The sequence below is a fragment of the Bufo bufo genome, chromosome 9 (genome assembly GCF_905171765.1).
Source record: "Bufo bufo chromosome 9, aBufBuf1.1, whole genome shotgun sequence".
Classification (NCBI taxonomy): Eukaryota; Metazoa; Chordata; class Amphibia; order Anura; family Bufonidae; genus Bufo; species Bufo bufo.
In genome coordinates this window covers 105,878,605-106,122,397 of record NC_053397.1, presented here as the reverse complement: position 1 = coordinate 106,122,397, position 243,793 = coordinate 105,878,605, and the positions used below count along the sequence as shown (strand labels likewise).

Here is a 243,793-nt window from a genome sequence, read left to right as displayed (position 1 = left end):
CCTGGCAGGCTGTTCAAACAGAATCCCGGCACAAATGCCAAAAACAGGCCAGATCTCCGCCAGGTCCCATTATAGACAATGGAGCCTGGCAGTGGTCTGGCCAGATACAATGAGCTCCGGCAGGCTGCTCCTCTGCCAGAACAGCCTGCTAGTAGATTTTATTGCTAGTGTGGAACTAGTCCAATACTTCTGTCGGCCAACCGGCTATTTTTGGCGTGACCTGTCGAGGGTCTAATGGGGAGCTAACGACTCTCTCCTGACAGATGGGAAGGATCAGGCTCAAAAGACAGCCCTCCTATACTCTGAGACTTTTCTCCTGCATTACCTTGGGGTCATTGGTAGTTCAGGGATGGCACCTAGAGCCAATACAGTATGTTACACACAATTGAATTATATAACTGTGATAAGCTGCTTTTTACATTTGTAACATACCCATGCTTTTAATAGTATTGCTCTTGTGCTAACGAATCCCAATTTTCCTAAAATGTCAGCTATACGTGTGAGGACTAAGGACATGGGGCAAGGAACTCTAGGAAGGCGGGATCACCCAGATTGACATGCCTGCATGCAGCCAATTAGCAGCCAGCCAGCCCTGTGATGTCACAGCCCTATAAATACGGCAGCCATTTTAGATTCTGCCTTTTTCCAGCATTTAGAAAAAAAAAGACAGAAAAAAAGATTTAGAAGTGCAGGGAAAGGATAGGGAGAAATCATTTCACAGCATCTTAGTGCAGGGAGAGACGTCAGAAGGCGCTAGGGACATTGATAAGAAAGCTATTTACAAGTGCAAGGAAAGATTATTTTGGGATCCAAATAGCCATTAGACAGCTCTGTCATTCCAATTATTTGGGATTGGGCTGCAAGTGCTATGTTTAAAAGCCTTTAGTGGCTTATATCTTATATCAGTACTACAAGAAAATTATATACGCATTTCACTTCTGCATTTATTTCTGGTGAAGTGTATAGGGGTGTATTTCAGTATTTACGCACTTCTCTATAAGTTTTTTCTGGTGAAAGCGTATAGGGGCGTATTTCAGTACAACAAGAAAAATATATTCTCAGTGCATTTCTGCTGCTAATTCTGGTGAAAGCGTATAGTGGCCTATTTCAGTCCAACAAGAAAAATATATTCTCAGTTCACTTCTGCAGTTATTTCTGTTGAAAGCGTACAGGGGCGTATTACAGCAAAAAAAGAAAAATATATACGCACTGCACTATTGCAGTTATTTCTGGTGAAAGCGCATAGGGGCGTATTTCAGTATTACAAGAAAAATATATTCTTAGTGCATTTCTGCAGTTAATTCTGGTGAAAGCGTATAGTGGCCTATTTCAGTCCAACAAGAAAAATATATTGTCAGTTCACTTCTGCAGTTATTTCTGTTAAAAGCGTATAGGGGGTATTTCAGTACTACAAGAAAAATATATACGCACTTCACTGGTGCACTTATTTGTGGCAAAAGCGTTCAGTGGTCTATTTCGTTATAGAAAGAAAAAAATATACGCACTTCACTGGTGCAGTTATTTGTGGCAAAAGGGTTTAATGGTCTATTTTTAAGTACAGAAAGAAAAATATATATGCACTTCACTGGTGCATATATTTCTGCTGAAAGCGTTTACTGGCCTATTTCAGTACAAAAAGAAAAATATATTCTCAGTTCACTTCAGCGGTTATATGTGTTGAAAGCATGGCTGGGAGTCAGCAGGGTGGCAGCAATGGGAGGTCGGCAGCCAAACGTGCCCAGGGTAGAGCACCTGCTTCGCAGCAGCCTACCTACCCGGGAAGTAATGGTGCAGGGGTTCATGGAAGTAGCGGTGGAAGCAGTCAGTCAGTGCGGCGGTTATAAGTGTCATTTTGTATTTCAGTACAAAAAGAAAAATACATTCTCAGTTCACGTCGGTGGCGGTTATATGTGTTGAAAGCGTTTAGTGGCCCCGTGTGGCTTCTACACACTTTCAAAATCATCCTTCAGCTGAGTGAATAGATGCCGGATGACCGGGACGCTCCATGACCTTCCCAGGAGCTGCTGTCGGGAGCAGCGGTTCATTTCTGAGACGTCCATATAGTGCGGGGGAATTCGGAACACCCTCTCCATCTCCGTGCACCGTTATATGCAGTAAAATCTTTTTATGACTTATTTTGGTGTAAAAACTAATTTTATTCAGCGTTCAGCGCTGCAGTTATATGCTGTAAAATCTTTTGTGACTTATTTCGGTGGGGAAAAAAAATGTATTCAGCGTTCAGTGCTGTAGTAATATGTGGTAAAATCTTTATTGAAGTATGTCGGTCGAAAAACCAAATTAATTCAGTAGTCAGCACTGCGGTTACATGCGGTAAAATCTTTATTGAAGTATTTCAGTCAAAAAACTAAATTTATTCTGCGGTCAGCGCTGCAGTTATATGCAGTAAAATCTTTAGTGACGTATCTTGATGAACACTTGAGGACACTTCCAGACTCTGTTATTGTGCTACTCTGTGGCTTACTCATGCTGCTGCCACCTTCAGACTCTGTTGTTGTGCCACTCTGTGGCCTACTCATGCTGCTAGCAACTCCAGACTCTATTGTTGTGCCACTCTGTGACCTACTCATGCTGCTGCCAACACCAGACTCGGTCACTGTGCCACTCTGTGGCCTACTCATGCTGCTGCCACCTTCAGACTCGGTCATCGTGTCACTCTGTGGCCTCCTCCTGATGCTACTGATGGCACCTCCAGACTCTGTCATTGTGCCACTCTGTGGCCTACTCATGCTGCTGCCAACTCCAGACTCTATCGTTGTGCCACTCTGTTGCCTACTCATGCTGCTGCCACCTTCAGACTTGGTCATTGTGCCACTCTATGGCCTCCTCCTGATGCTGCTGTTGCCACTTCCAGACTCTGTTATTGTGCCACTCTGTTGCCTACTCATGCTGCTGCCACCTTCAGACTCGGTCATTGTGCCACTCTGTGGCATCCTCCTGATGCTGCTGCTGCCACCTCCAGACTCTGTCATTGTTCCACTCTGTGGCCTACTCATGCTGCCACCTCCAGACTTGGTCATTGTGCCACTCGGTGACCTCTTTATACTGCTGCCAACTCCAGACTCGGTCATTGTGGCACTCGGTGGCCTCCTCATAATGCCACCACCTCAAGACTCTGTCATTGTGTTACTCAGTGGCCTTCTCCTAATGCTGCTGCCGCCACCTACGGACTGTAATTGTGCCACTTGGTGGCCTCCTCATACTGCTTCCACCTCCAGACCCTGTTATTTGGCCACTTTGTGGTTCCTCATGCTGCTTCCACCTCACCACTATGTCATAGGTCCACTCTGTGGACTTCTCATGCTGTTCCCACCCTTCCCCACTTCATGACTGGTCCACTATTTTGGCTTTCGGCCTGGCTGACATCATCATTTATATAGCACTTCTTCTGATCTGTCAGAAGGAAGGAAAAATGAGACGCACAACGGATCCTGTCTGTGTAGCAGCTTTAAGGCCTGTATGGTCTCATCAGAATTGGCTTATGAATTGGTAGCGAAAAGCAGGAGTGGGTAGAAAACACAGAAAACATGCAAATATTCCGTTCACGTGTCATCTCTGTTTTAGATCCACTCCTCTTTTTTTTGGCATTAGCAATACTGATGGATCACTGACCAAATGCTGACCTAGTGAAGGCATATGCTCCACAGACAGGATCCGTTTTTTGAGGGGTTATTGTTGTGATGGATCAGATGGATCACAAACTTACTGCTGACACCCTCTCCACTCTGTCGGGGCGCTCTACTTTTATAAGCGTTTAATAGAACAGGTTCTGTAGACATCCTATGTGGAATCTGCTGACGACAGTGTAAAAGGAGTGCCCTTCTTCTTGATGCTAACATCTACCTGTAAGGCTGAGTTGATACTTGAGATATTTGGTCAGTTTTGGCCCCATGACTGCCCAAATATGTGAATTATGCAGTGATTCTAAGAGCGACACCTGTCATATGCTTGTCATACTGACTCACAGTATTGTTTCACTACCACAGCAGACTCCCTATGCGTGTTACTGCAAGGCACAGTGTTCTACACCCCTATAAAGGCTCTCTTTTGCTGCTCGAAAATAGCAGTTTTTAAACACTATTCGCCACAAATAAATTTGGATTTTAGGAAAAATTCGGCGAACCGGCCGAATCGAATTTTTGAAAAATTTGTTCATCTCTAATTATCATTAACGGAAGCGTTTTTGCTGAACCCTGCCGGATCCAGCAAAAATGCTAGTGTGAAAGTAGCCTTAGAGCTCTAGTTAGGCCACTGTTTTTCAGCATTTTGTGCTACAGTATCTCCTCTGTAGGAGTGGACCAGACAGGTTAGGGCTCTTTCACACTTGCGTTCTTGTCTTCCGGCATAGAGTTCCGTCGTCGGGGCTCTATGCCGGAAGAATCCTGATCAGGATTATCCTAATGCATTCTGAATGGAGAGAAATCCGTTCAGGATGCATCAGGATGTCTTCAGTTCCGGAACGGAACGTTTTTTGGCCGGAGAAAATACCGCAGCATGCTGCGCTTTTTGCTCCGGCCAAAAATCCGGAACACTTGCCGCAAGGCCGGATCCGGAATTAATGCCCATTGAAAGGCATTGATCCGGATCCGGCCTTAAGCTAAACGTCGTTTCGGCGCATTGCCGGAGCCGACATTTAGCTTTTTCAGAGTGGTTACCATGGCTGCCGGGACGCTAAAGTCCTGACAGCCATGGTAAAGTGTAGCGGGGAGCGGGGGAGCAGCATACTTACCGTCCGTGCGGCTCCCCGGGCGCTCCAGAGTGACGTCAGGGCGCCCCAAGCGCATGGATGACGTGATCACATGTGATCACATGATCCATGCGCATGGGGCGCTCTGACGTCATTCTGGAGCGCCCGGGGAGCCGCACGGACGGTAAGTATGCTGCTCCCCCGCTCCCCACTACTACTATGGCAACCAGGACTTTAATAGCGTCCTGGGTGCCATAGTAACACTGAACGCATTTGGAAGACGGTTCCGTCTTCAAATGCTTTCAGTACACTTGCGTTTTTCCGGATCCGGCGTGTAATTCCGGCAAGTGGAGTACACGCCGGATCCGGACAACGCAAGTGTGAAAGAGGCCTTAGCCTTCACTCCCCAGATGCATTAAGGAACCTTGGGAAGCCATGGTAATGTAAGTGGTTTACCAGTTGTCTGTCCTTGGATCAGTTTTGGTAGGTGCTAACTAACCACTGAGTAATGGGCACAGACCACAAGCCTGGTAGTTTTAGATATCTCTGTCCCAGTCATCTAGCATCACAATTTGGCTTTTGTCAAAGTTGTTCAAATGCTTGCCCATTTTTCCTGCTTCCCACACATTAACTTCAAGACCTGACTATTCTCTCGCTGACAAATATATTCCAAGCTTCCAGCTATGCAGCGTGACTGGCGTGCTTCCCAGCACACGTGCACTCACCATCGCAGTGCTCAGTTGTGCCTTGGCTGGGCCGCATTATCCATACAACCTTCAGCACCAATATACAATCTGGGACAACATCCACACATAAAACTATAGCTACACCATCTATGCAACACCTCTCATCTTTCGGAATCATCTACTGGGGTATGTTATAGGAAGTTTTGGGGTGCTATATTTGATATTACTGGGGTTACTCATCTGACCTTTACACAACATAAGTCGCTTTGTGAATATTAAGACAGCACATCTGCATTGGGATTTTCAATGAATATAATATACCACTGTATCATCATTATGTCCTGTATGGACAACTAAGAGACTATACCGTGAGGGCCATCTTTCGTTTGGAAGATACGACCATTGATGTATCAACTCTTTGAGATAAGCCGGTGGTATACACCATCATCTACACTGTGTGGACACTGATGCCTGAAATTCCTCCTTTATGGCTGCACATCTTAGGGTGGGTTCACATCAGATTTTTCCAATCCTCAGACTGATGCCATACAGTGGCATCCGTTCACCATAGAGTTCCATTGTAAAAAAAAAAAAAAAAGTATACCTTTTTTTTTACCATTGTAAAAAAAGCATATACTTTTTTACAGGACTGCAGAATACAAGAACGTGGTGTGCTGCGCTTTTGCATCCTTTTTTTTGTAACGTCAAATGGAGGCATAAAACTTAATGTGAACCCACCCTTACAGAGATACCTCTAGATTTTGTTCTATCAGCCCTTGGAGGGACACACCGTGTAATATGTCCTTCATTATCCATCTATACTTATGTTATTATCACACTGTAATATATGCATTTTTGTCCTTTTAGTCCCCTTGTCCTTTTTTTGTCCCCTTAGGAACTGCTAATCATGACCATACGTGTCGGGATTGGTGCCCCACATCTGAGGGATAGGTTATTCCTTCCACTAAGGGGTACCCTGAGAGATCTCCCTGAGGGGTTTTAGCTTTGACTTTTGATAATTCACGCTCCATTTTTTGACCTCTTTTCATTGTATATACCGTATATATAAAGGTGAAACTTGAAAAATTTGAATATTGTGCAAAGTTCATTTATTTCAGTAATGTAACTTAAAATTTGAAACTAATATATGAGAGACTCATTACATGGAAAGCGAGATATTTCAAGCCTTTATTTGTTATAATTTGGATGATTATGGCTTATAGCTTATGAAACTCCAAAGTCACAATCTCGGGTACCCTTCGCCAAGGTGGTATGGATTAATTAGCTGACTAGAGCGTGACACTTTGAGCCTAAAATATTGAACTTTTTCACAATATTCTAATTTTAAGCATCACTAATGCAATTCCTTTTAATTTGCACTACTGAAATAAATGGACTTTTGCACAATATTCTGATTTTTCGAGTTTCTCCTGTATATATGTCCTCACATTTGGACACAATTGGTGTATCTACATCAGTGTGTCTGTATTGGCATCAATAAATCTTAAATGTTTCTGTATTCTTTGTCCAGAAAAGTTGTTATGTCTATGAACGAGGTGACCCTCTGTCCCTGATGTCATAGAGGGGTCCAGCTGCTGAAGTTAAATAATGATTGGGCTACAGTGAATTATAAAGTAAGGGTTTTAATCCATATATATTTTTAGTGATTGCGCAAATATATTCCATCCCTTAATAAGTGCCATTGGAACCAATCAATGCCATTTGTGTCACCTAGTTTTAATATTATGGCTTATCTGTATATCTCCTAAACCTTTCACATTTTTCCAACCAGGTGGACTACAAGAGCTCTGCATTTATACACGTGAGCTCATGCTAGAGAACATAAGCCCATGCTATTTCATGCTCTGCAGTCTTCTGCACCATGAGCTGATTCCTCCAGCTGCATATGGCCATGTCTGTCCTGCCAATTATCCGGTCACCCACTTCTTGCTGATCTCGGAGAACCCCTTTAATGTAGTTTACTTGGTAACGTGCATATGGCTGTAGCGATAGCCAGTTCGCAGCAGGTAGAAACAGCTAATTATACAGAACATTTCACAAGGTTTTAAAATAAGAATTCTACAATTGTTGGATGTAATTAGACTGGATCTGTTATTTTTGCAGAGCCATGGATCCCAATAGGCCCATAAACAGTCCCTAGAAAAGATGGTGGTGGTCTTCTGTTGTAAGGTGCATTGCCTGTCTCACAGGTTAATCTAGCAGAAGGGTTATTTATCTACAGAAAATGCCGGTTTTCTTACCAGATCTGCTCTGTAATGAGAGGTTCTGTGCAGAAAGATCTCCCTTCAGTCCATGTGAAGAATTGCTGGACAATACAGAGTGGTTGCTAAGCCGTTAGTCTGTTGGACGCATTGGATTGTGTACAGCTAGGGAGTGTCCTAATTACTTTACAGGCATTCACTCTTCTGCATGCTGGTTATCTGAATTGTACATCTAGGAGCTGACAGCAGAGCCGCCCTTTATGTTACATAGCTACACAATCCTCATGCAAATAGCTGCAGCTCTTGTACAGACCTGTAATACTGCACCCATGAAAGTCTAGGGGCTCTCATGTACCTTCACATGCCTCCGGTATTTATGGAGAGGTCGAGATTTTCTGTTGGATTTGACAGTATAAGGCTACATTCACACGACTGTATGTGTTTTGTGGTCCGCAAAAAAAAAAACGGATGACGTCCGTATGGCATCCGTTTTTTTGCTGATCCATTGTAACATTGCCTATTCTTGTCCGCAAAATGGCCAAGAATAGGACATGTTCCATTATTTTTGCGGGGCAACGGAACTGACATACGGATGCTGTCCGCATTTTTTGTGGACCCATTGAAATGAATGGGACTGCATCCTATCTGCAAAAAAAAACAGAACGGACACGGAAACAAAATGCGTTTGTGTGTATGAGCCCTAAATATGATGTCCTGTATTACTGAGGCAGTCTCTCTTATTGCTTTTCAGATACAGTATATCACTATAACCTATAAATACTACAGTAATACCACAGTAATACTACTGTAGATATTACACCCACTGAGGGCCACACTGTTGACTCTAGTGTCATTCAGCTCAGTAGGTATGTGTTGGATTCAATTGCTTCAAATACTATTAAGGGGGTTTTCTGGTAACTGTCATGTTTTGTTTTTTATTTAGAAAATGTGTCCATTTATATTAGAAAACTTGGCAGAGGAAGCTGTTCTACTGTACAGAGGGACCGTTATAGTCTATGCTATTTATTATATACTGTAATTGCCCCTATATACAATAGAACAGCTTCCCCCTGCCTCCCTGCATTGACAGTAGCGCTGGCCATGCTGATCTGTAAGAAAGAGCAAGGAATATAAATACCGTATATATTTGATCTACAGATATTAATCTACTGTCCCCACTATTTGGGAGAGCAGTGAGGGCAGACAATTTTCCCTATCTCTGTCCCCATCTATACACATTAGCAAAAGGTGAACACTGCGAACAATGGCAACAGTGTCAGGAAGGGGTTAAATGGTTTTTCCCACTTTATATATATTGTAAAAACAAATCACCGATTAATGGGGATCCAACTAGCAGTACCTTCACCAGTTGTTAGGAAGAAGTAAAGAATTCTTCACCGATTTAGGCTCCATTCACACATCCGTGGTGTGTTGCGGATCCGCAACACACCCGCCCGGCACCCCTATAGAAATGCCTATTCTTGTCCGCAAGCTGCGGACAAGAATAGGACATGTTCTATCTTTTGCGGAGCTGCGGACCTGAAGATCAGGGCCGCGCTCCTTAATGCGGATGCTGACAGCACACTGTGTGCTGTCCGCATCCATTCCGTCCCCTTAGAAAATCAATGGGTCCGCACCCGTTTCGCAAAATTGCGGAACGGATGCGGACCCATTTGCGGACGTGTGAATGGAGCCTAACCTAGCACAGTGATTCTCCCAGCACAGGGAATTTCAGCTCAGGATAGACATGGAGTCCCAAGGGTTGTACCCCCATCAATGATAATGCTATGGTATTACGGCATATACTTTACATGATGGAAATACCTTTTTATTAAAACTTTTTGAGGGTACTACTGATAGAGAAGTGAATATCATTCAGTTTCCCTTACTCAGCTTCTGCTCAAAAGAACAGAAGAAAATGGCTTCCACAGACACAATGGCTCCCATATCCGACTACAGCTTCTGTTCACCTCAAGCAAGCAGCTTCAAGCAAAGAAAGACACAAAGACCACCGGCTTCACCCATCTGGCAAGGGGGGGGGGGGGACTTCCTCTGCACACGGATGTGGCAGAAAATAGATATATGTATCTATGCAGTGCTTTTGGCCAATAGCAAAGATATACGCCGCCCTCCATTCCCCCCACTTCTTCCTGTTCTATATTTGCTGCTCTATATAATGTCAGCTGTTCCGTAATAAAGTTGAGAAGTTACTATGACCATACCTGAGTCAGTGTGATTTCTTCTGTGCATGCACATATACCGGAAACACCATTCGAATTTGGAGCAACAGAGCAAACCCTAATTCCCCTGTTTAGGGGTGACTTTAAAGAGGACCTTTCACTAGATTAAAAAATCTAAACTAACTATACAGACATGGAGAGCGGCGCCCAGGGATCCCCCTGCACTTACTATTATCCCTGGGCGCCGCTCCGTTCGCCCGGTATAGCCTCCGGTATCTTCATATGTTAGGCTCCACCCAGGGGAACCTGCCGGCGGCTCTTTTTCCCAGGTTCCCCTGGGTGGAGCCGAACATATGAAGATACCGGAGCCTATACCGGGCGAACGGAGCGGCGCCCAGGGATAATAGTAAGTGCAGGGGGATCCCTGGACGCCGCTCTCCATGTCTGTATAGTTAGGTTAGATTTTTTAATCTAGTGAAAGGTCCTCTTTAACACTACCACAGTTGGTGGGTCTGCTGCATCAAATTATGTGTGTGTTTCCTATGGATTTTGGTGTGTAAATGAAGCAGATTTCCATTACAAAGGGCAGAATCCATAGGGGAAATTCACAGCATAAATTGACAAATTATTCATTCTGTTGTTTTGCTCCATTAGATGAGCAGAACAGAGCTGAACACACTCCTTTGACTGAAAGTCTGTTCAGAATAGCAATGACGGTTGCAAGAAATCCAGCTGGGTTGGATTTCTTGCGACTGATGCGGCGGTCCCATTCATTTCTATGGGATTACCGTGACTCAGCGATCCTGTCACCGTGTAGCCCTAGCCTTAAAGTGGATCTGCTGACTGCTGTTACTGGGGCTCTTTGGCTCAGGGCAGGGGCGGACATATGGCCTGGTTCAGCTGCACAGGGGCCCAGCAACGGAGGGGACCCATCCCATTGCCCAGCAGAGGAGTTTTATTTTTATTTTTTTTCATATTATTTTTTTTCACTCCCTCTGCCAACAGGGTAACTTGGTCGGGGGTGGGTTGATTAGGACTTAGGCCTAGCTCACATGAATGGTTTTTTTGTGGGTGTACGGGCCGTTTTTTTGTGTTCCGTATACGGTCCGTATACGGAACCATTCATTTCAGTGGTTCCGCAAAAAAACGGAATGTGTTCCGTATGCATTCCGTTTCCGTATTTCCGTTCCGTTGAAAGATAGAGCTTGTCCTATATTTGGCCGTAAATCACGGGTCGTGGCTCCATTCAAGTCAATGGGTCCGCAAAAAAAAAACGGAACACATACGGAAATGCATCCGTATGTCTTCCGTTTCCGTTCCGTTTTTTCTGAACCATCTATTGAAAATGTTATGGCCAGCCCAATTTTTTCTATGTAATTACTGTATACTGTATATGCCATACGGAAAAACGGAACGGAAAAACGGAAAGGAAACGGGAACACAACGGAACTCAAAAACGGAACAACGGATCCGTGAAAAACGGACCGCAAAAAACAATAAAAGCCATACGGTCGTGTGAACTAGGCCTTACTGTGAATCTGCTGCCTGTTGTGCCTAAACTCCATAGCTGAAGGACCTGCGATTACATCATAGTCATGTGATCTTTTCAACAGTGGAAGTGGTGGTAGGACCTGTGATGAGGTCATCGTCATGTGATCAGTGCAGTAAGCGGCAGCTTTCAGCAGTGGAGACCTGTGATGCCTTAGAATGAATGTAAGTGCTAGAGAAATCCTGGGAGATGTGGTTTCTCCCCTATTAAACCTCCTCCCTGCTTACTGGGAGGGAAATATGTTATTAAACTGGGACTCTATGTTAGAGAGTCTGAAGGGAGAGGAGGGGTGTGAGTTACATGGGTCTGTATATTACAGAAGATTGGGGGAGATGACTGATGTTATTTACATGGGACTGGATATTATAGAGGACTGGAGGCTAAGGAGTGATGTTATTTACATGGGACTATGTGCTGGAGGAGATTTAAGTTATTTACATGGAACTGTATGTTATAGAAGACTGTAACAAAGAGAAGTTGTTTACATGGGATTGGAGGGGGAGGACTGGTGTTATTTACATGGGACTGTATGTTATAGAAGACTGTAAGGAAGAGAGGTTGTTTACATGTGACTGTATCATATTGAAGACTGGTGGGAGAGGACTGGTGTTATTACATGGGACTGCATGGTATAGAAGACTGGAGGGAGAGGAGTGATGTTATTTACATGGGACTGCATGGTATAGAAGATTGGAGGGAGAGGACAGGCATTATAATTTATGGGGGCACTACAGAGAAGATTATAATTCCAGGGGGTACTGCAGGGGGCATTATAATTACAGGTGGCACTGCAGAGGGCATTATAAATACAGGGGGCACTGCAGGGAACATTATAAATACTGTGGGCAGTGGTGGCAGGCATTACTACTACTGAGGGCTCTATAGAAGTGCCTTATAGATTGGTCTTATTTCTATTAGGGGTGTCTTATTAGTACTGAGGGCACTATAGGGAGCCTTATTACCACTGAAGCTACTGGGGGGGGGGGTTCATTTGTACCAGTTTCATAAATTAGGCACATCATAGACTGGATTACAACACCGGTCTTTGATAAATATCCCCCCTAGTTTGAGTGTCTGGAAATAGTCTTCAAAGCCTCTGCAGGCCTTTCACGTTTTACTTCTCAGCACTGAATTCGACATATGTTACTTAGTTGGTCCATGGGTTTTATTTTAAGAAACAGCTCTTGTTTTTACAGCAATTATTATTTCACATAATTTCAGTAACAAAAAATAATTTTCTGGATATTTCTTCAGACTCCTGAATGAAAACATAATACATATCCTGCTTAAATAACGTGCACACAGGCTTAATAGAATAATTACTGATACAATTCAAAATAGATTTTAAATATGTTCCTTAGGATCATAATATGCTCAGAATTTACCACACAGAACACCCCATAAGCTGTAATGCACATACAAACACAAAAAGGAATTCTGCAAAGGTTTCCACTGGAGTCTTATCAGATCTTTTAAAGGGGGTCTCTTACTGCAGCAAATGGCATTTATCATGTAGGAAAGTTACTACAGTGGGAGTACACATAGGAACGCATGCACAGCAGCTCCCGCCCCGGCCACTTTGTATCTGCACTGCAGCAGTGGCTGTAACCGCTGGAAACGGAATGAATCCAGCCAGCATAGGAGGCAATATGGAGAATCACAATACATTAGTAAGTGCCTTGTACATGATAAATGCCATTTGAAGAAGTGAGACAACCCCTTTCACACAAGACAGCAGTAATGCTACCAACTGTTTTCATCCTATTGAAAAATTAGTATTATGATAATTGCATAAGGATCGGAAAATGTTGTACTTATAAGGGGTTAAATATAGACTTGCGATGGTGGTAACAGTAGCCATAGCCTGAATCCATAGGTAGACACTGAGTGGCATGTATGTGAAATACATCAGTGAGTAAGTAAAGGTTCGGCCACATGCGGTGTATACGCTGCAGAACTGCATGCAGTACCCGGAATGTGGATATTTTATTTTTTTAATTACTACGTACTGCAGAAAATTTACAGAATAAAAATAACACATAATTTGACACAATATGCCATCAATTTATGTTGCTGATTTTCAACACAGATTGCACTTTTTCTGATTCTCCGGTGACACCCTCATCAAGTCCACGGTGAAAGCTGTGGCAAAATCCGCATGCAGATTTGGCTGTGTATCTATAGCAGATTTTTCTGCACCAAAATACACCATGTGTGGCCGTCCCTGTGAAATGTTTTTGCTGTCGTTTTTCGTTGTGTTAGTGCTGTAGTCCCCAACCTTATCACTTCGTCCCAAACCCCTGCATGTGAACTCAGCCTAACCTGGAACTAAAGTCATTCTGTGACATCTAGCAGGACCGGTATAGCCACTGTTCTGTACATGTGCTCATTCATATAAAATTACTTTCTATTTCAAAATATTCACAGTTAACATTTTTTCTATACAGAACAGATGTGCTATATACACAACTTTGCAGTAATCATAGTTCATCCCGAGATGATGTGTCAAGTGTAGTCTGAGGTGACAATGCGTCTGTATTCTGAGCATCCGTGTGTATTTGACCCTGCTGTCGGGTTTTTCCAGAGTACTGTCTGTCCCAATCAGTTGCCAGCGTCTCATTGTCCCATATGGTGGATGTTTCTGTGTCACTGAAATATCCAGGCTGGCCAGTGTAATGCGTTGGGTAGACAAGCAGGGGCTCAGCAGAAAAGGCGTTGAGATCACGCGGGTGATAATGCTCCATATATTTCTCTCTAAAGACAAGACAAAAGATAAGAATATAACATATATAATAAACCTATTTACATGATAATTAACTTTTGTCCCAGATCTTTCTGAACCTCCAAAATCCGTTCTCTCACTGCTCCTGAGACCCCAGTTTTCTCAAACTAATATGCTAGGCTGCATCTCTCGGGCAGACTGGATATCTTGTGTCATGCACTACCCTGAGGTATTTCCTCCTGCATTCTACTAAGCAGGTACAGTTCAGAAAGTCTTCATACCCTTTCACTTTTTTCATATTTTGTTATGTTGTGGCCTAAAATAAAAAAGTTCACATTGTTGCACATTGTTCTTCACTCAATACCTCATAATGAGAAAGTGAAAACAGAATGTTAGAAATCTTTGCTAATTTATTGAAAAGGAGAACCTTAAATATTGCATGGACATAAGTATTCAGACCCTTTACTCAGTACTTAGTTGAGGCCCCTTTGGCAGAGATCCTCTCAATCTCCGCCAGACTTGGATGGGAACCATTGGTGGAGAACCATTTTCAGGTCTCTCCAGATATCTTTAATTTGGGTTCAAGTCAGGGCTCTGGCTGGGCCACGCAAGGACGTTTACACAGTTGTCCCTAAGCCACCCCTGTGTTGTCTTGGATGTGTGCTCAGGGTCATTGACATGTTGGAAGGTGAACCTTTGGCTCAGTCTGAGGTCCAGAGCACTCTGGATCGGGTTTTCATTAAGAATATCTCTGGTTATGGAGGAGCTCTGTGCCTGCTGCTATCCTGCTATCCAGGGCGGGCACAGGCACTGCATTATTCACTTAGTTTCTGGCCAGCTCTCAGACACCTGTGTCTGATGCTGTAGACCGCAGCCTGGCTGCAAGGTCTCTTGTGTGTTCATTAGTGGAACTTTTCCTTGCAGCACTGCAGGAGTTGATGTCCATTCTGATTCTGTTCTCAGCTGCTTGGCTGATCTACTCACCTATATGGCTATTATATAGCCCACTTCCTTGGCTATGCAATTAGGTCTCTGTAGATCTAGCATTAGGTCCCTCTAGCTAGCTAGAGCCTGTAAAAGAGCTAATTTCTGTTTATATTCCTGAGTATTTTCTGGATCCTGTACCTACAGTATGCTGCCTGCTTCAAACTTTGGAGTGTTTCATGGAGTTGTACAAACTCTGCCAGCCTTGACCTCTGCCTGTTTTCTAAGTGTTTTGCCTCATCCCTTGGCGCCACGCACCAGTGCCCCTGATCCCTCTGGGTCAGCAGCCAACCACACCATGACTATTCCAAGAGGAGGTGGCCTGATGACTCCCATGGGGTGAAGGCCCGATCCCTGTATAAGGGTTAAAGGGCGAATACCAGGGGACCACCAACATTATGTCCTCAGGACGAACCCAAAGTCATACTGGTTACCTGGCACAGTGGATCCAAATCCACTGCCCATAATAGTATTTTGCTCCATACAACTTTCCCTCAACCCTGACCAGTCTCCCTGTCCCAGCTGCTGAAAAACACCCCACAGCATCATGCTGTCACCCCCATGCTTCACTGTACAGCAGGGGCGTCGTTAGGTCTGGAGCCCCGAATGTTTTGTCCAGTGCCCCGAATGTTTATGCTGGCCGGGAAGAGCTATACTCACCTTTTCCTTCCTGGTCCTCGGCGCTCCATTGTGAAGGCTGTGCACAGTGTGAGGCCACAGCAAACTATACAAGAGGATTTCCGAGTGGTGAAGAGCGGCAGCATCCGGAGCAGGAACGGTAATTTTTTTTATTTTTTTTTATTTAGGGGCTGATGGAGGCACTGGGGGATGGAGAGGGGCACTGGGGGCTGAAAAGAGGCTGCTGGGGGCTGATATGAGGCACTGGGGGCTGAAGAGGGGCATTGGGGGCTTATGTGAGGCACTGGGGGGGGGGGCTGATGTAAGGCACTGAGGGGCTGAAAAGAGGCTACTGGGGGGCTGAAGAGGGGCACTGAGGGGCTGATATTAGGCACTGGGGGGCTGATATGAGGCACTGGGGGGCTGAAGAGGGGCATTGGGGGCTGAAGCAGGGCATTGGGGGCTGATGTGAGGCACTGGGGGGCTGATATGAGGCACTGGGGGGCTGAAAAGAGGCACTGGGGGGCTGAAGAGAGGCACAGGGGGGCTGATATGAGGCACTGGGGGGCTGAAGAGGGGAATTGGGAGCTGATGTGAGGCGCTGGGGGGCTGAAAAGAGGCTGCTGGGGGGCTGAAGAGGGGCACTGGGGGGCTGAAGAGGGGCACTGGGGGGCTGATATGAGGCACTGGGGGGCTGAAGAGGGGAATTGGGAGCTGATGTGAGGCGCTGGGGGGCTGAAAAGAGGCTGCTGGGGGGCTGAAGAGGGGCACTGGACGGCTGAAGAGGGGCACTGGGGGGCTGAAGAGGGGAATTGGGAGCTGATGTGAGGCACTGGGGGGCTGATATGAGGCACTGGGGGGCTGGAGAGGGACACTGGGGGGCTGAAGAGAGGCACTGGGGGACTGAAGAGAGGCACTGGGGGGCTGAAGAGAGGCACTGGGGGGCTGATGTGAGGCACTGGGAGACTGATGTGAGGCACTGGGGGACTGATATGAGGCACTGGGGGGAAGAAGAGGGACACTGGGGGGCTGAAGAAAAGGCACTGGGAAGCTGATATGAGGCACTGGGGGGCTGAAGAGGGGCATTAGGGGCTTAAGTGAGGCACTGGGGGGCTGAAAAGAGGCTGCTGGGGGGCTGAAGAGGGGCACTGGGGGGCTGATATGAGGCTCTGGGGGGCTGATATGAGGCACTGGGGGGCTGAAGAGGGGCATTGGGGGCTGATGTGAGGCACTGGGGGGCTGAAGAGGGACACTGGGGGGGCTGAAGAGAGGCACTGGGGGGCTGATATGAGACACTGGGGGCTGAAGAGGGACACTGGGGGGCTGAAGAGAGGCACTGGGGAGCTGATATGAGGCACAGGGGGCTGATATGAGGCACTGGGGGCTGGAGAGAGGCTGCTGGGGGGCTGAAGAGGGGCACTGGGGGCTGATATGAGGCACTGGGGGGATGGAGAGAGGCTACTGGGCGCTGAAGAGGGGCACTGGGGGCTGATATGAGGCACTGGGGGGCTAAAGAGAGGCACTGGGGGCTGATATGAGGTACTGGGGGGCTAATATGAGTCACTGGGGGCTGGACAGAGGCTGCTGGGGGTAATTGGGGCTTTTATCTGAGGTCTGATTGGGGGTAATTCACATTGGGGTCTGATCTGAGGTCTTATTGGGGTCTTATTAACATTGGGGGTCTTATTGGGGCTGTCAGCTGAGGTCTGACCTCAGGTGAAATGAAAAATATTTTTTTCTTATTGTCCCTCTCTAAAACCTAGGTGCGTCTTATGGGCCGGAGCGTCTTATAGGGCGAAAAATACGGGTAAGTTTAAAAATGATTTCTTCTCCCTTCATTATATTGATAGTGCGGGTCTGTATGTATGTATGTATGCAGAGTGTATTTGTGTATATATATATATATATATATATATATATATATATGTGTGTGTATGTGTATATAATATATACATACATACACGCGCGGCGTGTGTGTGTTTGTGCTTTAGGGTGCACACCCTAATGCAATAGGCTGCGCACGCCTATGCTGGTGGGATTTTTTTATTTTATTAGGCTATTCCTAGAAGTCTGGGCAATCCCACAGATCATCCCCCAACCCCCCTTGTACTTGTTCCGCTACTTGCAGGTTGCACGGGCATGAGTTCAGAACTTCAGTCACTTCGGTCTGAAGTTCTGAACTCATGCCAGTGCAGCCTGCAAATAGCGGAACAAGTACAAGGGGGGTTGATGGGTTCCAACTTCTGTGATTAGTTTAAATTAGGCTGACCATAGGTTAAAATGATCTGTGGGGTTGCCCAGACGGATAGGCCCTTCACTGTAGTTATTAACCCCTTTCAGCAGTCCCCCATTCACTGACAAAGGCTGTTGCACAGCCGAAACGTTGCTAATTTTGTGTATGCTGTGAAGTCCTCAATAAAGATGAAATGATGGGAGATGCTGCCACCGCTGTTTGATTTTTACGTATTTTCTGGCTGATTGGATGCGCGGCTGGTGCGGGGCTGCTGCATCTTCCTGTAAGAAGTACGGACCATGGAGTGCTGTTCCTGCACATTTGATTCCATTCACTGAAGGAGTGACTGCTGAAAGGGGTTAATAACTACTGTGAAGGCCCACAATGCAGACGAGGGCGTGGCTTCATGGGGTGGGGGCGTGGGTCCACGTGGGCTCGTGCCCCGGATGTCTTCATACCCTAGCAAAGCCCCTGCTGTGCAGATTGTGTTGGGCAGTGCCTGGGTTCCTCCAGACATCACACCTACATCTTGTGCACAATTATTAGGCAAGGTTCATTTTATTATTGAACAAATACAGAGTGCTTTCAGTCAATCCAAAATGTTAATAAACCTCAAACCTGAATATTTTTGTTTTAATTTTAGTTTTTGCAATTTAATAAATTTGCAAAGATTTCTCATTATGGGTTATTGAGTGTAGACTGATGGGGAAAACTTACGGTAGGTCTTTCATTGGAATAAGGCTGGGTTCACACTGCGTTATACAGCACACTATTCTGCATGGTGAAAGAAACAAATGAAGATGAATCATTTGGACTCTGCTTTAGTGAAGTGAATATATCCATTGCAGCATATGTCTGAATACCACTTTCGGATATTCAAAGTTATATCTCTGATGGAAAGCCCAGCGGGGGGCTGCTATGCAGTGTGAGCCTGGTCTAAAACTCAGTGACAGTAATGTATTAATGCCTGAGCACTATACATTCATGTCATACATGAGAGCATGTGGGCTTGGAGAAGTGAGCACTTTTTTAGGGCATGGGGCTTCATTGTTTATTTTTTGAATTTAACAATTTAGAATACTCTTTTTTTTTTTACTACGATTTGTGCTTTCTCTTCTGCCTCCATATCTAAAGCTAGCGCAGGGGTAGGCAACCTTCGGCACTCCAGCTGTTGTGAAACTACAATTCCCAGCATGCTCCATTCATTTCTATGTAGGTTCTTAGAAGAGCAGAGCAAGTGTGCATGCTGGGAGTTGTAGTTTCACAACAGCTGGAGTGCCGGAGGTTGCCTACCCCTGCGCTAGCAGATCCAGTCATCTGTATGCACAGACATACAGAAAAGACACAACTGCATAACTCTAAGGCTGTGTGCAGCAGTATTTGTCCGGCCGAATCTCCGCATATTTGCCGGGTAGAGGCTGGATCTCCGCCGGACGCCATTATAGTAAATAGGGCCAGTGGACATTCTGGTTCGCTGCCGTAACACCTGCTGGCAGTGTGAAAGAAGCCTTCACATCTGCATTCAGGACGAGAACACTCAAGAAAGGGTATTTTAGTTCCCTGTGATAGTGTTACAGGCTGATCCTGCCAATGACACAGCCTGTACACCTGTGCTGTGCCATCAAAGGGTTGTCTCACTTCAGCAAATGGCATTTGTCATGTAGATAAAGTTATTACAAGGCACTTACTAATGTATTGTCATTATGCATATTGCCTCCTTTGCTGGCTGGATTCATTTTCCCATCATTTTCCCATCACATTATACACTGCTCATGGCCATGCTTGCACAATAAAGTAAAAAGTGCTGGACTCTCTGTTGGCTGGGACTCTCACGGCCACTGCTGATGGATTGCAGGGTGGTCGTAACCCCTGGAAACGAGTAGTCTATAATGTGATGGAAAAATGATTTGCACTTGATATAGGTGGCAGTGGCTCTGTCTTGACCTGTCTCTGGGAGGTGGTATTGGAAATTCACTGGAAATTCGTGAAGGAATCTGAATTTCTATGCAGTGGCACCTGTCTCAGCATAGTTTACCTGTATTAAGCTACATTTCACATAGTATTTCCTTCTGTGTGTGAATATACTTACACTGGATGCTTGTTATACATGACTGGAAGAAATTCATCCACTGGTAACATCTTGCCCAAGGGATCAGCATTAATTAATTTTTGTGCTCCCTTCTGTGAGATGGCATAACCCAGCGTCCAATATGAATAATCCGCTTCAACCAAATTCATTACATTTGGAACCGCTTTTTCTGGACGTTGCACTTGCATTCTTTTCCTTCCTATGTAGCTATTAAGGCAGAATAAGAGCCTGGATTAGCACTATAAATTACCATTGGATTATGACAGTAAAAGAATGCAGCTCCCAAATTACAAAGATATATACAGTATTTGAAATACACAATACAGTATATTAAAGCGGCTCAGTCACCCGTATCAACCGTACTGTGCCAGGCATATAGCCTGGTAGGGTTGATCCATCTGAGTTAAACGATACCTTTCTTATGTCCGTCGATAGTATGGTTTCAGAGAAATGTTAAACTTTTTAAATTATGCAAATCAGCCATTCGAGCACTGCTCCAGCAACGCCCCTCTGCTTTTAATCACGCCCCCTTTTCCATTAGAGTGACAGCGCTAGCACAGGACAGAGCTAGCACAGCACAACAAGAAGGAGGTCTCGCCCTATGGCAGTGAACAGAAATCATAGCATGGTCCGAAAATGCAAGTTTATGAGGCAGTTGGGGGAGACAGATATTGGCCCAACAAGTAACATAGTAGCATAGTATAAAGGGCCGAAAAAAGACATTTGTTCATCCAGTTCGGCCTGTTATCCTGCAAGTTAATCCAAAGGAAGGCAAAAGAAAACTGTGAGGTAGAAGCCAATTTTCCTCATTTAAGGGGGGAAAAATTCCTTCCCAACTCCATTCAGGCAATCAGAATAACTCCCTGGATCAACGACCCATCTCTAGGACTATAACCTGTAATATTATTACACTCCAGAAATACATCCAGGCCCAGCTTGAACTCTTTTAGTGAACTCACCATCACCACCTGTAGCTGGCCAGCTAAGACCTGTCCTAGGTTGCCAGTATAGCTTATATGTGTATACAGCTAAACCTGCCAATAGCCTTAATACAGTTCCTATGTTTATGTGTTAAAGACAAAAGCAGAGTTATTTACTGTGACATCATATTTTGGATGTCATATTACTGTTATATTTTGTGTTCACAGAAGCAGAAAAAGATAATATGCCTTTAAGATCCATTTGGTAATGTAAGGTAAGCTCAGTGACACAGCAGAAACAATAGAAAGTATAGTGTTAATCTGTTGTTGCTGGGCAGAAGTCTAGACCAATCACAGCCAGCTTCTCACACAGCAAGAGTTTTCACCAATCACAGCCAGCCTCACACACAGCCTGTCTGGGAATTACCCCAGCTCCTGCTGCTAGAATCATTATTCACCAGAGACAGTAGCTGAAGAGACATTCACTCCACTGAGAGCTGAGTTTTATGGGAACAAGAGGCCAATATAGGTATTTAAAACAAGTTATATAATGTTCATATTGTTAGTATTGTGTTTAGAACTGTATACTGAACTAGATATATATTTGTTTACTTACAGTTCCACCAATTGCAACCAAACAAATTCAATTGCAAAGTACAAATTCAAATTGCAAGCTACAGTTGCAAACTACTACAAATAACATACAAACATATTGCAATCCAAATTGCATACAACCATACCAGATCATACTCAACTAATCTGCAAATAGTCACTGCTAACTGCATACTGCGAGTGAACTATTAATTAGACCTCAGATATACCTCTCAGAGAGATCATAATGTGCTTAAATAACTTAAAGTGAGAGTACAGATAATCAAGAGAGAAATATATCCACCATTTTATGTTGAATGACAAGATTGAACAGTTGAACCACCATCTTATGCATACCGCCATTTTGTGATATCTTTTCAACACGTGTTATGTACATGGACTATCTGCTGCGGAGGCGGCAGTGTTATATATGAAGAAAAGTTGAAGTTAATAAAGAAGTTATTTGAAGCATTTGGTGTGCTCTTTAAACCTACTGTTTCCATAGAACGATGCTAGAGGAATTACAGAGTAATAGACAGTCTGGTTAGACTAAAAGTCAAGATATCAAAATTCTTCTAATGCCACAGCGCAAAAAGCACTTCATAGTGCTGCGCCTGCCATACCACCTTCTCAGGCAGAGATTTCCATAGTCTACCTGCTCTTACCGTAAAGAATCCTCTTCTATGTTTGTGTACAAACCTTCTTTCCTCCAGACACAGAGGATGTCCCCTCGTCACAGTCACAGTCCTGGGGATAAATAGATGATGAAGCCATGCTGATATGGCGTTATTTGCTTATTTCCGTTGAGATGATAAGAACATAGTCCTACCACTTTACAAATTGCTAGTCAGACCACACATGGAGTACTGTGTACAGTTCTGGGCTCCTGTGAACAAGGCAGACATAGCAGAGCTGGAGAGGGTTCAAAGGAGGGCAACTAAAGTAATAACTGGAATGGGGGGACTATAGTACCCTGAAAGATTATCAAAATTAGGGTTATTCACTTTAGAAAAAAGACGACTAAGGGGAGATCTAATTACTATGTATAAATATATCAAGGGTCAGTACAGAGATCTATCCCATCATCTATTTATCCCCAGGACTGTGACTGTGATGAGGGGACATCCTCTGCGTCTGGAGGAAAGAAGGTTTGTACACAAACATAGAAGAGGTTTCTTTACGGTAAGAGCAGTGAGACTATGGAACACTCTGCCTGAGGTGGTGGTGATGGTGAGTACAATAAAGGAATTCAAGAGGGGCCTGGATGTATTTCTGGAGCGTAATAATATTACAGGCTATAGCTACTAGAGAGGGGTCGTTGATCCAGGGAGTTATTCTGATTGCCTGATTGGAGTCGGGAAGGTATTTTTTATTCCCCTAAAGTGGGAAAAATTGGCTTCTACCTCACAGTTTTTTTTTTTGCCTTCCTCTGGATCAACTTGTAGGATGACAGGCCGAACTGAATGAACAAATGTCTTTTTTTGGCCTTATGTACTATGTTACTATGTATTTATTGTCTTTACAGTTCTATTTATCCACATTGGTTTCCTCTTGTTCCTTAACCTTTTATTTCCATAAGGTATGTACCTCTCACAATTAGATTTTAGGATGCTTTCCAAAATATCCCAATTTGTGGCTGTATTTTTATTTTTGAGGACTTTGTCCCAGTTAGTTGGCCTAACTAACTGGGACAAAGTCCTCAAAAATAAAAATACAGCCACAAAATGGGATATATCATGGCCTCTCTTAGTTGGCTAAATTTAGCTTTTTTGAAGTTTGGTATTTTTGTTCCTCCCTGAAGAAACATTTTTTTGAATGACAATTGGAAGGTTATTACTTTATAGTCACTATTTCCCAGGTGTCCCCCAACCTGCACGTCTGTTGTTCTGTCAGGTCTATTGGTTAATACTAAGTCTCGTATGGCCGTCCCTCTAGTCGGGTCCTGAACCAGTTGGGAGAGGAAATTGTCTTTGGTTATTGCCAAGGATCTGTTTCCTTTATGAGATATACAAGTTTCAGTTTCCCAGTCTATATCTGGGTAGTTGAAGTCCCCCATAATAACCACCTCATTATGATTTGCCGTCTCGTCTATCTCGTTTAGTAGTAGAATTTCTGTGGACTCTGGTATATTAGGTGGTTTATAATAAACTCCAACTAGTATTTTATTATTGTTTTTGCCTCCATGTATTTCTACCCACAGTGACTCCACATGTTCATGTCCCTCACTTATGTCTTCTCGGACTGTGGGCTTTAGACAGGACTTTACATAAAGGCAGACACCTCCCCCTCTCCGGTTTTGACGATCCTTTCTAAACAGACTGTAACCTTGTACATTAACTGCCCAGTCATAGCTATCATCCAGCCATGTCTCAGTTATTCCCACTATGTCATAGTCCTCCTCACACATCACTAATTCCAGTTCCCCAGTTTTATTAGTCAGGCTTCTGGCATTATTATACATACATTTAAGAGGTTTATTTATATTTTTTACCCTAAATCTTTTCTTGTGAACTGTTCCCTCCTTTCATTCCTCCCCCGGTTCCATTACCTTGGCCCATGTCTCTATCTTCACTATCTTCCCCTCCAATAATGTAATTACCCTCCCCCCCAGTCCCTAGTTTAAACACTCCTCCAACCTTCTAGCCATCTTCTCCCCCAACACAGCTGCCCCTTCCCAACTTAAAATGTATAATATGGATCACATCTACTCCAGCCAATGTACACGACACATGAGAATTCCCAATTCGTATAAGAGGGAAATGATAATGAGGGCGCCAAGGAGTTAAAGGGGTTGTCTAGGTAATTATTTAGACATTGGGGAAGATTAATCAAACTGGTGTAAAGTAAAACTGGCTACCTTTCATTTTGGACAGCTCCTGTGAAAACCGCTTCCCTGCCCTCCCAATGGCTCGAGTCTCTGGCATATTTCAACAGCTCAGCCAGTCCCTGCCTCCAGTGGAAATCCACCTTAGTGAATGGCTGAGCGGCCACTTCCTGCGTGTTGAGGAGTACCAGGAAGTAAAGACTGACTGGCGCACACTAACACAATAGAATAAGCTCACCTCACCAAGATCTAGAAAGCTAACTCTATGCGGATTGTCAGACATGTGGTTCAACAGAAACTGAAAAAGAAGTAGTCCAGCATTAGCATAGGACCCAGATAGCGCAGATGTTAATGCTTTGTTCCATCGAGCAAAGAACGTCTATATCCTCTATGAAACTCTAGTTACAGACCCTGTACCAGGGTTTCAATTATGGACTTTTTTATTGCTTGATGGAATAAAGTATGGACTTTATCTTGATCCTATGCTAGTGCTGGATTTTGTCGTTTTCTGTACAGACTGGAACTGCTCTAGGGAATCACTAGAATGAGAGCGGCCGGGGATTAGTGTGGAAGGTGAAGGGGGGTTAATTAAACCATACTGTGGCTTTTCTAAGTTGTAACGGTCGCGTACACACACACACAGGGGAGAAGGGAAGTGACCACTGCGCTCCACCCTTACCCCTGGCCCTGCCTACTTGCCTCGCGAGTCCTAATGACAGGGGACAACTGGACGGCAATCCCTAACTTGGAATAAGTGCAGGGGGGACAGACAGACAAATAACAGGACGTGAACGGACCGAGTCAATACCAGGAAAGCTACAAAGTACAAAGGATTAAGCAAATAATGGTCAGGAGAAGCCGGGGTCAAATACCAGGAGAGCAGAGAAGTACAAGAGGAGTCCTAAGAGAGTAGTCAGGTGGGAGCCAAGGTCACAATACCAGGACGGATGCGCAGTACAGGAGGATCAGGCAAAAGGATGGTCAAGGAACAGGATCAGGTAAGTATTCAGCAGTCCAACAAATAGCCAGGAACCTAGAAATTAACAGGCAACCTGTAGCCAGCAGGCTGCCTGTATTTATAGTGGGGAGTGAGGGTCATGTGACGTGGCCAGCGTCACATGACCGACAGACCAACCAGTAGAGCACCGAGTGATCAGCTCAGCGCTCAAGGCAGACTTAGGAGCAGGGAGCGACCCAGCTAGTAAAGCCGCCCTGGGAATGAGGTCAAACACAGATCCTCATTCCCAAAGCTAAGCAACAGGTCTGCGGGCGATGGGGGACCGAGTGCACCTTCGGAACCCCGTGACAGTACCCCCCCTTTTACGAGGGGGCCACCGGACCCAAGACTTCAGGCGATGGCTTTTCAGGGTGTTCTAAATGAAATTTACGAACAAGTCTAGGAGCATGAACCTCCCTGGCAGGTACCCAAGATCTCTCTTCAGGTCCATACCCCTTCCAGTGAATCAGGTACTGCAAGGAATTACGCACCTTCCGGACATCCACTATTTTAGACACCACATACTCAACAGCATCATTAACAAGAACCGGTGGAGGCGAGGCTTTTGATGGTACTACCGGTTCAAAATATTTTTTAAGCAGAGATTTATGGAACACATTATGAATGTGGAATGACTCGGGCAGCTCCAACCTAAAAGATACCGGGTTAATCACTTCCGTGATCTTATATGGTCCAATAAAACGAGGAGCAAATTTTTTAGAAGTTACCTTGAGAGATAGATTCTTGGAGGACAACCATACTTTATCCCCAACCTGAAAGTTTACCCCTCTTGAACGTCTCCTATCGGCCTTGAGTTTTTGAGAATATTGAGCCTTTTCTAGGTTCGATTGAACCTGGGCCCAAACTGTGCACAGTTCGGAGGAGAGTTTATCCGCTTCAGGGTTAGAGGAGGAGACGGACGACCCAGAATGAAAACGGGGATGAAAACCATGGTTACAAAAGAAAGGGGAGACCCCAGCGGAAGAATTGACACGGTTATTCAAAGCAAATTCAGCCAATGGAAGAAATTTCACCCATAATTGCTGGTCATCAGCAACATACGACCTCAAGAATTGTTCGACAGACTGATTAAGGCGTTCAGTCTGCCCATTACTCTCAGGGTGGTAGGCAGAGGAAAAAGACAATGAAATTTTACATTTTTGACAGAAGGCCCTCCAGAATTTGGACACAAACTGCACACCCCTGTCAGAAACAATATTTTCCGGGATACCATGCAATCGAACAATTTCTTTCACAAAAATAGACGCCAGGGTTTTGGTATTCGGGAGTTTAGACAGGGGAATGAAATGGACCATCTTGCTAAACCTATCCACCACTACCCACACTACAGTCTTACCCTCCGCCGGCGGTAGGTCAGTTATAAAGTCCATCGAGATATGGGACCAGGGTCTACTGGGAATGGGTAGGGGTCGTAGGTTACCAGCAGGGCGAGTCCTAGGTGTCTTGGACCTGGCACAAACCTCACAGGCTGACACATAGGACTTGACATCCCTAGTTAGAGTGGGCCACCAATAAGATCTAGAAACCAGATCCTTAGTGCCCTCAACACCCGGATGTCCACAAAAGGCAGAATCGTGACACTCACCCAACAGCTGGAGACAAAATTGTATGGGAACAAACAACTTATCTGTTGGGGTGGATACCGGTGCCAGATGTTGTTCCGACCTAATGCGAGCCGAGATATCTTGGGTAAGAGCTGCTAAGAAGATTTTTGCTGGTAGGATGGATTCAGGTGGTACCTCAGTAGGTTGAAAAGCCTGGAAGCTCCGAGATAATGCGTCCGCCTTCACATTTTTACTTCCCGGCCTGAACGTGATGGAAAAATCAAAACGAGTAAAAAACAGAGCCCATCTGGCTTGACGGGGATTCAACCTCTTAGCAGACTCGAGAAACATAAGGTTTTTATGGTCAGTGACAACAGTTACACAATGCCTTGCCCCCTCCAGAAAATGCCTCCACTCCTCAAATGCCCATTTAATGGCCAGCAGCTCCCTATTCCCTATGTCGTAGTTTCTCTCCGTGGGAGAGAATTTCCTGGAGAAGAAGGCACATGGTCTCAGATTAGTGAGGCTAGCAGGACCTTGTGAAAGGACTGCTCCTGCGCCGTCCTCGAACGCATCCACCTCTACAATAAAAGGTTTCTCCTGATCAGGCTGGATCAGAATGGGAGCGCTACTGAATGCCTTTTTTAATTTTTCAAATGAAGAAATGGCCTCAGTAGACCAATTCTCCAAATCCGCCCCTTTCTTAGTAAGGTCGGTCAACGGTTTAGCAATTACGGAAAAATTCATAATAAATTTACGATAGTAATTGGCGAAACCTAAGAACCGTTGTAAGGCCTTTAAGGATGAAGGTCTTACCCATTCCTTAATTGCTAGTACCTTACCAGGATCCATCTTGAAGGCGTGAGGAGTCAGAACATGCCCTAGAAACAGAATCTCCTGCACACCAAAGACACATTTCTCTTGTTTAGCGGATAGCTGATTCTCCCTCAACACCTCTAATACTTGTCTAACATGAGACACATGGGATTCGAAGTCAGGAGAGAATATCAAAATGTCGTCAAGATAGACTATAACAAATTTACCTAAGAACTCCCTAAGAATGTCATTCATGAAGTTTTGGAACACAGCTGTGGCATTGCTGAGTCCAAAAGGCATCACCTGATATTCAAAGTGTCCTACCGGAGTATTGAACGCCGTCTTCCATTCGTCTCCCTCCTTGATTCGGATTAGATTGTATGCCCCTTTCAGGTCAATTTTGGAAAACCAGGTTGCCCCCAGGACCTGGTTAAATAAATCCGGAATCAATGGGAGGGAGTATCTATTCTGGACAGTGATTTTATTTAATCTCCGGTAATCGATACATGGCCTAAGACCACCATCTTTTTTCTTAACGAAGAAAAACCCCGCCCCCATAGGAGAGACAGAAGGTCTAATATGCCCTTTACCAAGGCTCTCCTTAATATAATCTTCCATGGCCTTGCGTTCGGGCATAGAAAGATTATAAATTCGTCCTTTAGGAAACTTGGCCCCCTCTACTAGCTCTATGGTACAATCATAAGGTCTATGGGGGGGTAGAACCTCCGGGGTTGGTGATGAGAATACATCAGAATATTCCCTAACAACAGTGGGTAAAGTATTAGACTTTACTGAGACCCCAGCCTGTACCACGGACAAGCACGAGTCACACTTAGGCCCCCATCTCACCAACTCCCCATTGGACCAATCTATAGTGGGGTTATGTAGTTGGAGCCAAGGCAACCCTAGTACCACCTCAGCAGGTAGGTTCTCCAGGACTAGAAGCGAACATCTCTCTGAGTGGCACACACCCACGGTTAGAGAAATCTCTGAGGTACATAAGCTCACCGTACCACCAATAAGAGGAGTAGCATTAATAGCCATGACATGGATATGAGTTGGTAAGGCAAACATAGGAATACCCAATCTTACAGCATACTCAGAGTCAATAAAGCTAGCCGCTGAGCCAGAATCAATAAAGGCCTTACCCGGCCATTTATCTACTCCCAGAGAAATCGTAATGGGTACCGAAAGCTTACATTTAGAAAATTCAGGGTGTACCTGGTCTTTAGGTTGCCTTGCCTTAGGAGACTTGACAGAGAGGACCTTCTTAGGACACTGGTTGATCCAATGGTCAGAATCTCCACAGTAAAAGCATTCTCCACGTCTGCGGCGAAGATTCCCTCGGGTCATGCCAACCTGCATGGGTTCCTCGGTGGAGACCTCAGCATTGTCTCTGGGATAGGCCTCTGGCTGGACCACCATCTGGGAAGAGAACTGTTGTTCCTGTCGTCTCTCTCTAACCCGTCGGTCAAGTCGGACAACAAGGGTCATCATCTCCTCTAAGGTCTCTGGAAGTTGATAACTGACCAGAAGATCCTTTAATTTATCAGACAGACCTGACCTGAACTGACTCTTCAGGGCTGGTTCGTTCCATCCTGAGGGGACACACCACCTTCTGAATTGGGTGCAATAATCCTCCGCTGGTAAATTGCCCTGTCTAGTAGCCGTCTCGGCTACTAGAGCCCTGTCTGGTTCATCATAGAGGGTACCTAGGGCCTGAAAGAACCCCTCCACAGAATATAAACAACTGGCGCCAGCAGGTAAAGAGAACGCCCAGTCCTGGGGATCACCCTGTAATCGGGAAATGATAATGCCCACGCGTTGACTCTCGGGCCCAGAGGACACGGGGCGCAAACGGAAGTAAAGTTTGCAACTCTCCTTAAAAGAGAGAAACTTCTTCCGGTCTCCAGAAAAGGTTTCTGGGAGCTTAATCTGGGGCTCAAAATGCGGACTGGAGGCCTGAGGAGTGGAAGAGCCTTGCCCTAACTCAAAAGAGATGAGTCTTTCCCCTAACTCCTGCACCATCTGCGTCAGATTAGAGACATAGTCAGTCAGGGTCACCAGAGGATGTATAATACAGTGGTTATTGGGCCTGGTAATCTGTAACGGTCGCGTACACACACACACAGGGGAGAAGGGAAGTGACCACTGCGCTCCACCCTTACCCCTGGCCCTGCCTACTTGCCTCGCGAGTCCTAATGACAGGGGACAACTGGACGGCAATCCCTAACTTGGAATAAGTGCAGGGGTGACAGACAGACAAACAACAGGACGTGAACGGACCGAGTCAATACCAGGAAAGCTACAAAGTACAAAGGATTAAGCAAAGAATGGTCAGGAGAAGCCGGGGTCAAATACCAGGAGAGCAGAGAAGTACAAGAGGAGTCCTAAGAGAGTAGTCAGGTGGGAGCCAAGGTCACAATACCAGGACGGATGCGCAGTACAGGAGGATCAGGCAAAAGGATGGTCAAGGAACAGGATCAGGTAAGTATTCAGCAGTCCAACAAATAGCCAGGAACCTAGAAATTAACAGGCAACCTGTAGCCAGCAGGCTGCCTGTATTTATAGTGGGGAGTGAGGGTCATGTGACGTGGCCAGCGTCACATGACCGACAGACCAACCAGTAGAGCACCGAGTGATCAGCTCAGCGCTCAAGGCAGACTTAGGAGCAGGGAGCGACCCAGCTAGTAAAGCCGCCCTGGGAATGAGGTCAAACACAGATCCTCATTCCCAAAGCTAAGCAACAGGTCTGCGGGCGATGGGGGACCGAGTGCACCTTCGGAACCCCGTGACATAAGTCCTATTTATCACCTGGACAGTCCCTTTAACTCTCCATTTGATATTTGGTTGATCAAACAACATCTAATAACAATCATATTGCCAACAACCACAGTAAATCCACTGCATCTATAGAAATTTATAAAAAAATGTTAAAAAGTTACATTTCCAATGAAAAAGAGGAATGAACTACGCTGCTCGATAATACGGTAAGTACAAATCCTGCTGCTTTTTAAAGCTGGGTGCTCCAATTGTCCATATATATAGTCATCAAGATGGACATACAGCCAACACTTCATGAGCTGAGCCTGACTTGTTATTAAGAATGTGTCACTGAGAACCAAAGTCTGATGGACACATCACATGCATCACTTCTACACAATGTCAACCCTGGTCCATGGTTTAAGTCTATAAGGCAATGTCTGCTCTCCAGTTCTCAGCAGCTTTAGATACTATTGTCAGTAACACGCAGGGCGCTTTAACCACATGGCAAACAGTGCAACTGCACCTGGTCCAACAGAGCCAGGTCACTTGACTCATACCACCCTAGATCCGGTCGGACAGTCCTGGAATTCAGTTGCTGTTCCACAGTCCTGGGAGGGCTGCATCAGGTCCTGATTTCAACCATATCTGCATCCCGAGGATAGAGATACATGGGAATACAATGGTGTTCACTCTCCAGCAGGCAGTCACTATCCAGTCTTCTGAGACTAAGGGGGCAATATTACTATGTGGGGGCACTAAGGAAACACAGTATTGTGAAGGGTGCACTAAGGGGGAATAACCACTGTTTGGGTGCACTAAGGGGGCATTCTACTATGTGGGGTCACTAAAGGGACAGCACTATTGTGACTGAAACACTAAGAGATCATTGTTAGTGTGTGGGGGCACTAAGGGAGCATTACTACTTTATGTGGGTAAGATAGCATTCTGTTGTAAAGGGGACACTAAAGGGAATAACTATTTTGTGGGGGCAAAATCGAGGCGATTAAATTTCTGCACTGGGCCCACCAATATGTTAAAATGGCCCATATGGATGTCAGAGATACTGGTACCAGCTGCAGACCATATGGCTGGCAATTAATAGGTTGCCATTTTTATCTGGGCTAAGAAACTATAATTATGGTATATCTTGTCACTGCAGCCAGCTCGGTAAGTCTACTTACTGAATACACAAGTAATATGTCTGAAAATCAGAGACTGAACATGGGTCTAATGATTCAGACTAGGACCATCGAAGATACCAATGACACTACTAGTTAAACACACAGTCAGTTCCCAATTACTGTATGAAGCAGAACTAAAGCTGTCATTTTTCTGAGAACAATACAATATTTTTTTGTTTATTCTAATTAATAATTGGTTGTAATTTGTTAATAGATGTAATGATTATTTGATTGAGGTGACTTCATATTTGATAGGAGTTTTTCTTATTTAGTGTATAATGAAAGACAACAGTTTTCAAGCTAAAAATGATAAGATGTGCTTGATGCATTATTTTAACCTTGTCTTTGAATTCCTCATTCTTCACATACATGGGGATCACAATCCTGTAAAATGCAGCTACTTACACTAAATCCCAGTCCAGAGCAGCTGTTTCAATGTCATTTATGAGTTTTATGAGTTTTCTCTTAAACTGATGTTCAAATCGTACATCATCTTCTATCACCAGGGCTTTCTCAAGGCCTCGATCAACCACCTAGAACAATATGGTCGGGAAGAGCGTCACCAGAGATGGTAGAACAGGAGTATTAGGAACTCGTTAGATTTTTCATACTCTGATTTGCAGTTACTTAATATGATATATGCTAAAGAACTGAAGGAAAGATAATATAAAAAATATGTGCCATTTCTCAGCACTTACCTCTTTCCATACGTAATAATGACTGAGGAAGCATCCTATTTCACCCCTGGTTAGTGTTCTCTCGGAGTAGGGGTCTTGGTATCCAGGTAAGACATCGATATTTAGAGTCTTAAGCTGACTTGTATTAAGGGCCCTGAAAGAAAATGGACACAAGATGATTACATGAGAAAATCATTATTTGCTGTTACAGTATACCTATGGCCATATACCGTAATGTCACAGCATTGCGCTGCTAGAGCTGCATATACAGTACAGCAATACATATTTCCAGAACCACAAGTGTCACTATCGTTTCTTCGCCCTTAAAATACTGAATAGCGCCATTGATTGTTCAGTGCTGTAGCTACAAGGGCCCGGGAATGTGCTCCATACACACGCTGCTTCCTGTTTTCTTAACACGTTCTCATGTTTGGATGGGGACAGAGCTCTGTTATTTGGTGATTAGGAGAGGCCAGACACTGGAGATAGTCGGGCAGGCAAGACAATCTTCACTATGCTTCAAAGAAAAACTTTTTTTTTTTTTCAATTTCAAGCATTTTAAGAAACAGCAGTAATGTAGTCTACTACAAGCACTGCCTTTACAGGAGCTGCACAGTTAAGTCTACTTTCACACTGGCGTTTTGGCTTTCCGTTTGTGAGATCCCTTCAGGGCTCTCACAAGCGGTCCAAAACGGATCAGTTTGCATTCTAATGCATTCTGAATGGAAAAGGATCCGATCAGAATGCATCAGTTTGCCTCTGTTCCGTCTCCATTCCGCTCTGGAGACGGACACCAAAACGCTGCTTGCAGCGTTTTGGTGTCCGTTTGATGAAACTGGCACACAATGTAAGTCAATGGGGACGGATCCGTTTTCACTGACACAATCTGGCACAATAGAAAACGTATCCGTCCTCCATTGACTTTCAATGGTGTTCAAGACGTGGCTATGTTACAGATAATACAAACGGATCCGTTCTGAACGGATGCAGACGGCTGTAATATCTGAACGGATCCGTCTATGACGGATCCGCACAAAACGCAAGTGTGAAAGTAGCCTTAGTCTGCAGTGACGGCATCATTGCATGATTACGGCCACTCTCCTCTTTTATAATTGAGAGAGCACAAGCTCTATAAATGCTGAACATGCTGGAAGGAATTTGGAGATTATTTTCAAGATGTCACTTTATTCACAGACATCAGATATATTTAGATTATTATTATTGCACACTATAGGAAAAAGCGTCAGCCTCTCTGGTGGCCAGGACCATCGGAGCGCACATAGGCTAGTGCTTCTTCCTATATTGTGCAAGCACGACCACCACTGATGGATTGCAGGGTGGTCTGTATCCATGGAAACGAGCAGTGTATAATATGATAGAAAAATGAATCCAGCCAGCAAAGGAAGCAATATGGATAATAACAATATATTAGTAAGTGCCTTGTATTAACTTTCTCTACATGATAAATGCCATTTGCTGAAGTGAGACAACCCCTTTAACTGTTCTTCTGTGGGACTGGTACTTTCACTTTCTCTTTGTGCCGGTCATCTTATTTCTAAACTACTATGAGGTCATAAACACTTATTGTATCCACATTCTTATCATAAAATAAGAACTGAGCTATATTGAGTGTTTATAAGGTCAGCTCCCCAACTGATGGAAAAGAAATCAAGAAAATCCAGAATCTGCTACTAGAGCATCTCAGCTATGTACAGAAAAAAGGGCTCCATATTTGTTTTGATAGTATTTGGTTTTGCCTTTCTAGGAACTATTTTTGGTTTGATGAAAATAACTATGTCCAGTATACGGGGATGGCTATGGGGCGAAATTTGCCCCCAGTTTAACCATCCTGTATGTCGAAAACTGGGAGAAAAAAATTATGTAAAAGAATCCATATTTAGACAAAATTTTTATGTATTAATGGCAATAAATATAATTAGAAATTTCTAGATTTGGAAATCTTCAAGGAAGGGAATAAGTTATCCACTCATAATTATTTTAAACATAAATAGTGGCAGCTTCTGTTCATGTCTTGAATTCTATTCTATTTTTTATTAAAGGCTACATTTTTTTTTCATTAACCACCTCCCGTCCACCCATAGACTATAAACGTCCGGGAGGTGGTTCTCTATCTCTGAATGGACGTTTTAAAATGTCCATTCAGAGATCGCAGCTGCACGCTAATCGTGCAGCTGCTGAAGGGTTGCCCACTGTGAGTGACAGCAGGGCAACCCTTAGAGAAGGCAGGGATAGTTCCCAGGTGTCCCTGCCTTCTAGATCGCTGTATACACAGCGCTTACCGAGCGCTGTGTATATAGAGCAGGAAGTGCTATGCGCTTCCTGTTCTGGCCCGGCGGTCTTGTGACCGCCGGAGTCGGGTGAGTGCAGGAGCTGTGAGGTCTTCTACAGACCTCGATCAGCCCTGCACTGAGGCTGTACAGCACAGTATAGTGCTATATAGCCTCTCTGGGGGGTGTATTTCCACTGAAACTGGGGCTACTATGTCAGCCCCAGTTACAGGAGAAATCAATAGTGGAAAAAAAAATAAAGTGAAGTTAAATGTCCCCCAGAGGTCTTGTATGACCTTAAGGGGGATGCACAGTGTAAAATAAAAAATAAAAAAATAAAGTGTTAAAATAAAAAAATAGAAAAAGGTTTCACATGTAAAAAAATAAAATAATCCCCAAGTAAGGAATAAAATAAAAAGTTAAAAATAGAAAAAAATTAATAAAATACATATTTGGTATTGCCGCGTCCGTGACGGTCGGCTCTATAAATATTTCACATGATCCACCCAGTCCGATAAACACCTTAAAAAATAAAAACTGTGTAAAAAAAAAAAAAATTTGTCACCTTACACCACAAAAAGTGCAACACCAAGTGATCAAAAAGGCCTATGTCCCACAAAATGGTACCAATAAAACCGTCACCTCATTCCGCAAAAAATGAGCCCCTACATAAGAAAATCATTAAATAAATAAAAAAAACTATAGCTCTTAGAACATGGAGACACAAAAACATAATTTTTTTGGTTTCAAAAATGCTATTATTGTGTTAAAGTAAAAAAAAAAAAAAAAAGTATACATATTAGGTATCTCCGCGTCCGTAACAACCAGCTCTATAAAAATATGACATGACCTAACCCATCGGGTGAACACTGTAAAAAAAAAAAAATGTGTCGAAAAAAGCCATCTTTGCCACCTTACATCACAAAAAGTGCAACACCAAGTGATCGAAACGGCCTATGTCCAACAAAATGGTACCAATAAAACAGTCACCTCATTCCGCAAAAAATGAGCCCCTACATAAGAAAATCATTTAAAAAATAAAAACTATAGCTCTCAGAACATGGACACATTAAAACATAATTTTTTTGTTTCAAAAATGCTATTATTGTGTAAAACTTAAATAAATAGGAAAAAGTATACATATTAGGTATCGCCACGTCCGTAACGATCTGCTCTATAAAAATGTCACTTGACCAAACCCATCAGGTGAACGCTGTAAAAATAAATAAATAAAAACTGTGCTAAAACAACAAATTTTTTTGTCACCCTGCCACATAAAGTGTTATAATGAATGATCAAAAAAAACATATGTACCCAAAAATATTACCAATAAAATTGGCACCTTATCCCCTAGTTTCCAAAATGGGGCACTTTTTTAGAGTTTCTACTGTAAGGGTGCATCAGGGGGGCATCAAATGGGAGATGGCATCTAAAAACCATGTGGCGCTCTTTTTCTTCTGAGCCCTGCCGTGTGCCCATACAGCAGTTTATGACCACATGTGGGGTGTTTCTGTAAACCACTGAATCTGGGTAATAAATGATGAATTTTGTTTGTTGGTTAACTCTCGATGTGTTAAAGAAAAAATTTGATTAAAGTGGAAAATCTGCCAAAAAAGTGAAATTTGAAAATTTGATCTCCATTTTTCTTTAATTCTTGTGGAACGCCTAAAGGGTTAACAAAGTTCGTAAAATCAGTTTTAAGTAACTTGAGGGGTGTTGTTTCTACAATGGGGTCATTTATGGGGGTATCCACTATGTAAGCCCCACAAAGTGAATTCAGACTTGAACTGGTCCTTAAAAAGTGGGTTTTGGCAATTTTCTTAAATATTTTAAGAATTGCTTCGAAACTTCTAAGCCTTCTAATAAAATTACATTTCCAAAATGATGCCAACATATAGTAGACATATGGGGAATGTTAAGTAATAAATCTTTTATGAGGTACCACTTTCTGTTTTAAAAGCCGAGAAATTGAAATTTTGAAAATTGAGAATTTCCCCAAATTTTTGGTAAATTTGGGATTTTTTGATTTAATAAAGGTGAAATATATTGACTCAAATTTATGACTATCATGAATACAATGTGTCACGAGAAAACAATCTCTGAATGGCTTGGATAAGTAAAAGCGTTCCAAAGTTATTACCACATAAAGTGAGATATGTCAGATTTGCAAAATTAGGCCTGGTCAGGAAGGGGGAAAATGGCCCAGATGTGAAATGGTTAAAGGCTTTATGGACTCTGGATTCTTCCTGTACTGACGCTATACTGGTGTTCCCTGCATGTCCATGCGCCCTATGGAAAGGCACAGCTGGACGGTTGTCACACTACAGATGTAAATAGTGTAAGAAGGTACAAGGAATCATCGTGGATGTTAGGTATGTGTCACCAAGGTTCCTGGCCTCGGTGGAGTAAGAGACGGTTTTTATGTGTCAGCAGCAGTTGCTGTTTGACACCTTGATACTTAGTATGGCTGTAAAAGCTGATTCTGGACGGCTCTTACTGGGAGTAGTCAAAGTGCTGGGTGAGTGACTACTCCCCATGTTCAAGGCCGGGTTTTGCCAGGCATAAAAACCAGCCAGCACTGCCAGGTGAGGAGGATTACCTCCGTCTGACAGTGGAGCTCAGGGGGTCTGTGTGCTGTGATCTGAGGGCTGTGTTGGGATCTGCGGCTTGAGCTGGGCTGGAGGGCTCAGGCCCCTGTGAGGGCGAATAGGCCGCCTAACGCCTGCCTGTGGACTTGACAAAGCAGAACTTCTAACAGGGTGTGAAGTAACACCCAGGAGAAAAGGTGACTGTTTTGTATATTAACGTTTCATGTGTGTGAACGATCACCAAGCAACTTGTGTTTTTGTTCTGCATTCACGTGTGAATAAACACTGATGTTTTGAACCAAGAACTTGTACTTTGCCTCTGTGCTGCACCCGCTAATTCTAACTATCAGAGCGAATCCCCACAATAGTTACACCGCAGCAGATAGTTGTCACTATTACTCGTGGATTTAAAATATTTCAGGAGGACAGTGACAGAGATTTTTAGAAAGGAAATACAACTATGAACAAGTAGAAGTTTCTTTCATGTACTGGTCCTAGTAGTGAATTGAGTGGTCACCATCCTCCTTACGCTAACCCTATATTTATTACCAAACATTCCAGAGAGGCTTTAAAGGTAGAACAAACTGTTGAAAAGAATTGGCACCTAGTTCAAAGTGACCTAGTGGTAGGAAACTTGGTGCCAGCTCAACCACAAATAGTTTTTTGGGGAGGGGTGATAATATTAAGGATATGCTAACCAAAAGCTACAGTAAATATGTGGATACACAAAAGGTGAGGGGATTAAATGTGTTGGGGGCTGTAACTGTAAAGCTTGTAAAACTGCTGGATCTTGAAACAAAATTACACCTGTTGTTTTATTTAGGGGGTGGATGCAGATAAGAAATTTAAGGTGAGGGATTTGACCTGTGGTCCTAAAAATGGCATTTATGTTTTGGAATATCCGACAGCAAATGTTATATGGGACAGATGAAGACCCGTATTAGGGAACATTGTACCAACATACGAAAAGGGCTTATCTCCAACAGCGTGTCGGCACAATTTAAGGAACACCATGGGAAGGATTTTGGTTTTGTACACTTGATGTACTTACACCATGTAGGCAAATGGCTAGTGTTGATGGGGTTAACCTTTCCAATATAATGAGTATACAGACTTTTGTTGACCTTGCCCCACACAAAGCTGGAAGGAGGTGAAACCCTCAGCATTCATTATGGCACTTTATTGAAGCACGTTTTAAATGTCTTTTATGAGTATTTAATAAACCAATCAGCTTTAACCTTTTCCATTTGTTCTTCATATATGTCCTCTTCCTCTCTATAAGTTGATCAGCTGACAGGTTTGTGATCTGGAATCTGCAGAAGAAAGTCTGTTTGGGCAGTCAGTAGAACTAGAGACTCATGTGGATTTTGTGAACTTGCGAGGAGACCTGCCAACCCTCTCCCTGCCAGTGTCTATCGGGTGGTCGTGAGTCAACACTGGACATGCAGTGCTTCTAATCTTCCAAATGTAATATCCCTGGAGTAGAAGTGTTTTATTTTCCCCTAAATTACATCACTCCCACTTTTCCACCGACTTTTCAAAACTGCAGTGGTGTAAAAATACAAAAAGTCGCAAAATGTGTAAGTAAGCCCAAACGTCACAAAGTCACTATTTTGCAATTTTTTGAAGCTGGAAGTCTGAAGACAGAGCTTGATAAAGTCCTCCCATAAATGTCTGTTGGATTTAGATTTCTGTGGGGGCATGTTGGGGACAATATCACGAAGGGGGCTTAAAGAGACTTTTTCTGAAGCATATATCCCCTAACAGAATATTCCACAGAAGCAGAGCCACATTGAGCACCATACATCTGCACATGGACTGCCTAAATTCCCATAGTCATTTAAGCAAACAATAAATTTAGCAGATTTTATTACATAGTATAAGTGATGAACAAAACGGGATCTGACATTCACTCTAAAATCACAAACATTTTCTTTTTCAAATAAGAGCATTTTTGTATGAAAGACATGAAGTCGAAACAAGTGATGAAATAATAAAAAATGTTTTCCGCTTTGCTGTCACTCAAGCTCAGATGAAGTCGCAGATTTAAGGTCTTCAACTTGTACTATAGAGTGACAATAATGGGGATAACCAGGGATTCAAATCTTATGCATCCAATATTAGCAATATTTGCTTTAGAATCTTGTGTTGCAGGAGATATGCAGATAATGGCATATACAGTGTGATATCCAAACATTAGACAACCATCTGTCATAACCACACTCTTTTCTAGAAATGTGTATTATTCAACACATAGACACATTTCTAGAAAGATAGAAAAATGAAAGCACAACATTAGTTTGGCATTGTAGACTTACTTGCCATCCACTGCATCAAATATCTTCACCTGGATTTGCAGTTCATATAGACTACGTAGCATCCGGACACGACGATCTAGACGACGCTTCAAATTGATCAGGAAAACCTGATGGAAAACAATTACTAAGTATTAAATGGTACATGTTTTGCATGTATATTGAAATGTGTAGTCTACAGAAGATTCACAAAGTTTTGGGTGACTTTTTATAAATGCATCACACCAAGCCACAGCATCAGCATAGATTCATTTCTATAGTCACTTTTCATGTTACAATTCCCTAATAAAGCTTCCTAACTTTTTAGCTGTAGAATTTCAAGACTCCCATGCCGTCCTTTCTTATGACTAGAGATGAGCGAAGTATTTGAAAAATTTGATTTACAAAAAATTTGGTTCATGATGAATTACTTAGTCACGAAGCGCATTTCTTTGTAAGTAGTGGGTGCAATGATAGAGAGCGGCGATTGTGACGCCCGCTGTAATTGTACCTAGAAGGCACCTGTAGAAGGCATGTTCATACATGATGGCAGCATCTGATATGTACACAACACTGTGTAAAATAAAAAAATTAAAATCCTACTTAGGCTACTTTCACACCTGCGTTCGGGTGTCCGCTCGTGAGCTCCATTTGAAGGTGCTCACGAGCGGCCCCGAACGCATCCGTCCAGCCCTAATGCATTCTCAGTGGACGCGGATCCGCTGAGAATGCATCAGTCTGCCAGCGTTCAGCCTCCGCTCCGCGAGCGGACACCTGAACGCTGCTTAGAGCGTTCGGGTGTCCGCCTGGCCGTGCGGAGGCAAGCGGATCCGTCCAGACTTACAATGGAAGTCAATGGGGACGGATCCGCTTGAAGATGACACCATATGGCTCAATCTTCAAACGGATCCGTCCCCCATTGACTTTCAATGTAAAGTCTGGACGGATCCGCTCAGGCTACTTTCAGACTTAGTTTTTTTTTCAAACTATAATGCAGACGGATCCGTTCTGAACGGATACAAACGTCTGCATTATAGAAGCGGATCCGTCTGAGCAGACATCAGACGGACCCGCTCTGAACGGCAGTGTGAAAGTAGCCTTACCTGCTCCATTTGCTCGCCGAGCGCTGCGATTGGCCAGCACTACAGCATAGGAGAAGAAGACGCCGGCAGGATCAAGTGGGTGGAGCCTAACTACTTACATACCGGAGGCTATAACCGGAGAACGGAGCGGCGCCCGGGGATAACAGTAAGTGCAGGGGGATCCCTGGGCGCCGCTCTACACTTCTGTATAGTCAGTTTAGAGTCTTTCTTCTGGTGAAAGGTCCTCTTTAAGCAAGATGGCGGCGGCTTGCCCATCGCAAGCAAATGGAGCAGGTAAGTATGATCATTTTTTATTTTATTTACACTGTGTTATGTATATCAGATGCCGAGATCATGAATGAACGTGGCATCTGAGAGGTACAATGACACCGCTCCCTGTCATTGCACACACTACTTACAAAGAAATGGGCTTTGTGACGAAGTAATTCATCATGAACCAAATTTTTTGGGTTAAATTCCACCTAAAGCAGCCGAATCGAATTTTCAAATACTTTGTGGGGTTCGATTCACTCAACACTGCTTATGAGTAAAGACTGCATTTTAAAGAAGGTAAGTAGTATGCTCAAGACTACCGAAAAACCAGACTAAGGCCCCTGGCAGACGAGCGTGAGCGGATTAGGTCCGGATGCATTGCGAATGCGTTCAGTAGAAAAATGTGTGATTTCGCAAACAAGTTCATTCAGTTTTGTTTGTGATCGCGTTCAGTTTTTATGGCGTGGGTGCAATGAAATTTAATGCGTTTTACGCTCACGTGATAAAAAACTGAGGTATACAAACAACATCTCTTAGCAACCATCTGTGAAAAACGCTGAATACAGAACATGCTGCGATTTGAAAACTAACGCTCATGTACACAGCCCCTTTGAAATGAATGGGTACGGATTCCGTGCGGGCACAATGTGTTCGCATCACGCATTGCACCCGCGCAGACTACTCGCTTGTGTGAAAGGGGCCTAATGCTCTGTTCTGAGCCTTATGTTTGCCATATATGCCAGGAAAAGCTCCCAGCATATTTGTTAAGTGTATCCATAGGGCTCCATTTACCTGACTGAGTGGATACATTTGCATACCTTTTTTAACTGTACAAGAAATGCAGCAGATCATGTGGTACACATTTCTTTACAATGGGGCCCTATGAGTGATGTACATTGGCAAATTTCCTCCAAGGATAGAGCTTAAAGGGGTTAACTGCCATATGAAAAAAATCTGACATCATATAATACATGACAATCTACAGATGTAGCAGGGTTAGCACTCCAGCTTTTAACTCAAATTTCTTAACTCATTGCGTTATCTTGAGACAAAAGCCATTGAAATGCAAATGAAGGTGGTTGCTTAACGCATTTAGTTTAGATAACACGTCTCACGAGTGTTAACTCTACTACATCCGTATTTCTAAAACAAGGATAGAACCAGCCGGGTACCGCACATGATCCCACCATTTATAGCTTCAATTGCTTTGTTCGATTTTCCTCCAGCTGGCAGGTCAGGCGGTGTGTTCTTTTGCAGAGGGCTTTCCCTGTAACTGTCACAGCTTCTAATAGTAGATATGGCTGGTGGCAGTTGAAGAATGGAACTGAGCATGTGTGACCACCTCTGTAGGTAGATGTCTACATTACTATGCAGATTAAACACTGAGGGGTGCCATCATAATGGAGTATACAGAATAATTCGCAAATGTAACATTTTTGTAACAAAATCTAAATTACAAAAGTAACTAGTTTTTCATGCTGACATTAAAATACCATTTAAAAGGTCTGTCAGCAGATTTGTACCTATGGAACTGGCTAACCTGTTACACGTGCACTTGGCAGCTGAAGACATTTGTATTGGTCCCATGTTCATATGAAGTTTTAATACAAGCAAATGAGCCTCTAGGAGCAATGGGGGTGTTGTCATTACACCTAGATCCTCATCTCTCTCTGCAACTGGACCAGGCAGTAAATGTGATCACACCTTCCTGACTCTGACCCTGCCTGAGTAAAAAATTCTGGTAGTTTAGGATCAAAATGGTGACCATCGCCGACCACAGTTTTTCTGTTGCATGCACAAAAAGACAAGTCAGCTGTGTAGTTTGAGGAATTCACCATAAAACTGCATATACAAAACAAAATTTTTAGAAATGTGTGCAAATATATTAAAAAAGAAAAGCTAAAATTTTAAATGGACATAAGTATCCAGACCCTTAGCCATGAAGCTTACAATTTAGCTCTGTGGGCCTCCCATTTCTCTTGATTATATTTGAGATGTTTCTACACCTTGATTTTAGTCCACTTGTGGTAATTCAGTTGATTGGACATGATTTGGAAAGACAAATAGAGCAAATACCAAGTCATAATGAGGAAAGAACTGCCTGTAGAGCTTGTAGACAGGACTGTGTGGAAGATCTAAAGAAGGGTACAAAATATTTCTGCTGCCCTGAAGGTTTCCAAGAGCACAGTGGCCTCTGTAATTCCTAAATGGAAGAAGATAGAAACAACCAGGACCCTTCTTCGAGCTGGCCGCCCTACCAAGTAATTGGGGTAAAGGGGTCTTTGTAAGAGAAGTGAGCAAGAACCCAATAATCATTCTTGCTGAGCTCCAAAGATACTGTGTCCAATGGGAGAAACTTCCAGAAGGTCAACCATCACTACAGTATGGCAGGGTGGACAGAAATAAGCCTCTCCTTAGTAAGAGACACATGAAAGCTAGTCTGCAGTTTGCAAAAAAAAAGTATGTAAAGCAGTGTTTCCTAACTTCAGTCCTCAGGGCCCACCTGCTGGTCATGTTTTTAGGATTGCCTTAGCATTGAACAGGTGATATAATTAGTGTCAATGCATCTGGACTTACCGCAGGCATTCATTATATGAGATATTCTCAAATCATGACCAGCAGGTGGGCCCGGAGGACTGGAGTTGAGAAACACTCAGACTGTGAGAAACAAGATTCACTGGTCTGATGAAACTAAGACTGAACTTTTTGGCCTCAATTCTAAATGTCATATCTAGAAACCAGGCAATGCTCATTACCTACCCAATAAACATCACTACAATGAAGCATGGTGGTGACAGCATCATTATGTGAGAGTACTTTCAGTGGCTGGGACAGGGAGATTCATCAGGGTTGAGGGAAAGCTGAATGGAACAAAGTACAAACATATTCTTAATTAAAAACCTGATTCAGAGTGTTCTGGACTTCAGATTGGGCTGAAGGTTCTCCTTCGAACAAGATATTGACCGTAAGCACACAGTCAAGACAACACAAATGAATTAGGGAAGGTTCTGTGAATGGATTTGGGTGGCGCAGCTAGAGCCCTGCCTAATAGAGAGACATTAAAATGTCTGTCCACCATCCAACCTGACAGAGCTTGAGAGGATCTGCAGAGAAGAATGCCAGAAAATCCCCAAATCCAGGTGTGCAAACCTTGTGGCATCATCCCCAAGAAGATTTGAGGCTGTAATCACTGCCAAAGGTGCTTCAATTAAGTACTGGTAAAGGGTCTGAATACTTATGTCAATGCAATATTTTAGTTTTTCCTTTACAATAAATTAGCAAAGGTGTCAAACATTCTGTTTTTGCTTTGTCACTATGGGTAATGAGTGCAGAATGATGAGGAAAAGCTTGAATTGTTTTTTCTTTAAGTTCTGGCCATAAATGATCAAACTATTAATCTTTTGATCCACAGCAAGAAAACCTTGAAACACCTGGAGTCAATTAGTGCAAGACTGTAAACAGTAGCTCTTCAATTAGCGGACGTACATTCCTCGCCTGGAATCCCTGGAATGGTCTTTTACTTACTACCTCTAACAAATTTTACAGGTTAACCCTGAAGCTGCCCCTCCAGCTTCTATTACCTTTGAAATGATAAACTCTGCTAAGTCAATATGAAGCCTACACTGTGTTATTTACTGTCACTTGCAAAATAGGATCCTTAAAACAGATGCCTATGAGGCACATCCAGCCATTCTTTAATTCAGATATAGTGCTCTAGACTGATGGGGATGCAACTAAGGCTGAGCTCACATTACCATTTAGCTTTCCGTTCTTCTGATCCATCAAAAGAAGAGAGAGAGAAAAAAAAACAGGACTTTTTTTTGGTCTAAAAAAATGGATCTCAGACAGAAATGGCTCAAACAGATGACAACTTATGCAACAGGATCCGTTTTTTTTTTTAACAGTATCCTGTTTTTTTTATTTTCTCTCTCTCCTCTTCTGATGGACCAGAAGAACGGAAAGCTAAACGGTAATGTGAGCTCAGCCTAATCCTGTTGTATCATCATGAGACACTCTGCATACCGTTTAGAGATAATAGAGAGAATCCTCTGGCCAGAAGGCATATCAAGGCCAGAGTAGAGAGCACTAAAGGGGACCTGTCACCTCTCCTGACATGTCAGATTTAGTAGCTACTTCCATTCCTCTTGTAATACCAAAAATAGGTTTGAATATGCATTGTGTAATGCTTAATTTCACCTGTTGTATCGATGTTGGGGGATTGAACATTTACTACTGTACAAGGGGTCTTAGCAGGGGGCAGGCTGTAATCAGCTTATTCTTAAGGGATCCTTGTAAAAAGTAGTGTTGTCTGAGAACTGCTTTAAGCCTGGAGACTCCTATGTTAGGAAAATGCCTCCAAAGTGTTGCATTAAGCTCGGCATCATCATCATTGATCAACTTTTCACACTGTAATTATGATAAATCTGTCTTGATGAGCTTTACTGTGGTTAGTTTAGTGTCCATCGTTAGTCCTAGGTCAGCAGTATACCAGAGAAGAATAACTCACCTCGTCAAACCCTAACTTGTCTGGTTGTTTGGATGGCACATGGACATATCGTGAAGTCTCCAGTGGAGGTCGATCAACTAAAATACATAAAATTATAAACTTGTTTATTGCATATTATAAGGAGAAATAACAGCAGTACCACCAGAATCCCATTCTAATTTCCTATTATCATAAATACACATCTTGGAATTTTGAGGAATCCAAAAATGTAACAGATACAGGTTTATAGTGAATCTTTGCTGCTTACGTCTTCTTTTCAGAGTACAGACTGCTGTAAACAGTTATATTTGCTCTCCTGTTAGATCTGCAAGACATGTTCCCTGCAGCTGCGTAGGCAATTCTGATAATAAGCCTATAGGTATTTCTATTCATTTTATTTCCTGTAGGTTTACAGTTTAACCTAGCATTTGAAATGGAAGTTTAACAGGACTCCAGTTACTCATAAAGCCTTATTCACACAGTCAGTGTTTGGTCAGTGATTTCTATCGGTTATTAAGAGCCAAAACAGGTGTGAGTCAAACACAGAGAATGGGAGCAAATCTTTCCAATAAACCTAATCTCTCTGTAGCTTCCACTCCTGATTTTGGCTCACAATCACTGATGGAAATCGCTGACCAAACACTGACGTGTGAATAAGGATCCTCCAATGTTGACCTGAGAACCTCTGCACACAGCTGTGTGTATGTAGCATATGGATAGAGATTATCCTGGAAAGTAGTTGTAAAAAGATCTACTTTACAGCTCCAGGAAGCATGATCTTCTCAAACCCCAACCTGTAGAACTAAAACATCTGTTTGTCATTGTAACAGTCAGGTTGAATAGTCTGTCCCCCTCTTTGTAGTTTACAGCTGGTGACATGAAACTACTTGTCCCATCATGACGAGAACACCCAGTGTTGTGGGAAGCTAGAAGCAGAAGTGAGGAGACTTGTAGGCCTATGATGATTCTCCCATTTGCTAGGACTAGGATCCAGAGTGGCGGTTTGGTGGTCAGCACGTTAGCACTGTTGCCCTGCTTCACTAGGGAGGGACCGCCATGTGAACAAGGGAGATAGCTACATGGCGTTTGTATGGGTTTCCTCTGGATGCTTCTGCTTTCAACCACACTCTACAAACACACTAATACTTAGTTACAGTCATTTCTGATTTTGCTTGTGAGCATAAATGGAGGCAGGGGCCGATGTGAGCGATGAAAATCAATGTAAAATGCTGTGCAATATGTTACCACGACCTATTCTTTATTAGGACCACAAAGGCTGACAGTAGACACAAAATGTCCTCGTGTTTTAGACATTTTTTTTTTTATACCTGGGGTACACATATTTTTATGTGTACCTGCCACAGGTCCAGGGGGTACACTGCAGGTACCCTCACCAACCACAGCAGATGATTGGGAGATTAGTAGTGTTGAGCGAACTTGTGGTTTCCAGTTCGGTGTACAAGGTTCGGGTTATCTAAGAATTACATTATGGATTCCGCTACCACGGACCATAACTCATGGTAGCAGAATACATAACGGAATTCTGAGATAACCAGAACATTGTATATCGAACTGGAAACCACACGTTCCGTTATGTACTCTGCTACCATGGACCATAAGTTATGGTCCGTGGTAGCAGAATCCATAATGTAATTCTTAGATAATCCGAACCTTGGACGCCGAACTGGAAAACCCAAGTTTGCTCAACACTAGTGATTAGTACGTACATTCCCGTGAGGGGGGTGCTGGTGTCCTGGCGCCTGTAGCAGCAGTAGGGATCTGCCAGCCTGAGGGTAAGTGGCACCGTTAACTTCCAGACTGTTTGCTGTTCCCGCTGCAGCATATGTATAGATACGTGCAGGACAGCCAGCTAACCAGCAGAGCACAGGACAGTGCTGAGAAAGGGGAGAGAAAGGGAAGCAGTTTTCGCAGGTGAGTTCGATGCGTCTGCTTCTGAATTAAAGGGATTGGCCCATCTGGGACATTGATTGATCTCTAGGACATGCCATTAATGTCAGTTAGGTGCGGGTCCGGCAGTCCCATAGCAATGAAAACAGAGGTATACAGAAACAAAAAAAGACAAAAAACAGCGCCTCATGTGCTGGACTAAAAATAATAGGAAATGGTGCGTATTGCGCTTACCGGATCCTTTTGTGAGGAGTCACAACAGCTATAGAAGCCTTGCTGGTGTTTGCCCTCACCAGCTTAAGGTGATGCCTTACTGCTGCCTGGTCCCGTCCTGTCTCGTCAGGATGAGCTTCAGGGGTAGTCGATTTGAAGGTTGAAGAAAAATAGGACCACTTTCCGGCGCTGTAGGCATATAAATCGATCCGCACAATGGCTTGGATGTTTTTTCTTTTTATTTAATGATAATAAAGCTGTCTACGCGTTTCAAGGGCGTACAGGCCTCTTCCTCAGGATTTCGTCTCGTACTTCCGGTCAGCAAAAAGATAGAACATGTCCTATCTTTTTGTGGAACGGGTGGATAGCGTACCCATTAAAGTAAATGGGTCCGCAATACGCTGCGGCTGCCCCACGGTCGGTGTTCGTGCACGGTCGGCCACGGGGCGCAGGAGGCCATACACTAATTTGTTGGACAGGACTGTTCAACACTGTATGTGTCTCTATAGAGAGTATAAATGTATATTAGCCATGGAGCAAGGGCCACACAATATTATTTGCATAATGGAAAAGCTGTAAGCCTCCGGCATAAACCTGTCATGTATGGCAGTCTAAAGCAGGGGTGCAAGACCCACGGGAACCATGCGGCACCTAGAGCCATGGTTTGCGGCCCCCGTCCTGCTGGGCAGAAATACAGCTGATCGTGTGATCAGCTGTATTTCTGCCTGGAGCGCCGCACAATTTCCGGATTACAGCTCCTGCTCCCGCCCTGTAGGAGGAGCAGGTCGGTTCCCCGGCTGTCAGTGACAGTGGGGCAGCCGAGGAGAAGGCAGAAGATGTTTATCAGGGCTTCTGCCTTCTCCACAGAGATAGGTGAGCGACACGCTGAGCAGTTTAGACCCAGCAATCACATGATCACCGGGTGTCAGGAGCAGAGGAGTGCAGAGCCTGATCAATTCTGCCCTGTACAGTAACCTGGTTTCCCCTGTAACTGGGGCTCCTTTGGATGCTCCAGTTACAGTGGAAACAGTGCAAAAAAAATGTGTTCCCATAAGTTTTTTATTGACCTTTTGGGGACAAATTATGTGGCAAATATATATAAAAAGTTTAAAACAAAAAATAGAAAACAAAAAAAAAATATAAATAAAAGGAAAAAAAGGTGCAAAAAAAAGAAAAGTCAGTGTCCACCAGAGGTCCTTTAAAGACTTCTTGGAGGACATACAGTGCTGCAAAAATATATATCAAAAAAGAAAAAGAAAAAAAAGGCAAATAAATAAATAAAATACAAGTAAAAGTAAACAATAAAAAGGAAAAAGTGCAAAATAAAGTTGTTCACTGTCCCCCAACGGTCTATTTATGACCTCTTGTGGGACTTATTATGTGCCAAAAATATATTTTAACAATAAATAATAAGTGATTATAAAAAATTTTTAAATACAAAATAAATAAAATACAAATAACAGAAAAATGCGCAAAATAAAAAAAGTCAGTGTCGCTCAAAAGTCTTTTAGTAGCAGAAATATATTTAAAAAAATAAGTAAAGAAAAAATAAAAAATAGTAAAATACATAAAAGAAAAAAACGCCCACACCAACCAAAACCATTACAATTATCACCCCATTCATGTTAAACTATACCTATTGTATAATAAAATGATCCAACGCATATAGGGAACTAATAATACAAATTTGCATATTTAAATAATGAGCTATAGTTTGGATAAAAAAAATTATAAATTGTAGTTTCCCCTAATAAAACTAAAAAATATATATTAAAAAGCCCTGTGTCATGTAATAAAAAGCTGCAAAAGTTATTTTGGTAGTCCAACAAATAGTGTTTGAACCACATGCTCTAAATAAAAAAAAAGGGACTGGTCATTAAGCCCTTTTCAGGCCTGGTTATTAAAGGGTTAACGAATAACTGCTTTCCCGGCTAGAAAGGCCTCATACACACGACCATACCATGTTTTTTGGTCCACAAAATACAGATACCAGCCATGTGTGTTCTGCATTTTGCGGAACGGAGTAACAGGAGCACTATCTGCATCTTTTGCAGCCCCATTGAAGTGAATCGGTCCACATCCGAGCTGCAAAGAATGCGGATCAGACCAAAACAATGGTCATGTGCATGAGCCCTCAGGAAAAGTCCTTACTGGTTACTGCAGGGCTCCTACAGTATATCTGGGGGTGCAGGAGGTGGTAATAACCAGTGAGCGCCATCCTCTGCAGTGACGGAAAGTGCTTACTAGTTATTGCAGGGCCCCTATAACTGGGGGCAGGAGGTGGTAATAACCAGTGAGTGCTGTCTTCTGCAGTGACAGAAAGTGCTTACTGGTTATTGCAGGGCCCCTATAACTGGGGACAGGAGGCGGTAATAACCAGTGAGTGCCGTCCTCTGCAGTGAGAGAAAGTGCTTACTGGTTATTGCAGGGCTCCTATAACTGGGGGCAGGAGGTGGTAATAACCAGTGAGTGTTGTCCTCTGCAGTGAGGGAAAGTGCTTACTGGTTATTGCAGGGCCCCTATATCTTGGGGGCAGGAGGTGGTAATAACCAGTGAGTGTTGTCCTCTGCAGTGAGGGAAAGTGCTTACTGGTTATTGCAGGGCCCCTATAACTGGGGGCAGGAGGTGGTAATAACCAGTGAGTGTTGTCCTCTGCAGTGAAAGAAAGTGCTTACTGGTTATTGCAGGGCCCCTATAACTGGGGGCAGGAGGTGGTAATAACCAGTGAGTGCTGTCCTCTGCAGTGAGGGAAAGTGCTTACTGGTTATTGCAGGGCCCTATAACTGGGGGCAGGAGGTGGTAATAACCAGTAAGCGTCAGTCTCTGCAGTAAAGGAAAGTGCTTACTGGTTATTGCAGGGCCCCTATAACTGGGGGCAGGAGGTGGAAATAACCAGTGAGCCCCGTCCTTTGCAGTGAAGTGCTTACTGGTTATTGCAGGGCCCTATAACTGGGGGCAGGAGGCGGTAATAGCCAGTAAGCGTCGGTCTCTGCAGTGAAGGAAAATGCTTACTGGTTACTGAAGGAACCCTATAACTGGGGACAGGAGGCAATAATAACCAGTGAGCGCCGTCCTCTGTAGTGAAGTGCTTTCTGGGTATTGCAGGGCCCCTATAACTGGGGGCAGGAGGTGGTAATAACCAGTGAGTGCTGTCTTCTGCAGTGACAGAAAGTGCTTACTGGTTATTGCAGGGCCTCTATAACTGGGGACAGGAGGCGGTAATAACCAGTGAGCGCCGTCCTCTGCAGTGAGAGAAAGTGCTTACTGGTTATTGCAGGGCTCCTATAACTGGGGGCAGGAGGTGGTAATAACCAGTGAGTGTTGTCCTCTGCAGTGAGGGAAAGTGCTTACTGGTTATTGCAGGGCCCCTATATCTTGGGGGCAGGAGGTGGTAATAACCAGTGAGTGTTGTCCTCTGCAGTGAGGGAAAGTGCTTACTGGTTATTGCAGGGCCCCTATAACTGGGGGCAGGAGGTGGTAATAACCAGTGAGTGTTGTCCTCTGCAGTGAAAGAAAGTGCTTACTGGTTATTGCAGGGCCCCTATAACTGGGGGCAGGAGGTGGTAATAACCAGTGAGTGCTGTCCTCTGCAGTGAGGGAAAGTGCTTACTGGTTATTGCAGGGCCCTATAACTGGGGGCAGGAGGTGGTAATAACCAGTAAGCATCAGTCTCTGCAGTAAAGGAAAGTGCTTACTGGTTATTGCAGGGCCCCTATAACTGGGGGCAGGAGGTGGAAATAACCAGTGAGCCCCGTCCTTTGCAGTGAAGTGCTTACTGGTTATTGCAGGGCCCTATAACTGGGGGCAGGAGGCGGTAATAGCCAGTAAGCGTCGGTCTCTGCAGTGAAGGAAAATGCTTACTGGTTATTGAAGGAACACTATAACTGGGGGCAGGAGGCGGTAATAACCAGTCAGCGCCGTCCTCTGCATTGAAGAGCTTACTGGTTATTGCAGGGCCCCTATAACTGGGGGCAGGAGGTGGTAATAACCAGTGAGTGCTGTCCTCTGCAGTGAAGGAAAATGCTTACTGGTTATTGCAGGGCCCCTATAACTGGGGGCAGGAGGTGGTAATAACCAGTGAGCGCTGTCCTCTGCAGTGAAGTGCTTACTGGTTATTGCAGGGCCCCTATAACTGGGGACAGAAGGCGGTAATAACCAGTGAGCGCCGTCCTCTGCAGTGAAGGAAAATGCTTACTGGTTATTGAAGGAACACTATAACTGGGGACAGGAGGCGGTAATAACCAGTGAGCGCCGTCCTCTGCATTGAAGTGCTTACTGGTTATTGCAGGGCCCTATAACTGGGGGCAGGAGGTGGTAATAACCAGTGAGCGCCGTCCTCTGCAGTGAAGTGCTTACTGGTTATTGCAGGCCCCTATAACTGGGGGGAGGAGGTGGTAATAACCAGTGAGCGCTGTCCTCTGCAGTGAAGTGCTTACTGGTTATTGCAGGGCCCTATAACTGGGGGCAGGAGGTGGTAATAACCAGTGAGCGCTGTCCTCTGCAGTGAAGGAAAATGCTTACTGGTTATTGAAGGAACACTATAACTGGGGACAGGAGGCGGTAATAACCAGTGAGCGCCGTCCTCTGCATTGAAGTGCTTACTGGTTATTGCAGGGCCCCTATAACTGGGGGCAGGAGGTGGTAATAACCAGTGAGCGCCGTCCTCTGCAATGAAGTGCTTACTGGTTATTGCAGGGCCCCTATAACTGGGGACAGAAGGCGGTAATAAACAGTGAGCGCCGTCCTCTGCAGTGAAGGAAAATGCTTACTGGTTATTGAAGGAACACTATAACTGGGGACAGGAGGCGGTAATAACCAGTGAGCGCCGTCCTCTGCATTGAAGTGCTTACTGGTTATTGCAGGGCCCTATAACTGGGAGCAGGAGGTGGTAATAACCAGTGAGCGCTGTCCTCTGCAGTGAAGGAAAATGCTTACTGGTTATTGAAGGAACCCTATAACTGGGGGCAGGAGGTGGAAATAACCAGTGAGCGCCATCCTCTGCATTGAAGTGCTTACTGGTTATTGCAGGGCCCCTATAACTGGGGGCAGGAGGTGGTAATAACCAGTGAGCACTGTCCTCTGCAGTGAAGGAAAATGCTTACTGGTTATTGCAGGGCCCCTATAACTGGGGGCAGGAGGTGGTAATAACCAGTGAGCGCTGTCCTCTGCAGTGAAGTGCTTACTGGTTATTGCAGGGCCCCTATAACTGGGGACAGAAGGCGGTAATAACCAGTGAGCGCCGTCCTCTGCAGTGAAGGAAAATGCTTACTGGTTATTGAAGGAACACTATAACTGGGGACAGGAGGCGGTAATAACCAGTGAGCGCCGTCCTCTGCATTGAAGTGCTTACTGGTTATTGCAGGGCCCTATAACTGGGGGCAGGAGGTGGTAATAACCAGTGAGCGCCGTCCTCTGCAGTGAAGTGCTTACTGGTTATTGCAGGCCCCTATAACTGGGGGGAGGAGGTGGTAATAACCAGTGAGCGCTGTCCTCTGCAGTGAAGTGCTTACTGGTTATTGCAGGGCCCTATAACTGGGGGCAGGAGGTGGTAATAACCAGTGAGCGCTGTCCTCTGCAGTGAAGGAAAATGCTTACTGGTTATTGAAGGAACACTATAACTGGGGACAGGAGGCGGTAATAACCAGTGAGCGCCGTCCTCTGCATTGAAGTGCTTACTGGTTATTGCAGGGCCCCTATAACTGGGGGCAGGAGGTGGTAATAACCAGTGAGCGCCGTCCTCTGCAATGAAGTGCTTACTGGTTATTGCAGGGCCCCTATAACTGGGGACAGAAGGCGGTAATAACCAGTGAGCGCCGTCCTCTGCAGTGAAGGAAAATGCTTACTGGTTATTGAAGGAACACTATAACTGGGGACAGGAGGCGGTAATAACCAGTGAGCGCCGTCCTCTGCATTGAAGTGCTTACTGGTTATTGCAGGGCCCTATAACTGGGAGCAGGAGGTGGTAATAACCAGTGAGCGCTGTCCTCTGCAGTGAAGGAAAATGCTTACTGGTTATTGAAGGAACCCTATAACTGGGGGCAGGAGGTGGAAATAACCAGTGAGTGCCATCCTCTGCATTGAAGTGCTTACTGGTTATTGCAGGGCCCCTATAACTGGGGGCAGGAGGTGGTAATAACCAGTGAGCACTGTCCTCTGCAGTGAAGGAAAATGCTTACTGGTTATTGAAGGAACCCTATAACTGGGGGGCAGGAGGTGGAAATAACCAGTGAGCGCCGTCCTCTGCAGTGAAGTAAAGGACTCCTTTGTGAATAGGAGGCAGGAAGGAAATGTCGCCACTTAAAGGGGTTTCAGAGTAAAAAATATTTTTTAACAAGTTCCTGCAGCATGGTCCCTGAAACAGAAGATTCCTACTTTCCAGCTCCATGCTTCTCTCACTGTCTCCATCTTCCGATCCTGGAGCACCTCTCCAGTAAATGACTGACTTTAGTGGTGAAACGCTACTTGTGGCCCCATCACCCCTGAGGCCAGTCATTGGCTGGAGCAGTGCATGTTACTATGCCCATAGTCAGCCGGATGTAAACACTGCTGGGACCAGAAGATGGAGGCAGGGAGCAGGAAAGTATAAATCTTCTGTCTAAGGGCCATGCTGCAGGAACGTGTTAAAAATAATTTTTTATCAGGAAATCTCTACGTTCCTGTTACACTGCACGATATTCAGGACAATTACTGGGAACAAGTCTTTATAGATACGCTCATTCCTGATATCAGCTGATGAACAAGGAATCACTCATTTGTTGGCTGATTTGCATATTTTATAAGATAATCGTCAGCACATCTTTCTGTGTAATCAGCAATGTGCTACCGATTATCAATAGAAGGGAATGAGGGAGGGATGACAAGCACTGATTAAGCTTCAGGGTTGTTTGAGTTATGAAAAAAAAAAAACATAGCACTGTAAATCTGATGGGCAGCAATATATAACTAAGCTAAGCAAGTTTTAGGCAAAAAATAAATAAATAAATAAATATATATTTCCCTGGTTCTCTTCTGGCCCTTTGTTTACCTGTAATAACAAAGTGACATATCTGACTGCTGGGATACTCTGCAGCATGTTGTATTTGTAGGACTACAAGTCCCAGCTGTATAATGACACTGCTGATACACACAGGATCTTCCCCCTACCTGTTCTTGTGCAATGCTCTGCAGAACTCCTCTGTCAGATCCTGTGCCCAGCATTTGTCTCCTCACTGCCTGCAGCTACTCAGTAAAGCCTTCAGCCCTGAGTCTGTGCAGCTGAAGGGGTTAATGTTTTTCCTCCCTCAGTGATTTTACCCTCAGTGAAATCTGAGAAAGCAGCAACTGGAGATAAAGTAAGTGAATTGTAAAGTTCTTACATTTGCCTAGTCAGAAACATACAAAGAACAAAAAAATAACTTAGACAACCCCTCATGCACATGACCGTATGTATTTGGTGGTACAAAAAAAATGGTTCCCCAAAAAATAAGAATGACATGTGGATTCCGTATTTTGCAGAACAGAACAGCTGGCCCCTAATAGAACAGTTCTATCTTTGTCAATAATGCAGACAATAAAATAGGACATGTTCTATCCCTTTGTGGAATGGATATACGGAAACGGAATGCACATGGAGTAGCTTCCTTTTTTTTTGCGCACCCATTGAAATGAATGGTTCCGTATACGGTCCGCAAAAAAACGGAAAGCACACGGAAAGAATATACGTTCGTGCGCATGAGGCCTAAGTAAGAGTGTATTATAAAAAAATAAAAGGCATGTGAAAGTGGGAACACCAGTGGCCTCGCACAAATGCTTCATCTAGGGATCATCCAGGGGTCCCCACTGTAACTTTTTTCTGGTTCCATTTGTTTTGTGGATGATTTTAACAGATATATTTTTTTATTGTATTTATTAACCCATACCCGACAGCATTTCAAATATATACCTCAGCTGTTGGGACATTAAATGTGGCGCCCGCTTGCGAGCGCCATAGCTCAGGGTGCCTGCTGTTTTAAACATAACATCAAACACATTGATCACACACATTTAACTCACTAGATGCCGTAGTCACATTTGTGAGGAGTAAAAACAGGAGCGATTGATCCAAATTTTTTTTCATAATTTCATCCCATTTGGAATTTTTTCCCCACTAGATTGTATGTAACTGTAAATGATACCATTAGAAAGTAAACTTGTTCCGCAAAAAACAAGCCCTCATACGGCTACGTAAATGGAAAAATAAAAAAAAATTGGCTTTGGGAAAGCTGGGAGTAAAAAACAAAAATGAAAATAGAAAATCACCCTGTCATACAGATTTATTAGGATTTGATACAGTGGTGTACATGGCTTCACTATTTCCTGCACCACTACACTGCACTGACATCCCCAGCTGCACCAAGGGACCCTGCCTTGCACCTCACCGCCACCATCAAGGGAACCTCAAATGACATCAGACAGGAGGACCCCAAAACCAGAGTGTGCCCCAAAGGGAAGAACAGGTGCATGCGTCCTTCCCATCACTGCACAGCACAGGGGAGCAACAGAGAGTGAGTACTATGACCACCATTCTTGCCATTATCACTCCTATCCTTTCCCCTGCTGCACACTGCATATGTGGATAAAAGTATGTCACATTAGTACTTTTTAGGTTGGAAATATTTTTTATGTACACGGTATGGCACAACTGTTCCGATGTGCTGTATGTTTGGTATAGATGTGTCTCCCCTCCCCCACCTATGTGACAATATCCTGAGCCCTCAAACACTGTAAGCTTCTTTCACAAATAGTCTTCAAGGAGAGATCGCCTCTCGCCCCCTTGTAAAGCCTCATTCACACGTCAGTGTTTGGTCAGTGAGCTCCATCAGTGACTGTGAGCCAAAACCAGGACTGGAGCCTCCACAGACATAAGGTATAAGGGAGAGATCTGCACCACTTCTGTGTTTAGAGCCGCACCTGGTTTTGGCTCAAAATCACTGATGGAAATCACTGACCAAACACTGACAGAATATGTTCACGACGCACTGGAGCTGTATGTTTTGTGCATGAGCTAGGAAATGCTCCCTGCACAAAACCAAAATGGCTCCCTCTCAGAACATCCAAATTTGTTCTGGTAAGAAAAAGTCACGTTTAGTGCATTATTTCTTATATCTGTCAGAGTCACCCTCGTACATGGGATCCTGACAGCGGATCTGAGCCACTGAATATGTGTGACCACCATCACTCAGTCATAACGCTGTGGCCGGAAGTGTCATAATGGATTTTGTACATTCAGCGCTCAGGTGAGCATGGGGCCAAATCTGATAGGAGTGCAGGGGTTTATATGGAGTGCTTCACAGTGATGACGCTACCCCCAGACGAAGGCACGCCGAAATCGGGGTGGAGTCATCCTGGCTACATACACCAATGGTTAGGTGACTTTTTACTCTTGTTGAGTGTATTTTGTGTATTTTCTCTGATGTTTGGTAGCCTGTGCTCCGCTACTATGTGATTACACCACGTATTGCCCCCTTTTTTATTCATTAATGTATCAACAATTAGGAATATGTTATATCTTTCCACATGGTGTTTGACCGCCAGTGATAGCGCTTTTTCGGCTTCTCATCCTTGTTTTATGCATTTTTATTCATGTGTGAATTAATAAAGATTTCAATATTTTTCCGTTTTTTGGGGTAGTTGATGGATCATTCTTTGTAGGTAAGTTGTGTCAGTATGCAAAAATAATATCTACATATAGGAGAGTTTTTAAATTTTAATTTACATATACCCCGTTAACCTTTCACACATCATATAGCTCTCTAAAGAGAGGACGTTAAGGTGTATTGTTATACAATTCATTTTCCTAATGAGACCTGAATACTCATGGATACCAGGATGCAGCATATGGCAACCAGTGAGGTTCAGGTTAGATGGGCAGATATTTTTTCATTAACACGTGGCAAGAAGCAAGAAAATATTTTCGATGTTTTCTCCTTATTTTGATCGTTGCTCGTTTGCCCCTAGAGAATCTGCCCTGTTAACGAGTTGCTGATCTCTGATTAGATGAGGCGATGTGGTGGCAACACAGAAAACCAACTTCATCACTCATTGTTCATTCACTGCACGCGATTACACGCGGCAATAATTTCCCAAATTTATATGGTTAAAACGATAATCATTCCGTCTAATAGGCATGAACATATAATTATCACTTGCTAGCAACACAACATTCTGTGTGAACAGGGACCTGCTGCCGTCAAGCAATAACTCTGTAAGGGGATGAATGATCGCAGCAGTGATCGCTTATCTCTGTACAGAGGGCCTGATTGTGTGTTGGATTTCAGCATAGCTGTGGCGTATTCCCCTTTATCCATTGAGAACACATGTATGAAAGCCTTTTGTCTGTATAGACTGGGATACAATGGGTAGGGGTGGCCATAGGCTGATCACCTGAAGTGTTCATACCGAACCTCACTTACTCATTGCTTCTGTCAGCACATGTGAAAAGCTCTCAATGTCATCCTCCAGGGTTTGATGTGGTTTCAGAGGCACAGGAAGGTACCCATAATGCTCCTTGTTACAAATATACATCTGAATTCCTAGAAAAGACACAGAGAAGCATACAGTAGTTAAAGGATGCATACTTACAAGACTAATGACGATTATGATGTGAGCGTAAGGTTAAACCGTAATTATTGACATGAAAATGGTGAGTTATAGCGGGACAACCAAAACTCACAACTTTTATTAAGGCCAAATCAGACAAACCTAGCTTGGAGGTATTTTAAAGAATCTCTGTATGTATATGTTCATGGTATATAAGGATCTATATGTGAAGGAAAGGACTCATAGTATGAGCAAAACCTCTGTATGTATATGCTCATGGTATATAAGGGTCTATATGTGAAGGAAAGGGCTCAGTAGTATGAGCAAAACCTCTGTATGTATATGTTCGTGGTATATAAAGGTCTATATGTGAAGGAAAGGACTCATAGTATGAGCAAAACCTCTGTATGTATATGCTCATGGTATATAAGGGTCTATATGTGAAGGAAAGGGCTCAGTAGTATGAGCAAAACCTCTGTATGTATATGTTCATGGTATATAAGGGTCTATATGTGAAGGAAAGGGCTCAGTAGTATGAGCAAAACCTCTGTATGTATATGTTCATGGTATATAAGGGTCTATATATATGAAGGAAAGGGCTCAGTAGTATGAGCAAAACCTCTGTATGTAAATGCTCATGGTATATAAGGGTCTATATGTGAAGGAAAGGGCTCAGTAGTATGAGCAAAACCTCTGTATGTAAATGCTCATGGTATATAAGGGTCTATATGTGAAGGAAAGGGCTCAGTAGTATGAGCAAAACCTCTGTATGTATATGTTCGTGGTATATAAGGGTCTATATGTGAAGGAAAGGGCTCAGTAGTATGAGCAAAACCTCTGTATGTATATGCTCATGGTATATAAGGGTCTATATGTGAAGGAAAGGGCTCAGTAGTATGAGCAAAACCTCTGTATGTATATGTTCATGGTATATAAGGGTCTATATGTGAAGGAAAGGGCTCAGTAGTATGAGCAAAACCTCTGTATGTATATGCTCATGGTATATAAGGGTCTATATGTGAAGGAAAGGGCTCAGTAGTATGAGCAAAACCTCTGTATGTATATGTTCATGGTATATAAGGGTCTATATGTGAAGGAAAGGGCTCAGTAGTATGAGCAAAACCTCTGTATGTATATGCTCATGGTATATAAGGGTCTATATGTGAAGAAAAGGGCTCAGTAGTATGAGCAAAACCTCTGTATGTATATGCTCGTGGTATATAAGGGTCTATATATGAAGGAAAGGGCTCAGTAGTATGAGCAAAGCCTCTGTATGTATATGTTCATGGTATATAAGGGTCTATATATATGAAGGAAAGGGCTCATAGTATGAGCAAAACCTCTGTATGTATATGCTCATGGTATATAAGGGTCTATATATATGAAGGAAAGGGCTCAGTAGTATGAGCAAAACCTCTGTATGTATATGTTCATGGTATATAAGGGTTTATATGTGAAGGAAAGGGCTCAGTAGTATGAGCAAAGCCTCTGTATGTATATGTTCATGGTATATAAGGGTCTATATATATGAAGGAAAGGGCTCATAGTATGAGCAAAACCTCTGTATGTATATGCTCATGGTATATAAGGGTCTATATATATGAAGGAAAGGGCTCAGTAGTATGAGCAAAACCTCTGTATGTATATGCTCATGGTATATAAGGGTCTATATGTGAAGGAAAGGGCTCAGTAGTATGAGCAAAACCTCTGTATGTATATGTTCATGGTATATAAGGGTCTATATGTGAAGGAAAGGGCTCAGTAGTATGAGCAAAACCTCTGTATGTATATGCTCATGGTATATAAGGGTCTATATGTGAAGGAAAGGGCTCAGTAGTATGAGCAAAACCTCTGTATGTATATGTTCATGGTATATAAGGGTCTATATGTGAAGGAAAGGGCTCATATAATGAGCAAAACCTCTGTATGTATATGTTCATGGTATATAAGGGTCTATATGTGAAGGAAAGGGCTCAGTAGTATGAGCAAAACCTCTGTATGTAAATGCTCATGGTATATAAGGGTCTATATATATGAAGGAAAGGGCTCATAGTATGAGCAAAACCTCTGTATGTATATGCTCATGGTATATAAGGGTCTATATATATGAAGGAAAGGGCTCAGTAGTATGAGCAAAACCTCTGTATGTATATGCTCATGGTATATAAGGGTCTATATATGAAGGAAAGGGCTCAGTAGTATGAGCAAAACCTCTGTATGTATATGCTCATGGTATATAAGGGTCTATATGTGAAGGAAAGGGCTCAGTAGTATGAGCAAAACCTCTGTATGTAAATGCTCATGGTATATAAGGGTCTATATATGAAGGAAAGGGCTCAGTAGTATGAGCAAAACCTCTGTATGTATATGCTCATGGTATATAAGGGTCTATATGTGAAGGAAAGGGCTCAGTAGTATGAGCAAAACCTCTGTATGTATATGCTCGTGGTATATAAAGGTCTATATATGAAGGAAAGGGCTCATATAATGAGCAAAACCTCTGTATGTATATGCTCGTGGTATATAAGGGTCTATATATGAAGGAAAGGGCTCAGTAGTATGAGCAAAACCTCTGTATGTATATGCTCGTGGTATATAAGGGTCTATATATGAAGGAAAGGGCTCAGTAGTATGAGCACATGTACTGAAACAGTAGACAGGCATTTCATTAGACACAACTTGGTTCTGTTCCTGTAATATAGGCAGCGGTGCACCTAAACTTTCAGCTGCCTGAGACGCAATTGAAATCCCTCCCCACACACATTCACCCCAGTGCTAAAGTACAAATAATCAATCCAATACTTCCAGCCCTACAGTTAAAGGCACATGTGGATGGACATTAAATACAGCGCTATGATACATACAGAGTAATATCGCACTACATACCTCTTGCATCCAGTGATTTCTTCTCTGATGTAGACATTCTCATTCCTCACCTTCTCCATTCAGAGTTCAGAACAACCTTTGACAATATCTTCCTTGTACATCCCTGCTGCAATGCCCCCTGTAGTTATAATGACTGCTGTAGAGCCCCCTGTATTATAATGCTCCCTGTAGTGCCATTAAGAATAATGCACCCCCTTGTAGTGCTGGTATGTATAATGCTTCCTGTAGTGCTCCAGCCTGTAGTATAATGCCCCCCTATAGTGGTGGTATATATAATGCTCCCCCCTGTAGTGCTGGTATGTATAATGCTTCCTGTAGTGCTCCAGCCTGAAGTATAATGCCCCCCTATAGTGGTGGTATATATAATGCTCCCCCCTGTAGTGGTAGAATAGACACTAATCACAAAAGTTAGTGGTATTTGGCTTTCAGGTAAATTTATGGAAAATGTACAGGTGAAACTCGAAAAATTAGAATATTGTGCAAAGTTCATTTATTTCAGTAATGCAACTTAAAAGGTGAAACTAACATATGAGATAGACTCATTACATACAAAGCGAGATACTTCAAGCCTTTATTTGTTATAATTTGGATGATTATGGCTTACAGCTTATGAAACACCAAAGTCACAATTTTGAGGTACCCTTTCGTTAGGGGGTATGGATTATTAGCTGACTAGAGTGTGACACTTTGAGCCTAGAATATTGAACCTTTCCCCAAAATTCTAATTTTAAGCTGCATTAATGCAATTCCTTTTAATTTGTATTACTGAAATAAATGGACTTTTGCACAATATTCAAATTTTTCGAGTTTCACCTGTATTATATCATGAAAGTAGGGCATTTAAGCAGAAGCATGCAATGGTATTTTCTCATCTCAAAATTTTTTTTTAAACAAAATCCAACAACAGTGGTGGGTGTACCCCCACAAAAAATTAAGTCTCAATAACCTGTCATGTGGTTTTGAGCATCATTTACAGCTTGACAATGACGTTTCATGTTGTTCACAAGTCGACTTATTGTCTGCTGAGGTATGGCATCCCGCACTTCTTGAAGGGTGGCCCTTAGGTCATTGAGATTCTGGGGTAAAGAGTTATGAGCCTCTAAACGGCGACTCAGCTGATCCCATAGGTTTTCAATGGGATTCAGGTCTGGAGAAAGGGCAGACCACTTTATTTGAGGTAAGCCAGTCTCAAGCAGCCGTTCCCTAAGGATGCAACCTCGATGAGCTGGTGCATTGTCGCCCATGAAGATGAAATTAGGCCTGGGTTGTTCATGCAGAGGCACAATGACTGGATTAATGATGTTATTCAAGTAGTATGGGGTTGTCACTGTACTATTCACAACGTGTAGGGCAGTTCTGTATTGAGTAGACACATTTGCCCTCACTGTAACACCGCCACCACCAAAGGCTTGTCTGGTGACAGTGGCTGATGCATAGCGCTCTCTCCTTGATGTCTCCAACATTGTTGGCAGCCATCATTTCATCTCAGCGTGAATTGACTTTCATCAGTGAACAGCACAGAGGCCCACTGGTTTCTCGTCCAGAATAGCTTCTCCATGGCCCATGCAAGACGATGACGCCTGTGGTCAGGTACCCTTGCATGTCGTCCAGCACGCAGACCACTCTGATGTAAATGGTAAAGAATGGTCTGACGTGACACTTGGGTGCCTCTCACCTCCCTTAAATGCCTGGAGTTGTGTGGCATTCATCATCCGGTTCCGCAGGGCATTGTTCACAGTGAAGCGGTCATCATTGTGGGATGTGGCCAAAGGACGTCCACTTCTATGCCTTTCTGTGACTCTTCCAGTCTCTCTGTACCTCTGTTGCTATCTGCTGATGATACTATGTGACTCTCTAAGCTCAGTGGCCACTTCCGTCTGAGAACATCCTGTTTGAAACCTCGCAATGGTGAGGTACTGTTGATCAATTGTTATGTGTTGTTTTGGTCTCATGATGTCAAAATGTGAACAGCATGATGAGGAGGACTGTTTAACCACCTCAGCCCCCCTAGCTTAAACCCCCTTAATGACCAGACCACTTTTTACAATTCTGCACTTCACTACTTTCACGGTTTATTGCTCGGTCATACAACTTCCCACCCAAATGAATTTTACCTCCTTTTCTTCTCACAAATACAGCTTTCTTTTGGTGGTATTTGATTGCTGCTAAGATTTTTCGTTTTTCCGATATTAATCAAAATAGGCCGCAATTTTCTCAAAAAAAGGTGTATTTTTAACTTTCTCTGATTAAATTATTCAAATATAATTACATTTCTATACAAGTTTGTGTCAGAATTTATTGTGCTACATGTCTTTGATAAAAAAAAATCCAATAAGTGTATAATAAGTTATAGCATTTACAAACTATGGTACAAAAATTTGAATTTCCGCATTTTGAAGCAGCTCTGACTTTCTGAGCACCTGTCATGTTTCTTGAGGTGCTAGAATGCCAGGATAGTATAAATACCCCCCAAATGACCCCATTTTAGAAAGAAGACACCCCAAAGTATTCGCGGAGGGGCATGGTGAGTTCATGTATGATTACATTTTTTTTCACAAGTTAGCGGAAAATGACACTTTCTGAGAAAAGAAATAAAAAAATTAAGTTTCCATTTCTGCTAACTTCTGGCAAAAAAGAAAATAATCTCCCACAGACTCACTATGCCCCTCAGTGAATACCTTGGGGTGTCTACTTTCCGAAATGGGGTCATTTGTGGGGTGTGTTTTCTGTTCTGGCATTTTGGGCGGGGCTAAATTGTGAGCAACCCTGTAAAGCCTAAAGGTACTCTGACTTTCGGCCCCTTTACGCACATAGGCTGCAAAAAAGTGTTACACATGTGGTATCGCCGTACTCAGGAAAAGTAGGGCAATGTGTTTTGGGGTGTATTTTTACATATACCCATGCTGGGTGAGCGAAATATCTCTGTAAATTGACAACTTTGTATAAAAAAAATTAAAAAGTTGTCATTTATAGAGATATTTCTCACACACAGTATGGGTATATGTAAAAATACACCCCAAAACACATTGCCCTACTTCTCCTGAGTACGGCGATACCACATGTGTGACACTTTTTTGCAGCCTAGGTGCACAAAGGGGCCCAAATTCCAATGAGTACCTTTAGAATTTCACAGGGCATTTTTTACGCATTTGGATTCCAAACTACTTCTCACGCTTTAGGGCCCCTAAAATACCAAGGCAGTATAAATACCCCACAAGTGACCCCATTTTTTTTTTTTACACAAGTTAGCGGAAAAAGATTATTATATATATTTTTTTCTCTTACAAAGTCTCATATTCCACTAACTTGTGACAAAATTTTTTATTTTACATGAACTCGCCATGCCCCTCACAAAATACCTTGGGGTGTCTTCTTTCCAAAATGGGGTCACTTGTGGGGTATTTATACTGCCCTGGTATTTTAGGGGCCCTAAAGCGTGAGAAGTAGTTTGGAATCCAAATGCGTAAAAAATGCCCTGTGAAATCCTAAAAGTACTCATTGGAATTTGGGCCCCTTTGCGCACCTAGGCTGCAAAAAAGTGTCACACATGTGGTATCGCCGTACTCAGAAGAAGTAGGGCGATGTGTTTTGGGGTGTATTTTTACATATACCCATGCTGGGTGAGAGAAATATCTCTGTAAATGACAACTTTTCCAATTTCTTTATACAAAGTTGTCAATTTACAGAGATATTTCTCTCACCCAGCATGGGTATATGTAAAAAGACACCCCAAAACACATTGCCATACTTATCCTGAGTACGGCGATACCACATGTGTGACACTTTTTTGCAGCCAAGATGCGCAAAGGGGCCGAAAGTCCAACGAGTACCTTTTAGGAGGGCATTTTTAGGCATTTGGATTCCAGACTTCTTCTCACGCTTTAGGGCCCCTAAAATGCCAGGGCAGTATAAATACCCCACATGTGACCCTATTTTGGAAAGAAGACACCCCAAGGTATTCCGTGAGGGGCATGGCGAGTTCATAGAAGATTTTTTTTTTTTTGGCACAAGTTAGCGGAAATAGATTTTTATAATTTTTTTTCTCACAAAGTCTCCCTTTCCGCTAACTTGTGACAAAAAGTTCAATCTTTCATGGACTCAATATGCCCCTCAGTGAATACCTTGGGGTGTCTTCTTTCCAAAATGGGGTCATTTGTGGGGTGTTTGTACTGCCCTGGTATTTGAGGGTCTCCGCAATCATTACATGTATGGCCAGCATTAGGAGTTTCTACTATTCTCCTTAGGCCTCATGCACACGACCGTTGTTTGGGTCCGCATCCGAGCCGCCGTTTTGGCGGCTCGGATGCGGACCCATTCATTTCAATGGGGCCGCAAAAGATGCGGACAGCACTCTGTGTGCTGTCCGCATCCGAGGCTCCGTTCCGCGGCCCCGCTAAAAAAATATAACATGTCCTATTCTTGTCCGCGCTTTGCGGACAAGAATAGGCATTTATATTGCCGGCGCCCGTTCTGTTCCGCAAATTGCGGAAGTCAACACGGGCGCCTTCTGTTTTTTGCGCATCCACGGTTTGCGGACTGCAAAAAACGGCACGGTCATGTGCATGAGACCTTATATTGAGCATACGGGTAATGAGATAATTTTTTTCCGTTCAGCCTCTGGGCTGAAAGAAAAAATGAACGGTACAGATTTCTTAATTCGCATCGATCAATGTGGATGAAAAAATCTCTGCCAAAAAATGTGCAAAAAAAAAAAAAAGCTGCGATCGCTAATAAAGATCCAAAAAGCTCAAAAGTGATCTTTTTAGCGCAGCAGCGATTTTACGGTGTTTTTGCAGTGATCAGAAAAAAAAACATTTCTGTCACTGCGGTGGCGCGGACTGAACGCAAGTGTGCGCACAAGATCAGGCCTGATCGGGCGAACACTGGGTTTTTTGTAGAGCCTAAGGTGACCCTAATGTACTGATATAGATCTGATTGCGATCAGTCTTGATCACTTACAGATACTATATAGTACTAGTGCTGATTAGCGACAGCGATGGCGCTAATCAGCGACTAATCAGTGACTGCGGTGCGGTGGGCGCTAACTACCTAACAAGTGGCTAACTAACTGGCGGTGATAAGGGACCCTTAGGCCCCATTCACACGTCCGCAATTCTGTTCCGCATTTTTCGGAACGGAATTGCAGACCCATTCATTTCTATGGGGACAGATTTTGTCCCGCTCGGATCCGGAATTGCGGATCTGCACTTCCGGGTCCGCACTTCCGTTCCACAAAAATATAGAACATGTCCTATTCTTGTCCGCAAAAAGGCATTTTCTATATAGTTCTGGCAATGTGCGGATCCGCAAAATGCGGAAAGCACATTGCCGGTGTCCATGTTTTGCGGATCCGTGGATCCGCAAAACACATACGGACGTCTGAATGGAGCCTTACAGGGGGGTGATCAATGACACGGGGTGATCAGGGAGTCTAAATGGGGTGATCAGGGGTTAATAAGGGGTTAGTAAGTGACAGGGGGGGGGGTGTAGTGTAGTGTGGTGATTGGTGCTACTTACAGAGCTGCCTGTGTCCTCTGGTGGTCGATCCAAGCAAAAGGGACCACCAGAGGACACAAAACAGCGTCTAATTAACAAAACAGCGTCTAATATACCTTTCTGATGTTAAAAAAAAATCGCACTACAGCCTGCCAGCGAATGATCGCCGCAGGCAGGCTGTAGATCAACTTGTTTACCTCGCGATCCTGTGAACACGTGCTCCTGTCAGCGCGCCTTCACAGGAAGTCTCGCGAGATGACGCGTATATGCGTCCAGGAGGAATAACCCGGCCGCCCGCAGGACGCATCCCTGCGTTAGGCGGTCGGGAGGTGGTTAAATACCAATTCTAATTGAATCATGAAATGTATTGGTTCATGGATCAAACACCTGTTGTGAATTTTACTGTTAAGTTCCTTGTTAAAGAAGGTCACATTAAGTTCACCTGTAAAGGTTAGAGTGCATTTTAGGTTCATCCTGAAATTTCACTCACAAGCCAAATAGCCCAAACTTTTTGAGAGTAGTGTGTAATGCTCTCTTTGTCTGTAATCCATCCTATAGTATGATGCCCCCTTGCGCTGACTTCCGAAAGCGGGTCTCAGGTGGCACGATGATGTGGTCACGAATGCCTCCATAAGGACGAAGCCATTCAGGAAAATATAATTGTGCTGCCTGAAACCTTGTGTAGGAATTTGTGGTGATGTCATCGCAACCTACTGCAGTATTCCACTGCCTTATAGGCTTCAGACCTAGGGGTCTGCAGCCTATGAGTATAAATGGTGGGGACTCCACCATAATTTGCTGCTCCCTGAGGCAAGATGTGTATCTTGCCTCATGGCAGAAGGGGCTCTAAATGTAATAGTACAGTAATTAGCATATTCAGATCAGCTAAACTTGCAAGTGTACTGCAATATGAAGATGGGTTTAAGTGTCTTCCAAATATCTTATTCATCCTTTCCCCTTATACATACCTGCATATCTGCAAGAGAAGGCAAATACAATTATGTCATCAAAACTCCATGTAAAGTCATCATGTGGAGGGTAGAACTGCAGATTCATGGAGGCTTGCTTTCGAAGATCAATAAGCATTGTAGAATGAATCATTGGCACGGCAAAACAGCCTTGTCTCTTCCATTCTCTTATGAGAACATAGTCTGGAGTTCTTTTATAATAACCCTAAAAATGAAAAAAGAGTGGACTTAGGAATAAAGAGCAAGGTTCTCTCTCTCTCTCTGTTATTATGTATATCCATCACATCATATTATTCAGCCAGGGCAAGCCATGGCAGTATGTTACTTGTGTGGTATCATAGAGACCTCATCTATCACTACTAAAGGGGGCACCACAGGGTGAATAGAATGTACTAGCCTAAGCATGTGGGACCTGACACTGCCAGAATAATCATATAATGTCACGACGCTGGGAGTGCCAGGTCCTGCAGTCTCTAGTGCAGAGCAAGTGCTCCTAGGTGTGGCAATCATTTTCTTGTTTGTTTTATTTGTTGGTACTACTGAGGGTGGAAGGGGTGGCGAGGGCAGGCTACTATATCTACAAAGGGCACAATGGGGATATTGTCTACAGAGGACACAATGAGGACATTATATCTACAAGGGGCGCTGTGTTGGGACAAAAATATATATTTACTGGGGGCACATCGGGGGGCCAATATATATACTGGGGGCACAACTGGGGGCCATTATTTTTAATGGGGGATATTATAGATACTGGAGGTACTATGGGGCTGTTATAACTACTGTGGGGGGGACATAATATATACTGAGGGCACTACAGGGGTTGGGGTTTTAAACAAAAGTCAATGAAATTCATCCATTTTTAATGTTAATTTTTTCCTAACGTTATATAAAGGATGCAAAACGAACGTTAAAAACATACACATAGACATACAAAAATTGCATCAATGTGACCTGTCACCAATGCGGCACAAAAGTCGCCACAGCGGCCAATGACGTGTGAGCACAGCCTTCAAGTATGCCTGCTTTATTTAGTGTAACTTCAGAGCATTGTTTTTTACAATACAATGTGCTCATAAACCATTCTTCACACAGCACATCTTGGTACAGTTTTGTCTTTTAGACTAAACACAGATGTACAAAAAAACTATTTAAAAAGTAGAAAAAAAAAAATGGAGTGCATAAATAAAGCCTTAGGGCTGTTTCACAGGAGCGGATGCCATGCGTGTCATCCACTGCGTGAAAGACAGCCAAGCCCCGCACTGGACAGCAGAGACAAGGAGCATTATGACCTTTTTAATACAAAATCACAGTGAGATAAAGTTGTCAATCATGTTAATGCTCCGTGTCTCTGCTGTCCAGAGCGCAGCTTGGCTGTCTTTTACGCAGCGGATGACACGCAAGGCATTCGCTCGTGTGAAACAGACCTTAGAGTTATAGTTTCTTTACTAACTTCTGTAGGAAAAAATAAATAAATAAAGTAGAGGTTTTTATGGTATGTGTTTGCTAAATTCTAGAAACATTTCCTACAAATTTCTTGATTAAAAATAAAATACCCTGCAAAACACACATGTTCTTAGCAGCATCATGCCTCCACAAAGCTATTAGGTTAGTGCATTAATATATAACACACACTGTACATCTCCTGCTCCAATATTACTACACTAGGAGGCGCCCCTCCTTTCTTATTTTTTAAAGATACAGTTCTATAGGATCAGGAAAGCTTTTCCACAATGAGATGTTTCCAAAATGCATTAGGGTACGGCCACAGGTTTCTTGATGCAGTTTTGGAAGTCAAAATCAGGAGTGGATTATAAAAGGAGAGAAAGCATTAAAAGGGTTAGCCAGGAAATAATAACAATAACCTATACTAGGTTATCATTATAACCTATAATAGGTTATCATTATAGATGAGCGAATTTCTAAAAAATTCGATTCGGTTGGTTTGTCAAATTTTCCAAAAAGATTCGATCCAAAGTTATTTGTGACGAATTGCGTTAAAAAACAGCTATTTCCTTGCTGCTGGGAGCTTGCATAGTAGTATAGAACATTGTGCATTGCATAAACATGCATAGGGAGCCCGCTGTGCTAGTGAAACAGTACTGTGAGTCAGAATGAAACGCAGATAATAGGCGTTAATGTTAAAATCACTTCACACTTCACTTATTTGGTCAGTTACAGGGCCAAAACTGACTCAAGTAACTCAAGTGTGAACTCAGCCTTACAGGTCAGTGTTAGCGTCAAGAAGAAGCACACTCCTTTTACACCGTCGTCAGCTGATTCCACATAGATTTCCACAGAACCTGTTATGTTACACGCTGAAACAAGTAGTGCCACCATGAGTGTTGAGGTGGCAACCGCATGAGGAGTCAACACAGTGGCCCAGTCACAGAGTGGTGAGGGTGGGAATTACATGAGGAATCGCATGGGTCATCAACACAGTGGCCCAGTCACTGAGTGGTGAGGGTCGGAATCGCATGAGGTATTGCATTAGCCGTCAAGACAGTGGCCCAGTGACAGAGTGGGCCATGCTGATCGTCCTCCAGCGGCTTGCTGAAAAATTCCCACACCACCGAGCATTGCAACACAGTGGCCCAGTCACAGAGTGGTGAGGTGGCAGCGGCATGAGGAGACCACAGAGTGTTGAGTTGGCAGCAGCATGAGGAGACCACAGAGCTTTGAGTTGGCAGCAGCATGAGGAGACCACAGAGTGGTGAGAGGGCAGCAGCATGAGGAAACCACAAAGTGGTGAGGTAGCAGCAGCATGAGGAGACCACAGAGTGGCCCAGTGACAGAGTGTTGAGGTGGCAGCAGCATGATGAGACCACAGAGTGGAGAGGTGGCAACAGCATGAGGAGACCACAGAGTGGTGAGGTGGCAGCAGCATGAGGAGACCACAAATTGGCACAGTGACAGATTTTTGAGGTAGCAGCAACATGAGGAGACCACAGTGTGGTGAGGTGGCAGTAGCATGAGGAGACCACAGAGTGGCCCAGTGACAGAGTGTTGAGGTAACAGCAGCATGAGGAGACCACAGAGTGGTGAGGTGGCAGCAGCATGAGAAGAACACAGAGTGCTGAGGTATCAGCAGCATGGGGAGACGACAGAGTGACCCAGTGAAAGTAGTGAGGTAGCAGCAGCATGAGGAGACCACAGAGTGGCCCAGTGACAGAGTGGTGAGGTGGGGGGCAATACCAGTACCAGCTGAAGATGGTGGGTGGCAGTAGGAGCACCTGGCAGCAGGTGTGTGGCATCAGGCGGGTGACAGCATCAGAATAGTAGATTAAGCAGATAGCCAGAAGAAACAGGTCTCTTTTGACAAAGTTTAGGTGTGGCACTATGGATGATCTAGTCTGATATATCAGGCACTGGTGTGTGGAAATCCTGGCTAACCCACAGCTCCACATTTTTGGTGGACAAGCGAGTTCTCATTGGGGTAACTATGGCCCTGCTGCACTAAACACCCACTCTGATGCCACACTGCTGGCCGGGCAGGAAAGCTTGTCTAGGGCAAAATCAGCCTGTTGCGGCGACAAATCGAGTTTGGCTGCCCAGTAGTCCAGGGGATATTTGGGGTGGCAGGGTGCAGTACAAGTATGCCACAACCTGCTGGTTCAGGTTCTGATCCATGTCTAGTTGCTGCTGCTGTGAGTAGTTTCCTCACTAGGCGGGTGAAGAAAACTGCTCATCAGCGACTCTAGACTTAAATTGCTGCTGATGGAGCTGGTACTCCCCCCAGTAGCCATGGCAGTGGAACGTGAGCACAGAGGCCCCCCCCCCGGTCAGACCTGCGTGAGGATGGGCAATGGTGCACATACAGTAGGCAGTGGCCAACTGAGTACATAGGATGTCTCGATAGTAGTTCAGTTTGTCCTCCCTCTCAGCAGGTGGAAAAAAGCCCCCATTTTGGACCGTTAGCGAGGGTCTAACATGGTGGAGAGCCAGTAGTCCTCCCTCTGCCGAATGGTGACAATTCAGGTGTCACTATGCAAGCAACTTTGCATGCAACAGTCCATTTGCGCAAGTGACTCGGAAGGACTCCCTGCCTTCATCTCCACTGCATACTGCTACGGTTTGTCTGGGTCATCTGACTCGTCTTCCCCTGTAGCTCCTCCGGCTGCTCCTGCTCCTCCTCTCCTGTCACCTGTGTAGAAAAACCACCCATTTCTCTATGCATTGCTTGTGTTCAAATGTCCTCCTTCTCCTCTAGTTCAGCCCCCACAGGGCTCATGTGGCCATGAGATGTAGTCGCCACGTCTCCTGTCCCCTGGCCAGCCAGATTTAACAGCATCTGTTCCAGGACATGAAGCAGTGGAATAACACTGTTCATCTCCTAGACCTGGCGACTGACAAATAAAGTGGCCTCCTCAAAGGGCCCGAGCAAATGGCAGGTGTCACGCATGAGCTGCCACTGGCTAACACGGAAGTTACACAAGGGAGTACCTCTGTCTGCTTGTATGATCAAGAAAGGTTTATGGCCATTCTCTGTTCATATATGTAGTGTCCCACTAGGTAATTGTGGTTACTACACAGGGGTCAATATGGTCATTGTATTTTATATGATGTTTTATGTGATTTTCCTGTGTATTTCCTGTATCAGGCCTGTTAGGGTGTAGTTCCACCTCCAAGACAATAGAGGGAGCTAGGGAACCCCTAATATAAATAGCCAGGTCCAGACAGGAAAAGGCAGGGCAGTGTAGTCCAGGAGGCTAGTGAGTGCAGTCTAACCTGCCTGAGGTTCCTGAGTAAAGCAAGCTCAGAAGTTGCCCCACCAGGAGAAGGGTTTGCCTCCTGAGAAACAAGTTCCCATAACAGAGCAGAGCAGAGCAGAGCCAGTATTCCAGCTAGACAAGAGAGCTGAAAGGCAGAAGGATTCATATTGAAAGCAAGGATATATACCTAAGGAAGTTTCCCTAACCAAGGATAAAGCCAACAATAGGGCATACGGGCCTTGGGATAAAAACAGACAGGATTTCTGAGGAAAAGTACGGCCTGATCTTTAAGTGTGTTAACCCTCTGAGTATCTTGCAAGAACAATGTGCCTGCCAATTGTATAAGCCTGCTTGTGACTGCTACTGTGACATATGGAACTTTACCAAAAGACCTTAAATAGTTAATTGTTTCCAGTAAAAGGAAGTTCTGGTTCACCACAACATCGTGTTCCTCAATTATTCCTATTATAAATCGGTGTGCAACCGTTACCGGCAGTGGCGTCACAAACTTAAAGGGATCTTGCCACCGGCACATTAAATCTGCAACACCCAGGGCATCTCACCTACCACCGGCCTGGTCCCTATACACTGAGAGTGCCCTAGAGGACTTTTGTGCCAGCCTCTCCATCACTGCTGTACGCCTGCCCAGGGTCTCCTATAAGCTGTGAGTAACCAAGAGCAACCCTCGTTTGCCTATTAACCATGACCTGCAGGGCTGCGTACTGCATATTGTCAGTCCCAACATATGGAGGGGATGATGTTGGGAACGTCATTCTGCCTTTGTAGCTCAAGGACGGTGTGCTTTGCAGTGTAGGAGTGGCTGAAGTGCATGCACAGTTTCCTGGCCATTTTCAGGAAGTCTTGCAGATGGATGGAAGACTTCAGGAACCTCTTTACAACCATATTGAACACGTGCGCCATGCAGGGCGCATGGCTCAGACCTCCTTGATGCAGCACCAACACCATGTTCTTCCTGTTGTCGGAGACCATGGTTCCGATTTTAAGTTGTCGAGGAGAAAGCTGAGATTCGATTTCTTGATGAAGGACGTGGAGCAGTTCCTCCCCTGTGTGACTGCGTTTACCCAGGCAAACTAGGTGCAGAACAGCGTGACACCACCGTGCCCTGCACTTGTGGTATGCTACAAGAGCACTGTGAATTGTCCCTGCAGTGGAGGCTGAGGACACGGGGGAGGATGAGGAGGCAGAGGCAGACATTGTCGCAGGACCAACAGCGTGAGAACATTGAGGCGGAAGCTGCGTCACCTGGCCAAGTTGCTGGTGTCGCTGGGCAGGAACCACATTTACCCAGTGGGCCGTAAAGGACATATACTGTCCTTGACCGTAGTTACAGCTCCACGCGTCGGCACTGCCGTGCACTTTGGCAGACATGGACAGACTCAAGGACTGGCCCACTTTCTGTTCAACATAGGTGTGCAGGGCTGGTATTGCCTTTTTCGCAAAGAAATGACGGCTTGGAACTCTCCACTTCGGCTCGGGACAAGCCATCAGTTCTCTGAAAAGTGCAGAGTCCACCACTTGGAAAAGGAGGGACTGCAGCACCAGCAACTTGGCCAGGAGCACGTTCAGCTTCTGCACCGTTGGATGAGTGAACGCATACTGTTGTCTCTTGGCAATCGCTTCGGTGATCAATTGCTGACAAAATGACTGACGAGGAGTGGGAGCACAAGGAGCAGGAGCATCAGGACCAGTAGATGATGAGAAGGACAGACAGCTCCCTTCGACTATGGTGGTGGCGCTTTTACTGCAGGAAAAGGGGTGCGGGCCACTGGGTGATGCAGCAGTTGCTGCAGCAGGCTGGACCACCACATTAGCACCACGGTTCTTCCAGGCCACTTTATGGTGATGCTGCATGTGTTGACGCAGGGCCGTGGTGCCAACACTGGCACCCTGGCAACGCTTCACCTTCTGCCCACAGATTCAGCAAATGGCCATGTTTACCTCCTCTGGTGGCTTGACAAAAAAACTGCCAGACCGCTGAGTATCTGTGTATTTAGGCGTGTGCTTGCTGAAAAAGCAAAAAAGAGCGCACCATAGGAAAGTACATTCCAGATTTTTGGAACCGTTTAGTAACATGAAAAATGGAGGCTCACCTTATAGAGTTGTGCTAGAAATAGGCACAACTCTACTGTAGGCTTGTAGGAATTCTATGTCCGGTAGTCGGGTGTGCAGCCATAGCGTCCAGGAACTTCAGGAGATGAGGCCCAATTCTCTCCAAAGGAGTTGTAATGTGAATATAGCAGGACCGCAAGATGGCGCAAATACACCGCCCAGGACACTTGGATGTAGGATAAATAAGTTTCTTCTTTATTAGCCAAGTAAAACTTGGGAATACTCAAGTGCCCTTCATCAGGTAAAAATGGCTCAGGGCAAGGGAGAGCATCGGAGCATAGAATGCTCCGATGCTAACATCACAGGGCTGCCTGGGTAAAAATATACACCTTTAATACACCCCATAAATGGCTGTATAACTATGTACGTTCACTGCAGAATGGCTAATAAGACTTATGTATATTTCCTATTAATACACCCCACAAATGGCTGTATAACAATTGTGACACAGTAGAGGTTTGGTCTGGGAAAACAGGTATTTTCCTCCCAGCATGTGCTGCTGGGCTGATTTACAGCCACGTGAGGTCAAATACCGGCTGTCCTTAAATAGGCAGCTGGGCTCAGAAGCCATGTCTGTGTGCTGGGATCTGAGGCCTGTGCTGGGCTGGAGAGCTGAGACCCGTGTGTCAGGGGAACAGGCTGCCTAAAGCCTGTATTTGGACTTTCTTAGGCAGAACTGCCACCAAGGTGATTTTTTGTTATATTAACTTGCCATTGGGTGTGAAGTAACACCAACACTGCAAAAGTGCCGTTTTGTTTTTGGCACCATGTGTGAATAAACACTGGAGTTTGAATTACACTGGAGTATTTTGCCTCTGTACTGCGCCCGCTTATCTTAACAACCACACAATGTACTTTCACCGCAGAACGGCTAATAAGATGTATGTATATTTCCTATTAATACACCCGGCAATGGCTGTATAACAATGTAAATTCACTGCAGAACGGCTAAGACGTATGTATATTTCCTATTAATACACCCCATAAATGGCTGTATAACAATGTAAATTCACCACAAAACGGCTAATAACACGTACTTATTTTTCCTATTAATACAACCCATAAATGGCTGTATCACACAGCACTTGCACCCCAATAACAAGCAAGGTTTGCTGGAATTACTGAGTTATCATATAGTGCAAACAACCTAAAAGCAGCAGTATAACAGCAATTTGGATCTCCAATTAGTGAAGCAAGGTGTAATAGTAATCACTCCTATTACCCAGGCTGTACACTCTCCTATTGGTCCCTGCTGTCTCCCTATAGTGTGGGTAATACCTTCCTATTCTTTCCCTACACTTTGAGTGATCTTTCCTTGAACTTCTCAATCGTTGTTTCTGCAGAATAAAGTCTTTCCTAGCACTGTCCCTAGCGCCTGCCCTCCCTGCACTAAGTACACTGGAAAATGGCAGAAACCAAGATGGCTGAGGCTATTTATAGGGCTGTGACATAACAGGGGCTGGCTGGCTCCTTGCTGATTGGCTGCATGCATGGCATTGTGGGTGATCCCTCATTCCCAGAGTTCTTAGCTCCATGTTCTAACATGTACAGCAGCCATTTTAGGAAAAAATGCGATTCGTTAACATAAAGCGTGAAGAAATTCGACTTCGGTGCGAACAGAAATTTTCCTGAAATTTGGATCTAATTCCACTTCATCAACTTTGACTTGCTCATCTCTAGTTATCATTATCAGATCAGTGGGTTCTGAGTCCAGGCACCCATGCCGATCAGCTGCTTTAGGGAGCCACTGCACTCCCGAGAGCTCGGGTGGGCACAGCGGACTCCCAGCAGCTTACAAAGCACAGTGCCGTACATAGTATAGTGGCTGTGCTTGGTATTGCAGCTTGGAGCCGATCACTTCAATGGGGCTGAGCTGCAGCCAGGCCATATGACTTATGTACGGTGACATCACATGGCCTAGGAAGAGTCCGCGGTGCAGAAGGAGTCCCCAGCCTCTTCTAACAGCTGATCAGTCTCCCCCCCCCTTCCCCGCCGATCTGATATTGATTACCTATCCAGCATACCCCCTTTAAGATTATCAACATTAGGGTTATTCAATTTAGAAAAAAGACGACTGAGGGGAGATCTAATTAATATGTATAAATATATCAGGGGTCAGTACAGAGATCTATCCCATCATCTATTTATCCCCAGGACTGTGACGAGGGGACATCCTCTGCGTCTGGAGGAAAGAAGGTTTGTACACAAACATAGAAGAGGATTCTTTACGGTAAGAGCAGTGAGACTATGGAACTCTCTGCCTGAGGAGGTGGTGATGGTGAGTTCACTAAAAGAGTTCAAGAGGGGCTTGGATGTATTTCTGGAGTGTAATAATATTACAGGCTATAGCTACTAGAGAGGGGTCGTTGATCCAGGGAGTTATTCTGATTGCCTGATTGGAGTCGGGAAGGATTTTTTTCCCCTAAATTGGGAAAAAATTGGCTTCTACCCCACAGGGTTTTTTTTTGCCTTCCTCTGTATCAACTTGCAGGAAAACAGGCTGAAATGGACGGACAGATGTCTTTTTTAAGCCTTAAAAACTATGTTGCTATGAAATGTATTTGGGTATATGCTCAGGATTTCTTTAAAGGGTTTTTCCAGTTTCATGATATTGTTGACCTGTCTTCAGGATAGGTCACCAATATCGGCTCAGTGGGGTTCTGACTCCAAGCACCTCTTCTGATCAGCTGTTTTAAGGATTGTGTTGATCATGTGAGCCGTGCGTCCTCTTTACTGTTAGGCCTCTTTCACACGACCGTTGTGTGCACCCGTGGCCGTTGTGCCGTTTTCATTTTTTTTCGCGGACCCCATGACTTTCAATGGGTCCGTGGAAAAAACGGAAAATGCACCGTTTTGCAGCCGCATCCGAGATCCGTGTTTCCTGGCCGTGAAAAAAATATGACCTGTCCTATTTTTTTCACGGCCAACGGTTCACGGACCCATTCAAGTCAATGGGTCCGTGAAAGAACACGGATGCACACAAGATTGGCATCCGTGTCCGTGATCCGTGGCCGTAGGTTACTTTTTATACAGACGGATCCGAAGATCCGTCTGCATAAAAGCTTTTTCATAGCTGAGTTTTCACTTCGTGAAAACTCAGAACCGACAGTATATTCTAACACAGAAGCGTTCCCATGGTGATGGGGACGCTTCTAGTTAGAATACACTACAAACTGTGTACAAGACTGCCCCCTGCTGCCTGGCAGCACCCGATCTCTTACAGGGGGCCGTGATCAGCACAATTAACCCCTTCAGGTGCGGCACCTGAATGGGTTAATTGTACTATCATATCCCCTGTAAGAGATCAGGGCTGCCAGGCAGCAGGGGGCAGTCATGTACACAGTTTGTAGTATATTCTAACTAGAAGCGTCCCCATCACCATGGGAACGCCTCTGTGTTAGAATATACTGTCGGAAATGAGGTTTCACGATCTAACTCATATCCGACAGTATATTCTAACATAGAGGCGTTCCCATGGTGATGGGGACGCTACAAGAAAACTCCGATCCGATAGTATAAAAGGGACTCCAGACTTTACATTGAAAGTCAATGGGGACGGATCCGTTTGAAATGGCACCATATTGTGTCAACGTCAAACGGATCCGTCCCCATTGACTTGCATTGTAATTCAGGACGGATCCGTTTGGCTCCGCACGGCCAGGCGGACACCAAAACGACTTTTTTTTCATGTCCGAGGATCCTCCAAAAATCAAGGAAGACCCACGGACGAAAAAACGGTCACGGATCACGGAAAAACGGGACCCCGTTTTGCGGACCGTGAAAATATACTGTCGTGTGCAATAAGCCTTAGGCTACATTCACACGTCAGTATTTTTCTATATCCCGATTTTCGGTCTGTTTTTTGCGGATCCGTTGTTCCTGAAAATGTTTCCGTATGTCATCCGTATGTCATCCGTTTTTTGCGGATCCGCAAAAAACGGAAACATGTATAAATTTCAATAAGCAAATAAAGTTGTTTGGATTTCTTTGAAAAAAAAAAAAATTAAATGTAATTTCCAGGAACGGAATCCGCATAAAATGGATGACATACGTAATGACATCTGAATGTCTTCCGTTTTTTGCGGATCCATTGACTTTGTATTGTACCAGTATCCGAATTTTGCGGAAAAGAATAGGACATGTTTTATATTTAAACGGACATGAGGAACGGAACAACGGAAACGGACAGCACACATTGTGCTGTCCGATTTTTTCCAGGACCCATTGAAAATGAATGGGTCCAGATCTGGTCCAGATCTGTTCCGCAAAAAAACGGAACAGATCAGGAAAGAAAAAACGGACGTGTGAATGGACCCTTAACCTGCAAGCTCTCTGCCATGTAGTGGTGGTGCAGTATAATTACGTAAAAATGCTCGTCCCATTAACTTAGAGGAGGAAGCTGTACACTACAATGTAGATGGCGCTCAGGTAAACATTCAGCACTCACACAATCGCCACAGCCCCTGATGGGAGGGTGCTGGGAGTTAGCACCCACTGAACTGATATTGATGACCTATCATAGGTCGTCAGTATCATGAAATTAGGCAACACCATTAAGTAAGAGCAGCTCCCACCTAGGTGAACCCAGCCTATTCATGTATTACATGGCCAAATACTCATCAGGCAGTTTACCACCCCCTTTACATTTTTGTACGTAAGTGCATACATCTTTTAGTGCAGGGATTATTTTTTTAATTTTGAAAGCATGTGAAGTGTGAAACAGGGTACAGTTATGGTAGTACAAGAAGTAACAGATGCATTCGTGGCAGATTACAACATATAACATAAATCCTCCAGATAACACACAAGGAACCCATCATGTAAGGCTCCATATGCTACAAAGCCTAAGATAATCAGTAGAAGTGAATAAGAATAGATTTACAACACAGCATCGTAGAGGAGCGGCACGTCTGTAGATGTTAGAGCAGAAGTCTACCGAATCCATCTGTGGATTTTGTTATGTGACACAACTTCTCTGGTTCCAAACAGAGCTAAGGTTTATGGTGTTGGGTACATTTCACTTTTATTGGCAGCATCTGCCAACTTTTCCAACAACTCTGACAAATATCCATGCCAACCTTTTCAAAGACATTTAAGTTGTGAGCCTAGGTATTTACACGTTTTATGATGCCTCTATTAATGTTGGACAATTCAGCTTGTCATATAAATAATTTTTTCTGATACTTAACTTTTTTATGAACAAATTTACCAGAAATATTACCGTATGTGTTTTGCAGTCTGCAAATTGCGGATCCGCAAAATAAAAAACGGATGACATCCATATGCCATCCATTTTTTTTTTTGCGGATTCATTGTAACAATGCCTAAAACGGGCAAGAATAAGACATGTTCTATTTTTTTTGCGGGGCCACTTTGAGGGGCTTACATAATAGAAATCACCCATAAATTACTCATTTTAAGAACTACATCCCTCAAACTTTTCAGAACTGATTTTAGAAACGTGTTCCACAGGAATTAAAACAAAATGGAGGTGACATTTAAAAATTTCCCTTTTTTTGCAGATTTTCTATTGAAATAATTTTTTTTTCCTGTAACACATCAAAGGTTAACAGAAACAAAAAGCTTCAGGTTTATGATCCTGCAGTTTAAAGAAACACTCCATATGTGGTCATAAACCTCTGTATGGGCAGACTGCAGGGGTCAGCAGGGAAGGAGCGTCATATGGTTTTTGGAGGGCAGATTTTGTTGGATTGGTTTTGTGCTTGCTGGTTTTAGAAATGTGGCCCTATTCTTTTGCACATTTTGAGGACCAGTGTAGTGATTTACATAGCTTGTGGTGGTGATTTTAAAGGCTTTGAAGTGAAATAATGATTTTTGGTTGCTCTATATTAATTGATTGCCAAAGAGAGTAAAACTAACCCTAAAATGTTCTTCAATTATATAAATGTTAAAAAGTATAAATCTGAAGGTGTCGGCCCTTTAACGAGTAATGAGGGGGGAGTCGCAGAGAGGGACGAGGAGAAAGCAAACCTGTTTAATATTTTTTTCTCCAATGTATTCACTGAAGAAAATAAACTGTCAGATGAAATGCTGAATGTAAAAATAAATTCCCCATTAAAAGTGTCCTGTCTGACCCAGGAAGAAGTACAACAGCGACTTAAAAAGATTAAAATAGACAAATCGCCAGGACCGGATGGCATACACCCCCGTATCCTAAGGGAATTAAGTAATGTCATTGCCAGACCCTTATTTCTGATATTTGCGGACTCTATACTGACAGGGAATGTCCCACAGGATTGGCACATAGCAAATGTGGTGCCAATATTCAAAAAGGGTCCAAAAACAGAGCCTGGAAACTGTTGGCCGGTAAGTTTAACATCTGTTGTGGGTAAACTGTTTGAAGGTTTTCTGAGAGATGCTATGTTAGAGCATCTCAACGGAATGAGGGATCGGTCATGTCAAACTAATTTAATCGGTTTCTATGACTTGACAGCGGCGAATCAATGGATGTCGTATATCTCGACTTCTCCAAAGCATTTGACACTGTACCACATAAAAGGTTAGTATATAAAATGAAAATGCTCAGACTGGGAGAAAATGTCTGTATGTGGGTAAGTAACTGGCTGAGTGATAGAAAACAGAGGGTGGTTATTAACGGTACACACTCAGATTGGGTCACTGTCACTAGTGGAGTACCTCAGGGGTCAGTATTGGGCCCTATTCTCTTCAAAATATTTATTAATGATCTTGTAGAAGGCTTGCATAGTAAAATATAAATTTTCGCATATGACACTAAACTGTGTAAAGTAATTTACACTGATGAGGACAGTATACTACTACAGAGGGATCTGGTTAGGTTGGAGGCTTGGGCAGATAAATGGCAGATGAGGTTTAACACTGACAAATGTAAGGTTGTGCACATGGGAAGGAATAATGCAAGTCATCCGTACATACTAAATGGTAAAACACTCGGTAACACAGACATGGAAAAGGATCTAGGAATTTTAATAAACAGCAAACTAACCTGCAAAAAACAGTGTCAGGCAGCTGCTGCCAAGGCCAATAAGATAATGGGTTACATCAAAAGGGGCATAGATGCCCGTGATAAGAACATAGTCCTACCACTGGCTAGTCAGACCACACATGGAGTACTGTGTACAGTTCTGGGCTCCTGTGAACAAGGCAGACATAGCAGAGCGGGAGAGGGTCCAAAGTAGGGCAACTAAAGTAATAACTGGAATGGGTGGACTACAGTACCCTGAAAGGTTATCAAAATTAGGGTTATTCACTTTAGAAAAAAGACGACTGAGGGGAGATCTAATTACTATGTATAAATATATCAGGGTTCAGTACAGAGATCTATCCCATCATCTATTTATCCCCAGGACTGTGACTGTGACGAGGGGACATCCTCTGCGTCTGGAGGAAAGAAGGTTTGTACACAAACATAGAAAAGGATTCTTTACGGTAAGAGCAGTGAGACTATGGAACTCTCTGCCTGAGGAGGTGGTGATGGTGAGTACAATAAAGGAATTCAAGAGGGGCCTGGATGGATTTCTGGAGTGTAATAATATTACAGGCTATAGCTACTAGAGAGGGGTTGCTGATCGAGGGAGTTATTCTGATTGCCTGATTGGAGTCGGGAAGGAATTTTTTATTCCCCTAAAGTGGGGAAAATTGGCTTCTACCTCACAGTTTTTTTTTTTTACTTCGTCTGGATCAACTTGCAGGATGACAGGCCGAACTGGATCGGCCTTATGTACTATGTTACTATGTTACACTTTTTGTGAGGCAAGGTAATAAGAAATAGCTGTTTTGGCACCGTTTTCATTTTTTGTTATTTACAACATTCATCTGACAGGTTAGATCATGTGGTATTTTTATAGAGCAGGTTACCTAATATGTATACTATTTTTTTTAGTTATGTATGTTTTACACAATGATTTCATTTTTTAAACAAAAAAAATCATGTTTTAGTGTCTCCATAGTCTGAGAGTCATAGTTTTTTCAGTTTCTGGGCGATTATCTTGGGTAGGGTATGATTTTTGTGGGATGAGATGACGGTTTGATTGCACTATTTTGGGGTGCATATGACTTTTTGATCGCTTGCTATTACACTTTTTGTGATGTAAGGTGACAAAAAATAGCTTTTTTTACACCGTTTTTATTTTTTATTTTTTACGGTGTTCACCTGAAGGGTTAGGTCATGTGATATTTTTATAGAGAAGGTTAGTACGGACGCGGCGATACCTAATATGTATACTTTTTTTTTTATTTACTTAAGTTTTACACAATAATATCATTTTTGAAACAAAAAAAAATCATGTTTTAGTGTCTCCTTATTCTGAGCCATATTTTTTTTTTTTTGGGGCGATTGTCTTAGGTAGGGGCTCATTTTTTGCGGGATGAGGTGCCGGTTAGATTGGTACTATTTGGTGGGCATACGACTTTTTGATCGCTTGCTATTACACTTTAGGTGACAAAGAAATTATTTATTTAGCACAGTTTTTATTTTTTATGGTGTTCATCTGAGGGGTTAGGTCATGTGATATGTTTATAGAGCCGGTCGATACGGACGCGGCGATACCTAATATGTAAACTTTTTTTTTTTTTCCTATTTTGTAGCAATTTTTTTTTTTACTTTATGTGGGGGAAATGACGTTTTTGTTTTGTCTTTTACTTGAAACTTTTCATTTTTTGGGGGAAAACTTTATTTTTTCAACTTTGTTTTCACTTTATTTTTTTTCCCACTTTGGGACTTCAACTTTTGGGGGTCTAATCCCCTTTGCAATGCATTCCAATGCTTCTGTATTGGAATGCATTGGAATGCAATACTTCTTCACCGGAAGGCAGTGCCGATGCCTAAGGAAGGCATCGTGCTGCCTTCCATGCCATCCGGTCCCCTTTAAAGCAGCACGGGGACCTGATGGCACCTTCCGATCACCGCCGCAACCACCCGTAAACGCCGCAAACCGCAGGTCTGAATTGATGGGACACCCCCCCGCACATTGTCCCAGGGTGCCTGCTCAATGATTTGAGCAGGCACCTTGTTCCGTTCACCGCCCGCCGCTGATCGGAACTACACATGACGTACCGTTACGTCATGTGTCCTTAAGTATCAGGACATCATGACGTACCGGTACGTCATATGTCCCCAAGAGGTTAAGGTATTTATTAAGGGGTGCAGTGAGCATTTTGATGCCACAAGTGTTTTGCAGAATGAATGCACAGTGAACTGTGCGAAGTGAAAATAGCAAGTTTTTCACATATATTGCATTTCATTGTCCAATATATTGTGCCCAGCGTGTGCCATCTGAGACACCACATCCTTTTAATTGTTTTACTAGGTACGGAAATGTAAAAAATGTGGATGTGAACTGCTATTTGGGTATGTTGAAGGGTTCAGAAGGGAAAGACCCCCTTTTGGCTTTTGAGGAATTGGTTTATGGGTGCCATATTACTTTTGAACAGCCTTTGGGTACCAGTACAGCTATTTTCTGACAACCATACATTATTGTATTTTTATCTCGACAGAGTGTGACTGAGTTGCCATTATCATTGGTGCTAGTTTGCAGTACATATGACTTTTGTAATATTTTATATTATTGCTTGACATTATGATTTTTTGGAGTTGAGGTGTTCGCATGATGGGGTAGGTCATCATTACAGATGCAGCAATAGCAAGTGTCTTTTTATTTTGTTAGATACACGAAAAGCATTTTTGAAAAAAAAATCTGTTTTTTGTGTTGCCAGTTTCTGACAGCCATCCATGGTTCAATAGAGCAGCAACTCCTTCCTGACCCCACATGGCAGATGAATAATTTCCCTGGATCAATAGTGCAGCATTCATTGGTCATCATTAGTTATAACTCGCAATGCCTTGTAATCATTAAAGTGACCCTCTGGGAAAAAAAAATCACATTAACTGGGGAATTGACAGAACACTTAGGCCTCTTTCACACGAGCGTGTCCGGATTAGGTCCGGATGCGTCCCGGTGTATTGCGGCAAACCCGCGCGAGTAGGTACCCAATTGCAGTCAGGTTTGACTGCAATTGCATTCCGTTGTTCAGTTTTTATCGTGCGGGTGCAATGTGTTTTGCACGCGCGTGATAAAAAACTGAATGTGGTACCCAGACCCGAACTTCTTCACAGAAGTTCAGGTTTGGGTTCAAAGTTGTAGTGTAGATTGTATTATTTTCCCTTATAACATGGTTATAAGGGAAAATAATAGCATTCTGAATACAGAATGCTAAGTAAAATAGGGCTGGAGGGGTTAAAAAATAAAATAAAATAATTTAACTCACCTGAATCCACTTGTTCGCACAGCCGGCATCTCTTCTGTCTTCATCTGTAAGGAAAAGGACCTTTGATGACGTCACTACACTCATCACATGGTCATTCACATGATCCATTACCATGGTGATGGATCATTTGATGAGCGTAGTGACGTCATCAAAGGACCTTTTCCTTACAGATGAAGACAGAAGAGATGCCGGCTGCGCGAACAAGTGGATTCAGGTGAGTTAAATTATTTTTTATTTATTTTTTAACCCCTCCATCACTATTTTACTAAGCATTCTGTATTCAGAATGCTATTATTTTCCCTTATAACCATGTTATAAGGGAAAATAATAATGATCGGGTCCCCATCACGATCGTCACCTAGCAACCGTGAGTGAAAATCGCACCGCATCCGCACTTGCTTGCGGATGCTTGCGATTTTCATGCAAACCCATACATTTCTATGGGGCCTGCGTTACTTGAAAAACGCACAAAGAGGAGCATGCTGCGATTTTCACGCAACGCACAAGTGATGCGTGAAAATCACCGCTCATGTGCACAGCCCCATATAAATGAATGGGTCCGGATTCAGTGCGGATGCCTTAGGCCTTGTTCACACTTCAGTGTTTGGTCAGTGATTGTGAGCCAAAACCAGGTGTGGCTCTAAACACAGAAGAGGTGCCATTAGGTGCCAATCTTTCCATTATACCTTATCTCTGTGTAGGCTTCACTGTTGGTTTTGGCTCACAAATCACTGACCAAACACTGAAGTGTGAACGAGGCCTTACAAAGTGACTTCTTTTTCATCTTTTCAGCTGCAGATCCACTGATTCCCAGGCTCCTCTGCTGTCATCCAAGATGGTTGCACCACTTCTCAAACTACCTGATGAATATCTTGCATCAGTAGTCCAAGACACTTCAGCCTTGCTCTTGGATTGGCCAGCAATGCTCATGTGAGCAGCGCTGGCCAATCCAAGAGCAACAGAACAGGAGGCATATTGGACTACAAAACGCAGCGTATGTATCAGTGTCTGAGAAGTGGTGCGGCCATCTTGGATGGCAGATGAAAAGCCTGGGAATTGATGGAACTGCACCTGAAAAAATGAAAATAATGGCACCGGGTAAGTGTTGTGGTATTTCCTAGACCAGAGGGTCACTTTCATTATGTTCCCATAGCAAATATTTGCAGAAACCTGTTTGCCTGTCCTAGTCCATAGCATGGTGCAGAAACAACCCATTCATATGAAAGGAAGTGATTTTCCGTTGTATACAGTGAATATACCCTAACTGTATGCAATGCCATAGACTAGTAAAAGTAAGCCGCCAAACATCATTCTGCTCACCATTCTGCAATACTTACAACTCTTACATAATGTTTTCATCTGTAATACTTACCTGTGGTGTCATACCGCACCAGAAGTTGGAGTAAAGTGTCCGGGACTCTAACATAGGGGCCACAACGGTTTTGTTTTCTTCCATCAGACGACTTAAGGTTTGTGGGTTCGTCAGAAAGTTATCTGCATCTACATACTGGATGGAGAAAGTATCAAAGATGCATTATTTTCTTCAGAGCATAGACAATACATATAACTACATAGATGAAGACACTCATATCGGGAGTTACTACGTGTCACCTACAACAGCTACACGTCTTCTGGAAAGTAATGATGTCATGTTTTATTAGGCTGCTTTCACACTAGTGTTTTCGCTGGATCCGGCAGGGCTCCGCAAAAACGCTTCCGTTACTGATAATAAAACCATCTGCATCCGTTATGAATGGATTCGGTTGTATTATCTGTAACATTGCCAAGACGGATCCGTCATGAACACCATTGAAAGTCAATGGGGGATGGATCCGTTTTCTATTGTGTCAGATTGTGTCAGAGTTAAACAAATCTGCATCCCATGACGGAAATAAAACCGCTGCTTGCTGCGGTTTGCTCTCCAGTATGGGAACGCAACCAAACGGAACGGAATGCATATTGGAGCACTCCGTTCTGTTCAGTTACGGTTTGCCCCCATTGACAATGAATGGGAACAAAACTGAAGAGTTTTTCTCCTTTATTGAAAACCTATGACGGATCTCAATACTGGAAAATAGAAACGCTGGTGGGAAAGTAGCCTTAATAATCTGCATATAAGTATAATCTAAAGTCATCCAGGGCTTGTGTGGCCCTGATAAAGCTCACCAACGAGGATACAGATTCTACTAGCCCTGCCATTTCTGTGGGTGGTGAAGATGCCCGAGATGTGCAGCTTCCACACTGCTATGCCCTCTGGCACATGACCTTCCTCGGATGATGCCCGCTACCTGAGCCTGATTATGTAACATGTATGAATTACACCATTGGGCATAGCTGATATATAAGCATGAGGAAATTAGGTATCTGATCTACAAAATAATAATTACAGAAAGTCAACAATAAAGAAAAGACATTGCCCTGTATTCGCTGTACAGCATGAAAGCTTTATCACTTACAAATATAAAATCAGACCATTTTTCCCGTGCAGTGCGCAGCGCCGCCTGACGAAGCTTCATTACATGGGCAAATCTGGAAGCCGGCCAGTGTTTAGGTCCAAATTCATCAGTGTAAGACCTGCAAACAGAGATAATGGTCTATAAAATGTACGCCGTAATTTACAACTGTCTTCTAACCACTGTGTTGTTTCCAGCACCAGCAGCTGCCGAAAGTAGCTGGTCTGTGGGGGTGATGGGTGTTGCTCCCCGCTGGTCTGATATAGTATGTAGAAGTTTTGGATCATCCTGCCATGGGTTTTAAGAGAAATGTACTGCTTTCATTATACTGTACATCCCAGTGACAATATTGTTTAACTATAATGTTAGTTAAAACTATGTCAAGTTGTCAGACTGGGACCTGCAGAGTGCAATAAAAATGCTCCTTTCTTTTTTTCCATCCATTGCTGCTTTGCCAAGAAAAAGCCTTTTGATTCAATATGTAAAAGAGATCTTAAGTGAAGTGTTAAGGCTGGCCGCAGGCTAGCCTGGATTTGTGGGAGGGGCCGGTACCTGTCTTAAGCAGTCTGGCTCTCCCAGGCAGCACGTCGGCATTCGGACGTCTGCTACTTCCGGGTGTGACGTCATCAGCAAGCGTCCTGCACGAGTCGGATCTCAGAGAAGCCGGTTGTACCTTTCCCTTCAGTCTGCAAGCTGTTCAGGTCGTTTTCCAAGATAACTGGTTTGTTTGGGGAGCGTGGCAACGTGGAGGAGGGTAGGAGGGTGTGTAGAGAGGGGGAAGTGTGCCGGAGGATCGCTTCTCCTCACTGCGTTCAGGCACATGCAATTCAAGTTTTGGCACCAATGGGCAGCATTATCACATAGTTGGAGCTCATTGCCTGTCTCAGCATAACCTGTATCTAAGTTCATACAGGGGCTGCGAGTCATCTGGGCTCAGCAGGTTAAACTCTGGCAGCTGGGTCCTGGTGCCATTACTGAGTTGATTACTTACAAGGTTGCTGCTTGTGCACATGTTTGACACTCATCATACACTACATACATACCTTAGACACATAGTTCGCACATCAGGCAGTTTGACGGAAAAAAAAAAAAAAAAAGGGTACAAGGGGATTGTTAAATAAAGTAAAAAAAAAAAAAAAAAAAAGAGTGGGTTGTTCAAATAAAGAAAAAAAAAGAAAAAAAAAGAGAATTTTTTGGGATTAAAAAAACAAACAAAAAACCTTTATCCACCAAGCTTCATCCATACACCTCTAGCATAGGTACATCCGCCAATACAGCTACACGCTCGCACGACATACACACCCCGTGTCATCTCGTAGACTAGTGTCATACATCATACGGTCTGTTTTCCACAAATCCTATACTTACATACATCACCTACCACGTCTGTAGGTTCTTTAGCCCGCAGTATTCGTTTTTAATTAATCTGCCACGTCACAGATTCACACAAACTCGGGCTCGCTTCATACGTCAGTGGAAACGACTATCATACTCCCTGTCAGCCTCGAAGGCTTTTCGTTCAATCGTTTCACGCTGCTGGGGGGGGGGGGAAGGGGAGGGGCTTAGATTCCGTCATCTTGTTTGTCAGCTTACGGGCAGCAGGTCGTAGGGTTAACAGGTTGTTTTTTTTTTTTCTCTTCTCTTTTTCTTTCTTCGTTTTTTTTTTTTGTTTGTTGTTGTTGTTTTGTGGTGTTTGTTGTGTTTGCAGTGGTCTACGCCATCTGCAACTTCAGCCAGTGCAGGCTCCGGCATGTCTGTGCCACATGTTTTAGGGCACATCCGGTCACGGTCTGCACATTGAAGCCGGCGTGACTGAGCCGGGTGAATGTGGAGGCACTAGACCAGCTGCTGCGGCTTCATCCGGTTCAGCCGTTCCGTACATTCCTGGTGGAAGGGTTTTCACGGGGGTTTCACACTGGGCTCCTCACCTTGCCCCAGCAGACTCATGAATGCCCCAACTTGCAGTCGGCTTCTAAACATGCTGGTCTGGTGGATTCACTCTTGGCAGTTGAGCTGGACAAGGGTTTCATCATTGGTCCTTTCCAGTCCCCTCCTTTCTGCACTTGGAAGGTGAGCCCGGTGGGGGTGGTGCAGGGAAAATATTCCAATAAATTTCGTTGATTTATGATTTGTCTGCTCCACATTCTTCCCACGTTCCTAGTCTCAACTCGTTGATTCCGTCCGAGGAATTTTCCTTGAAGTATACTTCCGTAGACCAGGCTATCCAGGTCATTCTTCAGACAGGCATGGGGGCTTGGCTGTCCAAAGCAGATGTCTCTGATGCGTTCAAACTGCTGCCCATTAGCCCATCTCTCTGGCAGTGGCATGGCATCAAATGGAGAGATGCGTACTATTTCGCCACCAAGTTGACGTTTGGTTCCTAGAGCAGCCCCAGTCTGTTTGACAGGTTAGCGCAGGCACTGGAATGGATTTTGTTGGAACAGGGTTGCCAGAATGTCATTCACTACCTGGATGATTTTCTGTTGATCGAAGAACCCTCACAGGCACCTGTTGACTTGCAGGTTCTCTTGCAGGTCTTCAAGGAGTTAAACATTCCAGTGGCCGAACACAAAACAGAAGGGCCTGCGCAGGTTGTCACGTTCTTGGGGATCCCTCTGGATTCACGTGCCATGTCAGCCAGTCTGCCACAAGACAAACTCGACAGAATCAAATCAGGTGTCCGTTCCTTGCTCATGTCTCAGGTTTGCACCAAGAGAGAATTGCAGTCTGTTGGGCATGTTATACTTTGCCATGAGGATCATTCCTCAGGGTAGATCATTCATTTCAAGATTGCTAGTCTTATTACAACAGACCAGTGATTTGGACGCATCAGTGCATCTTAATGCGAACGCCCGAGCAAATCTGTTCATGTGGGACAGATTTCTCAATGGGTGGAACGGCATTTCCATGTTTATTCCGAGGGCCACTTCTGATTCTCCACACGTATTTTCAGACGCGGCTGCCTCGGTAGGTTTCGCGGCCATATTTGGCTCACATTGGTTCGCCGGCTCATGGCCCACACACGTGCTACAGTTGCCGGTGTTTTCTCAGATGTCGGCATTGTTCGAGATCTATCCTATCGTAGCAGCTGCTATAGTCTGGGGGCATAGGTGGTCGGGTCACACGGTGGTTTTCCACACTGACAACATGGCGACCGCAGAGATCATTAACAAGGGCAGATCTAAATCGTTACTCATCATGTCTTTCATGCGTAGATTGACCTGGATAGCTCTGGAACAGGGGTTTCATTTTCATGCCCTGTTTTTGGACGGGGTCAGCAACGTTGCAGCTGATGCTTTATCTAGTTTTGATTTTTCTCGCTTTTTCTTACAGAACCCAGAAGCAGACTCAGTGGGCACCCCGGTACCGGACTGGCGGCTGCTGGTCTTGGATTAGACTCTCTGATGGTGGTCGCCAGTTCACTCATTACCAAGTCTTTGTCGGCCAGTACGTTGCGGTCGTACCGCCGAGCGTGGGTGGTTTTTTCGAACTTTAAGTTGGCATATCCTAGAGGTGACACAGGTCAGGTCAAGTATATGGTGGCTTTCGTGTCTTATTGTCATTCGGTATTGGCTTTATCCTACAACACCATTAGGCTATATTTGGCTGGGGTGCAGCATTTTTCTTGGCACTTCAAGAGCCAGACAGACCCTCTATATTTTCAGCTCACCCGATCAAGGCCATCCTCAGAGGCATTCAAAAAAGCCAGGTCACGGTCAAGTCGGTCCGTCGACCTATTAAGGGGGACACGTTTCGTAGCCTGTCGGAAGTTCTCACATTGTCACCATTCGGAGTCCTTCCCAGCCTGGTGATCAAGGCGGCGATGTACTTGGCGTTTTACGGGTTTTTAAGACCAGGTGAAGTGACACAGGCCAGACAAGGGGCGGTGGCTCTCCGCAAGGGAGATTTAGTCAGGATGGGCAGTAACTCATTTGCAGTTGCCTCACAACAAAACAAGGCAGGTAGGTCCCGGCCATGTAGTTAAGTTCTTCCAGACCACAAACGCATGGTGTCCAGTGACAGTCTTGGACAACCTCTTGCTGGCCCTTAGTCTTCACAGCCCCACCGACCCATTACTTCCATTCCCTGTTGGTCCACTGACGTCCAGCCAGTTCATCAAACATATTCGAATCCTGTTGACCAGTGTAGGATTAAAGCCGGCTCAATTCTCGGGGCATTCTTTCCGCATCGGTGCGGCATCTGCAGCGTCCAAGCATGGAGTCCCTGTGCATATCATTAAACACTTGGGGCGCTGGCGCTCGGGGTGCTTTGTATGGTATATCCCGGAGCCACAAGCGGAGCTGGTCCAAGCATTCAGTACATTGGCAGAGTAGCACCTCAGGCCAATCCTTCCCTCACTGGTGGGTTTTGCCCCCTTTTTCAGGCATACCGACCTATTGAGGCCAAGGCACACCTCAGGCCAATTAGGTAGGGGGGTGGTGGTTGGGCATCTTCCACTCGTTTAGGTCCTGACCACAAGTGTTAAGGCTGGCCGCAGGCTAGCCTGGATTTGTGGGAGGGGCCGGTACCTGTCTTAAGCAGTCTGGCTCTCCCAGGCAGCACGTCGGCATTCGGACGTCCCCTGCCCACCCATTCCCATTCTTTATTCAGTCATTCAACCATCACATTCAGGGTATGCCCCCTTTTTCAGGCATACCGACCTAGTGAGGCCAAGGCACACCTCAGGCCAATTAGGTAGGGGGGTGGTGGTTGGGCATCTTCCACTCGTTTAGGTCCTGACCACAAATGAGGGTTTAACCCCACAGTGCACCCTGGCGCTGACTCTATTTTGCTGAAGCCCCTCCATTCCTCAGTTTATTGACAGGACCAGGCATCTTAAGCCTTGTTCGTCCGAGCTCTCTAATCTCGTGCCTCCACCATGCCGTACGTCATTGGCGCATGCACAGTACAGTTCTTCTGATGTACCTGCTGTACTGTAGATGTACTGATTATGTTCAGCATGGTGCATGTGCAAGATTACAGTGCCAGGGCGGGAGTGCCCTGACTATGTGCGGAGGTCGGCCAGAATAGCAGCACGAGTTTAGTGTTTTGTTTTGGAGCCGTGCTGGATCCGCCTCTCATCAGGTGCACTGGGTGGGGTCATTAGTTTAAATAGCACTCCTGCCCAGTGCTCTGAGCGGATTATAGGAATCACTTTGGTCTTGGAAGCTAGGAAGGAAGGTTGTCTGTTCCACTTCAGAAAGATAAGTGTGGTTTCTAGTTTGATTGTTTTGTGTCATCTCTCCCATCCAGGTTCTGTGCGAGCAGGCTTCTCCTTTTTCCCCTCTTCACCATCTCAGGGAATTTAGGGTGTTTCAGCCCAAGCACGGGGAAACATCATACCTACCACCAAGGTCTGCAGGTGGGCTGAGCAGTGCAGGGAGAGAGGTCAGGGATTAGCTAGGAGGTGACCCTTCCCCTGCCTCTCGCCTAGAGCCTGGTTGGTGATTTATCTGTTAGTCTGAGTCACGTCCGCCGTGACAGGGAGAGGGATTCAAACGCCTGGCCACATCATCAATAAGGAGGGGCTTCAACAGAATAGTTTCACAGCTAGAGTGCACTGAAGGGCTAGGACCCTCCATTTACATTTACTGAATCAGAAGTCTTTTTCTTTGGAAGGCAGCAATGGATTGCACCGTGTTATTGCACTCAGCAGGCCCTACCGGTCACTATGCTTGGTTTCATAGTAATATTCTCAATGACAGACTACATGCAGCACATAAGTGAAGTACAAGGGAATTCTATAAGTCATATACAACTAGAAACTGGCATGGATGACTGTACCCTGTGGAGCTGTAAGACGTTCCCCCATCACACACTCGTTCTGCTCTGCTGACTGTGAATGTGGATGGAGCAGGGGGAGATAAGCAGCTGCACGTCACTTTTGGGATTCCTTATCTTACTAAATGTCTTCCCCTGCCTCAGCCTTCAGAGAAAGTCACCCAGTTACAATGTGATGTCTATTTCCAGGGCACTATATACAGCTGTCATCAGGCTAAGACTGGCCCACAGGGGTATAGATCAGGCATGCTCAACCTGCGGCCCTCCAGCTGTTGCAAAACTACAACTCCCAGCATGCCCGAACAGCCTACAGCTATCAGCCTACAGCAGGGCATTGTGGGAGTTGTAGTTCTACAACAGCTGGAGGGCCGTGGGTTGAGCATGCCTGGTATAGATGAATCCCCCGGTGGCCCCTGAACAGGATGTGCCCCTAGTCCCCCACCCCCTGCCACATGGCACAGTGACTACACGTCATATAGCACGGCGGCGTACAGCATCTTAACCAGCAGATGGTAACATAGTAACATAGTATATAAGGCCGAAAAAAGACATCTGTCCATCCAGTTCGGCCTGTTATCCTGCAAGTTGATCCAGAGGAAGGCAAAAAAAACATGTAAGGTAGAAGACAATTTTCCCCACTTAAGGGGGGGAAAAATTCCTTCCCGTCTCCAATCAGAATAACACCCTGGATCAACGACCCCTCTCTAGTAGCTATAGCCTGTAATATTATTACACTCCAGAAATACTGTACATCCAGGCACTCTTGAACTCTTTAGGCTGGGTTCACACGGGCGTCACCTTTAGGCTCCAGATGCATCCCGGGTGCATTGTGACAAACCCGCGCGAGTAGGTACGCAATTGCAGTCAGTTTTGACTGCGATTGCGTTCCATTGTTCAGTTTTTATCGTGCGGGTGCAATGCGTTTTGCACGCGCGTGATAAAACACTGAAGGTCGTACCTAGACCCAAACTTCTTCACTTAAGTTCAGGTTTGGGTTCAAGGTTGTGTAGATGTAATTATTTTCCCTTATAACATGGTTATAAGGGAACATAATAGCATTCTTAATACAGAATGCTTAGTAGAAGGTCAATTGAGGGTTAAAAAAAAAAATTAACTCACCTCCTCCAATTGATCGCGTAGCTGCCGGTCTCCTGTTCTTTCTTCAGGACCTGTCAAAGGACCTGTGGTGATGTCACTGAGCTCATCACATGGTCCAATCTCATGGTCCATCACCATGGTCCTGTAGCCAGCAGCTCATGATTAAAGAAGTAAGAAGAGATCGGCAACTACGCGATCAAGAGGAGGAGGTGAGTTAATTTTTTATTTTTTTTTAACCCTCAATTGACCTTCTACTAAGCATTCTGTATTAAGAATGCTATTATTTTCCCTTATAACCATGTTATAAGGGAAAATAATACAGTGAATAGACTTTCATCTTAGCAACCATGCATGAAAATCGCACCGCACCCGCGCTTGCTTGCGGATGCTTGCGATTTTCACGCAGCCCCATTTACTTCTATGGGTCCTGTGTTGCATGAAAAACGCACAGTATAGAGCAGGCATGCTCAACCTGCGGCCCACCAGCTGTTGCAAAACTACAACTCCCAGCATGCCCGGACAGCCTACAGCTATCAGCCAACAGCAGGACATTGTGGGAATTGTAGTTTTACAACAGCTGGAGGGCCGCAGGTTGAGCATGCCTGGTATAGAGCATGCTGCGATTTTCATGCAACGCACAAGTGATGCGTGAAAATCACCGCTTATCTGCACAGCCCCATAGAAGTGAATGGGTCCAGATTCAGTGCGGGTGCAATGCGTTCACCTCACGCATTGCACACGCGTGGAAATCTCGCCCGTGTGAACCCAGCCTTAGTGAACTCACCATCACCACCTCCTCAGGAAGAAAGTTCCATAGTCTCACTGCTCTTACCGTAAAGAATCCTCTTCTATATTTGTGTACAAACCTTCTTTCCTCCAGACGCAGAGGATTTCCCCTCGTCACAGTCCTGGGGATAAATAGATGATGGGAGAGATCTCTGTACTGCCCCCTGATATATTTATACATAGTAATTAGATCTCCCCTCAGTCGTCTTTTTTCTAAAGTGAGTAACCCTAATGTTGATAATCTTTCAGGGTACTGTAGTCCCAATTTTTATTTAGTTGCCCTCCTCTGAACCCTCTCCAGCTCTGCTATGTCTGCCTTGTTCACAGGAGCCCAGAACTGTACACAGTACTCCATGTGTGGTCTGACTAGTGATTTGTAAAGTGGTAGGACTATGTTCTATGCCCCTTTTGATGCAACTCATTATCTTATTGGCCTTGGCAGCAGCTGCCTGACACTGTTTTTTTCAGCTTAGTTTGCTGTTCACTAAAATTCCTAGATTATTTTCGATGTCAGTGTTACCCAGTGTTTTACCATTTAGTATGTACTGGTGACTTGCATTATTCCTTCCCATGTGCATAACCTTACATTTGTCAGTGTTAAACCTCATCTGCCACTTATCTGCCCAAGCCTTCAATCTATCCAGATCCATCTGTAGCAGTATACTGTCCTCTTACGTGTTAATTACTTTACACAGTTTATACCCCACTAGTGACAGTGACCAAATCTGAGTGTGTACCATTGATAACCAGCCTCTGTTTTCTATTACTGAGCCAGTTACTTACCCACATACAGACATTTTCTTCCAGTCCAAGCAATCTCATTTTATATACTAACCTTTTATGTGGTACAGTGTCAAATGCTTTGGAGAAGTCCAGATATACGACATCCATTGATTCGCTGCTGTCAAGTCTAGAACTTACCTCCTCATAGAAACTGATTAAATTAGTTTGACATGAGCGATCCCTCATGAAGCCATGCTGATATGGCGTTATTTGCTTGTTTTCATTGAGGTACTCCAAGATAGCATCTCTTAGAAAACCTTCAGTTTATCCAGGACAAATGTTAGACTTACTGGCCCATATTTTCCGGGCTCTGTTTTTGGACCCTCTTTGAATATTGGCACCAGATTTGCTATGCGCCAATCCGGTGGAACACTCCCTGTCAGTATAGAGTCCTTAAAGAGGACCTTTCACTACAATAAAAAATCAAAACTAAGCATACAGACATGGAGAGCGACGCCCAGGGATCTCCCTGCACTTACTATTATCCCTGGGCGCCGCTCCGTTCTCCCGGTATAAGCTCCGGTATCTTCAGATTTTCGGCTCAACTGGGAGGAGCCTGCCGGCGTCTCCTTCTCCCAGGCTGGAGTGCTGGCCAATCGCAGCGCTCAGCTCATAGCCTGAGAGAGAAAAAAACCTCTCAGGCTATGAGCTGAGCGCTGCGATTGGCCAGCTCTACAGCCTGGGAGAAGGAGACGCCGGCAGGCTCCTCCCAGTTGAGCCTATACCGGGAGAACGGAGCGGCACCCAGGGATAATAGTAAGTGCAGGGAGATCCCTAGGCGCCGCTCTCCATGTCTGCATGCTTAGTTTTGATTTTTTATTGTAGTGAAAGGTCCTCTTTAAATATCAGAAATAATGGTCTGGCTATGACATTACTTAATTCTCTTAGGATACGGGGGTGTATGCCATCCGGTCCTGGCGATTTGTCTATTTTAATCTTTTTAAGATGCCGCTGTACTTCTTCCTGGGTCAGACAGGGGATTTTTAATGGGGAATTTACTTTTACATTCTGCATTTCATCTGACAGTTTATTTTCTTCAGTGAATACAGTGGAGAAAAAAATATTTTATAGCTTTGCTTTCTCCTTATCGCTCTCTGCAACTTCCCCCTCATTACTCTGAAGGGGGCCGACACCTTCACATTTATACGTTTTACCATTTATATAATTAAAGAACATTTTAGGGTTAGTTTTGCTCTCTTTGGCAATTAATCTCTCGGTCTCTAGTTTGGCTGCTTTTATTTGTTTTTACATATTCAATTTTGCAGTGCTTTCTCGCTACCCTTCTGTTTTAGTGATTTAAATGCTTTCTTTTAGTCATTTAGTGCTTTATTTACAGTTCTATTTATCCACTTTGGTTTTTTTCTTGCTCTGTAACCTTTTATTCCCATAAGGTATGTACCTCTCACAATTAGATTTTAGGATGCTTTTAAAAATATCCCATTTTGTGGCTGTATTTTTATTTTTGAGGACTTTGTCCCAGTTAGTTAGGCCTATGGCCTCTCTTAGTTGGCTACATTTAGCTTTTTTAAAGTTTGGTATTTTTGTTCCTCCCTGAAGAAACACTCTGTTGAATGATAATTGGAAGGTTATAACTTAATGGTCACTATTTCCCAGGTGTCCCCCAACCTGCACATCTGTTGTTCTGTCAGGTCTATTGCTTAATACTAAGTCCAGTATGGATGTCCCTCTAGTCGGGTCCTGAACCAGTTGGGAAAGGTAATTGTCTTTGGTTATTGCCAAGAACCTGTTTCCTTTATGAGATATACAAATTTCAGTTTCCCAGTCTATATCTGGGTTGTTGAAGTCCCCCATAATAACGACCTCATTATGATTTGCCGTCTCGTCTATCTCGTTTAGTAGTAGATTTTCTGTGGACTCTGGTATATTAGGTGGTTTATAATAAACTCCTATTAGTAATTTATTATTGTTTTTGCTTCCATGTATTTCTACCCACAGTGACTCCACATGTTCATGTCCCTCACTTATATCTGTGGGCTTTAGCAAAGGACTTTACATAAAGGCAGACCCCTCCCCCTCTCCGTTTTTGGTGATCCTTTCTAAACAGACTGTAACCATGTACATTAACCGCCCAGTCATAGGTAGCATCCAGCCAGGTCTTCAGCCTCCCACATCACTAATTCCAGTTCACCAGTTTTATTAGTCAGGCTTCTGGAATTAGTATACATACATTTAAGAGGTTTATGTATATTTTTTACCCTACACTTTTACTTCTGAGCTGTTCTACTCCCTCCTTCCATTCTTCCCCAGTCCCACTACCTTGCCTCCGGTCTCTATCTGCACTATGTTCCCATCCTATAACGTAATTACCCTCCCCCTCAGTCCCTAGTTTAAACACTCCTCCAACATTCTAGCCATCTTCTCCCCCAACACAGCTGCCCCTTCCCCATTGAGGTGCAGCGAGTCCCTACGATAGAGCCTGTAGCCGAGAGAGAAGTCGGCCCAGTTCTCCAGGAACCCAAACCCCTCCTTCCTACACCAGTTCTTGAGCCACTTGTTAACCTCCCTAATCTCCTGCTGCCTTTCTTGTATGGCTCATGGTACAGGTAGTATTTCAGAAAATATTACCTTTGAGGTCCTTTCCCTAAGCTTGTGACCTAAATCCCTAAAATCATTTTTAACCCCTTAAGGACCGGGCTCATTTTCACCTTAAAGGGGTATTTCATTTTAATGATCACTGTTAAATCTGTTAATGATTTAACAGTGATCATTTTTCTAAATATATTTAATTAAGAAATTCCCCTTAGAAGTAAATAAACATATACTTACCTGACTGTTGTCTTCCGTCTCCCCTGGTTACGGCCACCGCTCTTCTCAGGAATCGCGGTGGCCGCGTGTGCGCAGACGACTTCTTCTCTTCTCCCGGCCGGCCGCACGCTGTACTGAACGCGCACACCAAGGCCGCGCATGCGCTATGGTGATTTCTTCCTGGCCAGTATAGTATACTTGCCAGGAAGAAGTCACCAGGGCGCATGCGCGGCCTCGGCGTGCGCGTTCAGTACAGCGTGCGGCCCGGCAGGAAGAAGACTTCAATCAAGATGGAGCCCGCCCCCTGCCGAAACCAGGAAGTGGACAGCGCGCGGGGAGCAGGTAAGTATCAAATAGCGTGTTGAGAATACCCTTTTAAGGACCCTTTTAAGGACCAGGCCATTTTTTGCAAATCTGACCAGTGTCACTTTATGTGTGAATAACTTTAAAACACGTCAAACGAGTAAAAAAAAAATGTCATTGTTATTAATTAAAAAATACAAAATTTACCAAAAATTTGGAACAATTTGCAAATTTCCAAGTTTCAATTTCTCTATTTCTATAATACATAGTAATACCTCCAAAAATAGTTCTTAATTTACATTACCCATATGTCTACTTCATGTTTGGATCATTTTGGGAATGCCATTTTATTTTTTTGGGACGTTACAAGGCTTAGAAGTTTAGAAGCAAATCTTGGAATTTTTTAGAAATTTTCCAAAACCCACTTTTTAAGGACCAGTTCAGGTCTGAAGTCACTTTGTGAGGCTTACATAATAGAAACCACCCAAAAATGACCCCATTTTGGAAACTACTGTACGGGCACACGGCAGGGCGCAGAAGGAAGGAACACCATATGGTTTCTAGAAGGCAGATTTTGATGGACTGGTTAATTTTCACCATGTCTCATTTGAAGCCCCCTGATGCACCACTAGAGTAGAAACTCCCAAAAAAATGACCCCATTTTGGAAACTACACCCCTCAAGGTATTCAAAACTGATTTTACAAACTTTGTTAACCCTTTAGGTGTTCCACAAGAGTTATTGGCAAATGGAGATGACATTTCAGAATTAAAATTTTTTGGCCATTTTAATCCATTTTTTCCAGTAACAAAGCAAGGGTTAACAGCCAAACAAAACTCAATATTTATTGCCCTGATTCTGTAGTTTATTGAAACACCCCATATGTGGTCATAAACTACTGTACGGGCACACGGCAGGGCGCAGAAGGAAAGGAACACCATATGGTTTCTGGAAGGCAGATTTTGTCCCATTTGAAGCCCCCCTGATGTATCCCTAGAGTAAAAACCCAAAAAAGTGACCCCATTTTGGAAACTAAGAGATAAGGTGGCATTTTTCTTGTGACTATTTTTAGGGTACATATGATTTTTGGTTGCTCTATATTACATTTTTGTGAGGCAAGGTTACAAAAAATTGAAATTCTGAAATTTCATCTCCATTTGCCAATAACTCTTGTGGAACACCTAAAGGGCTAACAAAGTTTGTAAAAATCAGTTTTGAATACCTTGAGGAGTGTAGTTTCTTAGATGGGGTCACTTTTATGGAGTTTCTACTCTAGGGGTGCATCAAGGGGGCTTCAAATGAGACATGGTGTCAAAAAACCAGTCCAGCAAAATCTGCCTTCCAAAAACCATATGGCGCTCCTTTCCTTGTGTGCCCTGACGTTTGGCTTTATAGCATTTTACGACCACATATGGGGTGTTTCTGAAAACCACAGAATCAGGGCAATAAATATAGAGTTTTGTTTGACTGTTAACCCTTGCTTTGTTAACAGAAAAAATTTATTAAAATGGAAAATTTGGCAAAAAATAGCTGTTTTGGCACCGTTTTTTATTTTATTTTTTTGACTGTGTTCATTTGAGGGGTTAGGTCATGTGTTATTTTTATAGAGCAGATTCTTATGGACGCGGCAATACCTAAAATGTCTACTTTTTAAAATGTATTTAGGTTTTACACTATAATATCCTTTTTTAAACCAAAAAAAAACATTTTAGTATCTCCATAGTCTGAGAGTAAGTTTTTTTTTTTTTTTGTTTTTAGCCGATTGTCTTAGGTAGAGGCTCATTTTTTGCGGGATGAGAGAACGGTTTTATTGGCACTATTTTGGAGTGGATATGAATTTTTGATCGCTTGCTATTACACTTTTTGTGATGTAAGGTGACGTGTGTGTGTGGCGAAACTATAAATAAATGATTTCATGGAGCGCTATGTATACATTACTTAATTCAGGGGCACTACATATAAATTATTAATCTGCAGGACATATAGATTATTTTAGGGGTACTATGTATAAATTATTTAATTCAGGAAGGGCTACATATACATTTTCAAGGTGTACTATGTATGAATTATTTCAGGGGTCATTATGCAAAAATTACTTAACTCAGTGCAGGACGTACAATATTTTCAAGAGGCACATTGTATTGAGTATTTATGCCAGGATCTGCTACGTATAAATGATTATAGGGGTTGTCCAGCTTTTACTAATTGATAGCCTGTCCTCAGAATAGGTCTTCACTAGCTAATCATCAGGGGTCCGACAGCCCACACCCCCAGCATCGGAACTACACAGGCCCGTCAACTGTGTGGTGAAGGGAGCTGCCCTGAGTGACATCAGTGGGAGCGGCACTGTAGTAACAAGCTCCCTCCCTTATACAGTTGAAAATCGTTTCAAGTGTGTATGCCCGGCTTTCAAACCGATTTATTAGAGTCTACGCGTTTCGAATGTGTATTGCCCTGTTTATCAGAGCAATATTCTACTAAGCATACATACAAAACATGAGGTTCTATTTAAAACACAGTTTGAGCGTGCTTCCGCCGGTAATGGGGGGCGTAGTTTCGGGCGGGCCCTTGTTGAGTGGCAGGAGGTCCGCTGCACGAGAATCCCCCCTGCACCTCCTCGAGGGCAGTGATCGGGTGTGCTCTGAGGTCATCAGCTGTATGTCAGTGCAGGGCACACCTCCCTGACATCAACTGATGATGCGCTCTATCTCCGGAGTCGACATCGTGCCTGACAGCGCTGAACAAGTGGTTCCAGCATTTTCTAGTTTTTTTCCTTGTCTCAGAAAAAGTGCAGTTGGGAACCAAGGCTGCAGTCAGGCCCTATCCCGGATGCTGGTTGGGTTATATAAAAAAACACCAGCAAGGCGTTTTTTGTTGTTGGGACTCTATCACGACAGCCTTTGGAAAGCACAACAAATTATCTCTCTATATCTGTCTGTAAAGCCATACCACACATGAGGCGCTGCCTCCTCTTTCTGTTTTTTATATTCACTGATATCCAGCATGCCAGAGCGAACACTATAAATATTAAGGGGCACATTTATTAAGACCAGCGTTTCAGACACCGGTCTTAATAAAGCCCTGTGCTGATGGCGGATCCACTGCCGCTTCAAAATGTAAGACAGCTTCCTAGCTGTCTTACATTTAGACCATTTTCTATACCAAAAAAGAAACGGGCCCTTTCCCCGCCCACACCATGTCCACTTCTTTTTTAGACCTGGCGTGAGCGGGGAGAAGTCGCAGATTGCGGCTCAAAGGACCAATCTAATTTAGGTGTATTTCTGTTTAATAAATGACCCTCTAAGGCTACTTTCACACTTGCGTTCGGAGCGGATCCGTATGGTGTCTGTTTAGATGGATCCGCTCCTATAATGCAAACGCTTGTATCCGTTCAGAACGGATCCGTTTGCATAACTGTTTTTTTCAGATCAGATTTTTCATTTCGCGAAAACTCAGATCCGACAGTATATTCTAACACAGAGGCGTTCCCATGGTGATGGGGACGCTTCAAGTTAGAATATACTAAAAGAACTGTGTACATGACTGCCCCCAGCTGCCTGGCAGGTGCTGCCAGGCAGTAGGGGGCAGACCCCGCCCTCTCTCCCTCCCTCCCCTGTATTTAACTCATTGGTGGCCAGTGCGGCCCCCCTCCCTCCCCTGTATTTAACTCAATGGTGGCCAGTGCGGCCCCCCCTCCCTCCCCCCCCTGTATTTAACTCAATGGTGGCCAGTGCGGCCGGCCCCCCCCCCCCTCCCCCCCTGTTTTTAACTCATTGGAGGCCAGTGCGGCTGGCCCCCCTCCCTCCCCCCCTGTTTTTAATTCATTGGTGGCCAGTGCGGCCGGCCCCCCTCCCTCCCCCCCTGTTTTTAACTCATTGGTGGCCAGTGCGGCTGCCCCCCCCCCCCTAATTAAAATGACCGACCCCCCATCATTGGTGGCAGCGGAGAGTTCCGATCAGAGTCCCAGTTTAATCGCTGGGACTCCGATCGGTAACCATGGCAACCAGGACGCTACTGCAGTCCTGGTTGACATGGTTACTTAGCAATTTTAGAAGCATTATACTTACCTGCAATGTCTGTGACCAGCCTGGCGCTCCTCCTACTGGTAAGTGAAAGTTCTGTGCTATAAGCAATGCGCCGCACAGACCTTTCACTTACCAGTAGGAGGAGCGCCAGGCAGCAGGGGGCAGTCATGTACACAGTTCTTTTAGTATATTCTAACTTGAAGCGTCCCCATCACCATGGGAACGCCTCTGTGTTAGAATATACTGTCAGATCTGAGATTCACGCTCTAACTCAAATCCGATGGTATATTCTAACATAGAGGCGTTCCCATGGTGATGGGGACGCTTCAAGTTAAAATACACCATCGGATTGGAGAAAACTCCGATCTGATGGTATATTAATAGGGACTCCTGACTTTACATTGAAAGTCAATGGGGGACGGATCCGTTTGCAATTGCACTATATTGTGTCAACGTCAAACAGATCCGTCCCCATTGACTTGCATTGTAGGTCTGGACGGATCCATTTGGCTCCGCACGGCCAGGCGGACACGAAAACGCTGCAAGCTGCGTTCGGGTGTCCGCCTGCTGAGCGGAACGGAGGCCAAACGGTGCCAAACTGATGCATTCTGAGCGGATCCGCATCCACTCAGAATTCATTGGGGCAGTACGGATCCGTTCGGGGCCGCTTGTGAGAGCCTTCAAACGGAACTCACAAGCGGAACCCCGAACGCAAGTGTGAAAGTAGCCTAAGTCTTAGTGTAAACTTGATGCATTTGTCAATAAAAGTTGAAAAAACTTATCACTGTACTTCAGTTTACTATAGGAACATCTGACAAAAAGATCAGCGAGCTTTGTGAAAACCAAAGTTTGTGTCAGTCTCAAGACTTTTGGCTGTAAATTGATCATTATGCAGGTAAAACTCGAAAAATTTGAATATTGTGCAAAGTTCATTTATTTCAGTAATGCAACTTAAAAGGTGAAACTAATATATGAGATAGATTCGTTACATGCAAAGCGAGATATTTCAAGCCTTTATTTGTTATAATTTGGATGATTATGGCTTATAGCTTATGAAACCCCAAAGTCACAATCTCGGGTACCCTTTGCTCAGGGGGTATGGATTAATGAGCTGACTAGTGTGTGACACTTTGAGCCTAGAATACTGAACCTTTTCACAATATTCTAATTTTAAGCTGCATTAATGCAATTCCTTTTAATTTGCATTACTGAAATAAATGGACTTTTGCACAATATTCTAATTTTTCAAGTTTCACCTGTATTTGCACACTTTTTAGAGCCTAAGGCCTCTTTCACACTTGCGTTGTTGGGATCCGGCATGCACTTCCGTTGCCGGAGGTGCCCGCCGGATCCGGAAAAACGCAAGTGTACTGAAAGCATTTGAAGACGGAGCCGTCTTCAAAATGCTTTCAGTGTTACTATGGCACCCAGGACGCTATTAAAGTCCTGTTTGCCATAGTAGGAGCGGGGAGCGGGGGAGCGGTATACTTACAGTCCGTGCGGCTCCCGGGGCGCTCCAGAATGTCGTCAGAGCGCCCCATGCGCATGGATGATGTAATCCATGTGATCACGTGATCCATGCGCTTGGGGCGCCCTGACGTCACTCTGGAGCGCCCGGGGAGCCGCACGGACGGTAAGTATGCTGCTCCCCCGCTCCCCTTTACCATGGCTGCCAGGACTTTAGCGTCCCGGCAGCCATGGTAACCACTCAGAAAAAGCTAAATGTCGGGTCCGGCAATGCGCCGAAACGACGTTTAGCTTAAGGCCGGATCCGGATCAATGCCTTTCAATGGGCATTAACTCCGGATCCGGCCTTGCGGCAATTCTTCAGGATTTTTGGCCGGAGCAAAAAGCGCAGCATCCTGCGGTATTTTCTCCGGCCAAAAAACGTTCCGTTCCGGAACTGAAGACATCCTGATGCATCCTGAACGGATTTCTCTCCATTCAGAATGCATTAGGATAAAACTGATCAGGATTCTTCCGGCATAGAGCCCCGACGACGGAACTCTATGCCGAAAGAAAAGAACGCAGAAAGAGCCCTTAGGGTACTTTTCACACTTGCGTTTTTCTTTTCCGGTGCATAGAGTTCCGTCACAGGGGCTCTATACTGGAAAATAACTGATCAGGCATAACCCCATGCATTCTGAATGGAGAGTAATCCGTTCAGGATGCATCAGGATGTCTTCAGTTCATTAGTTTTGACTGATCAGGCAAAAGATAAAACTGTAGCATGCTACGATTTTATCTCCGGCGAAAAAACTGAAGACTTGCCTGAATGCCGGATCCGGCATTTTTCCCCATAGGAATGCATTAGTTCAAAATACCGGAATGCCGGATCCGTCCTTCCGGCCTGCGTATGCGCAGACCGGTAAAAATGTCAAAAAAGATACAAGACAGATCCGTCTGTCCACATGACAAGCGGAGAGACGGATCCGTTCTTGCAATGCATTTGTGAGACGGATCCGCATCCGGATCCGTCTCACAAATGCTTTCAGTCGCAGCCAGATTGGCGGATACGGCGGGCAGTTCCGACGACAGAACTACATGCAGGATCACACTGCCGCAAGTGTGAAAGTAACCTTACCTGTTGTGTGCTAGAATTAAGAGCCATTTGCAACATGTATGTCAGTTTGAAAAACGTGGCAAGAAGAGAAGTAGTGCGGCTTACTGTTTGGCTAGGGTTCAGAAACATTTTAGTCATGTAACTTTTAAATAAATAAAAAAAATAACAGTAAAATTGCAACTGAGAACAAAAAGACACTCCCTATAGATCAGGAGTCAGCAGCCTCCAGATGCTGTGAAACTACAACTCCCAGCACGCAAACTTTCCTTGTCTGTTCTTGTATCTCCCATATAAGTGAATGGAGCATGCTGGGAGTTGTAGTTTCAGAACAGCTGGAGTGCCGGAGGTTGCTGATCCCTGCTATGGATCCTGGTGTAGAAAAAGTGCATAAAAGATAATGGAATTGATGAATGTTGTGAGATCGCATTATGTGTGCAGGTGAATCCAGGCCACTCTCTGCTATCAGGCTGAAGAGAGGTCATACACAGGCTGTGATTTTTATATGGCCATGTTCACATTGTAGAAATGGGTCTCAGGGTAAGTATTCTGTGTTCCACTCACAATCAGGAATCTAGGTAACTTACTGTGGTTCTGCCATAGGCCTCCATTCAATATAATGGTACAGTTTTTGTACACTCTTCAACCATTCTCGTAACACAGCCGTGGTGTTATCGCTGTTGTGATCCGTTGCTGCCCTAAAACATAACAAAGGTAGAAATTGTCACACATTTGGAAATGTGTTAATTCACTTTGAAATATTTCTTTTAACTTTCAGTTTAATGACTGGCAACACTAGATTCAGCAAAAAGTCCAAAAAGCTACTTTTTAAGAAATAGTATCAGCTTTTACATACTCCTTGTGAATATAAAAATGATGAAAGAGGACTCCGTTTCTTAGAACCCTGCATTGTGCCGTTCCTCTGTTACTCCTCATAACAATCTGATGATATGATTGGCTGCAGTGATGACGTGGCGGTGTACTCTGCATGAACGCTTCAGCCAATCATTAGCCCACTGACTCTGATGTCTGGGGTATACAGGCACATTATCAGGGCAACCAAAATGATGACATGATGGCTGCCGCAGCAGGGATGAAATAGGTGAATAGGCATTCTTTTATTATTTTAGCACAATTGCTGCCTTGGAAGACATTTTTAAATATGTTGTATAATTCCATAAAGTCCCATCTGGCCGAACGGTCCACCTGATGTGTAGTATTACATGAATGCATTCAAATGAATGGTCATGTTGTTACACATGGACAAGTTGGGCTCACCAAGTCCTCTGTGACACTCATAAGCCCCAAGGCATATGGATAGTGGTTGTACTCCTGAACTGTTTGGATGGGCATGAGCAATAACACGCTCGTGTGCATGAGCCGTTAACATGCTATATGACAGTGGTGGCGAACCTATGGCACGGGTGGCAGAGGCGGCACTCAGAGCCCTCTCTGTGGGCACCTGCACCCTGGAAAAGGTCTATGGTGTACCAATATGCCTTAGAGTGACACTTTTCCTGCCATTCATCAGCGCTGGGCGCACTATGAACAGCGCAGGCAGCGCACTGAATGTAGGCAGGATGTTATAGCTAAATGATAAAGTACATGGAAGATGCACTGTATTGGACTGTAGTGTTCAGGTTCAATTGCCGTGTTGGCACTTTGCGATAAATAAATGGGTTTTGGGTTGCAGTTTGGGCACTCGGTCTCTAAGAGCTTCATCATCACTGCTATATGAGGTTGAAATCAATGTTTAATTCTTATTTATTAGTATTTAGGAAGCATAAGAAAGATCATCAGCACAGTGAGGTGGTGGTCACAACTGAGCGGTGGGTTTATAACATCTGCACCGTGTTTCCTTTGTATATTCTAGTTTCCTCCAGGGCTTCAAACACAAACTATCCTTCTATGAAATATGTGTGGACTGTATATACCAGGCATCCTCAATTTGCGGCCCTCCAGCTGTTGCAAAACTGCAACTCCCAGCATGCCCGAACAGCCTACAGGTATTAGCCTACAGCAGGGCATTGTGGGAGTTGTAGTTTTACAACAGCTGGGGGGTGCAGTTTGAGGATGCCTGGTATATAGGTACAGTTGTGAGAAAGGGAAATGAGGCTAGGAGCCCTGGGAATACACTGACATGCAGAAATGAATACAATCCCAGTAAACTGTGGCTTTTACACTATAAAGGTCAAATGGCACTTACGGGATTATATTTCTCTCGCTTAACAAATTCTACTACCTTATTTTGATTACATAAAATTGTCAGAATAAGTCATCTGTGCCCATATTGCGGACCACACTGACTCGCATGGGTCCACAATATACGGAGTAGAGGCACGGTCGGAAGTCCACGGAAGTGCTTCCATGGGTTTTTGTGTCCGTGCCTCCATGTCCTATCTTTTGCCGTATATTGTGGATCGAGGACCCATTCAAGTCAATGGGTCCGTGCCGCAATATGCAACACAGGCGGTTTACGGTCGTCTGAATGAGGCCTAAGGCTTTGCATCCATATTCCCACTAGTATCAGCATGTCTTGACAGGTTTTACACTGTGCTATCTTCTAAAAAAGGGTTCAGTAAGGTAAAACAGTAACACAAATTTGTCTCTCATATTACAAGCTAGTACATGGAGTATATTATTACTATAAGACTGATTTCAACTTCCTATAACAAGCTCATTGTCAGAGAATTGACAGATTTGAGATTACAGTACCTTCACTTCACCAGGAGACCAGACACTGTAGACTCTGTTCTTATCTAAACTTATTCAAGAAGTACAGCTGATATTGGAACAAAAGATTAGGCTGCGTTCACATCTCCGTTAGAGAAGATCCGGCAGCCTGGTCCGACATAAATACCGGCTGTTGGCTGCATCCAGTGATATTTGTCCAGCTGATACCCGCCATTTATACCGGAAAGCAGCTGGATCAACGCCATATCCTATTAGTCAATGGGGATCCGATGGTGATCTGTTAAATTTGATAATACCGGATCCGGTGTATACCAACAGGCTGTACCCCGCCGGAACAGCCTGCCGGAAACGTTCGCTGGAGATGTGAACATAGTGTTAGTTTCCTAATTTATTAGAGCTTTTATAGTCAATGTTTAACCATTCAGCTACCAGCAAAAACCTAAATCGAGCCTTGCAAAAGATAAAGTAGAAAAGCCCGCCCGTAGCATTGCTGCTACTTCAGTCTATTGGCCATGGTGGTCTCAGTGCTCCCCCCACCCCCCCTTTAATCACCCACTGACAGCATATCCTAGCGAACTTCCATCAATTTCTGTCTGGAGAAAACCACTTTAACACAACTGTTTGCTGTGATTATTAGTATATGAGTGTGAGGTTCTTTTCGTCTGGCTGATTCTTGGCATATTTGCGGGGTTGTGTGTGTGTATATATATATATACACACACAATGCATTTGGAAAGTCTTCAGACCCTTTCACTTTTTTCACATTTTGCTCCATTGAGACAATGTGCTAAAATAAAATTTAAAAAAAATCAGGTTTTCCCCCATCAGTCTGCGTTCAATACCCCATATTAACAAAGTGAAAACGGAATTTTCGAATTTTTTTCTAATTTATTAAAAAGGAAAAACTTCAATTTTGCATGGACACATTTTGCAATGGGGATCCGATGGTGATCTGTTAAATTTGATAATGCCGGATCCGGTGAATGCCAACAGGCTGTTCCCCGCCGGAACAGTCTGCGCTCAATACCCCATATTAACAAAGTGAAAACTGAATTTTAGGAATTTTTTCTCATTTATTAAAAAGGAAAAACTTCAATTTTGCATGGACACATTTTGCATGCTATGACAATTGAAATTTAGCTCTGTGGGCCTTGATTGGAGTCCCTCTGTGGTAAATGCAGTTGACTGGATATAACTTGGAAAGACAGACTCCTGTCTACCGTATTTTTTCGCCCTATAAGACGCACCTGCCCATAAGACGTACCTAGGTTTTTGAGGAGGAAAATGAGAAAAAATATATTTTGAACAAAAAGGTGTGCTTTTGGTGGGTTTTGATCTAATGGTGGTCTGTGGATGACACTATTATGGGGGATCTGTTGAGGACATTGTTATGGGGGATCTGTGGGTGACACTGTTATGGGGATCTGTGGGTGACACTGTTATGGGGGATCTGTGGGTGACACTGTTATGGGGGATCTGTGGGTGACACTGTTATGGGGGATCTGTGGGCGACACTGTTATGGGGGATCTGTGGGTGACACTGTTATGGGGGATCTCTGGATGGCTCTTATTGGGGTCTCTGGATGACACTGTTATGGGGATCTGTGGATGACACTGTTAATGGGGGGGGATCTGTGGATGACACATATGTGTCATCCACAGATCCCCTCCATAACAGTGTCCCTGTAGTGTGAATGACCCCCAATACAGGGGGTGGGGGCCGGCATCTCTTTTTATAATGACAGCGGGGACTGTGCAATGACTGTATTCTACTACACGGGCCCCGCTCACTGTATATACCGTAATCTTATCTATAATTGTGGCATTGTTAATAGTAATCAGCGCTTGTATTACTTACAACAAGCGCTCGTAGCAGAGAGGAGGGAGGAGGCAGGCCGGGAGGACGGGCGCTGGCAGCATGAGTCACTACGTCACGCGCCGCCCACTTTATGAATGAAGCAGGCGGCGTGGGCGCATGACATAGTGACTCACGCTGCCAGCGCCCGTCCTCCCGGCCTGCCTCCTCCCTCCTCTCTGCTACGAGCGCTTGTTGTAAGTAATACAAGCGCTGATTACTATTAACAATGCCACAATTATAGATAAGATTACGGTATATACAGTGAGCGGGGCCCGTGTAGTAGAATACAGTCACTGCACGGGACCCGCTGTCATTATAAAAAGAGATGCCAGCCCCCAGCCCCTCCTCCCTCTCAGCTGATAAACCCGGCGCGCGGCATCGCGGCGTATCATTGACAGCTCGGCAAAATGCAGCATTCGCCCCATAAGACGCACTGCTATTTTCCCCCCACTTTTGGGGGGGGGGGGGAGTGCGTCTTATAGGGCGAAAAATACGGTATATAGGGTTTCACAGCTGACAATTCATATTAGAGCCAAAACTAAGCCATGAGGAGGAAAGAACTGCCTGTAGACCTCAGAGAGAGGAGCCCAGCACCGCCCCGCGTCCTCCGAATCTCCTCCTTGCTGGCTGACGTCACAGAGCTGGAGCGCCGAAATCTCGCGATGCGCGAGCTAGCGCATGCGCAGTGTCGGCATCATGTTGGCATCAGCACAGGGAATGAACTACGCATGCGCTAGCTCGCGTATCGCGAAATTTCGGCGCTCCAGCTCTGTGACGTCAGCCAGCAAGGAGGAGATTCGGAGGACGCGGGGCGGTGCTGGGCTCCTTTCCGCTTGACTCATCTCCGGATACAGGACTCATATCAGGTGATTTGCATATTGATCAAAAAGGTTTTTTAACACAATAAAAGCGCAGAGAGCTGTGGGGACTGGGTATTGCAGATGAGCTAGCGGCCATCTAGCAGCCCATGTCCCCAGCTCTATGCACTAAATCCAGGTGACAGGTTTCCTTTAACATGGATATAACAGAATTTATAATCTTTTCCCCATCTTGCTCAAACCCCCAACAGACCTATCTATCACAATCAATGGGTATACACTCTCCCCGGTCAACCAAGTCCGCTGCCTCGGAGTGACCTTGGATTCTGCCCTCTTCTTCACACCGTACATCCAAGCCCTTTCCACCACCTGCTGCCTCCAACTCAAAAATATCTCCCGCATCTGCGCATTCCTCAACCGCAGAGCATCCCACATTACTCTTCCCACAACCGCCTCCAAGATTTTTCCCATGCATCCCCCATACTCTGGAACTCTCTACCCCAACATATTAGACTCTCACCTACAGTGGAATCCTTCAAAAGAAACCTGAAAACCCACCTCTTCAGACAAGTCTACAACCAGTGACCCTGCTGCTGCTATACTGCCATGACCAGCTTTACCCTCGCCTACTGTGTCCTTCCTCCATACCTTGTACGCCCTTGTGGGCAGGGCCCTTTCTCCTTCTGTACCAGTCTGTAACTCGTCTTGTTCATGTTTAGTGTAATTGTCTGTATTATGTATGTGCACCCCTTATCATATGTACAGTGTCATAAAATTAATGGCACTTTAACCCTTTAAGCCCTGGAGGTTTTTTTTTGCATTTTCGTTTTGCGCTCCTTGCCTTCCCGCAAGATTGAACTTTTTTTCATTCTTTTAATAAATTGGCAAAGATTTCGAGCATTCTGTTTTCACTTTGTCATTATGGGGTATTGCCTGCAGAATGATGGGAAAAAAACTTGATTTATTTTTATTTTAGCTATTTTTGCACAAGGCCACAACATAAAATGTGAAAGGGTCTGAAGACTTTACGAATGTATAAAAAAAAAAAAGAATTTTCATTCAACTTCATACAGAGAGCCTTTGGAAAGAGAATAGACATCCTTTCTACATCTCTGGGTTACAGGAAATATCTGTTTATTTTTGGAGACTCTCCATCCTCATCTGTATAAAACAAGAACCACCTTCTGTTTGAATGAAAATCAAACTGACATATCAATGTCCTGTGGTAGTCTGAACACATCAAAGCAACATGGAAAATCACAGGAATGTATGGAGATTTGGAAGTACACTTGCAGTGTGCTGGGATTCTTCTGTGACTCTGCAATGCCCAGCAGCATAAAAACTACACTGCAGGAACTCTGAGCCACAGAAATCAGAGTTAAAATGAGTTTCCACCCAAATAATTCTTATTTCATCTCAAAGTCACTGTACTTTCACAACATTTCATTTAATTTAAAGAGGACCTTTCACTAGTTTAAAAACTGAAAACTAACTATATCAGTGGGCAGAGCGGCGCCCAGGGGTCCCCCTGCACTTACTAGTATGTCTGGGCGCCGCTCCGTTCGCCCGGTATAGGCTCCGGTGTCTGCAGCTCCCTCTGTTGTACTGGGACTCCCAGGCTATGAGCTGTGCGCTACGATTGGCCAGCGCTGCAGCAAGGGACAACCCGAATACAAAAACTCCGCCCAGTACAACAGAGGGAGCTGCAGACACCGGAGCCTATACCGGGGGAACGGAGCGGCGCCCAGACATACTAGTAAGTGCAGGGGGACCCCTGAGCGCCGCTCTGCCCACTGATATAGTTAGTTTTTAAACTAGTGAAAGGTCCTCTTTAATAGAGAATGGTGTAGCTAGCAAATTTTTAAATCACTTCATTTAAAAAATATGACTGTGTCCACTTGGAAAAAAAAAGCTGTAACGTTATGGCCACTAGACAACTCACTCCCACCTAAGTTGCAGTCCACTGCCTGTTGTCAGGCAAGATCTGTCCCTAGTAACAGATATTCAGAAAAGGGCTGAGAAGAAGTGGGGGCATGTCAGAGCTAGCTGAGATCCCGAGCCTGATAAAAGAACTGCATCTACACTATTTCTGGATATCACAGGAGCCTCCTGCCTTTCTGTAGGTGTGATCTCTCCCTCCTTAGATGTTCTGAAAAAAACAGTGGTAAGTAAGGGAAAGGAAGTCACTGCAGTGTATTGCTGGAAGAAGGGAGATGCCCCCTTTTTGAAAACTCAGGTTAATGGGTCATGAATTATATTTTTCTGATATCGGGATCAATAACCCCCACAGACATAAAGTTAAATGATAAAATTCTTCCACCACTAGAGGGAGCTTAGGAGCTTACTAATTACTGATCATACATTTGACACAACAGTATGAATTGTGCTCCTAAGCTCCCCCTAGTGGTGAAATAATTTTATTATTTAACTCTATGGGGAGGGACTTATCATAGACCAGCATTTTATCCCGACTACCCCACGAAAATTTATGTTAGCAGTCGGACATTTAAAAATGGCCCCCGCTTGCAAGTGGAGCGGGCACCATAGCCACCGGGTGCCCGTGACCACGGTATCTGGGAGGCTAAAGACCACGAAGGCTCATGTCTCTGCATGACCTTTCTTCTACAGGTTCATACTGACATAAAGCTGTCACTATGATTCTTTATCAGAAAGGTCATGCAGAGGCACAGAGCATTATAAATCAGTGTAATATTGCATGCTCCTGCAAGACAAGAGTTGTCCAGAGGATCACGCTCACACACTTGATTTCCTGACTGCACGTGCTCGTGTGAAACAGCCCTGATTGGTTACTCTGAGAAACAAGGCTACTTTGCGGAAATATTGATTCATGAGGCCCCATGAGCCTATTAATGACTCCTATGTCTTATTGTATGACAAACTACATGAATGTTCCCCCTTCACAGGAACTGATTCATATAGCGGGTGTTTTTTGCTAACATACCCTCCTACATTGTGTTACAAAACATAGGTACTGATGCTCCAATGTCTCCATGGACAGAACCTAATGCCCTGCATATAATTTTTTGCCCATTTCCTTTCATTTTTGCCCCAACGTTCCTACAAATAAGCCACAGATGCCCTCATATAGTAGCTGCCATGTCAGTCACCTACACTGTACAGTATGTCTCCAAATTCCAGCTATACAGTAGGTGCCCCTGCCAGCTCAGCCCGCCATTACTTCCTTTACTTGTGATTTTGTTTGTTATCCGACTTCCTGTGCTGTGTGCTAGTCATTACTTCTACATGTGAATTCATGGTAATCTGATGTGGTTTGTTTTCTGGATTAACCTATCATCTGCTCCTTTAGCTTTTACTCTTTCTGTTTGATGGCATTCTGACTGTGGTCAGCTCCTGGATGAAGGAGTAAAGTAACACTCTGAAACGCGTTTGGTGCCCTATCTACATACTTGCATAGTGGAGATATCATTTATACAATTTATAACTACTGGACTTTTATTTGCTTTAAAGGGAACCTGTCACCTGGATTTTGGGTATAGAGCTGAGGACATGGGTTGCTAGATGGCCGCTAGCACATCCGCAATACCCAGTCCCCATAGCTCTGTGTGCTTTTATAGCGTAAAAAGAAACCGATTTGATACATATGCAAATTAACCTGAGATGAGTCAGAGCTTGAAAATATGACTCTTCTCTGGTCACACAAGATATGACTCTTATGTTAATTTACATAAAAGGCGGGAAGTACAAAAATGCATAATACTTATTGAATTCGTCTGCAAATGAAATTAAAAGTGTAATTTATATGTTATGGGTAGCACAATGAACATTTAGAAATGCTCAGTGAGGGTAGCATAGTAGAGGTGACAGGTTCCCTTTAAGAAAAAGATTAAAGATCGCGATTTACAACACCCGAAAGACACAGACTCTAGAGAAGAACGCCCATAGGATCAAGGAAGAGGTGAACGGTGGTTTGCTGTACTCGAAAAAAGATCCGTTTAATGTGTGGAACTCTAAATTCGTAGTGTCTGGGTTGAAGAATTTACCGAATTCGTGATCAAAGGCGGAGACACGTGGGACGCCAAAACTATAGTCCGAGACACGTGGGATGCTGAATACGAACTTTCTATACCCCACAGCATATAGCCTGATTGCTGCTGCAGAGACTATCAGCGGATGGCTGTATAAAAGTCCTTACGCAGAAAGATGAGTACAGATTCTATGTACACTGCTTTGTCGATTATGCTATTATACGAAAATGTGGGACGCCACAAATTATTTTAGCATTGACTGATTCCAAACATACGATTTTGCACGTACCTATATTGAAACTCCAGCTTACGATACCTCATATCGAAAGTCTTTGTGTGCACACGATATATGATCCAAGGTTGGATGTGTTATTGACTTTTACATTCCTCAGTTGCGGTTTTCAAGCGGTATTGGACATTTTAGTGCATATTATCCATTTATTGTCTTCCCCGTTGGTTTTATGTTATTTTGTTTTATGACATTCCGTTTTATGCTATAATTATCGCATGTTTTTAGACATATGTTTAATAAATCGGACCATTTTAGATTCCTATATTTCAGTGTGACTCTGATTGTTGAGTGCCCTTCTATATATTTTTTCCAGCTCCTGGATTAACCCATCGTCTGCAGTTTTTGCCCTATCTGTCTCTTCTGTTTCTGTCCCTGCTTATCTTCTACTCTTTGCACCTCTGGTCACTCTGGTAGGTCTTCTTTTAGCAAGCTCACACCAGTTTCCTGCTACTTTACTCTGCAAACATAATCTGGGTCCCTAGCAGCTAAATCCATTCTGCCTTGTAACGGGCCATAGTGAAGAACCTGGGGTAGTCTTAGCTTCCTATCAACTGGAGTAATTAAAGAGGTTGGCCACGTTGTAGCTACTTGTGACCAATGTGAAGGTAAGATGACTATATGGCACTTACTACCCCCTTTTCACCCTGCATCATACATTTACAGTGCAACATGACGTGACTTGCTGTTCAGCGCCATACATGTATGGCACTCTGATCAGGAAGGGGGAGGGGGCGTAAGCTGCACCTGATTGATCAGTGGCAGGGGCCCAGTTATTGCTGACAGCCAAGCCCCTGCTGAATACACGGATCCCAGAACATTAACCCCTTGTATGCTCCCACTCCGACTCCATCGGGTCCCCACGCTGCTGTGATGGGGACCTGATGTCTGCTATAGCGGCCCGATGCCTTACACAGGCATCGGGGCCTGCCAGCTACAGAAGCCTACATAGTACACTGACAGTCAATGCATTACAATATACAATGTATTGTAATGCATTGTAGAGGGTATCAGACCCCCAATTGTTGAAGTCCCATGGTCAGACAAAAATGAAAAGTAAAAAACAAGTAAAAAAAAGTTTTACATAATAAGTTTCAAGGAAATGACCTTTCACATACTTAAGTCATATAAAATTGCAAAGAAAATAGAAAAAAAAAGAAAAACAAACATATTAGGTATCGCCGCATCCGTACCGACCGGCTCTCTAAAAATATCACATGACCCCATCGGATGAATGCCTTAAACATTTAAAAAAAATAAACTGTTCCAAAAAGCCATTTGCAATGTTGTTTGTTAACTATTTTATAAAGTATTATCTGTCTTAAAAGTAGACAAATTCAAAGTTAGAAAATTTAGAATTTTTACAAATTTTATGTAAATTTAGAATTTTTTTCATAAGTAAAGGAAAAAAAAATACTGACACAAATTTACTATAAACACGAAGTACAATGTGAAAACTTTCTCAGAATCGGTTAGATACCTGTAAGTAAAACCATTCAAAAGTTATTACCACATAAAGTGGCACATGTCAAAATTGTAAAAATAGGTCTGAGCAGGAAGGTGAAAAGTGGCCTGGGGTACAAAGGGTTAATATAGCCTTTGTTGATATTCTTTACCGTTTACTATATAAGCTATGCCCCCTTATTAGGCAAATCTTCAGTGCTGTCCACATAGAGGTCCTGTCCATAAGATGGCCGCTGATGGAGGGTCATGTGACCGGACACATCACCTCTGTGTGATGTCTCTTTTATGCAAACACACTGCACCTGCATTAAACTGCCAACAGTGCAAGTGCAGGTGGCAGGCGTCCGTGTATTTAAATGGAAGACACATCACATCAGGGTGATTTGCCTGGTCACATGACCCTCCATCAGCAGCCATTTAATGGACAAGACTTGTGTGGACAGTAGTAAGAGGGGACAGCTCTTGTCAAACTCAAAATGACAGGTGACCACGCCCCTTCTCCAGCTGTCCGGACGAGCCCTAATATGGTATATTCAGGCTGCAACTCATTAAAGTTTTAAAAATAGCTTGACTTTCTGCGACATGTCAGGGCATGTTCTAATATATTTATATATCTATCTGTTATCTATCTATTATCTATCTGTAATTCTACTTAATAAAATATTACTATAAATATTTTATCTATCTATCTACCTATCTAGATATCTACCTATTTGTCTATCTACCCATCTATCACATATCTTTTTATCTATCTATCTACTAATATGTTATATTCAGGTCACAACGACGGTAAGTTTTAAAAAATAGCTTGACTTTCTGTAATTTAATTAAGTTTTAATATGTTTAAAAAAAATTATATTAAGCTTGAATTAACCGCTCTAGCTATCAAAAATATACAGATATAAAATAAAACTATATAAAAACTATAAATCTATATAAATATACAAAATATAAATCTAAAAATGTTAAATACTATCGTATTTAATAAAAGAATATCTATTTTATCTATTATCTATCAAAAAATATAAAATATGCAATCTATTTATGTATCCAACCATCTATTTATCTAGCTATCAAAAAATATACAGACATAAATATAAAAATATATAAAAACTATAAATCTATATAAATATACAGAATATAAATATAGAAGTTTTAAATATTGAGCCATCTATCTATTTTATAATTTACCTATTATATCTATTTATCAATCTATCTAGCTATGAGGCTAACTTTCTGACTATCTTCTAATATCTATCTATCTATCTATCTATCGACCCATCTATTTATTTTATATATTACCTATTTTATCTATCTATCTATATTTCAAAAATATAAAATACTATCTATCTATCTATTTATTGAGACATCTATCTATTTTATCTATTACCTGTTTTATCTATCTATCTATCTATATTTCAAAAATATAAAATACTATCTATTTATTTATTGAGACATCTATCTATTTTATCTATTACCTGTTTTATCTATCTATCTATCTATCTATCTATCTATCTATCTATCTATCTATCTATCTATCCATCTATCTAGCTATGAGGCTAACTTTCTATCTATCTTCAAATATCTATCTATCTATTTTATCCATTATCTATTTTATCTATCTAACCATCTATCTATCTAAAAAATGAAAAAAAAAAAAAGTATAGAGCAGCACACAAATCAACGGGTGTGATCCCTCCAAAAGACTGGCGACCAGGGTCCACTTGAATAAATTAAGTAAAAGAAGGCAGCACTCCAATAGTTCAGTGAAAAACAATGGATGGTTTATTAACCCATCTAGCAGCAACGTTTCTGCTCTACTCAATGGAGCCTTTGTCAAGCTGTACTGATATGTGCAAAGTGCAATACATATATAGCAATCTCAAGCAGAAAAAACATAATTACATAATTGATCCAAAATTCATGATTATAGTAAAAATCCTCAAATATATAAGTGTATAATTTTATCTTGTCCATGACACAATTCATCATCTTCCATTTCGTGATTCATAAAAGTGTCTATAGTGAAGATATCCACATAAATTACATGTAACGTCCAAAATTGGTGAAAGAACGTGGTTATAATATGAAAAAGAAAATCAGGTGTACATAATGTGCTAAATAAAAACTGATAAAAAACAATTGAGCAGTCTCACATGGTGCCGGAGATAACCAGGACCCACTCGGCGTCAAGAAATACGGTCTGCGCAAGCGCCGCAAGTCTATCCTCTCGCGAGAAATGGGATTAACACTATAAGCATAGGATACCACAACAAAGATGTGGCACCAAAATGGGTGCCAGTATTAAATGCCCCTATATAATGCACTCATAGTGCTCTCCCCCCTCTGCATAGTGCCCCCCCATAATGTGCCAGTATATAGGGCCCCCCCTTCTTGCCATACTGTACTAAAAATAATTAAAACAATAAACATTTATACTTACCTCCATGACTCCGGCCTGTGTCCCGCTCTGTTCGGCTCAGGCAGCGAGATGACGTCATCGCGCCGCCTGCAACGGCCTCTGATAGGCTGCAGGCCTAGTGCCTGTAGCCTATCAGAGGAACGGGCAAGGGAGACGCCTCTTCCCTGCTCCTCCGCACCATTCATCTGTATCGCTGTCCTGAGGACGGTGATACAGATTAATATGGAGATGAGCGCTTCCACAATGGTAGCGCTCATCTCTCCCTGCCCGTGCCACCGCCACCGGGCCTGGAATGTTTCACTACATTCTCGGGGGGGCAATTGCCCCGTTGCCCTCCCCCTGGATCAGCCAATGCTCTACGTTTGTAGTGTATTTACTTTCTTGCCCTTGTCATTTATTATATGTTGGGGAGACCACTTAGGATGTAAAATCCTGGTTAAACCAACATAGATACTCTATTAGGAAGCAAAAATTGGACTTACCGGTGTCAAAACACTTTACGGAGGCTAAACACTCAGAAAGAGATCTACGGTTTAGGATTTTGGAACAAGTACCTGTATTAGGACGTGGTGGAGATAGGACAGCTGTACTTAAAAAAAGGGAACTCTATTGGATTTTTACATTACAGACCCTAAAACCTAGAGGCCTGAATGTAGAATTCAAGGTATTTTAATTTATATCTTTGATACATCTTTCTACATCTCTGAGATTCTTTCTGATTCCCTTTTGTATAGGTTTAGACATGTGCTGTATTCTAATTTGTTGTTCTGTTGTCCTCAAGAGATGAATTTGATGGACATGCCGGCTTATAGGACCATACAGGCTATTTCTCAAGTGTTTCTAATTTGCTGATGTGCGATGTTACTATATAGGAGACCACAAGGAATTGTGATTCTTTTGTTAAGTACTTTGGTGCCATGGTTCCTGACTTGGTCCCTCACTTGCTCCCTTTGGGACATGGGAGGTTCTGACCTGAGATACGATGGTCCAATGTTTTTTAATTTTTTCTTTATTTCGTGCCCAACACTTGCTATGCGCATTTATTTGTGTTGTTTTCTCCAGGACTTGGATTGGGATTCTGGGTCTCATAAATGTGACACCAGATTCTCTCTCCTAATTGGGTGTTGTGTCCACCTTTAGGGTGACTCCTGGGAGGTCACTTGGCCCCCTGGGTTTATTACAGATTGCTACACTTGAGGCCGTTTATGATTGCTATGGTTATGGTGGAATCGCTGATGGCATGCTTATGCGGATAGCGGTTTCTTCCTCAACCTGGAATACAGGTGACTGTGGTGGTCCATAAGTACACTTTATTTCCTCCAACTTGGCTTTTGTGTAGCATGTATACAAGCACTGATAATTTTGGGCTGGTTTGGTTTACTTATAATGTATTCGTGATCATCGGATCTCCCAGTGGGCGCACCTGATCGTTTTGGGCAGGTGCATGCACTCTGGGCTTCTCTGAAGCCGCGGTCATCTTTGTTGCAGTCTACTATGCTTATAGTGTTAATCACATTTCTCGCGAGAGGATGGACTTGCGGCGCTTGCGCAGACCGTATTTCTTGACGCCGACTGGGTCCTGGTTATCTCCGGCACCATGTGAGACTGCTCAATTGTTTTTTATCAGTTTTTATTTAGCACATTATGTACACCTGATTTTCTTTTTCATATTATAATCACGTTCTCTCACCAATTTTGGATGTTACATGTAATTTATGTGGATATCTTCACTATAGACACTTTTTTATGATTTACGAAATGGAAGATGATGAATTATGTCATGGACAAGATAAAATTATACACTTAAATACTGTATTTGAGGATTTTTACTATAATCATGAATTTTGGATCAATTATGTAATTATGTTTTTTCTGATTGAGATTGCTATATATGTATTGCACTTTGCACATATCAGTACAGCTTGACAAAGGCTCCATTGAGTAAAGCAGAAATGTTGCTGCTAGATGGGTTAATAAACCATCCATTGTTTTTCACTGAACTTTTGGAGTGCTACCTTCTTTTACTTAATTTATTCAAGTGGACCCTGGTCACCAGTCTTTTGGAGGGATCACACCCGTTGATTTGTGTGATGTTTTTTTTCTTTTTTTGTATTGGACCTGAAGAGCCCAGCACCTGAAGCATGGAACATACACCTGGAGATACTAACCCTGATGTTTTTTCCTATACGAAAGAGGAGTCAATAACTAGACATTATGCCCATTACAATAACGGGGGCGCTAGAATTGGACGGCGCGAGTGGCATGTTGGGGCGGCGTTGAGAGGACGACGCTCAGGTGTGGTCGGTGCGGACGGTCGGCCAGAGTGCGTGGTGTGAAGATAGCTCAGCGCGCCATCCAATTCTAGCGCCCCCGTTATTGTAATGGGCATAATGTCTAGTTACAGTATTTATAAATATGTGATTGTAGGGACAAACAGCTGACATAAATATCCATGTGTCAGTTATTCATATATATCTTAATTTCTAGGAAGAAATAACAGAGGAACAATATAGAGTTCTAAGAAAAAGGAAAAAGCCTTGTTATTTCATGAGAAATACAAGTATTCAGTAAAAAGACACTTCATGAGCGATAACAAGGCCTCTTTAACACAAATTATTATTAATATTTACATGATGCTTATTAATTTACCACTGAACATAGTGGGTCCCCACTATACTTCCGGTTTTTAATAATGCGTTGGACAGCTCTTAACCCAATTTTAGTAGTTTCTGCAATCTCCTTAGATGTTTTCTCTGCTTGATGCATGCCAATGATTTGACCCTTCACAAACAGACTAAAATCTTTTCCATGACCACGAGATGCGTCTTTCGACATGGTTGTTTAAGAAATGAGAAGCAACTCATTGCACCAGTTGGGGTTAAATAACTTGTTGCCAGCTGAAAGATAATCGACCATGCAGTAATTATCCAATAGGAGGCTCATAACTATTTGCTTAGTTAAATCCAGGTGGCGACTTTTTTTTTTTGACAGGCAGTGTATCATGCAATAGGTGTACACGCACACACAGATTTTGCTTAATCTACCAAAAAGTATCTTCCCTGATTAAAACATGTAAGTATGACTATGATTGCCTGAGGCAAAATGACTAAGAAACAGCTCTTTTACATTAAGAGAAGAATAGATATGAAACTCTTAAGAAAAATGGTTCACGCCATAACATGGTCTAGTTATACAAAGATAAACCAACACATTGATTCTGGTGTTGGCTTATTAAAGAGATCCATCCCCATGAAAATGAGATACAATCTATGTCAACATGTAATAGAGCTATAAGAGCTAAACAGATAGGTATATAGTTTTATGGGTAAAGAGTCAGTAAAGTCTTTTGTCAGCTGGTTACTATTTTCGAGCTGCTCACTCAGATATCTGACTATCACTGTGTGTTTTTTGACGCGTCGTAACGTGTCCAAACAGTGCGGGGTGGGCTGTTTATACCAGTGCTTCTGGATTTGCTAAATCAGTTTGGTGCTTGTCTGACAATACCTTTTTCAACACCTGAATGATCTTATATCTATCGATTTTTTTATTTCTGACTACGTATATATGCAAAGAACCAGGTAAGTGTTTTACAAAGGTTGATAAATATTGTTTTGTGATACAAATAGTTACACACAATGATGTTGTTTTCTATACGCCGCGGCAAGACATGGATAGATAGCTGGATAGCTAAAATTATCTATTTTATCTATCTATCTGTATCTAGATAGATAGATAGATAGAATAGAAAATAGATCAAATAGATAGATAGATGGATAGATAAAATAGATAGATAGATGGTTAGAACCTTTCCTCATATCAAAAACCTTGCCCAAAAATACAAGTCAGAAGAAAAAGCAGAGACAACACCCAAAGACGCCCCTGAGGCTTTAGGTGAGGATGCTTCCCACCCAACACCAGGCATTCTCAGAGACTGTTTATCTCAATTAGGCCTCATGCACACGACCGTTGTGTGCACCCGTGGCCGTTGTGCCGTTTTCCGTTTTTTTTCGCGGACCCATTGACTTTCAATGGGTCCGTGGAAAAATCGGAAAATGCACCGTTTTGCAGCCGCATCCGTGATCCGTGTTTCCTGGCCGTGAAAAAAATATGACCTGTCCTATTTTTTTCACGGCCAACGGTTCACGGACCCATTCAAGTCAATGGGTCCGTGAAAGAACACGGATGCACACAAGATTGGCATCCGTGTCCGTGGCCGTAGTTTAGTTTTTATACAGACGGATCCGAAGATCCGTCTGCATAAAAGCTTTTTCAAAGCTGAGTTTTCACTCCAACAGCGGAGTTCCGATCGGAGTCCCAGTTTATTCGCTGGGGCTCCGATCGGTAACCATGGCAACCAGGACGCTACTACAGTCCTCGTTGCCATGGTTACTTAGCAATAGTACAATAGTAGAAGATTAATACTTACCTGCTGCTGCGATGTTCGTGTCCGGCCGGGAGCTCCACCTACTGGTAAGTGACAGTGACAGGTCTGTGCGGCGCATTGCTAAATGAACCGTCACTTACCAGTAGGAGGAGCTCCCGGCCGGACACGAACATCACAGCTCCCAGGTAAGTATGAATCTTGTACTATTGCTAGTAACCCGCTGCCACCAATGATCGGGGGGGGGGGGGGGGGGGGGCGCAAGATGGGAGGCCGCACACTGGCCACCAATGTTGAAAATGCTATAGAGGGAGGGGGGCCAATGATTGCCACCAACGATTTATTACAATAGAGGGAGGAAGGGGGGGGGGGCGCACACTGTGCCACCAACGAATTATTACAATAGAGGGAGGAAGGGGGGGGGAGGCGGGGGGGGGGGGGGCACACTGTGCCACCAACGAATTATTACAATAGAGGGAGGAAGGGGGGGGCGCACACTGTGCCACCAACGATTTATTACAATGGAGGAAGGGGGGGGGGGGGCCGCACTGGCCACCAATGATATTCAAACTGGGGAGGGGGGGGGGGGTCTGCCCCCTGCTGCCTGGCAGCCCTGATCTCTTACAGGGGGATATGATAGTACAATTAACCCCTTCAGGTGCGGCACATGAGGGGTTAATTGTGCTGATCACGGCCCCCTGTAAGAGATCGGATGCTGCTAGGCAGCAGGGGGCAGTCATGTACACAGTTTGTAGTATATTCTAACTAGAAGCGTCCCCATCACCATGGGAACGCCTCTGTGTTAGAATATACTGTCGGAAATGAGGTTTCACGATCTAACTCATATCCGACAGTATATTCTAACATAGAGGCGTTCCCATGGTGATGGGGACGCTTCAAGTTAAAATATACCATCGGATTGGAGAAAACTCCGATCTGATGGTATAAAAGGGACTCCGGACTTTACATTGAAAGTCAATGGGGACGGATCCGTTTGAAATGGCACCATATTGTGTCAACGTCAAACGGATCCGTCCCCATTGACTTGCATTGTAATTCAGGACGGATCCGTTTGGCTCCGCACGGCCAGGCGGACACCAAAATGACTTTTTTTTCATGTCCGTGGATCCGCCAAAAATCAAGGAAGACCCACGGACGAAAAAACGGTCACGGATCACGGACCTACGGACCCTGTTTTTGCGGACCGTGAAAAAAAACGTTCGTGTGCATGAGGCCTTAGAAAGAGACTTCAATTCAAGGAAGAACTTCAAAGAAACCAAAGTGACAAAAATGACAAAGCACTCAATGAAATAAATAAACTCAAATGTGAATTTACAGCAGCTCTGGGAGAAATGCAATGTAAACTGCATGCCCTACAACAAGAAAATAGAAAGCTACAACAACAGATAACAGATCTAAAGACACAGATACAGAATCAGGAAGGGGGGTCAGGGAGGAGCACAGACACAATGACAACCAGCATCCAGAACTTTATACCAAAGATCCGTAACACATTAACAACACCAGAAATGAATTTAACCACACCAACCAATAGCGGATTGCTACACGCAGAAACAGAGTCAACAATTATTAGAACGCCAAGCACAAACCAACATGAAGACCCAGTAACAGGACCGAATAGCACTCAGGAAACACCTGAACATGAGACGTCTTTTCCCAAAAGAAAGGGTTCAAAAAATGTATTGTGCAACGATCGAACAAGTCACAGCAGTTATCAACGATCCACACTTTACCACTCCAACCATCATACATACGGGTACAAACAACCTTCAAGACTATTAGCAGCAGATCGCGGAGCAGCTGACCCAGCTGGCAAAAACTGCACAACAGAAGTTCCCGGCCAGTAAAATAATAGTGTCATCCCTGCTGCCCAGAAAGGAAGTGCCCAACGATACCATCCAAACCATTAACACTGAGCTAGTAGCTAAGATCAGCTCTGTGCCAAACGTCACCCTGGCACAACACCCAGCCATTAACCGCCTTCATCTATATGACAGCAAACACCTCAATAAGCAAGGTGTCAGGCTCCTGGCCAAAGAAATTAAGGACATTGTACTAAACAGAATCCCCTGGCCTAGACCCTACACAGGCCAATTTAGAGACAACAGGGAAAGTCCACTGACAACACAAAGACCTCAAGTATCAAACGCCACACCACAAACAGGAAACAAGGCCCTGTACCCCAACGCGGGCCACCAGAGGCAAAAACCATGGAGGAAACCACCCGCCTCACACAGAGAAATACAGAGCAGAGACCTAGACGAGATAAAAAACCTGCTCAGAACTTTATGTAGAACATTCTAGTGACTGGACAACACAAGCCTTATCTATCATACCAGAATTAGTCAGACCCCCAGCTCGTCCTATGAAACCCGCTCATTACAAGGTATAAGGACCGGCTATGACATCCTTTATAATCAACAGCTGGAACATCCAAGTTCTGAACGCATCAGCCTTTGGATGTAAAGTAAATGATCCAGACTTCACCCAGAGTTTGAGAAACATCGACATTCAAATCCTTCTAGAAATATGGACCAGTGCTCCAGACAAAAAAAAATAACCAGGAGCCATTGGCTCCTAAACTAAAAAATTTAGGAACCAAATAAAAATTTTTAGTCGCCAAATTTAAAATCCATATAATTAAAAAAAGGACTTGACGGAGAAGATGAGACGCAGGTCACAGTAGTGAGCTAGCCCTACATATAGGAGAATACAGCACCACATACCTCTCACATCCAGTGACATCTTTTGGGGGATAAGGTTATTAAAAATGGCGAATTGCATGGTTTAGATTTTTTTTCTGTTACGGCCTTCACCAGAGCGGAAATTTTTAAAAATATTTTAATAGCTCACACTTTCAGATGTGGCGATATGTAATATGTTTATTTTTTATTGATTGTAAATTTTATATGTAAAATTGAGAAAGGGAGCGATTGAAACTTTTAATATCTTAGTGTTTATTTCAACTTTTTCAACTTTTTATTTAATAACCATTTCCCCCCTTAGGGGCTATTACCTGGATCTTTTCATCCCTTGTCCTATTCACACCGATAGAGCTGTATTAGGGTGACTAGGACTTCACACTCTCCCTGCTGCCCTGTGCATAGTACACACAGCAGCAGGGAGATTACCGGTAGCGTCCTGGCTGCCATGGTAACCGATCGGAGCCCAAACAGTGTAATCTGCCACTGCCACCAAAGGAGGGGAGGGGACCCTATGGCCACCATATCACAATAAGGTGGGGGTGCCTGTGGCCACTGCACCACCAATGATACTAATAATGGGGGAGGGCGGGAGGACTTTGGGAGGGCGCACTGCACCACCAATGATACTAATACAGTGCTCCAGACTAAAAAAAATACCTAGTAGCCATTGGCTCCTGAACTGAAAAATTTAGGAGGCAAATTAAATTTTTAGTCGCCAAATCAAAACCGAATCAAAATTTTGGTATCGTGACAACGCTACGCCGATCAGATTGGCGTAGGGTTGTTTCGATACCAAAATTTTGATTTGCTTTCGTCACCATAAAAAAGTATTGCGATACTCAATACCGCGCAAAAAAAAAAACACCAAAAAAAGCTGCGTGCATTTCGCATTTTATGAAACGTTCGGCCCATAATAGAACAGTCCTATCCTATTTTTTGGGGTGACAAGGTGACAAAAAAATGGCGAATGCTCACCGCATAGGAGATATTTTTCAATAATTTAATAGTTTGGACATTTCGGACGCAGCGCTATGTAATATGTTTATTTATTTATTGTTTATATATTTTATATGTAAAATTGGGAAAGGGGGGATTTAAACCTAATATTTTAGGGTACTTTCACACTAGCGTTTTTCATTTCCGGCATAGAGTTCCGTCACAGGGGCTCTATACCGGAAAAGAACTGATCAGGTATATCCCCATGCATTCTGAATAGAGAGTAATCCGTTCAGTTTGCATCAGGATGTCTTCAGTTCAGTCATTTTGACTGATCAGGCAAAAGATAAAACCGCAGCATGCTACGGTTTTATCTCCGGCGAAAAAAACTGAAGACTTGCCTGAATGCCGGATCTGGCATTTTTCCCTATAGGGATGTATTAGTGCCGTATCCGACATTCAAAATACCGGAATGCAGGATCCGTCCTTCCGGTCTGCGCATGCGCAGACCGGTAAAAATGCGTAAAAAGATACAAGACGGATCCGTCTGTCCGCATGACAAGCGGAGAGATGGATTCGTTCTTGCAATGCATTTGTGAGACGGTTCCGATTTCAGTCACATCAAGATCGGCGGAACTGCTTGCCGGATCACACTGCCGCAAGTGTGAAAGTAGCCTTAGTGTTTGTGTTTTTTTACTTACTATTAGCCCCCTTAGGGGCTGGAACCCTTGTCCTATTCACCCTTAGGCCCCTTTCACATGGGCGAGATTTCTGTGCGGGTGCAATGCGTGAGGTGAACGCATTGCACCCACACTGAATCCGGACCCATTCACTTCTATGGGGCTGTGCACATGAGCGGTGATTTTCACGCATCACTTGTGCGTTGCGTGAAAATCGCAGCATGCTCTATGTTGTGCGTTTTTCACGCAACGCAGGCCCCATAGAAGTAAATGGGGCTGCGTGAAAACCGCAAGCATCCGCAAGCAAGTGCGGATGCGGTGCGATTTTCACGCATGGTTGCTAGGATGAAAGTCTATTCACTGTATTATTTTCCCTTATAACATGGTTATAAGGGAAAATAAAAATAATAGCATTCTTTAATACAGAATGCTTAGTAGAAGGTCAATATAATAAACATTATATACACCCCAGTATAAAAAACATTGGTGGCGCAGTGCGCCCCCGCCCAACACCCCAGTATAATAAACATTGGTGGCGCAGTGAGCCCCCCCAACACCCCAGTATAATAAACATTGGTGGCGCAGTGGGCCCCGCCCAACACCCCAGTATAATAAACATTGGTGGCGCAGTGCGCCCCCCAACACCCCAGTATAATAAACATTGGTGGCGCAGTGGGCAGTGCCAATGAGGGTTAAAAATAAATAAATAATTAACTCACCTCCTCCAATTGATCGCGTAGCAGTCGGTCTCCTGTTCTTTCTTCAGGACCTGTGGTGACATCACTGTGCTCATCACATGATCCATCACCATGGTAATGGACCATGTGATGGAGCTCAGTGACGTCACCACAGGTCCTGAAGAGAGAACAGGAGACCGGCAGCTACGCGATCAATTGGAGGAGGTGAGTTAATAATTGAATTTTTTTTTAACCCTCATTGGCACTGCACACTGCGCCACCAATGTTTATTATACTGGGGGGCGCACTGCGCCACCAATGTTTATTATACTGGGGTGTTGGGGGGGGGGTTGGGGCGCACTGAACCACCAATGTTTATTATACTGGGGGGGGGGGGGCCCTGCACCACTAATGAAGATAACTGACCTGTTAATACAAATACAGGAGGCGAGTGCCGGAATTAAATAAGCTGCACCCGACCTCTATGACAGGGAGGGGCGATCCGCTGCAGTTAACCCCTCAGGTGCAGCTCCCTGTCATAGAGGTCGGGTGCCGCTATTTGATTCCAGAACCCGCCTCCTGTATTTGTATTAACAGGTCAGTTATCTTCATTGGTGGCGCAGTGGCCACAGTCCCTCCCCTCCTCCTCCCGTCTCTTCTTATTGGCGGCGGCATTACAGGGGGGAGGGAGAGACTCCTTCTCCACTGCGCTGCTGAATAGAACATCAGCGGCGGGGCAGAGAACTATTATCTCCTGTGCCCCGCCGCTGTATTCAACTGCAGAGCTGCGGCAGCGGGTCTAGTAGCAAATGGCGACAAGACTAAAAAGTCTTGTTGCCATTTGTAAATTCAAAGTCGCATTGGCGACCATTTTGGTCGCCATCTGGAGCCCTGTAATACCAATGATACTGGCACTGTGCCACCAATGAATGTTATTAACTCATTTATACAAGTGTCGGCAGCGGTATCACAGACCTGGCACCCGGCCTCAATAACAGTGCATGCGATCCGTGGCAATTAACCCCTCAGATGTGGCACCTGAGGAGTTAATTGCCACGTATCGCATGCCCTGTTATTGAGGCCGGGTGCCAGGTCTGTGATACCGCTGCCGACACTTGTATTAATATACACTGCTCAAAAAAATAAAGGGAACACAAAAATAACACATCCTAGATCTGAATTAATTAAATATTCTTCTAAAATACTTTGTTCTTTACATAGTTGAATGTGCTGACAACAAAATCACACAAAAATTTAAAATGGAAATCAAATTTTTCAACCCATGGAGGTCTGGATTTGGAGTCACCCTCAAAATTAAAGTGGAAAAACACACTACAGGCTGATCCAACTTTGATGTAATGTCCTTAAAACAAGTCAAAATGAGGCTCAGTAGTGTGTGTGGCCTCCACGTGCCTGTATGACCTCCCTACAACGCCTGTGCATGCTCCTGATGAGGTGGCGGACGGTCTCCTGAGGGATCTCCTCCCAGACCTGGACTAAAGCATCTGTCAACTCCTGGACAGTCTGTGGTGCAACGTGACGTTGGTGGATAGAGCGAGACATGATGTCCCAGATGTGCTCAATTGGATTCAGGTCTGGGGAACGGGCAGGCCAGTCCATAGCATCAATGCCTTCGTCTTGCAGGAACTCCAGCCACATGAGGTCTAGCATTGTCTTGCATTAGGAGGAACCCAGGGCCAACCGCACAAGCATATGGTCTCACAAGGGGTCTGAAAATCTCATCTCGGTACCTAATGGCAGTCAGGCTACCTCTGGCGAGCACATGGAGGGCTGTGCGGCCCTCCAAAGAAATGCCACCCCACACCATTACTGACCCAATGCCAAACCGGTCATGCTGGAGGATGTTGCAGGCAGCAGAACGTTCTCCACGCCGTCTCCAGACTCTGTCACGTCTATCACATGTGCTCAGTGTGAACCTGCTTTCATCTGTGAAGAGCACAGGGCGCAAGTGGCAAATTTTCCAATCTTGGTGTTCTCTGGCAAATGCCAAACGTCCTGCACGGTGTTGGGCTGTAAGCACAACCCCCACCTGTGGACGTCGGGCCCTCATATCACCCTCATGGAGTCTGTTTCTGACCGTTTGAGCAGACACATGCACATTTGTAGCCTGCTGGACGTCATTTTGCAGGGCTCTGGCAGTGCTCCTCCTGTTCCTCCTTGCACAAAGGCGGAGGTAGCGGTCCTGCTGCTGGGTTGTTGCCCTCCTACGGCCTCCTCCACGTCTCCTGATGTACTGGCCTGTCTCCTGGTAGCGCCTCCATGCTCTGGACACTACGCTGACAGACACAGCAAACCTTCTTGCCACAGCTCGCATTGATGTGCCATCCTGGATAAGCTGCACTACCTGAGCCACTTGTGTGGGTTGTAGACTCCGTCTCATGCTACCACTAGAGTGAAAGCACCGCCAGCATTCAAAAGTGACCAAAACATCAGCCAGGAAGCATAGGAACTGAGAAGTGGTCTGTGGTCTCCACCTGCAGAACCACTACTTTATTGGGGGTGTCTTGCTAATTGCCTATAATTTCCACCTGTTGTCTATCCCATTTGCACAACAGCATGTGAAATTGATTGTCACTCAGTGTTGCTTCCTAAGTGGACAGTTTGATTTCACAGAAATGTGATTGACTTGGAGTTACATTGTGTTGATTAGGTGTTCCCTTTAGGATATATCTACATATCTCTATATCTATACCTTTATTTATGATAATGACAGTTTTTTTTATGCAAAGTTAGGATGTGCAGAGCAGCGGGCGGGGAAGGTCAGATTATTCACGCCCACAAATATTCATGAGGGAGAGCTCAGTCATTGTTGTTACACGCCCCCACAGCTTTGATGCAACATGTAAACAAAGCAAGAGTAACAGAACTATGCAAAGGTGTAAGTATGGGTTTTTCTCTTAAGAAATCAAGCTTAACTGAAAGTTTTTTTTCCATAACTGGGATAACCCCTTTAATTAAATAACAGAAAGTCAAGCTATTTTTTAAAACGTAAAGGGTTTCTGTCACCTGAAAAATGGGTATTATTAAGCTGGCTGATATTAGTGATGTGCTAATGTCAGCTGAGCATAACTATATTAGTGACATCTCCCTGCCTGAAGCCATTACTGAGAAAAACAAACTTTTATAATATGCTAATTAGTCTCTAGGAGCAGGGGGGGGTGTTGCACCTGCTCCTAGAGGCTCCGTTTGCCCACCTATTTTCACGCCCTTCTTCTCTTGATTGACAGGGCCAGGGCAGCGCTGCTCTCCTCCCGCCGGCCGTGTCATGGGCATCACTGCATGCGAAAACACCAATACTATTAAAATATAAAAATATTTATCCCATACGGAAAACGGAAAAAAAATTGCTTGCTGATTCTCAATTTATTTTAGTCGCTTTACTTCCCATAATTTTTTTTAATAAAAAGTGATCAAAAAGTCATATACACCCCAAAATGGTATCAATGAAAAGTACAGATCACCCCACAAAAAAATGAGCTCTCACACAACTCCGTACACATAAAAATAAAAAAGTTAGGGGTCAGAATATGACAATGCAAAGAAAAAAAAATTTTTTCCAAAGCTTCTAATTTTTTTTTCAGTATCGTAATCGTACTGACCCGGAGAAAACAGTAACAGGTCAGTTTTACCGCACAGTGTAAAAAAAACATAAAACTGTGGAGGAATAGTGATTTTTTTAATATTTCTACACCATTTGGATTTTTCCCCCGCTTCCCATGACATTGTATGCAACTGTAAATGATTCCATTAGAAAGTGCATCTTGTCCTGCAAAAAGCCCTCATATGGCTATGGGGGGGCTGGGAGTAAAAATGAAAAAAAGAAAAGAAAATCACCTGGTCTTGAAAGAGTTAAGGAAGACAGTTTCTAAGTTTGCTGGTTGTGGGTCCAGATGGTGATCATAGTATATCCTTACACTTCTGTTCCTAAAGGACAGCATCCACACCGATACTCTTGAGAGTTGTAGTCTGGACCATGATTCGCAAAACAGATTAAAGTAGCTGAAAAGCCTCAAACTAAAGATGCGATCTTCAGGAAGAACCAGCTTTCATGATTTGTGGAAACGTACAGGGAAATTTCCAACTTTGCAAACTTCACTTCCTGTATAAACACATGAGCTCATCCACACACTCCGAACCGTACGTACCCATTAATTATGGATTAGGACTCAAGAAGAGCCTTATTTGTCAAGTCTGGTAGAAACCAGTTATTTATCTGGCTGTATATTTACCCCAAATCCCCTGGAGGTTTAGACACTAGAGCAGCAAGCAAGAAATAATGAATATATACATTGTCCACATGTTAATGCAGAGCGTAGTCATTGCTTACAAACCCTGAGACTGCAGGCTACCATAGTATCAGTCCTCTGTATCACACTGAAACGTAGAGGTCATTGTACTTATACATATGGATGACGCCATCCAGGAGTTCTGCGCACACAGACAATCCAGATCAGCCTGTGTAACATCTGCAATCTGATACCCGGATTGTGAATGAATCCCAGTGCCTGTTTCTCTACAATGCCCTTGCTTACAGCAAGAAAGTCAGTATTTCATATGCTCCTCCCTGGTAATATAAGATGAGAAGAATTAATCAAGTAGATTTCAAGATCCCCAGTGTTCTCAAGCCCTGGTTTGTTGCCAGCAGAGACACTCGAGGAGTTTTTGATGTACACTGTAATATAACATTTTTTTAGCCCTCTAATCATATCTAAGTATTGTAATGGAGGTGATGCACCCATATGTACTCAACTAGGATGTGATAGACCTCAATTTGACATTTTTCACACTATTGTAGTCATAACGTGCCCCCTCTTTCCACCAAGCAGAGTCAGTAGAGCCTCCCTTCTCCCAGCAGTCATAATATGCTCTACTTGTTTCCCTAGCAGTCATAGCATAGCCTTTCCCACAGTAGTCATAACAGATCGCTTTACCCAGTGGTGACAACTATGCCTCCCCTCCTGCAATGTTCACGGCAGTTTCTTCCAAATGACCCAGTAGTCACACCAGATCTTATCCCCAGCAGTCACAGCAGGCCCCACCCTTTTCAAGACATTTATGCAGAGCACAGGGTAATCCATGACAGCTGGTGTACTGGGGTGGGCTCCCCAGGATACAGTGAAGTCACGTACGAGGAAAGCAACCCTAACACCAGCTTTTGCCAAAACAGAATTTTACTTAAATGTGGCAATAAACACAACCACAAATGCTGGGAACATACAATAAATTTACATACACCCAGCCCGAAAGCTGAGACCCTCGTGCTGCACAGCACGGCGCCCTCCGTTGGATGCAGGAGGAAAGGACAGTAATTTACCTACTTGCAAGGACAACTTAACTGCACACCGTACCTGTTATTACCCTAAAATAAAAAGAATCACTGTATGGGTGTGTGGTATGGGCTAGCCTGCGGTGCAGCACAAGAGCTTACAATCTTACACAGATCTAAATTATTCCCCCTCCCATAACTGGTCCTGTAGCACGTGCCTGAGTATTCCTTCTGAGAAAAACGCCAGCCTGGCTTGAGTTTGTGGGGATTTATCAGCTCTCCCAGGTGAAATGTCCCTTTAAGTTATGGAGTTGTAACGGTCGCGTACACACACACACAGGGGGGAGGGAAGTGACCACTGCGCTCCACCCTTACCCCTGACCCCGCCTACTTGCCTCGCGAGTCCTAATGACAGGGGACAACTGGACGGCAATCCCTAACTTGGAGTAAGTGCAGGGATGACAGACAGACAAACAACAGGACGTGAACGGACCGAGTCAATACCAGGAAAGCTGCAAAGTACAAATGGAGCAAGCAGAGAATTGTCAGGAGAAGCCGGGGTCATAAATACCAGGAGAGCAGAGAAGTACAAGAGGAGTCCTAAGAGAGTAGTCAGGTGGGAGCCGAGGTCACAATACCAGGACGGATGCGCAGTACAGGAGGATCAGGCAAAAGGATGGTCAAGGAACAGGATCAGGTAATTATTCAGCAGTCCAACAAATACCAGGAACCTAGAAATTAACAGGCAACCTGTAGCCAGCAGGCTGCCTGTATTTATAGTGGGGAGTGAGGGTCATGTGACGTGGCCAGCGTCACATGACCGACAGACCAACCAGTCGAGCACCGAGTGATCAGCTCGGCGCTCAAGGCAGACTTAGGAGCAAGGAGCCACCCAGCTAGTAAAGCCGCCCTGGGAATGAGGTCAAACACAGAACCTCATTCCAAAAGCTAAGCAACAGTTCTGCGGGCAATGGGGGACCGAGTGCACCTTCGGAACCCCGTGACAGTACCCCCCCTTTTACGAGGGGCCACCGGACCCAAGACTTCAGGCGATGGCTTTTCAGGGTGTTCTAAATGAAATTTACGAACAAGTCTAGGAGCATGAACCTCCCTGGCAGGTACCCAAGATCTCTCTTCAGGTCCATACCCCTTCCAGTGAATCAGGTACTGCAAGGAATTACGCACCTTCCTGACATCCACTATTTTAGACACCACATACTCGACAGCATCATTAACAAGAACTGGCGGAGGCGAGGCTTTTGATGGTACTACCGGTTCAAAATATTTTTTAAGCAGAGATTTATGGAACACATTATGAATGTGGAATGACTCAGGCAGCTCCAACCTAAAAGATACCGGGTTAATCACTTCCGTGATCTTATATGGTCCAATAAAACGAGGAGCAAATTTTTTAGAAGTTACCTTGAGAGATAGATTCTTGGAGGACAACCATACTTTATCCCCAACCTGAAAGTTTACGCCCCTTGAACGTCTCCTATCGGCCTTGAGTTTTTGAGAACATTGAGCCTTTTCTAGGTTCGATTGAACCCGGGCCCAAACTGTGCACAGTTCGGAGGAGAGTTTATCAGCTTCAGGGTTAGAGGAGGAGACGGACGACCCAGAATAAAAACGGGGATGAAAACCATGGTTACAAAAGAAAGGGGAGACCCCAGCAGAAGAATTGACACGGTTATTCAGAGCAAATTCAGCCAACGGAAGGAATTTGACCCATAATTGCTGGTCATCAGCAACATACAACCTCAGGAATTGTTCCACAGACTGATTAAGGCGTTCAGTCTGCCCATTACTCTCAGGATGGTAGGCGGAAGAAAAAGACAAACGAAATTTTACATCTTTGACAGAAGGCCCTCCAGAATTTGGACACAAACTGCACACCCCTGTCCGAAACAATATTTTCCGGGATACCATGCAATCGAACAATTTCTTTCACAAAAACAGACGCCAGGGTTTTGGCATTCGGGAGTTTAGACAGGGGAATGAAATGGACCATCTTGCTAAACCTATCCACCACTACCCACACTACAGTCTTACCCTCCGCCAGCGGTAGGTCAGTTATAAAGTCCATCGAGATATGGGACCAGGGTCTACTGGGAATGGGTAGGGGTCGTAGGTTACCAGCAGGGCGAGTCCTAGGTGTCTTGGACCTGGCACAAACCTCACAGGCTGACACATAGGACTTGACATCCCTAGTTAGAGTGGGCCACCAATAAGATCTAGAAACCAGATCCTTAGTGCCCTCAACACCCGGATGTCCACAAAAGGCAGAATCGTGACACTCACCCAACAGCTGGAGACGAAATTGTACGGGAACAAACAACTTATCTATTGGGGTGGATACCGGTGCCAGATGTTGTTCCGACCTAATGCGAGCCGAGATATCCTGGGTAAGAGCTGCTAAGAAGATTTTTGCTGGTAGGATGGATTCAGGTGGTACCTCAGTAGGTTGAAAAGCCTGGAAGCTCCGAGATAATGCGTCCGCCTTCACATTTTTACTTCCCGGCCTGAACGTGATGGAAAAATCAAAACGAGTAAAAAACAGAGCCCATCTGGCTTGACGGGGATTCAACCTCTTAGCAGACTCGAGAAACATAAGGTTTTTATGGTCAGTGACAACAGTTACACAATGCCTTGCCCCCTCCAGAAAATGCCTCCACTCCTCAAATGCCCATTTAATGGCCAGCAGCCCCCTATTCCCTATGTCGTAGTTTCTCTCCGTGGGAGAGAATTTCCTGGAGAAGAAGGCACATGGTCTCAGATTAGTGAGGCTGGCAGGACCTTGTGAAAGGACTGCTCCTGCGCCGTCCTCGGACGCATCCACCTCCACAATAAAAGGTTTCTCCTGATCAGGCTGGATCAGAATGGGAGCGCTACTGAATGCCTTTTTTAATTTTTCAAATGAAGAAATGGCCTCAGTAGACCAATTCTCCAAATCCGCCCCTTTCTTAGTAAGGTCGGTCAACGGTTTAGCAATTACGGAAAAATTCATAATAAATTTACGATAGTAATTGGCGAAACCTAAGAACCGTTGTAAGGCCTTTAAGGATGAAGGTCTTACCCATTCCTTAATTGCTAGTACCTTACCAGGATCCATCTTGAAGGCGTGAGGAGTCAGAACATGCCCTAGAAACAGAATCTCCTGCACACCAAAGACACATTTCTCTTGTTTAGCGGATAGCTGATTCTCCCTCAACACCTCTAATACTTGTCTAACATGAGACACATGGGATTCGAAGTCAGGAGAGAATATCAAAATGTCGTCAAGATAGACAATAACAAATTTACCTAAGAATTCCCTAAGAATGTCATTCATGAAGTTTTGGAACACAGCTGGGGCATTGCTGAGTCCAAAAGGCATCACCTGATATTCAAAGTGTCCTACCGGAGTATTGAACGCCGTCTTCCATTCGTCTCCCTCCTTGATTCGGATTAGATTGTATGCCCCTTTCAGGTCAATTTTGGAAAACCAGGTTGCCCCCAGGACCTGGTTAAATAAATCCGGAATCAATGGGAGGGAGTATCTATTCTGGACAGTGATTTTATTTAATCTCCGGTAATCGATACATGGCCTAAGACCACCATCTTTTTTCTTAACGAAGAAAAACCCCGCCCCCATAGGAGAGACAGAAGGTCTAATATGCCCTTTACCAAGGCTCTCCTTAATATAATCTTCCATGGCCTTGCGTTCGGGCATAGAAAGATTATAAATTCGTCCTTTAGGAAACTTGGCCCCCTCTACTAGCTCTATGGTACAATCATAAGGTCTATGGGGGGGTAGAACCTCTGGGGTTGGTGATGAGAATACATCAGAATATTCTCTAACAACAGAGGGTAAAGTATCAGACTTTACTGAGACCCCAGCCTGTACCACGGACAGGCACGAGTCACACTTAGGCCCCCATCTCACCAACTCCCCATTGGACCAATCTATAGTGGGGTTATGTAGTCGGAGCCAAGGCAACCCTAGTACCACCTCAGCAGGTAGGTTCTCCAGGACTAGAAGCGAACATCTCTCTGAGTGGCACACACCCACGGTTAGAGAAATCTCCGAGGTACATAAGCTCACCGTACCACCAATAAGAGGAGTAGCATCAATAGCCATGACATGGATAGGAGTTGGTAAGGCAAACATAGGAATACCCAATCTAACAGCATACTCAGAGTCAATAAAGCTAGCCGCTGAGCCAGAATCAATAAAGGCCTTACCCGCCCATTTATCTACTCCCAGAGAAATCGTAATGGGTACCGAAAGCTTACATTTAGAAAATTCAGGGTGTACCTGGTCTTTAGGTTGCCTTGCCTTAGGAGACTTGACAGAGAGGACCTTCTTAGGACACTGGTTGATCCAATGGTCAGAATCTCCACAGTAAAAGCATTCTCCACGTCTGCGGCGAAGATTCCCTCGGGTCATGCCAACCTGCATGGGTTCCTCGGTGGAGACCTCAGCATTGTCTCTGGGATAGGCCTCTGGCTGGACCACCATCTGGGAAGAGAACTGTTGTTCCTGTCGTCTCTCTCTAACCCGTCGGTCAAGTCGGACAACAAGGGTCATCATCTCCTCTAAGGTCTCTGGAAGTTGATAACTGACCAGAAGATACTTTAATTTATCAGACAGACCTGACCTGAACTGACTCTTCAGGGCTAGTTCGTTCCATCCTGAGGGGACACACCACCTTCTGAATTGGGTGCAATAATTCTCCGCTGGTAAATTGCCCTGAACCAGTGCCTTTAGAGCCGTCTCGGCTACTAGAGCCCTGTCTGGTTCATCATAGAGGGTACCTAGGGCCTGAAAGAACCCCTCCACAGAATATAAACAACTGGCGCCAGCAGGTAAAAAGAACGCCCAGTCCTGGGGATCACCCTGTAATCATGAAATGATAATGCCCACGCGTTGACTCTCGGGGCCAGAGGACACGGGGCGCAAACGGAAGTAAAGTTTACAACTCTCCTTAAAAGAGAGAAACTTCTTCCGGTCTCCAGAAAAGGTTTCTGGGAGCTTAATCTGGGGCTCAAAATGCGGACTGGAGGCCTGAGGAGTGGAAGAGCCTTGCCCTAACTCAAAAGAGCTGAGTTTTTCCCCTAACTCCTGCACCATCTGCGTCAGATTAGAGACATAGTCAGTCAGGGTCACCAGAGGATTCATAATACAGTGGTTATTGGGCCTGTTAATCTGTAACGGTCGCGTACACACACACACAGGGGGGAGGGAAGTGACCACTGCGCTCCACCCTTACCCCTGACCCTGCCTACTTGCCTCGCGAGTCCTAATGACAGGGGACAACTGGACGGCAATCCCTAACTTGGAGTAAGTGCAGGGATGACAGACAGACAAACAACAGGACGTGAACGGACCGAGTCAATACCAGGAAAGCAGCAAAGTACAAATGGAGCAAGCAGAGAATTGTCAGGAGAAGCCGGGGTCATAAATACCAGGAGAGCAGAGAAGTACAAGAGGAGTCCTAAGAGAGTAGTCAGGTGGGAGCCGAGGTCACAATACCAGGACGGATGCGCAGTACAGGAGGATCAGGCAAAAGGATGGTCAAGGAACAGGATCAGGTAAGTATTCAGCAGTCCAACAAATACCAGGAACCTAGAAATTAACAGGCAACCTGTAGCCAGCAGGCTGCCTGTATTTATAGTGGGGAGTGAGGGTCATGTGACGTGGCCAGCGTCACATGACCGACAGACCAACCAGTCGAGCACCGAGTGATCAGCTCGGCGCTCAAGGCAGACTTAGGAGCAAGGAGCCACCCAGCTAGTAAAGCCGCCCTGGGAATGAGGTCAAACACAGAACCTCATTCCAAAAGCTAAGCAACAGTTCTGCGGGCAATGGGGGACCGAGTGCACCTTCGGAACCCCGTGACAGGAGTCCTTACAATGAACAGTATTAACACTTGTGGCCTGACATAAACAGAAACCCTAACTACAGGCCTGGTCTCAGTCTCTAGACACTAACACTGTGATGAGGTGCGTGCACGATCTTACCGACCTGGGTCTGCTTTGCATTCCCCTGGTGACTCCGAACAGAACAAACGTCTCTCCAACATGCGATACCGCAGTGTATATTGCTTTGTTCCTCTGCTCTCATCAGCGTTCCTGGCCGCAATCTTCCTTCCACCGGACAGGATCAGGGTCTTGGACACGATCAGCTTCACTCAGCTGCAGCTCTGGTATCTGACGGTTGCTCTCACACCTGGGTGCTGTCAGACTCTCTGCTCACATAGCTCCTTAGCCTCACCTCCCTCTAAGATGGCTGCTCTGTCTTTTTCTCTTCCTCTCCAGACCTTGTGTAAAACCCCACCTCTCTCATGAATATGGAGATATATGTGAAGTCTGTAGCTGTGTTAGGAAACAGCGGCATCTTGTGGCCAAACAGCAGAATGTCAGTCCAGAACATTAAATTTAATCACACAAACAGTGTTCAGACAAGGAGATCTGTTTCTTCATCTCACAGAGTGACCAGCCACTGCGACCAATATATCTTCATTTACGTTCTATTTACGTATTCTGCTGCAAATGAAGCCAGCAATCTATGGCAGCTCTGAGCTGCACATAATATATGGCGAGGCCTACACCCAGGGGTGCACCTACACTTCCTGCTGCCTGAGGCGAAAACTGAAACAGACCCCCCCCCATGCCAATTTCTTAACCTAACCCCTTCCCTTCAGGCCATGGCCCTTCGGCCGCCCCACTCTTGCCACTACCTGGTGCTGCCTGAGGCGATCGCCTCACCTGGCTTCATTGGTGGTGCATCCCTGCCTGTACCTTATCATATTTTAGGTGTATCCTCTGGCAGCACAGGGGATATCAAGACTGGTGCAGAAAGTGACGATAAAACTTAGTATTGACTGTCTTGATAAATCACTTAAAGGGAACCTGTCACTACGAAATGCAGCACAATCTGCAAGCAGCGTGTTATAGAACAGGAAGAGCTGAGCAGACTGATATATATCAGGGGTGCACAACATTTTCTGGGTGTGGGCCACATTGTCAGATTAAACTAACGTCAAGGGCCAAAAATAAAATTTAAGGTGTTATACTGAAATACTGTATTTATGGTATACTGAACATATCGTATATACCATAAATGTCTAGTTACAGTCCCAGGGCTCCCATCTAATGGAAGAATACTCGACAAATACATGTGAGTAGCCACAAGACATAGACATACATGTCTGTCAGCAGATACTGGGGACTGCACAGAATGGTATCAAGGGCCGCAGGTTGTGCACCCCTGATATATAGTTTTGTAGGGAAAAGATTAGGCAAAATTTCTAATTTATACGTTTACATCTCTGCCTTTTCTGAATTTTAATGAAGTCTTAGTAGCCAAATCCTTCCCCCATTGCACAGCAGTTTGTAATGCAGATGGGTCTTACCACTTGAGGGTGTGTCCTGGATAGTCTGACACAGGCAGCACTGCTTGGATAGTGTCCGACACCCCCAACTGGTAACACCCATCTGGATCTTCATTGTAGACTGCTGGCAATTCATTCATAACTTCTAGAGGGAATAATAAAGGAATGGCACAACCCAGGCATAAGAATAAATGTTCCTGAATATGACAAGTAGAAGGCAGACATGTCAGGAGACCTTACGGGTCCTCTTGGAGCACTACAGCTACTAGGGCACATCAGGATAAGGCTACTTTCCATGCTGATAACATGTGTAAGATGGTATTGGTGATATTCTAAGCAATAGCAGAATGTAAGCCTGATAATGCCATGCTGTCTAAGACGAATCACAGGCAGACCACCCTTTTCCATGAAAGAAACACAATAGGTAGAGTAAGACGGATAGAGGAGGGGGCGTCTACAACTCCAAGCAAAACGTATCCTCAGCTTTGACTGGAATATCTCTTTGGTGAATTTCTTGTATAGCGGCATTGTCTCTACTGTACGGACTGTGCCGTAGAGGAGATCCACACAGTTATAATCGCCGATCTTTTTATTCTGGCAGATCCAGTTTTGTTAAGGGTCTATTCACACATCCGTGTGTGTTTTGCGGATCCGCGGATCCGCAAAACACGGACAGCGGAAATGTGCGTTCTGTATTTTGCGGACCACACATTGCCGAGACTAAGAGAATATGCCTATTCTTGTCCACTATTGCGGACAAGAATAGGACATGTTCTATTTTTTCAGGATCGGAATTGTGGACCCGGAAGTGCGGGTCCGCAATTCCGGATCGGGGCCGCGCGCCGTGCGGCCCCATAGAAATGTATGGGTCCGCAATTCCGCAAAATGCAGAATGGAATTGCGGATGTGTGAATGGAGCCTTAATGGAAGCACCTTTTCTCTCACACTGGTATTTCAAGCATCTGCTTTCCAGAGCTGTGAAGAATAAATATATTTCCGGTCTTTCATCCTTGTGTGGCCAGTTAGGACATAAGCTCAGCACAATCTCAGATGTCCGTGTGTAAATTCACCAGCAGGGTCTACATTTACATTCCATGCACACAGTGATGCGTACAAGGCTGCTTTCATGGAGGCGTACAATACAGAAACTGTTCTAGCAGGACTATTTCCTATAAGCTGACGTGTGATTGTCACTGGGATTTAGGCTAGTTTCACACTAGCGTTAAAACCATCCGCCAGGTGGGAATCTGGCCTGCTTCCGGCATCAGTGCCTGGATCCAGCCGGACAAACAGACAATGCGGTCTGGCAGTGCTCTGGCCATTTCCGGATACGATGAACTGCAGGATGGTTTGATCTCTAGTGTGAACGAGCCGTACATGAAATTTAAAGAAAATGACAGTAGTGTAACTCTTGCCCCTGTAATACAGATGGTAATGGGGTTATCAGGGAATTTGATATTGATGGCCTATTCTCAGGAAAGGTTATCAATATCAGATCGGCGAGGGTCCGACACCCTGCACCCCCGCTGATCAGCTGTATAAAGAGGCCGCGGCATTCCATGAGCGCTTAGGCCACTTCCTAGGTGATGTGACATTACGTTCATCGTTCACATGGCCTAGGTGCAGCTCAGTCCTATTCAAGTGAAGGATGGCGCTGTGCTTGGTAAGCTGTGAGGAGGCTGCAGCACACACAGGAGCTCCAGTAAGCACCGCAGCTTCCTCAAAGAGCTGTCAGACCCCCTACAATCTCGATGACTTATCCCGAGAATAGGCCATCAATGCCGGAGAATCCCTTTAAAAGTCATATAGATGGACCGACACTCCGCTGAAATAAAAACATACACCAACTTCATTCCTGAAAATTTTGGCCTACACCCTATATAACACTTTTCAATGAATGGAGGCTCATGCAGTCCCAGTCAGCTATTACTGTAGATGATCTGACAAGTATCGGGATGACAACCTCATCTCGAGTCCCATAAAACGTACTTCCAGAGTACATCTGAACCAATCCTTGAAGCATGGAGCCCCAGGCGAATATCTGGAAACCCTTCACAAACGGAATTTTTACTTTCTAGGCAATGTCATCTATTGACTTCAGGCTATGGATAAATCCAAAGCTGGACCCACTGCCTGTGTCAGTGTCGCACACGCTTTTTATTGTGTAGGGGTCTGATTGCTTTGTGCGACGCTGACATTTTTTTGTTACAACAGTTTTTATGCATGAGGGCTAATGTATTCAGCATGAAGAATCAATGTGGGACATACCACACATTGTGGCTCTTCTTACTGAAGAGAAAAATACTGCAAGTACCAAGGCAGTAAGTCAGAGGACACATCACCATTTAGCTTTCTGTTCTACTGATCTGCCAAAAGATCAGGGGGAAAAAAACAATCCGTTATTTTGAGCATCAGTTATGATCAGTTGGCATCACTTTGCATCACTTTGCATCACTTCCATCAGAGATCAGTTATTTTTGTCAGTCTAAGGCCTCATTCACACGACCGTTCCATTTTTTGCGGTCCGCAAAAAACGGAAGCCGCCCGTGTGCCTTCCGCAATTTGCGGAAAGGAACGGACGGCCCATTGTAGAAATGCCTATTCTTGTCCACAAAACGGACCAGAATAGAACATGCTATATTTTTTTTGCGGGGCCATGGAACGAACCAACGGATGCGGACAGCACACGGAGTGCTGTCCGCATCTTTTGCGGCCCCCATTGAAGTGAATGGATCCGCATCCGAGCCGCGAAAAGCGGCTCGGATGCGGACCCAAACAACGGCCGTGTGCATGAGGCCTAAAATAAAGGTTCTCAGACGGAAATGGCTAAAACGGATTCAACAAGTGCATAACTAAGCATAACGGATGCTGAAAATACAGGATACATTTTTCTTCTTTTTTTCTGTTCTTCTGACGGATCAGAAGAACGAAGAAGAAAACGGTGATGTGAAGCCGACCTTCAGAAGCTGAATGGTGGTGATAATTCGGACTAAGGATTTAATCATTCTCTGAAAACTACCTCGATGACCGTTTCGAGTCACCTACTGATTTTACTTTGGATCCGGCACAACTAAAAAAAGAATTGTTGGACCAAATCACCAGCAACTTGTGCTGAGGATCAGGCATACGTCTTTCTTCAGAAAACATCTGCTGCAGCGGACATGGATAGGAAGGCAGAAGTGAAAAAAGGAGTGGAAGGAGTGAGGGGTTAAAACAAAGGGATATGGAGAAGATTCAGCCCCCCACTACTTTGGACAATTTAAAGTCAAAAAGATGCTTTCAATTACAAGCAGATGCCATAAACATGTACAAACCTCGGTACAATGACATAAGCAGCCATAGACGGCAAGCAGAGCTCCGGAGAGATGTGGAGACCTGCACTCAATAAAACATCCCCGTGAGGCTATCGAATGGGAAACTGGACACGGTCCCAGCGTCATATCATAGCCCTTCAAATTCAAAAAAAATATGGAAACTATCCTTTCTAATATACAGTAACATACAAGCTCAAACACGGCAGCAAATAAAGGCTTTATACCATAACTCAATTATAAGGACACCGACCAATAGAAGGAAACATCACAAGCAGCAATTTTGCAGTCTCTATAGTTGCCGTTTTCGCAATGACCTATTGTGCATAAAATGTGCATAAAAGTAACAGAAAACTCATTGCACACTGTGCTGGTCCTGAGCCTGTACTATATCATTTCTGGTGATTACGGCATGTCGCCGGACTACATGCCAATCTGACCTGCGCTCTAAGTCTAGCTCCGATGTTTCTCATTGCCTATATTTTTATTTACTCCATAAAGATTTATTATTGAGCTCAGTGGGAAAAAACTGGCAAATAAAATCTGCTACTTTATGACATTTTCTGCCACCGTTGCCAATTTTAGAAAAAATAGGTGGGGTATGGGCAGGAGAACTCATTTAATAACGTGCGCCAGAAAAGTGTATCACATTATACCAGAAATCTTTGCCGGCTGCTGTAGATTTCTTTTTTTGGTGCGTGGACCTCCATAGAACGCTCCAGAATAATTAAGAAGATTGTGCCTCTTATTTTGGGCTCATCATACGCCAGCAAACTTTATTATTAAAGAGGACCTTTCATCAGTTTTACTTTCTAAAATCAATACCTCACATTGTAGGCCAAGATTAGGAGATTTCATGCCGCTATTTGATACGCTGCTCAGTTGTGGTGCTGTACCAACCCCCCACCGTTCTCTTCAGGCGCCCTGTATGCTACAGGTACAGGGATGAGGAGACGGTCGTGTTTCTCAGGGGGCGTGGAGAAAGTGCACGCCCCTGGAGAAAGTGCACGCCCCTGGAGAAAGTGCACACCCCTGGAGAAAGTGCACACCCCTGGAGAAAGTGCACACCCCTGGAGAAAGTGCACACCCCTTGAGAAAGTGCACACCCCTTGAGAAAGTGCACACCCCAGGAGAAAGTGCAGGCCCCTTGAGAAAGTGCACGCCCCTGAAGAAAGTGCACACCCCTGGAGAAAGTGCACACCCCTGGAGAAAGTGCACGCCCCTGGAGAAAGTGCACACCCCTGGAGAAAGTGCACACCCCTGGAGAAAGTGCACACCGCTGGAGAAAGTGCAGGCCCCTTGAGAAAGTGCACGCCCCTGGAGAAAGTGCACGCCCCTGGAGAAAGTGCACACCCCTGGAGAAAGTGCAGGCCCCTTGAGAAAGTGCACGCCCCTGGAGAAAGTGCACACCCCTGGAGAAAGTGCACACCCCTGGAGAAAGTGCACGCCCCTGGAGAAAGTGCACACCCCCGGAGTTGCCAGCTTGAAATAAATCTAGCAGAACAACTGAAGCAGTGAATAGGCAGATTTCTGGATCCATGTGGTTCTACGTTTGTTAGAGAGTCATGTACTATGCGATATCTGATTACAATTTTCTTACATTACTCATGGGATAACCCCTTTAAAGGGAGTCTTTCACCCATACTGACCGTTTTTGAACACTAACACCATTCTCAGCATTATAGTACCCATATGTGAACGCTACTTACTGTTCAGCTGTCCGTCGCTTATTTCCTTCAAAAAATCTAGCCACCGGCTAGATCGGGATGTTGGGGCCAGCGCATGCGCAATAAAACGCTCGGATGCCGATGCCCATAATGGGAAATGCTGTGCGCAGGCGCGGCGATTCGGATGCACGGTGCAGGCGTGGCATTTCACACTGAAGGGAGGCGGTAATAAGAAGAACCTAGGGCCCGCCTGAGTGTTTAAAGGGGAGGGGTTTCATATGAATAGCAAAGAGGGGCCTGGGCACCGGCTGCTTGAACGCCGCCCCTGGGCACCTTCAGACCTAATTTGAATATAGGATTAAAGTGTTTTTTTGAAGGAAGCTAAACAGTAAGTAGCGTTCACATATGGGTACTATAATGCTGAGAATGGTGTTAGTGTTCAAAAACGGTCAGTATGGGTGAAAGACTCCCTTTAAGTATTCTGTGAAAACTAAGGACCTAGCTGGGTGCAGGGGAGGGTACCCAATGTAAGGAAAAAAGACAACTTACATGAATGGACAGTACTGAGATATTTCTAATGGCTCAGTACTCATCCTGCCGGAATCCTCCAGATCTGGCGCTGCTGGATACAAACGGAATGCCCGCCAGCCCTATAAAGGATATTGGGGTCCTCCATGCTGTGATTTGAGTCCGGACGATTTACTGCTTAGCTGCCAGAACAGCGAGCCGGAGTTTCACACTGGAGGCGAGAAACTAGCCTAAGCTGCCCTGTGCTTCTTCTATTCCTCCAAAAAATGTATGAATACTTTGACAACTGGGTGTTACCATTACTGTTGACAATACGTTTTATGACAGACTGAAACCATCAGCACTGACTGGACAAGCTTTTTTGACAAGGGAAATGGTAATGCCCAGCTGTCATTCATACATTTCCAGGAGGAATAAAAGAGAAATGGCACAGCACAGAGAGATGTCAGAAGTGGCAGGTAATCTTTAACTTTGCATGCATCTTTCTTCATCTTAAATGGCAGCGATTTAGCCTAAAATCCATGAGTAGTTTCAAAGGGGATTAAGTTATGTTTAGCAAAAAGGTCTCCTCAGGAGGTGGAGAGTGTGAGCACAACATGTCATGTTCTGCAGTTTACTGAAAAACAATATGACCAAATACATCCTGGCGACTTCATTTCTATTTGGGTGGAAGAATACTCGAGCTATTCCTGCTGCCAACTAGACGGCTATGACTTCACAAAACTCAAAAGAAAAAAACCCGGTGAGGTAAATATGGCTCATCAGTCAGTAGCTTGTTGAAAACAAAATATAACTTTGGGGCTTCATATTTTCCTTGGCCTGAGAATGGCATCAGGTTGTTTTTCAGAATGGCACGTAATTCATTCCTGTAATATCTCCACAGACTTACTGTTCCCGCTGCCCTTCTGAAAACAGAATGTATCTCGTTTTCATTTCTTCTTGGAGGATTTTATACATAGAGATGGGAGAAGCCTTTCACCAGGTTAATATTGCTCAGGCAATACAGAAAAAAAAGTTTTTTAGGTTATGCCATCACTTCTTGATAGGGCAAGGCCCCTATCGTTTTTTAGCCCCATAACATCCCTTTTAACAGTCTAAGGGGGGGGAGTCTAAGGGGGAGATTTATCAAATACCATACATCAGTTATTTTATTAAAAATGTTGCACATGGTGCGCTGACTGCGGTGTTGTCTGCCACATCTGGTGTTCCTCGACACCTTTCAAGGTGGTCTACGTATCATAGCTAAAAGTGAGATTAGACCTGGGTTAAGTCACAGCTCCACGCCAGGCAACCTCCTAGTGTAGTTTTACACAGAAAGGTGTAAACCACATTGCAATGAGCCATTTCAAATTTGGTGCAGGAACACAAGGCAAAGACAGACTTATAACTGACACAAAAACAACCACAAAAGGGCCAACAGAAAGGAGGAAGATTAACTGCATTTACAGTGGCATATATGGGAATGAGACACCATAATTTGTACTATATGCTTCCAGCGTGAGCACCAGCCATTGTATTTTGTATTTTCTTTTCAGTTTCACTCTATAGTATGCCGATTCTTACTTTTTATTTTATTTTACTCACAGTTTTTTCCTACATTTATACTACAGTGTCTGATGAAGGCCTGCGAGCCGAAAACGTTGACACACTGCCGTTTAACTATACGTACCAAGCAAACTGAGTAATAAAAGACAAACTCAAAGAAACAGAATTCTGCTGTTATTTATATTTACTAGTGGAAAAAAAAAGGGATGGGAACCCTATACACAGCACACCAGACAGGAAGCGACAAAGTCCGTCTTCAAGTTTTCTCTTTTGTTAGGTGATCAGCACACATTCACCCAAGCTAGTTATCTGGAACAAGCATTTGTAAGAGAGTTCATTGCTGATAACCATCCCGATCCTCAGCCCATGTAAAAGGCCCTTTATTCTGTTAGTCAATCCATGGCTAATGGTACCAAGAACAAATAAGATTCCTAGGAGCTTATACTGCATATTTTTCATTTATTGTATATTAAACACCAGAAGAATATACAAAAGTAATTTTCTCGCAATGACACTTTCAGTGAGAGACTCTAAATGTTGATGAAGAGATCTAACAAATAGCTTATAGAAGTAACTTCATCCCACTTTTAAAATCTACCGAAATACAGTTAAAAGAATGGGACTCATTATGGTTTGGTAGAATCAACTTAATAAAAATGATGATCCTATCAAAATTCCTATTTCTTTTCAAGACCCTCCCCATAGAAATTCCCAAGGAATTCTTTAAAAAAGCAAAGAACCTCATAGCGAAATTTATCTGGCAAGGGAAACATAGCAGAATTAAATATAACACATTGACCAGACATGGGAAAAATGGAGGAATAGGTCTACCTGACATTGAAAACTATTATAAGGCAACTACTCTGTCAAGATTGCTAGAATGGGGTGTCTCTCCAACAAACAAAATTTGGGTAGATATAGAACAGGATTGTTCTAAAGTAAACCTTTTTGCTATGTTGTGGAAGACCCCCTCAATACCTTAAAAACCTTAGTACAAACAAAAACATGATTACTAAACACAAAAAAAAATGCCATAGTATTAATAGATCCTTAAAACTACTCTCTAAGTTTGATACAAAAACTCCAGTTGCTAGCTTCATCCCTAATACTTGGCATACGTTGGTAAAAATTTTAAAGGAAGGGGGGCGTGGCCAACTTCCGGCATGAGCGCACGCATCTGATTGTAGCTCCGAGTCCCGACAAGAATCCTGCTCCATCCTGATTAAATAACAGCCGCAAAAATAGAGTGGCAGGTGCAGAAAAGGAGGGGATCTACCCGCAGGAGGAAAAATGAGCCCAAGCAAGGCACAAGCCGCGGTGGATCGGCTTAATGAATATGCCAGAGCCGAAAGCCAACATCTAACACCCGCGCCCCAGCGACTCGTGGCAATGCGAACTTACAGAAAGACCCTCCCAGCGAGGAAGAGCCCGAACTCTCTCCTAAAGTGGCCCATGAGCAACTAATGGCTGCTATTACCATGTGTCAGACCTCCCTCACAAGCAAAATCGAGGAGTTGAAGGTGGATGTTGGGCTCCTCAGACACGATGTGCAGCAGCTGAGAGAGAGGGCAAGACAGACGGAGCACAGGGTATCTGAGCTGGAGGATATCACCCGTCCAATGCAGGTTAAACTGTCAGATCTGGAAAAGAAGGTGCAACTGTGGCAGCAGAAATGTGACGATCTGGAGAATAGATCCAGACGCAATAATGTGCGAATCCAAGGCTTTCCGGAAAGAGTGGAAGGTTCGGATCCGGCGACCTTCATAGAAAAATGGTTTAAGACCACGTTCCCTGAGGCCACGTTTTCGGCGACATGCGCCGTGGAAAGGGCTCACAGAGTCCTGGCCAGACCTCCACCCCCAGGTGCTTCTCCCAGACCTTTGCTAGACAGACTTCTGAACTGGAAAGATAGGTATCTGCTACTCAACCTGGCCAGATCCGCGCAGGACATATCTTACTATAATTCGAGGATATCACTGTTTCCCGACTTCTCGGCAGAGTTACAGAAAAAGAGATCCACCTTTGTTGCCGTCAAGAGAAAGCTCTGTGAACTAAATATCCAGTACTCCATGGCGTATCCTGCCCTACTTCGGATTGTGGACAGCAGGAAATCCTTATTCTTCAATGATCCAAGGGAAGCTGACGAGTGGGTAGCCAGCAGACCGGGACACTGATCCACTTCTTTTGTATTGTTCAGGACACCCGGACTCGACCTCAACTACCTGTTCCAGACCGACTTGAGGAGGACACTTACCTGTTTAAAGATGGACTCCGCTTACAGATGCGAACCCTGGGTATCGTATGAAGCCCATGGTCACTTATCCGTGACATGCGGAGTAGTCAGTTATTCGTAATGTTTATATGCTGCACCCTTACTAGTTGTTATATGGCTGTTTAAAAGCACATGGCATCGGGACTTACCCGGCGAACACCTGCACTGGGATAACATCTAAATACACCGTGCAGGTCCCAGAGTATATGGCCATGTTCGAAGCAGACCTTGAGTCTGTCCAGTATGTTTATGTGATGTTCCTAATGTTAGATATTCTTATTCATGTATGTTTGCTATGGTGGTACTTTAACATTTCCTGGAAAGGGACGGGGCAGATCTATAGTACGGGTGGCAAGGATAGGGGATCTGAGATTCTATTTAAAGGAATAATACTTATGCAATTTATGGTGTTTAAGTTAACATGGCGGGGCTAACGGTCATGTCATGGAATGTGAGAGGATTGGGCGGACCTTGAAAAAGGATTGCTGTGTTTTCGCATGTGCGCCGGCATGCTCCACATATCCTGGGCCTGGAGACCCATTTAACGTCAGAGACGGGCAACAGAATTAAGAAGCCCTGGGTAGAGTGGAGCGCCAACGCATATGGGAACTCGTATTCTAGAGGAGTAGCAGTTTTAGTGCATGGCTGCTTGAGGTGGGAGACACAGAGGCTTGTAGTTGATCCTGACGGACGCTATATATTTGTGTTTGCATATGTTAACTGCACTCCATATGTGGTCATTAATGTATATAACCCCCCGCCGGCCAGTGTATCAGTATTGCAGGCTGTAGTGGGCTTTGTAGCGCAGTACCCGAATGTCAGATTACTATGTATGGGGGACTTTAATATGTTGATGAAGCCTGACTTGGATCGCTTTCGGAGCACAGCCGGAGACGGAGTGGCGGTTTCTTCAACCTCAGTGTTCTTAAAGGTGGCCACTGAGATGGGATGGCTGGACTTATGGCGGGAAAGACATCCCGTGACGGTACAGTACTCTTGTTTTACCCCTTCAAAGGGAGCCTTATCCAGGATAGACTATCTAATGGGTAACGCATTGACCCTTACTGAGCTGGAGAGTATTGAGTACTGCCCACAGGGGCCCTCTGGCCACGCACCGCTGTTAGCGAAGTTTTCATTGATGGATGAGCTGGCGAGAGGGAACAAAATGCGTATACATCCCCTCTGGCTTACCCTCATGGAGTCCAATGATCGAATCCCGGATCAACTCCGTATGTTTTTTGAGGTCCAGGGCGATATAACAGATGAGCTGCTAATATGGGAAACGTTAAAAGCCTATTTGGGGGATGCATTAAACCATCCATAGCATTTATTAAAAGAGAGGCCCACCATAGGGAAGAGGAGCTTCAGAAATCACACAGAGAGGCTGAGAATACCTTCACTGGTGACCCCACTGAATCCAATAGGTTAGAATGGCTCCTCAGGGGTAGGCAGTATATGCAGCACTTGAAGGAGAAGAGCGATCGTAAACTATTCTTCCTCAAGCAGCAGTCCTTTGAGCAGGGAGGACAGGCAGGCAAGATACTTGCTCACATTGCCCGGAACAACTCCTCGGCGCCCCCGGTTATAAGTATTCGAGGGATGGATGGAGGGATAATAAAAACGTTACCGGGCATCCTTGCTAGGTTCCAGGAATTCTATCAGGAGTTATATAGTTCAGTGATACACTATTCTTCCCAAGAGCTGAGGACATACCTGCAGGAGGTGACACATCCCCGACTGAGTGACGAGGATAGGGAAATGCTGGAGAGACACATTAGAAGAGATACAAGAAGCTATACGGGGACTCACAACAGGGAAGGCACCCGGACCTGACGGCATTCCGATTGAGGTGTACACTAGATATGTTGACATTGTGGCCCCTAGAATGAAAATTTTTTTACAATCGGCAAAGACGCAACAGAGATTGCCAGACTCATTTTATGATGCCACCATAGTGGTGATCCTGAAACCAGACAAGGATCCTTTAGAACAGTGTTTCCCAACCAGTGTGCCTCCAGCTGTTGCAAAACTACAGCTCCCAGCATGCCCGGACAGCCTTTGGCTGTGCGGGCATGCTGGGAGTTGTTGTTTTGCAACAGCTGGAGGCACACTGGTTGGGAAACACTGCTTTAGAGTGTGGGTCGTACAGGCCCATCTCCTTGTTAAACCTAGATTATAAAGTGCTCACAAAAATAATTGCCAATAGATTGAACAGAGTCATAGCATCCGTTGTACACCCGGATCAGTCCGGATTTATACCGGGGAGGTCTACTTCTACTAACATTAGGAGGGCACAAGTGATTACGCAAATAGGTGGAGCTTTGGACAGGCCGTGGGTCTTGGCCTCCTTAGATACGGCCAAGGCCTTCGACTCGGTAAAATGGCTATATTTATTGGAATTTGTAAGTACTAAGCTGTTTTGGCTTTGGTCCAGTGTTTGCCCAATGGGTACATATGCTCTACAAACAACCTAAAGCGAACATACTAGTGAACGGTTCACATTCAGGTCAGTTTAACCTTGGCAGAGGAACCAGGCAGGGGTGCCCTCTGTCACCCCTCCTGTTTGCAGTAGCAATAGAGCATTTATCACTTAGACTGCGACAGGATGGGGTCTACAGTGGAGTTTCCCTGGGTGGCAGGGAGGACAGAGTCGGCTTATATGCCGACGATCTGATCCTTTTTATGGATAGGTCGGACCAATCGCTACCCAGAGCGATTGAGCTAATTGAAACCTTCGGCCGCTTTTCCGGACTACATATCAATTGGTCCAAGTCGGCTCTGATGCCCCTTAAACCTGCAGGTTGGCCTACGACATACTGTAATCTCCCAGTGGTAGACCGGTTTAAATATCTAGGAATTATAATAACCAGAGACCCTACCTTAGCATTTACATTGAATACTGAGCCTCTAACCTCTACATTAGCTAAAAAATTTGCGGCATGGCAATCCCTTCCCATCTCAGTGATGGGTCGTCTGAATCTCATAAAGATGGTCCTCCTGCCTAAGGCTCTGTATGTACTGGAGAATGCTAGCACGACCGTCCCGCGACGGTTCTTTGACCACCTCCATTCCATGATGTCGACCTTTATCCGGGGAAAGGCTAGAAGGAAACTGGCACTCTGAACTTTACAGACACCCAAACTCCAGGGGGGAGCGGCGCTCCCGGACTTATTCCTGTATTTCCTAGCGGGTTAGTTACGCTACCTCACGACCTGGGTATCCTCGCAATCTATCCCCAATGCAGAATTTTATCTGCAACATTCATTATGGCCGGTGCTGGAAGATATTGGTCTGTTCCATGGCCGGGCCCTTCTATTACTTAGATTGGCCCACCAGGTATGGGAAGCAGCTAAGCTCAAGTACTATAAGAACCTGTCAGACGCAATACCCTTGTGGGAGAACCCTATGTTTCTGCACCTGAGTCGACATGATGGGGTTGCATTGTGGAGGGAACATGGGGTTCAGACCCTAGGTGACTTATATGAGGGAGGATCTATGAGGTCCTTTTCTCAACTCCAAGACAAGTTTGAGATTCCGAGAAATATGTTCTTTAGATACCTCCAAATTAGACATGCCCTCTCTGCACAGTTTGGAGGGGGTACCAGAAAGATTTCCAAATATCCATTAATTGGAGTGCTGTCCACACAGGGCCCTAGAGGCCTAATATCAGCTATCTATACATACCTCATAACTGCTAAAATGAACACATCCCCTCTGCTTGCGGAAGACAAATGGAGGGAATGCATTCCTTCCCTCTCAGAGACAGAATGGGCTGAGGCCCTCACAGCTCCTACAAGAGTTTCTCCCTCAGTTAACAACAAGATGGTACAGCTGCATATCCTTCACAGGAGTTATCTTACTCCTAACAGGTTATTCAGAATGGGTAGAATGGAGAACAGTAACTGTCTCAGATGTCATCAGACCAATGCCAACTTCTGGCACATGATTTGGGAATGTAGACATATACAAAGATTTTGGCAAGACGTGACATCATTCTTGTCAGATCTGGTGCCCGGAACTGTTCCTTTTTGTCCCAAGATGTGTGTGCTGGGAATTGTAGAAGACGAGCAGTGGTCTTATCATCACAGGATATTTTTGGAGGAAACCTTATTCCTTGCTAGGAAGTCGATAGCGCTTAGATGGATGGCCGATAGGATGCCTACTCTAAACCAATGGAAACAGATAGTAAATCAGATCATACCGTTGGAGAAAGTAGTATACATAGAGGGTGCCCACCGAAATTTCAGAAAGTGTGGGGGGAGTGGTGTGCGTCCACTAACACGTTAACTACTCGCTGATGCCCTATATATATATATATATATATATATATATATACCTTGAATGGAGGTATGGCTTGCTATTTGTAACGAAACGCTACTTGGGATAGATCCCCTGAAATGCCACGTGCAATGATGTATGGGAAATGTTCTAATACACGGCAGAGACCCTGCTGCGCACAGGGAAAAACCATTATGTACCATGTACCACATTTTTTTTTTTTTTTTTTTTTGTTATGTTTTTGTTTTCTCATTTTCTGATCTTATTGTCATGTGACATACGTCATGTACTTTACTATTGCACCATTATACTCCAATAAAACGACTAAAATTTTTTATTTTTTTTAAAGGAAAACAAACAGTTAGGGAAAACCCCTATAGGAGATGTTTTTAGAAACAATACCCTTATTCCCCTAGAAGACCTTCGCAGATTGTTTGGACGTGGGGCGATCTCTCCCAAAAAACATGCAACATTGTCTAAGCTGCTGATTAAATGTTTTACCGAGCAGATTGAACCTGTAGAGGATAACCTTTTGGCCTCCTTGTTGCACAAATAGTGGATTTTATTAAAGGACAGAAGGGACTAAAGATATCAAGGGAAAGGAGCACATTTCTATGATGCCTCCAGCCAGGCCCAGTCATTAAAGGGTTTCTATCACTTCGTTTCACCTATTTAGCTTTCAGACACTAGCGATCCGCTAGTGTCTGCTTTATCTAACCATCCTAATATAAGAGCTTATTGTCCTGCCGTTTAGCTAAAAAAATAACTTATATAGATATGCAAATGAGCCTCTAGGTGCTATGGGGGCGTGATTAGCACCTAGAGGCTCCGTCTACCTTAACAAACTGCCGCCGCCCAGCGCGTCCCTCCAGCCCGCCCATGTCCAGCTGAAGCGATCCTCTCCGTGCGCGTTTCTGTTCTGCGCATGCGCAGTGAATGTCTGATGCTTCCCTGCTCAGACATCTCCACTGCGCCTGTTCCTCTGAGCACTATGACGTCATCGGCGCAGGCGCAGTGGAGATGTCTGAGCAGGGAAGCGATCAGACATTCACTGCGCATGCGCCGAATACGAGGAGCATCGCATTCCGGAGGAGATGGGCGGGCTGGAGGGACGCGCTGGGCGGCGGCAGTTTGTTAAGGTAGACGGAGCCTCTAGGTGCTAATCACGCCCCCATAGCACCTAGAGGCTCATTTGCATATCTATATAAGTTATTTTTTTAGCTAAACGGCAGGACAATAAGCTCTTATATTAGGATGGTTAGATAAAGCAGACACTAGCGGATCGCTAGTGTCTGAAAGCTAAATAGGTGAAACGAAGTGATAGAAACCCTTTAAGAAATCCTACACTAATCCATGCCAGAAAAGTGAAGAGAAAGTGAAAATCATGAGAACATGAGAACTGAAGACTTTCTGGCCCTGAGGTTTTTAGACAAGCCTTGGCCAAAATGTGAAGAAGAGTGTGGTGGTGGTCAAGAAAAAACATGTATGATGGTTTATTGGTCAGTTTGCAGATGAATGAACCAGCAGTCGGCATATTGCATAATGACATTATTAATTTTTCACAGTCTCAAGGATATTTTTTCTTAAAATGAAAACTAAGGTAAAAAAATCTCATATCATAAGTGGTTAGTACTCACAAGGGTGTAAAGGTAGCAGAGTACAACTTTATGACATTTCATTATTACACATTTTTATGCTCAGTTTCCATTTCTATTTTACATTTTTTTATACTTGTTGGATTTTACAGAATAAAACCTTGCAACCTGCAAAAAAATAGTCTTGTGTCCATATGTAATTGTCTAATAGAATTCATATAAAACTTTCCAAAAATGCTGTTTCCAGATGAATATGAATTTTTGCGATTTAGGGTACTTTCACACTTGCGTTTTTCTTTTCCGGCATAGAGTTCCGTCACAGGGGCTCTATACCGGAAAAGAACTGATCAGGTATGTCCCCATGCATTCTGAATGGAGAGTAATCCGTTCAGTTTGCATCAGGATGTCTTCAGTTCAGTCGTTTTGACTGATCAGGCAAAAGAAAAAACCGTAGCATGCTACGGTTTTATCTCCGGCTAAAAAAACTGAAGACTTGCCTGAATGCCGGATCCGGCATTTTTTCCCATAGGAATGTATTAGTGCCGGATCCGGCATTCCGGTATTCTGATCCGGCATTCCGGTATGCGCATGCGCAGACTGAAAAAAAAGTGAAAAAATAAATGCCGGATCCGTTTTTGCCGGATGACACCGGAAAGACGGATCCGGCATTTCAATGCATTTTTTCAACTGATCAGGCATTTTTAAGACTGATCAGGATCCTGATCAGTCTTAATAATGCCATCAGTTAGCATACATTTTGCCTGATCCGGCAGGCAGTTCCGGCGACGGAACTGCTTGCCGGATCTCTCTGCCGCAAGTGTTAAAGTAGCCTTAATTTGGATGAATCTCTCAAAATGGCAGCCACCTGTTTCTTGATAGGGAGTCAAAAGATAGAGAAGAAGGCATCTGCCATGGTCCCTCCAATAGTGCAGTGTGTTTTTAAACAGACTGTTACCACACCAGTTATCATGAGTTTTCCTATAGCCATACATGTGACTGTCACTTTGACATTACTAATGATGTTTTGGTGTTAAAGAGCTTGAAAGGGGTTGGATCCAGTCCTTGGAGACCTCAGAGTGCTAGACACAACTTTTCAGGGTAATTTTAACACTTTCAATTCAGGTTGAATTTATTTGTACCCAAATTAAATTTGCCAACAAGATTTTTTTAGAATCGGACCCAAAACAAATTTCATGAAATGTTAGGATCCCGGAATTTTATATGGAGGGATCCTCATGGGATTTTGATCTCAGGTCATTATGTGAGGATTTTGGCGGGAATTTTCCCGCCAAAATTGGTGGTCAGGGTGGCTAAATTTAGCCTTTGTTGCTGGGTGAAGGTCAAGGGTCTGGGATTGGATAGTTAGGACACCTATGAGGGGTAGTTGCTGGGCAGAGTAATTGTTGATGCCCAGCAACAGTTGAGGCATTGGGTGCTGAATTGTGGGGAGGAGGATTGTTTGTGTATATATTGCGGTGGCTGACTGTGTTTTAGCTGTCAGCCAAGCCGCAAGTGTGGAGCTGCACTCTGCCCTTCTGCCCTGTGGAGTCTCGCCTGTTTCCCGTGTTCCGGCCGGTCTTACCTGATGGAGGATTTCATCGCTGCCCTGCGGAGCCGTGCTGAGGAGGAAGGAGCGTCTGCGTGGGTTGAGGCATGCCTGTCGGATCTGTCACCCCCCTTACCGGTGTTGCCAGGAGCTGTCGGCGCCGCTTTCGGTGATGGGACTGAGCCTGTGAGCCCTGCTGCTGCCTTGCCTGCGCTGCCCTCTTCTCAGCGTGAGAGGAGGCAGCGCTCCCGTTTCTCACCTTCCTCTTCTAGGTCCTCTGCAGAGCGGCGGCGTCCAGAGAAGCGACAGGCATCGGAGTCCAGACCCGGAAGTAGCGGCGCGGGTGTGACGTCACTTCCGGTAGTACGGCAGCTTTCTGTGTCCCTCGGGAACTTGGATGCTGTTAATGGTTCCGGAGGTCCTTTGATTCCTGCGTGCCCTCTGGAGGATGGTCAAGGGATTTCTTCTTGTCGCTGCAGAAGTGGGAAGAGGTCCAGGACTCGCGGACACCAGGGGCAGCGTCCAGCCCCGCGCTCCACTCTGGTGTCGAGCTGCGGGCAGACGCGTGCCAAGAAGATACCTCTTTGTCACCAGGAGTGTCAGCGCCTTCTCCTCCTCACAGGACTGAGGCATCGTCTGATGGTGAGTGCCTTAGTGGCTTGGCACCGGTCCTTACATCTTTGTCCTCTGTCCTCTCCTCTCTACAAGCTATGTTTCCTCCTGTTCCTCCATCTGCTGTGCCGTCTGCCGTGGCGGATGATGTCGTGTCTGCATGGCGGTCGGTTGGGCAGAGGGATGAGCAGAATTCGGACATTGAAGGTTCCCTCCCTCTTCCGTTATTTTGTAAGCGGAAGGGGGTGGCGGAGACTTGTTACAAGGAGGCTCTCCCTTGCGAGATGTCCCCCTTAGGTTTTCATTTGTCCGTATCTGTTAAAGAAAAAATTTGGCGTAATGAATTTGTTGATATTTTAACTCTTTTGCCTGCGGCTAAGGATTTTGTAAATAAATTAGATAAGCGTGAAGAGAAGAATGAGGAGGATCGACGACGGCCGATTCCTCGGACGTTCAATAATTGGTTGCAGGCGTATTGTATTTTTTGTAGCGTGATGGGAGAAAAATTCCCTCAGAAGTGTTCTGGGTTATTTCTGCACTTAGACAATGTTTTGGAAGCTTACAGGAATTTTGGCGGGGTTGGATGGTTTTCTTGACGAGGGCGTTAGGCAGAAATTGTCTGTATACCCTAGTATGCGTTGGGGGGCAAAGGATGTGGGTTTGTGGCTCAATTTGTTGGTGCCGCATCGCACGTCCTTTTCCGTTCCTAGGCAGCAGCCGTCCTCAGCAGTCTCTCAGTCGTCTGCTTTGAGGAAGGGCACTTGCTTTGCGTTCAATGAGTCGCAGTGTCGATGGCCTGCCTCATGTAAATATCGGCACGAGTGTACATTTTGCGGAGGCAGACACCCCATGGTGCGTTGCTTTAAGAAAGCCAATCTACCCTCTCAGTCATCCGCAAAAGAATATGTTTCAAAGAACCTGGACGCCAGTAAAGATAGTGAGCATGCGGCCATGACTAGAGCAATATCCAAATCGCAAGATGGCGGTATTACTTCTTGAAGGTTTTTCCGTGGGTTTTCATTTGCCTTCCTTTTCAGGTTCAGGTTGTGAATGGGTTAATAACCTTTCGTCAGTTAATCAATTCCCGTCCGTGGTGCTGTCGAAATTGATGAAGGAACTGGAGGGCGGATAGAATTTTGGGGTCCTTTTCTCTTCCCCTCCGTTTGAACAATTTCCGTCTCTCACCATTGGGTATTGTACCTAAGAGGGAACAAATGCCTTTCGATTGATTCATCATTTATCCTTCCCTTATGGGGGCATCTTTGAATGATGAGATCAATAAGGCGTTGTCACGAGGGTGTCAAGAGCCACGCCTGACTCCGTTATACCCGGGGTCAGAAAGTCGCAGCGGGTGGCTGCGCGCTCTATGTAGTAAGATTGTGCTGTTTCTTTATGGTAGCTTTCTGGGTTTGCCTTGCAACCCTTTTTGGCTCACTCAGGGATCCGTAGCTCCTTCTCCTCAGCTGTTTCTTGTCCAGCCCTCCCAACCTCCTTATATTCCCCTCTCCCACTTCTCTGGTTGCCAGATATAGAGCTTCCTGCCTGGACTTCTATACTGACCCACTGGAGCTGTGTAACTGTGTTCCCTGGTTGTTGTTCCAGAACGTTACCCTCCGGATCCCTGTTGGGCCTTGGTGGTCTGCTGTTGTCGCCCACCTGGGATTATATGTTTGTCTGTATTGTCTGTCCTCTCCTTGGTGTTTTCCTCTTAGTGTCAGTGGTGCGGACTAGTGATCCCACCGCCCCGTTCACTACATAGGGCTCATCTTAGGGAAAGCCAGTGTTTAGGCACGTGATCGGCGTACGGGTGAGGAACCCGTCTAGGGACGTCAGGGCAGTCAGGTGCCAGCCGCAAGGTGAGTCGGGGGTTACCACCTTTCCCTCTCCCTTGGACAGGGCCTTCCCATTTCCCTCCCTTTGCGTGACGCCGGTCATTACAGGCGTTGTGTTCTGTAAAGTATGCAACCTTTGATGCAGCTGTGGATATTGTTCGCTCTTTTGGTAAGGGAGCTCTGATGGCGAAGGCCGTCGTTCAGTCTGCATTTCGCTTATTACCTGTTTACCCGGCTTGTTTTAACTCTCTGGGTTTTAAGTTTCAGGGTTTGTTTTATTTTGATAGATGTTTACCTATGGGTTGTTCTGTGTCGTGTTTTTATTTTGAAGCTTTTTCCTCTTTTGTTGAATGGGTTGTCTCTGTCAGGTGCATGAAAGGTGCAGTGACACATTACCTAGATGATTTTTTGTTTATAGGTCCAGTTGACTCACGGTGTGTTATGAGCTTTTAGATTTGTTTTTTCAGGTTTGTTTTGAGTTTGGTGTTCCTTTGTCTGTTGAAAAAACTGTTTATCCTGTTTAATTGTTTGGAGTATTTAGGTATTACTATTGATTCAGTGAAGGGGAGAGTTCCGTCTTCCTCAGGAAAAGGTCACTAGAATCTGTTCAGTGATTTCAAATCTGTTAGGTAGGAAGAAAGCTTCAGTTAAGGAAATTCAGTCCTTATTGGGTCTTTTTAGCTTTCCGCGTCTAGAGTCATGCCAATGGGTCGGGTTTATTGTCGTCGGTTAGCGGCTTTAATTGCAGGCATTCGTAATCCGGTATTTCATGTTCGGTTGTATAAGGATAGTAAGGATGATTTGGTTGGAATTTTTCAAGAATTATAATGGTCGTTCTTTTTGGCAGGATCAGTTTGTATTTGCCCCCTTTTTGGAGTTGTTCACTGATGCAGCGGGTGCTTTTGGTTTTGGGGCCTATTGGAGTGGGCATTGGTGCGCGGCTGCTTGGCACTCATCTTGGGTGGTGAATTGTGTGACAAAGAATATAGTGGTTCTGGAATTGTTCCCTGTTATAGTGGCTCTGGTTTTATGGGGTAGGTTTTTTGCTAATAAAAGGATCTTTCTGCACACAGATAATAAGAGTGTATTATTTGCGGTTAATTGCTTGTCCTCAAAGTGTCCATTGGTGGTGAAGCTATTACACCATTTAGTTTTGCTTTGTTTAGAATTAAACATTTGGTTAAAGGCGCGCCATATTCCAGGCATAGATAATTAGATTGCTGATGCTCTTTCTCGCTTTCAGTTTCAGAGATTTCGCTCGTTGGCAGCGGGGGGGCGATTTAGAAGGGGAGGTGTGCCCTCCACATCTGTGGAATTTGATCTGGTCTTAGGAATGTCTTATCTTCAGTCGTCGGTAGCCCCATCAACGTGGTCAGATTACGTCCGTTCGTGGAGTCGTTGGTGTCGTTTTGTGGAAGGTAGAGGTGGGTCCCCTTGTGTGAGTAATGAGGCTTCAGCATTAGCATTTTGTCTGTCTCTCTTTAAAGAGGACCTTTCACCTGTATAAACTATGTGAACTGAGTATGCTGCCATATAGAGCGGCGCCCGGGGATCTCACTGCACTTACTATTATCCCCGGCGCCGCCCGTTCTCCCCGTTATAGGCTCCGGTACCTTTGCTCTGTAAGTTATAGTAGGCGGTGTCTTCCCTTGTCCTGTGGGTGTCTCCTTCTCCTAGGCTGCAGCGCTGGCCAATCGCAGCACACAGCTCACAGCCTGGGAGAAAAAAACCTCCCAGGCTGTGAGCTGTGCGCTGCGATTGGCCAGCGCTGTAGCCTAGGAGAAGGAGACGCTCACAGGACAAGGGAAGACCCGCCTACTATAACTTAAAAAGCAAAGGTACCGGAGCTATAACGGGAGAACGGAGCGGCGCCCAGGGATAATAGTAGGTGCAGTGAGATCCCCGGGCGCCGCACTATATGGCAGCATACTCAGTTCACATAGTTTATACAGGTGAAAGGTCCTCTTTAAGGTTAGATTAGCTCATGCAACCGTTGTTCGATTTTGTCCAGGTGTGTCCTTTTTTCTAAGAGTTTTGGGGGTGCCTTCTTTTCTGGATTATTCATGGTGAAGCAGATGTTAAAGGGTTATAAGAGAGGTAACTGTTCTCCTGACAAGCAGATGTCCTATCTCCCCTGATTTACTGGATTCTTTGTGTGAAGCTACAGCTGTGGTTTGTATATGTGGTTATGAGGCTCTGCTTTCTCTACTGTCTTTTTGTGCATGTATTTTGGGGGCTTTTAGGATTAGTGAGCTGTTGCCGAAGAGCGGTAGGTCTGGCCTGGGGTTATTACTAGCAAATGTGCACGTGCATGCTAATGATGTTATGTTCTTCCTTCCTAATGCTAAGACAGATCAGGCTGGAAAAGGTTTCTTGGATTCGGGTGGGCAGAGTCAGGTCAGGTGATCTATGCCCTGGAGAGTATGTTGTCGCGTTTCTGGAGGTACAGACCAGTCGGTGGTTCTTTGTTTTTATTCATCAGGATCTTTACCCCCGCTGACCCAGTATCAGTTTTGTAGGGTGCTGTGTAAATGTCTTGCTGAATTGGGTTTGAGAGGATTTTCGGTTTACTTCGCATTCCTTAAGGATCGGGGCGCTGCAACCACAGCAGCTCAGTTCGGCTTGGAGCATCATTGATTAAAAGGATTGGGAGAAGGTCCTCCAATCGCTTTAAGCTGTATGTTCGTTCCATTTCCGGATGCCGTCTAATACTGTTTGTTTTCTCAAGTTTCCAAGGAATCACCGTATGGATCGTCGGCCATTCTTTTGTTCATTGGGCCCAGCGAAGAGCAGCAGGAAGATCGTATGGTGATAACCTTTCATGGTCTACCGATGATTCAGAGTCCATTGGAATGGGGTTAGAGGGCTGCGTTGGGAGGGTGTTACTGATGTAATTTTGGAGATGTGTTCGCTGTATCCGGACCCTGATGTTATTATCTTCATGCTGGCGGCATGACGTTGGTAAGTTGGTACCATGGAATTAGCCTTCAGCATGAAGCGTACTTTGGTTCGGATGCAGCGATTGTTTCCAGTATGTCGATTGGTCTTTTCAGAAATGGTTCCGCGTCTCTTGTGGCTGTCTTGTGCGAATCTTAAATATCTAGATAGAATTAGGATTTGCATAAACAGAGTAATGGCAAAATTTATGCCCTTGGTTTGGGGGTTCTTGCATCAACACGTGGACTTGGAGGGAGGTTTGCCCGGCCTGTATTTCTCTGATGGCATTCACCTGTCGGCCATTGGACTTGATATCTTTAATTTGGGTTTTCAGTCCATGATCGAAGCAGCTATGGGTGGGGTGGGGTGGGGCCCATGCCTCCTGTTTAGTCGGCATGGTCTGGTGGGGTAAAGTTGCTCACTGAAATGGTGAGCGGACGAGTTTTATTATGGTATTTAGGTCGAGCTTATGGCTGGTCCAATCTGTGGTATTAAGCTAGATGGTCCAAGCTTATGCTGGGCCATGACTTGTGTATTAAGTTATATTGGTACATGGTTTTAATGTTATTTAGTTTAAGCTGTTACTTTAATAAAGCTGGTCGTGGCCAAAATCTTCACCATATAGAGTTCCATGTGTCTTATTTATTTATGTCTTGATTGAGGGCTGTTCGTAAGAGGGGTGTTGCTGTATGAAGAGTGGTTTATGATCTATAATCCCATGCACACATCTCTGATGCACCACTACTGCCAAATGTCCCCATGACCTACAGCCAGTGGATGATGCCACCATATGTGGTAACATTACTATGGACGCAGCCTCACAGCAGGCTAGTCATCACACTAGAGAGTGGAATTTGTATGGTTACAGAAAATTCACAATATATGTGCATAGTGGACTGAAATCCATTTGTCCAAATCCCTGCCTTCCTCAAACGGCCATGGAGTTCCTTGAGCAGCAGCAGCATAGAGGCATCATAAAGTAATAATGAGCAGTATAGAGGTGAATCCAGCACTGGGTGTGAGAATGTAATACAGCCTTCAGCTGTAAATCTGTGTGTTTGCAGCTCTTCCTCTCACTCACTCTACAGTTGCTATACCTCCTCCACACACCCCTCCACAGACTTCCATAGGGAGAAATTAACCTTCATCCCTAATCCATATTCTCTCAGAGTCTCTCAAAATGGATTTTTATCTAGGGATTGAGAATGAATTAATGCATGAGGAAGGGGAGGAGGCTCATATATGAACAAAAAAAGCATTTTTCTCTAATAAGATATATTAGCAATTCTCTTATTCACTTGTATTCTTGACTATGCAAATTTAAGGGGCATTTTTATTATTATTGCATTGTATTCGTTTTGAGCTAAAATCATTTTATAAATTGGTCTTTATTATAATTATGGAACCCTTTATTCTGTACAGGGATGCTCAAAACAGAGGAATGTGAATTTTCTCTCTCTTCTGTCAGCCAGCTAATCTGACGGCTTCCTTATCTCTGCTCTCTGAGCATTATAAACACTCATTTAAGCTCTAGATCTTAGAGATAAGGTAGTAGGTAGGTAGGTAGGTAATTAGATAATGGCATAAAGTGAAAATAGGATTCACACAGCTAGACAAAAAGTTAATTCTTTGTGACAGAACCTAATAAAGACCAACTGAAAAAAAAGATTTTTAGCTCAAAATGAGTAAAATGCAATAATAAAAAAATGCCCCTAAATTTGCATTAGTCAAGAATATAAGTGAATATTAGAATCGCTAATAGATCTTATTAGAGTAAAAAAGCTTTTTAGCCCAAATGAGTAAAATGCAATCATAAAAAAAAATTGCCTCAAAGGGTGTATTGAGCCTTTAAAGCTCCATCCTTTATAAAGATATGTGGTACAGTTTCTGTGCGGTGGACTGGGCCCATGAGCAGTGCAGAGATGCCTGAGCAATTTGTCCATCCACGACCTCAGAAAAGTATGGGCCTTAAATTAAAGAGGACCTTTCATGGGTCCAGACATTATAAACTGAGTATCAGGATACGTAGGGCATAGTGCAGGGATCTAACTGCACTTACATTTTATCTGGGCGCCGCTCCGTTCACCCGCTGTGGTCCTTGTTTTATTCTCCCTCCCGGAATGCTAATTTTAGCATCAGAGAAATGAGGAGGAGACTGAGTCTTTCTCCGTGGGCGGTCTCCTTCTGCCTGGCTGTAGCGTGGTCCAATCACACAGCGGAGAGAGTCCACAGATGAGTTTTTTTTCTCCCTGGCTGTGATGCCTCTTGCTGTGATTGGACAGCACTACAGCCAGGGAGAAGAAGGAGACGCCCACGGAGAAAGACTCAGTCTCCTCCTCATTGCTCCGATGCTAAAATTAGCATACAGAGCGGAAGAATACAACGGAGACCACAGCGGGCGAACGGAGCCACGCCCAGAAAAAATAGTAACTGCAGTTAGATCCTAATGCCCTATGTATCCTTATACCCATGAAAGGTCCTCTTTAAGGTAGAGCTTGCATATAGTGAGGACTGTTTATCAAAACTGGTGATCTCCCTGCAGTGCATGAGAAGCGCCTACGGAAACTTATTAAGAGGCAGATGCATCTCTGCTCTGCCATGCACCAGAGCTGAAGTCTTTACCAGCCAGGGGATGGCACAGACTTTAACTATGACTTTGTAGTTTTTGGCATACCTTACAGTAAATCCTGCAGCCCGTGCTAAGTCCTGTGCCTCCCACTAAACCCTGTCCCTTTTCTTGCTGTTTTTTCTAAGCCTAAAATGTTGCAAATTATGGTGCACATATGGTGTGTGCCATAACTTAATTCTTCTTTATGCCACTATCTGTAGTAGGAAGGAAGAATCAGACAAATTATGTTACTGAACAGAAATGAAGTGCAAACCCAACAGTATGTACAACGCTTCCTTGTAAGGAGGATGCTGTGAAATACAGTATTGCATTCAACACCCTTGTAAGACGTGTCTGTGGGAAAACAGCCTGCTTTTATAATACGTAGTAATGGAATTTACATTTCACAGTGCAACTCCATGATATTCAGCCAGAACAAATATGAACATTCATCCAAAATTGAAAACTAGTAGAAATATGTCGCTGTACATAAGGCACAGTACCACAGGAAGACTTCTACTGACTGGGCCAAACATGATGTGTGAGGGCCCCAGATGACACCACTTTATGAGCATTTATGGCTTTGTGAACATTAAAGTGTAACTGCCAGTTTTTTATTAAATGTGTAGGGCAAATGATAATGGACATTTTTTCAATATACTTTATTTATTGATTTAGCATTTTGACCCCTGAAGTTGTCTTTTGGCAGTGAGCAGCCCGTCTTCACTGTTCAGCGCAGTACTAAATGCGCTGCCCTCACTGCCTCCTTCATGTATGGCTAAAGCTGACCATAAAACGGAATTTCTTTATGAACGGCCAAACAAATGGACCGATCTGCACCAAATTTGGCACATAAGTACACACAATTTTACACCAGGTTTCCATGAATACATTTTTCTTCACTGTTATAGGTCATTGTTAAGGGGATAGGGCGCTGTGAAGGTCATTGTTAAGGGGATAGGGCGCTGTGAAGGTCATTGTTAAGGGTACAGGGCCTTGTGGGAGTCACTGTTAAGGGGATAGGGCGCTGTGAAGGTCACTGTTAAGGGGATAGGGCGCTGTGAAGGTCATTGTTAAGGGGATAGGGCGCTGTGAAGGTCATTGTTAAGGGGATATGGCGCTGTGAAAGTCATTGTTAAGGGGATAGGGCGCTGTGAAGGTCATTGTTAAGGGTACAGGGCCTTGTGGGAGTCACTGTTAAGGGGACAGGGCACTGTGAAGGTCATTGTTAAGGGGACAGGGCACTGTGAAGGTCATTGTTAAGGGGACAGGGCGCTGTGAAGGTCACTGTTAAGGGGATAGGGCACTGTGAAGGTCATTGTTAAGGGGACAGGACGCTGTGAAGGTCACTGTTAAGGGGACAGGGCACTGTGAAGGTCACTGTTAAGGGGATAGGGCGCTGTGGAGGCCATTGTTAAGGGTACAGGGCCTTGTGGAGGTCACTGTGTTAAGTGGCAGGTGCTGTGGAGGTCACTGTTAAGGGGGCGAGGAACTGAGAAGCTCACTGTTAAGGGGCGGGGTGCTGTGGTCGTCACTGTTAAGGGGGTGGGGTACTGTGGAGGTTTATTTAAAGGGGGAGGGGCACTGTGGAGGTCACGGTTAAGAGGGCAGGGCTCTGTGGAGGTCACTGTTATGGGGATACTGTGGATATCTCTTAACCACACACACACAAACATTAAATGAAATAGACGAAATATACCCATGCAAAGCTGGGTCATCCTACTAGTACTTTACAGTATTCACTGCCCTGACAGTGTTGTGTGATCTGTATACTCAGCGCTCTGACTAATGAGCCGCCGGGAGATGCAGGATAGCCGGAAGTGATCTCCTAGCCAGCGCGCCGGGCACTGTCAGCACAGTAAGGAAGGCACGTCTTCCCTATTTAATACTGCACTGAACAGTGAAGACGAGCTGGCTCACTGTCAAAAGGCAAATTCAGGGTTAAATTTTTTATTAAAAATAAAAATGCAAAATCAATAAATATAGTACATTGAAAAATATTCCTTATCACATTTAACAAACAGAAAATGGCAGATACAGCTTAATGACAGGCAGCAGATAGCAGCGCTTGTCTGGTGGGCTCAGATCATGCTGTAATGAAGGGGGAAGGGTAGGATTTACAAAATTTACAGAGTTTTCCTCTCAGAAAACACGGTAGAGGTGACAGAGGTGATGCTAATCTAGCAGGTACAGCACCAGAAAATCAACTTTTGTGTTTGTTAACCGATCGACTAGCCATCTGCCTACTGACCCAAAATGAGAAATGCGTTAAAAAAATCATAAAAACTAAAATTTATAGAAATTTCTGAAAAAAACACAATCTGGGGAACCATCGTTATCACTTATAGACCAAGCATACGTCTGCATTGGGGGCTCCGTTAGGGGCTTACATTGCAGATTACATTCTGTCAGGTAAAAAATGGTGGACTCCCTAATGGAAACTAGACAGACCCCATTCTAGTCACCTGGCCATTTGTTTCAGTTATGTACCAGGTCCAGCACTTCCATTATTGTCCTTGTTCTGCTCCTATAATGCAGCAGAACAGAAATCATAAATGCTAATGTGAAAGCAGCCTTATATAACATGAATGCACTCAAATAGATAAACTGACTGTATAAAGGTGGCTAGGGCAATACACATAAAGGCCCCCATACACACGAATCTACTAACGGCAGCTCCAGACTCTCGTCCGACAGACGATGTCATGGGAGAGAAGGACTGAACTCAGTGTCTCATCCTTTTGCTCATTCTGGGTTGAAGTCAAGGAGGTGGTCCTATCAGATTGACAGCCTTCCCTCTATGACTGTGTATACAGAGATAGCTGTCAATCACTAATAGGACCGCCTCTGTGACTTCAACCCAGAATGAGCAGAATTAATGGGTTAGTTATCTTCATTGGTGGTACAGTGGCCACAGCCCCTCGCCCTCCAGTATTATAATCATTGGTGGCAGTGGCCACAGGGTCCTCTCCCCTCCTCCTCATTGGTGGTGCAGAGGCATTTGTGACCAGAGCCCCAGCAGTGTAATCGCTGGGCTCTGATCGGTTACCATGGCAGCCAGGACGCTACTGATCGGTTACCTGGCTGCCATGGTAAGCTCCCTGCTGCTATGTGCACAAAGCATAGGGCAGCAGGGAGTGTGTAAAATCCTATTCACCCTAATAGAGCTCTATCAGGATGAATAGGACAAGGGCAAAAAGTAAAAAAAAAAAATTTAAAAAAAACCCCACCAAAATATTAAGTTTAACTCACTCCCTTTCCCAATTTTACATATAAAATATATGAACAATAAATAAATAAACATATTACATATCGCCACGTCCGAAAAAGTCCAAACTATTAAAATCTGAAAAAATAACTGTAGCAAACACTGTAACTGTAACAAAAAAAAAAAAGTGCAATTCGCAATTTCTTTGTCACCTTGTCCCCCCAAAAAATAGGATAGGACTGTTCTATTATGGGCCGGATGTTCCATAAAATGTGGAATGCACACATATTTTTTGGTGTTTTTTTTTTTTTTCGCGTGGTATCAAATGGTATCGAGTATCGCAATACATTTTGATGGTATCGAGATCAAATCAAAATTTTGGTATCAAGACAACCCTAGTACAGAGATAGCTGTCAGTCACTAATATCTGTACACAGGGGAGGCGTTATGAGTGATTGATAGTATTCCCTGTGTAAGTGTGTATACAAGGATATCTGTATGTCACTGATAGCTGTACATGGGAAGGTGTTATCAGTGATTGATAGTATTCTCTGTGTAAGTGTGTATACAGAGATAGCTGTCAGTCACTGATAGTTGTACATGGGGGAGGTGTCATCAGTGATTGATAGTATTCCTTATGTAAGTGTGTATACATACAAACTTAAAAGAATGGCGTGGTATTAAACAAGCAGGAAGTGCTCAAACCCACATGCAGTTGTGCATATATATACAAAGGAGCAAATCCTGCACTTGTGGCCCGTTGCTAATGACGATCCCCAGCAAAAATGCATACAGTGGAGGATGCCCGCAGCGAACCACAAGTACCACAATAGACATCCTACACAAGATAGCAATTATGTGGATGTGATAATCAATATACCGTATTTTTCGCCGTATAAGACGCACTTTCCCCCCCCTCAAAAGTGGGGGGAAATAGCAGTGCGTCTTATACGGCGAATGCTGCTTATTTTGCCGAGTTTTCAATGATACACCCGCCGCGATGCCGTGCGGCGGGTGTATCAGCTGTGAGGGAGGAGGGCTGGGGGCCGGCGTCTGCATTTATAATGACAGCGGGGGCCCGTGCAGTGACTGTATTCTACTACACGGGCCCCGCTCACTGTATATTATTGTATCTCTAATAGTAAATTGTTATGCATATAATCCCATAATGAGCGCTGTGTATTACTTACAACTACAGTACAAGCGCTCGCCGCTCGGTAGGTAGCAGAGAGCAGGGAGGAGGCAGGCCGGGAGGACGGGCGCTGGCAGAGTGAGTCATACGTCACGTGCCTGCTTCATTCATAAAGTAGGCGGCGCAGGCGCGTGACGTATGACTCACTCTGCCAGCGCCCGACCTCCCGGCCTGCCTCCTCCCTCCTCTCTGCTACCTACCGAGCGGCGAGCGCTTGTACTGTAGTTGTAAGTAATACACAGCGCTCATTATGGGATTATATGCATAACAATTTACTATTAGAGATACAATAATATACAGTGAGCGGGGCCCGTGTAGTAGAATACAGTCACTGCACGGCCCCCGCTGTCATTATAAAAGCAGATGCGACCCCCACCCCCTGTATTAACAGTGCCATCCAGAGACCCCAATAAGAGCCACCCACAGATCCCCCATAAGTGTCACCCACAGATCCCCCATAAGTGTCACCCACAGATCCCCCATAAGTGTCACCCACAGATCCCCCATAAGTGTCACCCACAGATCCCCCATAAATGTCACCCACAGATCCCCCATAACAGTGCGCCATCCACAGACCACAATTAGTTCAAAACCCACCAAAAGCACACCTTTTGGTTCAAAATTTTTTTTTCTTATTCTCCTCCTCAAAAACCTAGGTGCGTCTTATGTGCTGGTGCGTCTTATAGGGCGAAAAATACGGTAACAAAATAATAGCAAAGACAGGTGCACTCTGCCCACTGGCTCCTGGTATTGCCCACATGGCACAGGTAGGTGAGTGTTAGGTCCCGAGCTACTTGAGAAACCTTGGCGCGATGCTCTGGCTCAGACATGTCCTACACCATAGGACATGTTGGCTAATCTCTCAATTTTAAAATCAGTTTGAGGGTTTAGTAAGACCGCAGAGTGTACCCGTCTTTGCTATTATTTTGTTATATTGTTATAAGACATAACTGTCAGTCACCAATAGTTGTACACAGAGGAGGTGTTATCAGTGATTGATAGAATCCTCTGTGTAAGTGTGTATACATAGATAGCTGTCAGTCACTGATAGTTGTACATGGGGAGGTGTTATCAGTGATTAATAGCATTCCCTGTGTAAGTGGGTATACAGAGATAGCTGTCAATCACTGATAGTTGTACACGGGGGAGGTGTTATCAGTGATTGATAGTATTCCCTGTGTAAGTGTGTATACAGAGATAGCTGTCAGTCACTGATAGTTATACAGATGTGAGGGTCTTAAGTTTAGAAATAGCTGAGATATAAATGTATAAATCTTTCCCCATAAAACTATATATCAATCTGCTCAGCTCCTCCTGCTCTACAACATGCTGCAGATTGTATTGCATTTTGTGGTGACAGGTTCTCTTTAACCCCTTAGGGACGCATGACGTACCGGTATGGCATGTTTCCCAAGTCCTTAAGGACCCATGATGTACCGGTACATCATGGCTTTAAAATGCGATTGCGGCGCCGCGGGGGTTAATCGGAACGGGATGCCCGCTGAAATCATTCAGTGGGCATCCTGTCACAATGCCAGGGGGGGTCATGACCTGCGGTTTGCAGCGCTTTCTGCAGTTTCTGATCCACGCGGTCCCTGACCGCGGGCATCAGAAACTTTAAAATGCCCAAAATGTTGATTTTTTTCACCCCCCTGCACCCCTGAATGATTTTATGCTGGCGGGTGGTGCAGGGGGGGGGGTTGCAGACGGTGCGGGAGGTGGCCCGCCTCTTCTTGAATATTCATTGGCGTCAAGTGGTTATACCAGAGTGTCAGCATTTTTAGGTGGTTTCTATTATGTAAGCCTCACAAAGTGACTTCAGACCTGAACTGGTCCCTAAAAAGTGGGTTTTTGAAAATTTCAGAAAAAGTTCAAGATTTGCTTCTAAACTTCTAAGCCTTGTAACATCCCCCAAAAATAAAATATCATTCCCAAATTGATCCAAACATGAAGTAGACATATGGGGAATGTAAAGTAATAACTATTTTTGTAGGTATTACTATGTATTATAGAAGTAGAGAAATTGAAACTCGGAAATTTGCAATATTTTACCAATTTTACCAACGCCTGGATAAGTCAAAGCGTTTTAAAGTTATCAGCACTTAAAGTGACACTGGTCAAATTTGCAAAAAATGGCCAAGTCCTTAAGGTGAAATAGGGCTGAGTCCTTAAGGGGTTAAAGCATCTGATGCTGTTAAGGTATTTTATAGAATTTTTGCAGATGACACTAAACTGTGTAAAGTAATTAACACTGAAGATGACAGAATACTGCTATAGATGGATCTGGATAGATTAGAGGCTTGGGCGATGAGGTTTAACACTGACAAATGTAAAGTTATGCACATGGGAAGGAACAATGCAAGTCACCCGTACATACTAAATGGTAAAACACTGGGTAACACTGAAATGGAAAAGGACCTAGTGGCAGATGAGGTTTAACACTGACAAATGTAAGGTTATGCACATGGGAAGGAATAATGCAAGTCACCCGTACATACTAAATGGTAACACTGGGTAACACTGACATGGAAAAGGACCTAGTGGCAGATGAGGTTTAACACTGACAAATGTAAGGTTATGCACATGGGAAGGAATAATGCAAGTCACCCGTACATACTAAATGGTGACACTGGGTAACACTGACATGGAAAAGGACCTAGGAATTTTAATAAACAGCAAACTAAGAAGTAAAAACCAGTGTCAGGCAGCTGCTGCCAATGCCAATAAGATAATGGGTTGCATCAAAAGGGGCATAGATGCCCGTGATGAGAACATAGTCCTACCACTTTACAAATCACTAGTCAGACCACACATGGAGTAGTGTGTACAGTTCTGGGCTACTGTGAACAAGGCAGACATAGCAGAGCTGGAGAGTGTTCAGAGGAGGGCAACTAAAGTAATAACTGGAATGGGGCAACTACAGGATTGGCGCATAGCAAATGTGGTGCCAATATTTAAAAAGGGTGCAAAAACAGACCCCGGAAACTATAGGCGGGTAAGTTTAACATCTGTTTTTCTAAGAGATGCTATATTGGAGGATCTCAATGAAAACAAGCAAATAACACCATATCAGCATGGCTTCATGAGGGATCAGTCATGTCAAACTAATTTAATCAGTTTCTATGAGGAGGTAAGTTCTAGACTTGACAGCGACGAATCAATGGATGTCGTGTATCTGGACTTCTCCAAAGCATTTGACACTGTACCACATAAAAGGTTAGTATATAAAATGAGAATGCTCGGACTGGGAGAAAACGTCTGTATGTGGGTAAGTAACTGGCTCAGTAATAGAAAACAGAGAGTGGTTATTAGTGGTACACACTCAGATTGGGTCACTGTCACTAGCAGAGTACCTCAGGGGTCAGTATTGGGCCCTATTCTCTTATATATATTTTTTATTGATCTTGTAGAAGGCTTGCATAGTAAAATATCAATTTTCGCAGATGACACTAAACTGTGTAAAGTAATTAACACTGAAGAGGACAGTATACTACTACAGAGGGATCTGGATAGATTGGAGGCTTGGGCAGATAAGTGGCAGATGAGGTTTAACACTGACAAATGTAAGGTTATGCACATGGGAAGGAACAATGAAAGTCACCCGTACATACTAAATGGTAAAACACTGGGTAACAGCAAACTAAGAAGTAAAAACCAGTGTCAGGTAGCTGCTGCCAAGGCCAATAAGATAATGGGTTGCATCAAAAGGGGCATAGATGCCCGTGATAAGAACATAGTCCTACCACTTTACAAATCACTAGTCAGACCACACATGTGTACAGTTCTGGGCACATGTGTACAGTTCTGGGCTCCTGTGAACAAGGCAGACATAGAAGAGCTGGAGAAGGTTCAGAGGAGGGCAACTAAAGTAATAACTGGAACGGGGCAACTACAGTACCCTGAAAGATTATCAAAATTAGGGTTATTCACTTTAGAAAAAAGACGACTGAGGGGAGATCTAATAACTATGTATAAATATATCAGGGGTCAGTACAGAGATCTCTTCCATCATCTATTTATCCCCAGGACTGTGACTGTGACGAGGGGACATCCTCTGCGTCTGGAGGAAAGAAGGTTTGTACACAAACATAGAAGAGGATTCTAAGAGCAGTGAGACTATGGAACTCTCTGCCTGAGGAGGTGGTGATGGTGAGTACAATAAAGTAATTCAAGAGGGGCCTGGATGTATTTCTGGAGTGTAATAATATTACAGGCTATAGCTACTAGAGAGGGGTCGTTGATCCAGGGAGTTATTCTGATTGGAGTCGGGAAGAAATTTTTTCCTCCTTAAGTGGGGAAAATTGGCTTCTACCCCACAGTTTTTTTTTTTGCCTTCCTCTGGATCAACTTGTAGGATAACAGGCCCGAACTGGATGGACAAATGTCTTTTTTCGGCCTTATGTACTATGTTAAAGGAAATCTGTCACCTAATCTGAGCCTTTTAGACCGCTCAGATCAGGTTATAGACTTCTTTGCCCACATTACAATGGTACCTTTATTTGTGCTGTCCCTCGCCGAAATCGTCCCAAAAAAACTTGTAAAACTTATGCTAATGAGGTTCGGCAAGTGCCCAGGGGCAACGTTACTGCAGCATGTGCCCAGGCCCCTCGGCGATGTGCCCAGAAAACCACACCTATTTCACCCCTCTGGCCCGCCCTCCTTTCCTATTATTACCTCCTCCTCTCCCTTCCAAATCTCCCGCCTGCGCCGCTCCACACTTGTCCTGCACCTGCGCACTGCTGTGCCCATGATGGGCAGAGGAACAGGGTGTGGGACTGCGCATGCGCCGGTCCGTAGCTCGAAATCCAGTGTGCGAAAGTAACCAGCCGCTGCAGAGTACTGCAGTGAAGCCAAAGAAGGGGCGGGGCGGCACAGCGGCGTCTTTCCTCTAGCAGGCGCGAGATTTGTGAGGGAGAGGAGAAGGTAATAATAGGAAAGGAGGGCAGGCCAGAGGGCTGAAAGAGGTGTGGTTTTCTGGGCACATTGCTGAGGGGCCTGGGCACTTGCTGCAGTAATGCCGCCCCTGGGCATTTGCCGAACCTCATTAGCATACGTTTTAAAAGTCTTTTTTGGAAGATCTCGGCGAGGGACAGCACAAATAAAGGTATCATTGTAATGAGGCCACAGGAGTCTATAACCTGATCTGGGCGGTCTAAAAGGCTTAGATTAGGTGACAGACTCCCTTTAAAGATAGAGATCTATGAATAGTGAGTCTGTGAAAATGTGTGCACATTGATTCCAAAGTATCAAAATAGCACATTTTCCTAGGCATGTTCACCTAGTTTTTGCCACCTCGTGGTTGGTATACAAACACATCAAATTTTGCATCCAAAAATAGTGCATGTCTTGATTAAATTTAGCACTTTTGGCACTCTTTTTAGGGCTCTTTCACACTTGCGTTCTTGTCTTCCGGCATAGAGTTCCGTCGTCGGGGCTCTATGCCGGAAGAATCCTGATCAGGATTATCCTAATGCATTCTGAATGGAGAGAAATCCGTTCAGGATGCATCAGGATGTCTTCAGTTCCGGAACGGAACGTTTTTTGGCCGGAGAAAATACCGCAGCATGCTGCGCTTTTTGCTCCGGCCAAAAATCCGGAACACTTGCCGCAAGGCCGGATCCGGAATTAATGCCCATTGAAAGGCATTGATCCGGATCCGGCCTTAAGCTAAACGTCGTTTCGGCGCATTGCCGGAGCCGACATTTAGCTTTTTCAGAGTGGTTACCATGGCTGCCGGGACGCTAAAGTCCTGGCAGCCATGGTAAAGTGTAGCGGGGAGCGGGGGAGCGGGGGAGCAGTGTACTTACCGTCCGTGCGGCTCCCCGGGCGCTCCAGAGTGACGTCAGGGCGCCCCAAGCGCATGGATCATGTGATCACATGGATCACGTCATCCATGCGCATGGGGCGCTCTGACGTCATTCTGGAGCACCCCGGGAGCCGCACGGACTGTAAGTATACCGCTCCCCGCTCCTACTATGGCAACCAGGACTTTAATAGCGTCCTGGGTGCCATAGTAACACTGAAAGCATTTGGAAGACGGTTCCGTCTTCAAATGCTTTCAGTACACTTGCGTTTTTCCGGATCCGGCGTGTAATTCCGGCAAGTGGAGTACACGCCGGATCCGGACAACGCAAGTGTGAAAGAGGCCTTAGCCACACCATTTAGTTAAATATTTGTCAAGAGTATAATGTAAAAAGTGCCTAAAACACACAATACATTTTTATTCATTCACTGCCTTTGTTTTCAATGTACAGGTACTGTATGTCAAAAAGAGACCATTTAAACTGGTTTGGTCCTCATACTCAAAAACTTCTGTAAATATGCAGTGCACAGGACAGATCCGTCTTGCTTCACACCACATTGCGGACAGAAAAACATTGCTTGCAGCACTATTCTGTCCGCGATGGGGACACAACCAAATGGAACAGAATGCATGTTGGTGCACTCCGTTTCATTCAGTTCAGTTTTGTCCCCATTGACAATAAATGGGGACAAAACAGAAGCATTTTCTTCCGGTATTGAGATCCTATGATGGATCTCAATAGCAGAAAGGGAAAGCGCAGATTTGACAGTAGCCTCTCCTGTGTTCTCCATCACTGCGCTGCCTCTGGGCCTCTGTACCTACTACATTACATTTGCCCCACAAAGAGCCAGAGTTCAGTGCTGCAGCAATGACTGCGATCCGACCAAAGGCTGAGCAGTGAGCACGACATGTGGACCATGTTTTATATCCACAGAGCAGAACCGCTTTTTGTGGGGATCGTGCTGATGGATTAACCCCTTAGTGACCACCCATATGACTTTTTACGGCGGTCACTAAGGGGCCTTAGGCTGGGCCGCCACTTTTTTAAAGAGGTCCAGTCTAAGCGCTGCACGGCCCCCCGTGCACCAGGGAGCGGGGCCTGGCTCTCACATGAGAGCCGCTGCCCTGCTCTAACAGCCCAGACCGGCAGGAGTTCCGATCCGGGCTGTTTAACACTTTACATGCCACGGGCAATGGCGCCCGCCGCATGTAAAGTGCTGACAAAGGGAGCGGACTCCCTCTGTCTCCCATCGGCACCCCGCAAATGCGATCGCGGATGTAAATGTATGTGAAGGCTCGCAGGGGTCTGATGTAGGCGCCAGACCCACCTTAAGTAATTTCCAGCAGACTGTGCCTCTCTGGCGCAGCCTAGTGGTCAGTGTCAGAATAGCACTGACATTAAAATGCACTATAGGGATAACGCATTGCATTTTAAAATCAATCAAAAAGATGTCTGTTATAGTCCCCTTGTGGGACTATAAGGTGGTTAAAAAAAGTAAAAACAAAAACACATTTATTCAATAAAAAAAATCCCATAACAAACTTTCAATGAAAAAAATTGCAAAAAAAAATCTTCCCCATATGTTTGGTACTGCCACGTCCGTAACGACCCGGACTACATAAATATCATGTAAATTATCCCCTTTGGTGAACGCCGTAAAAAAAATATATAATTGCTAATTTACTCTTAGTTGCCACCGAAAAAACGTAATAACAAGCGGTCAAAAAGCCATTTACTCCAAAATGATGCCAATGAAAAATATTAGTCGTCCCACAAAAATCAAGCCCTCACACAACTCTATAGAAAGAAAAATAAAAAAGTTATGGGTCTTGGGCAGTGGCAATGCAAAAACATTTTCTTTTTTAAAAAAGGGGTTTCATTGCAAAAAAAGTAGTACAATGTATAAAAAAAAAACTATATGTATTTGGTATCACTGTAATTCTACTGACCCAGAGAATAAAGATATTGTGTTATTTATACCGAAAAATGAACGCCGTAAAATCTCTAATACAAAAACCAGTGGCAGTATTGCTGTTTTTCCCATCTCCCTCCCAGAATAAAAGTTAAGCAGAACGTTATTTGTACCCCAAAATGGATACAATCAAAAACTACAACTTGTCCTGCAAAAAACAAGCCCTCATAAAGCTATATAGACGGAAAAATAAAAAAGTTATAGCTCTTGGAACACGATGATGAAAAAAGGAAGAAAAACGCTTGGTCAGTAAGGCCCAAAACAGGCTGGTCACTAAGGGGTTAAAGTAATATATGTAGATGCAAAGCACAACTCGACTGCACCAGCATGTTCCGGCTGAGCAGCTAAGCCTCTGGCCAGTTTTTTCTGTAGACCTGACACAAGTGACAGAAGAAGTCAGGAAGTTATGTTTGCCTCAGTCCACATCACGTTTGGGCCGCACAGGCAGCCTAGTCATCAGGGTCCTGCATCTACAATACTGATTTGACCCATCAGCGCTATCCCCAGAAACAGCTGGAGATATGTGTGCACCGATCTGTGATCTGACATGTGGGCTCTGGATCTACAGAGCAGCACCGCTCTTTGATGGGCCAATGTAATAATGCAGATGCTGGGCACTGATAGAGAACTGACTGCGGCAAACATTACATGCTGGCTACAATGCACCAGCACGCCCTGGCTCAGGGCTCAGACAGTAGGCAGGATTTTATTTTTTGCCTCAGTATTTTATTTTCAAAATGATGGAAAACATGAGTTTTTTAATTATGTAAAACTTCAAGGTATGATCAAACCATTGGTTTCAAATCAGTCTCAGTGTGAAGCCATGTTCCCATGACCATACAACGCATAAAGCCATGTCCCCCAGACTGTGTGTGAAGACCACACTCCCTTTTACCCGTGCATATACCCTGTGGACACCCTTTATTTTCTAACCAAGAGCTGTAATATCCCACACATTCCCTTTCTGGGACTCCACCTCGTTCTCAGTCATCCTTCGAGCTGTATCGGGCACATCCCTGCCTTATACAGACACATACACTGGGCTGGACTAGACCTTCTCCACTAGATTGGTGGCATTCCTCCATACCTTTCCTGGGTTGGAGATTAGAGCTCTTTTAAACATAATGGAATACTCCCTAAAACACTGCCATGGTCCTGCAAACCTTCCACAGATCTTACACCTCACCTGAGGATTTAAGAGGGGCATACACCCCTCAGACTCATGCCTCCACTGCAGATCTCCAAGAGCAGATATTGCTCATTGTCTATGGTTCTACAAGGTCATTCAGCCTTTCTGGTCCAAGATTTGTGACTTTATCCAAACGCACCTACCAAATGTGGCACCTTTTAATGCACTTTGGGGTTTTATTTGCTTGTGTAGATACTAAACAGTACCGTTATGATCCGGGAACCAGAAGAAGCAGAAAAGACGGTTCTACAAACATGGGTAGACCCACAGGCCCCATCTCAAAGATTTCTTTAAGATGGAATGGGTCAATGCAACTATTCTAAAGTACCTTAGGGTAAAAAAAAAGTCTTCTAATACTGGAAAATGGCATAAATATTTTAAAGTCAAAGACCATTTTAGTGCAGGTTGATTCTCCGGTATAAATAACCTCTCATCCAATATGGCACCCACTGTCTAAGAGCAGCTGGGGACTTACAGGCTTCTGCTTAGGGTAACATAATGGGCCAGTGCTGCCTGATGTGTTGGCTCACTGTTCCTGGGTGTCAGGGCCTCCGGTCACCCGTGCCATCATCTTACGGTTTCATGGCCTTGACATGGCATGTTGACATTTTTTTCTTGTTAGGATCTTCCTGTACATTCTTTTATGAGTCAATGGTTATTCCAATTTAGGTTTTGCTTGTATCATGGGAGATGCTCAAGTGAAGCCCGGGACAGGCAACCTTTACATCGTATTTGTATCTGTGTCGTTTTAGTGGTGGTTTGCTAAAAATTTTGTTCTAATGAAAAATAAATACAATAAAGAAAAATAAATATTTACTTACACGAGTTGAGGTCAGGTCAAAGTGATCTACAGTATTGCTGGAAAGCAGGATTTACAGGAAAAAAGATCATCTGATAACTTTTAGCTTGTATTTTGGTGACCATCCCCCCATGACAGGTAGAAGTCTATAGATGGACATGCTAGTGGTACTACAAGCCAGCTGCTGTTACCACATACACAGGAATATCCAGCTCATACTGTGACAGTGGAGTAAAATATCTCCCTCTACTCTATGTACTAATTAATAAACATGTCACATAACTAATATAGTTTGGAGTACAAAAAGGTCTACAAAAAATAAATGAGTATATGGACAGGGTTTGATTTTCCAACCCAACAACTTTAATTTAACCATTTAAAGGGGGTTCTCCGGGCTTTTAATATTGATGACCTACCCTCTGGATAGCTCATCAACATCAGACCGGCGGGGGTCCGACAACCGGCACCCCGCCGATCAGCTGTATGAAGGAAAATTGTGCTGTGTGCACGTGCCGTCTGGCATCTCTCTTCCTTCTTGCTGCTGCTATGTCTATGGCAAAGCAGTGGCGAGCAGGAAGAGCAACGGGAGATGCCATGTGCACACAGCGCACCTTTCCTTCATACAGCTGATCGGCGGGGGTGACGGTTGTCGGACCCCCGCCGGTCTGATGTTAATGACTTATCCTGAGGATAGGTCATTAAGGACACAGCCTATTTAGGCCTTCAGGATGCAGAATTTCTTTTATTGGTTTTGGTATCCCCACCTTCTGAGAGCCGCCATTATTTATTTCTTATTTTTGTCATAGGCAATGTTTTTAATGTATTTAGTCTCACTAGTGGACTTGACTATGCAATCTAGTCATTGCTTCGATAATACACTGCAATACTTCGGCATAACCCTGATCCAATCATTTTACTGAAAAAACAGAGACTCATCCACTGCTGACATGTATGTGTTGTAGGGGTGTACAGACTCCCCAGTACTGCAGGAATAGGGGCAGCAGTGAGCTCAGTATGCCTGTGCCCGCTCCGCTTAACTAAATGATGGCATAGCACATTGAGGCAGGGTTTCTTTTACCAATGTGTTAGGCAGAGCTCCTGCCTGTGCCCGCCCCGCTCAGCTGAAAGCTCTGCATAGCACACTGGTACAAGGTTTCCCCTACCAATGTGTTATGCAGAGCTCCTGCCTGTGCCCGCTCCGCTCATCTGAAAGCTCTGCATAGCACACTGGTACAAGGTTTCCTTTACTAATGTGTTATGCAGAGCTCCTGCCTGTGCCCGCTCCGCTCAGCTGAAAGCTCTGCATAGCACACTGGTACAAGGTTTCCTTTACTAATGTGTTATGCAGAGCTCCTGCCTGTGCCCGCTCCGCTCAGCTGAAAGCTCTGCATAGCACACTGGTACAGGGTTTCCCTACCAAAGTGCTATGCAGAGCTCCTGCCTGTGCCTGCTCCGCTCAGCTGAAAGCTCTGCATAGCACACTGGTACAGGGTTTCCCTACCAAAGTGTTATGCAGAGCTCCTGCCTGTGCCCGCTCCGCTCAGCTGAAAGCTCTGCATAGCACACTGGTACAAGGTTTCCCCTACCAAAGTGTTATGCAGAGCTCCTGCCTGTGCCCGCTCCGCTCAGCTGAAAGCTCTGCATAGCACACTGGTACAAGGTTTCCCCTACCAAAGTGTTATGCAGAGCTCCTGCCCGTGCCCGCTCCGCTCAGCTGAAAGCTCTGCATAGCACACTGGTACAAGGTTTCCCCTACCAAAGTGTTATGCAGAGCTCCTGCCTGTGCCCGCTCCGCTCATCTGAAAGCTCTGCATAGCACACTGGTACAAGGTTTCCCCTACCAAAGTGTTATGCAGAGCTCCTGCCTGTGCCTGCTCCGCTCAGCTGAAAGCTCTGCATAGCACACTGGTACAGGGTTTCCCTACCAAAGTGTTATGAAGAGCTCCTGCCTGTGCCTGCTCCGCTCAGCTGAAAGCTCTGCATAGCACACTGGTACAAGGTTTCCCCTACCAAAGTGTTATGCAGAGCTCCTGCCTGTGCCCGCTCCGCTCATCTGAAAGCTCTGCATAGCACACTGGTACAAGGTTTCCCCTACCAAAGTGTTATGCAGAGCTCCTGCCCGTGCCCGCTCCGCTCAGCTGAAAGCTCTGCATAGCACACTGGTACAAGGTTTCCTCTACTAATGTGTTATGCAGAGCTCCTGCCTGTGCCCGCTCCGCTCATCTGAAAGCTCTGCATAGCACACTGGTACAAGGTTTCCCCTACCAAAGTGTTATGCAGAGCTCCTGCCTGTGCCTGCTCCGCTCAGCTACTTTCAATACAGAGCTCACTGTGGCCCCTATTCCAGCAGTACTGTGGAATCCTGGACGTTGGGTGTCTATTTTTTCATTAAAACTATAAAAATTGATAAATAAAGTTTATTACAAAAATCAGTTTCAGGGCATTTAGAATATTTTTAAATAAAGCCGTCTAACAGGTTAGTTACCCTTTAAGTAGCCTGTGAAGGGATTCTGCAGTTAAGACCAGTTGTGCCACTGAACACACACTTGGCTGAATTATTCCTGCGCCATTTCTATCACCTGCTGGGGAGGCTCATCAGTCCACCCCTAAGGGGACGGCCATACAGTCAGGTTTCCTGAAGCAATTTTGGAAGCCAAAACCAGGAGTGAATTGAAAAAAGAGAAGTCATATCTGTCCTTTAGGGCCCATTCACACGACCACACTTTTCCTTCCACATCCAAGCCACAATTTTGCGGAACGGGTCTGGACCCATTCATTTCAATGGGGCTGTAAAAGAGGTGCACAGCACACCGTGTGCTGCCCGTATCCGCAGTTCTATTCTGTGGCCCCACAAAAAATTTAGAACATGTCCTTTTCTTGTCCGTTTTGCAGACAAGAATAGGTATTTCTATCATAGGGCAGGACCTTCCGATCCACAAAATGTGGAATGCACACAGCCGGTATCAGTGTTTTGTGGATCCGCAATTTGCTGTCTGCAAAAACGGATACGGTCGCGTGAATGAGCCCTTATACTTTCTCTCCTTTTGTGATCTACTCCTGATTTTGGTTTCCAAAACTGCATGCAAAAACCTGTCTGTGCCTCTGCCCCTCTCCGGTACAGACCTCCATCTGACAGGAGACGACTGGTCCAACAGGAAACTACACGCTGGGTGGAAGGGAATTCAGGGATATGCATCTTGGGTAGCGGTCAGATTGTTGAGTATGCTCGGGTACAAGCAGAAGGGATGAGGTGAAGGGTATGAAAAGGAAGCACGCTGTCAGCTTATCCACCGCTGACATGGGATAATGGGATAAAACGCGTGGGAATTTATTTTCATTTAGTTACAAAAGGCAGGAGGTTGTTGGCATAAAAGAAATTCGGATCTGTCTGTGAACGGGTTCATTAGGATAGGCATCAGTGAACTGGCACAAATAGCAGTCACAGGGCCCAGTAACAAGCTGTGCCATAGTCCTAGCCTTTTCACAGCTGACACTTCAGTGAGCCGCAGTTATGCTGGCGGCACAAGCAATAAAAGGGTTAATCATACAACACACCAACCTCAAAAATTGGTATACACTGTGATGCCAAACTACAGAACGAAACATTAATCATACTTTGTGGAATACTGAATGAGCCATCGTCACTGGCCGCAGAGGAGAGTTACAATATGGCGACGGCAGCAGGTGACTACACTATCAGCAGTTACCCCCATCATCCCCACTCTCCCCAATGGAACCAGCATCTCAGATTTCAACACAATTATCAATCTACTTGCACGGAATGGGAGCAACGTACACCGCTGAAATAAACCCGCAGGCATCTCTAGGGGGAGGTGGGGGAGATACAATAGTTACTCAGGAAGTCACTGCTAAACCAGGCACAGTGTCTTGTAGGCTAGTTCAGCTGGGTGACTAGCAAGGTTATTGGGATTCAGACCCCATCCTTCCGATATTTATGACCCCATCAACAGATCAGTAAGTAAAAGCTATTACATACAAGGCACTGTGCAGGTTTAACATTGAATTTCCTGGGGGCAGATTCCCTTTAAGGCCTTATGCACACGGCTGTTCTGTGGCCATTGGGGACCGCAGTTTCCACGGGCAACATCCAGGCGGCGGCTGGGATGGATCAAGACCCGTTCAACTTAAATCGGTCCGTGATCCATCCGCACTGCAAGAAAAATAGAACATGTTCTTTTTTTTGCAGTGCGGAGGCACGGACATAAACATCAAGTGCCACGGCCGGGCAACATGTGCATGAGGCCTAAATGTTTAAAAGATGCAATAAATGACAAATGAGTGCCTTATCGTGCAGCATTCGATTGGTTTACATCAGGCATAAACAAATGATCTTTGCCCGACGCCCCGTAGTGTCCTTTACACCCTGACGCCGTCCAAACAACTAATAATTAGGTTTTTACAGGTGAAACACATTGATTTATTATGTTTCACCAATGATGCACCTTTAAAGAGGACCTTTCACTACAATAAAAAATCGAAACTAAGCATACAGACATGGAGAGCGGCGCCCAGGGATCTCACGGCACTTACTATTATCCCCGGGCGCCGCTCCGTTCTCCCGTTATGTCCTCCGGTATCTTTACTCACTAAGTTATAGTAGGCGGAGTCTGCCCTTGTTCTCCTGGGCGTCTCCTTCTCCTAGGCTGCAGCACTGGCCAATCGCATCGCAGAGCTCACAGCCTGGGAGAAAAAACCTCCCAGGCTGTGAGCTCTGCGCTGCGATTGGCCAGCGCTGCAGCCTAGGAGAAGGAGACGCCCAGGAGAACAAGGGCAGACTCCGCCTACTATAACCAAGTCCCCTAAGTCTCCGCCTACTATAACCAAGTCCCCGAACATACCAGAGGACATAACGGGAGAACGGAGCAGCGCCCAGGGATAATAGTAAGTGCCACTGTATATGTCATGATACTTAGTTCACAATGTCAGGATCGGTGAAAGGTCCTCTTTAAAAAGCAATGTGTAAACCCAGCCTTAGGCTAATTTTACAAGAGCGTGTTTGACCCGGAAAACATGTCCCGTGTGATGGCTGCATCTCCCAGACCAGAACTCACAGCATTATAGGCCGTTATGATGCTGTGAGTTCGGTTTTGAGCAGCAGTGTTCAGTCCAGGAATGCAGCCATCAAACGGGGCATGTTTTCCGGGCCAGGCATAATTGTGTGAAATTAGCCAAAGAGGGCTGACAGCTCCTCTTTAAACAGCACCTGCAGTGCAATCTGCCGGCAGCGTGTTATAGAGCAGGAGGAGCGGAGCAGATTGATATATAGGAAAGACTATACATATAGAAAAGACTATACATTTGAATCTCTGCTCCTTCTGAACTTAAGATCCCCCCCCCCATGTACAGCTACAATTAATATTTATCGTCCCCCTACACCTTGAGTTGGGTAAACAAAAGTCTCCTCCAAACCTGGTTTTGCAAAGTTTTAAGACACCAATTTTACGCTTCCCTCACCAGTTTCTAAAAAGAGGGCATGGTGAGGGTGGTGCATAGGCGGGGTCGTCGGCCAGAAAATGACTGAAATCTGTGCAGGCTACGAGCAAGCGTAGATTTCTATCTGCAAGCAGACTGCCAGAGGATGAATTTAATTAATGAAGAGGTCAATCCCAATGCCCCCCAAAATGCCCGGGTCCCTCATACTGGTCATACTTATCCCGCTCCCCGACACCCACGCTGTTCCTGATGCCCGCATCAAAACATCCGGCGAGGGGGGAGGCAGCCAATAGCAGATGGCATTGGGACGAGCCTCCCTAGCGTCACCCGCAATGATGGCTCCTTCCCATATTGTGGACAGGATCATGCAGCGGTCTCCTCCACTGATGAGCGCTTCCTTCCCGACAATCGTCTGCTCCATCAGGCCATGTAATGGGGCCTCCAGTAGATAGGCCTCCACTGCCCTGACTATACAAGCAGCTGTGATGCGGAAATGGCTTCCTGTCCCCAACATACAACAGACCCCCCCCCCCCCCCCCCCCAAATGGACTGTCAGTGTGTTAAATGGTGCAAACCTTCTCCATTGAGACATTTATATTACAAAGTGAATGATGATTATGAATAGCTGTCAAATAAAACCTCAGAGACAGAAGTGAAGGGGATCCTAATGTGGATACTGTACACATCCATAGGGATCCATGCATGACCCTCTGGACCAGGGCTGGACAACCTGCGGCTCTCCAGCTGTTGCAAAACTACAACTCCCAGCATGCCAAGACAGCCTACAGCTATCAGCCTACAGCAGGGCATGGTGGGAATTGTAGTTTTACAACAGCTGGAGAGCCGCAGGTTGGCCAGCCCTGCTCTGGACCATGGGCCGTCCATGAAACACACTGTGGAATGAGGACTTCTAGATATTGTTATCTACATACAAAATATACCGCGAGGGTCTAAGGGTCTTCATTTGTACCTAAATATTCTCCCATCACCTCTGCGCCCTGCAATGTAGACTGAGACTGCACAACCTGGACTGGCTCCTTGTCCACGTGTACCTGTCCACGTGTATCTCCATGAACCCATTAGCACGGTAACGTGGCCTCTGAGGTAACGTGACCAGTGATGTCAGGAAAAAGCTTCCCTGTTACATGAAGTAAATGCCTAGCGGGTCACGCTATCAGGCTGCATACACACATGGTGGATTGTACGCGGGGGGTGCATTGCCAAGGGTACAATCTGCGGTGGAGACCGGCATGCTGTAGAGGTAAGATCGGCACCACAGCTCGATTTCTGCTGAAGATTTCATTTGCAGTTTGTAGCATTTATTAAAATCCCATCCACCATGTTGGTACTATTAAAGCTGCGGATGGGTCGCACACAAATCCAGGGCAGCAAATCTGCAGCACTTGTCCTGTGTGGACGGACCCATCTCAGACATTGGGGGCATGTTGCTAGGATATGCCCCCAATGTCTGATAGGTGCAGGTCCCCCCTCTAGGACCCGCACCTATACTCAGAACAGAGCCTTCAAAGTGCTGGAGGGTGCACTGAGCAGGCGCTGCCTCCCCCCATCCATCCAACAGGCTCCGTTTTAAGTATAGGTGCAGTATAGGTATAGGACCCACACCTATCAGACAATGGAGGCATATCCCCAATGGGATATGCCCAAAATGTCTGAGATGAGAGTACCCCTTTAACAACACAAGAAACTGTTACAACAGGGCAAACATGACGGTGAATGCTCCATGATGGATCCCATACACTCTCTGGTCAGCAGTCCTAATAATGGACGTGCATTTCCACTACTAATATAATTCCAAAGCTGACGAGGTTGAAAAAAGTCCATGAACTCCAACCCATCGTCCTACCGCGTAGATTCAGGGATCGGTAAAGCCCCTAGGAGGTGCACGCCAATGCCCTCACCATAGAAAGCAGCCCACAGGGCAGGGATCAGCAACCTGCGGCACTCCAGCCGTGCTGAAACTACGACCCCCAGCATGCTCCATTCATTTCTAGGGAGTTCTGAGAACAGCCAAGCAAGTGTCTTGGGTGTTGTAGTTTTACCACAGCCGGAGGTGACCATCACAGGTCTGGGACAGCCCGAGTAAGATGGTCAATATACAGAGGGATGTTGGGTGAACCTCCTATCCTTCCAGCATATAGCAAAGGCTGGGCCAACCTTCTAAGGGGAGCCTGGACCATGTCTGGTTGGGTCCTGAACACTACTTCCCCATCCTCCTGCCTCACATAGATCAGATCTCCCAGCATTTAGAGGGGAAGTGCTAGCTCCTCTGCCGGTCTCCACACCTCCCCCACGTGTACCAGCCCTTTACTAGGTAATGAGAGGCCGGGGTGCCAGCCGTGCCCTCACCAGATCGCCATCCTGTTCTTGGGGTAGTCCAGCTTGTCCAGGCAGTCCAGGAAATAGGGCAGCGTGTGGGCGGCATTCCGGGCTATGATGGCGACCAGGACACTGGGCTTCTGGAAGCCGGACTCCGGGAGGGCCCCCTCCTCCTCCACCGGGAGCTCCTGGCCTGGCACAGCCGCCAGGATGGAGAGCAGGCAGACGGGCAGCAGGAGCCGGGCACTGACTGCAGCCATGTTCCGCTGCTCCGCATACTGCTGTGTCCTGGAGCTGGACGGGGGGATGGAGTGAAATATGAGCGCAGTGGGGGCTGGAGAGGGACGAGGCAGCCCCCTAATAATGACTGCCATTCATCCCAGGAGGAGGACGGGGCTCGTCTGCCAGCACGGGGGCTGATGGGGGCTCGGGGGTCCCACACTGTAGCTGACCCTGAAGGGGCTCCTCCTGATAGGGACAAGTGGGACTCCCAGGACTCCACGGCAGTGTGCAGTCACCTCTCACAGCTTCTATTCACTGACAGGTGGCTTCGCTAGCTCACTTTCCTCAGATGCACATGGCTGTCCACCAGGGAAAGACGGTTTATAGCTAGAAATTATTGTCATTTTGCAGCCCACTGGTTGCTGATAGTTTGAAAAACTGCTCAGTATGAACAGGGTTTTCCGCAGCATTTACATGTGGCAGTCATGGTTACTACAGCTGGTCCTCATACATTGTAGGCAGCACATCCATGTTTCACTGGACCATGACCATGTGCATGTGCCACAGGACTTATCAGAACAGAACTGGCCCAATAATCTGCCCCTGTAAGTGGACCTTTACACAGGGCTATGATCAGGACCAAACTGCTCATTTCCAATCAATGACTGGTTGCAGCATTTACACTAGACCAGTGGTGGCGAACCTATGGCACGGGTGGCCTCTCTGTGGGCACCCGCACCCAGGAAAAAGTCTATGGTGTACCAATATGCCTTAGACTTTTCCTGCCATTCATCAGCGCAGGGCACACTATGAACGGCACAGGCAGTGCAGGCTATTAGAGCTAAATGATAAAGTACATGAGAGATATATGGTATTCAGGTTAAATTGCTGTGTTGGCACTTTGCAATAAATATGTGGGTTCTGGTTTACAGTTTGGGCACTCAGTCTGTAAAAGGTTCACCGTCATTGCTATAGACTATGGACTGACTGCAGCATTTACTCTAGACTATGGACTGACTGCAGCATTTATACTAGACTGTGGACTGACTGCAGCATTTACACTAGACTGTGGACTGACTGCAGCATTTACACTAAACTATGGACTGACTGCAGCATTTACACTAGACTATGGACTGACTGCAGCATTTACACTAGACTGTGGACTGACTGCAGCATTTACACTAGACTGTGGACTGACTGCAGCATTTACACTAGACTGTGGACTGACTGCAGCATTTACACTAAACTATGGACTGACTGCAGCATTTACACTAGACTATGGACTGACTGCAGCATTTACACTAGACTATGGACTGACAGACTGCAGCATTTACACTAGACTATGGACTGGCTTACTGCAGCATTTACACTAAACTATGGACTGACTGCAGCATTTACACTAGACTATGGACTGACTGCAGCATTTACACTAGACTGTGGACTGACTGCAGCATTTACACTAGACTGTGGATTGACTGCAGCATTTACACTAGACTATGGACTGACTGCAGCATTTACACCAAACTATGGACTGACTGCAGCATTTACACTAGACTATGGACTGACTGCAGCATTTACACTAGACTATGGACTGACAGACTGCAGCATTTACACTAGACTATGGACTGACAGACTGCAGCATTTACACTAAACTATGGACTGACTGCAGCATTTACACTAGACTATGGATTGACTGCAGCATTTACACAGACTATGGACTGACAGACTGCAGCATTTACACTAGACTATGGACTGGCTGACTGCAGCATTTACACAAGACTGTGGATTGACTGCAGCATTTACACAGACTATGGACTGACAGACTGCAGCATTTACACTAGACTGTGGACTGACTGCAGCCTTTGCACTAGACTATGGACTGACAGACTGCAGCATTTACACTAGACTATGGACTAACTGCAGCATTTATACTAGACTATGGACTGACTGCAGCATTTAACTCTAGACTTTGGACTAACCACTTTGAATGCTTTGCTTTGCTCAACACTAATGGAAAGGAAAAAAAATTTTTTTTCCAAACTTAATTTTATTTAAAGGGAACCTGTCACCGGGATTTGATGAATAGAGCTGAGGACATGGGTTGCTAGATGGCCGCTAGTACATCCGCAATACCCAGTCCCCATAGCTCTGTGTGCTTTTATTGTGTAAAAAAAAAAATGATTTAATCCATATGCAAATTAACCTGAGATGTGTCCTGTACGTGAGATGAGTCCAGCGTGAAGGAGCCCAGCACCGCCCCGCATCCTCAGAATCTCCTCCTTGCTCCCCAACGTCAGAAAGCTAGAGCGCCGTAATCTTGCGATGCGCGAGCTAGCGCATGCGCAGTGTCGTCATAGTGTTCCTTCCCTGTGCTGGCATCAGCCTCAGGGAACAAACTGCGTTTGCTCTAGCTTTCTGACGTCGGGGAGCAAGGAGGAGATTCTGAGGATGCGGGGCGGTGCTGGGCTCCTTCACGCGGGACTCATCTCAGGTTAATTTGCATATGGATCAAATCGTTTTTTTACACAATAAAAGCACACAGAGCTATGGGGACTGGGTATTGTGGATGTGCTAGCGGCCATCTAGCAACCCATGTCCTCAGCTCTATACCCAAAATCACGGTGACAGGTTCCCTTTAAGTTATAAAGCACCAAAAACTCTAAAAATGTGGTATCGCTGTAAGCGAACTGACCCAGAGAATGAAGGTAAGAAAACTCCATAAAAATGAAATTGACATTAATAAATGAAATGAAATCGATAAAACTGTGGCAGAATAGTTTTTTTTTTCATCTTCTACAATACACAATATTAAATGTTGCCATTAAAACGTACAACTTGTCCCACAAAAACAAGCCCTCATACAGCTACAGTATATAAACGGAAAATAAAAACGTTATGGCTCCCGGAAGGCAGGGAGGAAAACACAAAAACATTAAATTGTTCCGTCAGGGAGCGGTTAAAGGCTGCTACGAGACACTGTGGGGGTCATTTATGAAGACCAGCATTTTAGACGCCGGTCTTAATAACCCCTATATCTAGCGGTGGATCTGCCAAAGTTATGAAGAGCTGCTGGCCTCTCCATAACTTCGGCGCATCCAGCCCCAGTCTAAATGTAAGAAAGCTTTCTAGCTTACATTTAGAGCATTTTCTATGCCTTAGGGTACTTTCACAATAGCGTTAAAGTTTTCCGGTATTGAGTTCTGTCCTAGGGGCTCAATACCGGAAAACAAAGCATCAGTTTTATCCCAATGCATTCTGAATGGAAAGCAATCCGTTCAGTATGCATCAGGATGTCTTCAGTTCAGTCACTTTTAACGGTATTTGGCCGGAGAAAATACCGCAGCATGGTGCAGTATTTTCTCCAGCCAGAATTACAGAACACTTGCCCATTGAAATGTATTAATGCCGGATCCGGTACCAAGTGTTCCGGAAAACCGTGCATGCGCAGACCTTTAAATCTGTGAAAAAGATAAATACCGGATCCGTTTTTCCAGATGACACCGGAGAGACGGATCCGGTATTGCAATGCATTTGTCAGCCGGATCCAGAAACAAATGATATCCGTTTGCATTCGGATCCGGCAGGCAGTTCCGGCAACGGAACTGCCTGCCGGATTCTTCTAACGCTAGTGTGAAAGTACCCTAAAACAGGCGTAGAAAATGGTAAATGAGACTGACCTACCGGCCCGTCACCCTATCCACCTGTGCTCCCTTAGCTGACGTAAGCATGGAAAAGTCACAGCTTGCAGTGCCAAAATCTGCACCAGAATTTTGCCTCATATAGGCGTATTTCTGGATAATAAATTACCCCCTGTGTTATGCGTGAAAAACTGATGATATCCATGTGGAAAAATACAGAAGAACTTAAAGAGATTGTCCCATGACAACAACTTGTTCCCTACCCAGAGTATAAGGTTTTAAGTGTCTGATCGGCAGAGTCTGACTGCTTGCCCCCCCCCCCCCCCCCTTCTCGCCAGTCACTAGAACAGGGGCAATTGTTCCCCATTTAAATGGAGCCGCAGTCACACATGCTTGTCCCCTCTCCATTCAACTCTATGGAACTGTCAGACATAGCTGAGCACCTGTATACCGCTATCTTCGGCTGTACCATAGAGTTGAATGGAGTGGCGGACTCTGGACACGCATGATTGTCTGCCGCTCCACAGGCCCCTGTTCTAGTGACGTAGGTGGGGGATAAGTTGTTGTGGGGACAACTCCTTTGAAAGATTTGCAGAAAACACTAAATCAAAAATGAAGGGGAAAACGTCAGTTTTTTTCACTGACGGAGTTTGTGTGCATGAGCCGTAAATGTTTTTTGGTGCAGTCTTGGTCTTAGCAGTAAAACTCCAGCTCCAGATGTTAGCTGAAAATCTATGGGAAATATGAAACGCAGGACAGTTTTTTTGCCACTGGCGTTTGTGTTAATTAGGTAGCTACTGGCTTTTCCTTCTCTGTAGGGGAAAAGGCACCAGAAAGAAATGTGACTCACATTGTGAACAAGGCAGACATAGCAGAGCTGGAGAGGGTTCAGTAATAACTGGAACGGGGCAACCACAGTTCCCTGAAAGATTATCAAAATTAGGGTTATTCACTTTAGAAAAAAGACGACTGAGGGGAGATCTAATTAAGGCTACTTTCACACTAGCGTCGGGGCTCCGCTTGTGAGCTCCGTTTGAAGGCTCTTACAAGCGGCCCTGAACGCATCCGTACTGCCCCAATGCATTCTGAGTGGATGCGGATCCGCTGAGAATGCATCAGTCTGGCAGCCTTCAGCCTCCGCTCCGCTCAGTGAGCGGACACCTGAATGCTGCTTGCAGCGTTCGGGTGTCCGCCTGGCCGTGCGGAGGCAAACGGATCCGTCCAGACTTACAATGTAAGTCAATGGGGACGGATCCGTTTGAAGTTGACACTATATGGCTCAATTTTCAAACAGATCCGTCCCCCATTGACTTTCAATGTAAAGTCTGGATGGATCCGTTTGAAGCTACTTTCAGACTTAGAATTTTTTCTACAATATAATGCAGACGGATCCGTTCTGAACGGATCCAAACGTCTGCATTATATGAGCGGATCCGTCTGGGCAGACACCAGACGGATCCGCTCTGAACGCAAGTGTGAAAGTAGCCTAATATGTATAAATATATCAGGGGTCAGTAGAGAGATCTATCCCATCATCTATTTATCCCCAGGACTGTGACTGTGACGAGGGGACATCCTCTGCGTCTGGAGGAAAGAAGGTTTGTACACAAACATAGAAGAGGATTCTTTACAGTAAGAGCAGTGAGACTATGGAACTCTCTGCCTGAGGAGGTGGTGATGGTGAGTACAATAAAGGAATTCAAGAGGGGCTTGGATGTATTTCTGGAGTGTAATAATATTACAGGCTATAGCTACTAGAGAGGGGTCGTTGATCCAGGGAGATATTCTGATTGCCTGATTGGAGTCGGGAAGGAATTTGGCTTCTACCTCACAGGGTTTTTTTGCCTTCCTCTGGATCAACTTGCAGGATGACAGGCCGAACTGGATGAACAGATGTCTTTTTTCAGCCTTATGTACTATGTTACTATATCACTTAGTTTGGAGAAATAAATGCCATAAATACAATATAGGTGAAACTCGAAAAATTAGAATATTGTGCAAAAGTCCATTTATTTCAGTAATACAAATTAAAAGGAATTGCATTAATGCAGCTTAAATTTAGAATTTTGTGAAAAGGTTCAATATTCTAGGCTCAAAGTGTCACACTCTAGTCAGCTAACTAATCCATACCCCCTGAGCAAAGGGGACCTGAGATTGTGACTTTGGGGTTTCATAAGCTGTAAGCCATAATCATCCAAATTATAACAAATAAAGGCTTGAAGTATATCGCTTTCCATGTAATGAGTCTCTCATATGTTAGTTTCAGCTTTTAAGTTGCATTACTGAAATAAATGAACTTTGCACAATATTCAAATTTTTCGAGTTGCACCTGTATATGGCATGGAAAAAACACCAGCAGATTCTATGGGGTTCTTGTAGCAAGCATAAAATGTCAGAAAAATTGTTGGTGTGAAGAGGCTGTTCGACTGGTCACACACAGCTTCTTTTTTTTTTTTACAGATTTTGATGTAGTTTTTTAAGCCAAAGCTTTTTACTTTTTCTTCCTGCTGGATCCTCTTCTGGCTGTGGCTCAAAAAACTGACATCAAAATACTGTGTGTGACACTAATCTTAACACAAACGTATCCCCTAACTATAGGATAGAGGTTTAGTATATGTCTAGATGGGGGGCAAGCGCTGGGACCCTCATTATGAGAACATGGGTGAAGCATGTGGGCTGCTGCTCCTGTCACTCTCCATGGGACTGCCAGGTGTAGACGCGCACTGTACTCGGCTACCCTCAGCAGCACCATAGAGAGTGAATGGAGTGGACAGAGACGCAGCAATCCTGTTTTTGTGATTGGTGGGGATCCCAGTTGTGGATAGGGAAAAAACCCTTTCTGTCAGATCTTTAAAGATGGTGGCCTCTCAGGAGTTAAGCGGGCAACATTGCCGTTGGGTGCCTGCTGTTTTACACAGAAGACATCTACTACCAGAGTCTGTGATCGAACATTTAACCCCGAATATGTCATGGAGAATTGCGACCACAGCATCTGAGGGGTCATTTACTGAGAGTGGGCTGCTTCCAGTGTCCGATAAAGCCTTATGAAGGATCCCAGGCCTGCCACAGTTAAGTTCCTATTGCATTCTATGGTATAAAATATATTATGATCATACGTTCAAGTCTCCTGGGGAGGTTAAACCAAAAACTATAAAATCATTCCCTTTCCACATTTTGCATATAAAAGAAATAATAAAAACAAAACTGGTATTGCCACATTCTAAAATGCTTAAAGGGGTTGTCTGGGTTCAGAGCTGAACCCAGACATATCCCCTTTTTCACCCAGGCAGCCCCTCTGATGCCCCAAAGCTCTCCCTTGCCCTGCATTGTATAGCGCAGGACAAGGGCTGTTTGTTTATATATTTTACACTGCTAGGCGGAAGCTTCTGCCTAGCAGAGACCAGGTGCGTCACTGGATTGAATGAAAAAGCCCTTGCCCTGTGCGATTCAGAGCATGAAATGCTCATATCAGAGGGGCTGCCTGGGTGAAAAAGGGGATATGTCCAGGTTCAGCTCTGAATGGGACAGTACTTTTAATCCAGTTGCCTCTCGGCGTGTGCTGCCGCCGGAACTCCGCCCCCGCCCCCATTATAGTCAATGGGGACAGAGCGGCAGTCCGGGGGCACACGTGAACTAGCGGTATGACGGATCCGACAGGCTGTTCACCCTCTGGAACAGTCCCCTGCCGCTAGTGTGAAAGTACCTTACACTATTAAAAACATCAAAATGGCTGAATTGCTGTTTTTGTTTGCTTCACCATCCAAAAAAATTATCAAAAAGTCATACAGACCCCCAAAAAAGAGCCCTTACACAGTTATGTAGACAGAAATGTATAAAAGGCAGAGAGTAAAACGCTAAAACAAAAAATTATAAATTACTGTTTTTTAACCACCTCCGGACCGCCTAACGCAGGATCGCGTTCCGGAGGTGGCAGCGCTGCGCACAGTCACGCATATACGCGTCATCTCGCGAGACGCGAGACTTCCTGTGAACGCGCGGACACAGGCGCGCGCGCTCACAGGAACGGAAGGTAAGAGAGTTGATCTCCAGCCTGCCAGCGGCGATCGTTCGCTGGCAGGCTGGAGATGTGTTTTTTTTAACCCCTAACAGGTATATTAGACGCTGTTTTGATAACAGCGTCTAATATACCTGCTACCTGGTCCTCTGGTGGTCCCCTTTGTTTGGATCGACCACCAGAGGACACAGGTAGCTCAGTAAAGTCCCACCAAGCACCACTACACTACACTACACCCCCCCCGTCACTTATTAACCCCTTATTAGCCCCTGATCACCCCTAATCACCCCTGATCACCCCATATAGACTCCCTGATCACCCCCCTGTCATTGATTACCCCCCTGTCATTGATTACCCCCCTGTAAAGCTCCATTCAGATGTCCGCATGATTTTTACGGATGCACTGATAGATGGATCGGATCCGCAAAACGCATCCGGACGTCTGAATGAAGCCTTACAGGGGCATGATCAATGACTGTGGTGATCACCCCATATAGACTCCCTGATTACCCCCCTGTCATTGATTACCCCCCTGTAAAGCTCCATTCAGATGTCCGCATGATTTTTACGGATGCACTGATAGATGGATCGGATCCGCAAAACGCATCCGGACTTCTGAATGAAGCCTTACAGGGGCGTGATCAATGACTGTGGTTATCACCCCATATAGACTCCCTGATCACCCCCCTGTCATTGATCACCCCCCTGTCATTGATCACCCCCTTGTCATTGATCACCCCCCTGTCATTGATCACCCCCCTGTCATTGATCACCCCTCTGTAAGGCTCCATTCAGATATTTTTTTGGCCCAAGTTAGCGGAATTTATTTTTTTTTTTCTTACAAAGTCTCATATTCCACTAACTTGTGTCAAAAAATAAAATCTCACATGAACTCACCATACCCCTCACGGAATCCAAATGCGTAAAATTTTTTAGACATTTATATTCCAGACTTCTTCTCACGCTTTAGGGCCCCTAGAATGCCAGGGCAGTATAAATACCCCACATGTGACCCCATTTCGGAAAGAAGACACCCCCAGGTATTCCGTGAGGGGCATATTGAGTCCATGAAAGATTGAAATTTTTGTCCCAAGTTAGCGGAACGGGAGACTTTGTGAGAAAAAAATTAAAAATATCAATTTCCGCTAACTTGTGCCAAAAAAAAAAAATTTCTATGAACTCGCCATGCCCCTCATTGAATACCTTGGGGTGTCTTCTTTCCAAAATGGGGTCACATGTGGGGTATTTATACTGCCCTGGCATTCTAGGGGCCCCAAAGCGTGAGAAGAAGTCTGGTATCCAAATGTCTAAAAATGCCCTCCTAAAAGGAATTTAGGCACCTTTGCGCATCTAGGCTGCAAAAAAGTGTCACACATCTGGTATCGCCGTACTCAGGAGAAGTTGGGGAATGTGTTTTGGGGTGTCATTTTACATATACCCATGCTGGGTGAGAGAAATATCTTGGTCAAATGCCAACTTTGTATAAAAAAATGGGAAAAGTTGTCTTTTGCCAAGATATTTCTCTCACCCAGCATGGGTATATGTAAAATGACACCCCAAAACACATTCCCCAACTTCTCCTGAATACGGCAATACCACATGTGTGACACTTTTTTGCAGCCTAGGTGGGCAAAGGGGCCCATATTCCAAAGAGCACCTTTAGGATTTCACAGGTCATTTACCTACTTACCACACATTAGGGCCCCTGGAAAATGCCAGGGCAGTATAACTACCCCACAAGTGACCCCATTTTGGAAAGAAGACACCCCAAGGTATTCCGTGAGGGGCATGGCGAGTTCCTAGAATTTTTTATTTTTTGTCACAAGTTAGTGGAAAATGCTTATTTTTTTTTTTTTTTTTTTCCATACAAAGTCTCATATTCCACTAACTTGTGACAAAAAATAAAAACTTCCATGAACTCACTATGCCCATCATTAAATACCTTGGGGTCTCTTCTTTCCAAAATGGGGTCACTTGTGGGGTAGTTATACTGCCCTGGCATTCTAGGGGCCCAAATGTGTGGTAAGGAGTTTGAAATCAAATTCTGTAAAAAATGACCTGTGAAATCCGAAAGGTGCTCTTTTGAATATGGGCCCCTTTGCCCACCTCGGCTGCAAAAAAGTGTCACACATCTGGTATCTCCGTAATCGGGAGAAGTTGGGGAATGTGTTTTGGGGTGTCATTTTACATATACCCATGCTGGGTGAGAGAAATATCTTGGCAAAAGACAACTTTTCCCATTTTTTTATACAAAGTTGGCATTTGACCAAGATATTTATCTCACCCAGCATGGGTATATGTAAAAAGACACCCCAAAACACATTCCTCAACTTCTCCTGAATACAGAGATACCAGATGTGTGACACTTTTTTGCAGCCTAGGTGGGCAAAGGGGCCCACATTCCAAAGAGCACCTTTCGGATTTCACAGGTCATTTACCTACTTACCACACATTTGGGCCCCTAGAATGCCAGGGCAGTATAACTACCCCACAAGTGACCCCATTTTGGAAAGAAGAGACCCCAAGGTATTCGCTGATGGGCATAGTGAGTTCATGGAAGTTTTTATTTTTTGTCACAAGTTTGTGGAATATGAGACTTTGTATGAAAAAAAAAAAAAAAAAAAAAATCATCATTTTCCACTAACTTGTGACAAAAAATAAAAAATTCTAGGAACTCGCCATGCCCCTCACGGAATACCTTGGGGTGTCTTCTTTCCAAAATGGGGTCACTTGTGGGGTAGTTATACTGCCCTGGTATTCTAGGGGCCCAAATGTGTGGTAAGGAGTTTGAAATCAAATTCAGGAAAAAATGAGGAGTGAAATCCGAAAGGTGCTCTTTGGAATATGGGCCCCTTTGCCCACCTAGGCTGCAAAAAAGTGTCACACATCTGGTATCCCCGTACTCAGGAGAAGTTGAGGAATGTGTTTTGGGGTGTCTTTTTACATATACCCATGCTGGGTGAGATAAATATCTTGGTCAAATGACAACTTTGTATAAAAAAATGGGAAAAGTTGTCTTTTGCCAAGATATTTCTCTCACCCAGCATGGGTATATATAAAATGACACCCCAAAACACATTCCCCACCTTCTCCTGAGTACGGAGATACCAGATGTGTGACACTTTTTTGCAGCCTAGGTGGGCAAAGGGGCCCATATTCCAAAGAGCACCTTTCGGATTTCACAGGTCATTTTTTACAGAATTTGATTTCAAACTCCTTACCACACATTTGGGCCCCTAGAATGCCAGGGCAGTATAACTACCCCACAAGTGACCCCATTTTGGAAAGAAGAGACCCCAAGGTATTCGCTGATGGGCATAGTGAGTTCATAGAACTTTTTATTTTTTGTCACAAGTTAGTGGAATATGAGACTTTGTAAGAAAAAAAAAATAAAAAAAAAATCATCATTTTCCGCTAACTTGTGACAAAAAATAAAAAGTTCTATGAACTCACTATGCCCATCAGCGAATACCTTAGGGTGTGTACTTTCAGAAATGGGGTCATTTGTGGGGTGTTTGTACTGTCTGGGCATTGTAGAACCTCAGGAAACATGACAGGTGCTCAGAAAGTCAGAGCTGCTTCAAAAAGCGGAAATTCACATTTTTGTACCATAGTTTGTAAACGCTATAACTTTTACCCAAACCATTTTTTTTTTACCCAAACATTTTTTTTTTATCAAAGACATGTAGAACTATAAATTTAGAGCAAAATTTCTATATGGATGTCGTTTTTTTTGCAAAATTTTACAACTGAAAGTGAAAAATGTCATTTTTTTGCAAAAAAATCGTTAAATTTCGATTAATAACAAAAAAAGTAAAAATGTCAGCAGCAATGAAATACCACCAAATGAAAGCTCTATTAGTGAGAAGAAAAGGAGGTAAAATTCATTTGGGTGGTAAGTTGCATGACCGAGCAATAAACGGTGAAAGTAGTGTAGGTCAGAAGTGTAAAAAGTGGCCTGGTCTTTCAGGGTGTTTAAGCACTGGGGGCTGAGGTGGTTAAGAGGGTGGCAGTTTTGCTTCTTTTATACCTTAGGTTTATTTTTGTGTTTTTCCATGGCAACAGAAAAAATGCTGATTTTCACACATTACACAGCAATGTAAAGAACTCCTTTTAGTATTGACCTGCTAAAATAGCATCCTGGTATAAAGGACAGAGCTAGACTGAACTAGTCCTCCAGGCAACAAAAAACTAGTGACCTCAACCCAACTCAGATGCCGTGACGGAACCTTAAACGGGAAGTTCATGTTTCATCATCCTTCATTGTGGCTGAAGTAAAACTATTCTGAAAAGAAGGTTGGAATCACATGCGCAGTTTTTGTGGCCGTTTTTTGTGCAGTATATGGGGCTTATGCACACGAACACACGTGTGTGTTCCGTGCCCGTATTGTGGACTGCAAGGAGCTGGTTCGCAATATACAGGCACAGGCCGTGTGCACTCCATATTAACGAGATGCAGACCTATTGGCTTGAATGAGTCGGTAATCCATAAGATACGGAGCGGTGCACAGGGGAGGCACGGATCGGATGCCCACGTTAGCACTATGAAGCGATTCTGTGGAATTTCGGTCTCTGTCTCCGCACAGCAAAAAAATAGAACATGTCCTATTTTTTTTTTTATGCGAACCATCTCTTGCGGATGCAATTTGTGGTCCACGGCACGGGGCATACAAGTTCGTGTGCATGAGCCCTTTGCTGCAGTTTATTTTTTTTGCAACAAAGCCTGGAGTGAATCCAACAAAAAGGAGAAGGATAATCTGCACCAAAAACGCACACAAATCCGCACTGTTTATTGTGCTTTTGATGCAATTTTTATGCTGTTTTTGTTGCAGATTTTCATGAAGTTTTTCTGTTTATGTAAACCACATTGAAGTCTGTGGGGAAAACCACTCTACAGAAGGTGCGGAATCGCACAAACAACTGACATGCTCCGGATTTTAAAGTTTGCACAGCAGGTCAATTTCTGCACCTAGGAAAACAAGTAAACTCTACTACCCTGCTGGCACTGTATTACGCTGCATTTTTTACGCATGAAATTCACATAGAAAAAACTAGCATGATCCGCACCATGTGCAGCTACCCTTAGGGCCCAGTCATACAGACCCTTTTGCAGACAGAATTTGGCACGGATTCCATACCAAAAGGATGCTGGGCGGCTGCACCAAACCATCTCCAATTGTTTTCTATGGAAGGCCACTCTGTCATCTATAGTTTGTAGCTGCCACCGCAGCAGGACAGGGGGCAATAAAATTCATGTGTGACCTTAGGGTAGGTTCACACATCATCTTTTGGTGGTGCTTTGTTGTACTTTTGTGGATTTGTATGAAAAAACTGGCTCTGAAGTGTCCCTTAGCATGGAATATCTGTCTGGGCTCACTGCTCCCTCATATATCTTTTGTGGGAGGGGCGTAGGGCCCTTTAAAACCCCAGCCTATCCTGCACCACTCACGTGCGCTTCCAATGCCAACCACAGTGAAGCAGCACGTCACACGCCTCGCTACCGGTCTATAGGTAAGTGGTCCCTCGCAGCCAGCGGTTCACACACTGGACACTCTCGCTGGCCGAATGGGTAAGTAAGCCCCCCCATCTGCTTCCATGTTTCTGCCTGCCGGCTCCCGCCTTTGTCCTACCCCACTCTCCCGTGGGATGCCATCTTCCTTCCTGGCGGCCAGCGCTCAAGATATCGCGAGACTGGCCGCCAGACCCGGACGCTTCCTCCTCGTGGCGCTGCCTTCTCCTGGCGGCGGTTCAGCACGCGCCCCACGGGCAGTTCATTGTTAAGCAATTTTGCTGCCAGCTGATGTCAAACTTCCATACTGACTCCATCACTGCAGCACAAGCATTTTTTCAGCCCATGGAGGAAGTTTCACACTAGCTCCCACGCCTCACTTTTGAAGCCTTGTTGCCGCTGCAGTTCGTTTCAGTCATGCCAGTGCAACGAGTTCTACGGCATCGTAGCTGTCATAATTATTTGTCTTCATTGCGCCTGACCTGGAGCAAATGAGGATCAATTTGACAGTCAATTACTCGCCCTAGCCAACCGTCAGCAGCCTAGGTCTGTGTCTCCACCACCATGTCATCCATAGAGAGTCTCATACCATTGTAGTAGGACGTGGCCGGCACCAGTCAGCTGCGCTGGTCCAGGGGCCAGGACCAACCTTAACGGATCCCTCTTCAGATTCGGAAAGGAGCTCCCAAACAGGTAGCATGCTTGGTTCTGTAGGATTGATCCTGCTGACAAAGACGCTTGTTCACAGTCCATTTCCGCAGCCTTGCCACCACGCCATTCTGTTACTGTCTACTTGCTACCACATGTTTGTTGCCACATGCAGCTTCTGTTAAAAAAAATAAAGGAACGGGGAGTGTTTCATTTTCACTTTCCTCACGCTGCACTTCTTCCCTTCTTTGGGTCAGGCCCCTTGCCCCAGCAGTTCCGGGTTGGCAATTCAGGACAGGAGCTGCATTCCTGCCATCCACGGCCTCCAGTCCACGACATACCATCTATTACACCGTGTAACACTTTATACTCTCATCTTTGTTCTAATGTTTTTAGGTTTGCAAATTAGGTCTCCTTTCATCTATCATCCATTGCTTCCAGGCTACGTCAGCCTCTCGTTGTCGATTCTTCTTTCAGGTCTAAGGTATGAGTCTAAAAAAAAAAAAAATCGAACATCTCAGGGTCACCTGCCACGTCGGTCAGGTTACGTTTGTTAAACTCTCACCTGTCTCAGGTCACGTAGCAAGCCTCTCAGGGTCATCGGCCACATTCGGGCAGGTTACATTTGTTAAATTTTTCACCTGTCCCAGGTCACGTAGAGAGCCATTCAGGTCAGGTCACGTTTCTTCAATTTCATCTCCGGTCCACTCGATCTCGCCTGGTCCCGCCAAGGCCGCCTACTACGGCGGTAGCCGACGTCCTCCTCATCGTCATTATTTACGCAGCTTATTCTGTTTCAGTATAATGTTTTATTTTCCTGTCATTTATTCAGGTCGAAGCCTTCCGGTCCAGGTAACTAGGGCTTCTTAATCCCTTTCCGGCCCTCTTCCGTTGCGTCTGAAAGAAGGTGTCATGGCGGTCTTATCTCTGGATGAAGACGTTGAGAAAAGTGCACATCACAGGAGACGTCACTGGATGTAACAGGTATGGTGCAGCATTCTCCTGTAATAATATTACCCATGCACATATCTGTTTCTTGGTAGGGTAAGGGGTATATAGAATTTGACCCACACTGCCGCATCCGGCCCCAGACTTCAGGTAACACTGTGTTCTGAATTCTGGGGCCTCACACCCATCTACAACATTATCTGTACTCAGAGAGTTATCACTGTGTTACATAGGACTGCTAGTGATCTACTACAGTATTTGTTAAAAGGGGCGTGCCCGGGGTAGGGGGGTGGCACCATTTTTGGCTTTCCCCGGGTGCAGGCAACCCACGCTACGCCAATGCTCTCCTATCCTGTGAGTGTGACTGCGACTGCGAGACACACTGACTGACCTGAGTGACTTACTGAGGTGAGCGTCCGACCAACCGGGGTCCTGGTCCGGTCGGTCCAGTGAGTGAGTGACTGCGACTCTGTGTCTGTCCTGAGTGAATCCGGGCTCTGACCCGCCTGGTGGGAGCGCCGGTGAGATTGTGATAATAAGCCCCATGCCAGGGGGTCCCTGATGTATTAACTGACCAATAACATAGAGATCCCAGTGCCAACTGCCTTGCTGGTGAACGATTGGCATATACTTCTGCTGTGGAGTAGGGGGGGCCCAAATTGAACTCTTGCACCAGGGACCATGAGCCTATAGCTACGCCCCTGGTCCCTGATAACATCAAGAAGGACATCTTAGCTGGGAGGGACGTCAACCTGGCCTCCATCCTCATTGCCACCCACGATTCACTTGAAAATAAGACCATCGTCTGCGGTGACGTTTCAATCATTGTCAAATCCAAAGATGCCCGACTCAATAAGAAATTATCCATCACTGAATTTGTCCTGGCCTTCAGCCTTTTCAGGGACATTATATGTTCTGGCCAACCAGAGACGTGAAGAGCTAGACATTTATCTCTATAGGGTCACGGACCTGGGACATAAATATGGTGGTTTCGCATTCTACGATTACCATCGTTCGTTTTCAGCGAAAGCAGCCACAGCCCTGGCTCAGTTCCAGTACATGACCAACTGGGCTGCGCTGGACATGGAGCTTTTCTGTCGCCACTTTGCAAGGCTTAAGGCCCCAACCTGTGCTTCCTGCCAATCCATCCTTCACTCCTCTGAATGGTGCCCCAATCCCACTCCCCACGACAGGTATCTTCCTGGTCCATCTGGAATCCAAAAACAGTTGCCATCTGTAGATAAACTAGGTAGGCCCATAGTTCTTTTGGGCAGGAGCCAGGTTTGTAATAACTACAACATGGCCGTATGCAACTACAACAAGTGTAGAGCCCTCCACATCTGCTCGTCATGTTTCCGAGCTCACCCTCAGTCCACTTGCCCCCAAAGGTCAGCCAAACACTCCTGACTAGGCGGGGTCAACATTAATTTACTGGCCACCCTCCTCCTGGGTCATCCCCAACCTCAGTTTGTCCAGTTTATGGTCTCTGGTTTCACAGAGGGTTTCCACACAGGTCTAGTTGCCCTGCCTCAATCCACCTGGGAGGGCGATAACCTTCAGTCAGCCATCAGGGATCCAGTTTTGTTCGATTCACTCATCTCGTCCGAGTGTCTCAAGGGTTTCTTAATTGGGCCTTTCTCTGCAGTTTCCTTTGATTTCTGGCGTGTAAGCCCCATTGGAGTTGTCTCAAAAAAATTCTCATGGTTCCTGCATTCCTAGCTTAAACTCTTTAATTCCCTCCGAGGAGTTTTCCATGCACTACTCTTTGGTAGGTGAAGCCATTCAGCTCATCCTTCAGGCAGGCACAGGGGCATGGTTGGCCAAAGCCGACATTGCAGACGCCTTCAAACTCTTGCCGGTCCAGGCACAGTTGTGGAAATTCTACGGGATCAGATGGAGGGACCAGTATTATTTCGCCAACAGACTAACCTTCGGCTCTAATAGCAGTCCCTGGCTGTTCGATCAATTCGCCCAGGCACTACACTGGATTTTGGTCAACCAGTGTGACTGTCAGATGGTCGATCATTACCTGGATGACTTCCTCCTGGTAGAAGAACCAGGCTGTAAACCGGGAAATCTCGCAACTCTCCTGGCAACGTTCTCTGCGCTCAATGTCCCTGTCGCTTTTGCAAAAACGGAAGGGCCTGCAACAACGGACACCTTTTTGGGCATAGTCCTGGATTCTGTCAACATGGAAGCCAGACTTCCAGAAGAAAAATTGTCAAAAATCAAGGAAACAATCTCCAAGGCAGTGTCCTTCAACACTATCCCCAAGGCAGAGCTCCAGTCCCTACTAGGCATGCTAAATTTTGCCATGAGTGTCGTGCCTCAGGGCCGGGCTTTCATTTCCAGACTGTTCCAGCTACTTCCCGCGGCTCCCGAACAGGATTCTCCCGTTCACTTGGATTCCCAGGCCATGGCCGACCTTGCAATTTGACAGTCAATTACTCGCCCTAGCCAACCGTCAGCAGCCTAGGTCTGTGTCTCCACCACCATGTCATCCATAGAGAGTCTCATACCATTGTAGTAGGACGTGGCCGGCACCAGTCAGCTGCGCTGGTCCAGGGGCCAGGACCAACCTTAACGGATCCCTCTTCAGATTCGGAAAGGAGCTCCCAAACAGGTAGCATGCTTGGTTCTGTAGGATTGATCCTGCTGACAAAGACGCTTGTTCACAGTCCATTTCCGCAGCCTTGCCACCACGCCATTCTGTTACTGTCTACTTGCTACCACATGTTTGTTGCCACATGCAGCTTCTGTTAAAAAAAATAAAGGAACGGGGAGTGTTTCATTTTCACTTTCCTCACGCTGCACTTCTTCCCTTCTTTGGGTCAGGCCCCTTGCCCCAGCAGTTCCGGGTTGGCAATTCAGGACAGGAGCTGCATTCCTGCCATCCACGGCCTCCAGTCCACGACATACCATCTATTACACCGTGTAACACTTTATACTCTCATCTTTGTTCTAATGTTTTTAGGTTTGCAAATTAGGTCTCCTTTCATCTATCATCCATTGCTTCCAGGCTACGTCAGCCTCTCGTTGTCGATTCTTCTTTCAGGTCTAAGGTATGAGTCTAAAAAAAAAAAAAATCGAACATCTCAGGGTCACCTGCCACGTCGGTCAGGTTACGTTTGTTAAACTCTCACCTGTCTCAGGTCACGTAGCAAGCCTCTCAGGGTCATCGGCCACATTCGGGCAGGTTACATTTGTTAAATTTTTCACCTGTCCCAGGTCACGTAGAGAGCCATTCAGGTCAGGTCACGTTTCTTCAATTTCATCTCCGGTCCACTCGATCTCGCCTGGTCCCGCCAAGGCCGCCTACTACGGCGGTAGCCGACGTCCTCCTCATCGTCATTATTTACGCAGCTTATTCTGTTTCAGTATAATGTTTTATTTTCCTGTCATTTATTCAGGTCGAAGCCTTCCGGTCCAGGTAACTAGGGCTTCTTAATCCCTTTCCGGCCCTCTTCCGTTCACGTCCCTTCCTCCCCTTCACTCACCAACGTTTCTTTCTTCCGTCACCACCCACTCCGCGTCCCGCTTCTTCATCGGGTCACCAGCTTTTCACTTCTCGCTCCCACGGGGGAAGGGAGCCCCACCCGGGTCCTTTATGTTTCTTGTTTTTGCCTCCCAGCTGCAGACATGTCACAAGTGGTGGACCTAGAAGATGCGCTGTCGGTCCCAGACACCCAGATGTCAGAGCGAGCCAGTAATGTCTCGCTAAGAAGCTGGACGATTCCCAAGCTGATCGCGGAGTTAAATCGTCAGGGGATTCGTCACCCGGCCTCCGCCAGAAAGCCTGAATTATACCGACTGCTTTTCACCAAGCCTGCAGCTCCAGCCGAGGAACAGGCTTCGATGTCCACCATCCAGCTCGCCCTGACACAGTTGCATGCCGCGATAAACAACATCACCTCCACGGTGTCTGATATGCAGTCTAGGCTGCTTGCGGTGGAAGCTCGCCCGTCCGCTACCAGCCAACCGGGCCCACAAGCATCAATCCCCTTCACTTCGCGTTGTCTTTCACCAGGTAGGGCTTCGAGTATACCCGACATACTCAGTTTGTCCCTGACAGTGGCGTAGCTATAGGGGTCGCAGCGGTCGCAATTGCGACCGGGCCCCTGAGTCAGGGGGGCCCACAGGGCCCCCTCAAGCCAGGAGAACGCAGCCGCAGCTGAATAACTAAAATACGATTTACAGGGGGCGGAGCGGAGGCCGAGAGGAGAGGCCCTGCGTGACGCGCACTGTGCAGGGCAGCTGGGCAGGCGAAGTGAGGAGGAGGGGCCGGGGGAGCGGCTTCAATTGAGGTGCAACGCAGGACTTAGTCACGTACCTCACTGTGACCTCCTGCGTCGGATCTCGCGAGATGACGCGGCGCGGGAAGGCACAGTGAGCGAGGCATTGGTGACCGCCTGTACCAGGATGCCACAAGAGGGGGCTATTATATTAACAAAGAGGGGGACATTATATTATTAATAAAGAGGGGGCCATTACATTAAAAACAAAGAGGGGGCCAATACATTATTATTAATGTAATGGCCCCCTCTTTATTATTAATATAATGGCCCCCTCTTTGTTATTAATATAATGGCCCCCTCTTTGTTATTAATGTAATGGCCCTCTCTTTATTATTAATGTAGTGGCCCCCTCTTTATTATTAATATAATGGCCCCCTCTTTGTTATTAATGTAATGGCCCCCTCTTTATTATTAATGTAGTGGCCCCCTCTTTATTATTAATATAATGGCCCCCTCTTTGTTATTAATGTAGTGGCCCCCTCTTTATTATTAATATAATGGCCCCCTCGTTGTTAATATAATGACCCCCTCTTTATTATTAATATAATGGCCCCCTCTTTATTATTAATGTAATGGCCCCCTCTTTATTATTAATGTAATGGCCCCCTCGTTGTTAATATAATGACCCCCTCTTTATTATTAATATAATGGCTCCCTCTTTGTTATTAATGCAATGGCCCCCTCTTTATTATTAATATAATGGCCCCCTCGTTATTAATATAATGGCCCCCTCTTTATTATTAATATAATGGCCCCCTCGTTGTTAATATAATGGCCCCCTCTTTATTATTAATATAATGGCCCCCTCGTTGTTAATATAATGGCCCCCTCTTTATTATTAATGTAATGGCCCCCTCTTTATTATTAATGTAATGGCCCCCTCTTTATTATTAATGTAATGGCCCCCTCTTTGTTATTAAAGAGGGGCCATTATATTAATAATAAAGTGGGGGCCATTATATTAATAATAAAGTGGGGCCATTATAATATACAGGGGGAATAATATTATGGGGAATGGGGGACTATCTGTCTGGCTCTAGCACAGTATTGGGGGCAGCAGGATGAGTTGTTGAGACACCAGGAAGGAGAGGATGAGAGTAAAGTGAGGAACCTAAAAAATAATCTGTGAAACTCTGCAGAGACGAGAAGCGTCTGAAAGAAGGTGTCATGGCGGTCTTATCTCTGGATGAAGACGTTGAGAAAAGTGCACATCACAGGAGACGTCACTGGATGTAACAGGTATGGTGCAGCATTCTCCTGTAATAATATTACCCATGCACATATCTGTTTCTTGGTAGGGTAAGGGGTATATAGAATTTGACCCACACTGCCGCATCCGGCCCCAGACTTCAGGTAACACTGTGTTCTGAATTCTGGGGCCTCACACCCATCTACAACATTATCTGTACTCAGAGAGTTATCACTGTGTTACATAGGACTGCTAGTGATCTACTACAGTATTTGTTAAAAGGGGCGTGCCCGGGGTAGGGGGGTGGCACCATTTTTGGCTTTCCCCGGGTGCAGGCAACCCACGCTACGCCAATGCTCTCCTATCCTGTGAGTGTGACTGCGACTGCGAGACACACTGACTGACCTGAGTGACTTACTGAGGTGAGCGTCCGACCAACCGGGGTCCTGGTCCGGTCGGTCCAGTGAGTGAGTGACTGCGACTCTGTGTCTGTCCTGAGTGAATCCGGGCTCTGACCCGCCTGGTGGGAGCGCCGGTGAGATTGTGATAATAAGCCCCATGCCAGGGGGTCCCTGATGTATTAACTGACCAATAACATAGAGATCCCAGTGCCAACTGCCTTGCTGGTGAACGATTGGCATATACTTCTGCTGTGGAGTAGGGGGGGCCCAAATTGAACTCTTGCACCAGGGACCATGAGCCTATAGCTACGCCCCTGGTCCCTGATAACATCAAGAAGGACATCTTAGCTGGGAGGGACGTCAACCTGGCCTCCATCCTCATTGCCACCCACGATTCACTTGAAAATAAGACCATCGTCTGCGGTGACGTTTCAATCATTGTCAAATCCAAAGATGCCCGACTCAATAAGAAATTATCCATCACTGAATTTGTCCTGGCCTTCAGCCTTTTCAGGGACATTATATGTTCTGGCCAACCAGAGACGTGAAGAGCTAGACATTTATCTCTATAGGGTCACGGACCTGGGACATAAATATGGTGGTTTCGCATTCTACGATTACCATCGTTCGTTTTCAGCGAAAGCAGCCACAGCCCTGGCTCAGTTCCAGTACATGACCAACTGGGCTGCGCTGGACATGGAGCTTTTCTGTCGCCACTTTGCAAGGCTTAAGGCCCCAACCTGTGCTTCCTGCCAATCCATCCTTCACTCCTCTGAATGGTGCCCCAATCCCACTCCCCACGACAGGTATCTTCCTGGTCCATCTGGAATCCAAAAACAGTTGCCATCTGTAGATAAACTAGGTAGGCCCATAGTTCTTTTGGGCAGGAGCCAGGTTTGTAATAACTACAACATGGCCGTATGCAACTACAACAAGTGTAGAGCCCTCCACATCTGCTCGTCATGTTTCCGAGCTCACCCTCAGTCCACTTGCCCCCAAAGGTCAGCCAAACACTCCTGACTAGGCGGGGTCAACATTAATTTACTGGCCACCCTCCTCCTGGGTCATCCCCAACCTCAGTTTGTCCAGTTTATGGTCTCTGGTTTCACAGAGGGTTTCCACACAGGTCTAGTTGCCCTGCCTCAATCCACCTGGGAGGGCGATAACCTTCAGTCAGCCATCAGGGATCCAGTTTTGTTCGATTCACTCATCTCGTCCGAGTGTCTCAAGGGTTTCTTAATTGGGCCTTTCTCTGCAGTTTCCTTTGATTTCTGGCGTGTAAGCCCCATTGGAGTTGTGTCAAAAAAATTCTCATGGTTCCTGCATTCCTAGCTTAAACTCTTTAATTCCCTCCGAGGAGTTTTCCATGCACTACTCTTTGGTAGGTGAAGCCATTCAGCTCATCCTTCAGGCAGGCACAGGGGCATGGTTGGCCAAAGCCGACATTGCAGACGCCTTCAAACTCTTGCCGGTCCAGGCACAGTTGTGGAAATTCTACGGGATCAGATGGAGGGACCAGTATTATTTCGCCAACAGACTAACCTTCGGCTCTAATAGCAGTCCCTGGCTGTTCGATCAATTCGCCCAGGCACTACACTGGATTTTGGTCAACCAGTGTGACTGTCAGATGGTCGATCATTACCTGGATGACTTCCTCCTGGTAGAAGAACCAGGCTGTAAACCGGGAAATCTCGCAACTCTCCTGGCAACGTTCTCTGCGCTCAATGTCCCTGTCGCTTTTGCAAAAACGGAAGGGCCTGCAACAACGGACACCTTTTTGGGCATAGTCCTGGATTCTGTCAACATGGAAGCCAGACTTCCAGAAGAAAAATTGTCAAAAATCAAGGAAACAATCTCCAAGGCAGTGTCCTTCAACACTATCCCCAAGGCAGAGCTCCAGTCCCTACTAGGCATGCTAAATTTTGCCATGAGTGTCGTGCCTCAGGGCCGGGCTTTCATTTCCAGACTGTTCCAGCTACTTCCCGCGGCTCCCGAACAGGATTCTCCCGTTCACTTGGATTCCCAGGCCATGGCCGACCTTGCAATGTGGAAGATGTTTCTGTCTGAGTGGAACGGCGTTTCCATGTTGGTTCCTCGTTGGAGCCCCGCATCACCCATTTTTTTTTCCGACTCAGCCGCCTCAGGAGGATTCGCGGCGATTTGTGGCAAACAATGGTTTGCGAGTTCATGGCCCCCAGAAATTTCTTTGTCCAGAGAAGCTCTGAGATCTTCTCCCCTGTTGGAGATCCTGCCAATAGTAGCAGCCGCCCAAGTCTGGGGCAGGCACTGGGCTAACTCCCTGGTGGCCTTGATCACCGACAACCAGTCAGTAGTCAAGATACTGTGAAAAGGCTGATCCAAATCCCCACAAATCATGTCTCTAGTTTGCAAGTTGGTTTGGCTCTCCATGCAGTTCAATTTTCACTTCCTCTGCAACCACATTCAGGGCTCTAACAACCTTGCGGCTGATGCCCTGTCTCGCTTTAATTTCCCTGCTTTCTTTAAGGTCATGCCGGACGCAGACCGCACAGGATTGACTCCGCCTGCCTTTCGCTCCCGGCTCATGGATTAAACCCGTACATTGCCTCTGCCAAATCCCTCATTCATAAGTCCTTGTCCACAAACACTGCCAGAAACTACAAAACCGGCTGGAGCGCTTTCAATAAATCACGCACCTGCATCCCAGAGGTGATATCGACGAAACAATATACATGACGGCTTTTCTAGTTTATTGCCATACGCAGCTCAAACTGTCCTACAACACCATCAGGTTGTATCTAGCGGGGGTCCAGCATTTTTTCATGCTCTCAAATCCCAATCGCAGATCTTTCTTCTCTTCCCACGTGATCAAAGCAACCCTCAGGGGCATTCAAAAGAGTGGCCAAGAGTCTACCCCGACCAGACAGCCAGTGTCAGGAGGCCTGTTTAGAAAGCTATCCAGCTCTTTAGACGGGAATCCTTTTGGGCCCTATATCAGCATCACCATCAAAGCTGCCGTGTTCCTGAGTTTCTACGGTTTTCTCAGGCCCGGAGATCTCACCAGTTCCTCACGCAAGAACAAAGGCTTAACCAAAGGCCAGCTAGCATGGCACGAGGGGCACTTCGCCCTATCACTGCCGTCCACCAAAACCTCCCAAACCGGTCCTCCGGTGGTGATCAGATACTACCGGACTTTCAATGATTGGTGCCCAGTTCAGGTTTTAAACAAGCTTTTGTCAGCACTGGGTGATGCTCCTCCAGAGAGTCCTTTGCTACCCTTCAACAACCATTGTCTCACCTCGTCCCAATTTATCTCACACATCCGCACTTTAACTTCCGGCCTAGGTTTTGACCCGAGTCGTATTTCAGGACATTCCTTTCGCATTGGAGCCACTTCCTCAGCTTCCTGTCACGGAGTGCCCGGGCATATCATCAAGAATATGGGTAGGTGGCGTTCCTCTTGCTTTGTGCGTAACATTCCCAATCCTCACGCAGAGATCTCCAATGCCTTCCGCCATCTAGCTTTTTGATCCGTGTCAGAAAACTAACACTCATTAAAATCATCATTTACAAACTTCCTATGCTTGCTTTTTTGCCCCCTTATAGGCCTACCCACGCTCATCGCTATGGGCACACCACTAGCCATCTTCTGTTAGTTTCATGACTTTCAGGTAAGCTGTTTCACCCTTTAGGTCAGGTCAGTATCTCCGCAGCCATGACCACAAATCCAGCAGGCTGAGATTCTCACCCTGCTTTTGTGGGAGGGGCATAGGGCCCTTTAAAACCCCAGCCTATCCTGCACCACTCACGTGCGCTTCCGATGCCGCTCCCTCCCTCCCCTTCTTTCAGCATCTCACCTAGGGTATGCCCCCTTATAGGCCTACCCACGCTCATGGCTATGGGCACACCGCTAGCCATCTTCAGTTAGTTTCATGACTTTCAGGTAAGCTGTTTCACCCTTTAGGTCGGGTCAGTATCTCCGCAGCCATGACCACAAATATCAATTAGCGTTGAGCGAAGCAAGCTTCGGATGCTACATCTGAAGTCGCTTTGTTCAAAACTTTGGATTAATACTGTACGGAAATCCGTCTCTGTACAGTATTAGAATGTAAGGGTTCCAAAGAGCCAAAGTAAGTTATTTGCGAAGTCGCACATGACTTTCTTTGAATAACTTCAGTAATTGATTTTTAAAGTGGTAAACCACTTTAAAACTTGAAACCAAACTCGGCTTTGGTTCCCACTAGTACCTCTAGTATCCAAATTCGCTTCGCTCAACACTAATATCAATATTATATATATATATATATATATACAGTACAGACCAAAAGTTTGGACACACCTTCTCATTCAAAGAGTTTTCTTTATTTTCACGACTATGAAAATTGTAGATTAACACGGAAGGCATCAAAACTATGAATTAACACATGTGGAATTATATACATAACAAACAAGTGTGAAACAACTGAAAATATGTCATATTCTAGGTTCTTCAAAGTAGCCACCTTTTGCTTTGATTACTGCTTTGCACACTCTTGGCATTCTCTTGATGAGCTTCAAGATGTGGTCCCCTGAAATGGTTTTCACTTCACAGGTGTGCCCTGTCAGGTTTAATAAGTGGGATTTCTTGCCTTATAAATGGGGTTGGGACCATCAGTTGCGTTAAGGAGAAGTCAGGTGGATACACAGCTGATAGTCCTATTGAATAGACTGTTAGAATTTGCATTATGGCAAGAAAAAAGCAGCTAAGTAAAGAAAAACGAGTGGCCATCATTACTTTAAGAAATTAAGGTCAGTCAGTCAGCCGAAAAATTGGGAAAACTTTGAAAGTAAGAGCTATTTGACCATGAAGGAGAGTGATGGGGTGCTGCGCCAGATGACCTGGCCTCCACAGTCACCGGACCTGAACCTAATCGAGATGGTTTGGGGTGAGCTAGACCGCAGAGTGAAGGCAAAAGGGCCAACAAGTAGTGCTAAGCATCTCTGGGAACTCCTTCAAGACTGTTGGAAGACCATTTCAGGGGACTACCTCTTGAAGCTCATCAAGAGAATGCCAAGAGTGTGCAAAGCAGTAATCAAAGCAAAAGGTGGCTACTTTGAAGAACCTAGAATATGACATATTTTCAGTTGTTTCACACTTGTTTGTTATGTATATAATTCCACATGTGTTAATACATAGTTTTGATGCCTTCATAGTCATGAAAATAAAGAAAACTCTTTGAATGAGAAGGTGTGTCCAAACTTTTGGTCTGTACTGTATGTCTAACTAACAACACCTACAGCAGGGTAAGGGACAGAACAGACGACACAGAAAGACACTGTGGGGCAAACCACCTCTTATGAATATACCCCTAAGTTATAATCTACATTTAGACCATTAGGTCTCAGAGTATTAAGTGTATATATCCAAAAGAGCTCCTTCTTTTTTAGTAGCAAGTTCCTGTTGCCTCCACGTCTGGGCAATGGAATATGATCGATTATCCAACATTTTAGTTGATTTTCAGAATGGTTTTTCTCTACAAAATGTTTAGGAATGGGTAGATCTTGACGTTTTTTTCTAATGGTGGAGCGGTGATTGTTCAAACGAGTTTTGAGGTCAGTGGATGTCTCACCTACATATAACAACCTGCAAGGGCAACTCAAGACATAGATTACAAAGTTGGAATTGCAGGTGAGGTAAAAAGAGATCGGATACCTCACATTAGTTGTCGGATGTATAAAAGTTTTGCCCTTGCAGATATGTACTCCGCTGTGTCAATGTACTCTGTACTAGTCCAGGGCCTGGACCAATATCCGCTCGCACCAATTGATCCCTTAAATTTCTGGATCTCCGATAGGAGAATAATGGAGGAGATCTGAATTCAGGGATTTGACTTAGGCAGCCACCTAAAATGCCCCAATGTTTGCTGATAACTCGATTAATTACACGGCTATGCTCAGTGTATCTTGTAATAAAAGGGATCCTATTATGGGGACCCTTTTTTCTCTTTCCTTGTTAGTGTATCACATCTGTCTATATTTTGGATCTTGTCAATTTGAGATTGTAATAGCTTGGGGGGGGGGGGTAACCCCTTTGTTTGAATTTCTCAATCATGGTCTCAAGTGATTCCTCCAAATCCTCAGGGTCAGAAACAATTCTTTTGGCCCTAAGGAATTGGGAGAAAGGGAGGTGCTTAACCATATTTCGTGGATGGCTGCTCTCGAAATGTAGGAGGGTATTTTTGTCAGTTGGTTTAGTGAATAAACTAGTATGTAACTGACCTTCCTGATATCTGACAGTAGTGTCCAAAAATTTAATTTCTGTGTCAGTGTATAATAAGGTGAATTGTAATTCTTTATTAATACTGTTAAGATAACACTGAAAATCCAATAGTTCAGAATGGTTGCTAGTCCAGATGAGGAAGATGTCGTCGATGTATCTCCACCACCTCAGAATCTTGCTGCGGTGGTGGGATACATGGACGACATCCTCCTCAAAGCATCTCATAAAAATGTTTGCATAAGCGGGGGCCACATGGGACCCCATCGCCACACCCCTAATTTGTTTATAAAATGTATCCTGAAACAGAAAATAATTCTGTCTCAAAATAATATTTAGAAGATCCACAACAATATCACAGGTTTGTACAGTCAGAGATGATAATTCCAGCATACGTCTAACTGCACTGACACCAAGGTCATGGTCGATTGACGTATACAAAGATATCACATCAAATGATGCTAGAATGATCGTTTGTGTGTCACCAAATTCAACTTTTTCTAACTTGCTTAAAAAGTCAGTGGTGTCCTGAATATAAGATTCTGCCCCACATGCATAATTCTGTAACAGTTTATCTAGAAAGATGGAAATATTACTGAAAATAGACTCGGACCCCGATACAATTGGATGACCTGGAGGGTCGACCAATGATTTATGTACTTTGGAAAGCACATACAGTACCGGTGTAACCGGATAATTAACAGTACAAAACTCAGCAAGATCATTATCAATGATGCCGGCCAGGACTGCATTGGTTAAACATTTATCAATTGTTCTAGCGATATCAAATTTGGGGTCGGTCTGAAGTGCTAAATAGACCTTGGTGTCATCTAGTTGTCGTCTAATCTCCCCAATGTATTTTGAGGTATCTAGAACGACTATCCCATCACCCTTATCTGCGGGTTTCACAGTAAGGAGGGGATCGTTCCTCAATTGCTCAATTGCCTCAATCTCCAATCGTGTGAGATTGGGGCTCTTGAGTGTACTAGCATCACAAGAGATTTTGTAATGTGATAAATCAGACCTCACCGCAGTCATGAAGGCATTAATGGCAGATTCACTGATCATGGGAGAAAAATTACTTTTCAGATGCAGACCAAGGCTGCCCAGTGCGAGTTCACTCAGTTGGGCAGTATTGGTCCGCGGTCTTATTATGAAACCATGCTTTGAGCTTAATCTTACGAAAAAAAAGCAGTTAAATCAATGTCCAAATCGAACCAGTTGAGTGTAGTGGACGGGCAAAACGTTAATCCCCTGTTCAGGACACTTACTTGCATCGGAGTAAGGATCTTAGAGGACAAATTGATGACAGTTATTTCCTTTTTGGCATCTGTGATTTGCCAACCTGTGCACGGATCTTGTTGTTGCGTAATTTTGGGGGTTCGTCGATGTCTGCGGCCCCCACGTCTGGTGCGGCCTCTCTTTGGTGCTGGCTGTTGGTTCTGTTTCCTAAAAAAACAGCAGGCTGTTCTGTTCCTGATGTCTGTATGTTTTTCTTTCTCTTTCTATCTTTCTGATTGGACAAATTATTTTCAAACTGCCATGTATATATGGAACCTCTTTTGTAATCCTCCAGATCACGAGTCCATTTTGTGCGTTTGCCCTCCTCAAGTTCAGCCTTTAATTTAGACAGATGATGTGATACACCATCAGAGTATAAAGTAAATTCCTCAGGGGACAAAGATGTTTGTAATGCCCGTTCAATATCACCCATTTCAGCTTCTTGTATATATTGTATATTCAGAAGGATGAAATCCAGGGAATATCTGTTGAGAGAGTTTCCAATTTCTTGCAATAAATAAGATTATGAAAAAACAAATTGGGTCACAGGTGAGATCTCATACCCCGAGGTATCCTTTGGACTTTGTAATACTCGCCCAAAGTAGTCATATGTAGACCCAAGGATGCCGTCTTTTTGGATAAAAATTCAAGTTGTTTTTTTAATTCCTTTACAGATGAGGTGTTTAAAAAAGTGGCATCTCCCCCAATGCCCTGCATAATCTGTTCTGCCTCCTCCTGTGAGTAGGTGGAGCCATGTGGAAAATCGGTATCCATAGTTGAAAAAATATATGATGAAAAAAAGTCCTTGCAGACAAAAAATTGTGCTAAGCCAACAAGTGAGAAATATAAAGAAAAAATGTGGCAGCACCAATTCACAGTTAGAATAACGGGTGCTATGTCCAGGGTTGTCACTGCTTACCCATGAAAATGTAGACGAAAATGGACAGCACATCCAGTAGAAAAAGTGGAAGTTTATTGGGCCACAGTGGCACAGTGAGGCGACGTTTCGGCTCAAAACACAGAGCCTTTCTCAAGCATCAAACACAAGTGTAACATATGGTATAAATAGATATACATAATTAGGGGGTGGAGTGATCCATAAATACAATCAATAAAGTGAAAACGTGTACTAAAACAAATATAACATGATTATAAGTTGAATGACACAGAAAAATCTTGTGATAAGAATACAGTGATACATCATTGTATATGAAAATTGTAGAAAAGTTCACAATAATATTACATAATTCATGTCTAAATATAAGTGGCATCAATATAAAACAGCTGTTATACATAAACATGATTACATTAATTTAAAAACAGGAGGAGCAAACAATAGAAATGGTGACATACCACATGGAATCAGCGTACTCCCACATGTCAGCAATGGCCAAAATTGGCGTCTAGCTCTGGAGAGAGCGCAGGCGTCAGGGTGCGTCTCAGCAGAATGACGTCGCGCTACGTCCAAGGTAGGCGTATCACATCTTACCTCCCCAATCGGACGTAGCGGGACCGGAAGAATCTGTCAGTTCTCCAATGCGCATGCTCACATGCACTCCTGTGTAGAAGCGCCATATTGTATACTGGCAGAATAACCCACAGTTGTATAATTATTATAATACACTGCGTGCAGAATTATTAGGCAAATGAGTATTTTGACCACATCATCCTCTTTATGCATGTTGTCTTACTCCAAGCTGTATAGGCTCGAAAGCCTACTACCAATTAAGCATATTAGGTGATGTGCATCTCTGTAATGAGAAGGGGTGTGGTCTAATGACATCAACACCCTATATCAGGTGTGCATAATTATTAGGCAACTTCCTTTCCTTTGGCAAAATGGGTCAAAAGAAGGACATGACAGGCTCAGAAAAGTCAAAAATAGTGAGATATCTTGCAGAGGGATGCAGCACTCTTAAAATTGCAAAGCTTCTGAAGCGTGATCATCGAACAATCAAGCGTTTCATTCAAAATAGTCAACAGGGTCGCAAGAAGCGTGTGGAAAAACCAAGGCGCAAAATAACTGCCCATGAACTGAGAAAAGTCAAGCGTGCAGCTGCCAAGATGCCACTTGCCACCAGTTTGGCCATATTTCAGAGCTGCAACATCACTGGAGTGCCCAAAAGCACAAGGTGTGCAATACTCAGAGACATGGCCAAGGTAAGAAAGGCTGAAAGACGACCACCACTGAACAAGACACACAAGCTGAAACGTCAAGACTGGGCCAAGAAATATCTCAAGACTGATTTTTCTAAGGTTTTATGGACTGATGAAATGAGAGTGAGTCTTGATGGGCCAGATGGATGGGCCCGTGGCTGGATTGGTTAAGGGCAGAGAGCTCCAGTCCGACTCAGACGCCAGCAAGGTGGAGGTGGAGTACTGGTTTGGGCTGGTATCATCAAAGATGAGCTTGTGGGGCCTTTTCGGGTTGAGGATGGAGTCAAGCTCAACTCCCAGTCCTACTGCCAGTTTCTGGAAGACACCTTCTTCAAGCAGTGGTACAGGAAGGAGTCTGCATCCTTCAAGAAAAACATGATTTTCATGCAGGACAATGCTCCATCACACGCGTCCAAGTACTCCACAGCGTGGCTGGCAAGAAAGGGTATAAAAGAAGAAAATCTAATGACATGGCCTCCTTGTTCACCTGATCTGAACCCCATTGAGAACCTGTGGTCCATCATCAAATGTGAGATTTACAAGGAGGGAAAACAGTACACCTCTCTGAACAGTATCTGGGAGGCTGTGGTTGCTGCTGCACGCAATGTTGATGGTGAACAGATCAAAACACTGACAGAATCCATGGATGGCAGGCTTTTGAGTGTCCTTGCAAAGAAAGGTGGCTATATTGGTCACTGATTTGTTTTTGTTTTGTTTTTGAATGTCAGAAATGTATATTTGTGAATGTTGAGATGTTATATTGGTTTCACTGGTAAAAATAAATAATTGAAATGGGTATATATTTGTTTTTTGTTAAGTTGCCTAATAATTATGCACAGCAATAGTCACCTGCACACACAGATATCCCCCTAAAATAGCTAAAACTAAAAACAAACTAAAAACTACTTCCAAAAATATTCAGCTTTGATATTAATGAGTTTTTTGGGTTCATTGAGAACATGGTTGTTGTTCAATAATAAAATTAATCCTCAAAAATACAACTTGCCTAATAATTCTGCACTCCCTGTACATGGCTGGCAGGAGGCAAAAGAAGGAGCCGGACACCCCTGTCAAGGGGGTACAGTATCCTTACATCGGGCATGCAGTATGAGCCAGATCGGCACTGCCGTGTCGATCGTGTATACAAGTGCCGCCCCATCTACACCTCCTGACTATGCCACAAACAGGGTTCTCTACTGTATATATATTTATACAAAATATAGACAAGGCAGCACCCAAGGGTGTATTAAAGGATCCACGTATTTTTTCACCAAGACCGGAGTGCTGCATTGTCTATATTTTGTATAACATTTTGTTGGATTTTTATACAGAATCCTCTCAAGGACTTTTGCACCTGGCAAACCTCAGGAGTGCTGCTAATTTATTTTTATCACTATATATATACACTCACCTAAAGAATTATTAGGAACACCATACTAATACGGTGTTGGACCCCTTTTTGCCTTCAGAACTGCCTTAATTCTACTTGGCATTGATTCAACAAGGTGCTGATAGCATTCTTTAGAAATGTTGGCCCATATTGATAGGATAGCATCTTGCAGTTGATGGAGATTTGAGGGATGCACATCCAGGGCACGAAGCTCCCGTTCCACCACATCCTAAAGATGCTCTATTGGGTTGAGATCTGGTGACTGTGGGGGCCATTTTAGTACAGTGAACTCATTGTCATGTTCAAGAAACCAATTTGAAATGATTCGAGCTTTGTGACATGGTGCATTATCCTGCTGGAAGTAGCCATCAGAGGATGGATACATGTTCTCATTCTGTTTACGCCAAATTCGGACTCTACCATTTGAATGTCTCAACAGAAATCGAGACTCATCAGACCAGGCAACATTTTTCCAGTCTTCAACCGTCCAATTTTGGTGAGCTCGTGCAAATTGTAGCCTCTTTTTCTTATTTGTAGTGGAGATGAGTGGTACCCGGTGGGGTCTTCTGCTGTTGTAGCCCATCCGCCTCAAGGTTGTGCGTGTTGTGGCTTCACAAATGCCTTGCTGCATACCTCAGTTGTAACGAGTGGTCATTTCAGTCAACGTTGCTCTTCTATCAGCTTGAATCAGTCGGCCCATTCTCCTCTGACCTCTAGCATCCACAAGGCATTTTTGCCCACAGGACTGCCGCATACTGGATGTTTTTCCCTTTTCACACCATTCTTTGTAAACCCTAGAAATGGTTGTGCGTGAAAATCCCAGTAACTGAGCAGATTGTGAAATACTCAAACCGGCCCGTCTGGCACCAACAACCATGCCACGCTCAAAATTGCTTAAATCACCTTTCTTTCCCATTCTGACATTCAGTTTGGAGTTCAGGAGATTGTCTTGACCAGGACCACACCCCTAAATGCATTGAAGCAACTACCTTGTGATTGGTTGACTAGATAATTGCATTAATGAGAAATAGAACAAGTGTTCCTAATAATTCTTTGGGTGAGTATATATATATATATATGTATATATATATATATATATACAGTTGCAAGAAAAAGTATGTGAACCCTTTGGAATGATATGGATTTCTGCACAAATTCACAATGCAGGTGCAAAAAGTATGTGAACCCTTGTATTTAATAACTGGTTGAACCTCCTTTGTCAGCAATAACTTCCACCAAACGTTTCCTGTAGTTGCAGATCAGACGTGCGCAACGGTCAGGAGTAATTCTTGACCATTCCTCTTTACAGAACTGTTTCAGTTCAGCAATATTCTTGGGATGTCTGGTGTGAATCGCTTTCTTGAGGTCATGCCACAGCATCTCAATCGGGTTGAGGTCAGGACTCTGACTGGGCCACTCCAGAAGGCGTATTTTCTTCTGTTTGAGCCATTCTGTTGTTGATTTACTTCTATGCTTTGGGTCGTTGTCCTATTGCAACACCCATATTCTGTTGAGCTTCAGCTGGTGGACAGATGGACTTAGGTTCTCCTGCAAAATGTCTTGATAAACTTGGGGATTCATTTTTCCTTCGATGATAGCAATCCGTCCAGGCCCGACGCAGCAAAGCAGCCCCAAACCATGATGCCCCCACCACCATACTTCAGAGTTGGGATGAGGTTTTGATGTTGGTGTGCTGTGCCTCTTTTATTCCACACATAGTGTTGTGTGTTTCTTCCAAACAACTCAACTTTGGTTTCATCTGTCCACAGAATATTTTGCCACTACTGCTGTGGAACATCCAGGTGCTCTTGTGCAAACTGTAAACGTGCAGCAATGGTTTTTTTTTGGACAGCAGTGGCTTCCTCCCATGAAATCCATTCTTGTTTAGTGTTTTACGTATTGTAGATTTGCTAACAGGGATGTTAGCATATGCCAGAGACTTTTGTAAGTCTTTAGCTGACACTCTAGGATTCTTCTTCACCTCATTGAGCAGTCTGCACTGTGCTCTTGCAGTCATCTTTACAGGACGTCCACTCCTAGGGAGAGTAGCAGCAGTGCTGAACCTTCTCCATTTATAGACAATTTTTCTTACCGTGGACTGATGAACAGCAAGGCTTTTGGAGATACTTTTATAACCCTTTCCAGCTTTATGCAAGTCAACAATTCTTAATCGTAGGTCTTCTGAGAGCTCTTTTGTGCGAGGCATCATTCACATCAGGCAATGCTTCTTGTGAAAAGCAAACCCAGAACTGGTGTGTGTTTTTTATAGGGCAGGGCAGCTGTAACCAACACCTCCAATCTCGTCTAATTGATTGAACTCCAGTTGGCTGACACCTCACTCCAATTAGCTCTTGGAGATGTCATTAGTCTAGGGGTTCACATACTTTTTACACCTGCACTGTGAATGTTTACATGGTGTGTTCAATAAAAACATGGTAACATTAAATTCTTTGTGTGTTATTAGCTTAAGCAGACTATGATTGCCTATTGTTGTGACTTAGATGAAGATCAGATCACATTTTATGACCAATTTGTGCAGAAATCCATATCATTCCAAAGGGTTCGCATATCTGAATCACGATATATCACGCCTCCTCCTTCCCCTTAAAAGCTAAGATTACTTGCCATGGCCAACCCTTCGTAATATTGTAGAGGGATGAAGCATCAGAGGCAGCGAGCTGCTTCCCAGGGCTTAGCTTGCATGCTGGGTCAATTAGGCCTCCTGCACATGAACGTGTGCACCCCGTGGCCGTGCTGCGGCCTGCAAATTGCAGGCCGTAATGCACGAACACCGAACATGGGGGAGCCGCAGCGGATCGCGGACCCATTCACCTTAATGGGTCCGCGATCCGCCGTTCCGCAAAAAGATAGGACATGTTCTATCTTTTTGCGGAACGGAAGTACTAGACGAAACCCCACGGAAGCACTCCGTAGTGCTTCCTTAGGATTCCGTTCCGTGCTTCCGTTCCGCACTGTTCCGCATCTCCGGATTTGCGGACCCATTGAAGTGAATGGGTCCGCATCCGTGATGCGGAATGCCCATGGAAACGTGCTCGTGTATAGCGGATCCGCAAATGCGGTCTGCAATACGGCAACGGGCAGCAGACGTTCATGTGCAGGAGTCCTTATAGGGAAGGGCTATACACACAAGACAGATCCGCTTCCACTACCATATGCAGTATATATAGGAAAAACTGATTGCACAACTGATTTTTCTAACATATGCTATTAATATTCTGAGAATCACTGAAATACTTCCAGATGTCAGGTATACTGTGTACAGTACACGTAACTCCTGTTCTGCAGATTCTGATGAAACACTATTCAGATGTTAGCAGGGTAATAGCTATGTACAGAGTTCACAAAAGTCTTTAAAGTATTCCTTCTTATCATGCATTGTTAATAAAGTGCAAAATCCAGTAATTTACTGTAAGTGCCTCAGAGGAACAGAGCAAAACAGACCAATCCATCACGCTGGCAGACATTACTACTTACTACCAGGGCCGTCTTTAATATTGATTGGACCCTGGGCAAAAATTTACTTGGGCCCCATGGATCCCGCCTTCCCACACCTTAGCAGGCAATCTCGCCCTCCACCACAACACACACACAAAAAATCCACACATCTGGTAGAGTACAGTGAATCACTGTAAATACTTCCAGTTCTGAAGACTCCAGCGGCTCAGGATCAGTGCTCTGGGCAACTGGGCTCAGGCTGGAAGTGGGCACCGCTCTGCAGGAACGAGACCAGGGCTCGGCTCACCCTAGTGTTACAGTGCACCCCAGCACCCCACAGTATGCAGTATAGCACCCTATAGTATACAGCAACCCACAGTATGCAGTATAGCACCATATAGTATTGTCACGAGGGTGTCAAGAACCACGCCTGACTCCGTTATACCCGGGGTCAGGAGGTCGCAGCGGTTGGCTGCGCGCTCTGTGTAAGATAGGGCTGTTTCCTTATGGTAGCTTTCTGGGTTTGCTTTGCAAACCCTTTTGGCTCACTCAGGGATCCATAGCTCCTTCTCCTCAGCTGTTCCTTGTCCAGCCACTCCCAACCTCCTTATATTCCCCTCTCACACTTCTCTGGTTGCCAGATATAGAGCTTCCTGCCTGGACATCTATTCTGACCCTCTGGAGCTGTGTTGCTGTGTTCTCTGGTAGTTGGTCCAGAACGCTACCCTCCGGATCCCTGTTGGACCTTTCTGATCTGCTGTGGTCGCCCACCTGGGTGTATGTGTTTGTCTGTATTGTCTGTCCTCTCCCTGGTGTTTCCCTCTTAGTGTCAGTGGTGCGGACTAGCGATCCCACCGGCCCGTTCACTATCTAGGGCTCATTTTAGGGAAAGCCAGGGTTTAGGCACGTGATCGCCGCACGGGTGAGGAACCCGTCTAGGGATGTCAGGGCAGTCAGGTGCCAGCTGCAAGGTGAGTCAGGGGTCACCACCTTTCCCTCTCCCTTGGGCAAGGCTTTCCTTTTCCCTCCCTGTGTGAATCCAGTATGGATCAAATTGCTGCTCTGTCCAAACAGTTTCATGGCCTGTCTTTGGAGGTGGCAGGATTGAAGGCGTCGGTCCTCCAGCAACAGCAGAAATTACAACTGACCGCAAGCCCAGCGGTTGCTACTGGTAACCAGGTTGTTGCGGAACCCAAGGTCCCTCTCCCTGACAGATTTTCTGGGGGAAGGGACAAGTTTTTGACATTCCGTGAGGCCTGTAAATTATATTTTAAACTGCGCCCTTACTCCTCTGGTAATGAAGAACAGCGGGTGGGGGTTGTTATTTCCCTGCTGCAGGGGGACCCGCAGTCCTGGGCGTTCTCTTTACCTACTGATTCCCAGGCTCTTTGGTCAGTGGATGAGTTTTTCGGGGCCTTGGGTCTCATATATGACGACCCTGACCGAGTCGCACTGGCTGAATCAAGATTACGGAGACTCCTACAAGGAGAGCAGCCGGTAGAGGAGTATTGTTCTGACTTCCGTAGGTGGGCTACGGATACCCAATGGAACGACCCGGCTCTCAGGAGTCAGTTCTGCTCTGGGTTATCCGAAAGGGTTAAGGATGCGCTTGCATTATATGAGACCCCCTTTTCCCTTGATGCGGTTATGTCCCTTTCTATCCAAATAGATAGACGCCTTAGGGACAGGTTGAAAAAACCGGAGCAATTGGTAACCCCTCCCAAGCAGCAGTTAGTCTGTACGGACTTAGACGAGCCTATGCAGCTAGGAGGAACTACTCGTCAGGTCCGTCCACCTGAGGCTCGCCGTAGGCGTGGGGTTTGTTTTTTTTGTAGGGAGAGGGGTCATTTCATTAATATCTGTCCTTCTTTCCTCAGAAACAAAAGACCGTCGGAAAACTACTAACCCCAGGCTGTGTGGAGGATGTCAGCCGGGGGGTATACGTTTCCTCCATATGTACATCGCAATTTGTGTTGCCAGCGGTTATTGTTTTTGGTGATAAGACTGAGACTATTTATTTATTTATTTCTAGACAGTGGAGCAGGGGTAAATCTGATAAATGCCCATTTTGCCCGCACTATGGGTTTGTCTCTCTGTACGCTACAGAGACCTATTCCCATATTCACTATTGATTCTGCTCCTCTGTCTCAGAGAAACCTCACCCACATTGTTCATAATTTACACCTTCGGGTAGGGGACCACCATAACGAGATGCTTTCATGTTATGTTCTGGAGGGGCTCCCCACTCCGGTAGTTCTGGGTCTTCCCTGGTTGGTAGCGCACAATCCAGTGGTGGATTGGCAGGCCAGGGAGATATTGGAGTGGAGTGAGCAGTGCAGAGAAAATTGCCTAAATAGCAATTGCTTAGTCGCCTCCATAACTACCCTACCTACATTTATTTCGGATTTTGAGGACGTTTTTTTCTGAAAAGGGTTGTCAGAAGTTACCACCTCATCGTCCTTATGATTGCCCGGTTAACCTTATTCCCGGCGCAAAATTACCCAAGACCAGGTTATATAATCTTTCGGGTCTAGAGAGACAAGCCATGAAAGATTATATCTCTGAGAGCTTGGCTAAGGGACACATCAGACCCTCTTCTTCACCCGTGGCTGCAGGGTTTTTCTTCATTAAAAAGAAAGATGGGGGCCTGCGTCCTTGCCTAGATTTTCGCGAATTAAATCGGATAACCATCCAAGACCCATACCCTCTTCCTCTCATTCCTGACCTGTTTAACCAGATTGCGGGTGCTAGGTGGTTCTCCAAACTTGATCTTAGGGGGGCCTACAATCTGATTCGTATTAAGGAGGGGGATGAGTGGAAGACAGCGTTTAACACCCCTGAGGGGCATTATGAAAATCTAGTTATGCCTTTTGGTCTGACCAATGCTCCTGCCGTCTTTCAACATTTCGTTAATGACATTTTTAGTCATCTAATCGGCAGGTTTGTGGTAATATACCTAGATGATATTTTAATTTATTCGTCGGATCTGAAAACACATGAGGTGCATGTCAGACAGGTACTGCAGGTCCTACGGACGAATGAATTATATGCTAAAATTGAAAAATGTGTCTTCGCCGTTCAGGAGATACAATTCCTAGGTTATTTTTTATCTGCTTCAGGTTTCCGTATGGATCCCAGGAAGGTCCAGGCAATTTTAGATTGGGATCTTCCTGAGAACCTCAAAGCACTGCAACGGTTCTTGGGCTTCGCGAATTTCTATAGGAAATTCATTAAAAATGATTCACTTATTGTAAAACCTCTTACTGACATGACTAGGAAGGGGACAGATTTTTCTAAATGGTCTGACGCCGCTTAGGCTACTTTCACACTAGCGTTCGGGTGTCCCCTCGTGCGCACCGTTTGAAGGGGCTCACGAGCGGCCCCCGAACGCATCCGTCTGGCCCCAATGCATTCTCAGTGGAGGCGGATCCACTGAGAATGCATCCGCCTGCCAGCGTTCAGCCTCCGCTCCGCTCAGTGAGCGGACACCTGAACGCTGCTTGCAGCGTTCGGGTGTCCGCCTGGCCGTGCGGAGGCGAGCGGATCCGTCCACACTTACAATGTAAGTCAATGGGGACGGATCCGCTTGAAGATGACACTATATGGCTCAATCTTCAAGCGGATCCGTTCCCAATTGACTTTCAATGTAAAGTCTGAACGGATCCGCTCAGGCTACTTTCAGACTTAGAAAATTTTCTAAGTAATAATGCAGACGGATCCGTTCTGAACGGATGCAAACGTCTGCATTATCGGAGCGGATCCGTCTGGTGAAACATCAGACGGATCCGCTCCGAACGCTAGTGTGAAAGTAGCCTAAAGTTGCTTTTTCCTCTCTAAAAGAGAGGTTTACCTCAGCACCTGTACTAGTCCAACCTGATGTCTCTCAGCCTTTTATTGTCGAAGTCGATGCGTCGGAGGTGGGAGTGGGGGCGGTGCTGTCTCAGGGTCCGTCTCCTGGCAAATGGCGCCCTTGTGCTTTCTTTTCTAAAAAACTATCTGCAGCAGAAAAGAACTACGATATTGGCAATAGGGAACTATTAGCTATTAAACTAGCGTTTGAAGAATGGCGTCACTTTTTAGAGGGGGCAATCCACCCCGTCACTGTGATTACGGACCACAAATCTTCTGTACCTCGAATCAGCTAAGTGTCTCACCCCTAGACAAGCTAGGTGGTCGCTATTTTTTACCAGGTTTAACTTTGCGATTACCTATCGTCCTGGGGCAAAGAATACCAAGGCTGAAGCACTATCTCGTTGTTTCCCTGGAGGGGGTAATGTGAGTGATCCGGTGCCCATTCTTCAAAGAGGAGTGGTTGTTTCTGCGGTACACTCTGTTCTGGAGGGGAAGGTGTTAGAGGCCCAGGGGGACGCCTCGGTCTCTTGCCCCTCAGAGAAATTGTTTGTACTGTTGAACCTGCGTTTCGAATTATTAAAAGAACATCATAATTCGGCACTTGCTGGGCACCCGGGTAGTAAAGCAACCTTGGAGCTATTGTCTCGTCGTTTTTGGTGGCCAAGGTTGCGTCAGGATGTATTGGATTTTGTGTCTTCTTGTTCAAAAGTTTCACATACACGTCCTGCAGGGTCTCTATTACCACTCGTCATTCCAAATAGACCATGGACACATCTGTCAATGGATTTTATCACTGACTTACCTTTGTCTGCGGGTAAAACTGTTATTTTGGTAGTAGTGGACAGGTTTAGCAAAATGGTACACTTCATTGCGTTACCCGCACTACCTAATGCTAAGACTCTTGCTCAGGTATTCGTCAGTGAAATCGTGAAGCTTCACTGGGTCCCCTCCGATGTTGTTTCGGATCGGGGTACCCAGTTTATTTCTAAATTTTGGAAAGCTTTTTGTTCCCGTTTGGGGGTACACTTGTCCTTTTCCTCAGCTTTGCATCCTCAGTCGAATGGACAGACTGAGCGTACCAACCAAAACCTGGAGACATATCTAAGATGTTTTGTGTCTGAGAACCAAGAGTTGTGGTCATCATATTTACCGTTAGCTGAGTTTGCCATAAATAATCGTCGTCAGGAATCCACTGGCAAGTCACCATTTTATGGTGCATATGGTTTTCATCCCCAATTCTGTACTTTCAAAGAGGGGGGGTCTTCTGGGGTTCCCGAAGAGGAACGGTTTTCGTCGTCTCTTTCATCGGTATGGCAGAAGGTGCAAGCTAACTTGAAAAATATGGGAGGTAAATACAAATGCATGGCTGATAAGAGACGGTCGCCAGGTCCGGACCTAGGAGTGAATGACTATGTGTGGTTGTCTACTAGGAATATTAAATTGAAGGTTCCCTCTTGGAAACTGGGTCCTAGGTTTATTGGTCCTTACAAAATTGTAGCCATCATCAACCCCGTGGCTTTTCGCCTGGAGTTACCTCAGACTTTTAAAATCCATAATGTCTTTCATAAGTCGTTACTCAAAAAATATGTTCCACCTCTAGAACCGTCACCGCTGCCACCCCCTCCTGTTGTTGTGGATGGTAATCTAGAATTTCAGATATCCAAAATTGTTAATTCTCGTCGGGTCCGCCGCTCTCTTCAATATCTGGTGCATTGGAGAGGTTACGGTCCCGAGGAAAGAATGTGGGTTCCTGCGTCTGAGGTAAACGCCGACAGGCTAGTTCGGGTTTTTCATGCCTCTCATCCTGAGAGACCTGGTCCTGAGTGTCCGGAGGCCCCTCGTAGAGAGGGGGGTACTGTCACGAGGGTGTCAAGAACCACGCCTGACTCCGTTATACCCGGGGTCAGGAGGTCGCAGCGGTTGGCTCTGTTTCCTTATGGTAGCTTTCTGGGTTTGCTTTGCAAACCCTTTTGGCTCACTCAGGGATCCGTAGCTCCTTCTCCTCAGCTGTTCCTTGTCCAGCCACTCCCAACCTCCTTATATTCCCCTCTCACACTTCTCTGGTTGCCAGATATAGAGCTTCCTGCCTGGACATCTATTCTGACCCTCTGGAGCTGTGTTGCTGTGTTCTCTGGTAGTTTGTCCAGAACGCTACCCTCCGGATCCCTGTTGGACCTTTCTGATCTGCTGTGGTCGCCCACCTGGGTGTATGTGTTTGTCTGTATTGTCTGTCCTCTCCCTGGTGTTTCCCTCTTAGTGTCAGTGGTGCGGACTAGCGATCCCACCGGCCCGTTCACTATCTAGGGCTCATTTTAGGGAAAGCCAGGGTTTAGGCACGTGATCGCCGCACGGGTGAGGAACCCGTCTAGGGACGTCAGGTGCCAGCCGCAAGGTGAGTCAGGGGTCACCACCTTTCCCTCTCCCTTGGGCAGGGCTTTCCCTTTTCCCTCTCTGTGTGTGTCGCCGGTCGTTACAAGTATACAGCACCATACAGTATGCAGTATAGCACCCCACACTATACAGTACCCCACAGTATATAGTAGAGCAGTATAGCAGCCCACAGTATACAACACCTCACAGTATACAGTAGAGCAGTATAGCACCTCACCGTATACAGCACCCCAAACTATACACTATACAGCCCCCCACACTTTACAGTACAGCAGTATAGCACTCCAAAAATATACAGCACCCACAGTATACAGTATACAGCCCCCCACAGTATACAGTACAGCAGTATAGCACTCCACAATATACAGCCCCCCACACTATACAGCCCCCCACACTATACAGTACAGCAGTATAGCACTCCACAATATACAGCACCCACAGTATACAGCCTCCCACACTATACAGCCCCCCCACAGTATACAGGCCCCCACAGTATACAGCCCCCACAGTATACAGGCCCCCACTATACAGTAGTTTACAGTATACAGTTGCAAGAAAAAGTATGTGAACCCTTTGGAATGATATGGATTTCTGCACAAATTGGTCATAAAATGTGATCTGATCTTCATCTAAGTCACAACAATAGACAATCACAGTCTGCTTAAACTAATAACACACAAAGAATTAAATGTTACCATGTTTTTATTGAACACACCATGTAAACATTCACAGTGCAGGTGGAAAAAGTATGTGAACCCCTAGACTAATGACATCTCCAAGAGCTAATTGGAGTGAGGTCTCAGCCAACTGGAGTCCAATCGATGAGATGAGATTGGAGGTGTTGGTTACAGCTGCCCTGCCCTAGTAAAAACACACACCAGTTCTGGTTTTGCTTTTCACAAGAAGCATTTCCTGATGTGAATGATGCCTCGCACAAAAGAGCTCTCAGAAGACCTACGATTAAGAATTGTTGACTTGCATAAAGCTGGAAAGGGTTATAAAAGTATCTCCAAAAGCCTTGCTGTTCATCAGTCCACGGTAAGACAAATTGTCTATAAATGGAGAAAGTTCAGCACTGCTGCTACTCTCCCTAGGAGTGGCCGTCCTGTAAAGATGACTGCAAGAGCATAGCGCAGACTGCTCAATGAAGTGAAGAAGAATCCTAGAGTGTCAGGTAAAGACTTACAGAAGTTTCTGGCATATGCTAACATCCCTGTTAGCGAATCTACGATACGTAAAACACTAAACAAGAATGGATTTCATGGGAGGATAGCACAGAGGAAGCCACTGCTGTCCAAAAAAAACATTGCTGCACGTTTACAGTTTGCACAAGAGCACCTGGATGTTCCACAGCAGTACTGGCAAAATATTCTGTGGACAGATGAAACCAAAGTGGAGTTGTTTGGAAGAAACACACAACGCTATGTGTGGAGAAAAAGAGGCACAGCACACCAACCTCAAAACCTCATCCCAACTGTGAAGTATGGTGGTGGGGACATCATGGTTTAAGGCTGCTTTGCTGCATCAGGGCCTGGACGGATTGCTATCATCGAAGGAAATTGAATTCCCAAGTTTATCAAGACATTTTGCAGGAGAACTTAAGGCCATCTGTCCACCAGCTGAAGCTCAACAGAAGATGGGTGATGCAACAGGACAATGACACAAAGCATAGAAGTAAATTAACAACAAAATGGCTTAAACAGAAGAAAATCCGCCTTCTGGAGTGGCCCAGTCAGAGTCCTGACCTCAACCTGATTGAGATACTGTGGCATGACCTCAAGAAAGCGATTCACACCAGACGTACCAAGAATATTGCTGAACTGAAACAGTTCTGTAAAGAGGAATGGTCAAGAATTACTCCTGACCGTTGTGCACGTCTGATCTGCAACTACAGGAAACGTTTGATTGAAGTTATTGCTGCCAAAGGAGGTTCAACCAGTTATTAAATCCAAGGGTTCACATACTTTTTTCCACCTGCACTGTGAATTTTTACATGGTGTGTTCAATAAAAATGTGGTAACATTTAATTCTTTGTGTGTTATTAGTTTAAGCAGACTGTGATTGTCTATTGTTGTGACTTAGATGAAGATCAGATCACATTTTATGACCAATTTGTGCAGAAATCCATATCATTCCAAAGGGTTCACATACTTTTTCTTGCAACTGTATTAGCATAACAGCCCCTGTCACCTTTTTCTGATGTAATCTTCACAAAAAAAGCTCCACAGTTAAGGCAAACTTCTACAGTCGTGGCCAAAAGTTTTGAGAATTACATAAATATTGGAAATTGGAAAAGTTGCTGCTTAAGCTTTTATAATAGCAATTTGCATATACTCCAGAATGTTATGAAGAGTGATCAGATGAATTGCATAGTCCTTCTTTGCCATGAAAATTAACTTAATCCCAAAAAAAACTTTCCACTGCATTTCATTGCTGTCATTAAAGGTCCTGCTGAGATCATTTTTCAGTAATCGTCTTATTAACTCAGGTGAGAATGTTGACGAGCACAAGGCTGGAGATCATTATGTCAGGCTGATTGGGTTAAAATGGCAGACTTGACATGTTAAAAGGAGGGTGATGCTTGAAATCATTGTTCTTCCATTGTTAACCATGGTGACCTGCAAAGAAACGCGTGCAGCCATCATTGCGTTGCATAAAAATGGCTTCACAGGCAAGGATATTGTGGCTACTAAGATTGCACCTCAATCAACAATTTATAGGATCATCAAGAACTTCAAGGAAAGAGGTTCAATTCTTGTTAAGAAGGCTTCAGGGCGTCCAAGAAAGTCCAGCAAGCGCAAGGATCATCTCCTAAAGAGGATTCAGCTGCGGGATCGGAGTGCCACCAGTGCAGAGCTTGCTTAGGAATGGCAGCAGGCAGGTGTGAGCGCATTAGCACGCACAGTGAGGCGAAGACTTTTGGAGAATGGCCTGGTGTCAAGAAGGGCAGCAAAGAAGCCACTTCTCTCCAAAAAAAACATCAGGGACAGATTGATCTTCTGCAGAAAGTTTGGTGAATGGACTGCTGAGCACTGGGGCAAAGTCATATTCTTCGATGAAGCCTCTTTCCGATTGTTTGGGGCATCTGGAAAAAGGCTTGTCTAGAGAAGAAAAGGTGAGAGCTACCATCAGTCCTGTGTCATGCCAACAGTAAAGCATCCTGAGACCATTCATGTGTGGGGTTGATTCTCATCCAAGGGAGTGGGCTCACCCTCCAACAGCAACTTCTTCCAACAATCCAACAACAGTTTGGTGAAGAACAATGCATTTTCCAGCACGATGGAGCACCGTGCCATAAGGCAAAAGTGATAACTAAGTGGCTCGGGGACCAAAACGTTGACATTTTGGGTCCATGGCCTGGAAACTCCACAGATCTTAATCCCATTGAGAACTTGTGGTCAATCCTCAAGAGGCGGGTGGACAAACAAAAACCCACTAATTCTGACAAACTCCAAGAAGTGATTATGAAAGAATGGGTTGCTATCAGTCAGGAATTGGCCCAGAAGTTGATTGAGAGCATGCCCAGTCGAATTGCAGAGGTCCTGAAAAAGAAGGGCCAACACAGCAAATACTGACTCTTTGCATAAATGTCATGTGATTGTCGATAAAAGCCTTTGAAACGTATGAAGTGTGTGTAATTATATTTCACTACATCACAGAAACAACTGAAACAAAGATCTAAAAGCAGTTTAGCAGCAAACTTTGTGAAAACTAATATTTGTGTCATTCTCAAAACTTTTGGCCACGACTGTACAGCAACACTCCTGGTAGGACCTTGATGACCTCATAGCCATGTGACCAGTAATATTGCTAGGTTACTGGTCACATGGTGATGATGTCATCTAAGGTCCTAGAGAATCACAGCTCTCACAGTACGCTGCCTGGAGTGCCGGCAGGCATGGCATGGCAGCACCCCCTGTGTAGCTGACAGCCTGACACCCGGGGCAGTGGCTAGCAGGGCTCAAGACGCAGCTGCCTTGGGCCCCCCAGGATCAACTGGGCCAGGGGCAGCTGCCCCTTTTGCCCCTTGTTAAAGACGGCCCTGACTACCTTTATACTTTAATAATACGTGAATGATCACATACACTAAAATTAGGGTTTCCCACCCTTAATTCCACCTAATAACTGGGGTATTTTTTAATGTTAAAGGGGCCGACCGACGAACAACATATACAGTATCACCTATCCACAGGGGGACTGGTCTCTGGGACCCCAATGAGAACAGCGTTTCCGAGTCCCTGCAAGAACGGAGCAGTAGTGCACATTAATGATATCGCTCCATTTACTATGTGAGTGCAGACTACAAGGCTTGGCTTTCTCCTTTGGTCCCAAAGTGAATGGTGTGCACTACTGCTCCATTTGCACAGGGGACTTAGGAACCCTGTTCTTGTGATCACTGAGGGTCCCAGAGGTCAGACACCCAGCAGTCATACATTAACCACCTGACAATGGTATCTCAGAGGCTTTGCAGCTAGTGAATGGGGCCTATTAGAGACCTGGGCACTGCTCCTGGGCAATACAGAACTGCATCAAATAAATATTAATGTACCAACCATCTTTTGGGGGAAAAATAGTGAAAAACACATAATTCCACCACAGTTTTTTTAATGGTGTCAATTACTGTCTGGCATAAATAATGTTACCTTCATTTTGTGGATCAGTATTATTTCGGCGATACCTACGGTAATTTGTATATCCATTTTATGTATTAATACTTTTGCCTTATGTGAGACAGTGACAGGTCTCACTCAGGTTACAGGCAAGGAAGGGGTGGATCGATCGGTCCACACCCCTATTCCACCACAGATGAGACCAGCTGGAAGTAATCAGGCTGGCATAAGGCACCTCCCAGAGTGTCAGAAAGGGGGAACTGTGTTACCTGTGGACAGAGGCCTGGAGGCTCTGTGTGGTCCACGCCAGAAGGGGTGAGAGACCACGATTCCCCAAGAGACACTGGACTGGAGACAGTTGGGCGTACTGTGCTCTGTACAGCCAGGAGGCTGTGGGACATTGGCTTAGAAAGCCGCACGAGTTCACAGGGTGTGAACTGTAACTTAGGTGAGTCAGGAAACTGTGTTAGTTAGAGCCTAGCCGGGCAAGTGTTTATTATTTTGTCATTTTGTTGTTGCTGGTGTTGCACAATAAATGCACTGTTTGGACATTATATCCGTGTCTGGTGAAGTAACCTGTGAGAATGACCCCCGGAGAAGAGCTAATCCCCACAATTGGTGTCGGATGCGGGCAAGCGCCCCTGCTGAAAGGAGATAACTGGTTGCTAGGGGCAACGGCAAGAGCAGGTGCTGCTGAATTCTGCTGTGTTGCAAAGGAAATTGTCTCTTGAGAGTGAGACACCTGGAGGCCGGGTCTCTGTTAGTGGACTTGTTGCTGAAAATCTTCTGGTGCCTGGGCTGTCTGTTGCTATGGGGTGGATGGAGGATCTCACTGAGCAGCTGAGGCAGGCCAATCTAACCAAAGGCACCTGAAGTGGCAGCAGGAGCATGAAAAACTCATGGAGGAGTATAAAAGACAAAGAGAACTCCTAACCCAAAGCGTTTCCCAGGGTAACCGCTGTGCTGATGCTTTGAGGACGCCATTGCAGTGGGCCCTGGAGAAAAATCCTGCAAAGCTGAGTGGACAATTTGTAAAAGTCTAAAGTGTCGGTGATGCGGCTGAAAAAACAGTCAAAAAGGTGATGTGTGCCGTCGCCAAGGGCAACCGTCGGGAAGAAAAGGATGTCCGGAGGAGCCATGATGCGGGTGCTAGGTGCAACCAACCACGATGGCAGGCAGCTGTCCTGCAACAAAGAGAGCGCTGTTGGAGATGCCGTCAAGTCACAAAGTGTAAACCTGATTGTTCTATGGTCAGAAGTCAGGTAACCAGGAATCAAAGGCAGAAGGTTCCTAATGTCCAGGAGAAGGATGGTGACCTCGGGGAAGATGTTCCTGGCTCTCCCTCATCGCCTGAGACTGCCAAAGTCACATCTGTGGGTAAGACTGTTCCGTGTTTTTCTGGTGTAAAAGACAAAGTGACAGTGAGCACGGTTCTGGAGACTGGGCAGGTTGCTGACCAGTGCCCTGGGGCTTCAGAAGCCGTGAACCGGCGTCAGTTGCTATCTGCTGAGCCGCAAATTATAGATGTGCGGGACAGTCATGCGGATAATAAGGACTATCCGGTGGTTCTCACTCAGTGTGAGACTCCAGTGAGAACTGGGTATTGTGGACCTGATGTTACAAATATGTTCATATATGATGTGATGTTGGGCTGGGATATTGTGTCGCTATTGTGGGGTAAGGTAGACACTTCTGCAGATAGTGAGGAAACTCCTGCAGAACCTGTACTTGTCCCTTTCAGTGAAGGTCTAAGGGAGCTGCACTTTGACCTGCATGGGCAAAGAATATTGACCATTGAAAACAATGGTGCGGGTAAAGTGCAAAGTGATGGTGACAAGAGTGTGGAAATACATAGGGAAAATATGATGTCATGTGAAATATGTGGCGACAGTGATACACCTTTTCCGTTGCAGGTTGTGGTCAGGGGAGAAGCGCCCCCTGGTGGTAAAAATGTAAATGATAATGAAACTTTATTTTCTGCATCTGCTATGTTTCATGAAGTGCTATATGACTTGATAAAAAGGTTTGAAGACATGCCTATAAGTAGTGTGAAGCAAAGCCCAGCTCCAGTTCAGTGTCGGACCAGAGGTGGAAATGCAGTCTCCACAATGTTGGTTGGTTACTAAGGAAGTGTCCCAGGTGGGGAATAGCTCAGCGGTGCCCGTAGAGGTCAGAATTAAAAATGACCCGAGCGGTATAGGTGACGTATGTGCTGTGACCGATAGCAACCCAGAGAGTGAAGCTACCATCTCGAGGTCCTGCGAAACAAAGGTGGTTACTAGTAGCAACCAGACAGTTATATCTGACGAGATGGGAATTAAGTCGGGTGACATCAGCCTAGTGTCTGAGGCCCATGTCCAGGCAGTTATAGATGACCTGACACGACAGTACAGCTGCAAACAGGAGGATGATCTCTCTCTCCCCTCACGCTCCCTAGAAACGTTGGAGAAGGGATTAGCTGTCTTCACAAAGCAACTAAAGAAGGTTTCAGAAAGGGCCAAGAAGGAGAGCCAGAAAGAGAATTGTGATACTCCTACATCTACTGCAGCAGAGACGAGCAAGGAGCAGCTGGAACCGGAGGCCCAAAAGCAGACACTTCCCACAAGCTTGTGCAAAAAGCTGAAAAGAAACTGCTGAAAAACATGGAGTTGGTGGTTCAGCGGCTGGAGAAACAGGGTGTGACATACGAAAAGGTGGAGAAAACCAAGAACAAACTTCAGCCAGAGTTGGAGAAATTGAAGTGTGCTCTCGAGCAGCAGGTGGAAGGTGAGAAACCTGAAGAGGAGAGTTCTCTGAAAGACGTCATGAAGCCAGAGCCTATTAAAAATGGGACTGGGTATGGTGGCACCGTGGTGCTGGCTGTGGCAGAGAAGATGGAAGATGCTTCTGCTGAACCAGTTGATGGGGCTGATGTGGATGCCGAAGACCACAGACCCGTGGTAGCGTGTAGCCCAGGCCTGGAAGACGTCCCCTCTGCATACAAGGCCTTCCAAATAGCCAGCAGCCTGCTAGGGAAGAAGTACGAGGAGGTGAACGATCAGTTTTTGGATCCGGGCTATTACAATGGGCTGTATCTCCTGACTCCTCCCCAAAAGGAGAACAGTGTCCTGGGTGAGCCTCTGGAGAAAATGACAGAAGACGAGGAGTCTGCTGAAGACCCTGGTGCCTCCTGCCTTGATGAGAAAGATGGGGAGGAGTTAACAGGGCAAGTGTATGGTGCCACGTCCGAGAAGGATGAGAAGGCGGTCAAAGAGACTGGAGACTTCGAGAAGACAAAGGCTGAAAAAGTTAAGGCCGATGTGTTGGTTGATGTGAAGTCCCCAGGTGCTGCAGAGACCAAAGTTAGGCCAAAGGGAGTTGCGGCTGAAGTGGAAAAAGCCGCTAAAGCAGCAGAGGTCTCTGACACTGCCATCGTAGCTGGGGTAACTACGGCTGGAAAAAAGGAAGAAGTGACCCAGATGCACGTAAAAAAAGCAAGTAGGGGCAAGCATGCTCTGCTGAAGGAGCCCTGCAAAGCAAAGGAGAAAGTGTCGGGACATGACCATGACTGGGAACAGTTCAAGCAAGAGCTGCAGCAGTCCCAGAAAGGACATGAGGCGCAAGTGCGGGAGCCAGAGGATAAAAAAAGAGAGAGGGATCAAAGAGTGCGAGAGCGCATCATTATCACCCGGGAAAGAGGAAAAAAAGAGTATCTGACCATGAGATGGGCACATGAGGCCTTTAGGCAGATTAGATTGGGCAAGATGCTAGTTTGGGTGATAAACCAAGCTCTGCTGGCGTGGGTCTGGCAGAACAAAGGAAAGGTCCGTGTCACCGAGTTTCCTGGCCTCGGTGAAATAAGAACCGGTAATTTTATGTGTCAGCGCCGGGTAGTGCTCGCTGACACTGTGTTACTTAGTGTGGCTGTAAAGCCAAGCTGGGCCGGTTCTTATTGGGAGCAGCCAAAGAGTAGGGTGGGTGGCTGTTCCCCACATCCAGGCCAGGTGGATACCCTCTCACCAGCCTCCCATGGTTATGCAGGTGTTCACCCTCACGGGCTTGAACAAAGGGGGGGGATATGTGAGACAGTGACAGGTCTCACTCAGGTTAGAGGCAAGGAAGGGGTGGATCGTTCGGTCCACACCCCTATTCCACCACAGATGAGACCAGCTGGAAGTAATCAGGCTGGCATAAGGCACCTCCCAGAGTGTCAGAAAGGGGGAACTGTGTTACCTGTGGACAGAGGCCTGGAGGCTCTGTGTGGTCCACGCCAGAAGGGGTGAGAGACCACGATTCCCCAAGAGACACTGGACTGGAGACAGTGGGGCGTACTGTGCTCTGTACAGCCAGGAGGCTGTGGGACATTGGCTTAGAAAGCCGCACGAGTTCACAGGGTGTGAACTGTAACTTAGGTGAGTCAGGAAACTGTGTTAGTTAGAGCCTAGCCGGGCAAGTGTTTATTATTTTGTAATTTTGTTGTTGCTGGTGTTGCACAATAAATGCACTGTTTGGACATTATATCCGTGTCTGGTGAAGTAACCTGTGAGAATGACCCCCGGAGAAGAGCTAATCCCCCACACTTATTAATTATCACTAGTACCCTTTTGGAGTACAAATTACTTTTATATCACATTTTATTTTGTTATAGGAGCCAAAAACTAGCAATTCTCGCATTTGTCTTCTTTCTATTGCATTCATTGTGCAGGATAATTAAAGGGGTTCTTCGGGCAGTTGGTCTCATTTAGGACATACAAACCTGTGGAGGGAAGCTCTTTTACATAGGACTCACCCTCCCTCACTCCCCTGATGTCACTGTCTTCACTGCAATGTCACAAGCTGAAGGTTCTTCCACCCAGGTCCCGACCAGATGTGGGCACTTCTTTTCCAGTTTGGTTGATGCAGTAGAGAAGGAGAAGATGCAGCCACATCCAGTCGGGACACGGGAGGAAGAGCCCGCAGACTATGTGAGCAGCAGAGCAGAGGGCAAGCGGGAGGTTAAGTCCTATGTAAAAGAGCTTCCCTCCACAGGATAGCATCATGCCCTAATTAGACCAAGTGCCTGGAGAACCCTTTGATAATGTTATAGTGTGTGGACGTGGTGATATTAAATTGTTTTTCCATAATAAAGCATATTTAATTAATAAAAATCTCAGGTTTTGTATGTTTTTAAAAAACTTTTTTCCACTTGAAACTTTTTTTTACTAATAATAATAATAATAATAATAATACATTTGTGGACTTGTACTAGTGATCTTATGATTCCAAAGCTTTGACTACTGCAGCCAATCATGTGCCTCAACAGTGTAGCTTCAGTTCCACAAGGACATGTCATGCAGTTTATAATGCCTGTCTGTCTGTATCATACCCTGCCTCTTGGAAAGACTTATTAGACTTCCACACATAGCAGACCTGGAGTCCATTGTTAGATCTCCAACAGCCTCATTATCCCATCGGCATTGAGCGTTCCCATAAAATCTAAGGAGTTAAGCGGGCAGGTTTAGACATAGCTTCAGTCTAAGCCATTGCAGTTGAGGGCCGTCAGCTTGCGTCTGCGTGTGGTAAGTGGAGCCTCTGGGTCCAGTCAAATTTATGAAATCTGCAGCCCTAATAGATATGCCACTGGCGTGTGGTAAAAGGAAAGCAGCAGTAAACAAAACGAAAAAAAATATTGTTTATATGTTTTCTATAACTATCCAATTTATCCCCTTCTGAAATTTGATGTGCATGTATGTCCTAATGCCGGAAGGGATGTTTGGAAGGTCTCAGGTGCTTAGCCCGCTCCATACTCTGCAGGAGGAGGCTGATGCTGGCCTTCAGTAATAATAATTCTGATCTCGGCCATTTATGTCCTCATATGCTGCAATCGATAGGGACTGTGGCATCTGAGTTGTTAGAGGAGGGGTCTCTCTTGGTCGATCAGTCAGTCTGGGGCGCAACCATATGTATCAAGCAGTTGTTGCGCTCGGGGCCTAATAAATGCCCTAAGACCTGCTAACTCACTGCTGCTGTTACACCCTGTCAGATGCAGGGTGTAATAGGATGTCAGTAAAATCACTATACACTGTGGTGAAGAAATACAAGGAATCGGATAATCGCATCTTCAAGTTCCGTATAGGAATTCACTAAGCCAGAGCGGCCTTTTTTCTTTCATCTTGCAGCCCCAAAAAGTTAAATATTAAATTATCAAAAATGTCATATGCACCATTCCCTTCCGTGACCTGCAGCAGTATTCAACTGTATCGCTGTCTTTAGAATGATGATGTAGTTGAATGAGCCGCCGCGATCATGATGTTTGGGGCCCTGAGCAAAACATCTGGACTCTAGTCTCTGGCATACGCAGCATGTATGGACTTATAGAAGTTGTTCTACACATAAAGCTAGCCATAAAAGTGATAATTGTCTCTCCAAATCCTTTCACACACACCTAATTCATTTTATAGGGTTACTCCAATGTGAACAGAGGGAGCAGGGTATGAACAGAGGGAGCAGCATATGAACAGAGGGAGCAGCATATGAACAGAGGGAGCAGCGTATCAAAAGAGGGAGCAGGGTATGAACAGAGGGAGCAGGGTATGAACAGAGGGAGCAGTGTATGAACAGAGGAAGCAGGGTATAAACAGAGGAAGCAGGGTATAAACAGAGGAAGCAGGGTATAAACAGAGGGAGCAGCGTATGAACAGAGGGAGCAGCGTATCAAAAGAGGGAGCAGCGTATGAACAGAGGGAGCAGGTTATGAACAGAGGGAGCAGCGTATGAATAGATAGAGCAGCGTATGAGCAGAGGGAGCAGCATATGAACAGAGGAAGCAGGGTATGAACAAAGAGAGCAGGGTATGAACAAAGAGAGCAGCATATGAACAGAGGGAGCAGGGTATGAACAGAGGGAGCAGCGTATAAACATAGGAAGCAGAGTATGAACAAAGGGAGCAGGGTATGCTCTCATTATTGTAACAGCATCCTCGGTGCGACGCTGCCCCCTGCTCGCCACCACGGTTCTGGGTGCCGTGCTCACCTGTGATCATGATCTGTTCTTCCCTGTCTCTGCTGCTGCTCTGGAGATACCGCTCTGCAGCTTCCAGTCAACCTGATCGCTGTTTGTGCTGTACGCATCTCTCCTTGGGCGGGGCTGTGTTGTGTCAGGTATTCCATATAAACAGAGGGAGCAGCGTATGAACAGAAGGAGCAGCGTATGAACAGAAGGAGCAGCGTATGAACAGAGGAAGCAGCGTATCAAAAGAGGGAGCAGCGTATGAACAGAGGGAGCAGCGTATGAACAGAGCGAGCAGCGTATGAACAGAGGGAGCAGCGTATGAGCAGAGGGAGTAGTGTATGAACAGAGGAAGCAGGGTATAAACAGAGGGAACAGCGTATGAACAGAGGAAGCAGCGTATCAAAAGAGGGAGCAGCGTATGAACAGAGGGATCAGGGTATGAACAGAGGGAGCAGGTTATGAACAGAGGGAGCAGCGCATGAACAGGGAGAGCAGCGTATGAGCAGAAGAAGCAGCATATGAACAGAGGAAGCAGGGTATGAACAGAGGGAGCAGCGTATTAACAAAGGGAGCAGCGTATGAACAGAGGGAGCAGCGTATGAACAGAGGGAGCAGCGTATGAACAGAGGAAGCAGCGTATGAACATAGGGAGCAGCGTATGAACAGAGGAAGCAGCGTATCAAAAGAGGGAGCAGCGTATGAACAGAGGGAGCAGGGTATAAACAGAGGGAGCAGCGTATGAACAGAGGGAGCAGCGAATGAACAGAGGGAGCAGCGAATGAACAGAGGGAGCAGCGAATGAACAGAGGGAGCAGCGAATGAACAGAGGGAGCAGGGTATGAACAGAGGGAGCAGGGTATGAACAGAGGGAGCAGCGTATGAACAGAGGGAGCAGCGTATGAACAGAGGAAGCAGAGTATGAACAAAGGGAGCAGGGTATGAACAGAGGGAGCATGGTATGAACAGAGGGAGCAGCGTATGAACAGAGGAAGCAGGGTATGAACAGAGGAAGCAGGGTATGAACAGAGGAAGCAGGGTATGAATAGAGGGAACAGCGTATGAACAGAGGGAGCAGCGTATGAACAGAGGGAGCAGCATATGAACAGAGGGAGCAGCATATGAACAGAGGGAGCAGGGTATGAACAAAGGGAGCAGGGCATGAACAAAGAGAGCAGCATATGAACAGAGGGAGCAGGGTATGAACAGAGGAAGCAGGGTATGAACAGAGGAAGCAGGGTATGAATAGAGGGAACAGTATATGAGGGAGCAGCGTATGAACAGAGGGAGCAGCATATGAACAGCTCTCTCCATTCAGTTCTAAGAGAGTTCTGAAAATAGACCCTTTAAGGTTAGATTTTTAGCCACTATTTTTTTCCCATGTGTTTCAAAACCGGAAATTACCATAAGAAATATGTGCTAATGCCTGTGTGCCTGCATTTGGGAATGCTGTCAGATTTTGCAGTGAGCATGCTCCATCGCTGCTAGGTGCGGACTGGCCATAGACCCTACAGGGAAGCTTCCCAGTGGGTCGATGCCAAGTGGGCCGCCCAAGCCATCTTCATGGCGCCAACTGGGTACATAACAATCTGTTGCTCTCATTATTGTAACAGCATCCTCGGTGCGACGCTGTCCCCCTGCTCGCCACCACGGTTCTGGGCGCCGTGCTCACCTGTGATCATGATCTGTTCTTCCCTGTCTCTGCTGCTGCTCTGGAGATACCGCTCTGCAGCTTCCAGTCAACCTGATCGCTGTTTGTGCTGTACGCATCTCTCCTTGGGCGGGGCTGTGTTGTGTCAAGTATTCCATATAAACAGAGGGAGCAGCGTATGAACAGAGGGAGCAGGGTATGAACAGAGGGAGCAGCGTATGAACAGAGGGAGCAGCATACAGTGTCGGACTGGGGTACCTAGGGACCACCAGTAAAATTTATTTTGGGGGCCCACCGTACGGATACATTCAAATATAATAAATAATCTAACAAGTTTTTTTATATGAACATAAGCTGGATGAGGTGCTGTACATTGAATATATGTATGTAGTGTACTAAATCTAATGTGTTATGTGCCACTTGTGCAGGGGGTGGGAGACTAGGGGCCCACCTTGCTCAGGGGCCCACCGGGGGATTCCCCTGTACCCCTGTGGGCCAGTCCGAGCCTGGCAGCATATGAACAGAGGGAGCAGCATATGAACAGAGGAAGCAGCGTATCAAAAGAGGGAGCAGCGTATGAACAGAGGGAGCAGGTTATGAACAGAGGGAGCAGGTTATGAACAGAGGGAGCAGCGTATGAATAGAGAGAGCAGCGTATGAGCAGAGGGAGCAGCATATGAACAGAGGGAGCAGCGTATGAACAGAGGGAGCGGGGTATGAACAGAGGGAGCAGCGTATGAACATAGGAAGCAGAGTATGAACAAAGGGAGCAGGGTATGCTCTCATTATTGTAACAGCATCCTCGGTGCGACGCTGCCCCCTGCTCGCCACCACGGATCTGGGCACCGTGCTCACCTGTGATCATGATCTGTTCTTCCCTGTCTCTGCTGCTGCTCTGGAGATACCGCTCTGCAGCTTCCAGTCAACCTGATCGCTGTTTGTGCTGTACGCATCTCTCCTTGGGCGGGGCTGTGTTGTGTCAGGTATTCCATATAAACAGAGGGAGCAGCGTATGAACAGAAGGAGCAGCGTATGAACAGAGGAAGCAGCGTATCAAAAGAGGGAGCAGCGTATGAACAGAGGGAGCAGCGTATGAACAGAGGGAGCAGCGTATGAACAGAGCGAGCAGCGTATGAACAGAGGGAGCAGCGTATGAGCAGAGGGAGTAGTGTATGAACAGAGGAAGCAGGGTATAAACAGAGGGAACAGCGTATGAACAGAGGAAGCAGCGTATCAAAAGAGGGAGCAGCGTATGAACAGAGGGAGCAGCGTATGAACAGAGCGAGCAGCGTATGAACAGAGGGAGCAGCGTATGAGCAGAGGGAGTAGTGTATGAACAGAGGAAGCAGGGTATAAACAGAGGGAACAGCGTATGAACAGAGGAAGCAGCGTATCAAAAGAGGGAGCAGCGTATGAACAGAGGGATCAGGGTATGAACAGAGGGAGCAGGTTATGAACAGAGGGAGCAGCGTATGAACAGGGAGAGCAGCGTATGAGCAGAAGAAGCAGCATATGAACAGAGGAAGCAGGGTATGAACAGAGCGAGCAGCGTATTAACAAAGGGAGCAGCGTATGAACAGAGGGAGCAGCGTATGAACAGAGGGAGCAGCGT

At 45.0% G+C, this 243,793-nt stretch overlaps 1 protein-coding gene across 1 annotated transcript; it reads right to left on the bottom strand.

Annotated features, from left to right (window-relative positions):
• Window positions 1-12,534: 12,534 nt before the first annotated feature.
• On the bottom strand, window positions 12,535-187,598 carry COLGALT2 (collagen beta(1-O)galactosyltransferase 2). Its single transcript, XM_040408284.1, has 12 exons — window positions 187,358-187,598; window positions 105,614-105,724; window positions 86,929-87,046; window positions 85,845-85,979; window positions 67,365-67,569; window positions 57,888-58,007; window positions 45,358-45,434; window positions 39,520-39,626; window positions 32,347-32,479; window positions 32,054-32,181; window positions 19,989-20,195; window positions 12,535-14,096 (listed from the first exon to the last, which is right to left on the bottom strand). Exons 1-12 carry the CDS (start codon window positions 187,585-187,587, stop codon window positions 13,823-13,825), a joined length of 1,845 nt encoding a protein of 614 aa, XP_040264218.1. The 5' UTR covers window positions 187,588-187,598; the 3' UTR covers window positions 12,535-13,822.
• Window positions 187,599-243,793: the final 56,195 nt, after the last annotated feature.

What these genes read in the sequence shown, in the direction of transcription:
- COLGALT2 (XM_040408284.1), bottom strand. Translation starts at nt 187,587, where the DNA reads ATGGCTGCAGTCAGTGCCCGGCTCCTGCTGCCCGTCTGCCTGCTCTCC. An exon ending in AATGGTCTGATTTTATATTT is followed by an intron (nt 85,980 to 86,928) that starts GTAAGTGATAAA and finishes TTCTCCATCCAG; the next exon opens with TATGTAGATGCAGATAACTT. An exon ending in GGTGCGGTATGACACCACAG is followed by an intron (nt 67,570 to 85,844) that starts GTAAGTATTACA and finishes TTTCATTTTTAG; the next exon opens with GGTTATTATAAAAGAACTCC.